The sequence below is a fragment of the Dermacentor silvarum genome, chromosome 8 (genome assembly GCF_013339745.2).
Source record: "Dermacentor silvarum isolate Dsil-2018 chromosome 8, BIME_Dsil_1.4, whole genome shotgun sequence".
Taxonomy (NCBI): Eukaryota; Metazoa; Arthropoda; class Arachnida; order Ixodida; family Ixodidae; genus Dermacentor; species Dermacentor silvarum.
Genome location: NC_051161.1, coordinates 104,591,461 through 104,879,818, shown reverse-complemented (window position 1 = coordinate 104,879,818; position 288,358 = coordinate 104,591,461). Strand labels below are relative to the sequence as shown.

Here is a 288,358-nt window from a genome sequence, read left to right as displayed (position 1 = left end):
TTCGCTTCCGTTCAAGTGCACGCGACTCAAGACATTGCACCCTCTTCTTCCCCCCCCCTCCCCCCCTCCCTTTCCTGAACGCGCTTCGGCGCTCTCTTGCTTGCTTGTGCCGCCGGGGCTTTCGAAACGGCCGCTACAATCGACGCCTGTCACTATCCGCATACTTTACGCTTTCTTGCCTGTCTTTTTCCTTTTCCACCTTATACTGCGTCTCGTCCCGCTCACGCGTAAAAATTGCGCCAAGGCTTATCGCCAACACAAAGTCGAAGAAGCGCGAAAGCGCCAAATGCGGTGCTAAGCGGAGATTCGCGCGCGAGAAAATTGGCCTTGTCTTTTTGTTCCCGTCGACGGTTGTATCGAGGTAAACGCTCCTTAAAGGTTGGATATCCGTCGGGATTTAGTCAGGCGCACACGTCTACTGCCAAATGAAATTAAGAAAGAAATTATGCAGAAACTCCACTGGAGTTTTCAAAGTATGCGTAACATTACCCCCAAATTTCATTTGGTCCACCCGCAAATTCATGCTAGCCCCCCCAAAATTTTAAGCAGGTCCACCCCCAAATTTCAAGCTGGAAAACTTTAAGTTGGCCAACCCCGAACTTTAGTTGGCACACCCCCACTTTCAATTTGGTCCACCCGCAAATTTCCGGTTGGCCAACCCCCAAATTTAAATTGGCTCACACCTACTTAAGTTTCCCCAAGTATTTTCAATCGAGCCTTATGTATGTCTATGGGTATGCATAAATGAGATCACATACGCGAAGGTACTCTGTTAATTTTTTGTTTCAATTTTTCCTTACCACTGATAAAGCTACAAATAATCATCGACATTTACACTATTACAACGATTAAATGTCTTAACTTCGCAAATTACTCATTTTTGTGGAGATACGATGCATTACACATTTCGCGTGACGGACAGATTTAGCTGGTGTACTCGCCAAAGAATGCTTACGCATTAAAATGTCCAGAAACCATCGACAGTGATTGTCAATGTAAGCGTACAGCCGAATGCTTCCACAAAGCTACTCACTTTATTTTTTTTAATGAAGCCCTCAAAAGTATATTTGTTGCAATGAGTACAATTAGGCAACGTTTGTTGTTTAATTGCGTAATTCCCTTTATTTGGGCGAACCGAGCCGTTAAATAATGATTTTGTAGCTGCAGTAAAGGTGTTTATAGAGGGTATTTCAGTTAACTTGGGCAGATCATTAAAAATATGCAAATGGCTACATAGCTGGACAGAACCAAGGTAATGTTTGCCGTCGCTCGGAAATACTCAGATTATTTTTTGGATTACGCCTAATTGAATAATTAGTATTAATTAATAAACTTCTCAATCTTTATAATTAGATAGAAAGTGTCAGTGAGAAAATTGTAGAGAACATGGAAAAACTGCCGACACAGCTTGCTGTTGCTCAATACGAGCTACATAGTAGTGTTTTTCCGAGCGTGAAAGAAGCCCACGAATACACGCAATATTACCGCGCGACTGGCTGTTGGAGGCACTATGTGCGTATTCGCGGGCTTCTTTCACGCTTGGAAAAACACTATGTAGCACGTATTGAGCAACAGCAAGCTGTATCGGCAGTTTTTCCATGTTTCTCTACAATTTTCTCACTGACACTTTCCATGTAATTAAAGAAATTGAGAAGGTGATTAATTAAGACTAATTACTCAATTAGGCGTCATGCAAAAAATAATCTGAGTGTCTACAAGCGACGGCAAGGAACATTGCCTTGCTTCTGTCCAGCTACATAGCATTTGCGTATCTTTAACATTTGGCCAAAGTTAAGCGCAAACACCCCGTATACAAGCCGATTTGTCATATGTGTGTTCTTTCCAGCGGCGCTAGTAGCGCCGTCGTGGAAGGCGATTGCCATCCTCCTCAATCACGTCGTCTAAACCTTCACACGCTCCGAAAGCTCTCAAGGACTCTGTGGTGCGAGAGCGCTGGCCTTTTGCGTCGGTGCCTTTGCAGCGGCGATGGAATTCCGACTACCACCAACCACCGCGACAACTGCGAAAAATAAAACGTGCGACGATCGAAAAACGCTCCCTCAAGGAAAGCGCCTGCCTTCGGTGGCAAACCGGCTTCCGTTGAGTTCTCGCACGGTCGCGCTGCTCTCAGCCAAACACGGTCGGTCACCGGTATTCGGGCACACGCCTGAGAACTTCAGAGAGGTTAGTCGAGGCTGAGAATCTAACCTTTGATTCAAACTGGGAGCCCAATAATCCCGCAAGGCAAACAACGTTCTCCACCGCCCTGCACAGTCAGGGATGCCGAGAGCCTTTGCCTGCTAGATATCGAAACCGGCGCTCGACACAGTTAGGACAGTGACCATACTGGTGTTGGCATGCACGAGCAGAAAATAAGTAACTGATCTTCTCAAAGGGCAACGCGCATATTGAGCACTATCAAATATACAAGGAAGATTCAAAGTGACGTCACAAACACCACATCGTTGACATATTTACGTTTTCAACCGCTCATATATACATGTGCCTGTGCATCATCGCACATGCACTCGGTGCTCATTCTCTCCCTCTTTTCCTCTTTCTATTCTCCCTTTCTTTTACCCCCAGTGTAGGGTAGCAAACTGGACGCTCGTCAGGTTGACCTCCCTCCCGTTCCTCTCTTTGCTCTCTCTCTCTCTCACTCGACAGCGTCGCTACTGGGATGGGGCGAAGCATTTCACCGTGTTAGTTGTACAGCATAAGCTCGCCAGTGACGTAGTGCGCTTTCTCTTTCGGAAAGTCACAATTTTCTAATTAAAGGCACGTGGCAACCAATAGCGCAGATTAAAAAATCGAACGAACTCCGTGGACTCTTAAAAAAGCTTGCATCTATGGGTGCAACCTTTTTAAGAGTGTAGAAGTCACGCCAGTAAAACTCGTCGCAAATGTTTCTTCCTGCACTGATCACTGCTTATTGGTGGGCCAGCTGGCTGTAGGTCACGTTGAATGTGTTTGAAAGGGCAAAGGTCAAGAAGAAGGCGTAGCACACGAGCACTACCACACAAGCACCGCCAACACACGTGTGCGTCAATTGCTTGCTCTCGTCCTTCGTTATTTTCCCGCTGTGTAGGACGTTCTATGTCGCTGCATTTTTGACGACGTCACGCTTTACATGCTTCTCGAAACTCCGCTTCATATTTATCTGGCAGTCGAGTGCAAGCTGCAGCCGCAGTTTAAGCGATTCTAGATCAAATCGTGAGAACGCTCACTAAGACTGACAGCCGATCAAGTTGTTGTTGATAGTACGCGTTGAATAGTGGACACGCTCGGCGTTTTTATGAATGCCAGAAACAGGCAACGGCCAAACGGAGCGAGCCCGAGCCCTAACAACAAACGTCTTATTCTTCGTCTTCTGCAGGCGCCCGTATTTGTCACTACAATCACTCCCCGGCGAAAAAGGAGCCATCCTGGCGACCTATGGAACAGGTAGCACTGGTGGGTCGTAGTGCGGCTTCAGTCGGTCGATATGAACAGTTTCGCGTCCGCGACGCCGTTGGTCCGTAGATGGGTGAATAGGCTCAATGACGTAGTTGACCGGGGATGTCTGTCGGAGAACCCGGTAAGGGCCGGCGTACTTTGAGCTGAACTTTGTTGAAAGGCCGGGAGTAGAGGAGGGAACGCGGAGCCATACCAGCGTTCCAGGTGAATATGATGTAAAACACAAGCCTGCGTCGCGACTATGTTTCTGGCTGGCCTGATCTTGCGCGGTAAGTGAGCGGGCAATCTGACGACATTCTTCGGCATAAGTGGCGGCTTCGGATAGAGGAGTAGATTCTGAAGCGTCGGGGCGATACAAAAGAATCGTGTCCATAAACGAGGAAGGTTCGCGACCATAAAGAAGAAAGAAGGGAGAGAATCCCGTGGTAGACTGAGTGGCGCTATTGTAAGCATACGTAACATTTCATAGTGCAACAAAAAGCGCAAAGAATTGAGACAGGAAAACAAGGGGAGACTAACAACACTACTGCTCGTGAGCTTCACTCGCTTCTCGTGTTCGCGGTCTAAATTTCTGCGCCGTGTGGCCCAGCATGCGTTCGTATACGCCGCCGGAATGGGGTTTCTGTGCCGCGAATGTGAGCGAGGGGGGTTCGAGGTTCCCAAATCGCACGATCTAACAAGCAAAACGGTTTATCATCTTCAGCCTTTCGAGCGGCCCGGGAAAAAGCGCCCGCGTAGAGCCGCGAGACGCTTTCACGGCCGGAAATTAGTTGCAAGGTTAAGAGCGCGAGACGCACACGCTGGATCGTAACACCACGACCTTCTCTCCGCTAAAGTTAAGCTCTCCCATCCAATAAAAGCGTTTACGAGCGACGTCCATCCCTGTGCCACGTATATGGGGAATCTTTTTCCCTGGGGCTGTTTCGTTTTGATCGAGCTGAACGGGCAAGTGCATCCGCAGTCTCTGTCCCTGGAATATTACAATCGATATACGGCACCAATCAGCCTTGCGAGTCAGCGGTTGTATATACATACATCGCGCCTTCCTATAGACGACTCTGCGTAAGTGTGTCTTTATACCGCGCTGAATGCCTCGGCGCAAACGTGTAGCCAACTTGTCCTCGACAGGAACTTGTACAGGCAATTGGTTCATACAACAAGGATCCTGGTGCACCAAGAGATGAGGGCCGGCAATGTAGCCACGCAAAGTTCGGAGACTGTATAAAACCGGCCGTTACTGCGATCCCTGGGCGCCCCCTTGTATTGGTGTGTGCCTGAAACAAGGATGAGGAATAATCTTTTATTCAAAGAAGATCACCAGTGCACGGCTACGTAGCTAGATAATCGCGGCACCGGTCAAACCCCCTCCCACCCACCTCTTCCCAGGCGACGATTTTCGGGATTCTTCATTTATTTATTTAAATTTACAGTGCTCAGCGATCAAAAACAGGATACTCGGACCGAATGGCGGCCGGCGGTGCTTTTTGATTTACTGGTGAGCGCTGGGTGATTGCCTAGGGACCGAATGCATATCCCAATGCATCACAAACGCTCTAGCTTTCACGTGATCCAGAAATCCAGCCCGGTCGGTGTCCCCCAGCACCCACCGGTGGCACAAAGAGTGTCGGGCAACCATGTGCTCCGAGTATCGCGTTTCAACCACTGAGCACTGTACCTTGTGAGGGTATCCACATCGTACTAATAAATTAAGAAAATAAGCGACAGCCAGAAAGTATAGCAGCATTGCCGCTACGTACTCAATGCTCTTATAGTGTAGTTGCACACCTGGGCCGGTATTTTGTAGCGAAGCCTTTCCGATGCTAATGCCTTTTCGCGCTTGGTCAGGGGCTAGAGCGACCGTCCGCTCACGTTATCAATGGTATCAATCGGCCGTCAGCGGTGGATGATAAGACTAGTATAGAAAAGGAACGTTCACACCGAAGGCGGAGCGGGAAAGCGGACAGGCGAATCCGGCCAAGCGGCAGCGGATTTTCCGCTTCCACTTGGCCGGATCGCCCTCGGACCAATTTTTTCCGCGCGGAAAAGTTGGCCACTTTGGCCGCAGCTAATCAGAACCCGAGACGGCGGAAGCGCTGGTGAACGAATGTAAACATCCGACCGAGAGAATGCAAATGGCGTGCACCATGTCTGAAACGGCTGTGTTCTCTGTGGAACTGCTGCTGGACATAATCAAGCAGTACACGGTCCTCCACGACAAATGTAACCCGAGGTATACAATGAAGCCGACTATAAGAAAGGGTTATGGAAGAACACTGCGTAGGATTTGGGTGTGACTGATAAGTGCGAGGTGGCGGCACGTCCGTGAAATTGCGAGATGCTCCGCCTGCCCGGCTCCGCCTACCCGGCCGGTCTAAACACCCGCGCGCGATCGCTGCCTCGCCGCTTTGAAAATCCGCTTGGCCGCTTGGACACTCCGCTCTCCGCTTTTGGTGTGAACTTAACGCACAAGGCATCGCTACAAAATACCGGTACTGCATTTGATTAATGCAAATTGTTTAGCAACGCAAACGTTCCCCACCCACCGTACCTTTCAAATTAGCAGTACCTAAGTATAGCTTCCGTTTCACTCTCAAAGCTTGAAATCGAATGTCTTGCCGGGTTTTGAGGCAATTGCGGGTACCTGCTTAACTCAATTATTCCACACTACCCAGCAGAGAACAGCGCCACAAAAGACCGTAATTAAAGGAGCAACGCTGACGCACACAGCCCCGCCGTGTAACAATATATTTTGTTTTCTTCTCAGGAAGGAGCGTTCTTATATAATGAAAGGCAGACACCTACAAAAAAACTGTCAGCCCTTCCACTGGGTGGAGATGGAAGACCAGCGAAGCTGTACTATGGTGGGAATTATGTATTTCGAATTATGACTATTAAGATGTGATGGTGTAATTGGTGACTTGAATTATTAAAGAATGATAAATATATATGATCCGGTGGTTTTCATTTACTTAGTGACCACAGGGACCACCGCCTTATGGTCGCTAAGGTACACCGCCATAGGATGTATACGGCAAACGTTGGCACGTTCTTCATAAACACGTCACCAACGCCGCACGCGTTCAGTGCGAACGCGGGCAAACCGCCGCCGCCATCGACAACAGTTCTGGGCGTTGCGAAGCATCAATTGTGATAGGAAATTAGTAGCGAGCTATACGGAGTGAGGATAGTACTTTTATCGGTTGTGTAAACTTGGACACATTCGCTTACTAACTGAATTAACATGGATGGTGTCAGCGCGCACACGCAAACATGAATAGATCACACTCGATGACCGCACACAACCGCTATCAAAACGCTGGCGTGAGCAAGCGCGCCAGCAGCATCGAGCGAATGTTCATGCGGTCTATCGCTTCAACGAAAACTGAGCGGCGAAAGCACAGCGCATACAAAGGTAGGAGCCGTGTTGCAGGTCGCTTTCGAGATACGGTGCATGCGACCGCGCGTCGACGCGCTAAGTACAAGTACAAAAGCCGCACTCCCTCCCTCCCGCGCTGCCTTCCCGCGTTCCTCCTTTCGCGTGGGTGATTGAGTCGCCACGCCAGTTCCCCTTGCGCCCGGTTGCAAGATACGCATTTGGTGCCGCAGCAAAGCGTCGCCCCCCCTCCATCCCATAGCCCCACGTCCTTTAGCGCGACGGAAGAAGTCGCGTTTGCTCTATGCCGTGCGTTTGCTCCCCGTGAAAGAACGCGTCCCTCGCGCGCTTTCACTCACACATACAGGATACGGCCAATGATAGTTTTTTTCTACACACGGACACGGCCATCGAAGACAGTTTCGGTCTAAACAGTTTCGGTCTAAACAGACCCTTAACAGTTTCGGTGTAAAAACCGAGCAAGCATACAGGCGAACAAAGAAAAAACTTTGCTGTTCTTAATGACGTCTGTTCCATGTGCACCAAGATGCCAGTTAACCAAGACAGAGAGCCACTACAGTGTCAAGCATACAAGTGCGTAAACGATATAGTATATATGGTCTGTTAGGCTCCAGTATTGAACGAGTTTGTTTATTATTGTTCCTGTGAAAATCTGGTGATCTGATCTGATAGATTGATTAATTCATTCATTCATTCATTCATTTACTCTGTTTTTTCTACAATCGTCCATCGAAGGTCATCATGGTTCCTCGACGTGGCCAAGCGAACCGCATTCACTGCGCATTCTCACCTTCTACATTCGCTTAGTGCTCCTCTGGCTGCTTTTAAGAGGGCCTAGCTGCACTAATTAAAGTAAAAGAACGAGCCAATTTTCTTGCAGAGTTAGGTATTATGCCTGACACGACAAGAGAAGTAATTTTGCAGCATTGCACTTTCTTGATGAGCAATGAAACGAACCAGGCGTATAGGATTAAAAAGTGGGTGAGACTTGCAAAAAAAAAATATGGAGAACCTCATTAAGCGCCACAATACGGAAGTTCTGTACTAGGAATGCCTAATTCACGAGTTGCTGCTCCCTCACCCCCTCCTCCTCCTATCGTCCCCCTCTTACCTGTCTCAGCCACCACCCCGTTGTTCGCGGGCATTAACATCTCCCACGGCCTTTACATGTTTCGCTCCAGCCCTCGGTAAGATAATTAAGATTATGCTCTTACTTGCACAGGCCTCCAAAAGCAGGAAAATGCAATTAGTTAAGGACTCCAAAACTTTTCCTGCGCTATACTTCCTGCTTGCTTTTTTTTTTCTATTTTACTTGAACAGCTCGTCGTCCTTCCTTGTGTCGCACCTTTTCTCTCTCTCTCTCTCTCTCTCTCTCTCTAGTTAACACCGATTATATGGTTTACTTTATTTTTCCACCAGTTTCATTATATTTTAATTCGGATACGCTCATTACATTTTGTGATGTAAACACAATCCGGCTCTCTACCACGCGGTCAAGCGACGAGTCGCAGCTGCTCGCGGAGAACCCCGTGACAAGACATTCTTCGCACTGCACCTAGCGTTCACTCTTTCTTCTTTTTTTTTTAATTTGTTAACTTTATGTCACTTTAATGGCTGTATTACTCATATCAGTGGAAAATTTTCAGCGTGGCTCAGCCTCGTGAACGTGTTGAGCGTGTGAGCGTGTCTGTTTTGCTGCTTCTTGCACCTCACTGCCCGCTTGCGTGTGATTTATGGGTCACTCTGGAAAGCCTTTCTGATCAAAAAAGCGAAGGGGAGAAAAATGTTTTTTTAGTTGTAACGCTGCACTGTTCCTCGGAGACGAAATCTCTCATTCCGAGCACGTACTCCGGGAAAAAAAAAGGGGGGGAGTGGGGAGGAAGGGGCGAAATGGGGAGGGGGAACACATTTCTTGCTCAATTCGCAAACCTCCGCCACCCCCCACTCGCAGAATAACGAACTTCTTCCAAGTGCGCGGCGGCCAACGGGGTCCTTCAATTCGGTCCTTTTTTATGCGCACAGAAACGGCGCCTACGCCGAATTTCTTATCTTTCTGAGATCTGATTAACTCTCGTGACTCCGCTTCTGGACTTCGAGAATAGTAGAGAGTTGTAGCCTGCCCACCAATTTAGTGCAATGTACGGAAAAACACCGGAGACAGCAACGCACGCTGGAGCCATCTTGTGACGCTGACGTGAACTAACTAGTGAAGAATAAGGGGAACCGAGGGGCTCCGCATTTCATTGCCTGCAACTAACTATATGACGCACACTGTCTGTTCGAGGTTGGCGTTCCATGTAGCCGCCGTACACGTCTTGTATGCTGAATCATGTATACCCAGGACAGGTACAGAATGGAACCACCTCCCGTTGCCATGGTCGATCACTGACAACAACGCTTTCAGGGCAGCCACTGCTTGTATTTGTAACGGCACTCCGTTGTAAAATTTTTGTTGTTGTTTAATGTAATCTACCTACTGCTCTCTATAATAATTCTGCCTTGAAAGAAATTAATTATTCATTTATTCGCTGGCTAACTAAATAACTGACCGACTACCTAATTCATTCATTCATTCATTCGATCGTAAGTAAATAAATCAATAAATAGAAACAAATATATTATTATGCTATAGGACAAACAGAGAAAGTCAAGTTTTTGTTGAAACCTCCAAGTAATAAGGAAATGTGAAAAGAAAGTGAATGAAAAGACATCTGCACGTCAGCTATAAAACACCAGTGAAATCGCTTTTGTACTCGATCCAGCGGGCGTTCGTTAAACGTTGCAGCTGCACGTTCTTTTCTAAAATTTGTAATGACGTGCGTTGAGTGCTGCTTTTGTTATGCATGCAAGTTGTTATAGCATTTCTCGTACCATATAATGCATCGTTTTCCGTATTTCTTCCCTTTTATCCCGGTGTATATATTCCATGGTGCACTGCCGTTGCTACACCTACCCCTCACATATAGGGTATATTCCATAAGGCCGAACGTTAAATATATGCAAATGCCACGTAGCTGGACAGAACCAAGATAATGTTGCTTGCCGTCGCTTGGAGATACTCAGATTATTTATTGCATTCCGCCTAATTACATAATTAGTCTTAATTAATCAACTTCTCAAACATTACATTTAAATGAATAGAGTCAGTGAGAAAATTAGAGCAACATCGAAAACTCCGCATACGGCTTGCTGTTGCTCAATACGTGCTACATAAATGTGTTTTTCCGAACGTGAAAGCTGCCCATGAATACACGCAAGATTGTCGCGCGACTGGCAGCTCGAGGCCCCTTTCATTACACCTACCAAAGATTTCAAGCGCTGAAATGTTTGATATTGTGCATGGTATTTGGGAGAGCATCGAGGCAACATCTTGTTTCTAGAAGGTTGTGGTTGACGAAAACGTCAAAAAGTGGCGTTACAGCATTGCTGCGGCCCAAGCTGACGGAGGAGCTGGCGGCCCGAGCATACCGCAGCAAATATTCACAACAGGTAATGCATGTGTGCGTTGCATCGAAAGTACCCAAACGATTTAGCACATCGTAATGGCATACCCAGCAAGACCCGTAGATAACGTCCACCTTTCAGAAGCGCTGCGATTGAAAGCATTAACTCGCCAGCACTCGAGATAAGCTATAGAATATTGGTGGAAAAATGCATCGAAGAAATTGATATAACTGCAGTAGTTACAGCCATAGGTAACCGTACAATATGGAGACAGTTATTACAGCGAAGCTGCTAGCCTCTAGTTGGTCGGCATTTTTCGTGTCCGCGTACGTGGGCTTTGCTGAGACAAAAAAGAAAAAAATGCGCAGTGTGCTGCTTCTCGAAGAGGCATCACATGACGTCATCAGGTGACATCATTCACGATGACGTAATCGAATGACGTCACGTTTCACGTGATGACGTCCTCACACGACGTTATCAGGCGACATCGTGACGATGCCGTTATCACGTAACGTAACGTTTGACGTGAAGATGTCATCACGCGACCATTGGTGCGATGACGTCATCACGCGACGTTTTAGGTGATGACGTAATCGCGTTTCGTCATGTCAAACGTGGCGTCACCACTTGGTTACTTGGGTTTTGATACCATCGGATGTTAACCGCGGATTTTTCGCTTCATGAGGCATATAATGATATCGTATTTATAAATACTCCCTCACACTCCAAGAACAGTTGCACCCTTTGGGGTGCATTTTTGCCACACAACAATAATCGTCATCTGTCTTGCTTGCGTTTCCTATCTTGAAAACTCTGCACTTGCTACTTTCCTGTCGAGAACGCTGTGTCACGCTGATAACGCTCTTGTCGTTCGTGACCGAGAAGTGCCGGGCGCACAGCGTTAAAGAAAGGAAAGCCACGCAAGTCAGATGATTATTGTTCTGTGGCAAAAATACGCCCCAAAGGGTGCAACTGTTTTTAGAGTGCAGCAGTTGTAGTGGCGGTTTTCCGCAGCTTCGCGGGACATCCACTTTCGCAGGGCCGCGATGGTGAGCCATTCTTTTTAATTAAGATAGAAATTTCAAGGAGAGATAGGCAAAATGCTAGACTGATATGCACATATATAAAATTGATTAGCTCAACCAGGCTAGGTGACTATTTGTCACCGCCCAGTTTTGAAGGGGATGCCAATAAAGATCATCATCGACCATCGACATCCCCGTTTTTCCGCAAAAACTCTGTAATATGCTCACGGGCGGACAAAGCTTCCCTAATGTGGCTGGCTGACGGCGGCTTGTTATACGCGTGTCCAAGTCAATGCCCAAGAATGTACATATAATTGACGTTTGGGTGCTGCCACGGGGGGTCCCTCGTTCTCAATGAAGAGCAACACGATGGGGTCCCGACTATGCTTACATAATCGGGCCCTCTGGCGTTGTCCGTCATTGTGATCAAGTGATGAGTCAATTATACGTATACTGCCTTGGGCCTTAGGCAGTATACATATAATTGGCATATGCATATCCTATCCTCGGCTGACGAGTTTTCGTCGGATATAGACTACGTCGCCAGTGTGTGGCTTCAGTTTACCACACAGCGTTGCAACTGGAATGCCATATTCGACAATAATTCGACAAGTGCCTGAATGCGAACGCCTTAAGCACCCGCGCTGCCGGCGCGAACCAGGGCATACGGGTGGCGGCATCTGTTTACGCTACGAGCGCCGGAGCCACGTGTTTACGACCTCGAAGTCCCGAGGGTGCACGCCACGGACTGTTTGTCTACCGAGCTCGACGGCCTGACGATTCCGGTGGTGTTTACATCACGGCAAATGGACCCGTCCCTGTACCGTGCCTACACCGTGAGAACACTCGCCTTGCGCAGTGGCGTACCAACTATACGGAACACCCCGTGCAAGGACGGCGTTCAAACAATGCCCAATGTAGAGATACAGTATTTGGAACACCTATTCAGTATTCGTAACAGTGTTCAGCTGAGCAGGCGCACGCGTATCGCATTTAGTTGGCACCTGAATCACAAAGATTGATTGATTGATTGATTGGCTCATTCGTCGTAATGTTTATTTATTATAAGCGTCATGGACTGGTGACTAGCCTCTTCTCGTCAGTCGGAGAATGATAAACAGGCGTTATCGCTGTTCACGATGTACGCGTTCGAAGATATTCCGGCTGAATCCGATAAGAAATTTCCGGCGCACTGCCTCTAGAATGCGTGCGCTGTGAAAAGCAATAGCTTGTGCACCCTTCGCTCATTGTTTAAAACACGCTTTTGCTGCCGGACCTCTCCTTGCGGCACATTTCGGAGGCGTGAGAGATGGCTGCCGGAAGTTCCAAGAACAGCCACCCTCGCGAGATGGCGTCTGCCGTCAGAGGTCACTCGCTGGAATTTTTTCCTCGCGTTCCTATAGTTCATTATAGTTTGTCCCCACCTGCACATATGCAATAAGTTAACGAGAACTTGATCGAAACGAGCTTTCATGCAAGCATGATAGTGCTCTATAATAGCCAAATATCACGGACCACGCATGTTCTGCACCACACTCGATCCAAATGGTCTAAAGTAAGTACACGTGAGAAAGATGAGCTCATAGCTGGGTTGATGATAAACACAAGTAAACAGCGAGAAAACAGGATGAACTAGGAGAACACTAGCGTGGACAAATAACTATTAGCCTTCGTTTCATGAAGAAATGCAGAAAACAAGAGCAAGAGAACACAAAGCTACGGCGCGTGAGCGCGAAAATGATGAAAGGTGTTAGTCGGCACAAGGCTACACGTAGGACACGAGACAAAACAACAGAAGGCTCTAAAATATTTTTTGGCCATCTGGAATTCCTTAACACATTAACGTGCCCTTGAATTTAAGTTTTACCACTCTGTGCCTATCAAAACGTGTTGCTGTGTATCGTACCAACGACGCAGCTGCAACTGGACACGAGCAGAACTCGGCAGAACTACCTCAACACCACTCAGTCAAAGCAAGAAGCGCTAGAACGTTATGCTCACGTCCTGTGGGAATCAAAGCATTGTTAATTACGACGTGCGCATTATGTTTGAAGTTGCGTTTACGTGCACTTCAAATGTGAAAAGTTGTGTTTTGTCACGCTACAAATGTTTAATGTAATGAAATGTTAATAGTTGTACACTAAAGGCCAATTGTGGCATTCTTCTTGCATTCTTAATGCAAGAAAAACGCCAAGAAGAACTCTTGCCATGAATTAAACAATGATGCGTTTCGCAAGCGTTTCGTGTCTCTAGCTCACACCGCCATACAAACTGCGCCCTTCCCCAGTCATGCTTTGGCTGTGGATAGGTGCTTCGCGCCTTCATACCGGACACGTCCTAGCCAATGTACAACCGGCCGGAGACGCTGCACATCATCCCAAATTCGTTCTTCGCGAAGTTCTTGACAAAGTGCTGCACCTTCCTTTGTTTCATCTCGTATATTATAAAGTGACCTACTAATGTGACTATTCTGTCGTCATTTCTATCACGCGTTTTTCTTTTTTTTTCTTTTTTTTTATTCACCAATGATCTCTTGCGGATCATCACCTCTGACCAATCAATTCACCGATCAGCTATCAGCCACAGCGCTTCTGGAAGGTTGACGTTCCTAGCTCCCTATACGGTTCTGGCTGGATTATCATAGTATATTCGCATTCCATTACGATGTGCCTAGGCGTTTTCCGTTTTTTGTTTTGTTTTTCTGCAGCAGAGACACGCCTCAACCTGCGCCATGTACAAGCTGCGCCCCCTAGTGGCGGGAAGCGGCAACAACGCAGACGAGACCTCCAGGCAGGCAAGCTGTGTTATCCACGAAGTGGAGGAATAGGGCAAAGTAGATGCCTCGCATTCAAACAGAGTTTCACCAGCAAGCGGTGTCGCAGAGCAACCGCTGCTCGGAGACCCAGTTGTCAAGAAGGAACAACGTATTTCGGGCAAGACACCCTTAAAACGACGCTGTTGCCGCGATAACAGATGCAGTGCCGTTGCGCTGCTGTGTTATCGTGTAAAGCCGTTCATCTTCGTGCAAACAAGCAGTCCTTAGTGCGCCTCTATAGCCGTCACTCGTGCTCGCCATTCTTCACAGGGCAGTCGCCTCACTTAACGCCACAGGGTTAAACTACGTGTTTACAGCAGCACCCTTTATCGCTCAGATTCAAAGTTGAGACGTGGTTGAAGCCGGCCGAACAGCGGCAATAGGCAGTAGAAGAGAGCGCATGGCAGACGTGTGTGACAGCTACTAGTTTCCGTAACGACGAGACAAGTACAACAAGCAGTGGCACTGCAAGTGATTGCCCTAAATTGCCCGGAAAAGCCAAAGCCCCCCGTGACAAGGGTCAGAACACCAGGTGCGATGGGAGGCTGTTCTGTGCAGCTCGCAACCGGAGCTTCAGCTTCGGACAGTGGGCAGGGCCAGAAGGGACACCGAAGCACAAAAGTGCCCGGCCATCTAGAGCGACCCGAGGGACCATCGTCATCCTGCTTCCTTTTCTCCCCCTCCCCCATTGTACATGATTCTCTCGCGAATCAATAAACATCTCGCGCCTGAGCTTTATGGCGTCTGAAAGTTTAGCTGATACAGTCAGTGGTGGCACTGTGTCGCGTTCCTCCATTCGGAGCCTTCATATGCACGCCTGTGTGTTGTACAGCGTTTGTGCTTGTATATGTGCATATGCACGGGACGCACAAGCTTTCTACACACGACAGCAGCGCCCGATCACACAGCCTAGCGAGCGGGGGAATAACAGCTTTTAGGGAAATTTTTCCATTTAGGACGCACTCTAGCCAGTGTTTATCTCCATGCGAGCGTTTCCACGTTTCACATATATATAGTACAACTGTGCGTGCCGCGTCATGGCTACTTTGGAGCGCGCGTCTGGCGTCTGGCCAGGCGCGTGCTCCAGAATGGCCGTGGCCATATGCGTTCTAACGCTGACGTAGATCGGGCAGTGCCTTGCTTATCAGGTTCGAGCAAGCATAGAGTTTAAGCAAGGCATTAAACAGGCGAGCGTCTGTTGCTGCTCAGAAAATTTGGCGTGGCTGAACGCGGTTAAACCAAGTTTGTCGCGCGATAGCACGGTTTTGCTTGCTTTGGAAACGGACACAGACACTGCTTGGCGGCGTCAACAACTACAGCATGTACCATTGCACCACAAGATAACACACAGACACTACTCGGCGCGGCAGCAGAAGCGAGCGATTTGACCTTAACGCTGCGTCTCGCTTCAACGCGAACTAAGCGTCGAAACCACAGCGCATACGAAGCTACCAGCACTCGGCGCACTTTGTCCACGCCTCATATCGCTTTGGAGATGACGTACGCGCGTCCGCGCACTTTGCCCACATCGCAGATGGTTTTCAAGATATGGGCGCCCACGCGTCGAACGCAGCAGCCGCCGGTAGTGGCAGGCCAAGTCCCAGTTTGACCTTGGCTGAGCTTGAAGGTCAGATTTACGGAACCAGGCGTTTTCTGGATTGGTATCAGCAGTAGTAGAGCTATCGCTCTAAAGTCATCTTGTTTACATCGTAGCCCAAGCGGCTGGCGTCGGCAGATCTCGTATAGGCGTTATTGTAGGAAACTCTATGCGCGTAGGAAGCTGAAACAGCCACAACGCCATCTGGCCAGCGCACGGTGTCTATAGGCTCCCGTCACCAGGGCTGACGGTTGGGGGATGCTTTCATCGCTGAAGACCGCCGCGCGTCTATTGTAGAGATGAGCGGTTTCGTCTTGTCGGCTCAGCACAATTTCGCTTACGTACACCGACTCCCACATTGCGTGAGATTGTGAATCGTAAAGCGAATGATCGGATGAGTATGTGGAGTTCGTGAAGTAAGAGTGGAGAATGAAGCGCAGGGCCGCAGCCGTTGACATGCCATGGCTGTCGGCATGCCGCCATCGTCATCGCCGTCAAATGCCGCGCCCACCAAAACAAAGTGACGATAATTTGCGCCGCCAGTATTAAACGCCACCATCGACGTCAGCGGTATACTGCAGCGATTATGTATGCAGAAATGTTTATGCTCTGCGGGACTCGTGTAAGTTCTCTACAAAAGAGGTTCTTCGGCTGCATACAGATTGATGAGGAACTGACGAGCCGTTTATGAACATCCCAGTTCTAACGGTGGCACGTTCGTCTCGCAGATTTTGCCCGAAGATGACGCGGTCAGGTATGTTCGCTAAGGAGGCATATATTGTAGTTATCAAAATTTTTGCTCCGGATTTCGTTAATTTTTGCCGGCAGGCACCGACCATGCAGTTCTCACAGACTAACATTAATACGAAAAAAGGAAACTATCATTAGAGTTTAGTTCCGTCCAATTTATGATGTTAAATACAAGGTTTAAAATGAGTAAACTCTCGAAGCAAGCTGGGAGGTCGCCCAAAATTTGCAGTGGGATGTAGCCGTAGCTCACCTGACAAAATTAGCCGGTTCCAGAGAGTGAAATGAACCAATCCAATGAACTATCATCAGAGTACACAAGAGTGTGAGTAGATAGCCTACGAAAACATCGCTGAGTGCCTATCGGCTTATTGTGTCGACCTATGTAACTATGACATGAACGGTTAACCACTGGTTAATTGGCTAAATTCCTGAATGTCATTACATACATACATACATACATACATACATACATACATACATACACACACACACACATACGCACACATACATACATACACACACATACACACACACATACATACATACATACACACACACACACACACACATACACACACATACACACACACAATACACACACACACACACACACACACACACATACATACAACACACATACATACAACTACATACATACAACATACATACATACATACATACATACATACATACATACATACATACACATGCGCAGATACACACACACACATACATACATACACACACACATACACACATACGATGAACAGCTCGCGCATATGTACGTGGTGGCCTCCTCGAGCTCAAGATGACTGGTTCACAAGGATCTTGAGGTTATTCTGCACTCGGAAACGTTCCGTCACCGCCCTAGGGCATAGAGACCACACTCTGCTTCTTCTAGCGGACTGCCGCGCACCGTCCCACTCGCGCACTGGGCGCGGACAGCGCAGCTGCAGTTCTGCGGCTTTCATTAAATATGCGCACCTCGAGGCTCCAATGAGACGAGGCTGTCGTGCTAGCGGAAAGGGGCACTAACCGGAAACGGCTCCGGAGGCGGCGGCGGCGGCGACAAAGAGCCCTTTGTTACACGGCGACGCGCAAACGCATTCGAGAGAGCACTTGTTTCAATTAATTTGCATGCCGGCGTGAATCGCGCTTGGACGAAATTAAAACGGCCGCAGCGCCCCCACTCCCCCCAATTGCGACACCCCCCTCCCCGCAAACGCTGCCGCCATTGTCCTCGCGCGGTCACGCACCGGCAGCCACCGAGTCCCGTAACGGGGCGTCCTGCGTAAAATATATGGCGCCGCATATATTAAGCCGTAATGGGTCGAGCGGCTGCGACGCCATGCCCGGATGCTTTAGCGCGTTTTGCACTCGCACGCCGTAAATTTTCGCCGCAGCAGCCCACAGAAGCGAAACAAAAATTGGGATAATGTATTTTTCTTTCTTTTTATTTATTTAGTATTATTTCTCTTCCTTCTTTTTATTTTGTTAAAGTGTGAAATATAAACCGCTGCCACTTTTCAAGTTACTGCCACCGTCCGCGCTGCACAAACTCTTCAAAATTGAAAACTTCCTACCGTTCACGTAGAGCTGCCCTTAGCAGCTCCTGCGTTGTCCTTTTCGAACCTTTATTCTATAACAAAAAAGAAATTATTTCAATTAAGCGCGAATTTCAGCGACGAAGTTGGCCTGAACGGCAGACGCGCGACCGCCACTTTATTTCAGGGCACGACAAGACGAAAATGGTCTTTTTTATTCTTTTGTCAATTTTCTATATTTCTTACGTCAGCTCAGCCATGTGGAATATATAGCAGGGAAAGCGATGGACGAGTCATTATATATATATATATATATATATATATATATATATATATATATAGGTCAAGTCCTAGCTTCAAAAGAAACTCCAAAATGTAGGGAAGAATTGAAGACAGGGAGACAGGCGAACCAACACGTGCAAAAAACTTTTCAATTTTTTTTTTTCAGGCGACAGGAGAACCGAGCAAAAAGAAGGCATAACTGATGGGCCCACTTGGCATGAACTCATTAAAAACAGCGACCCGTGCACAGAAATGGGGCACACTACAACTGCAGAGCGATTCTGGAGAACGGAAATTTTTTTCGAGTCGGTAAAAACGTAGGCGCAACCATTTATCGCTGAATAGCGGCTATTTCAGACACGGACGGTTCTTTTCTTCACCGCTGTGCGAGCCTCGTGCGGTCATTTCCTCCCTCCGAGACGTTCCGTGTAATAGATTACGGCTCCACGCTCGATGCCGCTACACCGGGGGTTATGAAGCTAAGCTGGAGGAAAGCGGCGACGCACGTTTCGAGCTCCGGTAACAAAATGAATTACGTTCGTTCGCTGTTTTCTTTCTCTTTACGTTTCGTACCGATGGGACCGTTAAAAATTATGAATAAAAAGAAACTCGGCAAACATCTCGGCCTGAAGCGGCTTGCCTTCGTAGGTTTGGTTGTGAACAGCCCTCGCACGGAACAGGCCGCAAATGAAGCGGTTCAGCATACTGAACGGAACTATTTAGAATGAACTTATAAACCTTCCCTATTAAGCTTTCCCTTTCTTCCTTTCTCTCTTTCAGCCCGTTCCAAATAGTACGTACATATTTGTGAAGGCTTCAATAAACATGTTGTCGGAAGTCAGCGCTGCTCTTGTGCTCTCCCTTGTCAGTGTTTTTTGGCGCTGTTTAAAATGAATTATAAAACTACTCAGCGTAAACATTTCAGCGCGTTAACATAACGACCTGCCCTGGTGACTCCGTGGCTGCGGCATTCATCTACTGCACGAGCTTTTGAAGTCCCGGGTTTGAATTCCAGCCGCAGCGGCGCAAACACTGAATGTCAACGAGGCCCGTGTACTTACATTTCATCATCATCATAAACAGCCAATTCCATGTGCGTTGCGGGAAGAAGGCCTCTCTCTGGCAGCGATAATGAATTACTCGTGTTTCGCACAAGCCGCTATAAGCCGAGTTCATCGTGTGAGCGCAAGCTTCCCTAATCTAATCACATCACCTGCCGTCCTCGACTGCAGTTCCTTTTTATTATGGGCCCCGAGTCTAACTCTAATTGCCAACCGGCTGTCTTATCTATGTGCATTGAATGACCTGCTCAACTCCGTGTATTCCTCTTAATCTCATTTGCAGAAGATAAGACACGCAAGTTTGCTCTGAATTTCTTTGCGACGCGCATTCCGGTTTCTTCTTAAAGTTAACGCCTGTCGTTTCCGGTTTATTTTATGGTTGCGCTGCCGCTCTAGGGTCGTCTCAAGTACATTATCTTCAAAGTATCAGCTCCGTAGGTTAGTACTTGGAAAATGTACAGATTGCATACAGATTCGTCTTGTCGGCTCAGCACAATTTCGCTTACGTACACCAACGTAAAGCGAATGATCGGATGAGTATGTGGAGTTCGTGAAGTAAGAGTGGAGAATGAAGCGCAGGGCTGTTATTATTAAGGGCTGTTATTATTAGCAAATTATTATTAAGACCCACCGGTTTAGATTCGCGTAAAAAAAAGGGCAGGGTTGCAGAAATTAATCCGGAGCACAGCATCTGCGGCGTCTCTGGTGGCCGTGACAGTTGCTTTGGGATTTCACCGAGTGCCAAACTCGATTCAAAGGCGCCCTCCATCGCAACGTCCGCTTAATTTTCCCGCCAAGAAAACAGATAAAAAGCACTGCACTTGATTATAACACGCACCTTAACTTTCACACTTCAAAAGAATGAATAAAACACAATGCCCCTCAGTGCTCATTAGCCAGATTTTCATTGTATAAGACAGAGCCTAATGGCGATTTGTTGATACGGCAAGAACAATATATTAAAACCGAATAAATTCGGGGGTTTTACGTGTCAAAACCACGATCTGATTATGAGGCACGCCGTAGAGAGGGAGTCCGGAGAAATGTTGACCAGCGGGGGTTCTTTACCGTGCACCTAAATCTAAGTGCACGAGCCTAACTGCATTTCGGCTCCATCAAAATGCGGCCACCAACGCCTGGATGGAACCTGTGACCTCAATGTCCACAGAACGGCGCTTTAGCCACTGGGATACCGCGGTGGATAAGAACGTTTATTGCGTCTGAACGACAGAGGGATTCTGGCACCCTCTCCGAGAAGGTTATCTAAAAGGCATTCGTGTCCGATAAGCATGTCTAAGAAGGTATCACAGGTCTGTTGATGGTGATAATCACTATCTACAGAGCAGAGAATATTATATTCTGCACCATTCGTGACATTAAAGACACCACACTTCTCACACAACTTGGAACTTAAATAACTTTCTCAGCGGGCACCAACAATACCGCAGCAATCGGTGCTCTTGCAACTGCAGTAGCTGCAGCCAAGGTGTGGATTAGATTAAGGTGGCGGTCCCACTCCGGCGGCACGAGCCCCCTGTTTTTAGTACTTTTGGAGCAACCGTGGCGGCTCTTCTACTTAGGATATAAAGTTGTCGTATGCACCAAAAAAAAACAACTTAACTCTTGCAGATTCCAACTATGTATAATATAAATAAATTTATTAATGTAATTTAGAAATAAATGTTCAAGAACAAGCATGAGATACATGGTTTTTGCAAACTGTGTCTCAGTTGTGACCATATTTAGAAGAAACTACCTCATTTACTGCATTGCGGCTCGCTCTGTAGCTTTAGGACATATTTTTGTATTTCCTATGCGCGGCATGCAAAATAATGTTGAATTTTTACTTTTTGGATAATTTGCTTTTGAAGATTGCCAAATATCGCAAACTTCTCTCGTAAACAGCCCGGCAACTACACGCTCGAGGAAGCTAAATTTTGGATAAATTATAGTTCAAGAAATTTCCATTTAGGACGCGAAATTTCATTCATGTACCTCTATTAGTTTTCTTCATGTTGTGACCGAAATTAAGCAATATTTAGAATTCTGGTCCCACTTTTGCCCGTTTTTGCGGGAAGGTACAAGAATGAAATTTTGCGTCCTAAATTGAAATTCCTTGAACTCTAATTTATCCAAAATTTAGCTTCCTTGAGCGTGTAGTTGCCGGGCTGTTTACAACAATATATTTCAATATTTGGCAATCTTCAAAAGCAAATTACCCAAAAAGTAAAAATTCAACATTTTGCTGCGTCTAGGAAATAGGTAAATATGTCGTAAAGCTACAGAGCAAGCGGCAATGCAGTAAATGCGGTAGTTTCTTCTAAATATGGTCACAACACCGTTTACAAAAACCATGTATCTCATGCTTGTTCTTGAATATTTATTTCTAAATCACATTAATCAATTTCTTTATATTATACATAGTTGGAATCTACAAGACTTAAGGTTTTTTTTTTTTTTGGTACATACGACAACTTTATATCCTAAGTAGAAGAGCCGCCACGGTTGCTCCAAAAGTGCTGAAAACGGGGGGCTCGTGCCGCCGGAGTAAGACCACCACCTTAAGTTACAATTAACTTTAATGCCAGTTTCAACAGCAATTTTCGTGCAATTTTGCATTCGCACTCGATTTTAACACGCATGTCATTTTTTATACTTTTTCCACAAAAAGAAAAAAAGCGCGTGTTAAATTTGAAAAAAAAATGTACACGCAGATCTAACGCAACGTCTGATATAAAATACGCGAAGTTCGTTTTAGTTAGCGAGGTAGTCGTATAGTAGAGAATGACGCACTCACTGTCTCGTCGTATGTAGCTGTTAACTGTGTTTGTCCCGAGGTCGAAAGCGACGTGTGATGCTTGTCGGAGGAATAATGTTGATGAGATGAATATGGACGGAGAGGTACGACACGTATTCATGCTTTCTAAGCCCCTTGTGTCACGTGGTACATATCCGTTGTCGTGCATTCACCAAGAATGAGCACATAACCGGTGCCCCATTCAGTGACCGAAGAATGGGAAAGGCCAAACATAAGAAGTATGAGAATATCAAAGAAGCCGTAGAATACCATGGGCTATTAAGCGAAGCTTGTATTGGCTCACTTGTGTCGGGGTCGGTGTACGCGTACGCGGTATCATCATCAGCATTGGCTCGAGCGTCGTCGTCTTCTGCCGCAGCTGGCGCCCATTGCCGTTCATAATTCCAGCGTTCACTTCCATTTCTGTCGCCATAATGGGGAGGCCGCGTTTACGGGGGTGCGAGCCATTGCTTAGGGGGTATGAGCCATTCATTGTCTTACGTGACGGACAGATTTAACTTTGAAGCAATTTAATTTCGAAGAATCGCAAGCGGCAATGGCAGGCAAATGCTGCTAACCACGCCGCAGGGCAAACTCGAGACATCGAACGCAAGCGACAACAGCGACGAGCAGAGAATCGTACAACGCAACGGAAGGAAACAATGCACGAAAGCGAAGGAAAAGTAGTAGCTCAGATACACACACGACAAGCTTAACTTACCCCCATTTTCTTGACAGAGGAAGGGCTGGGGATTTTTTTCAATATGGCGTCTGCGAGCTTCAAGAAAATCTTATGAGCCGACATCATATGGGTACAGGTTTATGTATTGACTTGGTTACGCAGAACCGAGGTGCTTTCTTTTTGTCGATGAAAAATTCAGCGCTATCATCATCATCACCACCATCAGCCTATATTTATATCCACTGCAAGACGAAGGCATATCTCCCTGTGATCTCCAATTACCCCTGCCTTGCGCTAGCTGATTCCAACTTGCGCCTGCAAATTTCCTAACTTCATCACCCCACCTAGTTTTCTGCCGTCCTCGACTGTGCTTCCCTTCTCTTGGTATGCATTCTGTATAACCCTAATGGTCCACCGATTATACCTCCTACGCATTACATGGCCTGCCCAGCTCCATTTCTTCCGCTTAATGTCAATTGGAATATCGGCTGTCCCCGTTTGTTCTCGGATCCACACCGCTCTCTTCCTGTCTCTCAACGTTAGGTCTATCATTTTTCGTTCAATCGCTCTTTGCGCGGTCCTTAACTTGTTCTCGAGCTTCCATGTTAACCTCCAAGTTTCTGCCCCATATGTTAGCACCGGTAGAACGCAACGATTGTACACTTTTCTTTTCAACGACAGTGGTAAGCTCCCAGTGAGGATTTGGCAATGCCTGCCGTATGCACTCCAACCCAATTTTATTCTTCTGTAAATTCGGCGATATATCAGTTCTCTATACGGTGAGATAAGTTACGTATACCCCGAGGTATACGTAAAACGGTAAGTTGTACTCATAATCGAGCACTGGAACACGTGTGCTGACCAAGCAATGGCAGATGTGTCGCTCGCAGACATCGTGTCGTGATGTGTCGTATGCCGCTCTGTGCCCGTACCGAGGAACAACGAGAGATCAAGCACGATCAACCACTTCTCAGCGCATTATACGCAGTTAGCTGTGAAACTGGAAAAAAAATTGCAGCACTACACGCATTTCTCTAAAAAAAAAAGCCACATCATACGCTCCTGAGTGTGGACGCTCTCGGCGCTATGGTACATGGCCGCGAAGGTCAGCGGCGAAGTTGCTCCGCAGTAAATTAGCTTACAGCCAGCGTGCCACGAGCGGAGAGCGCCGACAACCTCGACTCTAGACCAGCGTGTGGGACAAACCCGCGGATGCGCGCGTTGGGCGCCATCGGAGCGAAAGCCACTGAAAGCCCCCGCTAATGGCTCGGGTCTCTCTCTGCAGCGCAATTAGCAACGCCTACGGACGTTGATTTGTTTGTCTTCCTCGGCCGTCTTTTCTTTATTTTTTTCTTTCTTGTTTTACCGTTTGAGGCTGACAGAGCGACGCGGTGGCCACGAACATTAACCTAGCAGTTGTGCTGCAATATACGGGGTGATCATTTCTAAGTTAAAAATTGCCTGTCGCAAACAAGCATAGTTGTGTGTCCTTGAGCTGGGTTATTCAGAGAGGCGGGCATTACCTTGCGCGAGAAATAAAAACACATATTCAACGAATTAACGAAACTTTACCCATTATGTTCTCATTTAATTATTTACCTTGCGACACATATTGCAAATTACGAATAGTAGCCGGTTAGCTTGAAAGACGTATCCGCTCGAATAAGATCTCCAGGATGATGACAACTGTTTGGAGATATTCACCATCAAACTCGCCGTAAAGAATGCACTGTGCCACTTACATTTTTTTTTACCTAAACGCTCCATTGTTCATTGAAGTACAAAAGTAAGCGGAACGCCCATATATACCACAGAATATATGGGCGAGTGTCGCCCTGGAGATTCATTTCAATTGGATACATTTTTAGCAAGCTCACCGCCTACAATTCGTAAACTGCAAAACGTGCCGTAAGGTAATTAATCAGGAAGTTAATTAGTGAATTTTTGTTAATAATTTGAATTTGTGTTGCGATTTCACCGTTTTGGCAGTGTTTTCGTCCTTCAGCGTCACTACTGCGTGCCAATATGATGACAATTTCCCCACTGTGCATTTCAATTCATTGCGATACAATGAAGTGCATCATAGTAGCTGGATTTTTCGTATTTAAATTACCGAGTTACCTTATACAAATGTCACATGTAAGAGGCCGCCCGTGGCGAGAAAAGAGGACGAAGAAGTTGGCGGAGCGTTCCGAACGGCGCGAGCGCTCGAGGCACGCGAGCCGAGGTGTAATCCGCGAGAGAGAAGCATCGAAGCAGTATTATCGACGTGGCTCTTGAGCTGGAAGGTCGCTTCGTCAGCCATGCTCTGACGACGGGAGAGCGGAGGGCCCGACCACGAAGCTCGTGAAGCTGGCAAGCCCCAGGCGTAGCTGTAGTCCTCGGAGACGTTCGGGCGAAGCTCCTGGGACTGGCCGCTGCTGCTCACGCTGGTTCCGGTCTTCTTCTCGAGAATGCCTCTTCCTCGGCCAAGCCGGTTCAACCGATAATCACCGTGCCACCGGGTCGCCATGCCGATCGACGTAAGGCGAAGAAATCTTCGCGAAGCCTAACCCGGCGAGTGACACGTCAGCGGCGGCTAAAGAACCCCAGGTGGTCCAAATTTCCGGAGTCCCCCACTACGGCGTGCACCAGTCACGTACTCGGCCAGGTCGACGAAACCGCGAGGCCTCGGCACTTTGGGCACCCGCAACGCTTCGGACGCGCACGTGGCGGACCCAACAAGAACTTCAAACCGACGGTCCGTAAGAACCCGCACTTCCAAATTGCGACGCAGTTAGGCCGGCGCCAGGGTGGCCAGACTTTGAAGAGTCAGTGCTAGGACTGACTTAGAGACTTGAAGACGGAGCTATAGGCTGCGAAACCGAAATAGAATATTTGCTCTTAGTTTTGTATTTAGCCTAAACTTTTGGGTTTAAGTACGAGTGAACATTTTTGGTGAATTATGGTTCTAGTTTTGTGTGCTTTGTGCTTTTACCGTCCTTGTACATATTAAATCCTTGTTTGCTGTGCTGCCAGTCGTGTCTCTCCTCCATCGAGAGTAGCACATGTACGCAACTCTCCGGCTCCCAAGTAGGTGACAACAAAGCACATGGTAAGAGAAAGAGAGGCAGTCTTTTATGAACGAGGTAAGAATCAGAAGACAAAAATGCTCAAGCTAATTATCTATATATAAGTAAGCGAATAGCTTTCTGACCCGGCTGGCTTATCCGCGCAACATTGTGCACTCCTAAAAGGCATTGGACGGACCAATAAGACTTGGAAGATGGCATGCTTAAAAATTTAATGGTGTTTTGATGATTACAACATGTTGTATGGTGTTTAGTGCAAATTTTGGATCGGGTCTGTCTCACTTTTATCTAAAAGATGTTCTTTGGTTATGCTGTAGATGTTATCAAAACGCCCTAACTTCCTTCCATTGCACTGTGTGCTTACTTCAGTTTTTTTTTTCGTTACTGCCGAAACCACCCAACACCTTTCTCTCTCTCTCTCTCTCTGTATATATATATATATATATATATATATATATATAATGATGGGACGCGACACCTGAAGCGAGGCGATCAGTGACAACGTTGCGGATTGGAAGCAGTCAGGAACACCATCGTAATATTTACATGGCCTCGAACCATCCGACGGGGGCGCATGCGCCAATTAATTTATGTGGTTTTCCGTACCGAAACCCCAATATAATTATGAGGCATGACGTAGTGGCCGGTGGGACTCCAGATCATTTTTGATCACGTGGAGTTCCTTTCGCATCAAAGTGCGGATGCCACGGCCAGGCACGAACCCGCGACCTCGAGCTCGGCAGAGCAACGCCATGTTCACTAACCTACCCTCGCCGGCTGGTTATCTGTCTCTCTTCCTGCGCTACGCAAGATTATTTACGCGGGAAAAACATACACAGACAGTCTTTGAGGAAACAAACAAAAAACTGCATGCAAAAAGAGACACGTTCTCAATGCACACCCAAAATTAATGAAAAAAGACAAAGCGACATCAACTTGTGCGCAGGAACTCAATTTCTCCTCGCGTTTGTGCGCCTCTTTTCTCCGGCACTTCCTTCGTGGCCACATATAGATTGGCGTTGCCTAAGCAATCGAACAACGAAAGCAAGAAACCCCCAAAAAAGGACGCTATTACCCTATACGTGCACAGAGACGGGCTGGCCCCTTTTCAATCGCGATCGCTCCCGACGACGATTTAATCACTCCGGCGTGCCGGCTTTATGCAATTGTTTGTTCTCGTCAGAGTGCAGTGGCATGCAGAACACTCGGTCCATTTTTATCAGTACTACTTTCGCGGGCGTCACTCAATTCTCGCAATGCATTCAAAAGCTCCGCATGCAGCGACACAACATCGCGTGCTTCGAAAAATGGGAACAAATAACTATGCGACCAATATGTATATACGTATATATATATATATATCACAACTTCAACGCTCTGGAACGCATTTATGAGCGCGGTTCTCGTTTTGTTGCTCTCACTGCTTTCCTTCTGACTTTTTTTTTTCGTTTCTCTCTCGGGTCTTTCGCAATAACTTGCGCGCCGGGAATTCCTCGAAACAACGCCGATCTAATAACGCGAGCTACGGACTTTCATAGCACCCAGGTTCTTTCTGCTGTTTGATCACCACCGACGCGGTTGTTGGAGTACATACCCCGCTCGCGAAGGCAGCCGTGGAATGGACCGCGCAGTTCGTGAGCTTTGTCTTCGTGACGGGCGGTAAGTGACTTGCCGACAACATAATTATTGACGGGACCTCGTTGGCAGCGAATTCGTTTTTCTTAAAGCAAAGCTAAAAACAACTCTTCAAGGTTGGTTACGCAACGTAAACATTTGTTAGTCATTCTGGAGTGTATATGCTACCTTTGCTAGCATACACACTAAAGATGAATCTCTAAAGATTATTTAATGGCGTCCTTTTTGAAACGGGGCATTGACAAATAGGGCCCGATCTTGTACGCGTTCCATTTTGGAGCGCGTACAAGATCGCGCCTATAGTCACCTAGCCTGCTTGATTTATTCAGGTATACTGTACCTGAATACTTTGCGTGGCTGCGGGCGGTCGTGCGCGCCGTATCTTGTAAGCGATCGCCACACAGCTCTCTCTCCAACCCCTTTATCCCCCACCCCAGTCTAGGGTAGCAAACCTGGAAACTCACTTCCGGTTAACCTCCCTGCCTTTCCTCTCTCGCTTGCTCTCTCTCTCAGGTATACTATAGATGTTTTTTATCTAGCATTTTATAGCGAAATCAATTACATGAACACTCCAAGCGGATTTCTGCCATCGGCGTCACCGTCACCGTGAGGTTCCGTATAATGTCCAAGGGCAATAACATCGTCGCTGCGCGCCGTATGCTGCATGTGCGAGTGAAAGCGCGCGAGGGACGCGCGCTTTCACGGAGAGGGAACGCACGGCAGAGAGCAAACCCGACGTCTTCCCTATGCGAAAGGCCGTGGGGGGATGGGAGGGAGAGAGGGAGGGGGGGGTCGACGTTGTGCTGCGGCACCAACTGCGTATCTTGCGACCGGGTGCAAGGGGAAATGGTGGCCCAATCTCGCACGCGAAAGGAGGAAAGTGGGAAGGTGCGGAAGGTAGGCGGCGCGGCTACTATGCCAGCAACTGAGTACTTGTACTTTGCGCGGCTGCGGGCGATCGTGCGCGCCGTATCTTGTAAGCGATCTCCACACAGCTGTTACCGTTGTATGCACTGTGCTTTCGCCGCTCAGTTTCCGTTTAAACGATAGACCGCACGAACCTTCGCTCGCTGCTGCTGCTGCCGCTCTTACTCACGCCAGCGTTTTGACAGCGGTTGTCTGCGGTCATCGAGTGTGATCTATTCATGTTTGCTTGTACGCGCTGATAACATGCTTGTTAATTCAGTGAGCAAGCGAAGTGTCCAAGTTTATGCAGCCGATAAAATTACTATCTTCGTATAGCTCTCTACTAATTTGCTATCGCCATTGATGCTTCGCCTTTCGGGAGAAACTGAGTCTTTTTTTGTATACATCTCCTTAGTCTTATAACTTTTTCTTCAAAATCTACCTTGTACCATTACCTATGACTGTAACAGATCTGGTCGTACTAATCTCTTCCCTGCTTTTTTTTCCCGCTAATACTCTAAACCTATCTTACTTATCTCGACTGCTGACCGGTTGATGCTTCCGTCTACTTTAAATCTAAGCGCTTCTGCAAAGTGTGGGTGAATACCTTCGCATTCCATTAGGATGTGCTGAGCATTCTCAGGATTCTTGCTGCAGCATACACATGCCTCATCTAGTTCCGAATATTTGCTCCGGTATGTTTTCGTCCTTAGGCTACCGGCTCGAGCCTCAAATAGCAAGGCATGCCTTTTGCGTTATCGTACAGATTTTCCCTTCTAATTTTTTTCTTCTCATTCCTGTCAATCTCGATGGTCCTTTTTTGTTCCCATTCTGACGGTAGCTTCAGCGCGCCACCTGGTTAGGGCCAGAAGCAGCTGGTAGACGACAGGTGCCTCGCGCAAGACGCTTTCCGTTCTCAACCGGCGCGCACGTTTGAAGCCCACGTGCGCTTTGATATGATATGGCTTTGACGGGAAGATAACTGCTTTCGCAGTTGCCGGGTTCTTCGTTCGTTCACGCAAAGGAAAAAGAAAGGATCGCTCCTTTCCTTTCCAAAATAAACGCCCAATTCCCGCAATATCCGTTATTATTCCGCTGTTCCTGTTGTTATTGTCGTTATTGATATTGGTCGTATTGTTTTTGCTGTTAAGCCATATTCAGCGCGGTCGTTAAATACATTAATCAACCTTAAAAACTCATAGTTACACCTTCTATTCACTTCATTCTTTTCATTTAATTAATTATGGGGTTTTACGTGCCAAAACCAGTTCTGATTATGAGGCACGCCGTAGTGGAGGACTCCGGAAATTTGGACCACCTGGGGTTCTTTAACGTGCACCTAAATCTAAGTACACGGGTGTTTTCGCATTTCGCCCCCATCGAAATGCGGCCGCCGTGGCCGGGATTCGATCCCGCTACCTCGTGCTCAGCAGCCCAACAATATAGGCACCGAGCAACCACGGCGGGTTGTTTTCATTTAACAGTGTTCAGCTTTACATACCAGAAGTAAGCTCCCGCGCTTCAAAGAGCTTTGCAGAGTTACCTGCGCTCGGACTGAACAGTACGCGTAAGCCTAATACAAAGTCTCAAGTCCTCCTCTCGTGATTCAGACAACATCCAGTTGGTTCCACGCTCTCCGATGTCGGTGCGCTCGCCGATTTCTCCCACGGTCGAGCGACGCGGCTCGCTTGGCTCTGTTTGCGAGCACAGCGTCGCGCCGGGCAAAGGTAACCCGGAAGACAGCGCCCAACCGTGTCTACGCAGGCACGTCATTGCTTGCGTCAAGCACCTAACAAGGCCCGAATTCAAAATCTCCAGCAGGCAATCTTACGAATACGTACAGCGATGTACCTTTGAAACATTCCTTTATAGAAAGCATTAGAGAGTCCTTGCTTGTTCGTAAACGTATTACCCTTGCGAAATACTGCGTTGCTGAACCCATGTACTGCAATATGAACTGCAATATAGCAACGCTCGTAGGGACATTTTGCGACGTTTCGTCCCAACTACAGCTCGTTTTAAATGTGTGTGTTGCGTCAGTCTTCTCGTCAAATGAAAATCATAAAAGGACGGCGTGTTAACGATTGCGTTGCCAACGACACGTTACACCGTCAGTTAAACAGAATATGGTAGGTCACTGCAGTATTTACAAGTGACAAAAACCGAGCTATAAACAAGTAAATAGAAAAAAGCAGCAAAACAAATAAAACAAGTCAGTCAGAAAAAAAACGCGATTGCTGTGGACACAAAATGCGGTCTATGAGAGGAATTAACAGCACAAAGAAAGAAACAAGCAAACGAGCATTTTTCGTGTTCATTCATTCATTCATTCAGGGTGTGGATAACGACAAAAAACACGTGAAGCATCTTATGTACACATAGCCCTTTGCTTCAATGAAGTCCATTATCGAGACCAAGGTATGGACCTAGAGTCACAGATGGTAGTACCTTGACCGTCGTCGTCTTCGTTTTCACGATCCCTGATAATATTATCACTACAATTCGAGAGTATACGCTGAGCACTTGCTTTTTTTAGGCAACCCGAGTCGCCTCCCTCTATATATACAGCGTGGTGGCCTCACAAATTCAGTAGGCGTAGTTCGTCGTCACAACACTTCAACACAAACCGAAGACGTTGTTAAATTCATTCGCATGTGCACTCCCGTCCACAATCAATACCGTGTCACATCAACATAATATACTCCGTTTCGTAGCCCCGAAAAAAACAATGTCGGGACCGAGGAGACCTCAGTATAGCTAACTCACATTCTTAAAGTGACGATAAAGCCCAACTCTATAGGACTGGCTAGATTACAGCGATTGTTTCCGAAAAGTTCATGAAAATTTTCTCAGCACGCTCTCTATAAGAGAGACGAAGAATGCTCTTTTAGGCGGATACACATAATTTCAGGAAGCAGACATCAGCGATCGTGCGCTAATCGAAATCAGCCTAGTTTATAAACTAAAAGCCGCTGGTTATCGTTTGCTCGCTAACACTACGGCACACTTTCAATTGCGGAATTCAAGCATGCAGTTCATCCGTAAGGCGTGTCTATTTACCGAACATTCTAAAACCGACATCAGGCTCGAGCTATCTGTCCCCCAAAGGCGTGGGAAAACACCTCGGTGTTTCAGACACATCTGGAAAATGGCACGCAAACGACCAATGCATTTTGCGAGCGGGTTTCACGGTGTTCTTTCTGCGGTTCTTATACTGTCTTTTTTTTTTTCAGCAAGATGCTAAGTTAAATAACCTTCGCATTTCTTTTTTTTTTCGAGCGCACTGCAATAGTTATTTCATAGCTGACGCTAGTTGGCGACGCACCTAGTTGACGCAACAATGCGTGACGCCTAAGAGACCTACTCCAGAAATCGACATTCGACGTCGCCGCCCTCGTCTCTCTTGTACAGCTGAAGCGGAAGAAGATTCACACAAAAGGCCGACGACCGGAGCAGTGAAATTGCGGTATGCGGCGCTCTTGTTCCCGTGCGCGCTGGTATCTAAGGTGCCACATGATTCGTGCTTCAATGACGGGGTGATTGGCACTCTCGTTTTGAACGTGCTAGGGAAGAACAGCGTCGCGTGCCGCAATTTATCTGCTCGGGTGATCGGTCACTTGTGCTAATCATTTTCCACTGCAGCCTCATGTGCGTCATTTTCCGTCATATCCAACTTCTGACAATAATAACTGAACAGATGTTGGCCTGAACAGGTGGTTCGAGCTACTCTAATTTTGCATGTCATTGGTGACATGCAAACGCATCACACAATATCACAAAAACACGTTATAAAATGATACCGTAAGCTACTTCTTAAAAAGTAGCTTACTTCACATCACACTTCGATGCTCAAGAGCGCGGAATATAAAGTGTCTTCCATCTATTATGCACCAAGATTTAAAAATATGCAAATGTCACGCAGCTGTGCAGAACCAAGGTAATGTTTGCCGCCGCTAGGAGATACTCAGACTAGTTCTTGCATTTCACCTAATTATGTAAGCAGTAATAACTAATGAATTAATCACCTTATCGAATATTATAATTAGATGAAAAGTGTCAATGAAAAAAATTGTAGAGCAGCATGAAAAACTACCGATATAACTTTCTGTTGCTCAATACGTGCTACATAAAAGTGTTTTTTTTTTTTCGAGCGTGAAAGAAGCTCGCGAATACACACAGTTGCGGGACTGGCTGGTCGAGACACTTAGCGTGTATTGGCGAGCTTCTTTCACGCTCGGAAAAAAGCACTTCTATGTAGCACGTATTGAGAAACAGAAAGCTGTATCGGGAGTTTTTCATGTTGCGTTACAGTTTTGTCATTGACACATTTCCTCTAACTATAATGTATGATAAGTTTATTAAATAATTAAGACTAATTACGTAATTAGGCGGAATGCAAGAAATAGTCTGAATATCTCCAAGTAACGGCCAATAACTATAATTTGGTTCTGGCCAGCTACGTAGCATTTGCATATTTTTAAATCTTGGTGCATGATATTTGGGACACCCTGTATAGGGTTTCGTCATTCACTAATGTTCGCCCTCTGACCACTACCCCACTTCTTCCAATTTTCGTTTCCCAAGAGGAGAGCCAGCGGCAAGAGAGATGCTGTCCTCAATGAAAAGCTGGAAATGATTTATTTGCTGACTACGTGGTACGGACTCTGCAACTGTTCGGTGAGATTTACGATATACATAGTGATCACACAGACATGTCGCGGGCAATGTAAAATGCGCGGCGCACACTGATTATGAAACGTGTCTGATACCTCTTTCACAAAGCGATGCATGGAACAGTTTGCATCAGCATCAGCATGTACATACCTCAAGAGATGCGTAATTCAAAATCGGTGGGCAAAACTCAATTTTGTACCAAATTGATGTGAAAACGCATGTTAATATTGCGCGAAATATCAGCAGATCAACTGAAACATTAACAGACATGCTGCGTCTACAGGCACTGCACACACAAAGTGTTTTCTTTTTACATAAAATCAGCCAAGCTCTAAGTGCCACGTGCTCTAGCTCGGGATTAGAAGACATTAAGCGCCTTTTGTTTCCTTGCGACTATAATTTTGCACAGCAGACTGCTGTTACTGGAAAGAAGATTCAGGTCATACCCCTACAAAAGCCTGCAGTTACCGCCTTAAAGAGATTTCTGAAGTTTGTTGACTGACTGTCTGACTGGAAAGGGCAACGATTGCTGAAAATAACTAGGGCAATGTGCGTTCTGCATGGACAATTTTCACGTGAGCATTCTCGCTCTGCAATGGTGCTTATTTGAACTTATTGCGAACTGAGAACGACTGTGCTTCAACTTTACTTGTACTTTACTTTTCTTCTTGAAAACAGCCATTGCTTGAAATGCTACATGTGTTTCTTGTGAAGTACAGTGCACTTATTCGAACTTGCTGTGATTACTTTCTATGCTGTGTGTGTTTACTGTGACATGCACTGTGCCTGCTTGAACTCTCTGTTAACAGTGCGTGAGTGCGATCGGACATTAGCTCACTTTTTTTTTATGTTCTCCGTTCGCTCGAGCCCGTTTAAATTTGATATGTGCTGTTTGGCTGAGCGAGAAGTAGCCCGCATCGTGTGGATTCGTGTATTCAGGCAGTCTCGTGGAGATATGTACTTTTCAAGAATGCTAGAAGAGAGTTTTCAAGAATACTAGAGGAGGCTTCGTTGCACGCAAAGCGCAGGGGCCGGTTCTCACGTGGGTCAGGAATATGCCGCCATTTGAACTCCAGTCGATAGTACGCAATTGCGCAGCGCAGCCTTCAGAGCTTCTATGGGTGATTGCCTCGGCTGCATTCACGTACTTTCTTCTTGCACTACGTACAAACCGAAAAAGACGAAAGGACGGGGACAGAAAACACGGGCAGAGGAAGAGCACGCACTGAAAGACAAAGGAATGGCTGTTTCCTATACCCGTCCTCTCGGTTTCATGCGTAGCGCATGAAGAAAGTATACGAACAGCCACCAACTACAGCCCTTTTCGTCGCCCCCCTTGAACTGCATTCACATAAACGTGAACAATCAGGGCGTGCACACAGCATAATCAGAGCCTACGGCTTATCGCAGTCGCCAAGGGCAATGCACCATGACCTCTTTCCATGCTCCCAACTGCGAGATGTCAACAAAATCAAACACAGCCAAGGCTATCGGTTGACAAGGCTGCAAACAAATACAATAAGACTATCTATACATATCAATGCAGAGTGAGAATAATGACCTATGACATTTCTTTTTAAGCATCAGTTTTCATAAAAGTCTACTCTGCCACGTTGTGGCCGTTTGTAAAAAAAAAGTGTGTGGTTCGTAAACCGTATGTGAGGCAACGGCCGGTTGGCATTACATATGTCGCTTGTGACTTGTCGTGTGCAGCGTGTCGGTAGCTGTACGATGACAACCACGCAAGCACGACGTCTCTTCGCTACTAATGCACAATTTGCGCGGGCGCTTTGCTAAAGAAAAAGTCGAGAAGTTTAAGCAACAATTACTTTTATTTTCTTATATTTTGTTGCAAAATACAAGTGCCGGACTACAAATCCAGTCATTTTTAGATTGGCTAACCAGATTTGTACCCTTCAGAATGTAAGATAAGGGCTGAGTGATATTTGCACCGGCACATGAGGTACTCCAAGATAAATTTCACCGCAAGTATTTTTATGTTCTTTACAGCTTTTGCCCACCTGTGCTCCTCTAGAAATCCTACTCATCTAGTCGTTCGTATACACAGAATTACTAAAACGATCAGTGCCTGATAGGATCGCCGCACTGTTTCAAGCAAACTGATGGCCCTCGTCGCCGCGCATATCAAAGCCCTCTGTCCAGATCACACCCCATATCGCCCCCAATCGGACCGCGGGCCACGCGCTAGCCTGGTGCACGTAGAAACCTCACTCCGGACCGAAGCATCTCGGCACGATGCAGCTTGCTTCGGTGCACCCTACTCGTTACGAGAAAGGTGATTTACTCCTAACGGGACCATCACGTTCTCTGTCGCTGGGGTTGCGCAACCGCTATTGGCGCACCGAGACCAGACAGGAGGGTATGTGCCCGAAACGTCGTGTAGTCGCCTTTCTACAGGCCTAAATAAAAATGAACTTCCTCATAAAGTGGACCATTGGAAGTTTCATAAACGCTTTAGGCAAATGAAACTTCTATAACCACGCCGGTCGCTTTTCACTGAGCCCTTATTTGTCGCTATCTTCGTTATCGCTGGGGAATTCTGTAGCACAGCTCTATTCATTTACTCCCAGTCATTTATATCTTTTTCACCTGGAGTGTCCCTATAGTGAACCATTCATGTTTACCTTAAGCACGATGGTTTTGCCCATGTTATCGGGTCCCCAGCAAACTGTCTAACACGCCTAAGATAAATATTATTTTTTCTATTGTTATTATTATACCTAAATGTAGTAGTAGTAGCAGTAGTAGTAGTAGTAGTAGTAATAGTAGCACAGTAAACAAAGCATAGCGGGTTCGGTAAACACAATCCCCAGAAGCCAATATAATACGAAGAAAGACAAACACCTCTTAGTGTTACTGTGAAAACATTGCGTGACAAGTATTTTTTTTTTTTTTCGTGTTCTGGTGCTTTTATGAGAAGGTTATTCGACATGTAGTCTTGAACCTTGTTGTATGTAAGACCCATTCAAGAGCTAAGGAGTACCCGGCACCTTATTTGTGCGTCAACATCTCCTTGTATCATATCAATAAAAAAAGCAGATAAACAACCTCTTATAGCAACTGATTCGCGCAGTTGTGCCGCGGATATAAGCTGAACCGCCAGGTACAGGAAGCTAAAAACGTAACAAACAGAACGATAGTCGACCTCGCAGCAGAGATTGCGTAATCAAGCGAAGAAAAAAAGCAACAACGAGAACACAGCTGTGACGCTAATCAGCCCAGGAGTGTGCGCGGCTGCTATCGCTCGTACACTTGCGACTGCTACGCTATTGAATGCGCAATAGGTGACCCGTAAAACGAGCAATCGCAGGGAATTGTTGGGCGCGCCGTCTGCTAGCAGCTTCCGGTTCGACGGACGACGCGGCGGCATCGGCGGCATGGCCGGCGCCCGTGTTTTTCTGCGCGATTTCTACTGTCAGTCGTGCGAAGCTTTCCGTCCACTTTGTCGACCAGCAATGTCGTACCATTCATACAGCTGATTTCTAGGTTTCAGTTCACTCTGGGCGCGACGATCACGAGCCAAGAAAGGCAAGGATACGTTTTTATTCATAAAGGAACTCTGGTTTTTGTTTGGGCAGCCTTTTTTGTTTCTGCCAGGTTTAGCTCTACGACATTTGCCGTTGCTTGGACGCACCGTCACTTACTGCTCTGCCTGCGGGTCAGTCAGACAGGTGAAAAAGTTATCGTTATCTGATAATTTATCAAGCGTATAGAAGCATTACTTAGAAAATCGGGTGCTGAGGTGATGGCTACAGCGGTGGATGCTGCTCTGTGATCGTAGCTCAAAACCGATATCGTGGGTATAACGGCGCAGCTAGCGCGAAAAATGATAACTTTGCGCGCTGTCAACGGCATCTCTCGGTCGAAACTCTGGGTTCATTTGAAGTGGTACGTAGTTGGACGTTCTCGCTCTTTTATCAACAATGGCCGTATCGCCGTCATATTACGGCTGCGCATTATCTCTATCCGTGCTGAGGGAGCTAAGGAGGGTTAGTTGGTTACGATTATTTTGTATGTATCTCGCTGTGTGCCGCTTAAATTCGCGCCGTAAAACCTCGTTTCATAATACCTCTATATGTGCATGCGAGTACTCAAATAGTTCTGGTTGCCTGAGTCATTGTTAGAGAAAGAAATATCTTCGGGAATCATTCCGTGTCGGCCCTTACACAGCTAATCGCCGCCTGATAAGTGGCACTGCACGTTCATTTTCTTTTTGTTCACGAATGGTCTCTGCCTTGTTACAGTTTTGAAAGTGGCAGCCATTCCTCTGATGCTTGTGCACAGCTAATACCCGTGCCACACAGGCAAAGTAAAGTGCACTTCGAGCGAGTGCACTTCAGCGCGCTGAGTGTCACTTTGGCGCAGGTGCGCTGCTACACGAGAAAGGAAAGTGTTCTTTCAAATTGATGGCCATGGCGACCGGGAGTCAGACGGGAAAGCATATATTTACTAATAAAGAAGGGTGTGCACGAAAAGAGTTTATCATTGTTAGAAACAACATTTACAATCCACCTTTACAAGCGCCGCCAACGACGGCAACTTCACCAGCAACAGTCAAAGCGACTCGATCCGCCAAACAACTGCCCAGTCATTACCCGGCTTGGTCGTGAACAGCCCGAGAGCGAGAGTATAGTTTTTTGCTGTTCTTGTTTTCTTTTTTTTTTTTCGCGGTGTGGCCTATTTTATTATCTTGTAACGTTAGCAATTTAAAACAATGTTATTAAAAAATACTCCCGACCGTTCTTTCAATATAACATTATGTATCTTCTAAGCATTGCTAACGAGGCTACACACTTCGAAGCCGCGAAGTGAGTTTGCCGAACACACTCGGCGGCGAGTGCACTCTGCAGTGAGTCTCACTAAGCGTTCCCGTGTAGCAGCCTGCGAATGACACTAGCCGCGAAGTGCACTCGCTCAAGTGCACTTTACTTTGCCCGTGTGGCACGGGTATAACTCAGCAAGGGTTGCTCCAAGGCAGTACGTACATACATGCGTTCACCTTGAACGCTTGAATTTGAGCAGCCAACGGCTGAACAGCCGACGATGGTTGTGCTAGGAACCTGCAACTAGGTAATCTTCGAGTGGGACAAAGCCCGACTGCAAGTGCAAGTGGCTCAGTCAGCTGATGCGTTGCGCTGCTGAGCACGAGCTCGCGGGATCGAATCCCGGCCGCGGCGGCCACATTTCGATGGAGGCGAAATGCGAAAACGCCCGTGTGCTTGCGTTGTAGTGCATGTTAAAGATCCCCAGGTGGTCAAAATTAATCCGCAGCCCTCCACTACGGCGTACCGCATAATCGGAACTGGTTTTGGCGCGTAACACCCCAGAAAGAACAACGGACTGCAAGCGCATCAAAGAACTTCAACGGCGAAGCGGTGGCGGCGGCTGCGCTGACTCGAACCGGAAACAGCTAGCAGACGGCGCATCCCACAATCCCTCGCTATTTTACGGGTCACCTATAGAATACGACTTAAGCCGTCGCGCTGGTCTAAGTTGTGTTTTAAGCAACTACAATAAGCACGAGTGCACCGTTTTTCTTTTTTCCATAGGTGGAACGAATTCTTATCGTAAAGCAAAGCATTGCTGACCAAAGAATCCTGATTTACGCACACTAATACTGTAAGTCACTGGGTCTATTTATGAGCCTGGAAGCGTGCGCATTGTACCTCACGCAAAATTAACGTCGAAGCTCATTAACCAAGTCATCCTAAAGAGGTATACGCCGCTTCCGGTTTACTGCAGTTAACGCTCAGTTCCGAACCTGTACCGTCGCAATCGATGCCACTAGCACTTTCCCTAACCTAATTATGCAGTTAGGCGAGACGGTAAGATCCAGCGTGGTTATAGCTCAGTATTGTTTAGTTATGGTAGCTGAAGAGCTTCGCTTCAATGTACACCCCCGCACGTAGTGTCTTTTTTTTTTTTTTTTTGAACTATACGACTTCGCAACTCTCCGTGATTACATAAACATATATCGACTTGCTATAATCTTAATAATTAGCCAGACACATTAGTTAAGCTAGACAAACCCTACATATAGCTGTCGCGACAGACTTATAAAAGTACCCGATATTTTTTTTTCTTAGGAAAGAGCATGTTAGCGTTCGAAGAATGAGCGATATGCAGTGTCCCTGAACTCGTGTTGTTAATGTCTCCTGGCATGAACTAGATTTGCTTTCTTTGTACCTACACAAAAATTACTGAAGTGGACTTAGAAGTGCCTGTTTCATGGTTAGGCGAGTTTGTGTCTATTCTGTCACGTCATTTCATCTAACAGTCCCCGCGATTCTACTATAATTGATAACGACCAACTCGCCTAAACAGCTACTTCATCTCATGGGAGCATCAAAATGTAGCGACAGTTTCCCTAATATATAGCAGTGGCTGCTATAGTTTCCGTGTAATTGTGCGCCCCAACACTGTCGCGGGAAACACCTCAAGCAGCGCATTAACAAGACGGTTTAGAAAGTCCCAGGTTTTGCTTCATGTTTCACCTGAGTTTCACTTAACATCTTTCAGCTCTGCGTTGGTCTATTTTTACATAGTTTTAGCTTCTTCGTAGACGTACTGCGATTTACGGAATATCGGGTTACAGGAGAGGCGGACAGCAGTAACAGCCCTGGTAGCGCCATCTTGGACCATTCAGTTTAACCAGAGGTGACAAAGACGTTGCAGTGACCTATCGTATTTTGCTTGACTGCTGGTGTACAGCGTCGGTAGCGACATCGTTAGCATACAGTCCTTTCACGATTTTCCTTCGAGGTGAAGACTCACGCAACAGAAAAACTGTGCAATTGCACAAAGTGTTAAAAAAATGGCGCTACCAGCATTTCTACTGTCATCCTGGGCTCCTGTAATCCGGTATTTCGTAAAGGGTAATAGGTTTACGAACAAGCTAAAACTCTCTCTTAGAGAGTTTAAGCGTGTCCGCTATTCCGTTATACGCAAGCGTATTACCGAGTTAGCACAGACGTAAACGCCAGCGGTCGGATTGGTGGCGCCCCCTGGTGCCGCAGATCTCAACCAGACAAACAAAGGGTTATTAATTCAGTAACCAAGATGCTACTTCGCTGATGGCCCAAAATTTAGGCAGCGGCGCAATCGTGAACACGTTGCCTTTATAAATGTTCTTTTTTCGATAAGAACACTCATTGAACGCGGAAATGACTATAGGGCAATGTGCTTCAAACTAAGCGTCACAATTAGGATACCACTACCAGCGTCCGGAAATCAGGTATTACGAAACGCCCTTGCGCACAACGGGATACCGGTTACGCTAAAGCTCTCCATTGTCTCGTACAACGTGGCGCGCACCTCAATCACCACCTCGTGTAACGAAGTACTCTGAGCAATTTTACTTTGACGGCGTCTTCGTGGTTGTGGATGGTTGGTGTATCAGTTTTGAAAGTCAGGAGTTCTGTGCTGGTTGACATAGTTTCTTTCCTACATTGCCTTATCTGATTTCATTGCTAGTATTACTATACGGTTACCCTCGTCACAGGACTGCTACATCAAGGGTCTCTTCTGAAGCCACATATGCAGATTCGTAAGCCCTGTCTTTATAACAACTATAATTTAAAAAATATAGTGCGTGTATTTTGCTTAACTTTCCATCTCTTAGCTTCCATATATTCGGACGCAGTAACCTAGCATATTCTTCGGAAATGAGTACAACGTTAAACAAATTTACTGAAAACGTGACCTATAAAAGAACGCAATAATGCATGAAGCCAGATATGTCCTTTTTTTTTACCTTTTCATAGTATTTTAGGGACCCTGTTGAACGCGCCAACCTTATAGAGCTCATTTTACCAATCAGCAAACGCTGCAACGCTCCTACGTCGTCGCCAGGAAAAAACAAGTGTCAGCATTCAGTTTTCTCTCGCTCGAGCGACCCATCGCGATGTAGAAGCACAAAATCGGTACGTCGCGAGTGCCCGACAAATTACCCGGGAAGGGGTTAAGGACCTCTCGTTCTAACTAGGGTTTCTGTCGCGCACGAAAAGGCCTCGCGTGCCGCAGCCTGCTCGCGAACAACGATTCCCCGCTTCTTTCTATTTCCTCGAGTCAATCCATTATATACCCCGTGCGTGCGTGCACTTTCCCCAGGAGCACGCTCGTGAAAAAATGTTCATATAATGAATAGCGAACAGCGACGTAGTGTTGCCAGCGCTTCCGGCCCGGTGCAAGAGTCTCGATCGCAGAATGCACTCCATGCATTTTCAGACGCTGATTCGATATTTTCATAATTATAGAGCGAGAAGCGTCCATTCCGAAATTGGCTCCGCGAGATGAACCCCGAAACGCGCCACCGTTCACAGATTATATATATATATATATATATATAGTGTGTGTGTGCGTGTGTGCGTGTGCGCGTGTGTGCGTGTGTGCGTGTGTGCGTGTGTGTGTGCGTGTGTGTGTGCGTGTGTGTGTGCGTGTGTGTGTGCGTGTGCGTGCGTGCGTGCGTGCGTGCGTGCGTGCGTGCGTGCGTGCGTGCGTGCGTGCGTGCGTGTGCGCGTGCGTGTGCGCGTGCGTGTGCGCGTGCGCGTGCGCGTGCGCGTGCGCGTGCGTGTGCGCGTGCGTGTGCGCGTGCGTGTGCGCGTGCGTGTGCGCGCGTTCAGGAAACGCACCATGCTCAAATTGGTTAAAGTGACCGAGTGTGTGTGCACGCGTCGCTCTCCCTCCCTGCGGGCGCGCACGTTTAGAGAGCAACACGTCGCGGAGAAATGACGGTAGTTGCGTTATCCACCATCGGAGTGTGCTTAAAGGCATAACGCTTTGCAATCTTTAATCCAAGCGAGTGCAAGTATAAGTGAGAGCAATCGGACACCACTCAGGTGTGTTGCATCGGCGTCCCAGGGAACAGTTGTGTCGCCCTCACTGCATTTATAGTACGTGTACTAGACGCAAACCGTCGATTGATATCGTGTGCTCATTCATTCATTTTCACGATGAAAAAACTTAATTTAGTTTGTCTCGCCACGGCTCCAAAAACGTACCTGAAATGTACCGCCCAACATTGTGCGCCGGGAAAAGAAACGCAAAGCTGACCAATTTGCCCATGGCCAACGTCAACCAAGTACGAGCCGAAAGAAACAAGTTTTCTGTCACTTCATTATTGAAACCACTACAAACGGCTACAAAACACGCGGAACCGAAACACAAAAGCGCTCAGCTGCATCCGTTCTTCCGTCGTTGTTAAGCCTTTTTTTTTTCCTCGTGCCCAATCACCGACTCACCGTGATGCCTATTGATATTTGTTCAATTTGCAGAGAGGTATCGAAGCAACAGCCAGCTGCAAGTAAGTATTTCCCCAGAGCGAACAATTTCAATAGTATAAAACTACCAGCGAAACAATACTTGAAAGTCACTCTGACGAATCATTCTCAAATGCACACCTCCGAAAAAAGTGGAACTGAAGAGCAGCCTTAGGCCACGACTGCCGGGAGTTCTTGCAAATAAAAGGAAAAATTGTCATCCACCTTATTGCAGCACATTATCCACAAACTCCAAAACTACAAACTCCAAAACTACTTGCAAACTCTGCACCTAGCGACCCCAACAGCCGGTGCTTCACTGTGCGCCGAGCCACGGAAAGAAGTTTCATTGCGGGAAGAGCTTAGCCGGCAGGAGGGAAAAGGTGTGTGGGTAGCAGAGACATAGCTAGAGAGGTTCGATGTTCAGGGCAGCCGGTGACTGCGCCCCTGCCATCCGAGAAGATTCGCTCCCACAGCGACGTGCCTGGCCTGCACAGTGCAATCTCAAGCCCGAGCAAGCACCCCGTTCGCTCTAAGTACAGGCGCGGTGTTTCCCCTCGAGGCGTGTCTTCTTCCTCCTCTCCGGACACGGGACCAAACACGGCACGAGGGAGCTCGCTATACGGTGGGAGACATTAGCGCTCGCAGGAGATGGGAACGAGCGGCTCGCGTGCGCCCAAAGTATACGCAAATCGCGAGGCACCCGCAAGCACTCGGGCAAGTGAATGCGCACGAGGTGTTTCGCGGGCCCTTTGCCTTACACCGCTGGCTCCTTCTGCGTAACCGACTCGATCGTTCTGTATCACGCAGTACGGACGGAGTACGCGCAGCCGTCCGCATTGCGCTCGGGCCTGCGCAAACGTACTCTCAGGGTACTGCATGCATACGCAACTGCGGGGTGGCTCACCTATTGCAGGTAATGAGATGTACCCATGCGGAATCGCGCACCAAGCAGGACGGGTACCGCAGCGCATCGCAAGAAAGTTCAAGCCCTAAAGCCACGTCTTCGGCCAGTAGTTCACGAAAGCCTCTAGGGTTGCATTGTGCGCTTTCTGCTTCACACGCGTTCTTTTTAAAGGCAGTGGCGTTATATGACTGGGACTCTGAACAGCCTGCGAGAGTCCACACCCGAGCACAACCCATCGCCAGCCAGGAGCTAATCAGTGATGAATAGTAAACAAAGTTTACGAAAACTTCGGCTGTATAGCTGCGTACGGACGCCTTTGTTATGCGAAGATGCGGCTGTACAGGCTGGTCAAATAAATGTTCACCCCCATTGTGCGTTTCGCTTCTCCATTACTGCACTTTTACCACGCGCCAGCCAATTTCTTCCATCTTCGCCATTCGTTCTATATCTGTTATGGGCTGCGGACTCTTTTGGGTGCGCCTAGATTCGTCGGCGTCTGTAACACAATACGTACAGGTTCTCGCCGATATGTGCATACAGCACTTATTTGGCAAACATCATTGTTGGCAAGCAACAGTGATGATTGAGCGTCATGACGGTTGAGATTCATTGGAATGTACGCTTAGGGATTGTGCCCTATAGATGCACTTTGTCACTGCGTGGCTCTCAAGCAAATAAGATGGACTGGCGGGTTACAAGTATTCTGGAACATAATTTTACGCCGTAAGCTTACAGGAGACCGAGCACGTTACACAGGACGAACGCCAAAGCCCTTTTTCCTGCGTACTAGTATTTCGCTCTATCCTCCTATCCCGTCTAAATCGGCGCCGTAAAGTTGTGTTCCATAATGTCACTGTTTGATCTACCACACACGCTCGTGCGGTCTAGCTTCCTGCAATAAACTGCAAGTCTACGTCGCACAAATGCGCATTCACCCCAAGGTCATAAGAGTGCACATTGTGCGCTGCTGTACACTGTCCTGACCATCCCGCAATTCTAGACACTGTGGAGACCCCGATAAAGTAAGGATGAAGTTTAACAGCGCCGAGTTCTCGCACTTGTGCGCATTCGACGGTGCAGGGAATTTTGTATTCCTCGCGCTAGGTTCTCTTAGTCCCGTAGAAGCGATTTATGGGCAGGCCTACCGGCAGATTCCTGTCGCAATCCGCAAGGGAACTTGCATCAGCGTCAAAACTTGCGTCACTGAAACGACGTTCTTCTTCCAGTATCAGCACTCCAACTTCAACACGAGGTGCACAGAATGATGTCACGTTGTAGCGACGTTGAATAACACGGTGACACCAACTGCGAGTCACGAAACTAACTGTTTAGTGGGCCGAACTTGTGGCCACAAAACAACCAACTCTCAAGCACAACGATAGCAGCTGAGAGTACGGGCGGCGATCGACGAAGTCTGATCTGCAGGCCAAGCACATCGACTTTCATACATGACTCGTCGAAGGTTGTCCATCATGGTTCCAACGTAATGGCTAATGCCCGCGTCCCTTCCAGAACATACACCGCCATTCGCGTCGCCCACATTCTGATTACACAAGGTTCGGCGACAACACAGGCAAGAACATAGAATCAACGATAACATTCGAGAAAGTTCCGATGCATGTGTGTCGCACCTTGCGCTGAGCGATAACTGTAGGTTCTTACCTCGTCAAAAGCGGTCCCCCGGAAAAAGGGTGAGCAAATGAAAAACAATGTAAGCGTTCGGCTACTTTGGTTCAGTAGCATAAACCATCCTATACATCTTTTTTTTTCGATACAGTAGTGTAATTTTCCTTTTCATGGCTCCTTACAATGTGCTTAGCTTTTGGTTCACGGGTGTTTTGTAACATTCATTCTTTCCTGCATTTGCGTAACTTGATTCTCGCACGCTCCGAGCACTAGTCTGGTCAGCGGTTAAAGCGACCATTAACAGCTCACGCGAGCCACTTTTCGCAACTAGAGGAGACCATGTTTTTGCAAGGGACTGCCGCGATAGCACCTCTTCCATTGAAACTTAAAATTAAATTCTGATGTGTTACGTTCAAAACCCACGATTTGATTATGAGGCACGCCGTAGTGAGGGACTCGTGATTTTAACGTGCACCCAATGGACGGTACACGGGCGTTTTTAGCGGCACCGAGCATCGAGTTACACTGTTTTTTCTTGCGCAGCACTTCCGGTTCACCTCCCGAGACGACCGGACACTAAATTCAAAATAAATCAGAAAGAAATAGAAAAATATAGTACAGTACAAAATTCATGTGTTTCATTATAGGCTCCGTACAGTGAACAGAGGGCGCTACAACCGAATACGGCAAATTAACGCAAAACACCGTGCAGCGCCAATGGTGGTAGGAATGTGAAACACTGAGACGGCCGCTCCGAGCTCCGCGGCAGCGACTGAACGTGTTTCAACGCGCGCGTGACGTTCAATATGTCGCGTGTGTTGTTTTGCGGCTTTAAGCCGATACGCTGTATTGAAAATTACTTTCGTGCACCTATACTCGACAAATGAGACAAGCTGTATGTGGCGGGCCACGTTTACGACGTGAAGGAGACCGACGGCGCCGACTTGACGGCGCCTTCGGTCACTCTCAGCAAGTGAAACAAGTGTACGACGTTTCCTTGCAGGTAGGGAGAACATGCATGCATTTTTATATCAGCAAGTGATTTTGACGCATAAGCGGAAGCGCACACGCTACCACGACTTAATGGAGGAAAATCTGCGGTGCAAGTTAAACGAAGACGAAGAACACACAAACAGGACGGGAGCTTGCGGCGCATTGCAACTAGCTCAAACCAAGATTATGCTACCGCGACGTTTTTTGAATGAGAACAGTACCAAATCGACATTCAGCGATTACACGTCGTTTTTGATACGTTGCCAAGTATTCCGGGGCGTGGTCACAGAAATGTCCAACTGCAGCTCTGCTATTTACAGTATTTCGTTCATTTCGTAGCCGACGTGCGCAGAAAGGCATTTTTGCAAATCTATAAATGAAGCGTTTCTAGGTGTTGATTTTTCCTTTATTGACTACTCCGCCGTTCACGAAGTATTTGGAGCAGATCCTGCTCATCTGCTTCGGCATCCACGGCGAGCCGTCATTCTCGCCGAAGAAAACAAGAGGAGCATCATTGCGAATACTATACGCAGTTCATACTGACGACACAGTGTCCTATGCATGCGGCCGCAAGCAAGAGCGCACATGCAGTAACCGAATGACTTCTTCACGAAACGGTAAACGAGGCAAACACGCCACAAAACGCTGACGAGAGAGAGCAGTCTCACTGCGGGCGCCACTTGGTGAAGGCATTTGAAGTTTAGATGTTACACGCAGCATCACTACCCCCAAAATCAACGCAAACCGAGTTTACTTACTTCGCTGAAAGTATCACAGAAAAACGCAATTTAACAGTTTATTACCGGACTGCAAGCATGCAAGCAAATCAAGAAAGATTCGCATGCAGCCTACAAGAGCATTTGAGGCGCAAATTCGCGCGTAAAATTTAGCGCTACGCAAGCTTGCTGTGTAAAACGTGCTCCATACACTTCCGACCACGCTAAACACACAAATACAGTTGCAGAACCTCAAGCAGCTAGACCTGGCTAGACTTTTGCGTAGCGCGAAATTTAAAGCATATAGTTACATTGACACTAGGAAAACGCTGTTTTCACAATTACTTAACTCTTCGAACAGCAACAATCCATCTTTTCCGTCGTTCTTCCTCCCACGGGCGGCCTAATCGGTACAATTTCACGCCAGGCTGGACTTCGTGGCTGTGGCAGTCTTTTACACAGCAGTACCGGCACTTGTTCCTCTTCCGTACGCTTTCACTCGATGGAATAGAATTAGTCGAGCTGAAGGATGACATTGTCTCAACGCCAGAAAAGACCGAACAGCACCATCGACGCCGCGCCTACGAATCGACCCCGCGCGCTTTGGCCGTCTCATTATTGTTGGCGGTGCTGCGACAGATGGCGCAGCAATCGCAGCAAACTTCACTGAGCGGAACCCTATACACGTGAAAATGCACGTGTGACCAGGCTATACCTACTCCCATAGCAACAGTTTGTTCGCTGCGTCTTTGCGCTAGAAAACTTAAATAGGCGCAAAAACGCGTAACGCTTTTTTGGTTATATAGTGAGCGCTGAAGTGCTTGCAATCTCAAGGGGGCCTGGCCCAGCCCCCCCCCCCCCCCTCTGGATCCGCCAGTGAGACAGAGAAGGATAAATCAAACGCAGGGAGGTTAACTAGGACTGAGCTCGGCGTTAGGCTTCCCTGCACTCGGGCAGGCAAATATTAGGGAAAGAAGAGAAAGACCGTATTGAAGTACGCGTACGTATAGTATACGTCCGTAAGTACGTATTGAAAGTTCTCAGCTCGGGCGAGGCGTTTAGCGTGAGTGAGTGTGACCGCAGCGGTGAGCTATAGTGGCAGAGCATCCGTCTCGTATGCGTGAGGTACTGGTTTCGAAATACTGCCGGAAATCCACCGTTTTTACGAATGCGTTGAGATGTCCCCCCGGCCTGGTGTTCGGATGCTCGTGCCGGTTCGCATCTCCGAAGGGTGACCGATATGGCGTCGTCAGTCATGTAGTAATGACGTAAGTCACCCAATTTGCGTGTCCGCGTGTCGACTTCACGACGCTGAAAGTAAAGGCGTAACATTTGCTGCAATCACGCGACATCGAGCATCTACATATGACATTAAGCCAGGCAATAATTATTTATTGACGGAGAAAATTCAAGCGAGGAAAAAGGGCATCTCCTTTGGCATGCACGCCGTTTTTGGAGATGATCGAGTCTTTTAGTATAAGCAAGTGCGCGTTCCGCTGGAGTGGACCACCCGATGTGAAGTGTGTGTGCGTATATATGTGCGTGTGTGTTCTTTAGCCTTGTCCCTCGGGCAGACTGAGTCTGCTTGTTGCTTTTTTTCCAGGCCATACACACACATATGGGCGACATAAAAAAAGAGAACGCACTCCAGGGGACGAGTTTTTCCGCAGGAGTAGCCTTTTTGGCGAACGATTACTCTTAGCTGCTGAAAAATTTTCTGGATGTGCCCCTATAATATGGCGACTATTTTAGATGTAGCATTCTTGCAGACTGCCAACCATTCCTGGAACTGCTTGGACATTATCAGAAGATACTTATCATTCGTGTTGAAAAATATTTCATCCGATTCGGTAGCCCGCTACCCTGGTAACTGATGTTAACTAAGCAACGAAGACCTGAGCAAATATGCTGCGTCTGAAGCAATGAAGCTGTACAGGGACAAAAAGTAAAACGAGAACACTATATGAAAAAGTGCTAAATTAGATGCCTTCACAATTTTTTTGTTCGCTTCCTCTCGCCATTTCTTATTTGTCATTTCGCTTGCTAAAAACCACCTCCGTTTTACGATATGACGAAGGTTTCGTACGAGCGCTTGCCCTCGCTTTCCTAAAGAGGTAAACGCACAATTTTTCCTTTTTTCAACATATATATATATATATATATATATATATATATATATATATATAAACAGAGCAGTTGCCGCCATTTGCTGGCGACGGCTACCACTTTTCACTCGGTAATTAATGTATCGGCACAAAATTATTGCATTACGTAATACTTAAATAAAAATTGGAGGACGCTTAAGCTTCGCCTTATAAAGTAGAACGCGATAGCGTTATCGGGACCCGTTCGCATCGCATCGTTCGCATACGGCAAGTAAGCTTCATTCACTGCTACACTGAACGTGGGAAAGCCAGCTTACAAATACTAAGCTTACACCGATCCCCTTAAAGTCGGCCTCAATTTTAAACTGAAATGCATTGCTGGAAAGACGATTTTCCAGGGGCAATATAAGTTGTCTTATATTAAAACGTGAAGGGCCCTAGCACTCTTTTTTATTATTTTATTTGTTTGCAATTGCCCCGACGCGCGCAGGTCTGGTAGAAATGCTGAAAAAGGGGTTTGTGTTTGAGTTTCCTCGTAGCAGAATTAGGTTTTCTCGTACATTCAAATTACAATCCGACGGCGAATCCGACGCCGAATGGTAAAGTCGAACTTTACCATTTTTCTAACGGATTTCTCTGTGAGAAATTCTATTTTTGTTCGCCAAAACCTTGCACCCGCGCGGTCGGTGTGGTTGAATGATTTTCTCCGCCACCAGCGATCACACGCCGGTTGCCGACGCCGGATTTTCTGCGACACGAGGCCCTAAACGCTATCGCGTTAGAACAGAACATGTGACGACACTAAGAGAAAAAGCATATCTCGAGAAGTTTTAGCTCAAGCAATAGAGTCTTCCGCATCAGTCGTTGCATTTCCCAGTATGAAAAGTCGTCAAAAGCGCTTGTTGTATAACGCTGGACCCCGCAACACAGTGATAGATAGAGTGTTCTTTTCTTTTTAATTATTTTTTAGGATCGACCAACTTTTCTTTTTAAAATCCACTTGTGGCCGATATGAAAATTCTAACCCTTGAACTAAATTACTCGATTAGGTGGGCATTTCTTCCACGAGTAATTCACTGGTAAATAATATTTCACGAATTAAGTCTTTTACTCAATAATTTACAGCACATATTACAATTTACGAATTGTAGCTAATGAGTTTCCAAGGCATATCGACTCGGAACGAATTCTGAGAATGGCACCGGTTTCGAGATATGCGCCGTCAAGTTTAAGGCAAAAATGTACCGTTGTTCCATTACTTCTTTTTTTAAGAAAACGCTGTTTTACGCATTGAAGCGCAAAAATAACTGGAACGTCAATGTACGAGTATTTCGTCGCACACTTTGTAAATTATTATCTCGAAACTGGTGTCATCCTGAGAATTCTTTCGAAGTGGATACGCCTTGCGAACTCGCCGGCTACAATTAGTAAATTGCAATATGTGCCGAAAAGTAATTATTTGAAAATGAATTGGTGCAATGATGCTAATTATTCAATTTCCATTTTGACTTCTCGTAGAAGTAATGCCCGCCTCGTGATCTTATTTAGTTAAAGGGTTAGAATTGCACTATGTGCCATAGGCGATTTCTAAAAATTTGGCGGAGCTAAAAAAAACTGGCATATTAATTACTTTACTGTATTATGTGTTATACCAGCAGACCATGCTCTTATAAGGCTGATGACCGTGAGGCAGCTTGGCTCGACTTCTGGCTAGATTTCTTCCCGTCTCGCTGTATCCATCCATCCCGCTCGATTACACGGTGATTTGGGAGAAACGATGCCGAAAAAAAAAATACCATCGAAAACCGTATCGCACGTATCGGATGAAACATTACGATACCGGAATAGCGCGGCTCCATTGTTCCATCAATCACGGCATCGATTGCGATAACTAGCTAGGGCCCTTCAAAGCTCCGGCAGCGAGCTCCGGAAAGAATTGATACCTCCGGAAGGCCGCTGGGCATTCGGGACGGGCCACCAAATTAATGAAGGCGCCGCGTCGAAAGGGTTGCCAACGGAACTTGCTCGTTGGTGCGCCAGGAACGTGTGCTATCTCTCGTCGCTGCAGCCACGTACCCCAATCTTTACAGCACCTCTGTAAACGAAGGCCAGTAAAAACGTTCGTTCCGCGCAAGTAGGCCAGGCGACTCTCGGGTCCCGAACAACCCTTCTCTATATCCCCGCACGAAACTTTCGCAGTCTCAATGCAATGAGATCGAACTGTCAATTCCCACTACCGCTGAAGCAAACCAGTAGCGCAGAAGGAAAAAAAAGTAGAGAGAGAAGTTTCGAAGAAACTGCGTAAGGTCGGGCGATTCGGGACACTGTGAAGCGAACGGACGGCAATGTATGCAGCACGCTCGCGGGAAGTAGTATTTCGCATTCGGAAAGCAAATTCTGCGCGCATAGACTAGTAACAAGACCGACGACAGCTGCGTAGAATGCGGGTGATGACTGTACACTTCGTGATGCATGCGCTGGCAATGACTTTGGAGCCGCGAGACACCACAGCCGTGAAAGGGAAAGAGCAGCGTCACGGAGAACGCAACTGCCAGTTCCAGCTCGAGGAACACGCAGCTTGACATACGAAGCGGCGAGTTTCAAAACAACGTGTCCGTTACTGTTTTCACAGCCGCAGGACTTCGGCGTCATTACACGACGCTGGAAAATAAAACACAGTTCAAGAAACTCAATGAGGGCGAAGAACAGTAATCAGAGGAAACCGGACAGAAAGTGGACAGTCATTCACACTGTGCCAGTACGAAACGAACGGTTTAATCTGCGTCGAACAGTGACACTGGTAAACTGCTCTGTAAAAACAGCACTCGCTTTAGATTTGCTTTATAGTTCTCGTATTGCATTGAAGAAGCGCTTCCTTTTACTGTTATTATTACGAGCAAATAAAATGAATATTACCGGCTTTAAACGCAAACCTGGCATTTCCTTTCACATCGGCGCCCAGTGTCGTATGTAGTGGCGTTTTCGTATCGTCACTATCACTCCCTTAATATCGAACGTCAATCTCGACGCGGCAAGCCCTTACTACCGTCTCGAGGGATATACATCACAGCCGCACAAAAGCGGTCCCGAGTGAACGCGATTCGCCCGCATGTGACTCGATGACACTGACCTCGTTGCTGACGCGCGACGTCCGTCCAGGCGACGAGCACGAACGGTGGGCCGGCCTTATCTCGCTTCTCTCCGGAACCGCGCCGCGCCGGCCGATGACCACTCTCCCTTTACTCCCCGACACGGTCGTTGTCGGGAAACGCTGAGCGAGGGGCGAACGGCTCACTCGCCTCCAACGCCGGGGCAAGCGACGATGATGTAGTAGACAGGTCCCGGCTTTCGCTGGGCCGCGCCGGCACCGGCGTGCGCCGCACTCTCACTCAGCGGCGGCGGCGCTAGCGACGCCGATACGGTGTCCGTGCGTAGTACGCCTCCGGGAGCGCGATGCCGCCCTTTCGTCTACGGCCGAGCGGAGCCGGCGCCGCCGACGAAGGCTCGGCAGAAACATGGCTCCGGAGAAGTCGCTGCCAAGGCACCTAGCGAAGAGCAAACCCGGGCTTGAGAAGAAGACACGGGCCGGCGGCACCGAACAACCCAGCCACACGCACGCTCACACACAACCACACGGTCGTCGTTTCGTCTGCTTAGGATGCAGCGCAGAACACGAACTCACACACGCACCGACGCACAAGAAGCACCACGGCGGCAGCGATAGGGGAGAAAGCGCGAGCGATGATAACACGCGGCGAGCGGGTGCTGCCACCGTCCTCCAGCGCTACTTGAAGCCTTTCGGTCGGCAGACGGTATCGTAGCGGCAACCCCCGCGGCCGAGCACCGAGGAAAAAGGAAAAAGACGCGGTGCGATCTGTGGCGCCACCCTTTGGGCCGAAGTGCAAACCGCCTCGCCGGCATCCACCTGCATTGCTAACCGTTTCGATCGATAGGAGGCTCTGGCGCTCTCTGCGGGATTGGGGATGTTCCCCAGTAGGCCGATCCCTGATTTATTTCCTATTTCCCCATTTTGGACGGTTCTGCCTGCGGTTCCCGCATGGTTTATACCTTACTTTTACCAGCTATTTGTTTTCTCTCCGGCTTCAGTTAATCTGTGTTTATGTTACACACGCCTACGCCAAAAGCTTCTGGACCGCCCACTGAAAACGCAACATGTTTTCGGCAAGACCAGCATGTGCAGTGATATATAGGGTGTAAAACTGGACGAGTTGGTTGATGTTCATTATAACGGCAGCGCAAGGGACCGCGACACTGAGAAAAGAAACACGCAAGACAAGGGCTTCACTTACTACCGACAGTTTATTGCAATCTGAAAAGAAAGAAATTACAAGTCCGTCTTGGTGCGCACCGTCATACTAATGGTACATTGACCATATCTTTCAAGAAGACTGACTTCGCAATCAAGCATGTTCGCAGAAGAGAAGAAAATGCAAGATTCGTGGTAGTCTTTACGCGGAGAGCCTCACTGATTTTGCGTGCTTTTTGATCCGAATGTTTGATTGTGACGTGTTCTATCAAAACAGCGTTTAGAATCACATGACCGACAATACGATGGCATATGTGATGAAGGCGAGCCCTTTAAACTGCTGTACAATACGCCACAAACATAGGGGGGGAAATTATTGCGGTGATTTACAGAGGACAGGTGTTTCGCAGACTGACCTGCATTATTTGTTTCTACAGTGACGCAGACCCTCCTAACATCGCCCCCCCCCCCCCCCCCCCCCGAGATGAAAAAACAACATTCACATCAAAACATTCGGTAATATTTTGCAGTGTGGCATTACTCCAACTTCTTTTTTTGCCTGATAGTCGGGTCTTTACGTGAACCATGCCGAGATACGGACGACTTCAACGTTTTGCATGTACGGTCCAATAGAAACGAACGATAAAGCGGAGTCCAGGTAGCCGGCGTTCTTTAGACGACATATCTTTTCTGTAGAGCTGTGCCCATTTTGAGCGAACAACTTGCAGGCACAACTGCTGGTACAAATTTCTGGCACATTTTTGATGGCACCAACATGGAGCACAGCTTTCAAGAACTGATCCGGGAAGCCGGCGTCCTTTAGATGAGATATCTATTCTTGAAAGCTGTGCGCCATATCTGCCAGCAATGTGCCAGCATTCGCACCGGCTTAAAAAGATTGACAAGGGTTTTGATGTGAATGTTTTTTTTTTTCAGCTCGTGGTAACGTCGGAAGTTCCAGCGCCGCTGCTAGAAAAAGGAAGGCAGAGAAATTTGAGAGAAACCTGTTCTCTGTAAAATATTGCAATCGTTTTGTTACGTGTGTTTGTGGCGTAGTGTACAGCATTCCACTTTGATGTGAAAGAATGTACATTGGTCGGACTGACACCTGCCTTAATGAGAGGTCACGCCAGCACAACAGCAGTTTAAAGGGCATGCCTTCATCGCATTGTCGGTCATAGGATTCTAAACGCTCTTTCTTGAAAGAGCGTTTGTGCCTGATTATGAAACAAGTCCTAATCAGGCATTTGGATCAAAAAGCACGTGAAATGATCGATGCTCTCCACATAAAGAAAAACCACGCATGTGGCATTTCCGTTCCTTCTATCAACTTGTTTGACTGCGAAATCTGATTTCATGAAAGATTCGGTACATACCAGTAGTGTGAGAGTGCTCACGCAAACGATCTTCTTGTATTTATTCTTTTCAGATTGCAATAAACTCTCTTGTGATCGGCTTACAAACTCACCTGCTGCTGCTATACTTCCTGTTTTGTTTACTACATCGCTAGAAATAGCGAAACCAACAACGTCTTTACTTTACAGACACCGGTTTTCTCATTTCGTGGACCAGAGCCCGTATTCACGCAAAACCTCTTAAGTTAAAACATTTCGTGCGAGCATGCCTCTCCCGGTCATGACGTGGGACACATAATTAGCGAAGTTAGGCCGCCAATGGCAAAGAGCGCTTACGTAAAAAAAAAAACTTGGTGAATTCTGCCCCAGGTCAATGACGCCACGGTGAGCGTATTGTTCATGGAAACGTCATTGAGGGCAGAGAAAGTGGGACAAGGACAAAGAAGACGAGACGACAAACTCAGCTTCAAGATTCATTACTGCAGCTAGATTCAGGTAATATATGCTATCATGCTTATCTTTTTAAACCCAACTATAACTAAATTTGCAAAGTATTGACACATACGATTCCCTTGGCGAGGAAATTTCTTTCAAACTCGTAAAATTGAAGCAACGTTGACTCGATTACGGTGTCCAATACCTTAAACATTTATCAACACAAGACTGGTCTGCCTTTCTTAACACTGTGCCCGTTCCGTGGTGAAGATGAGACAATTGTTCGCTTGTTCTTATTTAGTCTCCGATGCACTAATGCAAGGAAAAGTATTATAGAAGCAAATTTTAGAAACGGCATTTAGACACATTGGAGTGCATTTTACAATTCATTAAATTCTTTATCTCGAAGCCTCCTCTCTTAGCCTGTGTCACAAGGATGCTTTTTCGACCGTTGAAAAGTTTACAATAGTTTGAAAAAGGTTTTGAGTAAAATTTCACATTCTTTATGCTATTTTATATCTGTTTGATTTTCCCCCACTATTTTAAACTATTTTCTTGGAAACACTAATCGCCTGCTAATTACAGCTGAATCTTGGTCAATCCTCCATAGCGGGTATGAGCCATTAACAGAAGGCAAACAAACAAACAAACAAACAAACAAACAAACATGCCAGTATAAACTTTTCTATTCCGGACATTCTTTCTCTGGAAGCTCGCTCTCTTTTGCACTGCCATAGGGATGCTTTCTCAGCCGTGGATAAATTTTTTACTCTTTCAGGGCAGTTTTCTTGATAAGAAGGGTGTAAGATTGGGCTTGTTGGTAAAACATGCTTCAAGGTAGGTTAACAGCACAAGGCCAGCAAAGGGGACAGAAGAGAGAACAGAGCAAAGTGGTGCTCTCTGTTCTCTCTTCTTTTCTCTCTTCTGTTCTCTCTTCTTTTCGCTCTTCTGTTGTCTTTTCTGTTCTCTCTTCTGTCCCCTCTGCTGGCCTTGCGCTGTTAACCTACCTTGAAGCATGTCTCTTGATAAGTTATTCGTACTACGTTAGTTTTGATTCATGTGTTCCCGAATATTTCTGTTTATTGTCTTATCTTTTAGCCTAATGCCATCGGAATCTTGGACAATCCCCTGCAGTGGGTGTGCGCCATCAGTGAAGGAACACGAAATGAAATACAGCGCTGAGTTGCTTTCGTCTCGCTATGTTCGTCTTAGTCCCTTGTACAGCCCCCAACCATGAATCTGAACCATGTTTCCCAATTCTCTGCTCTTATACAAATAAAAGCCAGGCATGATTACAAAACCAGATTTCGAGCTTAGCCCCTCCCCCCCCCCCCCCTCATGAGAAATCAAAGCACGTCTTACTTCAATTTCCTTCGGTTGCTTTCTGTGCACGTTGCATGCTGGTTGCGGTCACTCGCAAAGGTGTGCTCTCCTGTGCCGTTATCGAAGGTGCTCACGCGAAATCCTGTTAAGGGAAATCAATCACGAGCGTGGTTCGGTATCAAGCTTGTATTGTTGCGTGTGTGATCGGTACTGATGTTGTTAACACGGCTATATGCGGCTGTGTAATGGCATGAAGTTTGTTACTATCATCATTGAATTAGATCACATCGTAAAATATATTTTTTTCATAGTGAAAAAGAGCTATAAAAACACGGACGAGAGAAAAACGCAAGGACGAGCGGTTTCTTAACTCGTCCGTGTCTTTCTAACGCTGTTTCCATATTGACACGTATACATGTTCATCTTTCACCGGTGACCGCTTTCCACCGGCTATCAAATGTTAAACGTTATCGCTCGGCGCAGGACGCGCCTGTATCGGAAGTTTCTAGAACGTTATCTATGCTTCTTTCCGTTGCCTGTTTTCACCGACGCTTATGTTATCTGATTGTATGACCGGCGCGAATTGTCTAGAACTTTATGGAAGGCACTGCGGGTACCAGGGATTAATCTGGAACATTCGATGACTCAGGTATAAAAGCCGACGCGTTTCGCCGCTGATCAGATTTTCGACGATTGCCGACTGTGTTCGCCGCTATCGTTGTGCTTTGAGTGTAGCTTGCTTTTGTGGGCACAGGTTCACCCAATAAAAAGTTCGTTTCGTCATTCACAGTTTTGCGAAGGTTTTCTTCAACGTCACTACTACGTGACAATATGAAGATGTCGTACCAACTAGCTAGCACCTAGACCATACTGATTTTTAAAATTTTGTTTTTTAATGAAAACGTGTTTTTTTAATGTGCAATCATTGCGTGACTGAATGCCACCATGCAACACGGAGGCTAGCTCAAGCTGCTTCATTGCAGCTTTTATCTTGGCCTCCTCCATTGTTTGCAAGTGTTTGCAAAGGAAATAAATAAATAAAGAATTAAGAAAACAGATATCCATCGCTTCAGTTGCTCATCCACCATGGGAATCAGTGGAAGTACTTCAAATTACCCTACTCGACCATCCGTTGAGAAAGCTCATTTCACCTTATTTTGTCGTTCTTTGTTAAGAGGAAGCCGTACCTCCGGAGCTCCCATCTCGATTGTTGTTGCTGCTGTTTGGGCCTCAACACCTGGCACAAACAGATCGCAACGGATGCATCGTTCTTCTCCAGAGCCAGTGCACCAATGCGGCTCTCGAACCGAATAGTCACTAACCGAAAATGGGTCTATTTCTCGAATAGATTTAGAATACTTCACGTCATCGGCTGTGAATGATGTAACATGAAATTAAAGCGCGAATGTAGTAAATTTCATCCCATCCACAGTGAGCATCACGTACTACCCACAAAAAAGTACCAATGGGATTTCTAATGGGACCAATCTGTTTTTTATAACACATTGGGGCCCAATGTGACCCAGAGACCAATTGGGACAAATTGAACTCATTGAGCAATAATAATGTAACAAGAAAAAACACAAAAAACTTTAGGTATAGGTCTGAATGTTAATAAGACAAGTAATTTCTTAAAACTCAATTCGAGAAGCTTACATGAACACACTATAGCAATTCTCTTCAATTACATAACCACCATTCACAACTTCACTGTGCGAGATCTTTGTCAGGTGCAACATATGTAAGCAAAATTTGGAGAAATAGGCAGAGTTTCACCACACTTTCTTTATTGCGATAGCAATTATATGGACACTCCAAGCAGATTTCTGCCATCATCGTCGTTGTCGCCGTTTCCGTGAGGTTCCGAATGAAGTCCAACGGCGATGAAATCGTCGCCGCGCGCCGTATGCTGTATGTGCGAGTGAAGGCGCGCGAGGGACGCGCGCTTTCACGGTGAGCGAACGCACGGCCGAGAGAAAACGTGACTTCTTCCGTCGCGCTAAAGGCCGTGGGGGGACTGGAGTCAGAGAGGGGAGGCGACGTTTAGCTGCTTCATCAAATGCGTATTTATGTAAATAAATGATTACTCCATCTCCCGATAAAGGTAACTTTATCGTGTGGATGCGAAGCAGCGGGGAGATGGTTAGCTTGAGCGGGAGATGGTTTCGCGGCAGCGGCCCGAGCGCTCATCGCGGCGCTGCGCAGGAGAGAGAATGAGGCGCGCGCGGCGTCATTTTCATACCGCGCAACTACCGTGGCGTCCGCAGCGGAGTATGCAGCTGTCGCACCACCCATCGTGCGCGCCGCTCCGGATTCCTAGAGCAGAGATAGGGGGGAGTGTAGGAGAGGAGAGAGAGGGGGAGAGGACGCGCATGCGCTGTGAGGGTAAGGCACGCGGGCGCCGCTCCGTACAGTAGAGGATTCCTAGAGGAGAGAAAGGGGGGAGCGTATGAGAGTAGAGAGGGTGGGGGGACGCGCATGCGCTGTGCGGGTGTGGGACGCCGCGGGAGGAACGAACAAAGCCCACGCCATAAGCTGCTTCGCATCTAAAACGTTGCGAGGGGAGATGGTGGTAAAGACTTCCAACGCTGCTCGACGAGTGTCCCGTTCTGATCTCGTCGAAAACCTCTAAGCCGCCGCCAAAGGCACGGCAACACTCACGAACGCCGCGCACGTTCGGTGCGAACGCGGGCAACACGCCGACGGCGTCGACAACAGTTCTGCGCGTTGCTGGTGCTGCTGCATGTCCAAGTTTATACGGCTGATAAAACTACTATCCTTACTCCGTATAGCTCTCTACTAATTTGCTATCGCAATTGATGCTTCACCTTTTGGGTGAAACTGCGACCTTTTTTAACATCACCACATGGTAAATGTCTCTCTTTATTGATTCCAACATAATTCAAGGGTATTTCATATGAAGACACATTATAAATATGCTATTATTACAATCAACTATTTGTTATCCAGTGACTTCTAATTGGGTCCAATTGCGATATCAAGCCCCAATTAAACCCAATTGTAGCTGTATTATACCAATTGTACCTGCATTTATCTCCAATTGGAACCAACTGTACCTCCAATGATGTTGACGTCCAATGATGTTGCACCTTCAATGATGTCCAGTGGGCAATCACAATGAGTCCATTGGGTCTCATTGATAAACCCAAGTAAACGCAATAAGCTATCTTTTTTTTTCTTTTTTTTTACTCTGTAAAGCACACTGCGTCACTTAGGGAGCCAGATATTCCGGGAAAAATCCCGATCACACTGAGTAACTTTGGTGCTCATTATCGAAGCAGCACGTGTGTCTTTTCATCGGAATAATTCTGAATACGTTTTATTGTAGCGTACTTGGCACAATGGCACCATTTCAAGCGACCATTCGAAGTAGAGCAAAATGGTGTTTTTTTTCCCCCTCTGCCATCTCCGCAGAACACGCTCATCTCTTGTTTGATCGCGGTGTGATACGAAGTCATCAAATGGCCTACAAAGGTGTAATTCTAAGCTGTAAACGATAATGCATGACCGCGTATGCTTTCAAGAGTCCTGAGTTTGCGAACAAACTGCTTAGTTGTTCCTAATGTTCCCGTTGTGCTTTTAAAGATGCGTGCTTTGTAGTGTGCAGTGCAATGACAGAAGCGTTTTAATGCTGTGAATACGACGGTGTGAAAATTGTTTAATTGTGAAAAGGCTGTAAAATATTCACGAACTAATAACGTATATCCAATATTCGATTCTATTCGCTTCTGGAAATACCCGATTCGCATTCGATCAGGCCTGAAAAGTTACTTTTCGCACACCCCTAAAATATGTCGCCTTTAGGGAGCAGATCTTTTAAAATCAAATTCATTACAAAAATTGACAGAAAGTTAAGCAACAAAATGAGGCATCTAGCTTGCAAGTCACAAAAATAAATTTTAAATATCGCGGTTATTTAAAACTGCCTCTATTAAAGCATCTAAAGCGCGCAATATTGTCGTATTACACGAATCTCTGAAATATAACACTGATTTATGACTAAGACTTTTTCAATACTTTTGTAAACATTGTAACAATTTCACACACAATATTAACTTATATCATCAAATTTGTGCGGTTCAAATACTCTAACGTATGCAGGATACAAGCTTCTATATTTGTTTTTAAGACACCGTGACAGATCTGTAAACTGTTCCTAAATTTTTCTTTCAACTGATCAGCAATGTTTTTATAAACTATTTTTCAAACAAATTATTTGAAATCGCTTAACCGGCTGTCTAAAGAGAGCATTTCTCTGTTTCACATGAATTTGAATAAGGAAGTCAGAATTGACCCCGAACTAGAGCTTCCTCTTAAAAAACGCACCAAGTTTGCTCAGAAAACTTCAACGTTTACGCTTATAATTTGTTAACATATTCACGTAGTCATCTGCGTATAAATAAGCTGTGGTAGATACGACATTGTGCTAAAGCTGCATTGGCGTTCCCGTTAAGGTCGTCTCGAACTGCTAAGGCAGCAATGTATTTCCTAGCGCATTTCCTAAGCAGCGATGACTTCACTATGCTCGGCTTCAATATCGCAATTGTAACAAGCGTGCCGGCCGGAATCGACCGCGCGACCTAGTTCTTGTCAGCAGAACGCCATAGCCTCATCAAAACCGTGGTACACGACAAATGCGCGAACACGCATAATAGAGAAGAAGCAATGAGACGTGTCTTATTTGTTACGCTAATGCCAGCCTTCAAGGTTCGGGGGGGGGGGGGGGGGGATTAAAATTAAAATCTGGTTTGATACGTGAAAACCACCACCTGTTTATGAAGTACGCGTAGAGGGGAAGATCGGATTAATTCCGATCACCTGGCGTTCTTAACCTGCTCTCAGTGCATGGTACACAAGCGTTTTTGTGTTCCGCCCCGATCGGGATGCGGCAAGCGTGGCCTGGATCGAACCCGTAACCTCGAGCTCCGCAGCGCTATATGTCGTAGCCCCGGAGCTACCGCGGATGGAGCCAGGCTATGGAGGTTTACGCATTAGACCAGTCTTCAAGCCTGCTACAAGTGATACGCAACCTTTTCTAAACAGACCACAGAAGTGGATCTGAGAGCCATTCTGCGAAGTCCGTTGCTGCTTTCCATTGTTCATATATTCCCAACATCACCTGAACATCCCAGTGTGCTCTCTCTCTCTCTCTCTCTCTCTCTCTCTCGTAGGTGGCTTCGAGATGTTGTACCTCGTTGTCAAGACGGTATACGAGGCCAAAACCGTTGTAGCCAGTCTAACGACGATGCCAGTAGTAACGCTCTTAAATTTATTAGCATGGTTCAGAACCATGGCGTGCTAGCTTGTTTAACGGGGCACTCTAGCTATGCCTTGATGCTGTTAGCCAGGCACGCAATGGGCTCATCTGGCGAGCAAAATTTGAGATTGTAAAGCATCGAAATGCAAGCGCAGGTCAGCTTTTTCCTACCTTTTTTTCTTCGTTTATCTCGCAAATTCTATTTAAATAAGTTCACCGATGCGCGCCGATATTCATCGTTCTACTCGCACTCATCTCCGTCAAACTCAGGAAATGCACCTTAGTAATACGCGGTAGTATTGGCAAGTTGTTGCAGGATCCAGTGAAGTGCGGCATGATTGATTGTTGAATAATGTACGGCCGCAGTGGATTCTTATATTCCTTGCTGAAAAGAACTCGTTTAACGATGGTTTTTAAAAGCAACTGTACCGATTTTTTGAAACATTTTGGCTGGTCTGTGCACCAGATATGAAGTGTGGTGCTCGGCAACATCAATCACTCAATGAATGACGTCGCGCAAAACGCTGATGCACGATAGTTCGTGTTGGTAATCGAAATATTGCGTGAACTTTAGCGAATGGCGTGCCGAATGGCTTCAGATAATCGTTGCCACATCCACGCCATCTGCCAGACGTCGCCCCCGGAAGAAAAAATAAAGCAGCTTAGTACGACAGTCAGTACTCACCGCTAGATGGACGTTGAGGAAGAAAAAAGCGATATATACATATATATAGCACAGAAAGCCGCAGTGAGCGAAACATTGCAACACAACATTCAAACCGGTTCTCGTCTTTGCATCGTCCAGTAATCACTACCGTCAGATGGTCGCTCAACCTCGTGAGACAACTTGGATAATATAATGCACATCGCTTTGTCTCGGAAATGATTAGCGAAAATATATATCCTAGGTATTTATTCTGCGGAACTGCATGGAAGTGGTTTAGTGATATTCTTGCCATCTGCTTTTGGATAATATTGTCACAATTTGAAATACACCATGTTGTGCACAAAGGCGACTAAAAGCAACCATGAAGTGCATTTTTCGAATGCAGCGATATGACATGAAAATGAAGGATGCAGCGCAAGCATGTTGCACCGAATGTTACATATTCCTCAAAGTGCCTAAGAAAAGCCGGTTTTTTTCATAACAAAGATTAGGAGATAGTTATTTTGTATACGTACATGGAGAAGCTGCTATCTTCCTCTAGCTGTATTATGAAATAAAATATGTCTTCAGTTTCTTAAGGTAGCAGTCGGTGATGAAAACTGATTCGGAAAACGAATAAATCACTAAGGTGTCAGCGGGTCAGAAGAAGTTAAACACGGTAACATTTATAAACGTACACATTATCACAATACAGGGGTAACTTGTACTCTTTGTCATACATAACAATAAGAGCAATGCAGGCTTCAATACATTCGGTATTTTCCTTGAGGGCCCCGGAAAGCATCGATGCTATTCACATTCGCAAGTGTAAAATAAAATTAACTTTGGTGCCAATTAAGCTTAATGCATATTCTTTAACATGACACCTGGTGCCATAGTACATGGTTCGCTCTCTTGAATTTTATTCCGATTCATGTTACCTCTACACCTGACGAGCATGTACGCAGAGCATCCAAATATGGAGAGATATTATCATTCCTTAAATATCAAATTATCACCTGTTTGAACGTCACCATGTGTCGAACTATCAGCGGACAGTTACCGTGGAAACTTGATAAATTAGGAATTGAGTGGTATGGTGAGTCGATGACCGTAAAAGTGGCCGTATGCTGGAAGTCATCTGGTAAGAAATAAAACGAAGGAGTGAGGCTGGCTGTGAAGCTAAGATGTCGCTGGTGCGCGTGCATCGCGCAGCTGCTGCGCTACTCAAAGAATCCAGAGGGCGCCCTTGCCTCGGATGATGGATAGTGGCAGCTGTGCGGCAGGCCTCAACACATCTGCGTAGTGGTGCGGTGAATCCTTCAGCACACATGCGGAATTTTTCTTCATAGGCAGCGCATGCTCGCTGCTGGCAGCAGGTGAGCATGCCGTCTCAGTCAGCACAGCTTTTAGTGTCGTAAGAAAGGTCAGCCGCGCATAGGCCGTGAGTATACCGTTGTTCCGCATTCGTTACTTAAATGTCCGTCTGCTGCGCTGATCGATGCTTCAAAATCGAGCCTTCAAATTCGATAGTCACTCATACGCGCATCGGACCGATTGCAAGCTCGTAGGAAATGACCTTGCATGTGCGTTTTCTAGCCCATAATGCGATATTTACCGCCCTAAGCTGAGATTTCATTAACTGATCGACTGGATTTAAGTTTTTTTCCGAAACAACACGTGGATTATTAACAGCGCTGTGATGGAGTACTTTGGATATTGTTTACTGCGTCAGATAAATTGGCGTACGCGGTAATCTTCCAACGCGGAAGGGGAAGATCCTTATTTGACTTCTATGGGAGGTCGTGTTGTGCTTTTCAAAGCACGATTCGCGAACTGTCCTAAAGTTCGTCGAGATGATTCAGTGTGGTCTATGGCGAGCGCTTATTAGGAAACCAAAATATCCCGTATCCCCCAGCTTAAAAATACTATGTCATTATTAGGGCTTTCATACAGAGACCTGCGTCCGTCACTTCGTCGCAGAAAAATGATTTCGTGCTCACCGCCGCTCTGTTCCATTGAAAATGTGCTCCAAGCTCACATTTTATGGTCCGGATTGTTGGCTTGATTTACCAAGAAAAATCATCGAGCTTGCCCTCGTCTGCGCCCCTCGCAGTGAGTAATGTTTAGAATATGGCGACTGTGTGACTTTCGGCGTCTGCAGTATTGCAAAACATGGCCACCGAGATCGATTTTGAATAATTCGTGCATCCAAGAGGCGCAGTTGAAGGCAAATTAGCCGCTTTTTTTCTTGACAACCCAGGCGAATAACAGCGCCAACTTGTTACATTGAACGATTCGGACCATAATACGCGATTTTGCGGCATAAGTTGAGAAAGAAAAGAGCAGCGGTAAACGCAAAATCATTTTACTGCGATTCTAATAGAAAAACACATGCCTCTATGTAAGATACCGTTTGATCATACGGTTTCATTGGTATGCGGGTGGCGGAACATGTTAGTTTCTTACGTACTATTACTGTCCTGTAGAACCAACGAAACGCGCAAAGAGGCATCTGGACAGAAATCCCACAGGCATAGAGAGAGGGAGGAGCGATAAGCGAAAGGCAGGGAGGTTAACCAAGCTAAGGCCGCTTGGCTACCCTGATCTGGAGAAGAACCACACTTAGCATCTCGTATGTGTTCAACAGACGCCGACGGGAACACATTTCAATCAAATGAAATCGTTATCTGACATTGTGGGTACACATGGCAGGGACACAGGTAAAATCTGCAAGAACTTTCTTGAGTGGTATGACATTTTTATTTCATCGCAGAGCCTGAGTGACCTATGAATTAGCTAATCCACAACCAATTAGGTTATGGCGTCATCCTCCAGATTGAAGTGTAAATGTATTTGTTATGGAGGTAGCGAACCTGGTCTCGCTCACATGTTGTTGTTGTATTTAAAAAATGTTCTTGAATGGCCAGCAAGCAGGCCAAGGGGTCAGTGATGTGTGAGAACCATTGCCGGTAGTACATAAATTTGTGAACGCCGAAAGGCGCGGTTTCAGCAAGCATGACAGAAAATAGATATCAAATCATCGTGAAAATGTGAAGCAGTATTCTGTGCATCTTCCCGGAGAAAATTGCTCAATAACATATTCCTCATTCCTTGTTGCCCGCTGACCACTTGTGATCGCCGTGCATCTTCGTTTTGTTCACCAGTATTTCAATTGGGGTGCTCTGAGTTTATTTCCTCGATCAAACTTTAACGCACGTTACGTGCGGCAATTTCTCCTTCTCTCGTACGGTACGCGCCCTCTGATAAACTGACATCGGTTGCACGTTGCGATATCTGTTGCATGTTGTCTTATTCAGACAAGCGCTCACTTGACAAATGAGGCAGCGTTCTATGTTTTCTTGTCATGGCGAGTTCCGGCTAAAACATTCACAATGAGACCTAGCCATGACCAAAAGTGCGCTGATGCTCGATACTCAAAAGCTGATGCCTGCTGTGAAATAAAGAAAGCCCTACACTTATGTATAACACGGCAGGTGCAAATAAGCACTCATTTCCATCTTAGTTCAAAGCGGCACATGTTCTATAAGGCTTCTACGCCCTTAATTTATACAGTCACCAACCATCTAGCTCAGCAGCTTCCCATTCTATATCAATCTATGCACAACATTCTATCATACCGGCCGTTTTATACAGTCATGCACGATGGGCCGTATATACAAAGCCTTTCTTTTCCGTGTGCTCTTTCCCATTGGTTAGCCACCTCACATTTATGAAATGTAAATGTTGGTGCTTGCAGGTAGCACCTGATACTCCTTTTATCCAACACCATGATTGTGCTCAAAAGTACGAAGGTAATAGGTAATAATAGGTAATAAGGTACGAAGAGCAAACGACAAGAAAAATTGCGGCAGAACTTATCTCCCGATGACTGTGGACGGCAATGCGTTCAGCATTGAATCCACATAGAGACACAACGTATTGCCACAATCGAAACGACTTACGTACGAGGCGTGTTATCATTTCGCGCTCCCCTAAGAACACTCAGCGCCATCTGGCGCCGCCACCGCGAAGCCTGCGTGTGGCCTCCGAAATTCGTGGCGCTGTGTGGCACTGTGTGCGAAATGTGTGGCCTCCGAAATGCGTGCAGACGCTCAGAAACGGCTTCATGCAGTAACCGAGCTCCGCTCTCTCACTTCTTTTTTGTCTGGACATACTGCGCCATCTAGGGGCGCCACCTAGAAGTCCGCGCGTTGCCTCCGAGACCAGAAGCGTGGCGCGTCGGTGCCTCCGAACGTTGAGAATTGTCGCCTCGCTTGTCGCACAGTCGGTGGCGCATACTGAGTGACCCAAATTGGCGAGAGGTACATTGAAAAGCGGTACACACCCAGTCCATTCATGGCGCAGCTCGCTAAAGCGTTGGCGGGGAAAGCGTTCCTTTAAAAGCCGCACATGTCAAGTGTACCTGTGGCGCAGTCTGCTGATGCGTCGCGTTGCCGTCCTTGAGGAACCTTCGGGACGCGGGGTTCGGTTCCGCTCAGTATCGGAGAAATTTAAGGGATTTTTTTCTTCATTGTAGAGACGTTACATTCTAAGTTGCGCGTACCTATAGTTACCCAAATTGGCGTCAAAGACGTCCACTGAAGAGTGGCACAGACCTACTGGAACAGTGACCCAGTGACCCAAGTTGTCATCAAAGATGTTCATTGAAGACCAGCACACACCGAGTGGCACATTCCAGTGCTCAAAGTCGGCGTCAAAGAGTTTCTTGGAACAGTGGTACCTACCCAGTCCCGCATCCACAGTGACGCATGTCGGCGTCAAAGAGGTTCGTTGAAAATATGTACACATTGACACACGCTCAGTGACCCAAGTTGACCCGATGGTCAGTTTCGAACCCTGTTTCCTCCGCACAGTCTATAGCCCGATGCGGTACCCATTCGACCACGGACTACCCGGGAATCCGGTTAGATATAAAGTTACATAAATACAAACATAGATATTTGGCACCGCAATGTGCATGAAGTAGCCCAAGAATGCCAATGCATTAGAAGGTAAAGCAGACTCAAGTCCACTTTACAACTACGTCCAATAATGTACGTCCAGCAATAAGACCTACGTTCTGACATCTACGTAATGCTTCGCATCACATAGATGTCAGGACGTAGGTGATATGTGTTGTTGCAATACCCTGTGGACCCAAGTTGGTGCGTCAAGGAGGTTCATTGGAGAGCGGCACGATACATTCGGGTTCGGCCTACGAAAACGGCCAGATACCCGTTAGAGAAAACCGAGTTGAACTCACCGAGGATTCTTCACATTAAAATACATCGTTTCAAATGTTCACATCACAGACAAATAAATGTTCGTTCATTCATAAAGTTCACGTATGTGAAATAGATAAAGTATTTCTGGGAGTTCGCCAAATACAAATGTTCTTGGGCACGTGCATACGCGGTCTCTCTTGAGTGGCACGTTCCGTCGAGCATATAAGGATCGCATTAAATCGAGGCCGCCGCCTTCAGTAACAATGCATCCGTCATCACGAATGGCTGTCATGTGTTCTTACGAAAATTTCTGCAAACCGCAGTGTTTGCTTCCGAGTCATCTAGTCCAGTTCAAACTGCATGCATCCACAGGTCGAGGCATATCTCTCCTTTATGCCTCTCTCACTTTCTGTTACTTATATTATATTCATACGGAGGTGCAAGCATATGCTAGGGAAGTACATTGAACCACAATAATGTCACTCGCCATGTTCTTTTAAAACGTTTTATGCTCTCATGATTTGTTATTCCTGCCCTTCGTACGTGCAAAAAATGCTGCGATACTGAAGCCCGCAAACAGTTGCTTGAAACGAACGCGCGGTGATTGTTTAATGACATATCAAAGTGCTGCGCAGCGACACAAGAGCAGTGAGGATATACCGTTACACGAATAACTCTGTTTGCGTCTGTCGTCTGCGAAAGTATATGTAGCCTCGAACGCAGCCGTGCATTTGTTTTCTTTGTGTCTGCATTCGTTCCCTTTTTCTCACTTCTTTCTTTTCAGGGGAAACAATTTCAGAGAAAACTGCATTCGTATCGCTCGATTCGCGAGTTCACTCACCAAGGGGAGCAGGTGCACGCAGCGTACTTTGCGAGACGAGAAATTGCGAGATGCCGGCCACTGCACTGCCTCACTCCCTGTTTGTTTTTTTCCTTCTTATTTGCTGCAGGCGTTTGTTCCGCAGGCTGAAGTTCAAGAAACGCGTTTGTTATTGTAGAATTCGGAATGCCCCGAGGCAAACAACTCGGTTTTGAAAGCGTCGCGCCCCGTCGAAGGCCATGGCACCTTTCTCGAGCGCCTGCCCCCCCCCCCCCCCCCCTTTTTTTTTTTTTTTTGTCCGGAAGGGTCCTCTCCCCTTCAGTCTCCTGCAATCCGCACAGCTGTTGCATGTCGCTGCGGTTCGATGGATTGCCGTCGAAATCGAAGAACAATCGCTCGCTCAGGAGTGAGAACCAACATGCTCGCTCGTACAAACACGAATGCGCGCGCACACACACGCACGCACACGCTTGGAAGCGCTGCAGGAGAAGCTTGAGTACACGCCAGCTTGAAATGACGTGGCATTGATTTTTATTGTTATCGCTGGCTCGTTTTCTTGAGACAAACGTGGAAATAAATTCCGCAAGACAGATCATGGGTTCTTTTAGTATGATTATTAAGATGAGGAAGTACAGACTTGTTACGATACCAGCCTGTACTTCCTCATTGACACATTGCTGAACATTGCTGAAGGAAGAACCGCGGCCGTTTCCTGTGGAAAAACAATCTTCTAGCTCGAAATAAAAACTCTGTAAATACTTCGGAACCTTTAAAAGAGACTTTCGTGAAAACTTAACTCGGAGAAATGGAAAGAGAAAACAAAGTGAAGAAACGTAGGGAAGTCAACCAGACGATTGTCCAGTTTGCTATTCCACATTTGGGGGTAAGGGAAACGGGGTATGGTGAGATGGAAAGAAGCAGAGAGGGAGCACTCTGCGTGCACGCAAGAGGATGCACAGCAGGACTACAAACGGCCCCTCAAGTCAGTTTACTTGAAAAAGTGCACTAGTGCGCAATGGCTTCTCGGACTAGTGGCTGATGTGGCCACGGGCTTGGTATTTTAAACCCGGAAAGTACCCTGAAGTCCAGGCGATTTAACGCGGCCTGCGGCAAATCATGCGTTGCGCATCGTATCGAGGATGTGTACAGAGCAGGTGTTCGATGATTTCCTAACGTCCACAAGAGTCATTCATAAACACCACGCTAAGTCATAAGCGGACAGAAACCCTACGAAAAACTACTTCTTCGGTACAGCAATGTTGTTTCGCATCAAGGGAGGCTGTAGTCACCACTTCTAGACACTTGGGCAGCTCCAGCAAGCTTCTGTCCTTGCGCGATACGCAGATTAAGTCCGCGTTCAGCATCCGCCCTCGTAAAAAGCAATTGGAAGCGTTTGGGTTCCTTCATGGGGGCAGACAGTTTAGCCTCGTCAGCGAAATCGTTGCCAACGCTACGACAGGGACCTGGAAGCCACAGAAAGAAGTTGCCGGGCCCTTTTTCCAGAACACGATGGTTAATTTCTTGTATGTCGGTTGCCATGTGCTCGTATGTTCTGCGACGTGAAGCAGACTGGAGGCGCTGAAAAATTCCTTTAGAGTAACGAAACATGAACTATTTTTGCGCTAAATAATTGGTTACATAGATCACAGCGACATGCTGGGCTGCGAGTTCTGCCACCGTAGATGTCGTTATCTGCGGCACTTCGAATTTATACGAGACCACTTTCGCTGGAATCTCGACAGCAGCAGCTGAGTTTGTAGGTGAAGCCAAACTTTCACTAAAAATGCACGCTCGGTCTCAGTATTTCTTGAGCAGTTATGACAGCGTCAGCTGCATCACAGCCGGAAACGAATTACCGGCCTTCTTTGTAATTCCGGGAATAGCTAGGTACATTTGAGAGGAAGCGTTAGCCCGGGGTATACTTTCATTTCTCTACTCAAATACGTGTAAAACGCAGAAATAATGTTATGAGACAACCGCTGAACGGCTATGAATGAAATCCGCTGCACTTGAGAAAATTAAATTCTAATAACTCTCGGAAGCAGAATTTTGATTTAGGCCTTCAAAAATATTTTTATTGAAATTGCGGAAATTCAGCGGTTCCTAAGAATGGAAGAAAGCAGTTTACAAAATCGTATAGCTCTGCACCAAAAACAGATATTGCAGTCCTGTAAGTTGCATCTGTTCGATCATGTCAACCGGACAAATGTGATAGATGAAGTGACGACTCACGCGAAATTTTAGTGCTTGCGAGGGTTTTACAAAGGTCTTGCTCGCGAAATATTGATATGCTACAAAGCGGTGTATATCAATTTTCTCCGCTTTTAAATGTGTTATCAAGTGCAGTTCCGAGGATTAATTGTTTTGTGGTTTTCATTGCTTATTTACAAAGTTGTAAACTGTCACATTAGAGCTATTTGAAAATTTTGCAAATTTCGAGAATTTAAAACAAAGTATGGCATACATTGAAAATCTACTGCCTACAGTTACTAGATTTTAACTTTTTCCTTTAAATGGAACAAAACGCATCAATATCGGTGGTTGTTAAGAAAAACAGTTTCTATCTTCACATGTATGCAGGGAGACAACATGAGGTGATGAAGGTGTTACCGTTGATGTATAAGTTGGCGTTTTAACACTCTTTATGAGCACTGATTACTGTTGAAAATGTCGCTCGACGTCTCTTTGCCGGCAGGAAAGCTTAGCGATAGTCGGGGATCCTTGAACGATTGCGAATGCGCGCCCTCAAGGAGTCGATAGCTGCGTGCTTTGGAATCAGTATCTGGCGATGGCACTGATTGATGGTGCTGTGTTGCATCGAGGTAGCCACAAACACATGCGTAGGGTTTGTCCCTGTATATGCTCTCGAACTGTCCATAGCCCGAATGTTCATTTTGCATGTATTTGGCAAATACTGGTTGACTAATCAAGGGATCACAAGAACAGAGCCCAGGTATGGCTGAAAGATATGCTTATTTTACGTATTTATGGGTACTGCAGGGTGTGTTCAGATGAGTATGGTTGGACATGTCTGGAGACCATCTTTAAACTTGATCAAGAAATATATATTTTGCCACCTGGGTGCCAAGAAAGAAGAAATAAATATTACGTTTGCTAGAATAAAAAATCGGTATTAACGAAAAATATGTGGAAGCGGCCGGTTAGTCAGAAGCGTTTTTACGAATTTTGCCGAATCCACATTTTGGTTAGCTCCCAAAGAAAGAAGTGTTGTGGTTACGACTGTAAAAATATTTAGTGGTATACAGTACGGGTCAACAGCATTGATTCTAAGTAATTATTACAGAGCATGATGGTTTTGATCGAGAGAAAAAAATATCGCAAGAACAAAACATTGCACAATATTTGTCAAAGTCGGGATTTCTTTTTTCCGTATCTGCGAAAAGCTCGGTCGTCAAATTTTGTCAACCTGTTACCATGAAAGTCGTTGAAATTTGAGGAAATATCTATGTCCTAGGTGTCATTAAAAATTTACGAGAAGCACTCAAGTTTAGGCCAATTGCTGAATGAGCGCTATTTTAAAAATCTTTAAAAAAAGGCCAAAGGTTGATTTCCTTTACAATTTTTCAAATTAAGACTGCTCACTTGAACTAATATAATCGCGAAAGTCGTTTTGCATCGTTTCCTTTTTTTTTGAAATTCAAAGCGGGAAATGTGACCAAATAAACGGTGCCGACGCTTCAACAAAGGGAGCCCGCGCCTACGCGTGTTTTCAGGCTTCTTTTCTTTTGCGACGCGAAAGTACTCCGCGATGTTTCGGAAAGCGGGGACTGACAAAACAGAAACTTTCGGACTGTGAACAATCAGTGCGTTTTTGGACAGGAATCGTAAAACGTGCGCTAAAGGGGCTTTAATCTGCGCACGAGCGCAGCCACAGAACGGTGGGGAATTGTCAGGTGGTTTGAGTGACCGAGTGAGTGAAATAACTTTATTGTGGGTGCGGCACGGACGCAAACTCGTCGCGCGCCCGGCTAGTCCCACGTCGGGACCAGCAGGTCCCGCCCACCGGCCCGGTCGAGGGCACGCCAGACAGCTTGTCTAGAGTGGGGCTACGCAGAAGTGAGTCCCACTGCTCCTTGTTGAACCTGGGGTATCTCGACCCGCACTCCCAGAGCATATGTGCTAGAGTGGAGGTCTGCCTGCAGGACGGGCAGGCGTCGTCGCGATATACTTCGTGTAGAACGGCCAGACACGGATATGTGCTGGTCTGTAAAAGTTAAAGAGAAACTGCTTGCGCCCTAATCAACTTGGGGTGAGGGGGTGGAAAGACCCTTTTATACATGTAGAAGAATTTTGTAACTTCGTTCTGAGTAGCGTGAGCGTCCCTGTGGCCGTAGGGGGGAGGGGAGTGGGCGCTCCTTACAGAGGAAGCGCGGTCGGGCGATCAGAGCCTTGACGTCTTTGGAACGGCCGTCCACTATCTGATGCTTGATTAGTTTCATGGCATCCTGCGTCGAGAGTCCCGCCCGGAAGCCGTTTATGTTGTACGTGTAAACCTCGCTGTCTCCGAGGTACCCGTTGAGCCTGTTGAGGACGACACGCGCCATGACCTTGCCGACGCAGGATGGTAGAGAAATCGGCCTGAGGCCGTTGAATTCGACAAACATGCCCAGGACACGAATGACGTCGACCCTGGGTATCACCCCCCCCCCCCCTCCTCCCCGTCACAAGTGCGAAGGCCGATGCTGCTTTCGGAGACTGGCTTCTAATCTTTGGGTCTGCCTTCCTTCTCTTTTCTGTAAAGCAGAAGCTGCGACTTGGCGGGGGAACACCGAAGTCCGGTGAGGCGGAGATACTCCTCGATCACGTCGAGCGCCTATTGGGTGGCTTCTTCGACTCTGCCCTCATACTCGCAGCCCCCTGCGCGCCAGATGGTAATGTCGTCGGCGTTTGGAGTTTGGACGTGGTTTGGAGAGCTTGCTCTTGAGATCAGGCATCTATGAGCATGTCGTGGCATGTCGTGTTCATTAGAAACAGTGAGGAGAGGACGCGAGAACAATGTCTTTGCTGTACATATGGTGGCAACTTTATCAATGAGAGAGCGCGCAGAGGAACTTGCACTAAGTCAACGCAACGTTGGGAACGCGTCGCCAACGACAACGCAAAAAAAAGGGAAACACGTTTGGTTTTCATTTTTTTTCTTTTCGGTAACCAATCTGTTGTCGCAAAATAACGAAGATGGAGTTTTGACAGAGCTAACCCGGTCTCAAACCTTGTTATACGTTATCAGTGTAAACTGATGCACTGTTTCCCTTTAGCGTCGCTTTAAAGAATTTCAGCTGGCGGTATAGGTGGTTGTTGCAGAGATGGTGTCGGGACGTAGTGACTTTGAACGAGCCAACTGACGACCTGATTACCGCTTCCAAATACCTCACTACAGCTGGCAATAGCATTCGGTTCTCGTTCTTTGCCAAGCTACTCATCGAATCAGAATTTATATTTTCTTAGTTTTGCGTGCAACACTGCAATCTGATTATGAGGCATGCTGTAGCGGGGGACGCCAGATTATGTTCGGCCACCATGGGTTCTTTAACCTGCTCTTAAATCTAAGACGTGCACCAGCGTTTTTGCATTTTGCTCTCATCGAAATGCGTCCGCCGAGGCCGGCAGTCCAACCCCCGACCTCGTGCAGCTCAGCGCCATTGACACCCGGCCACCACGGCGTGTACCACTTGGCTCATTTCTTGCGAAAGCCAGACCCTATGAAAATATTAGGAGGCGGCGGTTTCGTCTTACTTTGGCGCAGCAAGCTTTAAAACCATTGACATGATGTGTGTATACATCGAACTACAATTCAGGGAACGGAGCGTTCTTCTCCAATGTATTTACGTTCTTTATTGCATTTTGTTTACGCAAACACCATTCTATTCCTTAATGTGTTGCTTTCTTCGCGGAAGCGCCCGTATCTCTACAGGCTTCTGTCACACAGTTCGTTCTTCTTTTTTTTTTCAGTGGTGATTGTCGTTTGGTGGAAAGGAAAACAGCGTTTCGATAAAGAGAATGCCAAACATTGCACCGGATAGCAGTGTCATTCGCATGGAAGTTCAAGAAAGCGCATTTGGCTTGCTACAGTATAGGCAGAGGGTAAGCCGAGCAGTTAACTATCTCAAATGTCAGAGGCCAGCAGACGTTTGCGCTCATAAGTTTGAAGGAACACTGCGATGACGTCAAACTGCAGTTCACCTGATCACCTGACACATCGTGCGTCATCACATTTTCCCCTAATAATTTCGCTTATTTTACTGCTGTGTTTGCCTGGTGATGAACGTCACTTGATTCGCTGCACATAGATCCAAGCTATATCAATAAAAATGAAAACCCTAGTAGGCAGGAAAACACTGTACTCCTTTAGAACGATGGCATTTGGCGCACGATGCCACGGTATATACACATACGCACACACTAAAACATTCTGCGAGGAACGCGCGTCATGTGCAACCGTTGAAAACCTACCGGTCCGTTAGATCGATGATCCATCACTCTGCGTATAAATAATACAGAACTGAGCACGTACGAATGTCTAATGCCCTCGTATTACCATACAAATGCTCGATGAATATACCCCCGACACATGCGCCCGAACTAGAGTTCTTTAAACTAAACCCCTTGCTATTACACGGAAGGACTCCTTACGAAATGGAGTTTCGCCATTTCCACATGGTACACGCCGTATCTTTTACAGGTTTTCAGTAAGCGACGCAGCAACACACATGGCGCTGCTTCTTTAAACTGAAACTGACAAAAGGTTAAAAAATTTTGTATCTGATTAATGCAAAAGAAGAAGCTAAAAGGGTGAGCAAATTTCAGTTAGACAGCATTAAGTTGGGGGGAGCGTCGCTTACGGTCCAGTACTGCCGTTGCGACCAGGCGAATCATGCTGCCCTCTAGTGTACGTTGGATGTGGACGAAGCCAGCGAGGTACGAATCTGCCAACGCACATGTGACGCAGAGGTGGCGACCATAATGGTGCAATGGCTCCTATGGTTTCAGAGTATGGCGACAGTAAATTTTCATTGCCGGAAAAATCGCGTCACTAAGCCTAAACTTCTTTTATGATGATATCAATTACATTCACAATCGAGGTGCGCTCACGCTGTCGACGCCGTCATGCTGTCCTCGCATTGACGGCACATGTTAGGCGCACACGTGGAGGGTCAGAAGGCCTCCACAGACTCAGAGCGCCTTTGACTGCAAAAACGACGAAGCCGAGTTGAAGCACCGTCACGTTATGTCCATTCTGCTCTGCCGTAGCTAGGACACCGTTTTGTCTTCTGGTGTTTGCATGAGCTTTGCACGCACACACATTAGAGTTCCTTCTGAAAAGATGTGTGCATATCACACAGCGGCGCATATACTACTCCGAGCAGAAAGGATTGTAAGCGGCTGTACTCCGTTTCAGACATCAGGTGCAATGCTGTGGAAGTTAGGAATGAGGTTTGGTGACGAAAATGTATCACTCCGCGCGTTCCGTCCGTGCTTCGCTACGCGTCAACGGCATCTGTTCCCGCGAGCGTGCACGTGGCGCTGCCGCGATGGGCTGCTAATAAAAAAATTACTCCATCTCCCACTAAAGGTAACCATGTGTGGATGCGAAGCAGCGGGGAGATGGTTAGCTTGAGCGGGAGATGGTTTCGCGGCAGCGGCCCGAGCGCTCATCGCGGCGCTGCACAGGAGAGAGAATGAGGCGCGCGCACTCCGTCATTTTCATACCGCGGAACTACCGTGGCACCCCCAGTGGAGTATACAGGATCCCTAGAGGAGAGAAAGGGGGGAGCGTAGGAGAGGAGAGAGAGTGGGAGGGGACGCGCATGTGCTGTGGGAGTGTGGGACGCGGGACAACAGACAGAGCCGCCGGCAAGAAATCCTTCCCATTTAAAAAATCACAGCCCCTTGCACTCCATAAATATGGTCGAACAGCGAAGCTGTGTTAGTTACACCGAGTGTTACGAGTCCTAGATGTGCCTGTGTTTCACGTGATGTTATTGCGTAAACACAAGTAAACACAGATCTACAACAGAACGTTAAATTATATTGAAACGTTGCGAGGCGAGAAGAGGCAGCGACTTCCGACGCTACTCGACAAGTGTCCAGCTCTCTGGTGAAACCTGCCGAGCCGCCGCCAGGGGCATCGGCTGCAGTCACGGACACCGCACGCGTTCGGCGCGAATCCGGGGACAGTACTGCTATAAAGGACCTGACAACGCCGAGCTAGACGAGCCCATGACGACGGCAGAGCTCTATGCAGCCACACAATCATTCCGGAAAAACACTGCACCGGGTCCTGCACCGCAACCTGAGCCGGGAATAACTGAAGCAGCTTACGACCTACTTCAACGATGAAGTATGGTCCGACGGCGGGGTGGTACCGGAAGGCTGGAATGAGGATACAATCATATTAATACCAAAACCGCGTAAACCTAGAGATCTACATAACCTCAGGCCAATATCGCTCACGTCGTCCGTAGGGAAGCTTTTTGAGGAGGTGATCTAAACTAGACTGAACAACTACACCGAGCGGCATGGACTTTTTCCTGACTCTATGCTCGGCTTCAGTCCACATGTGTCGGCACAGGACGCCTTCCGTATGCTCCGGGACGAAGTTTTGGACCCGCTACAAAACAAGGATGCCAGGATAGTTGTGGCGCTTGATGTCAAGAAAGCATTTGACACGATATCTCATGAAACGATCCTCGAAGGCCTCGAACACATATGTTGCGGAAGGAGGGTGTTTCGGTACGTCCTTACCTTCCTTCGCGAGAGGAAGGCAACGATTAGTTTGGGCAGCACTCGCTCTGACATCTTTTCAATGCCCAATCAAGCGACTCCACAGGGCTCAATCTTGTCAACGATTCTTTTCAACGTTAGGATGAGGTGATGGCCCTAAAACTTGAACAAGCACGGGACCTCGGATGTACAATCTATGCCGATGACATAACGCTCTGGGCACGCCGGGGTTCCTATGGAGAGACACAAGACCTATTACAGGACGCCATTGACAAAGTGCTAAACTTCACCAAGCACGCGGGTATGACGTGCGCACCCGAAAAATCAGAGTTCATGAAAGTACGCAGCAAGCGTCGTAAGAAAGTTGCCACCCCAAGGATTGACCCACACCTGGATGGCCGCGCCATTCGCGAAGTCGACCAAATGAAAGTGCTGGGCTTATTTATCCAAGATAACGGCAACTTCGATGCCACAATTCGAAAGTTTAAAACCAACCGTTAAGAACGTGGCACCCATGGTCTGTCGAGTGGGACACAGCTGCAACGGGCTTGTGCAGGACGAAACAATCAGACTGGTGCAAGCGTTTGTGATTAACCGCATCACTTACGTCCTCCCTTTCCAAAACCTGAACAAAACTGAAATGAGGCAAGTTGACACCCTTATCAGAACGGCATACAATTCTGCTCTGGGTCTCCCGAGCACAGTCAGCGCGGATCACCTGGAGCGGTTGGGTATTTACAACAAATATGAAGAACATGCAGTTGCAGTTCTGATATCGCAAAGAGAAAGGCTGAGCTCTACGCCCCAGGGCCGGTCTATCCTCCGACGGCTGGGATACGAACCTCGACCCCGGTTCTGCGGCGACAACACAGACTTGTTGTCTCGAGATTTGAGGGACCACCTCTACGTCTCACCCATTCCCACGGTGCCCATTCCTCGAAATATGAATGCTAAATACCACGCTGGCCGCAGACAGGCAAGGACGAGGGCTCTGCAGAAGCGATTCTACAATGATCCGGCCGCCTACTACACGGACGCGAGTGCAACTACTCGCAGGGACTTGTACACGATCACCGCAACGAACCAAGTCACCACTATAACTCCCACGGTGAAGACTACCTCGGTATGCGCAGCAGAGGCTGCAGCCATAGCGTTGGCCATACGGGACGCCGACTTCAATTATCAACCAGCTTACGTGCTTACAGACTCGCAGGCAGCTTGTCGACTCTTAATGCGGGAAATTCGAGCGCGCAGCGCTACAAGAATACTCGGCTCACGCCTCGACCTGGGCCATGGTATAATGTGGTGCCCAGCGCACAACGGACTGGATGGGAAAGAAATGGTAAACCGAATAGCTCGAGGAAGTAACGACCGAGCGGCGGACAGAACCCTAGAGGAACCTCCGTCCGCTGTGCGCGGCATATTGGAAAATCAGAGAAGGGAGAGACGAACATTCGGCCTTCCGTACTCCAATTAAACTAACCAGAATACAAGCGCGGGACTGGCGTCGCCTCCAAACCAACTCATACCCACACCTAAATCTCCTATGCAAGATGCACCCGGCGCATTACACAGGCACCTGCCCGTAGTGTGGAGCAAAACCCATGCTGGCTCACATAACGTGGGACTGTATGGCTAGGCCGAGAGACATCAACTCCCCTTCTAATGGTGGCAGACTTCGTTCGGCAGTGGGAGGAACTGCTCGCAAGCGAGAACCCATAGAGCCAATTGGCCCTCCTAGACCAAGCTCAGCGAGCCGCTAGAGCCAGTAGAGCCCTGGACTGAGGGCCCCACCCAGACCTGCCGTTAAACCATTTACCTATTTAATAAAGTTTTCCTCCTCCTCCTCCTCCTCCTCAAGGGAAACGGGGACGGCGTCGGCAGCAGCTCTACGCATTGCGCGTTATCCGAAAGGGCGCGCCACACAGAAACAGCTTCTCTTATCGCCTCTCCAACTCGCGCCCAGCGCCGCCTCTCATTGGTCGCCTCTTCCCCCCTGAGCGCCTCTCCTCCTCTACTGGTAACGTGACTTGCGCTTCCCTCGGCGCGGCTCTCATCCTCTCCTGGTCACGTGACCTGCGTGACGCCGGACAGACGACGAAGGGTCGACTAAGAACAGACAAATTAATCTCAAAGAACGCATTAGATAGCCGTACACCACAATTTGTTTCTAAGCATTATAACATTTTTCACTCAATACTAAGCCTATGTAAAGAACAGTTGCGCACAATTGTGATCAAGGACATCGAAAGATTTCTAAGGGCGGACGCAACCACTGCTAAAGATCTCTCTAGCCTCCACAGCATTACATCTGATGTCTGCAACGGCAGATAGCTAAATCTATGTCATCTTTTCACTGGGCGCTGATAAAGGCTGACGGTTGTTCTTGGGAGGATATCAAACATTTTCTGGAGTGGAGGGGGTGCTCTTCAAGTGAAGCCAGCACCGCCATATTGTGGTGGGCAGAAAGCTCGGCGGATGTGCAGCGACTGCAGTGCACCGTGATCTTTCCCGGAAAAAGGTGCCTCTGCAACACCTTCGTATGCGCGCAGCTCAATTGCCGCGAGCATGGTTTAGTCCTGCGTGTTGAATTGAACCATGCTCGCCAACCCCAAATTAGGTTGACCCACCCCTAAATTTCAATTTGGTCGATCCCCAAATGTAAGTAGGCCCACCCCCAATGCCAAGTTGGCCCACACACAAATTTTAAGTGGGCCCACCCCAAATGTCAAGTTGGCCCACCTCCAAATTTTCTAATTTCTAGTTTCTAGTACTGCGCCCGCCCCCCAAATTTCTAGTTGGCGCAGTACTAAATTAAGTTGAACAACCCCCAAATTTCAAGTTAGCCCATTCCCAAGTTTCAGTTAACCTATCCTAAAATTTCAAGTTGCCCCGCCCTCAAATTGCCATTTAGTAATAGTGATCACTTGCGGGAAAAAAAAACAGTGGTGACAGCGCACAATATGCAACGGGGCCTGTTACCCGCCCACCTCAAGATGGCCGCCGGCGGCATCAGTGTTCTCTGTGGGTCATAAGCGGCTTCCACTCCAGCAATTTGTTTTTGTATCCTCCTAGGTTTCTTCCATGCACCATCAAGCACAAGGTGCGAGATCCTTAACACCGCTCCTGGCGTTCGCCATCGCACCAGCATTCTGACACGCCTGGCACCTGCTGGTGTACTGTTCTAGATGCGCATCAGCAGTTCTCTCGCGTGCTGCCTCACACTACGTCACCTCTACATAATGTCAGAACCCCGTGTGAGCAGTTCCAGCGCAACGCTTAACATTGCTATCGCTTTCAATGTTTCGCCTTCGAGTGACACTTTTTACAAACACTAAAATTATTAGGCAATAATTGTGCCTTCTCAAGTTTTCTGTTGAAAAGCTGCGCATGAGGCCAATAAAGGAGTTGGGATATTCTCCCTTCCTTCTGCGCTATTACAGCGAAGCTGTTTATAGCTAGGATCTCAGTATTTCTTCGTGGCGTAACGTCAACAAAAAACAATGGTGGGCCAATCCCGGCGGCAGTGCAGGGCAGAGCAATGGCTCATACCCCCGTAAGCAAGCAACAATGCAATGGCTCATACCCCCGTTAGGCAGAGGCTACAAGCACACAGCGAAGTGAAGCGAACAGTGCACACATTCTTTCGAATCACTCATACAACACACAGAACAGCATGCGTTTCAGTAAAGAAGAAGCTGAAAACAAGCATCCAAACCACGTAATAGAGGGTAAGTGCTCCTGATAACAATTCGAAGCACGTAGCACTCACGGCATGCGTTTCCCAGTAAAGATTAGTGTTGCGCAAGCTGCCGCGGCGACGGCAACTTGCTACGTGGGGAGTGAAGTCCCTAGACTTTCGTATATAAAATAGCCAGCCTAACTACTGATTTCAAGGTTGTTGCTGTACCGCTATCAGCGGCGGCCGGATTTTGTGCAGCGACTGCAGTGCGCGGTGATCTTTCCTGGACAGAGGTGCCTCTGCAGCACCATTACTGTAAAATAGCATTACTACCATTACTGTAAATCCATAAATCATTCCATACCTCCTCAGTAGTTGTAGTGGGGGCTTTCAACAGCTTCACTTGGCATCCGCTCTCGCAAGGTCGGGACGGCGGGTCAATTTTTCTTTCCCCCTCTCTCTCTTTCCCACTGTAAGGCAGCAAACCGGAAACTCTTCCGGCTAAACTCCCCGCCTTCCCCATAACATTTCTCTCGGTCCCTTCCTTTTCGCAAGGGTCAATCCTTTACCAGAAAGCAGACACTCCGTTCTCTCATGGGAGAGATCGCCTCGCGTGAACGCTTTTTCGGTAGATGTCCCCTAGTGCAAAATGCCTTAGGGGAGTGCCCTTGTGTCACGGGTATAAAAATTCAAGCTTATCTTTACACGAGAATTGCCTGCGTTTCATGGTTCCTTTCCTGATATTGGTGCAGCAGGAACTACGTACGTATCTCTATTTTATTCATCCTATTCCCAACTTCCTGTTTAGAGCACACCGATATATGAGGTAATAGCCAATCAAACAATAAATATTGGGCTTGTTGGCATCGACCGAACATGATCTACTGTGGCGCTCTAGACGTGACACACTCACAGTTAGTTGTGATTGGAAAGCGCTTTGTCTCTGTGTTACCTTCGCATTGTTTGACGTCTGTCGTGCTACACAGTACATTACGTGCAGTGGTAATATCCAGAGACGGGTTCCATAAATGTTGCAGTTCTAGTGTGATTTAACTGGTAAATATGCATATATTTTATTTTAATGTACATGGAGGTGACTGCAAAGCAATAGGGAGAAAAAATGAAGTGTTACACCACCTCCTCAAGCAACGAGTGCTACTAGGTTTCCAGCAGGACATTATTAATTGCACGCTAGCCATAATCACACAGGTATACCATATATAGACATGCAGATTCTTTTCAACAGCTTGGACAACTGAAGGTCGCCACGACTTTCTTCACGCGGTAGAGTGTGCAGCCAAGCTCTGACGATGACCGACGAGGGTAGAGAGGGGCGTGGTGCGCCATTTGATTTAGGTTAAAGCAAAACGAGCAAAGGTTGTATGAAAGAAGCGGAGATATGATGTTTCATCAAAAACTAAAAAGCCACATGAAACGCAGACGAAGAGGCATGAACATCTTAACGAGACACTAAAGAGAAATATTATTTAGTTGCATTAGTAATTACCTTTTCACAATATCCATAACGCCACTCTTATAGTGAGAAAATGTTTGCAAGCCAGAAAAAATGCGAAAACTAAACAAGAATAAGTAGCAGTAGCAGCATTAGTCATTATTAGTAGTAGTAGTAGTGGTAGTAGTAGTAGCAGTAGTAGTAGTAGTAGTAATAGTAGTAGAAGTAGTAACAGCAGTAGTAACAGTAGTAGTAGTAGTAGTAACAGTAGTAGTAGTAGTAACAGTAGTAGAAGTAGTAGCAGTAGTAACTATAGTAGTAGTAGTAGTAGTAGTAGTAGTAGTAGTAGTAGTAGTAGTAGTGTAGTAGTAGTACTAGTAGTAGTAACAGTAGTAGTAGTAGTAGTAGTATACAGTAGTAGTAACAGTATAGTAGTAGTAGTAGTAGTAGTAGTAGTAGTAGTAGTAGTAGTAGTAGTAGTAGTAGTAGTAAGGGGTATTGCTGCTGTTGTTGTCTGCTCTTTGTTCTTTTTGACTGTTCAAATGCCTACCGTCACTGGGTACCGCGCTGATCACCGAGTTTTATTCGGACTGGAATATTGCTGAAGCGTTGTACGCGGCGCCGGCCGTAATAGCCGGCGCTATGGAGTTTCGCTGCTTCTAGGCTCTCTCTAGCATCGGCAAGAGAACGTGTCATTGATTATGTTATGGCCACAGAAGGGCGAATCCTGCACGGTGGGACCTTTTCAAGGGATGTTGGTGCCCTAGAGCACTCGTGGAAAGGTAAACGTTCAGCTGGCAGGGATACCTAGAAAGCTGCAGAAATGAAGTTACGTCAAACACCTTGGCCGCTCTTCCTGTACAGGAATGGCGCTGTATGATTTTTTTTCTGCCATAGGGTAACATGTATATGCGTGAAGGTCGAACGAAGAAAGTTTGGCCACTATAATATATAAGAAGGGCCTAGCAATGCTGCTCCTACCTGACCATCCTTCGCTCGACAACCAGGCGAGGAAAAAGCTTTAGCTCCTGCCATGTGTATGCAAACATACTTGAAACGCCCAAACTCGCTCATTAGTCGAGCCCTGACCTGTTCGGAATGAAGTTGAAGAGTAAGAAATAAAAGATGGCACTCTAGTGACAATTGCAAGGCATGTTATTCTTTTTTTAATTCGTTCACTTATCTGCAGAAATTGAACATTTGAAAATTTCAACAAGATTAAAGCGTCAAGTTTATGAATCTGCAACACAACAGTAGCAGATGCTGGGATTCTTTACACCGTGTCTGCATAAAATGCAACTGGAATCAACACATTAATTAGCCGAAGGTGTTACCTAATCTGAATTTTGATGAATGTCATTAACAAAAAAGTGTATTCTTTAGATTAGGTTGCTTATCTGGTTTTCGTCGGCATTAATAGATATAGGAGCGCAGTTTACAACTTCAGATATTACTTTTGATCGTGAAATTAAAACGCAAGGTTGATGTTCGCTCTTTCTTTTTTAGTCTACCTATTTTGTCGAACTTTAAAAATATTAATTACCATAAGTAAAAATCTACTCTCATGAGTCCCTAAAGAAGGTAACCTTTGTTAAAATGGTTTTACCTTGCGTATTGAAAGATTTTTGCATTCTGCACAATCTTGAATTGGGAGACCCCTAGGTAATCAGTAGACTCATTCCTTTCCTCCTAGAGAGAAAGTGGTTCACTACAGAGATAGAAAGAGAGCGTGTTTGCGTTACGCAATTGGAGCTTTCCAGTGAGCGAACACGAGTTGTTAAATCCCCGAAAATACCTTCACGAGGGGCGCAAGCGAAGCGTTCATCTCTGCGGCAGTAGCGATTCGGGCATACGGCCTGGCGAGATTGATTTTGGTAAGCTCAAAAGGGCTCTTACATATAGCCCACTGAACAGCACCGTAAGCCCGTGCACTGCGTTCAACGCATCCGGTTTGAGTGCAGACTAATTCGTACGCTTCACCGCTTCACGAGAACAGTAAGCACTAGCGAATTGCTATACGATGAACACATTGTTAGTGTAGGATGCCGTCCAAGAGCAATCGGAGCTTCTAAATCCGAACAAAATCGGTGAATTCGGCCTCTAATCCCAGGGCGCGTTATCACTTTCCTTACTGAAAAAGCAGCCTTGTTCACCAAGCATTTTCTACGCTAAAGCCCTTAGCAATAATTAGCGCCGACAACATGTACGGTCGACCACAAAATTTTACAGACCACGGGATCGCAGAAAACGTTGCATTTCCGAGCAGCCTGTAACTGGCAGCCAGTATAACCGTGCGTCACAATGTTGTTAGCATATATTAGTGGAGGCTGAAAATGGGAATACCATCGGCTGCGTTGTCAGGCTGCGCAGACATTCAGGTTTTTCTCAGATCTCGTGGTGGTTGATAAACTTGGGTGGTCGACTGTGCGTACACGTACGCATACGTGATAGCGAACATGTCGGCAATCGTGGCCGATCAGGGGCAAACTGTTATTACTAAATACATTATTTGCTAATTCAGCCTTAGGAGCACTGCTTCCGATGATGCTCGTATGTTCCTGCTGCGGCCCCGCTCTCTTAATTGCTCGTCGAAAAACGTTGATTTCTTCGAGTGTATACTTGCAGTGTACTTTCGGCGCCACGTCGGCACGCCTGTTTCGCAACGCAATCTGGGCCCACGCAGTAATTGCCGGCTGCACTGCGTTGTGGTTTGCCTAAATAAGCCAACGAATCTAATTTTAGCCCGAGACAACAGCGCTTCCGACGCGCGTATCACGTCGTGCGATGCTTGCGCCGAAAATACGCACGTAATTCCCGTCACGCGCCGCCATAGCGGTTTCATAAACGTACGGTGCTATGTGCGCACGTTAAGTTTTCAAAGCACGACAGACGCGAAAGCGCTTACGCTTGAAGCGGAGAAGCAAATCTCATTTAATGTGACTTAGGCGTGCATCCGTAATATATTAAGAAACGGGTGTCTACGGTAGCGCCACGCAATATCACTAGCGTCTTAGAGGTAAACATTCAAGTCAATCTCCATCTCAGATGCGCCGCGGAAGTCGTACGAAGTATATAAGCACTAGTGTCCCTGTTATTCGACGAGAGCACGGGCTGAGACGTTATGCGTTATACATTTGTGAGATTGCCGCGCCGTTGAAGTTATTCTGTTGGTCCGTTTCATAGCGTCTCCTCCTTTTTTTTTTCCTTTTGTGTTTCATTTCTAGCATTCGTCTTCGTTGCGCGTAAAATCCCAGTGAAACGCAGACATGAATGCCATGATCCTTCTTTTCTTCGTCATCTGGACCGTGCTGTTTGCGACGCACCACATCACACGTCGGAAGGACTCCTTGACGGAAGAAGAAAGGCGGTGAGACCTGTACTATGTGCTTAAAGCAGCCTAAAGCAGACCAACCTTCACTTTACGTTCAGCAGTGGGTGTCTAGGAGACTGTGATGCAAACTTGCTTTGCTACTTTTAGCAAACTCTGCTATACTATACATTTTTTGAGCTTATGACGTGTTTTTTTTTTTTGTCTTTGTTTTTCTTTATCTTTCTATTGTTACTATTATGAGAAATATAGTGACCGTCACCCTTTAATAGTGACCAAAATGCAGCTTTTTGCAACTGCCCTCTCCTCGTATGTTTAAGGGAAATACAGTAAACTAAATGTATTTCTTTTATTTTCATTTCACTAAAAAAGATGCAATCATTGCGGCGGTTTATTTTTATGTAAGCAAGTTTGAAATAGTATTTTTACAATATTGAGCAGTATTTGGTACACCTGGAGGAGCAAAAAGTGAAGTTGTGTAAATATGGCCAGCCAGTGTAGGGGAAAAAAAGACATTTGGAATACGTTTGTGCAACGCAATTGCCTCCCTCTGAGTATTCCTGCCCGTTGCTGCCTAAGCATCTGCAAGGAGCTTCATTTCATGTAGAATAAACACGGGCACACAGCCTGGGGTTTCAATTCAGCATAGTTACATGACGTGTTGAACGCTATCACTATATTTTGTATTAGAGCACTGCACGGGCCGATTTTTTCGGCCAGTGCCCGGCCCGGGCCCGTTTTTACGTTTGGCTGCCCGCCCGAGTCCGACCGAAAGTATTATGGCGAGACCCAGGCCCGGCCCGGGCCCGGATATAATCTACATTGCCCGCCTTAGGCCCGAGCCCGTTCACCTTAGGCCCGAGCCCGGCCCGAAACCGGCCCGAACCCGGCCCGAGACCGAAAAAGGTCACCGAGCGGCATTAAAAAAAAATAAAGAAGAGAATGAGAGAAATTCATTCTGAGGCATAAATACATGTCATATGCAATTTGGAACACCATTTGAGCGGTCTGAACGCAAATACCAGCGCTAGAAGTAGTACCAATGACCCTGCCGAGCAGTATCGCCAGCAGTTTCCAACGGCGCGACCTTGATGCGGCCCAATCCACTTCTATCGCAGCGCCGCCACAGTATTTTTCCACGTCGGGCGCCACACTGCAAAGCATGTGCCGCCCCAGCCGCTCGTCCCACTCAACCGTATTCTAGTACACTATAGCCGAAGCGCAGCCGCGACCGGTCGTGAGCGCAGCGCATAGATTCAGTAAATGGAGAAAGAAAGCTTCTCGTTGCTCCATGGTGCAGCGTAATGCGCTGCTGCTAGGCGGCCGGTTGAGAACATGCGTACAATCATGGATGGACGCAGTGCCATAATTGAGCCGCGTGACGAATTATCCTATCTCACCTGTCATGGTTTTACCAATTCGCCTTTGAAGAATCAGCAAGTCGCGAACGCGCTTGCACCACGCTGAAAGCATTAATTACACTGATTTAGGTAAGGAATACAATGGCATCCATTAGTTTGAGGCGACTTCGGTCTTTCTGGACTTTTACATTCTGTTCAAACAGCGCAAAATACGACGGAAGAAGAAAAGGGAAGTACACAGGAGTAGCACTGCTAGCTCCCAGCTGCGCCGGGGCAACAGGTTTTTCAGAGTCGAGACGCGCGAGGATAACTGGCTGCACGTTAAATGCCCACCACCCGAAAGTCCGAGCCCGGCCCGGGCCCGCATCAACATACCTGAGCCCGGCCCGGGCCCGGGTCAAAAAGCACATGCCGTGCCCGAGCCCGGACCGAACCCGTGAAAAACTGCCCTACCCGGCGTGGGCCGCACCGGGCTCGGGCTTTCGGGTAAGCCCGAGCCCGTGCAGTGCTCTATTTTGTATTAAAAAAATCTCAGAATTAGGCAGATAGAAATAAATTTTGGGGTTTACCGCCCTCATACTGTAGCATAGTGGGTCATGAGGAACGCCATAGCGCACGGTTCAGAATTAATATTTACCACTTGGAGTTATTTAACGTCCAATTGAAACACGGTACACAAGCGTTTTGCATTCCGCCCCTATCGCAATGCAGCCGCTGCGGCTGTGAGTCCAACCCGCGACCTCGTGCTCCGCAGTTAAACACCATAGCCACTGAGCCACTGCATCAGGTGTAAATCAGGCTGAGTAAAGTAAGACGAGATCTGAACAATGCGCCACTTGTCCGCGCTAATGGTTTCTCACTGACAATAACAAGTGCGGTTAGAGCAGTTAATGAAAATATAAGCTTGTTTGACACTCCTGTAGGCTGATGAGTCAGCTCATGCTACTGTGGAGCTGGAAACAACATGCAATAAATGACCAAAACGTCACAGGTAGAGAAATGAACAAGAGAGAGACAGAGAAGACAAAAAACAGAGGGACAGGCAAGGAGGTTAGCCAATGTAAGTACCAGCTGGCTACCCTGTGCTGGGGAAATGGGTGAAGGGAATATAAGGGGATAGAAGAAACAAAAAAAAATAAAGCAAGAAAATTTCACACAGTAAGACGATGCTACGCGCTACAACTTTCAATGTCGGTCGCACAATTCACAAGTCCTTAAGAACTGGTTGAGAGCACTTAAGGCCTTGAGTGCCGAAACTCGTCTGGACCAGTGTCTTGGAACTTTTTCCTCTGTCAAGAGGCGATTTTCCAATTTTTCTAGCACAGTCGCGAGCACTTTTCTTGCCACATTGTAACGGGAACAGTGACAGAGGAGGTGTTTCATCGTCTCCTCGCAGCCACAGTTGTCGCAAGCAGGGCTGTCGGCCGTTACAATGCGGAAGAAATAGCCGTTCGTGAATGCTACGCCGAGCCACAGGCGGCAGAGAAGTGTTGCTTCCGCTCGTGATAACACTGGTTCGTGAATTCACTGGTGTTCCACAGAGTCTGCGTAAGATCGCGTGCGAGGGAGCGAAGCCTTGTGGCTGCATCTGTTGTCGACAGTGGTATTGATATAACATAGGCACCGTCGGGGGCCAATCGGGTGGCGTCATCCGCATTGTCATTTCCAGAAGTTCCGCAGTGACCCGGTATCCACTGGTAGCTGGTGTTGTGCCCCTTGTCGATGGCTTGGTGGTGAAGTAGTCGTAAGTCTGCGACTAACGTACGGCACGTTAGGTCCGCGGTTAAAAGGGGACAGCAGACACTGGAGAACTGCCTTCGAGTCACAAAAGATTCACAAGGTAATTACGTAAAGTCGTATGACAAAAAACATTGTTTTGCAGGTTTGTTATTGCATAATGTTGTACATGGGAATGAGCTACGTGCACACAATGCGGTGCGTATTGCACCTTTCAGTCTCGTACGACAAGGGGCCATTGTAAACACATTTCTTTAAAATTATTACAGGTGACACTGGCATCAGCATTGCAACAGTAATGTTTGCTGAACTATACTGAAGTTTACATTACGACGAGGGGCTGTGTTGTCCATGATAGGCACGCACGAATGCTTTAATATACATTCACGGCCCATTTCTGGAACAACCCATGTTATGCAGTTTCGGGAGGTTGGACGTTAAACCTCGCAATTTAATTTCGCATCTGAAATAATTCGTCGTGAACAGGTGAACGAAGCATTTTTGCTCGTCAGACGCAAATTGCGAGAGACTATTCGACTCCTATGGAAGTCCTCGACGTTTACTCGTGTAACTGGGCGAAAGAAGCACACGTGATTCCACGGGACTCGATTCATCGCTTATTTCCGGAAAGGGAGTGTTTATTTTTCAAGCGTGTCGAAAGGACACAAAAATAAAGAAAACAGATAATATGAAGAGAAACTGCACTAATGCAATTGGAAGTCAGGAGCATATCTGCGCTTCCATTAAAAATGCCTCATCTTCAAATATTTGTTATGAGGCACACTAAAGAGAAATGTAACTTCAGCCGTATTATTAAACTACATTACGCGAATTCCCAAAAAAATATGTCAACATTGTGCTTATTTAAAGGAGCCAAATACTGAAATGAGCAAACTTCGCAGACCTCTACTGCGCCACAACGGCCTAAATACGATAAAAGGCTTTGACACCGCTGACGTCACACTAACGTCAAAAAGCCTATAGCCTTCTGCACGAAATTAAATAAAAATGAACCTTCTCTAACTTCTTCCTTTTGTAGTCTAGTAAACAACTTTTCCCACGAAAATAACGAAACTAGCGTTTTGGAAGAAAGCTTTAGCAGTGGAAACTGATTTAGTGTATTTTTAGTTGCCCTTTGTTATGCCAATGTCAAATATTTACTTTTTTCGCCACCGGTCATCTAGTCGTCAAATTTCGCCCAAGCTGCTTAAGTCGAGTAAAGGACTTACATTGTGGAGTTGGCTTGTGCTACGTAGTAACGGTCGAAGACAAGTGCTGTGTTCTGTTTGTGCCCCTTTCTCAGCACGCCGTATAAAATATCCTTCCAAGTTTGCGCATAAACCAGTCCAAGCCCAAACCCACCTTCAGATTACTCTTTCCTGTTCTCCTTTGCTTCCGCAGGCGATTGGACGAACCGCTCTTCCTGACGCCATTTTTGGAAGCTAACGACACAGAAAATGCGCGACGCCTCAGCAGAGTCACCCTCTTCGAAGATTACGGCATTGAAGCGCACTCGGGCTACATCACGATTGACAAGACTCTAGGCTGTCACCTATTCTTCGTACTGACAAAAACAAAGGTAATACATGGCGCGTTTCCTGACCTACATGACACACACGTCATGATAGTCATGCCATGACATATGATATATGTTCGTCATACACTCCTGCCATACTATGCCAATTTTGGTAAATACCAAGTTAGCGAACCGACCATGATAGCACCAAGACGTAGGCAGCTAGATAGATAGATATGTCAAAGTGGATAATGTTCGCCAAGAAATGCTTCGCATTTAAAAGTGCCACTTCGCCAGCAAGAACATCAAAGAGTTTGGTCACCTTTTCAGTAAATATCGCGTCCGACCAGACCCCGACAAGGTTGCTGCGGTGCTTCGCTTCCCTCGCCCAGAAAATCAGAAACACTTATGAAGTTTCCTTGGCCTGGCGTCTTACTTCCGCCGCTTCATCAACCACTTTGCTGCCATTGCGTCACCACTGCAGAAGCTGCTCACCTCGGGCACTGCCTTCACTTGGACAGACGGCTGTGAGTTTGCTTTCCAAGCCCTCAAACGTACATTAACATCAGACCCAGTCCTCCGTCACTTCGATGAGAACGCACCTACTTTTCTGCACACCGACGCTAACGGCCATGGTGTCGGTGCTGTCCTTCTACAGAGTGATAGCACTTCTCGAAGTAGAGTTGCTGCGTATGCCAGTCGCGCACTCACGTCAGCGGAACAGAACAATTCGATAACCGAGCAGGAACATCTCGCAGTAGTTTGGGTCGTACAAATGCTTTGACCATACCTTTATGAACGAAAATTCACTGTAATTACCAACCACCACGCCTTATGCTGGTTATCACTGAAAGAATCGTCTGGACGCCTTGGGCGCCGGATACTCCGTTTGCAAGAGAACAATTTTGACGTTTGGCAAAAAATATCAAGATGCCGACGCTCTCTCTCGCTGCCGCCTGCCACTTTCATCTTCGAGAGACTCCCTCCATTCTTCGTCATGTGATGATGACACCACATCGTCGCTTGTGTTATCTTCTCTAGCCGCTACTGACCCGGTATCTTCCAATCATTGCACTCAGTTCGCTTGATGTCAACGCGCCGATCCATACTGCGACCGGATTATTCAACGCCTCTGTGGAGCTTCTCCTCCACCTAACGCCAAATTAAGTCGCCAACTACGGCAGTTTAAACTCGAAAACACTGTGCTGCACCGTTATGTTTATAATACCCAAGGACACAAGTGGGTTCCCGTTCTATCACCTTTACTGCGTTCTCAAGTCCTCGAAGCCTTTCGCGACGACCCATCTGCTGGCTACTTGGATTTTCACAAAACATACAGCCGTATTAGGGGCCGCTTCTTCTGGCCTGGCCTGCCTACCTTCGTGGCCAAGTATGTCGCTTCGTGCGCACTTTGTCAACGCCGGAAACGATGCACTTCACCCCCTGCTGGCCTTTTACAGCCACTACCGTGTCCCTAGGCACCTTTTGACATCGTTGGGATAGACCTGGTCGGCCCTCTTCCCATAACGCCAGCAGGTCATCGATGGATCATGACAGCTGTCGACAATCTTACACGGTACGCACAGATCGCTCCTCTATGCACTCGGGTTCTGCTTCAGACGTTGCCGCCTTCTTTCTGCAAGCCATTTTGTTGCGTCACGGTGCACCTCGCGTCCTGCTGAGTGATCGCGGCAAGGCTTTTCTGTCTACAATGCTCGAAGGCGCATTGCGAGCTTCTGCCACGGTTCATAAGACAACATCTGTCTACCATCCCCAAACAAATGGGTTTACAGAGCGATTCCATCGCACACTGACGGACATTATATCGATGTATATACATCGAAGCAAGCCACAACAACTGGGACACAATTTTACCATTCGTGACGTTTGCTCATAGCACCACGGTTCAACAAATTACTGGGTACTTCCCTTTCTACCTCGTTTACCGTCGTTCGCCCACGTTCAGCATCGACGCCTCCTTCTTCAAGGCCCCCACTAACACGTCAGCAACTACACCTGAACAGTTCGTGGCTCGACTTTCCGATTGCCGACGACGTGCTCGCCTTAATACCGAAGCCAGCCAGCAAGACCGCAGGCAGCGTTACGACAGCTCACACCGTGACGTCACCTTTACCCCTGGCGATGAAGTGCTCCTCTGGACACCTATTCGTACTCTCGGATTGTGCTACAAGTTCCAATCTCATTTCCCTGTATCCTACATTGTTACTGCCCAAACCTCCCCAGTGAACTACCTGGTCACTCTAGTCGATGTATCTCCTGACAGGCGTTGCCGTGGTTCCGAAATAGTTCACGTTGCTCGTCGCAAACCATCTGCTCGGCGTTCGTTTCAAGTCTAAGCCACGGCCGGGCCAGCCGCTCACGCGGGGAGGGGGGGAGGGTAAATTAGTGTGAGCATTATATACTCATCTCATCATCCCGAGTCGAGACCATCGTGCGGCTTTGGCTCGGGACAATAAAGAAGACTCTTGCGACCTAACTGTTGTCTCACAGGGATGAAAGCGGTATTTGGAGTCTATTGCAGAGGTATACGGGTGAAGCGGGGGTAGCCCGAAATATTTTTGACCAATTCTGGAGGGCTCATTGAAGAAATAGTATAGAAACAGTTCGGAATATTTTTACGCTATAAGCACCCCCGGTCACCATCCTTCTAGAGAAAATGTACAGGCCTACACTGCTATAAGGCCGCGAGTGCCCACGCCACACACACGCTCCTGGCGCTCGTATGCCAACAGGTCTCGACCATTCCTGCAGCTCGACCAGCCTTCTCGATCACTAATACACAAGTGTAATTCACACTGTACATGCTGGCACAACGTTAACAGATTCACAGCACTTGGTCAAGCAACGGCTGGTGCATTTCGCACAAGATAAAATAGAGGTTGTGACGACAGCAGCAAAACAGGGGGAAAACACTGAATTCGATAATTGCCAGAGGAACAGTGAGCAACATGAACCTGCAGAAAGCAGCAGAGTCAAGATCACGTCCATGCTGCTACCGAACTGATGCACTGCGGGAGCCTCTCTTTATCACATTGCAAAGCTGCTTACGCCAACTTTCAGTGTCGCGCAATTGCGCTGACAAGGCACAGAAATTCCCACTAAAGCTTGCAGTTTATTCCGTTGCACCACGTAGGCACGATCAAAATGAGGCGCCGCTGGATATCTTGCTGGCCCAGACCTGGCCACTCACTGTACGCAGCAGCCCGAGAAGCCTGTAGAAAACTTCAGAAACAAAGAAGGGCGGTATCCTTGCACTCACAGCCCGGCGGTCCCCCTCTCTGTGGGTTGTGCTGTGTGTGCGAAACAAGTCAAATGAAATCACTCTTTTTCATCCGTTTTCATAAAGCCACAAAAAGAGTTATTCCAGACAACTCGATAACACTGACGACTTCATCGTTGATTTTTTTTCTTTTTGTTTTACAACAGCAGCAGATAAAGTCCTGCGTCACCTTAAACAGAAAGCAGCACAAAATGGTGCACACGGAATGGCAAAAGCGAATTTAGAAAGAAAACAGTACACTGTGAATGTGCGAGGCCTACCGCGATGAATATTAGGAAAAGTGTTTCAGACCTGTTCAGTTTACTGTATAAAAGCGCATCATTTGTGTTCATATTTTGCATATTTCTGACGAATTTCACGGTGCGTATAGGTGGACAGATCGCATAGCATAGCATAGCATACCATAGCATAGATTCTAAACGCATAACTAGTAGCTATGCTTGTGGTAGCGATGAAAGTGCGTAATACAGACGCTCTTTGCCATAGATCAAACGCTGGAGGAGAACTTCCCAGAGTTTTGTATGTGTCAGGAAAGATTTTGTTCTTTAGATGAGCTAAAAAACGAGTATTAAAGTGTACTCTTATTATATAAAACACCTAAATAAGTGAAACAATCATTGCAATATATCTGGAAACAACTAGGAACATTCGTTTAGGAGAGCAGAAAATTGGGGAAGTTGGTTTAGGTTCATGGAAGGGGGACACGCAAGGGACCAAGACGAAGACGACACCAGCGCCGAGATAGTGGGCTGGCTTTTTTTTTTTTTTTTTACTTCATTCCTTGCGCTGCCCCCCAACGATGAATCTATATGTACATTCGTTATAGACAGAGCGTAATCGTACAACGTCATTGAGGTGTTCAATGTGACGCCGTTCAAGGCAAAAAGCTAATGATCAGTTGTTTTTGAACCTGCCCTTGTTTGTACTCGCACTCAAGAAAGAATTGCCTTTTTCGTTTTTGCAGCATGCCATCTGAGGTACAGACCCGACGTCGGTGCATGTCGGCTACGCGAGGCATAAGGTGAATTTCTGACACAGGTGCAATACGGAGACAGGATGAATGCTCAAGATTAACCGCAGCGCGCAGCAGCTAGAGCGGCACACGCTAGTGATTTCTCAGCAGCCCGTATAAATGTGAACTCCGCAAATACCACTAACTAATGTACGGTGGCAAGACTGTGAGGGTCCTGCGGGCTGTTGAGAAAAATTCGTTCAACGTTTCGCAAGTGCGGAACCGTTATTCTTGAGCTTTCCTCTTAACGTTGTAGGCGCACCGGTGCCAAAAATTCACCTCGCGCCATGGCCAAGTGCCAGCTTGCGAACCCTTCAACGTCGCCTTCGACCTCCGGCTATTGTTGTTGTTCATAAATTTCGACAGTATGAGAATTTGGCTTGGGGAGAGCCTATATCCCGATATCGCAGCTAAAATAACCGAACTAAACAGGAGAACAATATATATTGATAGAGAAATATTACCCCTGTCAGCTAGCGCAAGACAGGGGCAATTGGAGGTCGCAGGCAGAGGCCTTCGTCCTGCAGTGGACATAAAAATAGGCTGCTGCTGAGGATGAAGATGATGGGACAGAACTCCCCCCCCCCCCCTTAACACCTTCCATAAGAACCCTACTTTACATATGAACAGCGTGACATATAAAGTTGCAAATATACATGCATATCTTGCGTATTATAGAGTCAGAGCAACACCTTTGGTTAGAAAACTGAAACTGATCTCTGCTAAAACGTTGATGTGAAGGCAAAGGACATAAACAATCATTACCATGGAAATCTCATCATGGTGGTTGCAAGATCGGCTGCAAACCCCAAATATACATGTAGATTTTTGAAGGAATGGACAAAAAACTCTATTTGTTTTCACTTGCCCAGACCAACTATACTATGCTCGCTTCATCCCGATCGATTTCCGTAGTCTGTCTTGCGAATAGTGTTTAGGTAATGAACTCTGTTGTTAGAGTTGGTGTTAGAGCTGGTGTTAAAGCTGATGTTAGAGTTGTAAACGGGAGTCGTAACTCACTGAGTTCGCGGTTTAAGCCGACGCTGAACCTGACGTCAGCTTATAGCGTAATCCCGATCCGGCAGTATAGCGTCACTCTCCCAAGACCGGCCGCTCGCGGAATTTATCGATCGCGCCGTCACGCCACGGCCCTCTAATTCGACGAAATCCTCTAGCGCAAGTGGATTTCGGGTGCCCTCGCCACCCGCATGTTCTCGTCGTGTCGTGCGAAGGACCGCCGATGCACACGGCTATCTCGGCCGGTGTGAGCGTGTTTCGCCTCGGAGAGTGTGCTTGTAGTTTTTTGGTTCGTGATTTGAACTGAGAACAACGCGAACGACATTTGCACGGTTGAGCTTTAACAGTACCGCGTATTTATGAACGGCCAAAATATGACTCTAACAAGGAATGCCGGCGTGTTGACCAAAGCCTCAAAGCAGACAACATTGTCGCGTTGACCTCAGTTTGGCGTAGAAATGACGCTCGCTACAAGACATTCTCGACGGCTATTCTGTGCGAAGACAATGTTAGAACAGGTAGAACGTGTAGAAATGATGTAACGGGAGGGAATACAGAAAAGTAAGAATTCACGGAGCCGGCAGCGTAAAGCGAATGATGAAGAATATGCAATACATCCAGGACTCTTAAAAAACAAAGGCGCACCTTTAGAGCCTCTCCCACTTATGCAGGTTGGGACCGGTTTCCGGGATTCTTCTCTTCTAATATTCACGCAGATGCAGTTAAAGGCCTCAAGGGTCAGCTGCTTTTGCGTACGTTATTACGCAGCGTCCTTCTCCCAACGAGGCTCCCCTGATTCTCTGGACGTTCGGCGGTCCCGGCGTGTCCTCCCTGCTCGGACCATTGCTCTTCAACGGTCCCTTCACTCTAGACGCGCAAGGACGACTCGTGGCGGCATCTCCGGCAAGCGGCCAGCTGCAGTCGTTCGCGCACGTCCTCTACCTAGACCACCCGGTGGGCAGCGGATACAGCTTCGCCGAGCAAGAGGGTGACGACAGGACGTTCGCCAAGAGCATCGATGACGCCGTCGATGCCGTCGACGACTTTCTGAGCCAGTTCGAGCTCCTCTTCCCCGAATTTCGGGGCCGGCAGTTTTACTTCGCCGGAGAATCGTACTCGGGTACGTAGCGCTCTTTTATTTCACCGCTAGCAGCACTTACGAAATGATGTAGGGAATGTGTTGATTGTGCTTGTTATACACGCTTTGGTTCAGGCACGGCACAGTTTGGCGTGAAAAAGAAAAAATAGCCACGCCTTCGGATTTATTCATCGATCTCGAGTTTTCTTTAACATAAAAACCACCTAACTTAAACAAACCTACTCGTTAATACACCACAGAAGATCTGCGAAAACAAACAGCGTTTGCATTGGGCGTTGAGAAACGCCGATGGTTTGGTGCCGGGCTCATCAGGTGCGCCGTGCCACACTGCCCAGCCGTTCAAAGCCAGTCGCATTGCACTGAGTGATACGCGGTGAATTGATATAATTTCTCTACAATGATGCATACCAACTACGGGGCCTAAATTTGCTAACGATCAGATGGTACCCAGTAACATCCACGTTTTGAACTAATCGTATTGTAAGGTAATATATGATTAATACTTTCTGGTACATTAATGCAGAGATATCGATGTACAAAGCGGTAATTCGAGTAAAGCAAGGACTTTTGATCTGTGATTTGTTGTCACCAAATGTGCATCTTTTCTTTAATTGCTCTTATGTTTGGAATTGCAGTGCTTGCTCAGTTGCACGCCGCTGACTGTTATGCACGATTAGTAAACCCATTACCAGGTTACATGGCTTGAATAAACCTAAATGGTTTGCACGGCCGAACTAGGGAAGTACACAGTCGACTCCGCTTAAACGGCACTCGAAGCGACAGAAAAATGTTTTCTGTTTATCCGAAGTTTCGTTTTAGTGAAGGTCACCAAAATCAATAACAATCGTTTTATTCTAAAAGCGTCGGAATGGTTTGGTATAGTACTGTGATAAAAAAACAGTCTTTACTGCACTGTACTTCTAACATTTGAGCTTTGTTTGCGTAAGATTGTGTCCATGCGTGAAAGGATTCCCAACAATTCTACGCACCTCTCACGTCCTAAATTTCGCTGCAGACATTCAATTGCTTCACTTACAGTCGGGTCCGAAATAGTAACGCAAACTGGAACAGTAATATCCATATCTTCGGCACGAACTTCGCCAATATTTGTCAACTGTTTTCTCATAGCAGCTAACAAGGGCATTGTCTAAGGCCTGTTATTTCTCGCGGTGTGAACGAAGCAGTAGTAGCAGCTTGGTTGGGGAGTCGAGATCCTCGACCAAGTACGTTGTTGAGCACTGCACGGGCCGATTTTTGCGGCCTGTGCCCGGCCCGGGCCCGTTTTTACATTGGGCGGCCCGCCCGAGCCCGATCAAAACTTTTATGTCGAGACCCGGGCCCGGCCCGGCCCGCCACCCCTTTACATTAGGCCCGAGCCCGGCCCGAGCCCGGCTCGAAACCAGCCTGAACCCGGCCCTAGACCGAAAAATACATGTTTTTCAGAGTTGAGAAGCCCGAGAATAACTCGCAGAAAGCCCGAGCCCGGCCCGGGCCCGCGTCGAAAAACCCGAGCCCGGCCCGGGCCCGGGTCATCAAAAATCCCACGCCGTGCCCGAGCCCGGCCTGAGCCCGTGAAAAAACTGCTCTACCCGGCCCGGGCTTTCGGGTAAGCCCGAGCCCGTGCAGTGCTCTAGTCCGCTGTGCCTAGCAGTGTGCTAATGATGAAAGCACAGTTGGGTATTCGACATCTTTATTGTGATTACCTTTAGCACAATTGTCTGATGGATTCAATTTTCTTCATTTATTAATAGCATTGCCATTTCAAATTTTCGTGGAACTTTTTCTGTTTCATACACCGATGATGTAGGAAGCAGTTTTGGTTCAAGTTCCGTTTGACCGCATAGTGAACAAAAAGATGGGTTCCGCTTAAACCATAGAGTTTCCCACTATAACACCTAGAGGGTAATCTGGAGCCATCGTCTATGCGAGCTTCTTAAAGGGCGATGTGCCGTCATGGGAATGACGGGATATGTGTCTGCGAGGCGTGTGTTGGCTGGTGTTGTACGAGGCTTCGTCTAAAACGTGGATATGGCTAAACAAATAACGCGTTCTTAAAACAAAATCTACATAAAAGGCTTTCATTCACCCACATTACATCTCTCAATAAAGTTTACTCACCTACAATGCAGAGTCAAGCGAAGAAAAGCAAGAACACATGACAAGTTCTTCCAAAGCGAGCGGGAATCTTGTCGTCTGCCCTCCAACTTTAGCGGCCAGCTGATACGTTTTACGTTTCATATAATTGTACATCCAATAGTAAGTCCTCAAAATTAAACAAAACATGTTCTTGTGTAATAATAAACTTAAAACAGCTTTTTACCTGCTGTTTTAGCAGAAAATAAATAATTGTGACAGACGGAACGGTGCTAGCCAGACGCGTCTTCAAGGCATTCTGAGTCTCCGAGAATGATGTCAATCCGAAGTCACAATATACCGGCATTCCTATGGATACCACTGCGCAGTAGCGCCAGTTTTCCCTCAAGGATATAGCGAGCAACTCTATGGCTTAAACAAAGTTTGGTGGCATTGCAGCTATGGGCAGCCTGCCAAAGTTTATGCAGTTGTTCTGTTTACCCGGCATTTCCGTTTAAGCAAGTTTCGTTTATTCGGAGTCGACTGCATTGGACTCACTTTTTCCCTGTGCTGTCGAAATTGTTCGCTCGAGCCGCCATCAGCCTCTTCATCCCGTTTATTTTATAAGTTCTAAAGCGAAGCTTTATATGTCGAGGCGAAATTGTATATGGCTAGGCAAAACCGCCTGTGAACGGAAAATTATCGTCATCTGCGTTGGCTCGAGCGTCGTCGTCTTCTTCCGCAGCTGGCTGCGTTGCCGCTAATCATTCCAGCATAGAATTTCACTTCTCTTCTGTCGTCGTAATGGGCAGGCCGCGTTTACGGGGTATGAGCCATGGCTTAAGGGGGTATGAACCATTCATTGTCTTACGTAACGGACAGATTTAATTTTGAAGCAATTTAATTTCGAAGAATCGCAAGCGGCAATGGCGGGCGAATGCTGCTAACCAGGCCGCCGAGCAAACTCGAGACATCGAACGCAAGCGACACCGGCGGATTGCGGGCATACCGTAGGTGACGTCGTTCTCTCCGTCAAAGCCGAACGTGTGTGTAACCTCATGATTGAGAAATAGTTTAATGAACCATCGGTATTAACCCAGTAACACCGGGGCCGCACGCTTCAGCTTCTCTGGCTAATCATCTTGACGGTGTGGAAGGACCGACGAATTTTTTACTTATCGTAATAAATGTGTATTGTAATAAATATGTAATAAATTTTTACTGACTAATGTAGATAAGTTCTAGGATACACTTGTCCCACCGGTCCTGGCGTTCCACTATATATCATATTCTCTATAAATGTTTACACCCTTCGGATACCCCTTTATCCCCCCACAACAATAGACATCAATCTTCGCTCATTTTGTTTCTTGAACGCTGCGCTGCCATTACTTTGCGGTCACGAATGGCAGGCGCGTATCAGTGTGACTTAACAGCCTTGACAGGAAAGTAGCGCGCAAAGAGTTAAAGGAAGTGCACGCATAACTGATGAAGACTAGCTATTGCTAGATATATATATATATATATATATATATATATATATATGTGTGTGTGTGTGTGTGTCATGACCACATAAAGCCAACAGACAACGAAGCCAAGGAAAGCATCGGGGAAATTAAGTGTAGTTGAAATTGGAATGTAGAAAATAATGAAGAAAAGGGAAATGAAAGTGGACGAAAAGATAACTTGTCGCCGGCGGGAGCCGAACCCGCAACCTCCGCATTACGCGTGCGTTGCACTACCAATTGTGCTACAGCGACGGCCATGAATTCGCCCACTAACTTGGGTATTTTATGTTTACTAGATATAGCCCTGGGAGTGTTAGCCAGCGCCAATCAGAACCATGGTGGGCGGATGTGGAACATCCTTTTTAGCCGATGGCGTCACGATACACGTGATCTTCAGAGATTAATTAATTTTTAATTTAATTATGGGGTTTTACGTGCCAAAACCAGTTCTGATTATGAGGCATGCCGTAGTGGGGGACTCCGGAAATTTGAACCACCTGGGGTCCTTTAAGGTGCACCTAAATCTAAGTACACGGGTGTTTTCGCATTTCGCCCCCATCTAAATGCGGCCGCCGTGGCCGGGATTCGATCCCGCGACCTTGTGCTCAGCAGCCCAACACCATAGCCACTGAGCAACCACGGCGGGTGTGATCTTGGGAGAGCCATCGGGCTAAAAAGGATGTTCCACATCCACCCACCATGGTTCTGAGTGGTGCTGGCTAACACTCCCAGGGCTAGATCTAGTAAACATAAAATACCCAAGTTAGTGGGCGAATTCATGGCCGTCGCTGTAGCACAATTGGTAGTGCAACGCACGCGTAATGCGGAGGTTGCGGGTTCGGCTCCCGCCGGCGACAAGTTGTCTTTTCGTCCACTTTCATTTCCCTTTTCTTCATTATTTTATACATTCCAATTTCAAATACACTTAATTTCCCCGATGCTTTCCTTGGCTTCGTTGTCTGTTGGCTTTATGTGGTTATGACTAATAAAATCGAGCCCCTCGGTTCCCATTCTTATTTTGTGTGTGTGTGTGTGTGTGTGTGTGTGTGTGTGTGTGTGTGTGTGTGTGTGTGTGTGTGTGTGTGTGTGTGTGTGTGTGTGTGTGTGTGCTGACACTTTAATGATATGCTGGAGATGTTAGCCTGGCTGACTGCCTGGCATGCATGCTAAGGCTAGGGCACGGCCGCTGGATAAAAAAAAAGGTGCGGATAAAAAAAAAGGTGCGGATAAAAAAAAAGGTGGCAGCCAAGTGGCTGACAGTACGGCTGTCACATTCGCTCCCATTGCAACGCGCCCGATGCGGCAGGCCACACTAGGGCGTGCAAGTTAGGCTCCATAGGGCGTAATGCAGTGTAGCCTGGATTTCCGCAGCATAGGATGGCTTTTCGCGTTTCTTTTTTTTTTTCTACCACATTCGTTGTCCGAATACCTTTTTTTTTTCACTCCGTCGTCACGACAGAAACAACGCTAGCCTTCGAAGCTTTCTACCACACGCATATTTGGTGATAATCAAATTCAAAGGGAAATTAAAATTACATTGTGCGTTTTAACGGCCCCAAGCTGCACAATGGGCTGTGAAGGACATCTTAGTGGAGGACTGCAGAAGCTTTATGGCCACCTGGGTTTCTTTAACGTGCGCCCAAAGCAGGGTACACGAGTGTTCTGCCATTCTTTTCATTTGAACGTGGCCGCCACGTCTTGGAATCAAACCTCCGACCTTGTGTCACGCAGCTGAAAGCCATTGCCGGTGAGCCGCCGTGGCTGGTATTCCAAGAGGAAATGTTCCAGTCATGTTAATTTTCTCTTCCTTGAACCTCTCCACGTATAATCACTGCGGGTAAGTTTGACTACCTGTACGCTCTTAGGCTGTCTTGCACGCGTACTTTACGAGCATGGCTCGCCATATTTCAGCATCGGCACATGATTCGCTTCGTCAACTGATTTGGAAGGCTCCGTGCAAACTGAGGCTCGTGCAGCCTAAAGTGGAGACTCGGTCATATTTTTAAAGCTATTCTGACGAGTCTGAAACGACGCATGCAGAACTCGTGCCGGTACGCTTGTGTTGTAGCTAGTCACCCTTTACAGCGCAGACCGACTCAGAAATGGGTGAGTGTGTTGTCAGACGCTTCCATGGCTCTCTGTGTGGTTGAGGCATTTCTTGTAGTGCAATAGGTAGGACGCTTATTATTTCACAAATAAAGAAACACAAAAGATTTTGCGTTCGCGAACGCATAATTTGCCTTCTTACATACGCTCAAGCGTAGGCGTGCGTATGACGGCATCATAGCCTCCTAACTTATCCTCTAATTTCGACGTCACTGCCTTCTACCAATCCGGCATCCTATCATGTCTTTTTTTTATTTCCGTTTTCATTTGACTCGGCCAGCGAGAGACGCCTTCGGCTACGCCTACCGGTACCACGGCAAGGGAGTCAAGACTAGCCTGAAGTTGGCCGGCATCATGAGCGGGGCCGGTTTCATCGCCCCACTGCTGAGGGCCGCCAACCCCGCGAAATTCCTGCTCCAGCTTGGGCTCATCGACGTCCACGGAAGGCGGCTGTTGGACGAGAAATTTAGGCAGATTAAGGAATCGGTGGACGACGAAGAGATCATCGTGGCTCTCTTACTACTCAGGTTGGTGTCCCGGCTAAGTGCCTCTTCTTATTAACCGTTGCCGTCGCCAGGGTAAAGCTTTTCCCACTACCAAATCATGACTGTCTCCTCTCCAGCTTACTCGCCGTGGTATTTCTGCTGCTATTAACTTTACGCCGCTGCTGTTATTTCGAGGTCCGGTGCAATAAAGTCAGGAGCAGAAGTAAATGGTTGTTTCTTGAAAAGTGGAAAGTGGAAGTAAGTAAATTCCTGCTGCGCGGTGGTGGTGGGGGTACTGATGATTTTGCTACAGTCAACATTATTATTTATACGATCCAACTCAGTTGTTCGACGCATGTTAGTGCTGCGTGCAGCTTCGATCATTCGTTCGTGGCATGTTTGAGCGCACTAATGTCGCTGTGCATAAGCGCGTATTCACATGGTACTTTTTCAAGATTTGCGAGGTTTCTTTACAGCGTGAATTTTTTATCTTTACGCTTTTTGATCTTTACGCGGTATACGGCCTCCATTTGATAGAACTTCTACATCTGTATTAGTTTGGACTCGCAGAGAGTCGAGCGCGGCGTTGCTTGCGGTGCTAAGCTCGTCGAGCTTTACGCGAGTAGACTTCTAGCCATCGGAGTGCGACGCGAGCTAGCCATAAATACTCAATGCTGTCCTCGGCTAACCGCTTTTCACTTCTCTCTTCTCCTAGAGAGGTGTTCACCAAGACCGAAGAGAGCGGACCGTCGCTGTTCGAGTCACTCACGGGGTTCCGCCACAGGGCGTCGGCACTCCGTTCCACGGAGCCACCGGAGTTCGCGACTTACCGGAAGTACGTCACCAGCGAGCACTTCAAGAGGGCCGTTCACGTGGGCGTCAACGCCACTATGAACCGGCAGCGCAGCATCGTGAGCACCACCCTCTACTCCTACGACGCCTTCAAGGACATCAGGGAGCTCGTGGCGACGGTGCTGGACAAGCAGCGAGTGCTCGTGTACGGCGGGAACATGGACGTCGTCTATCCATCTGATGACGTGTACGGCTTCCTGCGGTCCCTCCAATGGAAAGGCGAAGAGGATTTAAGGGTAGCGAGGAGAAGGCCGTACAGGAACGCATCAGACGGAGGAGGTGAAGTAGTGGGCTACAAGATGATCGTCCGCAACTTCACGTACGCTTTGCTCGTGAATGCCGGTCACTACGTGTCACTGGACAGTCGCCGAGCAGTCGTGGATCTCTACAGGGACTTTGTGCACTCCAACTCCACTCCTACTTAGCCAGCCGTTTCGTTTCCTCGTCCCAATATGCATACAACATTTTACGAACGCTCGGCGAGGTTCTGATGCATCTCGTACCTCCGTGTGGTTTTGATTTCCCTGGTGACCTCGCCCACCAAGAGGAGGTATAGCTCCGAAAAGTTTGCGTGAGTGTGGCTGTCACTCCATACATTCGCTTAGGAGCGGGTATATCGGCGTCTCTTCGAGCTGCACATTCTGCTCTTAACCGGGGCAGGAGGGAGACCAGCTACACCTTTTATAGAAGTGCTCCTGTCTCCAAACAGCCCGTCGACGTCCCTGATCATTGTGTGGTTGTTTGTACCATTCGGCCTCAAGACTTACACCGCGGTATCCATGGACCACTGTTTTTTGAACCTCATGCCACCGACAGGCCTCCACAGCCATGTGTAACCAGTTTTCTTTTTAATGCCAACTAACGCACAAAGGAAAAAAAGTTTATTTACGTGCTTGTCTCGGCTGCCTAACGAGAAAACTTTGTTAGAAGAAAAGAGGCTGGGAACTTCATCGAAGTGCTCATTTATCTACAAGGCCACGGCTAACCTGCTCTGTACCGCCGTGTTAGCTCAGTGGCTATGGCATTGGGCTACTGAGCGCGAGGTCACGGGATCGAATCCCGGCCACGGCAGCCGCTTTTCGATGGGGGCGGGAAAAAAAACCCGTACACTAAGGTTTAGGTGCATGTTAAAGAACCCCAGATGGTCGAATTTATTCCGGAGTCCCCCACTACGGCGTGCCTCATAATCAGAGCGTGGTTTTTGTGTGTACACTGATTATCTTTTTTTTTCTTCTGATATTTCGGTCCCTGTCTCACGTACCCCTGTGTGCAGGTTATCCAACCGGGCGCAGCCATAATCATCCTGCACGCCTTGCTTTTTTGGCTGTTTCTCTCTAGAGATAATAAATTGATAATCAAACATAGGAGCACGTTGCCGTATTGCCTAATAAATAACAATAACTATCATATCGACGTGAAGTCAGACATTGCGGTTAGTAATTAAATAAAGTCATGGCTCCATATCGCACTTTCTAAACTGATCAATATATGGTTCATTATTATACTCAGTCCCATTAGTATGTCTGTTTCCCGATCTAACACACTTCGGCGGAAACAGTGTGTTTGCGACGTGTAGGGATACATGACTGAGAGCTCCTACTCCAATTACTACCAGTATTATCTGTGATTCGCAACGACAAACTCAGAGTGGGTGAATAACGAATACCGGACCACTCAATCCTTCTGTCTATTAGTTATTTACGTTCGAATCCTCCACCTAATTACTGCCTGTTGAAACATCCCTGGTAAATATCAGGTCCCGTCTCACTCAGGTAAGTACCGCATTCATCAGAAAACCGGATTATTGGTTAACGTGCCCTGTATTACATGGCGGTTGCTTGAGCTTAATGAAATAGCGGCCGTGTACACACGACTGGGACCGCGGCTAGCTGTCGGACACGGCACACTTTCCGTCGACGACGTTATTAAAAAGCTTCAGTCTGATCTGCACACACCATCGTTAGAGTGTTAGCGTGATTAAGTTATAACTGAAAATTGCTGCTTGGTCGGCGATACCAGCCGACGCTGGGTTCAAGCAAAATATGTCTGCATCGTTTTCTACTGTTCACGACGTTCCTTGGCAAATATAGCAGTTGTATCAAAATTATTACCGTCGCCGGCATCTCAACACCGGCAGGTAAATACGCCGCAATGGCACGCTGCGATAAGTATCTGAAATACGCATACAACGTACTGCCTGATTATTTGAATCCGATATTATGTATTTCTATTTGCGTCCTAATTAGGCACCTTGATGAATATGTGCATTCCTCACTATATAGGTGCACTGAAAGGGCATCTGCACGTTTAAATTAGAGTTGGCTTGCAAAGTTATTCACTTATGCGTGCGTACATCTTTCGTTTCGTGTTTTCTCTATTACGAATACATTTTTTTTTAATTTCAAGATTGAACTACCATGTCGCCATTGCGCAACATTATACAATACAACAGCATTTTGCATTAAAGTACTTGCATCAAGTCAAAGCAGGTGCGCTGCGCAAATCATCGATTTTTTTCGCGACGCCTTTGAAGTCGGTGCATACGAGTTTATTTATAGTAGGCATTACATATTAGGCATACCATCCACTGGGTTAGCGTCTCATTTTGTACGTGTACAGGTGGGCGTTTCCAAAGGCGTTTCGTAAGTTTTAATAGTTTCGCTATCAATCCAGATCAAGGCTTCAGATTACGCTTTCATAAGTTGGTCCGCGTTCCGGGGACTGAACAGGTAATAGTCCGGGGGTTCCAGCTAAGCCGGCGCACGCTTTAAAATATGACATGACATGTAGCGCAGTTCTACTTCTTGAGCTAGATTACACTTAAGGCAGACACCATTTGCACATTAAATGAAAGTGAATATTTGACTAGCTTAAAAAATCTCTCTCGTTAACTTTTAAACTACTGATGTTACGTTACATATGGCACTTAGCAAATTGTAGCGGGTGACTTTTAAAGTGATATCAACTCGGACCAATTCTAAGGATGACACCAGTTTCGAGCAATTGCTCCGAAAGTTTGTTACAAAATGCATTGGTGCTCTGGCAACCTTCGAGTTTTGGTGCATAAAAAAGTGTTTTGTTAAAAATGTAAGTGAAGCAACAGTTCATTTTTACGGCAAGTTTCACTGCGCTTATCTCAAAACTGGTGCTAGTTTCAAAATGATGATGTTGAAGTGATGATGTTGAAGCAGGCGGGTTTAGCCTGGCATACATAGCCGGCAATTGTTCCGCCTGATCCTCCTTTGAGTTGAGATCATGGGTGTGTCACCAGGTGTCGATGAGCCCCAATTCTCATAGGAAGGCTATCAGCAGTCGTTGCGCTCTCTTCCTGATTGCCGGTCTCATTAGCCAGACGAAAATTTCAATAATATGTGGTCGGAACATAGCTGAAGTGCTTGTTTGCGTCCTAACGAGTAGGGCGTTGGTTATCTGCGTTACTTCTGAAGCCCGTCTGCAGTTTTCGCCTTATTGTACATTTAGTACTCGGTGCGAACACGCTCTCAAAGCCATGTTGTGCCGAGGCCAATTCGCCAGGGCCACAAGTCAATAATTGTTTTATATAACATGATAACGGCCCAAGAGCAAGGGCTTGCACTCTGCAATGCAGCGGGCGTTAGTCTACGGAAGACGGTGAGGTGTGGGGGCCTCTCCTCTCGGCCGCCATTAAAAGGTAGCTTTTTTTTACATCCTCCGTCCTCTTCCTGCATAACAGTTCCCGATGCATTGTGGTCCTCGAGCTTAAGTTTATTTATTATATATTGCCTGAACGAATAACAATGACGCGTTGCCTGTCGAAATTCTTTTATAAGGAGATATTCGTTTTTTCTTACCCTATCTCCACCAACATGGGAAGCAGTGTATTTGGAAATACCCAGCAAAGAACCGTCAAGAAATGCTTTCCGTTAGACTCAAATGTTATTATGATCATATCGGACGCCACTGAAATACTGTATTTCAGTGGCGTATATTTCAGTGTATTGTATAAACGTCTATACGCATGCTCACATTCACCGTGGCATTGCACTGTCTCCATCTAGAGCCCTAGGCGGAAACATTTGCCATCAATTCAAATGAAAAGAAAGAAAACGACGAAAGCACGAAGTACATCTCTCTCCGGCTGTGCTTTAGCCAAACACTCAGTCATGCTCCGTCTTCACTCGCTTTTATTTTCACGTTCTCGTTCCTCTGTATATGGACACTGTTTTCGACAGGCGACACTTGAAACGGCGCCGCCTCTCCGTATAACCTCGGCGCCCGACAGCTACACTTCCTATTTCTCCGTTCGAGCCGCGGTACCGGAACCACCGAAGATTCCGCATATGGGTACAGACAGCCGCAGCCACGCTGGCTTTCGGCGTATACATTCTAGCTTTCCTAAATCTCGAAGAGCGCACGCAGTCGGCCAAGAAGAGAGAGCTTGATTGCGGCCTGAAAGAAACACATATAGACAGATGCCACGCGTTGCACTGCCTTCGTGCAACCCCCTCCCCCTTTTTTTTCTGCAGTCTTCGGGTTTCCACCTTCCGCTCCCTCCATTTGCAAAGACAGCCTTCCAGGACCCCACGGATGTGTCTGTGTTGCGTTGCGGCGAAGTAACTCCCGACGGGAGTCGGGTCAACGGCACCAGCCGGCCGCCACGCCGAGCCAATTTCCATTTCGCCAGTGGTACCGTACGAACTCCCTCGGCACGAGATGGTGAGACCTTTCCCCGTCTTCTTCCCATTGGCTGCGCAATTTACCGCACGCTTTCTTCCGACGAAAGAAATATATAAAAAAAGGCCGCCGATAGTTGCGAGGGGAAGCGAAAGGAAGGAGGTACGCTGCGGCGCATCGATTCCATCCGGCCGCAGCTCCCCAGACTGCCTAGGTTCAATACGGTCGACGCCGTCTTCCCTCGCGGCCGGCGGCATCGAACACACTATAGCGGCCGTGCCATCCGTTCCTTTTCGCCTCTTCCCGACACGCCGGGGGCTCAATTGCACCTCTATTGGAGGCGAAAGATGCTACGGGCTGTGCCACATTTCTTGCTTTTCTCTCCCGAGACGGAGCGCTTTTGTATACGTGTCAGCCTGCAGAGCGCCGCGTACGGGCGGCTCGGTTTCCCACCCTTTTCTGTCATGGCTCCATAGAACGGCGAAGTGCGACGTCGCGTGACTATAGAAGTGCGACTGGAGGCTGCATAAGACACTTTTCTAGGATTGATGGAGCGACTAGGGCAAGGACCAAAGTAAAAGTGACGGCACCGAGGCACTGGTGCTTTGTGATGACTTTTTTTTTTTTTTTTTTTTTGCTTTGCTCTCGCCTATCTGCGCTGTCAATGGTAGCAGTAGTGAGCCAAATGATGACTTGAGGTTCCAAGCGTAGGATTTCGCTCTATATCACATTCGCGTTATCCTGCTGCTGCATCTGCATGCGCGGCTCGTGGTTATCTGAAGAGACAGCGCCATCGGTACTGACAACAGCCGTGTTGAGCCGTCAGCGGGCCCAGCACCATCGGCACTAGTTGCCATTGCTTGCGTAGAACCAAGCGCCCGCGCGGGCTTGGAACAGCGCATCTGACAAGCAGTCTGGAGAAAAAGTACCGGCTTCCTCTTCTCTAGACGATCACATTTTACAGGTTCTCGTTGTCATGTTCTTGTGCTGCACTTATCTGTATCTACTGGATCTACAGAAGACATCGCGTGTAGTGTTGAATTTGTTTTTTTTTTCAGTCAGAACGTGCAGTACGTCGGGGGAAATCGCCTGTATAGAGACGACCTCGTCGCGCACGTTTCTGGTCCTTATCGCAGAGCGGGACGTTATCACAATAACTTAAACAAGCTGGAAAATTTACTTTTGTTTTCCTGGTTGTAAGGTATCTGGACCACAGCTACGTATCTGTACTCAATAGCACTAATCCGGATGTGGTTCAACGAGGTGCCCGCGTAGTGACTCTTCTCCACCCATTCGTCTTTTTCAAACATCCTGCCCTCCCTTTTTTTTTTTTTTTTGCTGGGAAAGCTGGACCCCTCCACCGCGAGAGCCTCGCCCTGCACCATGTCCACTGCTGGTGGACAACATAAAACTCGTTAACGGATTCACACAAATATACTCTGCACCACGACTCGGGATTAATTTTGACTCCTACTGCGACGACCCGCACAGACTGTCGCTCAGAAACATCTTGTCCATATCTCTTCTCTCTTTACCTAGCAGAGCACAATGTAGATCGGTACATTTTGTCCCTGTACTTATACCACTGCTACGCCTGAGACGTAGCTTCTGAAATGTCGTTCCTTTACAAGGTAAGAGCATTCAGGGTTGACAATGTCCAGTGTCCGAAGTGTTCCACTCCTGCGTCTGCAGCGGATGCCCGTCATCTGCTCCGTACGTGCCCTGGGACAAAGAAAGTCCGCGCATGTGTACTGAGGGGTGTGAAGCCTAGAAGCGACCAATTTGTAGACTATGAGCGACGTTTCATAGACAACACATTTCATAAGTTGCGTTTGCAGAATCTGCGTGAATTGCGCCTTCACGCTTAAGTTTACATACTGACGTTATGCAGCGTGGTAACCCGAGTGAATAAAAAAAGTGAATTCAGTGGTTTCGAAGCACGTTGATCGTTTTTCATGATGGCCGAGTGAAGAAAAAAAACGTATAAAACAATTACCCCCCCGCGCTAGCTCACTGGCTGTGGCGTTGTACTGCTGAACACGAGGTCGTGTGTTCGAATGCCGGCCGCAGTGAGCGCATTTCTATGAAGTTTAAACGCAAACACGCCCGTATACATAAATTTAAGCGCACGTTAAAGAAAACCAGGAGGTCCAAATTATTCCGCAGTCCACCTCTACGTCGTGCCGCATAATGAGATTGAACCCGTGACATTTGCCTTAGCGGCACAACGCCATAGCCACTGAGCTACCTCGGCGGGTCGGTATTTCTTTTTCTTTTATGCTGTTTTATATGGCGTACAATCCGCACCCTAAATGGCGTTAAGAATATGTCGTTTTGAGGCTAAACTCTAAACTACGTTACAGTAAGCCGTCTACAGCAGCGCGGAGGTACAAGCACGACAGCCTGCATTCGAATGGCCTGGAGTCTGTACGCCGAAAACGGCCTGGAGCCTGTACGCCGAAAGCTATCATCATCAGCAAGGGCTCGAGCGTCGTCGTCTTCTTCCACAGCTGGCTCCGTTGCCCATCATCATTCCAGCGTAGAATTTCACTTCTCGTCTGTCGTCCTAATGGGGAGGCCGCGTTTACGGGGGTATGAGCCATTGCTTAAGGGGGTGTGAGTCATTCATTGTCTTACGTGACGGACAGGTTTAATTTTGAAGCAATTTAATTTCGAAGAATCGCAAGCGGCAATGCGACAATGGCGGACTGCGGGCATATACTGTCAGTGACGTCGTTCTCTCCGTCGCAGCCGAACGTGTGTGTAACCTCAATAAGAAACACAAAGACGTAACCACAATAATTGAGAAACACTTTAATGAACCGTCGGGATTAACCCAATCATAAATACCGGGGCCCATCATTTTAGCTACGCTGGTTAACCATCTGTACGAAGTGCTTGGGCGGTGATTTTTTTTAACATGTCTTTTATTTTGTAGAGGATGCGTTTAAACTGTGTAAAGTCTAGGAAGCTTTTCGGAAGTAAAACATCATATGGTACAACTTTGTTGATGCAGCTAAACGTATGCCATGTATTAGTCTTTATTGTTAATACAGTTAACAGAGTGCACACATATTATAATAAAACCAGTTCTGTTTTCTTGCTTTCATAAATTCTCAATGCAATACATCAATATCCTTAAACGAACGGCCAGAATTAACACACCAATTGTCCAGCTTTAAGCAGTTAGATCAATATTTTTTTTCGTACTTCTTTATTTTACTGGTGCTGGCAGAGATTAGGGTGGGGGGGAGGTGGGACGGGAGCTCTTCCTTGGCTTCTCCTCCGGATCTACCGGTGCTATGGATACTAACACAATATATATTTGCGCACAGGGACTTTTCAATGTGACCTCTTAATATTTGCAGTATGTAGAGCCAGGACCATGTAGAGCCGGGACCACCAGTACAGCAGGCTAAGCATATACTTTATTGATATTAGACTGTGATTCAGAGCAGGGCTCGTCTTGTGTTTCTTGCCTACGTCCGCGTCTTTGCGCGCTGCAACGAAGTTACGCTGTGCCTGCCACTTGGTGACACTTCCTTCTCATAAAACATGCGTCATACATGTTGTGACCACGGAGGCTTCAATATCACCCCGTAATTAATGCACTCTCCTAGTTTATATATACAGGGTGTCCCAGCTATCACGCAACACGATTTTAAAAAAGAGGAACGGCGTTACGCGAAGCAAATCTAGTGCGTATTCTTTCCAGTATGGCTGAGTAACCACCAGTAATTTTTTCGTTACTGAGATTTAGGTAATTCCAATTCATTATGTAAATCGAGAAGTACCGTCCTAATTATCAAAGTGCCAATGAGAAAATTGTAGAGCAACATGAAAAACTACCGATACAGCTTTCTGTTGCTCAGTACGTGCTACATAAATGTGTTTTTCCGAGTGTGAAAGGAGCCCGCGAATACACGCAGAATTTCGCGCGACTGGTCACTCGAGGCACTTTGCGTGTATTAACGGGCTTGTTTCACGCTCGGAAAAACACAAAAATGTAGCACGTATTGAGCAACAGAAAGCTGTATTCGGAGTTTTTCATGCTTCTCTACAATTTTCTCATTGACACTTTGACAATTAGGACGGTACTTCTCAAGTTAGATAATTAGTTACAATTAGCTAATTAACTCTCAGTAACGAAAAAATTACTGGTGGCTACTCCACTGCACTGGAAACAATACGCACTAGGTTTGTACGCGTAACGCCGTTCCTCTTTTTTTTAATTGTGCTGACTGATAGCTGGGACACCCTGTATATATATATATATATATATATATATATATATATATATCATACGAAGCCAACAAACATAGACCCCAAGGACAACACAGGGGAAATTACTTGCACTCACTAAGCGAATCAAAAAAAGATAAATTAAAGGAAATTAAACTGGATGCAAAAACAACTTGCCGCTGGTGCGGAACGATCCCACGTCTTTGCATTACGCGTGCGACGCTCTTACCATTGAGCTACCGCGGCGCAGTTTTCCCATCCACTTTCTTGGATATTTATGTTTTACTACTGCAAGTAAGTGCAAGTGTCCTTGGTGTCTATGTTTGTTGGCTTCCCATGATATGATTATTAATAATCGGTCCCCTCGGTTCCCTTTCTTTTCGTTCACTACATAACGAGGGTCTGGAATCCGGCAACATTGATGCCTTCAGGTATGTGGGTTTATTGACCAGTTGCCTTCACCCAAAAAGATCGCGTACTCGTGACGTCTGCGGCAGAAATGATGTGTCACATCCGCCGCTTTGTGAGTGATGGCGCTGGCTAACACTCCCAGGGTTAGTTCTAGAAGTAAAACATAAATATCCCAGAAAGTGGATGGGAAAACTGCGCAGTGGTAGCTCAATGCTAAGAGCACCGCACGTTTAATGCGAAGACGTACGAAGACGTATATATATATATATATATTGCGACGAGGTTTATTGTCGTCGATAACGTTCTAGGAACGCTAGGTACAGGTAGGCAATGCAAGGGCTGTTTGTAGCACAGGGTTCTCTCGCGATCACGGCACGGTCCTTCGTCTTCTTCTTCAGTCGGCACATACCCAGGGGCGCCTCTGCTTCATTACAATGCCCCGGGAGCGAAGCATAGCCACCCTGGCGACTCAGGGCGCTGAGAAAATGAGTGGGTCGTAATACGGTTTCAGGCGGTTGACATGTACTGTCTCTCGCCCACGACGACGCAGGTCTGGTGACACTGTGAGCGGCTCAACGATGTAGTTGACCGGTGAAGTGGCATTGATGATACGGTACGGACCGTGATAACGCGCCAGGAGTTTGGAAGAGAGGCCAGGAATGTGGGCTGGTATCCAAAGCCAAACAAGCGAACCGGGAGCAAAGCTGGGTGGTGGTTGATGAGTATGGTCATGTCGTGTCTTTTGACGTTCTTGAGTCTCGCTAGTGAGGGAACGTGCCAGCTGACGGCAATCTTCAGCATACTTGGCGACTTCGGAAAGTGGAGTGTACTCTGCGGCATCAGGTTGGTACGGCAGTATGGTGTCCAAAGGGCAGGAAGGTTCTCGGCCATACACAAGGAAAAACGGGGAAAAGCCGGTAGTCGCTTGCGTCGCGGTGTTGTATGCGAACGTGACAAAGGGGAGTACGGTGTCCCAGTTGGAGTGGTCGGATGAAATATACATTCGCAACATGTCGCCAAGTGTGCGATTGAACCGTTCGGTCAAGCCGTTGGTTTGGGGATGGTATGCGGTCGATTTTCGGTGAATGATCCTGCACTCCGTGAGGAGGGCTTCGACACCCTCCGACAAGAAGACACGGCCCCTATCACTCAGTAGTTCTCGGGGAGCACCGTGGCGAAGAACAAAATTGCGAAGGATGAAAAACCCAACTTCACGTGCGGTCGCTGCCGGCAGAGCTGCAGTCTCAGCGTAGCGAGTAAGATGATCTACGCCGACAATAATCCACCGATTTCCACACCCGCTGCATGGAAGAGGGCCGTAGAGGTCGATGCCGACGCGGTCGAACGGACGAGCCGGGCATGGTAGCGGCTGCAATGGTCCTGTGAAACGGTGTGTAGGTGTCTTGCCCTGTTGGCAAGTAGTACAAGCCTGAATGTACTTTTGCACAAAGTTGTACATGCCTCGCCAATAATAGCGCTGACGCAACCTTGTGTAAGTTTTGAGGACGCCGGCATGAGCGCTTAGGGGATCAGCGTGAAAAGATGCGCAGATGTCAGAGCGCATATGACGAGGTATAGCAAGGAGCCATTTCCGACCGTCCGGCATATAGTTGCGGCGATATAGAATGTTGTCTCGCACGGAAAAGTGGGTTGCTTGGCGACGCAGTGCTCGTGTCGAAGGGACATCAGACGGAGCGGCAAGGTAGTCAAGTAACATTGCAAGTGTTGGGTCCTTGCGCTGCTCTGTGTGCATGTCGGTGATGGCCAATGGTGACAGGGTGGACGCGGAGTCTGACAAAGACGCCAAGTCAGGTGTCAGTGGGGAGCGGGAGAGCGCATCAGCGTCGGAGTGCTTGCGACCGGAGCGGTACATGACGCGGATATCGTACTCTTGCAAGCGAAGCGCCCAACGTCCTAAGCGTCCCGACGGGTCTTTCAAGGAAGAAAGCCAACAAAGGGCATGGTGGTCTGTAACTACGGCGAAAGAACGGCCGTAAAGGTATGGACGAAACTTGCTTAGTGCCCAGATGATCGCCAGGCACTCCTTTTCTGTCACTGAGTAATTCAATTCTGCTTTCTTTAGAGTACGGCTAGCATAAGCGACGACGTATTCATCATAGCCAGCTTTCCGTTGCGCTAAGACCGCACCAAGGCCAACTCCGCTGGCGTCAGTGTGAACTTCCGTAGGAGCAGCAGGGTCGTAATGGCGAAGAATCGGTGGTGAGGTCAACAAGTGGCGCAACTGCTGAAATGCCGCATCACATTCAGGTGACCACGCTGCTATACCGTTACTGTCGGAAAGTAAACTTGTCAAGGGCGCCATGATGGATGCGAAGTTGCGTACGAAGCGACGAAAATACGAACACAAGCCAATAAAACTTCTGAGGGTTTTGATAGACGTGGGCGTAGGGAAGTCTGCAACGGCGCGGAGCTTGTCTGGGTCCGGGAGGACGCCGTCCTTTGAGACTACGTGACCCAAGATGGTTAACTTGCTTGCAGCAAAACGGCACTTTTTGAGGTTGAGCTGTAGGCCGGCAGAGGCGAGACAGGTCAGAATGTCATGCAGGCGAGCGAGGTGTGTCGGAAAATCGGTTGAGAAGACGACGATGTCGTCGAGGTAGCATAAACATGTCTTCCATTTGTGGCCGCGAAGGATGGTATCGATCATACGCTCAAAAGTAGCAGGCGCGTTGCACAAACCGAAGGGCATGACGTTAAACTCGTAGAGGCCATCGGGTGTAACGAATGCGGTTTTCGGACGGTCAGGTTCGGCCATTGGAACTTGCCAGTACCCGGAGCGCAGATCCAAGGAAGTGAAATATTCTGCGCCTTGCAAGCAGTCGAGAGCGTCATCGATTCGAGGCAGTGGATAAACGTCTTTTCTTGTTATCTTGTTGAGGCGTCTGTAGTCGACACAAAAACGAATGGAGCCATCTTTTTTTCTTACCAACACGACAGGTGACGACCAAGGACTTTGAGAAGGACGGATGACTTCACGTTTGAGCATGTCGTCCACTTGCTCTGTGATGACTCGTCGCTCTTTGGCCGATACACGATACGGGCGCTGTCGCAAGGGGGAGTGGGAACCGGTGTCGATGGTGTGAGAAACACCGGTGGCACGGCCCAATGACGTCTGATGGCAGTCGAAAGAAGAAAGAAACTTGTGAAGGAGAGCGAGGAGTTGGCGGCGATGAGATGGGGAAAGAGCAGGGTCGATGGCGTTGTCAAAACACACTGAAGACGATGAGTCTGAGACAGAAGCGATGGCGTCAACGTAACAACGGTGGGAGTCGGTAGGAACATCGAGATCGTCAACGTAGTCGACCGCCTGCAAGTATCCTAGGGTCTCTCCACGCAGTAGGCTGATCGGGTACTGGTAGTAGTTGGTGACCAGCATAACAGTTGACCCAGATGTTATAGTCAGCACGGCAAACGGAAGAACGATGCCCTTGCGCTGAGCAAACACATCGGACGGCGTGAACACTACAGTGGCGTCAGAGTCAGCAGCAGACGACAGGACAACAGCCATCGACGACTCAGGGGGTATGGTTGTGTCGGCATCAACAATGAGTTTATCGGCAACGCGAGGAGAGCCAGTCGGCAGTGATTCACATAGTGGTAAAAGCGAAACTTCTGCACGCGAACAGTCAATGACAGCATGATGACGGGACAGAAAATCCCAACCAAGGATGAGGTCATGAGAGCACGATGGTAGCACGAAACACTCGATTATGTACAGAACTTCGTTGATGACAACACGGGCCGTGCATACAGCTGAAGGGTGAATTCGCTGCGCGCTGGCAGTGGCGAGCACCAGGCCAGAGGGAGCTGTAGTCACTTTTCGGAGTTTGCGACGAAGGTTCTCGTGAATGACCGAAACGGCGGCTCCGGTATCGACTAGCGCAACTGCGGGTACTCCCTCTACAAAAACAGTAATAACATTTTGCGGCGAAGATGGAGGTCTTGAGAACGTCGACGTATTAGCAGTTCTTGCCTCAGGAACTGCACCAGTCAGTTTCCCGCTTCAGTGGGAGCTCGACGACGCAGGGGCGAAATCGAACGCCGACGAGGGGAAGGGGAACGACGAGTTTCTGATCGGCGATCAGTTTCAAGACGTCTCGGTGAAAATGGAGACGCGGCGGCGTATTGTGGTGCGTAGGTGGGCGTTTCAAAGGTGGTAGGCGTTGTTGGGGTGCGGCGGCGACAGAAGCGCGCCACATGGCCAGCAATGCCGCAGGCGAAGCAGATAGGCCGGTTGTCTTCAGTGCGCCACGTCGAGGTTGGACGAAAAAACTGTGGTGACGGTCGGGCAACTGGAAATGAAGCCGGATGCATGGGCGATGAAAAGGAAGCTGGCGGCGGAGGAGGCCGTGCAACCACGGCTGCGTAACTGAGTGGCAGCGACGTAGGGTGAGTGGGAAAGTCGGCATATGGCAGCGGCACACTCATAGGATTGGGTGGGGAGGTTGTAGGAGCAGCAGGAAGCGCTTCCGATATCTGATTGCGGATGGCTTGCTGTAGCGTTGGAGTCAAAGCTGCCGAAGGTGAGTCGCTGTGAGGCAGCAGCGATAGCTGCCTGGCCACTTCTTCACGAATGAAATCTTTTATATGTTGCGATAGGGTCGAGTTGGGGAGAAGGTCGGCAGAAACCGCAACGCTCGAGACGGAATCGGCGAGCTGAATGTTTTGGCGAGCGATGGAACGTTGGCGGCGCAGCTCGTCAAAGCTCTGACATAGGTTCGTAAGGACGGATACGCTGGTTGGGCTTTTTGCCAGCAGCATCTGGAATGCGCCGTCCTCTATGCCCTTGAGGATATGCTTAATCTTGTCATCCTCTGACATGGTGGGATTTACCCGCTTGCACAAATCGAGAACATCCTCGATGTAGCTGGTAAATGTCTCTCCAGGCTGCTGTGCGCGCTGGCGCAGACGCTGTTCAGCGCGTAGCTTACGCACAGCTGGGCGATCAAACACTTCGGCGAAAAGGGTCTTAAATGCTGACCAGCTTGAAAAGTCTGATTCGTGGTTGAAGAACCACAGTTTGGCTACGTCGGCGAGGTAGAAGGACACATAGGACAGCTTAGCCTGGTCGTCCCATTTGTTATGGGCACTTACACGTTCGTACGATGAGAGCCAGGCTTCCACGTCGTGTTCGGCGGTCCCACTGAAAATGGGTGGATCGCGATGAAGAGGGACGCCGGCGCAGACGACAGTGGCAGCCGGTGGTGCAGGCGACGAAGTAGCTGGATCAGGCATAGTGCAGGGCGATCGGGTTGGTGTTGGCAGGGTTCGAGTGCGGAGCTCCAGGACGAGGCGAAGGATCTCAGCAACCTCCACCAAATGCGACGAGGTTTATTGTCGTCGATAACGTTCTAAGAACGCTAGGTACAGGTAGGCAATACAAGGGCTGTTTGTAAGCACAGGGTTCTCTCGCGATCACGGCACGGTCCTTCGTCTTCTTCTTCAGTCGGCACATACCCAGGGGCGCCTCTGCTTCATTACAATATATATATATATATATATATATATATATATATATATATATATATATATATATATATACGCTACCACGCAGGAGCACCTGGGCACTGTAGGCACACCAGGGTATCCATAAATATGCGTTGGACACTGTCGACATTGCATTCAGTGTAGTGGAGCTGCTATGGTCCTTGTCCTCCGGTATGCTAATTCACGATTAACCGTATTTCAAGTTATCTGCTCATCAAGCAACATCTTATTAACATTATCTTATTAGTAAGAGCACCTTCTTCTCGTTCGCTACTATGAACGAGAAGGGGGACCGAGGTGCCTGCTTCTTGTTAGTCACAGCCATGAACGCTACGGTCATTTATATCCGCATAAACTTAGCGTATCTTGCCCATGCAATGTGGCCCCACGACGAGAACAAGTATGTCAAGCTCAGAAAGCAACATGGCAATTGCCGCAGTTCCCAAAATCTGCCGACCATAACACCTCAGACACCCACACGTCATTGTGCCTTCCACATTAAGTTAGAGCCATATACAGGAACTCTACTCCGAATGAAGCGGCATCTTTACTGTTCTCTCAGCGTTATTTATTTATTTATTTATTTATTTATTTATTTATTTATTTATTTATTTATTTATTTATTTATTTATTTATTTATTTATTTATTTATTTATTTATTTATTTATTTATTTTCATTCCTTAGCCTTCTTCCCTCTGCGAAGAGTAGCACACCGGACACGCGTCTGGTTAACCTCCCTGCCTTTCCTTTCTGTCTCTCTCTCACCTGGATATTCATAAACATGCGCGACACAACATTCAACTGCCGCGTTCCTAATTTGCCAATTTGTTACGAAATTTGATTAGGTTCAGCCTTTACGTCGTATGAGTCCTTAAAGGCTTAGCGATGACTTTCCTATCCCTCAAACCAGAAAAAGAATTGCAGAGAGCCAATGGAAGGCCTTAAGTTTCTACCAAAGCAAAGAGGTCTCCACATGCGATAACAGCGATGACGGCTCGACGACTGACACGCCACAACGCCGGTATCGGTTTCCGCGGGTGGAAAATTGCAGTGTTTTATTCGTGACTTCTGCCAAGGAAAGCTGATTGTTATTTACATGGTGGTTACATCTGATACAGAAGCGACCAGTGCTGGAAAAACTATGACTTTCACGCTAAATCCCCAAAGCCGAATCTGCGATCTTCAATTCCTTCGCAAAAACTCAGCGCATTTCCCATTCCCCGTGTTCTCGCTGCTTGCCTCGCCAGAAGATGTCAGTACTTTTCAGTGCTTGAAACGGGAAACGGTGTCGCCGAAACACTGAGTGACTTCGCGCGAAAATAAAGTCTCATTTTCTCTCCTTCGGTCTGACATTTCGCAAAGCGTAGGCAGGATCTGCCGCCAAGTTGCGTCTGTTGACCACCTTTCCTATCCGTGCCATTCTTTCTCGTCAGTCTTGCGAAGTTACGATCACGCTGCCTTTCGCTTGCTTTCTTCAAAGTGTAGGCTCTTTGTTTTCTGTCTTCCTCCATTCACTGCTAGCAATGACAGCCAGAGAAGGTCAGTATTTTATATTTAACTCCACTAAGTGGTAACGAAGTGAATAACGGTGGCGCATATATCTCGTGAAATTAATTTACTTTACGCCCCTCCCGTGAGCGCATGTCGCTCGGATACGTTACTGTAATCTGTCCATTTCCTTTTTTTTTTTTTTTTGTGCATTTATTTGCCACTAGGGCTTATTTTTACTACTTCCTGAGCGAGTTGGTGATTTATATTGTGTAGGAATGCACTAGACCAGGCTGCCTGTGTGCAAAGCACGCACAACATCTCGCTTTCTTGTTTATGCGTTACTCCGAGTTCGTGTTTTCCAGTGCATCCCTGCACAGTCAGTACTTTTTTTTTGTGGTTCTCGCATATCTAGGGCACCCTGTTTTCTCATTCTGAAATCTTCTTAAAAGCATACTTTTGCTCGTTGCCAACTCCGACGTCCACATTTCAATAGGTGTACAATGTATAGATGCTTTTATGAGACAACCGCTGGACCGATTTGAGCGAAATTTGTTACACTTGAGAAAAAAAACTACATTCTTGTGACCGTAGCAAGTAAAATTTCATTTCGGACCGTAAATTTTTACACAAATTCCAAAAATTAGGAAGTTTTAAAAAACTTCGAGCACGAATCTAGCAAATCTGTAGCTTTTCACCAAAAACAGATATCGCAGTTCGGTAAATTTTACACGTTAGAGCATCCCAAGCAGACAAATTTTGTATAATAATTCATAGCTTACGTGAAATTGTTATAATGTTGACAAGGGTATTGCAATAGTCCTACTCCCCAATGTGTTGTACCTTCGATAGTGGTGCACTATACTTCATCAGTTTTGTTCGCTTTGGACGTGTTGTTAAGTGCAGTTTAAAAAAATTGAGATCTCGTTTTTTATTGCTAAATTACAGAGTTGTGATGAACATGATAGTAGAGTTTTCTCTTCCAATACATTGGGGTGTAGGTTAAAGATCCCCAGGTGGTCTAAATTATCCTGGAGTCCCTCACTACAGCATGCCTCATAATGAGATCGTAGTTTACGCTCGTAACACCCAAGAATTTACTTTTAATTGAGTTTTCTCTTGTATTCTTGCTATTTCCAAAACATTCTAGAAATAATTGACGACCTAAATAAAGAATTCCGCTTCTTAATCCCACTAAAATTACCTTTTTCTTTTAAATCCAAGGAACCTCATCAAAATCCTACAGTGGCTGCTGAAAAAAAAAGAAATTTCGGCGCGCTCTCATATATTTATATAGAAACTCTCGATCTAAATCTTCCTCTTAAATAACAGCGTAGTTCAGGGTGAAGTGTCGAGAACTATTATAGACCATCTGGTCTTCTATGGCGGCTTCAGCACACTGATGTTCAACAGATAAAATCTCTGAGAACGGTAAAATCAGACCCGTGGCCTCTTGTTATCAGCAGCAGGACGCTATAGATACTGAATGGCGTCGTCAGCTTACGACATCTCCTTTCTCTCGGCTTCTAAGCAGGCGTTCACCTAGACAGAATAGGGCGAACCGTCGCTGTTCGAATAGCTCACAGCTTTCCGCCACTGAGGGTCGGCACTTCGTTCCACGGAGTTGTGGAATAGTATTGTGCAGTTCATTTCATTCACGCGTTTGTTTGTTTTTTTTTGTTTTTTTACATTGCTTAGTCGCTAGGGCTTATTTTTACTACTTCCTGAGCGAGTTGGTGATTAGAGACTTACCTGAAGTACGTCACTAGTAAGGACTTCAAGAGGGTAGTTCACGTGGGTGTCAACGCCACTATGAACAGGCAGGGCAGCATCGTGAGCACCACCCTCACAAAAGGTGCGGCTTGTGGAGGCGGGATGGTTAGGGTAGAAGCGCCAGGCTGCTCGTCCAGCGACATGCTGGCGGACAGTGGCCACAAGCGACGACTTGAACGAAGCTCCAGGGAGTAGGCCAAGGGGGCAGAGGACGGGGAACCAAGAAGCACATCCTCCACTTGTGACGTCAAAATAAGGGCGGGCCTTTATTGAGCCCGAGAGACGACACGGTGGAGGGCGGCATCAACAATCGGCATGAACAGCCTTCGCACAGTCCACGCTGATGATGCGCCCGCACGCGCGATGAAGTTGAAGGGCACACGCATGGTGATGATAATGTACAGTTGATGAAGAGGCGCACAATAAATGCCCACAATATGTATATATTTAGAGAGGGATAGATGTAGTGTCGAAGGTCCACACTAGGTGCCCCTAGTTGTGTGCGTCTATTAATCAAGGGATGGCGCCACCTTTAACTGTGTATATGTATATGCGAGTGCACGTTAGAATAAAGGGTCTTGTTTGGCACGAGTTGAGTGCGTTTGTTATCCTCAGTCGCACTGCGTGCCGACATGCACTACACCATGGCCCTAATATTTTTTTTTTCGAATGAGAGAGCCTTTCTGTTCACAATGTGCAATTTATCTCTTAGTTTCTTTTTTTCTATTAGAAGCATAATTACTGTAGTGCAAGAAAATGTGATCAGTGGCTTTTGCAAGTCCAAGCAAGAGCACGCAGCACGTTCGGCTTTATGTATCAAAACATATTGTGTACGCAGTGCCTAGAGGCAACCTGCTTAATACTGTTTCATTTGGGTGGCTGACACTTAGGGGGAGATTAAATTCAAAATGGATTCAGCCCTGCCACGTCCAAGAACGCTATTTAAACGTCACCGCTCCTGAAAAAGCCGCTACATGAGGCCATAGTGTTTCCTACAAAAATTACTTGAGGGAACCCTTGGTCTCTGATCGCTCGCCTACTATGGTAACGACAGGTAGTACATGAATTCGCCTTATCGTAGAGCTTGTGACTTTAGACGTTCTTGTCGCGTTATTTACTATTCCTTAAATCTCTCATTTCCAAGCACCCACAGGCTACTAAACACTGTAAAGCAACAAGCATCCGTGCACGTGCATGCATAATTATTGCGTATTGCGGCGTCTATAAGGCACTATATTGTTGTAAATTGAATTTGCAAATTCACAAAGTGATTTGAAGGCCAAACGACGAAATTTAGGCGAATTTATGCACTAACCATCATTCCTCTGCTGGCTAAAACACCATACATATTGTCACGTAGTAGTGACAGTGAAGAAAACAGTCGTAAAACTGTGTATGACGAAACTGATTCTTTATTGGGCGAACCTGTGCCCACAAAAGCAAGCTACACTCGAAGCACAACGAAAGCGGCGAACACAGCCAGCAATCGTCGAAAAATCTGATCAGCGGCGAAACGCTTCGGCTCTTATATGTGAGTCGTCGAAGGTTCCAGATTAATCCCTGGTGCCCGCGTGTCTTCCAGAAAGTTCTAGACAATTCGCGTCGCTCATACAATCAGATTACATGAACGTCGGTGACCACAGACGACGGATAGAAGCATCGATAACGTTCGAGAAGCTTCCAATGCCGGCGCGTCCTGCGCCGAGCGATAACGTTTAACATTTGTTAGCCGGTGGAAAGCGGCCACCGGTGAAAGGTAAACATGTATACGTGTCAATATTGTCCCTAATGGCACGTTGAAACGTAAACATGCATACGTGTCAATATTGTCCCTTAGACAATAGCGCCAAAGTTCCCTATCCAGATTTTTTGCGGGAACATCGGTGCATGACGCAGTTTTTTATTGACGTTCCTTACGAGTCGTAACGTAGTCGACATAGTCGTCAGAGGCTGGTTATCTGCTTAATACAATGCAGTTATTGTTGCCGTTTTAAACGCACAAGCACTTCGGGGCTAGCTTCCCTACTAACTTCTTGTTAAATTCATTCACAGAACATACGTTACCACTGCAACGTTCGAAAGAAGACCTGGATAACGAGAGACAGTTTTTCAACCAAGCCACAATTTATCTGCCATTCTGGCAATGCAAATGAACAATATCTACTTCTTCTTGTGCCAACAGTCTAGGACACACATCCGCAATGAAAGATAAGAAATGTGTGTCGATTATAGCAGACACCCGGCAGACAAATACTACGGCCGCTGGATAAAAAAAAAAGGTACCTTTTTTTTATCTGGATAAAAAAACTGGACTGGGTAAAAATAAAGCCCCTATATTTATAAAAGTAGCGCCATCCGCTTCCCTCCTCCTCTGTTCCACTATCGCGCTCGGCGCGACCAGCGCGATCGAGGCGCGATATCGACAGTGGCGCCGCCTGCGTCGGGCCTGCCGTGGCAGACGACAGCTAACGCGCTACCAGAGGAAATCCGAGGAAAACTTCGATCGCGCCCTGCGGAGACGTTTTTGAGGCGCGATTTTGCTTCGTCAGTCAGTAACTGGTCTTAATAATGCCGTTTTGGAAGTAGCAACGCGACGATGCGAGACGGCGCAAATATCAAGTGTGCAGCAAGCGTTTGCGCACGCCGGATGGTAAACAAAAAAAAAGCCTTTTGCCCTCGCCTTGTCGGTTGCGGCAACTTAAGGCGCGGCAGCATGCCATCACAACGAAGTTCTTGTCCCTAACACGTTTGATCCGTTTGTGCGTACAGCACTTTCGTCGCACAGGCCCGAGAATGGCAGTCGGAGCGCGCTGGAAAGAAAAAAATATACAAAAGCGCGACGCGAACTTCCACGTGACACGGATTGGCCAATGGGGGAGCGGAGGAGGCTGGGGTGACAGGAGGCGGCTAAGAGAGGGCGAGGAGGAAGCGCCGGGGTGAGCGCGGTGGCGGCAAGATCTAAGAATGGCGCTACTTTTATAAATATAGGGGCTTTAGATAAAAAAGGTACCTTTTTTTTATCCAGCGGCCGTGCAAATACACAAATACTTCGACGCACGCGCCGTCGGCTGCTCTCTTTGGAGCATGCGCAGAATGACCCCCAACCCGCGCGTTGCTTTGAACGGCTGTCTGCGACCGTCGACATTGTCTAGTACACTCTACGTCGACGAAGCGGCGTGGGCGCCATCTTAGAGCGCAGCTCGTAGGCGCCCGTTTACTGCAGCGATGCAACGCCGACAGCGTAACCGAGCGAACGACCTCAGCGAAAGTTGAAAGCGAACGCGGACCGCAGCGGGAGATGAAAGACACGAGGAGGAAAGCGGAGAGGAGGGTGCAGCGGAACCATCAAGCGGAAAGCGGAGGAGGGTATGGCGAAAGCGTGAGACAAAAACGAACGCGCATCGCAGCACCAACGAGGCGACGCGCAGAGCTGCTGCCGACGCCGCCCGCGTTTCCCCACGTCCGCTCCGAACGCGCGCGGTGTCCGTGACGGCAGCCGATGCCTCTGGCGGTGGCTCGGCAGGTTTCGACCAGAGAACTGGACACTCGTCGAGTAGCGTCGGAAGTCGTTGCCTCTTCTCGCCTCGCAACGTTTCAAGTGCAATGGTAAACTCGGCGGAAATGCAGTTCCACTCAACGTGAAAGCTGGGGAAGTGCGGAGCTGTGATTCGCCGGTGCTTCCCTTGTGTTTTCCTTGTGCTTATCTTGTTTTATCCTCTCTTGCGCTGCGCCGGTATTAGCCGGACGTGTTAGAAGCGATTTTAACGAATTTTTGTTAGTTAATTCAAATAATTGATGAGTATTCCTGTATTTTATAGTATTCTGAATCTAGTTAGTTTTATTTTACCCGGTTCTGCGCTGGTATTGGTTTGTTTTGGCCCTCTTGTGCGCTTGTGTTTTCTGAGCGTGACGACATGACACATGACATATTAGACGCCGACAGACCGGGCCCCTAAAGTGCTCCGCACTTAAAAAAGTAACGAACTTCCCAATGAATGATATTGCAAAAAAAAAGAGTTTAACAAGTGGAGTGACCAACATCCGAAAAATTGCAACAAAACAGCTACAGGAAATACAGACCCACTCTGAGAAGTGACATTTCGACTATTGCTTGCTAAAATAGAAAATGTGGAATCTGAGGGGAAAAAATAATCACGAAGCAAACACATTAGTTTTTCTTACCTTACCATGTTCGTTTTCTTTTTAACAACACTTTTGTAGCCCCTTTATCGTTTGCTTAACCTCTTCTTCATTTTGGACACCTCACGCCATGCACACCCGGATGTAACAAAATGACAAAGACAAAGAAGTCAATTCTTTGTTTTGTCGTTTTCATATATCCGGGTAGACACTAGTTATTCTTTATAACGTAAAAGAGTCACAGAAGTGCCATTTTTTTATTTTTAGCTTAGTAAACTCACGGTTTTGAAACTCAAGTTGTTCTGAAAGCGCTTCTAAACCTCAGCCTCGAAGCTTATTGGCTCATCTTAAAGTCTAATTAAAGTGCTCTTGTCCTTTTTTTATGACTGTATCGCCGTCCGCTCATGCTATCTGTTCCTTCATGTCTTTGTTAGCGCGAAAGCAACAGCCTCTCTGTGCGAATTCATTAGACACATTTCCTTTGAAAGCCAGTAGCTTCGGTCATCCGGTTTGGCCAGTTTCACTGCCAAAAGGTTGTGCACTGAGGCGAAGAAGCAGAAGAAGAAGAACGGGCTCGTCCATCGGCGTTGTACACCGACAGGAACGGATCAGCGTCAGTCATGTGTAAGAGCGACAGAGAGCGGCTCGCGTTTCGTAACGCTTTCGAGACGAACTATAGTGAAGAACCGTGTTATTTAACGCTTAAATATTTTTTGAGGAATAAATGAGACAGACGAGAAAGACGCTGGGCTTGCAGCCGAGGTTTGCTGAAGCAATACCTCCGTGTGAAGGAGAGAAGGCAAGTGGAAACAGAATCAACAGCGCATGCGTGTCAACCCAAACTACGACTGAGGTAATCCGCTCCATTCTGCGAGAAGTAACGCTGAAGAAATACTAATGCAATTATTATCTTCTTGTATGCAGAAAACTTCCCAACTCGAAGAATTAGGTTTATTGCCACAGTCGTAGTTTTCGAAGAAAGACATGAGCGGGAGAGTTTGATTTGGCTTTGCCTTCTCTCCTGCGCACAGCTACACTGCGTCGATAAACCTCCGTTGTAAGTTAAGCTGTAGCGTATTTTACCGATATTTGGCACTTTTAACTCATGTACTGAGGTTAACTGCATAAGCCTGTGTGTGTGTAATTTTGTGCGTCTGTGTCTTTATTGCTAAAACTAAAATAGTGTTTGACCTGCTCTATCGCAGATTGTGGTGCGTTGACAGAAAGTGCTACAGCTGGCTTTTGGAAGCCGTGTCCGCAAAGCTATGTGTAGTCGACGCCCGTTCTTACTTTCGACGGTGCCTTTTTTTTCCTGTTTCCCAGAGCCATGCTCTGCATAGAAAAACTTGCACGTTATTCCAGAACATTTATAAATGACACAGATCTCGCCGAATAATGAACACATCCCGCCCAAACGGGCAGACACATCTGAATATGTACCCCTTCCCTCTCCCGCCATTTTAATTATGTATTAATTTGTTATGTATTTATGTCGAAGGCATTATTAGTCTATGCCATTTAGTGAACGAGTGGCGTGGCTCTATTCCCAGGCGTCTGTATTCAAGGCTTTAGACCTTCAAATTTTATACTGAGAATGTACTTTTAGCAACTGAAACTTGGAGAGAAGAAAACTCTTTTATACTGCATCTCTCAAGTCGTTTGCAGCACTGCCGAAAGTAAGATGCGTACACAGACAATATCCTTGGGCAGCAGAACAGTTCCCGGCGTCTCACCTTTATAAATATCTGAGCTCACCATTAATGGTGAGATTAGATATTTTCGTTTTTGCTTTCGTGCATGATATGTTACAGCGATACGTGACATGTTAGGAAATTTCTGCATGCACTTCTTATGCCGCGAATTCAGCCGCATCTGAGCAGACGAAACGGCGTGGATGAGTACATCTCGAGGGGCCGACGGCCTTTCTATTGGCTAAGGAGTCTCGCAGCTTTCACAGTGCCGTGAACGACTTCTGAGAACGGGTGTAAACAGGTGTTCTCTATGCAACTGAATATATTTGCATATCACCTTGAAACAGCGGCTTTCGGGCTCGACAATAGAGATAACCATATTGCCAGGTGCTGCGCCGAGCGATTAGGTGTTGCCAAGTGTTCAGGTGATACTTCAGCGAGCAGGGATTATCCTTCGCAGTCAGTGTCTCATTCAAACCAGGGCTCAGTACACTACATTTAATCCCAGCCACACCAGCGCGATATCGGCATAAACCACACGCGAGGCCGCCTTTGGGCCGAATCACGGCTTCATTAATTTTCCTTAAAACGTCTGGCAACAATGGAGGCACGTAGTTATTCATCTCGGCAACGAATGCCGACGTTAAAACTCTTTAATTTATACCGAGCGTTTCTGCGACGCCTCAGATTATTAGGAATTGGAGATTTGAGACAAAGTAACTTTTTCTTGGCCAAGCTTTATAGCATCGGCTAATATTATAATTTGCGCAATAATTTTTATACGAGTATTCTGAGAAAGAAGGGCCGGGGCTTGCCGAAATTGCCTAACTGAAGGCCGCCAGTGCTCAAAGCATTACCCTCAACTACAAACTGTGTGCCTTGGCAAATTTGTGATAAATATGTAGCCAAAATCTGCAGCAAAATGCCATTGCGGTACCCGTCAATATGTTTGGATTGGGAATGTTTACCTTGCGGAAACTGCACAGTGAATTATGAAGGAAGCAGTACTTGAGTGCTCCGAACAAAGTTTGATCCCCTGTGATTCTTTAACGTGCGCCTAAATTTCCGTACTCGAGCGTTTTTTGCATTTCTGTCCCATTTAAATGCGGCCGCACTGATCGAGAAACGAACCCGTGACCTCGCACTCAGCAGCAGAATGCCAAAGAAACTGAGCCGCAGTGTCTGGGTAAACTAACTTTTCAAATAATAACTTTAGGGGCATGTTGCATTTCAAGAGTTAAGGTCAGGCGCTACTCTAAGTGCAACGTTGTGCTATAAACATTGTCTTGCACATGTTTTTGAGAATAAGGTACTCAAGATCTGCAGCAAAAAGAATTGCCTTTTCTGTTAGTGTTTGCGCACTGTAATAAATTGCAGCACGGAAACTTTTTTAAACTGGAAGAGCAATGCATTTGACGGCACACTTAAAGTCCGTATTTTACGAAGCTGGAACGCTGGCACAAATTTTTCAATCAATGTGTTTCTCTTCGAGTGCGGTCATGTCTTCAACTCTGTAAACTCATTAGGCTCCCTAAAGTCATTAATTAAAAAATGATTATTCAACTTTGGTTAATAATACTCTTATTGACGATTATCACGGTAGTTATGCTGTCCCCACTACTTTGAAGGTCGGTCAAAAAAAATCATTTCAAATCGAATAATCTGAGAAAACTCGTGGTGAAAGAAAAAAGCCTCGAATTTCTTTTCTTTTCTTTTTTTTTTTTTTGCTGGAATGTCAGTCTCCTCATTAAGAACGCACATATCGCATGTTCGTACCGAGATCAGCTTCTGTAAGTTTAATGAAATTCCCAAAGTCATGAGACGAATGCAAGGGAGTGAGAGCCAACTGCGGATGACTACGACAGCTAAAATAGATTTATGTCGCGTGTATTTATTGTGTATTGTCTGCATGGTTTTCTACATTCTTCATGCAATAGTGACCTTTGTCTTGAGCTCTGTACTTCCGCGAATGCATTTCTCTGAACTCATGTGGTTTGAATCTTTCTCTGTGCCTGTTTCTCCCAGCGTCCCTAACCACAACGCAAGGGTTCGTCATAGTAGCCATTGTTTACGCCGTGAGTATCAACGCCTCGGTACTGTTTCGCACCTCTTAAACTCAAGACAAATGTATTTGAAGGATTTCTAGCATAGAGACATCTGGTATACGAGTCCACTTTACGCGTGATAACCATGCTTTGTTAAAAGTGGCGGAAATGTGCACCAATTAGCTACCTAATAAAACGCACAGCGACCCCCATAGTGTGAAATACAGGCTCGATAACAAAGTCAAACTTTATCTCCTTTATTGCCCAAAAAAGTGTATACATTCCAACGCCCAGCAGTCACGTCAATGCTGTGATAAAGTAAACATCCGTGATGTACGTTTAATTACTCAATCTACGGTAACAATAATTATAGAAGAAAATAAAAACTACTGATTTAACTTGAGCAATCAGCAAATAAATCATTCCCAAGACCAAACTCGCTAAAAAAAAGAAATGTTTGGTGCAACAGGGCAAACAACCAGTACACTTTCAGCAGATGTATATTCAGCCGCAGTAAATGCTGATTAAATGCCGTGATGAAAGGTCTGCTAACTGGTTGCTAGACAAACTCTCACGAAGTATATTCTATAGCTTTGAAGCCCTAAAAAATAAAACAAATAAAAATACACGGTAGTCTGCCCACGTGCATTCGACATGCAGTGTGACTGACGATGTCAGTATGGTCATTCTGTTACATCAAGCAGGTGCTGACACCCAAGCGATGGTGGCCCGAAAACTTTTTGGAAATGTACTACGTGCGTACGCTATCTGCACAATGACTACAGGGTATTCCACTGTTCAACATGGGTACTGTTCTGGAAACCTTCGAATTAGAGAAAGCTTTAACTTACGAAAACAATAAAGCTTCCTCTAAGAGGAAGCTTTCACTGAGGTAAATGAATTTGATCGGGTTTGTTGGATTTAAACTAAATTTTAAAACTAGCGACTGTTGGAAGCAGTTGTTTTTTTTTTCACGCAGTCAATTTTCTTAGCAAAGACTGTTGAAAATGTTTCAAAATTAAGCTCAAGTGCGAAGTTCGCAACTCCTCAACTCTACTAAGTAATAAATAATGATATCAGAAATATGTAAACTGCTCCTACTAAAGACATGTAATACGATTAAAATTTAGGTATTTTACATTGCTCTCAAATATGCCCCTAATTTGTGAGTAGTACGTCTGAAAAACACTCGCAAGCATAGTTAAAATTTCACGTAAGTTGTAAAATTATACATCAAATTTATCCGCTTGAGATGTTTTAACAGTTGCAGTTTACGGAACTGCGATATCTGCTTTTGATTCAGAGTTGCGTAAGTTCGTGCTTCATTGTCGTTTCTTCAGGCTTCCCACTTTACGGGAATTTTCGTCAAACGTATCAGGTCCGAAATCAAAGTTCTCCTTCCTGTAGTTGCTTGAATTTATTTATATACAACAAATGTCATTCAAATGGGTCCAGCGGTTGCCTCCCGCTGGACCCATTTGCATAAACGCATTTATGCGTTTCCCATGTATTTTAGTAAGGACATTGGAGTTGGCCCCGAGCTTAAGCTTCCTCTATACTCGCTCACCACAAGGTTGAGCGTTAGCACAGCACAAAGTCCAAGCGTCAACGAGTAGGTTTTGTTATATATATATATATATATATATATATATATATATATATATATATATATATATATAATGCGATCAGATAGAATTCGCTGAAATGTCACAACTGATCAACAAGAACAACGTCAGGAAGCCGTAAAACATGGACGCAGCATAAAATCAGTGCTACGAACACTTGGCATCGGACAAGGCAATATGTATGCATTGAAAGATAAGCAGGATAATATCATCAACAATTTTGATGACATAATAAAAGCGGCGGAAGAATTCTATACTGACCTGTACAGTGCCCAGAGCAGCCAAGCTACTTCAATTTGAAGTAGTGATGAACAGGATACACAGGCTTCTTCGATAACTAGAGATGAAGTTAGAAGGACCTTGCAAGACATGACCATGGGAAAAGCTGCTGGCGAAGATGGAATAACAGTCGAGTTATTCAAAGATGGAGGAGATATCATGCTTGAAAAACTTGCCGCCCTTTACACTCAATGACACACAACTTCAAGTGTACCAGAGAGCTGGAAGAACGCCAACATTATACTAATCCATAAGAAGTGAGACGTTAAAGAATTGAAGAATTATAGACCCATTAGCTTGCTTTCAGTATTGTACAAATATTCACCAAGGTAATTTACAATAGAATCAGGGCAACACTTGACTTCAGTCAACCAAGAGAACAGGCTGGTTTCAGGAAAGGATATTCTACGATGGACCATATCCATGTCATCAATCATGTAAACGAGAAATCTGCGGAGTACAATGAACCTATCTATATGGCTTTCATTGATTATGAAGGCATTTGATTCAGTAGAGATACCAGCAGTCATAGAGGCTTTGCGTAATCAATGAGTGCAGGGGGCATACGTGAATATCCTGGTAATTATCTACAAGAATTCCACAGCTACCTTGCTTTTCCCCAAGAAAAGTAGAAATATACCTATCAAGAAAGGGGTCAGGCAAGGAGACACAATCTCTCCAATGCTATTCACTGCATGCCCAGAAGAAGTATTCAAGCTGATTAGAATGGGAAGGCTTAGGAGTGAAGATCAACGGCGAATATCTCAGCAACCTTCGGTTTGCAGATGACATTGTCCTATTCAACAACAATGGGTACAAATTACAACAAATGATTGAGGACCTTAATTAAGAAAGTAAGAGTGAGGTAGAAGATGAATATGCAGAAGACAAAGATAATGTTCAATAGCCTGGCAACGGAATAAGAATTCAGCATCATCAGTCAGCCTCTAGAGTCTGTAAAGGAGTACGTTTATCTAGGTCAATTACTCACAAGGGACCCTGATCATGAGAAGGAAAATTACAGAACAAAATTGGGCTGGAGTGCTTACGGCAGAAATTGCCAAATCCTGACTGGCAGCTTGGTACTGTCGTTGAAAAGAAAAGTGTACAATCATTGCATTCTACCGGTGCTAACATATGGGGCAGAAACTTGGAAGTTAACAAAGAAGCTCGAGAACAAGTTGAGGACCGCACAAAGAGCAATGTAACGAAAAATGTTAGGCCTAACGTTAAGAGACAGGAAGAGAGCGGTGTGGATCAGAGGTCAAACGGGGATAGCTGATATTCTAATTGACATTAAGAGAAAAAAAATGGAGCTGGGCAGGCTATGTATTGCGTTGGGCAGATAACCAGTGGACCATAAGCGTCACAGAATGGGTGCCAAGAGAAGAGAAGTGCAGTCGAGGACGGCAAAAAATTACGTAGGGAAATTTGCAGGCGCAAGTAGGAATCAGCTAGCGCAAGACAGGGGTAATGGCGCATCGCAGGGAGAGGCCTTCGTCCTGCAGTGGACGTAAATATAGGCTGGTGATATATATATAGGGTGTCCCAGCTATCACGCAGCACAATTTTAAAAAAGAGGAACGGCGTTACGCGAAGCACACCTAGTGTGTATTGTTTTCAGTACAATGGAGTAGCCGCCAGTATTTTTTTCGTTACTGAGATTTAATTCATTAATTACAATTCATTATCTAACTCGAGAAGTACTGTCCTAATTATCAAAGGGTCAATAAGAAAGATGTAGAGCAACATGAAAAACTCCCGATACAGCTTTCTGTTGCTCGATACGTGCTAGATAAATGTGTTTTTCCGAATGTAAAAGAAGGCCGCGAATACAGGCAAAGTACCTCGTGCGTGATAGCTGGGACACCCTGTATATATATATATATATATATATATATATCATACAAGTACGTATCAGCGATGATCGTCCGACGTCAGCATATTCATGGTTCATAGATAACTCTGCTCCAAACCTCTTGGCCATGCTTCATCGTTGTTGCTTTATCTTAAGCGAGAAATATTGCATACTATTATCACTAATAATTTTCTAGTTTCACAATAGCGTAAAATTTTTATAAAATGGAATAAAAGAATCTCGGAGGGCAGGCAAAAAAGCCTGCTTCATTTCTTGCAGCAGTCACTGATTCACTGAAAGCGTGTTCGGCCTGAAGTGGCTCCAACCGTTGTTATGCACGCCATACAAAAAAAGGCATTTTAATCATGGCTCTCCGAGCGGTTCAGAAAGAAATGATTGTGAGAACAAAAAAAAAGAAAGAAAAGAAAAACTGGGCCACGTGTACTTGCACACTGCTTTGAATATGAAACACCGCGTGTTGTGCAATCGAAAGTGATGTTTCTTTTTTGAATAAATGATATTATTTCCGTTTCGCATTAGACCATTTTTTTTTATTTTACGTTGCTCTGTTCACGTTGCATTTTGCGCAGTCGTAAACACATAAAAAAAAGGTACAGATAACCAAGAAAGTGCGGATTTAGAAAGCGCTGGAAAGCAGGGAAGAAAGATTGCGAGTGTAGCCATTCCCCGCTGTCACGACACAAATTCCTGTCGTATTTCAAGCAACTACACTTACGCAACGCCATTAAGATTGTCGCACGACCGGGAGGACTTCCGCAACAAGAGATTTGTGCCTGCCGACTTAAACTTAAACCCTGATACTGCAACTGCCTCGCCGAGCACGAAAGTTGCAGCCGTAATTTTTACCTCGAGCCGTGTCGTGTGACAGGGACCTCTGAAGTTTCAAAACGTCTTTTTTTTCTAATGCAAATGCCTACCACCGTTTTGTGGCAATTTTCGTAGAATTCTCCAGCGAGATTCTCTTAGCGTCGGTGCTCGTTCTTCGTAGAGACGGCCCTTCAAAAAGCGATTCTCAATTGAGAAATACGTCAAAAAAATATTTTTTTTCTCAAAACTAAAATACAATCTTGTTATCAACGTCTCCAACCACCAATTCTTATACTTACGCTAGGAACAACTGTTGTGACGACCGCAATACACTGTGGATTTTTTTTTTTTTTTGCGTGTGTGCCCAAGAAAGAACACAGTTCGGGAGGTTTCGTTCACGTTTACCCCTCCACCATATACCGCGGCGTACCGTTACATTCACCATCGCCTATAGCTAAGACTCTCACTTTAGAAACTGGCGCAAGGACAAAAACATATGAAACAAATCACACTGTTCGACAAATCGGCGAAATTTATCACCGATGAGGGCAATGAAAACTAGGAGACCCTAGTTGGGATCGAAGCACCACCCTTAAAGAAACTCTGATAACGGTTTAGTCGGTATACGAACCTACGGCTGTACAGGCAGCGCAAATCACGACAGACTGTAAACCGATTTACACCTTTAAGGGTGCTTAAAGTTTCAGAGCTGTATATAACTTCCACCCTAGCACCGCCAAGGGAGTAAGGGTATGAATTATAGACAGAAAACACCCTTAAGGGTATAAATCGGTTTGCATCATGCGAATGCTTGTGCCGTCTATCCGTGAGTATCCAAGCGGACGAGTTCCGAGAAAACGCCGCTATGTCTCTAATTAACAAAAACAACACCTGTGCAGCAGAAGTCACATTCCTGTATATCTCGGCGTTGTTGCCTATGATTGGATAGGCTTATAAGTGCGGCTTAGCGTTTTCGTTTCCTTATTTTAATGAATTTCGATGCAGTTTTAAGCTTTTTTTTTATTTCCACCAGAAAATGTGTTTTAGTTTCTTTTTTTAGACAACCTCGTTGGGACACCCTGTATATTTAATTTGCGGGTTCTTTATTGTTCTTTCTTTTCCTTTTTCGTTTTTTAGGGGAGGGTGATAATATAGTTCCCTAATTTTGTTGGCGCTAAAGCGTTCCTGCTTAACTATAGGTCCTATTCTCCTGAAGTGTAGGTTTATCCAGTGCAAAGAATAACAAATATATAGAAAAGCAATCTTGGAATGTCTCAATGTCATGCGGCGACGTGATCGTACAAATAATTAATATTTAGGGCGCTGGAAATAGAATTAAACTTTTTTCGTAAAATTATGCGGTTATACACATATCCGGGAAGTAATGCAGAAAAAATACTATAGCGTCGGTATGAGTAAGTCTGCAGAGCTATTGCAGAAAAAAAGGGCCAAAAGGTTAAATATTAGGTGATGCGAGGACAACCGAACCTTGACATTTTCTTTGTTACGCCATCCATGCCTTAATGTTCTCACTCCTCGGGCGCCAGGCTGACGTGGTATTTTGACCTCGCCACGCACCTCGCATAGGAACGAATGTAGGCTTGCAACCTTGCGCTGATTGATGTGTTAGCTCTCTAGTAAATTTGTTTTAACTGGCCCTCTTAGTTCCAAAGTTATTTACGGAAAAACAGCTCGGCCTTCCATTTTCGTTTCCTTCCTGTTTTCTTTTTTTATTGTGCGTGCGTGCGTTCCTGCGTTTATGTGTGCGTGTGTGTGTTTGCGCGTATGCGTGCGTGCACACACGCACGCGTATACGTGCGTGCGTGTGTGTGCGTGCGCGTGTGTGTGCGTGCGTGTGCGTGTGCGTGTGTGTGTGTGTGTGTGTGTGTGTGTGTGTGTGTGTGTGTGTGTGTGTGTGTGTGTGTGTGTGTGTGTGTGTGTGTGTGTGTGCGTGTGCGTGTGCGTGTGCGTGTGTGTGTCGAGCAGTGTGCAAACTCGGAATGTCACTGGATTTCGACAAGGGGACTTGTTCTCGTCAGGCCCTGGGGTGGCTTGCACGAACGTTTAATAACGACAATAATAACGAATTAAAGAACGCGCTCTTAAAAATCCTCCATAGATAACTCCTAGTCCGCACTAGAACGCGTTCTTAAATTTGTTCTCATTTTCGTTATTAAATGTTCGCGCAAGCCGCCCCTGACGATGGCAAGTCCTCGTGTCGAAACCAGGTTAGGCTCCAGCGGCATTCCACGTTCTATACCATTGCTCATTTATACTCGTTTATACTGTACCATTGCTTGGTCTGTACGGTGCTCATTTCGACTCTTCATTCGCTAAGTGGCGTATTTAGGTACGAAAGTGGACGCTTCCTCACTAGACTCAGTTTCCCCCCTGTGATAATCAGTCCGTCAAGCCTGCAGTACTTACCGCTAGTGCGCTGAGAAATATACTGGCAACACCTGCCGTGATTGCTCAGTGGCTATGGTGTTGGGCTGCTGAGCACGAGGTCGCGGGATCGAATCCCGGCCACGGCGGCCGCATTTCGATAGGGGCGAAATGCGAAAACACCCGTGTACTTAGATTTAGGTGCACGTTAAAGAACCCCAGGTGGTCCAAATTTCCGGAGTCCCCCACTACGGCGTGCCTCATAATCAGATCGTGGTTTTGGCACGTAAAACCCCATAATTTTTTTAATATTCTAGCAACCACGTGATCACGTTCTCTCTGCTCATGCGCCTGGCGCAGCTTAGCAACACTCTGGGCATCATGGAGGCGATCGTCGTCAGTGCCGTGCCAACCGTCGAGGACCAGCCTTTCCCGAGAGGTGAGCATTCGTATACAAAAACGCTCCGTATTCACAAATGCCGCGCCACGACGGCAAGCTTTTCAACAAGAAAAAAAAACGTCTTAAAAAACACGGTGCAACGTACTATCTTAAGACCTATAGTGTTCGGTCGTCACGCCTTTGATGAATGAACACGGTAGATTTTATCATTGTACCTTGGACGGTCTCTTTTAAATCTTTTGTTCCGTTAAACAGCATGGCGAACGTTAGCTGGGACACAAGGTATAGGAAGACGCCTGCAATGATGACATTTCTGCTCGGTCTCTGCGAATGACCGACCCTATTATTTTTTTTTCTTTGCTTATCTATTCTTGCCCTTTCCCCTCCCCAAGTGTAGAGTAGCCAACCGGGCACGTTGGCTACCTCCCTATCTTTCCCTCTTCGTTTCTCTCTCTCTGCTCGGTCCACCACTTTCAGCAATAATCTCCCGCAAAAAAAAAAAAGTATTCTTGTAAAGATGGTCTTTCTTGGCTAGTCACCGCCATTTTTTCTGTATCCGGTACGCTTGCTTAGCTTGTATTTCTTTCTTCTTTTTCTTTATATATTGTTCTTTCGAAATCTTTCGGCGTTTACATCGCGTTGGCGAGAGAGCTAGCCTGCCGTCCCCTCTCAGTATGCTTACAACCTTTAGACTCGTTCTCCAAGTTATACGTTCATTTCCTTACATTATCTTTAGTTGTTGTTACTTTGTTGTCACCGTGCTGTCGGAACGTTTAAAACTCCAAATCAGTGAGCCGTCTTCCAATAAATCACCCGGGAAACAGAAAAGGCCAGGATAGGGACAAGGACGGCGCTCTGCTTCCGTATACGGCTGCTACCGCTCATCAGCGTCAAGGTGTCTCGCCACTTAAATACGTTGCGCAACGAAGTACTATTTGGCTGCGACGTCCACGCCGGCTCATTATAAGCAGAGCAGGCGACCCTGTCAGTCTTGCTCCCACCCGTAGTCACTCGAGTCGACAACTCGGAAGTAACGGTGGGGGTGCCACTTAAGAGCACTAGGAGGGATGGGTGGGCCTAGCTAAATAATACACGAACCGGTACACGCCGGGCTAGCTTTTCTTTAACTTCTTTTTCTTTAAGGCCGAGATGAGTTCGCTCAAGAAGTTATCTGTCGAAATCTGCAGCAATCTCATTTGAATTCGGCGTAACCTGTCACTGATATATCGGACCGTATATTGATGTCAGAAGGAAAGCTAGAGGTGTCGCAGTTTTTTCACGAATTGTCGCAGTGATGCAAACCGCTGAATGTAGCGCACTAATAATTATTGGATCTGTCAAGCTTATAACAACAGGTAGTTAGGCAACTATAAGTGAGCACCTATAGGCTAGCCCATTACGTCTAGCAGATACATGGGCCTATACAGGGTGTTTCACTTAACTTGGGCCCAACTCTAAAGATACGCAAATGACACGTTGCTGGGCCAAACCAATGTAATGTCGTTTGCCGTCGCTTGGAGATACTCAGATTATTTTTTTCATTCCACCTTATTAGATGATTAGTCGTGATTATTTATCAACTTCGCAATGATTATAATTACATTAAACGTGTCACTGATAAAATTGTAGAGCATTATGAAAAACTCCCTATACAGCTTTCTGTTGCTCAATACGTGTTACATAAGTGGGTTTTTTTTTATTTTTTTTAAGCGTGAAAGATGCCCGCGAATACACGCAATGTTCTTCGCGGGTTTCTCTCACGCTCGAAAAAACACTTTTATGTAGCACGTATTGAGCAACAGCAAGCTGTATCGGGAGTTTTTTATGTTGCTCTACAATTCTCTCATTGACACTTTTTATCTAATGACAATAACTGAGAAGTTTATTAATTATTTAGGACAAATTATCTAATTAGGCGGAATGCAAAAAATAATCTGAGTATCTCCAAGTGATTGCAAACAACATTACGTTGGTTCGTTCTAGCTACGTCGCATTTGCACATTCTTACAGTTTGGCCTAAGTTACGTGAAACACCGTGTATACAGATACAGCAGGAGATATACAGGGTGTTCATTTTTAAGTTTTACGGAATTTTTAGAAATCGCCTGTGGCAGGTAGCATAATTCGTATCATTGAGCAGGGTTATTCGATGAGCCGGACATTAGTAGCACGAGAAAACGAATCACATATTCAGCTAATAAAAAAATTCACTAATTCTTAGTTAATTACTTTACGACACATATCGCAATTTACGAATTGTAGCCGGTGAGTTTGTAAGACGCATCCACGTGAAATGAATTTCCATAATGACACCAGTTTGGAGATATGCGCCAGCAAACTCGCCGTAAAAATGCACTGTTTTCCCATTTACTTTTTTTCCCAAAATACTGTTTTATACATTGAAGCACAAAAGTAACCGGAACGCCCATGCATTTCGTCCCACACTTCGGGAAATAATATCTCCAAACTGGTGTCATTCTGGAAATTCATTACAAGTGGATACGCCTGACAAGCTCACCGGCTACAATTTGCTAATTGCAATGTGCGTCTTACAGTAATTCACTAAGAAGTTCATTGGTCAATTTTTCTTAATTCGTTGAAAATGTGTTTCGATTTCGCGTGCTACTAATGTACGCCTCATCGAATAACCCAGCTCAACGATAAGAATTATGCTACCTGCCTCAGGCGACTTTTAAAAAATTCTGTAAGGCCTAACATTGAACAACGCCCGGTATGTCCAGCCAGCGCTACACCATCAAAGCCGTGGTTAATTCTAGTACGCATGGGTAAGGTGATAAAACGGGCAGGATGCCCTGGAGACTCGTCCTCGAGGATTTCAGGGCCCGGCGAAAGTCTCTACTGTGCGATGTTTAAATGTTAGAACGCTTCGGTAATGCAATGACAGAGTTGCATACTCTGAAAAGCCACCTCAGTCTGCCTGGCGCTACGGCACTGCACGCCCCCTCGGTTTTTCACGCATCGCTCCTGCTTGCACTGGGAAATAAGTGGCATTTTAATGCAACTTGGCCATTCGCACACGACATGACTCACTGTGAGTTTTATTATTAGAAATCCCTGCAATGATGCAAGCACGTGTGGTACAGAGTAGGCCAGTAACTGTATTTACCCGGGGGTGTTAAGTTTCAAAAATTGACCGCCCTTGTGAGGAGTGGTGCAAGCGAAGCTTGTTTTGACCTCATGTTTATTGGACATCGGAAACTTAATTCACCGGTCAATTTTGTGTAAGTGAGCCGAGTAGCCTTCTGAACCCCTTGCAGTATACTGCAAGGGGTTCGGTCATATCGATGTCACACATGTCATTTGCAAATGTAAAATCTACACACGTAGGTCTTATAGTAGTGGTTACGTTCGCAATGAATGGCTCGTACCCTCTTAAGCAATGGCTCATACCCCCGTAAACGCCGCCTTCCCATTACGACGACAGAAGAGAAGTGGAAATCTACGTGGGATTTATATGAGCGCCTGCTGTGGAAGAAGACGACGACGCTCGAGCCACTGCTGATGATGATAGTTTCTGCGCTACATCGACGGCGCCGGCTAGCGTATACACGCTTGGCTTGAAAACGGTATAAATGCGCCGCTTGTGGGAATTAAGCAAGCGAACACACGATCACCTTGTGAACAAGAATTAACTCCATTTGTCGATACTATTCGACCATGGCCCCAATGAACGCTCTGGACCTGACCTGGCAATCTACCCTTATAGGAGACAAATTAATTGCTAGTTAATATAGTGAAGCAATGTCGCAGTATTGTCTCTTTAAAAATCTGGCCGCTCATCAATAAGGTATCTAATTGATTGATTGATTCATTCATTCATTGAATGATTGATTGCAAAATCATATACGTACTTTTCGGGTGACAGAAATAATCTGGACTAAACCTGTGAGCCTAGAGGATTTAGCAGGGTATGATGACCACTTGCGCCAGCCTTTCTTTCGGGCGATCGTGCAGCGCTCCGTGTCAAAATGCGGGGGGAAAAGGTGCATCTCCTGTGATATTACTGGCAGTGCCGACGTGTTCCAAGGTGCTGGAGGACAGCTTTTACGATGGTCATTTTGCCTGGTCACCCGTGTAAATAATAAGTAAGCACGCCATTTACGACCGCGCACACCGTGTCCATAAACCACTCGGCGCCAGCGTATCGTGAGATTCTGCAACTTAGATGAACCCATCGGGGTCGCACATTGTCCCACTCTCATCGATTTTGCATGACATCCCAGTGAATAGGCTTGCCTCGAACAGCTTCTCGCCGAAAGTATTTTGTCTGTACGCGCGCGTGCGTGTACACACAGACATGAATGCTTAAACGGACGCTAAAGAGAAAAATAGGTAAGTGAATTACGCCCCTACGCTTCTATACGAAGACCCCTCTTACAGAGTTATACGAGACTTGGTAAGCCATAAAAAAAAAACGACAACGAAACGAGGGGTGGCGACGCTGCCTTGACGTTCCCGCACCAGCTCGCGGTGATGCAACAAATTTTGACGGCGTCTGATCGGGCATAGTTCACTTTTTATCGGCAAATGTGGACTGCGCTGTATTCGAAAGGACTGAGAATGGCAATGTTCGAGAACGTTTTACTGCGCCACAACGCTTCAAATACGAGAAAAAGCATTAAAATATATGACGTCACATTGGCGTATTGGCGTTGCAGTTTAGGCACGAACTTTAAAAAATAATAAAGAAAATTTGGCCTTCCTTTGCTTTTCTCTCTTCCAAACTCTAGTAATCAAGCGCGGAATGAGTGTGAATGAAGTTTGCAAAGAATACTTTATCACTCTGAAGTGCCTTAGTGTATCTTTAAATGATATATAAAGAGAAAAACGAATACAGCACAACAACTTGATTATTTAGTGTCATCGTTTAGTATTCTCTCCGGGGGATATATGTATGAATGCTGCCATAGTGCCGTTAGACATGCCTCGACACAATTTTGTTAGTCGGAGCACATGGTGTTTTTTTCTCTCGCTCCGTTCGCTGATTCAAGCGGTGACCTAGTCGTCACAGAATTTCTAGCCACGCTGTATTACGCTGCGGAAAGGCATCTGGCTGCATGATCTACCGCCAAAACAAAGCTGTGTATGATACGGCGAAACGCCAGAGCTAAATGTTTCATTAACTGCAGGTCTTACTTCTGTATAAGGCACGACGGGGTAACAGGAAACGTACGCTATCACATGATCGTTAACGGCTTCTGCTGTTTCCTTTCTGACCAGTAGACTGTTTTAGCCAGGCGACATTGTCGTATGAAAAATCATCCGGCCGCATACGCCGGTAAGCATCTCTGGCCCACAGAATCATAGAGTTTCTCACTATAACACCTAGAGGGTAAACTGGCGCCACCGTCTATGCGAGTTTCTTAAAGGGCGCCGTGCTTTCATGGGAATGACGGGCTATGTGTCTGCGAGGCTTGTGTTGGCTGTTGTTGAACGAGGCTTCGTCTAAAACGCGGATATCGCTACACAAATAATGCGTTCTTAAAGTAAAATCTACATAAAAAAGGCTTTCATTAACCCATATTACATCTCTCAGTAAAGTTTACTCACCTACAATGCATAATCAAGCGAATAAAAGCAAGAACAGACGACAAGTTGTTCCAAAGCGAGCGATAATCTTTTCGTCTACCCTGCAACTTCAGCGGCCAGCTGATACTTTTTACGTTTCATATAAGTGTGCATCCAATAGCAAGTCCTCAAAATTAAATGAAACATGTTATTGTGTAATAATAAAGCTAAATCAGTTTTTACGTGCTGTTTTAGCAGGAAATGAATCATTGTGACAGACGTAACGGTGCTAGCCAGGCGCGTCTTCAAGGCGTTCTGGCTCTCCAAGAACGATGCCAATCCGAAGCAACAATATGCCGGCGTTCCCATGGATACCACAGCGCAGCAGCGCCAGTTTTCCCTCTATAGGTAATATAGTCAGAAACTCTATGCACAAAATGGAGCAGCTGCAGCGCAGAGGATTACTGTATTACCGTACCGATGTCTGATACGGACACTGACTAGTGATGAAACTTCATAATACTAGTTTTGACCACACCGTTCGGAAACGCATACCTGCGCATGCGATAAACGTTTTTGTCCTACAAAATACTGCAGGTGCTGAGGAGGCGCGTAGTGCTTATTGCCGAAAGGCATCGGGCGCTTTCGTGTGGTAGTACAAAAGTGCTAAATCGTTGTATTGACCTGGGCCGGTATTTTGTAGCGATGCATTTCCGATGCTAATGCCTTTTCGCGCTTTCGCGCTTGGTCAATGGTCAGAGCGACCGTCCGCTCACGTTATCAACGGGATCAGCCGGCCATGAGTGGTGGATGATAAGACTAGCATACAATAAAGCATAAGGCATCGCTACAAAATACCGGCCCTGGCGTTCTCGCCCACTGCTTCCACCCATGCAGCCATTCTGCTGTACGGATTATAGCGTAATGCGTTGGCGTAGCCGCATATAGTGCTGGTACTTCACCCGCTAACATTTTGCCAGGCTGCAACTCCAATCCGCACCCTTACCTTCCGGGGCGCAATTGATCCCTTGAGCTCGCACATAATAACGCTGGCGGATCGCGAGTGACGGTGTGCTATAATGTTCTCGGGTCTGTGCCAAACAACAAAGATAATCGAGCCTTGGCATGGGAGGTGTGCGTTATCTTTACCGAGCTCTCTGCGATACCGAGAAGCAGACGAGAACACTGCCGCGATTGTGGCGAGATCTTGTGAGGCTCTTATTCGCGAGAGTGCAGAAGTGCTCTCGTGGTACGTTTCGCTACTGAGTTAGAAAAAGGAGGAAAAGCTTTACGACGGTGGGCGTTCGCTTAGAAACTCTTGTAAGCTAGCGTAGGACTTACATCACCTACCATTGCCGGCAAACTTTATGTTGAACATAGCCCTAAGGCTGTTGCCATCAGCGCTCCTGCGTTACGGCAATGTACTACTACGTCTGACAGGAATCATCCACTCACCCAAGCATCTGATGCATAGATGACCAGTTTAAGCTTTGTAGGGGGGAGGGGGGGGGACGCGCAGCTCAATAAAATAACGAAGTGACATACCGATCACTACGGTAATAATAGGAAGGTGGGCTCGGCGGCTAGGCAAGGAGCAGTACAGTAGTTACAAGCACAACCGTAAAATAGCATGCATACTCCGCGATCTCAACAGCGGTATTGATCCACCTTTGACGCTGTTTGTCACTGTTCCTACTGCACCACAAACCTCCTTAAGCAGGTTTACTTCCCCTAAGCAACCGCTCAGTTGTTAAGCATGAAATACTTTTTGCTCCCGTTGTCAGCGACCTTCAAGTGACCTTTAGCCAAAAGCCAGAGCGTTATCCGGGCATCGTAGCGGGAACAAAACGAGATCATCTGGGCAACCCGTCAAAAGTGAAGAAAATTCGCTCTCTGGCCCCCAACCCTTTGAACAGGAACTCACACACGCTAGTTACTTCCCAAACAAGTTAACAAAAAATATTGCGTCCGAGTTCTGCGTAATGTTTGTTCACAATGTCACTCAAGCTGTAACTTCTGGTACGCTGAAGTTTTATTTCTCATTTCCAATAGCGACGTTCAAACGGCAGATACAGGGCGCCATATACTTCATTGTCATATTTTGGCGCTGAGGCACGGTTGACTGTGCTCTTTTCAACGCCAGCGGTACGCGAGTTCCGCGGCGCGGGTTTTGCGTCGCCTCGAGAGATGGCGCCACGCTGCGTGGCGCCTTTTCTTCTTCTAGCTGGGCAGCGTCCATTTGGACCAGTAATGGCGTGCTGCGGTGTGGTGAGGTGCGCCGTTGCGAACACACCCATTTTAAGATTGTTACTAGTATCATCTCCAACCAATCTGCTTTGTCGGTAGCCATTTCATGCTTACGTCTACTCTCGATTACGGGAGAGCCCGCAAATTTTTTTTTGATGACCTACCTAAGTTACATTTTGAAGAAAAAAGTCCAAGTCATTGTTTGGCGCAGCAGCATATAGTTATTTATTTCTGCAGTATCTTTTACAAAAAAAATTAAGTTTATGGGTTTTACGTGCCATACCCACAACATGCGGACTGCCGATTAATTTTCATCACCTGAGGTTCTGTAACGTGCACCCAGTGCATGGTACAGGAGCGTTTTCGCGTTTCACTCCCATCGTAATGCGGCCGCCGCGGCCGGGATTCGAACCCGGGCCCTCGGGCTTAGCAGCGCAGCGCCAAAGCCACTACGCCACCACGGCGGGTCATCTTTTACAAAAACTACAAAAATAAACACTTTTCACTAGAATTAATTCCTTACGGTTTGCAATGCTAGCTTTGCAATAAATGTAGATATCGCAGCTCGGCAAATAGCAACTGATGGAACTTGTAAATCTGATCAACTGGGTAAATCGAAACTACCATACGTCAATAAAACCTCTGCAGAGCTCTAGAAAAAAAAGTTTTATCGAAAACTCGTATACCATGAATCTCGTATACCATGAAAGACTGGGTGTGTGCGCTCTTCTCGCTGGAGTACAACGATGATGATCGTGAGGTTGATGATTAGCACTAATTGCGTCATCTTTGAATCGGGGTGGCGACAAATGGTCATCTAACCTGCGTCAGCTAATTACGCGTCACTATATCTGCTGTAAACTATAGCATTCTGCCTTTGTGCTGCATCATATAAATTTACTTATTTCTGTGGAACTCCTGTTCCCACCTTCGCGTCTGTTTTTTTTTTTTTTTTTTTTTTTTTTTTTAGCGCGACTGTTAAGGGCCCCGTCTTGCAGAAAATCCGGCGTCGGCAACCGGCGTAGGCGTGCGATGTCAGCGGGTGGCGGAGAAAATCATCCCCAAACACGCAGGCCCTCCGAATATATTTAGGTACATGTATATGCCACGCCTTCTTATATGACATGCGGTATATGCGAGTTATATTGCCACACCATTCTATCATTAATGTTTCTCATACCTTGTCTTGCATTCTTAGCAAAGCTATTCCTCGGAATTTTTGAGAATGACAATCCACAAACAAATGTGATGAAACAAAACACCCACCGCGCATGCCTTTTATGTTAAATCTTCTCAGACAGAAATATTAAAAGTACGAAACAAAAACGGAAACCTGAAAATTATGCAATTTTTTTTGGCGTGGCTATGCAATATCTCCGGGATCTCCCCACGCAAGAGGCCGCCTTTCTACCAGAAAGCTCGCCTTCGTGCATAGCGTTCGCCGCCAGTGTTTCCCGGTAGCCATTACGGTTGCTTAAGCTGCAGTTGTCGGGAAGCGTGAGAAGCAGTCAGGAATCTTTGAATGCATGGCGTTCCACTCTTAAAAGCGAAGCTTAAGCGTCCTCCATTTCTTTTCACCCCCCTATTCCAGTCGTCTTGCTGCTTTCCAGCGTGCCCTGGCAAGTTAACGCTCCCAACTACTTTGAACACATGTGCTTCAGGAAGCCACTGATGATAATTTATTGACAACCCCTTTGAAACGGGCTGGTGAAAAATGTACACCTAGTCTTCTTAAGCTAATCACGTATGCTACACATGATTTTCAGCCTAGCATTTTGCCTACATCTCCTTGATTTTCTTTTCTATATCTACATTGTACCGTTACCTATATATGTCTGCAACGGATCCAGTACTATCAATCTCTTCCCTGTTCTTTTTTCCATCAATACTCTAAATATATGTTGGGTATCTCGACTGCTGACTGGATAGTGCTTCCATCCACTTCAAATCCCTGTGCTTTCGGAAGGTTTACGATACCTACGGGTCTCGCTGGGTGAATACCTTCGCATTTCATTAGTATGCACTGCATTGTCTCCAAAGTTTTGCTGCATCAGACACATACCTCACGCTGTAGCAAATATTTGCTCCGGTTTGTTTTTGTCCTGGGGCAACGAACTCGAGCCTCAAATAGCAAGGCACTCCCCTTTGTGTTATCGTAGTCTATGTATGCCTAATAGCAGCGCCCTTCTTGGAACGAAAGACACATCACATGGCAGCAGACTCGACACCACCGTCACTCTAGCGGTGTACAAAAAAGCTCACTGCAGATCTATCCTACTCTGCAAATTCATTTCGAGCTTTCGATGTAGTAACACTGTAGTATATCAGGCCTTGTTTTTTTCCTGACACGCTACTATCTTTCAAGTTGCAGCCACTGCAACCGCAGGTTTTACTACGGGTATTGAACTCAATTTGTTTCTACTTCCAAGGTGACTGGGAAATCATAAATGTCAATAATACTATATTACGTAAACAATACTGTTACGTGTATATTGTTTGTTTTTTTTTTTTGTTTTTTTTTTTTGCTTTGGGTTTATCGCTGTTGCTGCGCCGTCAGTGTTTTGTTTGCTTTGACTTTGGTGTCGTTGTTCACTTTCAGCTCTTGGAGAACATGCGCTCATGTTATCAGATTGCTATAATGCTGCGAGTGTTTCAGATTCTAGCCGGATGGGCCCGCCGGTATCATACACATGAACACCGTTTATTTCACAGCGCACGATGGTGTACTAACAAGTACCGATTATAAGTCGCGCTATTAGACCATAGGCCTTGCTCGTCGCTGTCACCACGGCCAACTTGGTCCTGTTATATATTAGCTAGGCGTTTACGTTTTGTAAACGTAAGTGTAAACACTTACGTTTTGGAAAGTACTCCGTCACACTTCGCTGCACTCCCTACTTACCGATAACCGTGGGTAACAATACACACCACCGAACGTTGATACCTGCACGTTCGAAGAAAACTAGAATTCAGGTGAAAAGAAAAGGAAGACATCAAGAAAATATTAAAAAAAATTGAGCTACAGAAAGGTATAGTGAATGAAGGTAGGCTGTTTCCTTGTTATCGTCAAGATTGAGGGACGGAGTGCTGAAGCATGTGATGCCCTTCTTGTATGTAAAACACACTTCATGTACCTCCGGTGCCGTAGGAAATTATTTAGCAGATTTACCCACTGTAACGTCACTTGTAGTACTTTCATGAGAGACTCTGTTTCTGTCCTCTATCAGTGGGCCTGCTGTACGCATACACGTTCAAGGGTATTGAGTCATCCTTCAACTGCTTCTCGGCCATGATACTGCTCTTCGGCGCCGTAGGTGTAAGTGGTGATCCCCTCTTTGGCATCCTTTTCTGAAAGACGCTATCGCAGTCTTACCGAGTACACTACAGAGATTGTATACAGTCTGTATACATAGAATGCATACGCGACAGTGCGGCTGCCGGGACTGCAGCCGCTTATCACGTGACAAGAATATTTCTCCGTCTGAAGCAATATAAAAAGCACATGTATGCAACTCTACACAAGTATTAACAAAGTGTCAACGAAGTTGTTAGACCTGCACGCTGAAAATGCGTCCTCTGGAAACTATTCCACGACACGCGCTGATCATGTGATGCCTTCTCCTCTATATATAGCCACCAACGCTGAATAATCCGGCACTAATTAACAAGAAAAATCGAATATTTTAAATTCTGGGAAGCAATGTTCAATTCTCACATCGGGTCACGGAGGGTTTGAACTATGTTTGTAAAACATTTCATGACAAAATGTGTGTCCTTTTGCTTACAGCTGAGCTTCCTTTAATTTCACCCCTTCGAACATCTAGAGGCCTGTGCTGTTCTTTTGTTACTTTTTTGTCCTTTTCTTAATAGGCCCACACACTTCATATTTTTTTCTATAAATGCTGCTCAGCTAGTCCCGTATTCTCGCAAAGTTTCACCTCAATTCGTCGTCTTGTTTTTTACAGCCTCGCGTTCTTATTCTCTCCACCAACTGTGCCATTCGCTCTATTTAGTGCTACAATTACAAACTACAAGGTCTGTCATAGGGCAACAACATGCGTATGTTAACAGCAAGGGTTGTTGCCGTTGGTAAACAAAAGGTGAAGATTCTTTATGTCTGCCTTCAAAAAAATCTATACACGCTGCAGTTTTTCTGTCAACGTGAAGTAGTTCCGATACGCGAAGTTCAGGGTGTCCTAGGTTGCAGGTAAAAATTCGCAGTGGCGCAAGATAAACTGCATTGGAGACACGCGGTGTTCTTGCCTTCCTCCATTCAAATCTCATCTTTATCTCATTTCCGCTGGTACCACTGGAATTATTTCACCTGCATTCTGGTATATTGTTGCCACTATACCGCGATCCGCCAGTTCGTGAAATTACGCTGCTGCGTGCAACAGCTCATCGTCGACGTATTGCTGGCACCGTTCGTTGGGGTGTCAATGTTCGACAATCAAAGCCTCATGCTCGTGGCTGTCTGAGGCGTTTTCTTCTCTTCAATGTCTTTATTTTATCTCTGGAGGGATCAACTATCATTAAGTAGTAGTTATTACACCAACAATAAACTAAGACGACACCGCGAATGCAAGTAGGAAGCACCAACGTACGTCAGATTGACGTTAAGTAAATTAAACTATGAGGTTTACCAAACAGCACAGTGTGTTACGACGGACGCAGTAATGGAGAGCTACGCATTAATTTTCACCTCCTGAGGGTTTCTTAGCGCGCAGTCAAAGCACCTTAAACGAACGTTTTTGGCATCTCGTCTCTGTCGGACTCGTACCCGCGACCTTGTGTTGAGCAGCAAAACGCCGCAGCCACGGAGCCGCCAGGGCTGGCCGCTGTATAGTTATCTGCACCTAATTAAAAGTATTAGAACGTCTTAACACTAACATTGAACATCGGCGTCTCTTTGATGCATGAGCCGACTAATTCGACTTGGCGCGACGCGCGCAGAGGATCAAGCCCGCACTGACGGTGTTCCTCTACTGGAACGTCTTCTCCACCATCACCTGCATGCCGCTCAACATCGGCCTCTTCCACACCAAGTCGGGTGACGAACCCTACTCGCTGGTAAGGCGGCTGGAAAGAAATTCATTGCAGGACGCCATCGTGGCACAACTTTTATTTTTTTTTTTGCCGAAAATGTTTGGGTGAGGCCATCGCCGAGAGAAAAACAAGTTTTCTTTTGTTTTTTTGTTTTTTTTTTTGTATATAGATTTTTTTATTGAAAGTACGTTAAAAACTAACGTGTTTATTTTCATAGAATGAAACTACCATATACGTTCGGCAAGGGCACGTTTCACTTTATAAAGTTGAAAGTGCAGTTTATCCATGGCTAAAATCTTACAAAACGTGTCTTACGGAAATAGCTGTTGTGGACGTTTCTGACTCTCGATGTATATTTACGTACGTGTCAAATAACTCCAAATTGATGCGTACTCTCCGCCGCTCAACAAGTTCACGTGCTTCCCCGGTTCATAGTCGCCGAAACCAATCATTGGAGAACATTGATATAACTAAAAGCACTAAATTGCGTCAAATTGCGTCAAATTGCTGCTCTGGTCACTTCTTTTAGTTGTAAGGTAGATTTCTTCAACTAAATGCGCACGAACTTGGCTAATTATTAGGCGTCGTTTAGGCTCCTCCACTTGAATTAGGTTTAAAAAATGCTATTCCCAATTATATTGAGTTTACCTTTGTGAAGTACCATTTACCTCTTCAGGGATATCGAAATGAACGGGATTAAGCGATAACTTATACGGCATACAATTTGAAGCACTTGGTCGGTAGTTTGCAATTTAAGCAATGTAATACTAGCTTACAACTAAGCATTTATTACTTATTCACAACCACCGAAGTGCCTAATCTGCGCCATACTATATATTAGAGATTCGACGGTAGAGTTCGCGCATTGGCGATGGCCCACTTAATAAACGATGAGTATACAAACATACACAAGTCGTAAAACCTGCAAGTATACCGTATATACCGGACTATAAGCCGACATAGTTTCTTGAAAGCAGCAGGCCGAAGTCACTGCTCGGTTTTTTTTTTTGTTTTCCAAGAGGTCCTTGGCAAAACGTGATTCGTCGTCTATAGCAGCCTACGGCATGTACTTTGTCGAACGTGTGCATAGCGAAAGACGTATACAAGTACAATTGCTTAACTGCTGGCATTATTTTATTCTTGTCGCATGTGTCTTCTTGTGTGCGCTCCTCCCATCGACCTCGAGCGTGACTTCCGTTTTGTCCGGTGAGCGATGAGTAGCGGCACACGGAAACAGTTTTCAGAGGCGTTCAAGATAAAAGTTGTAGACTTCGCCGAAGCACACGGCAACACGGCCGCTCAGCGCAAGTTTTTGGCTTTTCGGAAGAAAAGAAGAACGCAATATTGGCGGGCACAAACAGGAAAACTGTCGGCGTGCAACCCACGCAAAACGTCACGTGGTAGGCGTCCGTGCAGTGCATCCATAGCTTCAGGATGCACTCGCTGACTTTATGCGGGTGCTTTACGTGCGTTCCTTATCCGTAACAGTGCCATTGTGAAAAATAAACACGTTGTTTGTTATTTCTTTTGTTATCTTTTTTTTTCCTTCTTTTCACTTTTGCTCTATTTTCCCATTCGACCTATATTCCGGTTTATATGGTAGCTTTCCTTCACTGCGAAATAAGGTGCACAATGGCGAAGCAACGCGTCCTTCCTGCAAATTTTAGATGTAATGTACATATAAGCGTGTGCCGGCACATCTTCGGCTTTTGGAGACGCCTACTTACCGGTGCCTGGTCCTTGGTAGTCCCTCCATTGACTCTTCTCGTTCTTCAGGTTCCATTAGTTCCTCTTGAATGGCGTTATCACGCGCTGCTGTTGGTTTCGGATCTCGTCAGTAGGTATCTATAGTCTTGATGTTATGTCATAACTCACTGCACAGCGCAGGAAATGCAGGGCGAAACAGAGCTCTGAACTCCAACAACTTCTAAGGTCAGCATAAGGATGGTGTAACGTAGGCGCGGGCGCGCACGTATATACGAACGCTACGTTACAAAGCGGCATATAGCCACCGTCTGTCGGCGCGTATTGTCGCCGGACTCCGACGCTCGCGTTACCCAAAACACTTCGTGTTTAAGGCTGGCTGTCTTCAGCCCCGTATTCACAAATGCATCTTATTTCAAGGCCACGCTGGACTTCATCTAAATGAGGCCTGGTGTAAACGTGGCCAGGACGCTCATTGCGTTTCCTTCAGCACGTTCACGACAGGCCTCATTTAGATGAAGTCAAGCAAGGCCTTGAAGTTAAGATGCACTTCTGAATACGTGGCTTAAGGGGCTCGGCGTGATCGGAGCCGCAGTGGCGGAGGCAGCAGCCGCGCGCGCGCGAAGCATGATTGTAGCAAAACACGCCAGATAGGCGAGCCTGCGCATGCCGGTTGCGCGACGTGGTACCGACCCCCGTATTCGGAGGAGCGCACATATAGCATGCTGTCCATTTACTGTTTCAGTCTCACAACGCTCGACATCCATCACTGTCGAGCAACGCTAGACTATTAAAAAAAATGTCACAGTTTCGCCCTAAGGGCGAAGCAATGAATGCGATAGCAACACAGCAATGTCATACGAAGTAAGGTGAGCGGCTTTGGTAGCAACAACACGCAGAACTGTTGTCGACGCCATCGGCGTTTTGCCCGCGTTAGCTCAAAATGCGTGCGGCGTTGGTGACTGTTGCTGGAGCCTCTGATATAAATAGGCACTTGGTGCCGCAGCTAAACGTCGCCTCCCTTCCCTCCCCCTCCCCCACGGCCTCTCGCGCGTCCGAAGAAGGCGCGTTTGCTCTACATATATGGTGATTGTAAAGGAGAAAAGAGACGCCTACTTCTGCAGCCCTTAAGCGAGCACGGCGCAGAACGCGCGTTTGTTCTCCGCCGTGCGTTCACTCCCCGTGAAAGACGCGCCCCTCGCGCCCTTTCACTCGCACATACAGCGTTTAGGGACTTTAACAGCGTTCGGCGCGCAGCGACGATTTCATCTCCAAATGACGTCATACGGAACCTCACGGCGACGGCGACGGCGACGCCGACGGCGACGGCGACGGCGACGCCGACGGCAGAAATCTGCTTTTGAGTGTCCATATAATTGCTATCGCAATAAAAAATGTGGTTGATCCCTCTTATATAGGAATCGGTATAGAACACGAAAGTGAAACGTGTCTTCACAGAAGTAGTGTAATGTTTATTGCACATTGATATATAATGTCTATTGGTGTTTTGTGGCTAAAGCGCCCTTAGGCGTTGATGCACCCACGCTGACGCCTGGTGGCACGTCTCCTCCATCACGACTACCAACGTCGATGACCATGAGCAACCGTCGTGCATATGGAAGCTGCACTACGCTGCACACGCTAGCACAACGCGAAAGACGAAGCACGTAAATGACACACTAATACAACGCGCAAGACAAAGCACGTAACTGAATCGTCACCGAGTCAAATCAGCGCGTACAGCGCGTCGTAATTGCAGCCTCCGCGATCAACTTCAGAAACATTTTCAGAGCTAATTGCGGAGGCCACGCTCCGCTGTGCTGAGTACGGTGAACGCCACCTGGCGTTGGTAGTGCTTCTTGATGCCAGCGTCCCTTCGAATGCTGGCATCGAGGCGTCGTAGTGCTGAGACCACCGAAGCGTTCACTGTCGGTGCGCGTTAGTGTCATAATGCAGTACTTCTCTTTTCTGCTCGTAGGCGGCGGCACCGCCCCGAGCAAGAGCGTGGGTACACGGAGGAGTGTTAGATATATAAGGCGCGTCTGTGTAGCTCTCTGCAAATGCGTTTGTGGCGCAATGGGTTAAACGCTCGGCGATCTATCGTCGCGGACCGAGAGGTCGTGGGTTCGATTTCCAAATTTTGCATGTTTGTGGAACTTTTTCTTCTGGTTTCTTTCTTTGTATTATGTTCTATGACGTATTTCCGTGACGGAAATACGTGACGGAAATACGTCAGTGAAGTCTTGGTGGACCCCGGCATAAAACACTTTCGTGTTAAAAAATCGTGAGCAATTCCACTCTGTGAAGTTGAATGACCAGCGAAGCTGTTTGGCACACGACGGAGAATCATTGCGTTGTCGCGCATGGCGAGCCTGCGGCTGGCCTCTCAGGAACTATTTTCCTGGGTGTTTGCCGCCCGCCACCGCCGATTGCATTCTCGCATCTGTTCTCGCCATCAATATTCTAAGCGCGCTGTCCTCGGGAATGCGCACTATATATACGCGGCCTCCTCATTACGACGACAGAAGGGAAGTGAAATTCAAAATGGAGAACGGCAGCTTGTCTTGCCGACAACGCACGGCGGTGCCGCCGCCCCGGGAGGGCGGAAGGAAACAGGCACCCGCGAGCTTGGAACGACGAAAAGAGAGGGCGGTGTGAACGTAGACACAGCCGATGCGGGCCGCACAGCCGTAAATCTTTGAGAAACGTTTATTATCTACCAGAGAGTCCGCTGATCTTGAAAATGGTGCCTACTGATAACTAATTTACTCAAAATGCATTTCCAAGTAATGAGACGCATAAGGTTTTGCTTAGAATGAAGCAGTTTTGCATCAAATTCGGGAGCTGAGTTCTTGCACACGCAGATCTGTTGACGGACCCGAAAAATGCAGAGAACCCTAGCCATAGACAGGATCGCTGTAAAAAGGTGCATTAGTATATAGCGTGCAGCGCAGCGCGCATGAGGTGGCGGACTACGACGAACGATCACTGGCACTCGGCTCCCGCCGGACTTTACACGCGCCTTTACTCGACAAGGAATCATTATAGCTGCCGGCGAACCGTCGTGCGCAATAAACAGGTGTGTGCCTGATACCCTTTATACATGTGGCAAACACTATGTCGGGCGGACTGTAGGTAGCCCCTCTCTTTGGTATGGCTTCTTATTGATGATGTATGACGGTTCCCTGGTTGCAATAATGGTCTCTGGCGTTCTCTTTTGCGCGCTTTGCCAAATAAAACTTGCTGAATGTCAGCGCGGTGTGCCGTCCTCTCAGCCTCTTCGTTCTGCGTTTGCCACGCTGTGCAGTGAATGGTGATCAGTGTAATATGAAAAAGACAGCGTCTGACTCGTGCAGCGAAAGCTCCCTGAATGTTTCCTCATATCGAAACATTCATCACTAAAACGTCCCACTTACCGAACGCCCTACTATACCTTTCTTCGTTCTCCCCTTCCTCCCCAGATAAGCGCAGTCAAGATGGGCAATGTCCATGTTGATGTTCATGTTGAAGTTTCTTTGAAGCGCAACGACGGAGACAACAGAGTAACAAAACGCAAATAAAAACTGATAAGTGCTCGTCCTGTTTTAGTTGCGTCATCTACCCTCATTTCTGTGTCGTTGCGCTTCAAAAGACTTCAAGCAGCGCAGTGGCTTCGAGCTAGAGGACGAGCAGCGCACCATAAAAAGACGGTCTGCGAACAACCAGCAACAAGGTCACGACGATCGTCGCGTGGCCTTAGGTGATAAGCCTTCGAAGCCCCGCACGACACCCCCGCACGACACCCCCGGACAGTAACGAGTCCATTACCCGCTGTACGAGTCGGGGCAAATTCCCCGGTGTCGCTGCTTTAGAATGCGCTGTAATATAGCAAGCCCAAGCCCAGCGTCGCGTGGGAGAGTGTGGACGTATACTTGGGATAAGCGGTGGATGGGCGCATAAAAAAAAACGTGGCGATAATGCTGTTAAATAAGGTATTAGAGCCGCTTACGCTTGCAATGTACCGCGACAAGGGCTGGCAGTTTTGTGCTGGTATAGGCTGTATCGCAATAATGGCTTCGCCGAGCGGTCACATAAATTCCCCTTCTGCGGCAACTTCGCGCATCAATGACGCGCACACTATCGGTTCTGCTCCTGACGTGCAACTGAGCTAAGCTGCATAAAGCCTCCACTACGGTGTTATTAAGGTAACAGCCATAGCGAAGCCAGCAGACAATGAAGCCGAAGAAAGCACAGGACAAATTAACGGTTGCTTGCTTTTCTTTTATGTATTATAGAAACAATTATTAACGAATGTTGCGTTCGCGATAAGCCTCATGTTCCTAATCAAGGAAAGTGAAAATGAAACGGGAACAAAAAAAAAACGAAAACGCCGATCCAAGCCACATGTTGGAATCAATTTCAAGCGAAGCTTTATTGAAGTGGTTAATTAAATGCTCCGCATTAATGCAGTCTGACGCCGGGGGGAGCCGAACCCACAACCTTTGCATGAATTTTGCTGTGTTTTTCCAACAGAGCTATGGAACCAGCACGATCTGTCCGCCTAACTACTTTCCTGGCTATTTATGTTGAAGTATTTGATAACCTAGCCCTTTGAGTGTTAGCCAGCATGACTCCAGCCATGACGGTTTTTTTCTTCTTTCATTTCCCTTTTCATTTAAGGAATCAGGAATATGAGGCTTATGATAAATTTATTCCTTATTCGTAAATGATTTTAAATTTAAGTATCTCACCTAGGGGTGATACCTACGTATTCTGGCTAATAAATAAAAGAAAAAAGAAAAAGTAGTCAATTCACTTAAAAGATTCCTTTGATTTCATTGTCTGGTGGCTTTATATGGTTGCCACTAAAAATGAACTCACCGGTTTCTCTTATTCTTTCGGGGATGTGAAAATAACGACCATAATCATTCGTTACGACTCGCTAACTTCACCGCAGTTTGTTGTGTTTTGGCATGACTTGTTCAGTAGCTCATTGTCCATGGACTGTATGCGCAGGTTGCTTGACTTTTCGATTCACTTCATCTTCTATCGACAGGTCAGGAGGGTCTCCATCAGGCGGAATATGACGACAACCACTGCTCCACCGGACAGTTTTGTAAGTTCTTTGCACCTATTGGTATCGCTTTATTATCTCTCTAGCTTAGCCACATACTTCTTCTTTCTGGGGTTTGACGTGCCAATATCATTTCTGATTATGAGGCACGTCGTAGTTGAGGGTTCCGGATTAATTGTGACCACCTGGGGTTCTTTAACATGCACTACAACGCAAGCACACGGGCGTTTTATCCCATTGTGTAAATATAGAGGAGACATCAGGTGGCCAAAATACGACGGCGCACGCGAAGGTAAACCACCAATTGTAAAAATGCCGTGACGTACTGCCTTTTTGTTATCATCAACAAAATGAAATGTATCAAAGGTGTGAACCACTATTAATGAATAGAGCTTTACTGTTGAAGTTGTGCCGGGCATATTCCACCATGAAGTTATTCTTTTCAATATCCACTCATCGCGAACAAAAACACAAAAAGCAACTGAATAATTTTTCGATTTTGTCGATGCCGAAGATGACACCTTATAAGATCTTCTTGCGCAAGAGTACGAAGAAGTCACGTTTCTCGGGATAATGGCGTACATTATTTGTGGCCGTGTTTAAAAAGCACTGTTCATGATGCGAAGATATGTGCCAAGGAAACGGTAAAAGATAAACCGTGTGAATCTCTGGATCCCGCGTGAAATCCTACCGATGAAACTTCGTGCTAAGCGCTTATCAAACTCGGAGCATAGAAAAGGGTATCATGGTACCTTAAGATCTCTGCGCGCGGAGTTGAAGTCTGAAATTAGGTTCTCCAATTACCCCTTATTTAACGTCAAAATAACAACTATTCCTCGGAAGTTTTGCAGGCATATTTTACTCCGGAAAGAACCACGGACAAAAGTAAACCGTCGCGATACTTTCATTTCTACTAACGGTGTCATTGCAGAATTGTTCAAAGAATAGTTTTCATCGTTTTTTTTTTTGTCGTTGTTTTTTTAGTTTCTTTCTTTCTTTCTTTCTTTCTCTCTTATTTTTTTTATAAGAGCAACAGCTAACAGACTATGCAATTTTGAGGAGCGAGTCTTCATGTTTTACTGTTGTAAATGAGCAAGGTACTTTTTTTTCTCAACTCTGCCTAACTTAGACATAAAGAAGTGGGCCGGCCCAGACGACATACCGAATAACCTTTTTGTAGAGGTATCTCTAATGATGTGCAGAATCCATTTTCATTGCGTATATATAAAGAAAGCCTGCACAAAGCAGAGCTCCCTATCAACTGGAAAGTAGCAAAGGTTATCTCCCGTTTATGAATAAGGCGATAAAACCGATGTGTCTAATTACCAACCAGTTTCTCTCTTGCCCACTGCGGACAAAGTATTGGAAACTATTCATTTATTCAAGCACTTGAGCTCCTTATTAGAAGACAGTATTTTGTTTTAGATAGCCGACATGGATTTAGACGTGGCCTCTCCACTGTGACTCAAATATTACGCACGACTAATGAGCTTGCAGCCGTACTGGGTGGGAAAGGAAGGACAAGTGAATACATTATTTTTTCGTTCTCAAAGGGAATTGGACCACGTGACTCATTCAAATTTATTAAGGAAATGTAGATGGGCAATCCGAAACAAGCAGATACCTTGAGTGGCTTGGCCGATACTTAACTAACCTTCACCAATATGTTCGCATAGATCAATTTCACTAGTTCTTTGCACAAGTCCTTCAAAAAATTCTGGGGTTTTACGTGCCAAAACCACGATATGATTATGCGGCACGCTGTAGTGGGGGATTCTGGATTAATTTCGACCCCCTGGTGTAGCGTGCACCTAATGCACGCTACACGGGCTTTTTGCACTTCCTCTCATCCGCATCGAATTCCGGCCGCCACGGCCGGGATTCGATCCCGCGCCCTCGCGCATGTTCTTTATAGATTTCCGCGAGGATTAGTCCTTAATTCAATCCTCTTCTTAATTTATTTAAAGGACCTTATTCTTGATTCCCCAGTCTTAACGTTTCAAAATGTGCCCAGATTACAGTCACGAGGAAGAAAATCCTACTGGTGCATACTTACTCAATTAGCAATGTCTCAATTACCAGTGGGGAACAATATAAGTATCTTGGTGGGGCTATTGACAAGTGCGGTTCAATGGAACTGTCACGTTAAACATACAGCTTCCTGTATGTTTAACTATACAGACTGTGGTTGCTGAAGGACCGCCTAAAACAATGCACTAGCAAAAGCAAACTGGTATCATGCACTTCATTAGCTAGACCCATGCTCAAATATGCTGACACCTTGTGAAACCACGATTCAAAAATAGACATTGTTTGTCTAGAAAGCACGCAGAATAAACCCTTCGTTTCATATGCAACGCCTATCTACGGCAAATACCTGTAACAGATCTCAGAAATCAATTCGGACTCGCTACGCTGGAGTCGCGGTGAAAATTCCACACCTTGCAAATAATCTTCAACCTTGCCAACAACCAGTCGAAGCTTCAGTTCGGCACTTACATGAAATTTAACAAATATAAAAAAACAGAAGGAAAAAACAGGAAAAAAAATCTCTTTCCACGAATTCGAACGAAAATACAGATCTTCGTGTCTCCTTAGAATAATACCCGAGTGCAATCTATTACCACACAACGTCGTGAGCTCGCCTACCGTGGACGCATTTCCGTCTATTTTGCATGAGCAGCTATAATGCCGCAGATTTGGCGCTTCTTTAACATGATTATTGTTATCCTACATTGTACGTTCGCCGTATATCTCTAAACGCCTCGCCCTTTTTTTATATGCGTTATCATTCTTACGGTACTTTCCGCACTTTCCGGGGGCCAACTATGTATGTTTGCATCTAACCATTTTCATGCCTACCTGGGAACTGAGTAGTCCGTGGCTGAATGGGTAGCGCCTCGCGCTGCCGTGCTGAGGCAACAGAGTTCGAAACCAACCGTAGGACCCACTTGAGTCACGGAGTATGTGGATGTGTGTGCATGCGTGCCGCTCTTCAACGAACCCCTTTCACGCCGACATGGGTCGCTGTGTATGCGGGACTGGGTGGGAACCGCATCTCGAAGAAACCCTACCAATTTGGAGCTCGGGGTGTGTGCCACGCGGTCTGCGCTGACCTTCAGTGAACATCTTTGGTGCCAACTTGGGTCAATGTGTACGTGCCACTCTTCCGTGAACGCGTTGCTACTGGGTACAAACGTATTTGACGCCAACTCGGATTACTAATCACGTGTCACTGGGAATGTACCGCCTCTACAAGGAAGAAAAACATTAACCTCAAATTTACCCGATGCTGAGTAGAATCGAGCCCACACCACAAGAGTTCCTTAAAGATCCGACGATTCAGCAGGATGCACCACAAAAAGCACTGGGTGTGTGCGCCGCTTTCAATGAACGTCTTTCGTGTCAACGCTTTGCCGAGCTGCGCCATGAATGGACGGCGCGTGCGCCGCTCTTCAATGAATCTCTCGCCAAATTTTGGTCACTGAGTGTGCGCCCACTGAGTGTGCGACAAGCGAGGGGAACAATTCACAGCGTTAGCCGGCACCGGCGCGCCACGCTTCTGGTCTCGGAGGCTACACGCGGACTTCTCGGCGTCACCGCTAGATGGAACCAAGTGTTCTTAGTTAAGAGAAGGGCGAGAGAGGAATCTTACTGCAGCACATGCCTCACACGTAACTGGTTTCGACGGTGACAACTTGTTACTATTGTGGTTTCACAGTGTCTTGACTGTGGAAACTTATACTTCGTGTTAACAGTTAACGTATACTGAGCATGCAGGCCCACAAGAGTGGCGATCTCACTTCCGTGCGTTTCTGCGAGAGCGGCTCTTTGATACTAACGCGTTCCTCAAATCAAGGGTGCGAATAAATACGGGTTGTGATAACGCCTGTATACGCGGTGTTTCGGCCTTAAACCGCGCCCGATCAAACGACGCCGTCTCAGCATGACTGGGAAGGAAGCACCTCGTGGAACGCAGCCGTCTACGCTCGCAAGAAGAGGAAGCGGGTGGCGATCACTTTCGATTCTCGAAACCAGGTGGCCAACTCATTGATCCGCGAAACCCTGCTTCCACCCCGACCCGCCAACCATCTCCGCTTTTTCCGTCTTCTCTCCACAGAGAAGACATAGAAATGCTCCGTATTTTCGCGCGTATAGGATGTCCCTAATAACAACGCGCGCTAAACACTGAATGCTTTTAAGAAACAAGTATTCTGCGGAAATATAAGCTGTGCAAGTAGCTTACTTTGTGAGTCACGTGGAAGCTTGCTACATTGAAAACTCGGTGGAATATCCCATCTTGAGTGCTATTTTTCGTTTCGAGAGAAAACATGTTTTTTTTTTCGGGTTTTTTTTTTTTCTTCTTTTTTATGTGATGGTGCGGTAGTTTTGCGCTGTCAAGTCATAGCGAAAGAGAACAAAGTGTTATTCAAACTTGATTTTGCAGCTTTATTCTCTGCCCCCTGCAGTCTGTTGTAAAAATGAACTTCGACCTTCAAGTGACAACCTTATAGACAAGAAGCGAACAGATCTCAAAGCTATCCAGACGAAACGGTTTCCAGTTTATGAAATACGAAACGGTTGACTAAGTTTTTCTCAATTACATAACGACAGCAGTGGAGCAAGCGAACGGCTTTCTAAACAACCTCTCTCTCTATCTCTTCTAGACTTCCTTTCTTTTAACCTTCTTCATTGCTTCAATTGTGTTCGAGTCAGGTATTTCTACAGCAACTTCGGGGACGAACCTATTGTAAAACACACTGCCGTGCTAAAAGTTGATGCTGCATGCGTTTCGGAACCACGCCCTTCCTCGTTCGAAACGCGTTCGCTTCCCCGACGTGCGCCCGCTGTGAACGTTCGTTTGAAGTTGTAGCGGCATTAAGAACCTGTGCACTATTCTCTCAAATGCCAGGCTTGCACGCGAAAAATTCATCTGCGGCAGCTCAGCGATACAGTATTTGGCTCACTGTTGCCCAGAACAGAAGGGCTAATGGCCACAACTTGTGACGTTTCGTTTATCTAGAGTGACGTCAGTTAGACGTGAACGTTATGATGGTCGTTTTCAACAGTTCTCACCATTAAGAGTCGGCCAAACAACATTTTATATCTACTTTCTCAACGCTCTTTGAACATCACTGTCACTGAACCTGCCGACGCCCGCCTACGTTGAATAACCGTGCCAGCTCCCCCATCGAAATTCGAGATAAATCCCGTTGTGCCGCTGTCAGAGCAAGTAACTAACTTCGTTTCGGGACTTTGAGCTTTGGCTAATGAACTCGAAAAGTTGAACGGCTTAAATCTTCAGTGGCTACTGAACGTTCATTTTTTTTTTTTTTTTGGCACGGGTACAGCACAATTCCAGATGGACGTACTGTCACAAGGTGCAATAACTTGTTTCGTTCTACAGTACCACTTAACTAAAACCGAGCACCCCAGGAAATAATTGTAAGAGTGGTTAGAATAAAGCGTTGTTTGCTTTCGGCGATGAACAACTTCATTAACAATGCATTGTTGTCGGCAAATAATATAAATTTAATGGATTCAAAGATCAGCTCCATTAAAGTCAGAGAGATGTTTTTACATATTGAATGGCGCTTTTTATCGAACACTGACAAATCTGACGTCTCCGTAAGACTAACAAATAATATTTCTTTTAATTTATTTTTGGTCGTTTGGGACACGTTGTGATGGCTAAACGGCTAAAACGTATTGCTAGTGATAACAAGAGAGAGAGAGAGAAGTTTAATGATGGGAAATGCAGAGAGGTCGGCCGGAGGTAAATTCCTCTAGCCAGCTACTCGGCGTTGGGGGAAGGGGAAGAGGGGAAAGAAAGAGGGAAGAAAGAGGCGAATGATGGGTGACGTCATCGTAGTGAGAACAAGGCTACGTGGGTTCGACACCCAGCTGCGGGAAAGCGCATAACCTCTTGCACGCTAACATATCGGCGAACGTTACGGGACACCCTGAGGCCAAAACTAATCAAAATCCCTCCCAGCGTGGCTCCTAGATCAAAGATTAAAAAGCAGAGCAAATTTGTCACTTTTTTTTTAGTTGTGGGGGCCACAAACGCGAAAATACGGCACGTGCAGAGGCATGTGACACCGAAGCAAAAGAAGATAAATGAGCGAAACGCGAACGTTTATACGGAATAATAAAACATTTTACGGCGTCTCTCGTTTCTTTACGAGTGCCGAGTCGGCGAAACTGCGGCGCGGTATATATAAGGCGGATCGTTTAAGAAAGCCCAGATTTCTCGTTCCGTGTTCCCGGTTCCGAGAGGCTGTGGAGTAACAGTCCTTCCTGACTTTTCTTTTTTTTTTCCTCCTCTTTCCTTGGCAGCCTTTGGAACCACTGAATATTCCAAGAGGTTTTAATTAAGGAACAGGAAAGGGACTCGACTCGCCCGACGGTTTACTGCCCGCCCTGCGCCGGCGCGCTTTTTGCCGATTCTTCACGCCTCGTTAGGAAACGGGGGCGCCTGACGACCCGGCACGGCCGTAAATCTTTATCCCGTTCTTCCTGCGCGCTGGTGGGCTAGCTTCCCCGCATTTATATTTTGCTGAGCTCTGCAAGGAATGCCTCCTCCCCCACCCCCCACCCTTTTTTTTTTTTTACCTAACATGACCTCTTTCTTTTCACCCCAAGCCTTGCGCGGAGCTTCGAGTGCATCTAAAGCTAAAATCGGAACAAGAAGAAGGAAATTAGAGAAGTTGTCGTTCGAAACTCCGAGATGTGTGCTTCGTTTCAGTGGATTCCTTTCGCTCTTTAGACGCCGGGGGCCAAAGTTGGCAGTGCGCGATGTCTCTACAACATTTTTTTTTTCTTCTTCCTGCAAACTCGGCATGCTTGGCTGCGCCTTTCGAAGGCCCCGTCGAAGGAAACAGTATAGTCGTGTACTCTTCACGGGGTTTGACTGCGGCCCTGAGAATACAACTTCGCAACAAAGTACACAGCGCGGTAAAGTTGGCGTGTATGGGCTCCGGATGTGGAAATAAGCTAGAGAGATTCTTTGCCCGTCAGATTAAGCACTACGTACGGCACTAACTTCGGGCGTTCGGCTTAACGCTTCGGTGGTTTCTTGAGTGGTTCTCGCTTGCGACAGTCGTGAAGAAGCCATGGTGTTTGTGAACTTTTCGGTTAGGGAAGTGTTTCCCGGACGGGAAACGAGACTTGTTAAACTAGGCTTGGTTGAGGTTGAATCTGCGATAAAAATGTAACGTTCCTTACTACAACATCCGCCAGAAAACTTCCGAGAACAGTTGCCGGACGACGGTATAAAATGTCGTGGCCCGAATTGCATGCGTTTTCACGGCTTCGCGTTTTGACAATCGTTTCGCCTGGCGAATTGTGGTTTTCTTGTGTTGCAGTTAACAAAATTGTTTTAATAAATCTAGCCACATGTAGTGACACACTCGCGTCACTACATGTTGCACCAGGATCGCTGGGAGAAAGTCTACGGAACAATAAAAATAGGTTAGAAGCGCATGGCGGCAGGCATTACGAAGCATGACCGGCAACCTATCGCTATAATTAAAAAAAGTGTACAATCACTGAATTCTGCCGGCACTAACGTACGGGGCAGAAACTCGGGAGGTTAAGCGAGTATCTTTAAAAGAAGTTATAGGACCATGCCGCGATCGATGGAACCAAAAAATTGGAGGACGCTTAAACTTCGCCTTTAAGAGTAGAACGCGATAGCGTTATCGGGACACGATCGCATCGCACCATTCGCATACGGCAAGTAGGCTTCATTCACTGCAACACTGAACGTGGGAAAGCCAGCTTACAAAGACCACGCTTACACCGATCCCCTTAAAGTCGGCTTCACTTTTAAACTGAAATGTGTTGCTAGGAAGACGTTTTTCCAAGGGCAATATAAGTGGCATTATATTAAAATGTGAAGGCTCCAGCACCTTTTTTATTATTTTGTTAATTGTTTGCTATTGCCCCGATGCGCGCAGGTCTGGTAGAAATGCTGGAAAGCGGGGTTTGTGTTTCAGTTTCCTCGTAGCAAAATTAGGTTTTCTCGTACATTCAAATTACAATCTGACGCCGATTGGTAAACTATCCGACTGGCGATTCCGACGCCGAATGGTAAAGTCGTACTTTACCATTTTTCTGACGGATTTCACTGTGAGAAATTCAATTTTTGTTCACCAAAACCTTGCACCACGTGGAGGGCCTGCGCGGTCGATGTGGTTGGATTATTTTCTCCGCCACCCGCGATCACACACCGGTTGCCGACGCTGGATTTTCTGCGACACGGGACCCTAAACGCTATCGCCTTAAAAGTTATAGGCATAACGTTAAGAGAATGAAAGACAGCACTCCGAATTAGCTAATGGGGGATAGTCGTTATCTTAGTTGAGGAGATAAAAATAGAGTTCGACGGACCGAGTGATGCGTAGGGCAGATAGCCCGTTGTATATCAGAGTTACGGAATGCGTACCAAGAGAAGGGAGGCGTAGTCGAGAACGGCAGAGAAATAGGGGGTATGATGAAGTTAAGAAATTCGGAGGCACAGCATAGGGTTAGCTGGCACAAGACACGGGAGAGGCGGGAAGTTGACAGAAGAGGCCTTCTTGCTGCAGTGGACAAAAATATGATCATGATAATGATCTCTTCGTTACGCAGTCCTAGTATGTCAGTTCAGCAATTTCACATGTTTCCCGAATGTTTGCTGCAGAATTCTTACAGAATCGATGAGTCTCATGTCATTTCCGTAGTAGCATCTATACAGAAACACGCGGCTATTGTGCTGAACGCGTAACAACTAGGTAGACGTATATTTTCAACCAAGAAAATGTCTTAGAACGTAGTTATTGTGCGCAGGAACATGCGCTAGCTCAACGAAACGTCGGCTGTGCTTTATTACAAAACATTACGTGGCCCGAAGTCTACTATTGCCAGTTTTACAATTGTATATCACCCCCGTGCAGCTTAGTGCCGCTAGCTCGCGGTGGCCCGAAGGAACCCCCTATGCTTTTACATTTCTCTTTTTCGGCTCTTTTCGGCCTTTTATGGTTGGCTCTGCTTATACATTTTCGTATGTAACGTTCGAAGACCTTCTTTTCCGGTAGTCCACGCTTCGAGTAGGTTGAAGATCGAGATGCTCCCAGGCGCAGCGAGTAGTGCGCCGCCGTTCATTCCAGCAAGAAGACGAAGAACCTCCGTGCCACGCACCCTAGATGGCCGCACTTCATTTTTCTTTCTCTTTGCGCGAGCTATTTATCTGATCCTATTAACATCTTATTCAAGTGTCGACATTTTTCAACTACCGACTGGATTTTACAGTCGGACTTCATCAAGCGCCTTCTTCTTTTTTTTTCTAGAAAGCTTGAATAGCCAATTTTCCTTCTTTTTTATTGCTTTAAATACGATTCATCTTTAGTACAAAAAAGATCTGCAAGTTGACCAAGAATCGATTTTAGTACCACGGCACCTAAAGTTACTGAGAATGGCCGGAGCGCCATTCCATGTTATTAGAAATTTACCGCTGATGATTCGCAGCTAGGCCAACATTGTTATGACTACGGTAGAGCGTTTTCTTGTCGAGCATGGTAGAAGGTTCGAGAGGACGTTCCTCGTTGATTATGTACGTCAGCAGACGCCTTTTAAGACATAAGCATCCAACCAGGATCGACTGGTGAACTCTGAGGTGACTGGATGAACATAGCCCCAGCACTCAAGTCTATCTCAGTTTTAATGCGTACGCATTCTTAGGCGATTCACCCAGGAAATCTGTCCGTCAGTCTGTCTGTCCGTCCTTAACGCGTAACACGATGCGCTTCATGAAGAAAACGTATGCAGAAACTGCACTGGAGTTGTCTAAGTATGCGTAAGCATATCCGCAAACTTCAGTGTGCCCACCCCCAAATTTCAAGTTGGCCCACCCCATAAAATTTAAGATGGCCAATCCACAAATTTCAGCTGCACCACCCCTAAATTTGTTGGCCCACCCCTACTATAGGCTTCCCCATGCAATTTCTATGGAGCCCATGTCATCCCCAAGGGTATTCTCTCTGATCAATTATTTTCTTTCTTTTTTTCCAGTTCCTTATCGCTCATGAAGCTACCAGTCATCTACATTTACACTATTATAAGGATTAAATACCTTAGCAAATTACGCATTTTTGTGCAGATACAAGGCATTACACTTTTCGCATGATGGACAGATTTTACTGGGCGTACTCGCCAAAGAAAGCTCGAACATTAAAGCAGAATAAATTGGAAAGGAATATCGTTGGTGGTGGTGAGCTTCGAACCCACGACCCCACGCTCAGAAGCTCAGTGTCTCACCTATATCTGAACCATATGAATGTGTTGTACCGGCGGTACAAAATAAATGTCAAAGGAGAACAGTTTCTATGAAGGCTTTGTTGAAATATTTGGTAGTGTTCGAACAAAAGCCATCTCTAGGACCACATGTATAGCCGACTTGGATCATTGTAGACATCAGGAAAGTTTCGGTTTTGCCAAAATTTAATCTCAAGCAATCCACATCCCCGATGCGCTTCGGTGGTCGCGTGATGCACCTTCCGTTGGGGCGTTCCTTCACCGACGGAAATGCCACCGACCTCTGAGGGCTCATGCACTTCGCATCGCTCAACGCAGGCAGAGAAGCAGTCAAAGAGTTGATAATGAGGTATGAGGGCTTATATGGGTCTCATCATGGTTGATAATGGTTCGACTCAGACGGACAAGGTCTAAAGAGCGATAAGGGCTTACAACGGTCGGAGCAATTCTGATAAGGTTGATAAGGGTTGATAGGGGTCATATCAAGTCCGATAAGGTTGATAAGGACTGGTAATGGTTGATAAGGGTAGGATCATGTGCGATAAGGTTGATAAGAGCATATAAGGGTTGATAAGAATCGGATCAATTGCTATAAGGTTGACGCCGACCGATAAGGATTGAAAAGGCTCGGTTAGAGTGCGATAAGGCTGATAAGAACCGATAAGGGTTTATAAGGGTCGCATCAACTCCGATAAGGTTGATTGTGACTGATAAGGGTTGACAAGGATTTTTACTGGTCGGATCAAGTTAACATTGATAATGACACTGGGATGCGTAGAGATGAGCAAGTGGCACAATGCTTGCGCATACTTAGACAACTCCTGTGGAGTTTCTGCATAATTTTTGCTTTCGTTGTAGTCAGACGCCATGCAATTTCGTTACTCGGGCGCGGTGCAGGCAATGGTTGTGCCTCTACAAGATCGCCAGTTCGAGTCTCGGCAGCGGCCGCTGTACGGGGGCTGAACACAGACACGGCATCGTATTGAGATTCTTGGATTCTTTAAAGAGCACAACATGGTTCAAGTGGATACACAGCAGTCCAGTTTCAGCATGTCTTTCATAGCCCAGTGGTAGGCTCGGGACTCTGGATTTGACTCGTCAATCACTGTTAACGTTTTGAAACTGCAGATGTATCCAGCCATTACACTTGAATGATGGCTCAAAGTTAGCACAACCTTAGCGCCTTTTCCAATTGGTTCTTTTTGCAGCTCAATCATATTTAGCGCCACTGGAAATACTTGTTGCGGAGCCAAGTCAATGTTCAAAAGGTCTTTATTTGTAAGTTTTTTTTTTCTACCCTAAGTGATGCATTTTGGTATTTTCTTACAGGACCTGACGTCCATTGCCCGCTTTTTCTCTCAACTTGCAACGGTAAGTTTTGAAATATAATTCACTTAATCGAGTAGTCCCAATGCGACTAGTTATCCACATTTCTCAGACGTAAATACTTGCCTTCACAAAACATGGAATACGGAAGGAAAACGGTATTGTTTTTCATGTATTGCACTCCCTAAGTGCGCAATACATAGACCCTGCTAGATAAGCTTACTTATGGAGTTTTCCGGGAGGTAAAATTAATCCATAAATATGTCGCCCACCGACCGCCGATTTCCGCTGTTGACCTGAATCACACGACCGCCGTGATGTCGCACACTCGATTTTTACATCGCAATAATGTTCATTTTTTATAGATTGTTCAAGTTCCAAAGCGTTAGTGTAGGTTGTGGAATATGAAATTGCTTATATCTCGTTAAGTCATACGAGTATTACGTCCTTTGTAGTAAGGTCCGAGGGGTACGCGCATTATACTACACTCTAAAAGAATGTTTGCACCCTTTGGGTCGTATCTTGTGCCACAATAATCATCGCAATCTGCCTTGCTTCCGTTTCCTTTCTTGAAAACTCTGCGCTCGCTGTCTTCCTGTCGAGAATGCTACGTCACGCTGATAGCGCACGGTTTTGTCCTCGTTCGTGACCTGGAAGTACCGGGCGTGCAGCGTTACAGAAAGGAAATGCGGACAAGATAGATGACGACGATTATTGTGGCACAAGATAATCCCCAAAGGGTGCAAACGTTTTAATAGTGTACACCATGCAACCCTACAATGCAATAACAGTAGGCGTCAAAGTCGAGTTTCAGAACTCTGAGTCAACGTTTCGACATGTGCAATTGTCCTCATCAAGGCTGCCTTGTCTTAATCAACAAGTATGTCACAGGAAAATACAGAAAAATGGAAGGCACCTTACTGTCGCACAAACTATAACATGCAAATGCTGAGCAAGGCCCTTCCGCATGAATTGAACAAGTCCTCGGAAAGAGACATTAATCCATAAAAAAATAAAGCTAAGCGAGTTTACCATAATATTTTCGTGTAAGTTGGAGAAATGTCTAGGAATAGTTGTGTTCATGTCGTTCAAGAAAATGTCTTGTGTAATTCTTTACAGCCATCGTTGAGACCTTGTGCATGACGTAATTCTTCATTTTTGTTGTACTGATACAACGATTGTGTTCACGTGTTTTCTCGCTTCTGCCAGTGTTCGAACAGTGGCGAGGGACCCTTCAAGACGTGAGCGGACGGCTTTTCTCTCGCCTCCTTTCATGTACCAATGTGATGAAGAAATAAAGAAAGGAAAAGAAAAAAGAAAGAAAGAAGGAAGGAAGGAAGGAAGGAAAGAAAGAAAGAGAGAAAGAAAGAAAAAAAGAAAGAAAGAAAGAAAGCAAGCAAGAAAGAAAGAAAGAGCTTTATGAGTGATGAGGAACAACTGAAGCCAAAAGAAGGAATAAAACAAAGAAAGAAAGAGATGTGTTGGCTCCAGGCTGAGGCTTTCTTGGTTCGATCGCTGTTGGTGACGTGAAGCGTTTGTCTTCCCGTGAGCCTTTTGTCTCGTTTAGAAATCATAAAATTTAGCATACACGCTGCTTTAAAGCAAGGTTTATTTTATATTGTGGTTCCTTTTTATTTTCTCTTCATTCTCTCGTTCAGAACTTGCAGGTTTGGTTTGTTACTTTACGCTTTCTTGCGGTGCACTTCACTCGCATACTTCATGGCGATTAATGACTCATCTTTGTCCCTTCCTCTCTCTTTAAATCTATTTTCCATTTTTCCCCGTGCAGGGAAGCAAACCGGACTCTTTTTTTTTTTCTGCTTAACCTCCTCAGCTTTCCTTTGTTTCTTCTCACTTTATCTCTCCTAGTTTGCAAGTGCTCTTCTCCGCATTGCATGCTTGCTCGAATACTTGTGGCACTAGAGTGGGACGCCAACATGAAATCACCGTCTGCATATTTCAGTTCACAAAACACAATAACTGCGCACATGCCGCTGATTGCAAAATCGATTATGCCTTTATTAGCTTGGCAAACTGCCTCGCAGGAAGTTGGCTTTTTCTCAAAAAGGGTACATATGTGGCAAAGCACGCTCTTCAGGTGTGCTGCTCATACTTTTTGAAAAAGTGACATCAAGATGCATAGTACTACAGATTTGATTGATTGATTGATTGATTGATTGATTGATTGATTGATTGATTGATTGATTGATTGATTGATTGATTGATTGATAACCTGACCACGCGCTCACGCATATGCACTTGTGTCGCCCTCAGGTGGAGTATTTCTACGCCAGGATGGCCATCACGATCATAGCAGCCCTCGTTAAGGTGAGCTTCTAATTTCATTAAGGTGTTCGTTGTCACGTTAGAAAAAGGACGCAGCAAAGTGTCAACGTAGCGGCAAAAATACCAGTCACTGTGGCTCAATGGCTATGTGATCCTGCTGTTCACTGCAGTGTTGCCTCGCGCTGGCATTTACAGCTGGCATCGCGCTCAACTTCCTACACATCGCCGCTGCATTAAAATTGTCTCGTGCAATATTCCTGGATATTGAGGCTGGTACCGGCTCACGTGCCTTTGTTTCATCAAACTTCTACTTTTGATATCTGGCGTGTAGGAATGACAAAAGGTTTTTGCCACCTGTACGATAACAACCTTGCTGTGGGAGGCATGAACAAATGAGAAAAACAAGGAGCGGCAGACGAATGCATTAAATTCGCAATCAGTTGAGCTACGGCTACAATGGTCTTCTAACAAGCACGATGTGCTTAGACTGACCAGCAAACATTGTCTGTCAGAATGTATTGGAAATAAACTCTTTTTTTTTATTACGATAGCAATTATATGGGCAATCCAAGCGCATTTCTGCCATCGCCGTCGTCATCATCGTCACCGCCTTGAGGTTCCGTGTAAAGTCGAACGGCGATAAAATTGTCGCCGCGCCCCGTATGCGGTACGTGCGAGCGAAAGCGCGCGAGGGATACGCGCTTTCACGGAGAGCGAACGCGATGTCTTCCGTCGTGCGAAAGGCCGTGGGGGAATGGCAGGGCGGGAGGGCGACGTTTAGCTGCGGCACCAAATGCGTGTCTTGCGACTGCGCGCAAGGGGAACTGGAATCTCGCATGCGAAAGGAGGAAAGCGGGAAGGCAGTGCGGGAGGGAGGGGGTGCGGCTTCTGCTCTGCGAGCAACTGCGTACATGTACTTCGCGCGGCGGCGGGCGGTCGCGCGCATCGTATCTTGAAAGCGATCTGCAACACGGCTCCTACCTTTGAATGCGCTATGCTTTCGCCACTCAGTTTCCGTTGAAACGATAGACCGCACTAACCTTCACTCGCTGCTGTTGCCGAGCTTGCTCATGCCAGCGTTCTGACAGTGGTTGTCTGCGGTCATCGAGTGTGATCTATTCATGCTTGCTTGTGCGCGCTGACACCATGCTTGTTAATTCAGTTAGTAAACGAATGTGTCCAAGTTTATGCAGCCGACAAAAATAGTATCCTTACTCCGTATAGATCTCTACTAGTAAAATTGCTATCGCAATTGATGCTTCGCCTTTCGGGTGAAACTTCGAACTTCTTATTCGATTTGACACAGGAGAGAACAAGCGTATCAGTAAAAATGAGGAAAGACAACAGATCATGAGAAGACTGCGACATTTACTTGAGAACATTAAGCATAATGAGCTGCTGATCCCTTTATTACATTTTGTTGGATTACAGGGATTACAGGGCTACGATTAACAACGAAATGTGTGTAGGTTCAACTGTGTACATGTGTAAACATGGAACGCCGAGGAAAATAAAACGACACGAGGCGCACCAACGGAAATAGGATTGAGCCAGCTCAGTGAGGAAATTCATGATATGATTTATAGAACAGAATTAGTCTTGAGATTTTGATCTAACGGCTAAAAGTGGAACAAGCTCCACAGGAGGCTAAGTGTGAGTCATTATAAGGCGTTCATCATACACTGATCAAATAAATTGGACTGCCTGATGCTAAATGCAGGTAGATGAGGTTTTCTGTGAATCAGCCTTTAATTAAACAGGTATCTGTTGTTCAAGTGCAAAATCCATGATCCCTGCCAGCGCCGACTTATGCGGGTGACGCATGGACGATATAAAAGAAGCTTGTGAATAACATGGGCAATTAAGTGAAAAATTGCAGGCGTAATGGTCAGAGGCGGAAAGAGTGCGGTATGACTCAAGCACCAAACAGGTGTAGTTGCATTAGTTACTATTAGGCGTAAGGAATGGAGTTGGGCAAGTCATATGTAATGCAGTAGGACAGATAAACGATGATCTATAAGAGCTTCAGAGGGAAGAGATGCGTAGTCGGGGATGGAAATGAACTAGATGGTGTAATGAGATTAGGAAATTTGCAGGGCTAGGCGGATCATCTCAGCTGGTCTAATACAGGGCTAATTGAAGACTCTTTGGAGAGGCCTTCGTCCTGCAGTATGCATAGATAGTTGGTGATGAGTAAAAATGAACTTTTATTCATTCGGGCATTCGCCTTCTGCACTCGACGCGTCACAGTAGATCGCTCGCCATAGTATCTCTCTGATCCCAGTAATTAATAATTTTATCGATGGCATGATGCGCGCCAACCGGTTTCTAGCCTGCGACGTTCCATTCTGAAGAGTTGACGCCAACTTCAGGCAACCGCGCCACCATGACACCGACGAGGTACGAGTACTAGGCGTGTACTACCTCAAAAGGCAGTGCTTGTGCAAAGCGTGCCGCATCGTACGAAGCAGTCGGACAAAAACCACCGAGTTTAAAGAGCATTAGTAAGAACAACCGCTGCTACGACGGCATTACGTATAGGATATGGTAATGAGAAGGGGAAAAAATACGTTTTTGTCACGTGCCGACGCAAATATTTTCTGAAGCTAGTATTGCATAAAACACTTATTTCCGTTTTCATAAAGGAGATTCGACTCAATTCACTTCATATATTCTGTATGGAGGGTTGGATGGATGCTATATGAGCATCCCCTTTGAAACGGGCGGTGGGTTGCGCCACCAAGCTCTTGTTCTTATTTTGCCTAACGTTTTACCAATATTAATTTTTCGACAGACAAAAACATTTATAAACGAGACTCCGAATTGTCTATCGAATTGAGACAGCGCCGCCTCTCGAATGAACAAAACTCGGCGCTTCAATAATGTTCCTTGGTGACTTTTACAATAAGGCATTGCTTGAGAACCACATTCCAGTACATTCGAGCATACATGCCAGAACAACCTGGTTAGGCAAATTTTTGTTCTGGAATCGTCGTGGAGGGGCTCTGCAGTGTAGTGACTTTAGGAAAATGCTAGTAGATTGCAGCGCGACTAGCCGCTCGAGGCACTTTGCGTGTGTTCGCGGGCTTCTTTCACGCTCGTAAAAACGCTCTTAGGTAGCACGTATTGAGCAACAAAAAGCTCTATCGGGAGTTTTTCATGTTGCTGTACAACTTTCTTGTTTTCACTTTTGATCCAATTATAATATTTGATGAGTTCATTAATTATTACGTCTAATGTATTTAGGCGGAATGCAAGAAATAATCTGAGTATCTCAAAGGGACGGCTAAGAACAGTACCTTAGTTCTGTACGGCTGCATGGCATTTGCCTATATTTAAATCTTGGTGCATGATAGTTGGGACACCATGCATATAGCGCTGACTGTTCTCGCCGCTTATGCGTCTCCGGAGACATTCTCTTGCATGTTCGAAAGAGCCAATGCTTGCGAGAGACAGCAAAAAACAACAGATACATTTCTACTGGCACTGAAAACCATGTTATTGACATATTGCTGGCACGTAACGACTTTCACGACGGATGAGATACTACTGAGGTGGTATACGAGCTATCTGTTGCTACGCGAATTATATAGATAGAAGGAAACGATGTACACACCATCGGGTCAATCACTTGATCAGAGGGCGGGTAAGCACCGTCTTCATTCACCGACATAAGGCTAAAATAATACCCTGCGTAAATTATCACAAGCAATAACGTTTCGTCTGCGCTTTCATTTGAAAGCGTCGTATCCCGTGCGAATTATAATTGACTGAAAAAGCCGAAAACAGCCCTTATCTGCATTTATTCAGCACGTCGTGCGCTATCGGGAAGGGGAATCCAGAAGGCGCTCTGTGTCGTCGCGGCGACGTGTTCTAAGATAGCAGAGGCCATGCAGTGGTACTGTAAACAATCTATAGTCATTCAGCGAGCGGTTGATTTCCCCCGCGAACTCCATTCGTGCAATGCCCCCTCACACAGTCTTCTTCAAACGCGCTCATAACGCTAACAGCGTAACTTTTTTTTTTCCTTATCACAGCAAAGCTGTTAAGGGGAAATTCACAGCCCTTTTCGTGAAGCGGCGTGCTCGGCATCAAACGTTAATGAAAGAACAGCCCGAGTGCCAAATTTTTGCTTTGAAGCGTAATTATCAATGGTTACAAAATAAAGGTGGCCTCGCCCATACGCCACATCACAACAGACTGTCACTTATTCTTTTTTTCGTTTTAGCCAGTAATCCGCAATTACTATTTCTCACGTCGCATTTTACCGGCTTCAAGTTAAAGGTCAGCTAGGAGTTTGTACGGCTGCGGTGCTCAAAGCCTGACAGCGTGGTGCTGCAACGATGCCTGCGTGAGAGTTGTCTCTAAGAACAGCCAGCGAACAGAGACCGCTAGTGCTTCCGAAGAATGTGAGAGGTCGCCTGTACGGCTTCGCTGTCTTTGAGGTATCAGTTGCTCGGATTGGCATCCGTCTGCGAGGGTTTCCTATATTTTCTTTCGTGCTCATTGGTGCAGGGGTACGTGCTTTTCGTGTACATCGGCTTCTACAGAGATCTTCACGACGTGCCTTACAACTACATGCTCCAGGAGTGAACGGATGCGCTAGCGGCGCGGCAACCTGGAAAGGATCTCTGGAGGCGTGGCGTCGCTGCTTGTCCTTTTTTTTTTTTTCCTTTGCTTTCTTGCATTTTATTTTTTTACTCGCTTCGCTCGTTCGTCCGACCCGCCTGGGACGCTTCAACATGACTTACCAGTTATGAAGCTGCGCGTTTTGCTCGCTGACACATCTCTGTTAGTGAGATTTCTGAAACACGCCCCAACAACGAAGTTACCCTCTAAAAAGACGTAAAGTACATACGTCGTAATCCCACGAAGCTATAATATTCGGACGTTCGATTTGTTCTTTTATTACTCGTGTTGCGGCGTACGTATAGAAAACTTCGTACGTTCATAGCAGAGGCGGCAAAACTGCGCCGCTTGCGACACAAGTACAGCTCTTTGCGTGACCGAACGGCTCCCTACCAAGTTTGCAGTGGAGCCGTAATTTGCGACTCCAAACTCGTATTCCTAATATTGTAGTTGTTCTTGCCCATCCCCGAATGGTATCAAACGGGATTGACCGTGTCTCCCAGGATCGTGTCACGGCGCAAACACATGGCGTATTCATCTTTAGCTCATATCGCGTAAATTTCTGCGCGCGCATACGATACGTCGTAGAAAAAAGTGTTTCCTCCAAGGTAATAAAAAAAACATCGCCCTGTGGAGCAAAGTGTCAGCGAAAAATAAGACAACCGTCGTAACTCCAGCGAGATTATCCTACATTTGCCCCAAACAGTACGCCTTTGTCTTTACAATTCCTCGATGTGGTGCATTTCCAACATTCCCTCAAGTCTTAGCCATAGCTTTCACCGGCACCATGCAACTACGATTATCACCTTTATTCCCCTCCGTAAAGTTCTTTTTTTTTTTTTTGAAAGAAATTCTGGCGGCCATCAACGAAAGCTGTGGCACGCGGAGAGGGCTAAACAAATCGGAAGCCGTACATCTCAGCTCCAGGTCGGCGGAACTGCTCGTAATCCCTCTCTGTTTTCACGCACACTACGACGTACGCACTTTCATTATAGGGCGCCCAGCAAACCGATCCTCGCCAACGCGCGGCGGTGCCAAAGGGATTTACTATCGATGCGGCCGCGGTATGTCAGCTTTTCTCCCGATATCACGCTGTCTCGTTCGCAAAATAGATAAATCAAATAAATATCGGTTTCTGACTCGAGTCTGGCGGCCAGCTGACAAATATGAGCCCGGGCTCTACATTACGAAACTTGCGGGGACCTCCAGACCCGCTGGACCGCGTCCTACACGAATCACGGTGTGGAACCGACGGCGTGTGGTCGCGTTCGAGCTTCGTGGCTTGGGCGCTTTCATAACGCTGGTCTTCGCCCACTGTCCGCCTCGGTGCTGTCCACCGGCCGGCACACACGGATTATGGTCGAGAGTCCGAAATATGGCTCCGCTATTCTTCGCTCTCATCGCCCGCTACCGTAATATTCGGCGATGCGTTTCCGAGGCCCGTCGCACTGTCAAAACTTCATTGCCACGGGGCGAACGGCGCCGCATGATTACAGCGAAGCTTTCTCCGCGAACAATCCCTGGATTTGATTGCCGTAGCTCACCGCTGTCTTCCCGAATACCTCAGAACAGTACAGCAGACATATACCGAGTACGGCGGCTGCTGAGCACGAGGTCGCGGGATCGAATCCCAGCCGCGGCTCTACAGCCTCCATTTCGATGGAGGCTAAATGCGAAAACAACCGTGTGCTTAGATTTAGATGCACTAGATGCACGTTAAAGAACCCCAATTGGTCCAAATTATTCCGGAGTCGGCTACGGCATGCCTTATAATCAGATTGTGGTTTTGGCACGTAAAACCCCAGTAATTTATTTCAATATTTGTATAACGAGTACGGCGTGTATATATACCGGGTGATCATTTCTAAGTTTTACAGAATTTCTTTAAATCGCCTATGGTAGATAGCATAATTCTAGTCCTTGAGCTGGATTATTCAAAGAGGCGGACATTACTTACACAAAAAATCGAAACACATCTCCAACTAATTAACAAAATTCTCTAATTAAGTTGTATTAATTACTTTGCGACACGTATTGCAATTTACAGATTGGAGCCGACGAGATTGAAAGGCGTATCTACTTAGAATGAAGTTTCAGGATGACACCAGTTTCGAGATGACAAAATGACAAAACGTGCGATGACAAATTGACAAAATGCGCGATGAAACGCATGAGCGTCCCAGTTACTTTTGTGTTTCAATGTATAAAAGCGTATTTTGTTTTAAAAAAAAAGTGGAACAACAGTGCAATTTGACGGCGCATATCTCGAAACCCATGCCACCCTCAAAATTAGTTCCACATGGATATGTCTTACAAACTCACAGGCTATAATTCGTAAATTGCAATATCTGACGTATAGACCCCTTTCGCGGAGTAGTTTGAGCAACAAGTTGGGCGCTACCGGCGCTGCGCGCCTACGCGCGCCGCACGTTGCCTCAGGTGAATACGAAACAATCACTGCTTCTACACTTTATCGATACGACCAGCGCACAAAAACAAAACACGAAGCACAAAAAAAGGAGGCGACGAGAATAAGCGCTGTATTCCAACTGGCATTTATTACAGAAACATAAATATATAACCTCGCGCACGTGATCGCAACCACACACGTACTTGTGCAAGTGATTAAGACTGCTCCACTTCCGCAAGAAAAACAAACCAGCGTAGCCTTTAAGGCGGCTCCCCGCGTACAAATGACCACGTGAGCAACTTCTTTATCCGTCAATGCTATGGAAGGTTTACTGACACAGTTGCCTCTTGCAATAGCCGCGGCTTCAATTATAATTCTTGTATTCTCATGTGGGTGTCTAGCTAGTATAGCTGTCTTGTCATAAAGTGGAAAACATGTGTGTTCAGAGCAATGTATTGCAAGAACACCCTATCTCCCTTTTTGCACTTTCTGGTTATGCTCTCGCAATCCCACATTTAAGCATCTGCCCGTCTGTCCCACGTAATGCTGCCCGCAGGAAAGAGGTACGCTCTTAAAACTCCTCTTGAGCAGTCGACGAATTTCTTTCAGTGCATAGTGTTGCACGAGTTCGATTTTTTTTTTTTTTTTTTTTTTTTTTTTTTTTTTTGCTGGCAAGGTTAGTTCTAGCGCACAAATGAGATAATTTGTGGGGCTCAGAAAGAAAACGGTATAAACGCCCGCTCTTTGACCTACCTTCTTGAGTTTGTTCGATATAGCATGTATGTACGGGATTACCGCTATGTTTTTGCTAACTGTTGCTTGTGTATCAAGACGGGTGTCGCAAATTTTCAACTTCCTGCGCAGCGTCTCTGAAACAAACGATGAGATGGCGGGGAGAGCCATTGTAATTCAATGGAGCAACCTGCGAGCTGAACTCTCCTGTATCGAGTGTTGACAAGGTTTAATGAAAGCGTTGTTTAAACATGCCTGAACAATACCGCGCTTGACCAACTTGTTGTGGGCTGACGCAAAAGGCAACAGAGGTTGCTTAGCGCCAGGCTCATACTTCCAGCAGACATGGTCGCCCGAAAAGGACAGCCTCAAATGAGGAAACTTTACGGAGCCGTTCTCCGGACATTCGTGCGTGAGAGTGGGCGGTTCCAGGCATTCGTTGAAGAGCGCCAATGTCTGCAGCAGGAAGGACACAAAGCCGGCATCGTTACAGTCGAACAGGCTTAGGTAATCATCGACAAATCGAGAGCATTTTGCTACGTTTGTTCCTGCTAAATGTGCTGCAAGCTCCCTGTACAAATGCGCCAAGAACAGATCGATCAGTATAGGGGCAATGGAAGAACCGATACACACATCACTTTTCTGAAGAAAAATTTGTCCATTCCGTTCAGCAGCCCAGCACGCCCGTGAGGCAGCGGCGAGGCAAACCCTCGACGTCCCCTCATGGGAGGCTTAGGCCCGGCCATCATAAAGTGCTGGTTCTATATAATAAAAGTTTATTCCTCCTCCTCCATTCAACGAAAGTGGAATTGAGATATAATTTAAGCAAATCAAGAAAACCGGTAACCAGTCATTCTGGAACACCACTGCGCCAAATTCAAAAATGGCTTCTTCGATGGCGCCCATAAGCGCATGATGTGGAATATAGAGTAATTTAAATCCTTAATATCAATAGAGAAACCCTTATACGGAACACTGGCGAGCTCATTAAGATGCTGAATGATCTGTGATGAATTATTGACTAAGAAAGGGTCATCAACTTGTAACATTTTCAAGTGACACTGGAGCCAGCAAGCGATCGACTTTTGCCAATGCCACGTTCCCTCCTCAGAAACTATAACGCAGAAAGGCGTTCCGCTCGTGTGAGTTTTCGCAGGGAAAAAACATTTGCAGGACCAATTTTTCCTTCTTTTCCACGGACTGAGCAAGTGCGCTGAGATTTAGATTGGTTAACATACATTTGCTTTAGGCTTGGCATCTGACCGCAGGTTAAAAACCGCATCGACAGCAGCTTGAGCTTTACTTATAAATGATCCATGACGTGTAACAAGGAACCCACCTTCCTTGTCTGAAGCCAGAAGACAAAGGTGGTTGTGAGGTAATGACGCAACCCGTCCAACAGAAATGCTGCATGCTTTCACGATGTGAGTATCGATAAACCACACGTCTACACCTTCAGGCACACAGCGTTCACCTTGACACCTTCACACTCCGGGACAAACTTGGACACGTCACGCGCCAACGGTAGCAGATCCGCTGGTGAGTCTTTCAACAGCAAACTTTTGGGCCAAGAGCGAGGATCCGTCTGACGCCATGCCATCTTCCAGTCCGTGGGCGTCCCCTGTTGTCCTTGTCAAGAAAAAGCACGGCAATTGGCGCTTTTGTGTCGATTACCGGCACCTCGATAAAATCACGCGCAAGATGTTTACCCCTTGCCGCGTATTGATGACGCTTTGGGCTGCTTGCACGGAGCCAAGTATTTCTCGTCCATATAGACATAAGGCGCACAGGTGTAAACGGGTGTGTATTTACCGAAGGCAGAAATGGTGCCTAAGCTGAAGGCACCGTTTTCGTCGGCTCCTTCTAGAGACAGCTGCATCATCTCAGAAAACTTGCGCAAGGTTTTGTACGGGCCAGAGTAATGAGATAGGAGTTTTTTTCAAGCGAAGCTTGTATACGCTAGCCTACGCTGGCGATGTAACGCTAAAAAAATCAGCTGCTCTCAGAGCTGCTCGAGCGTCGTCGTCGTCTTCCGCATGCAGCTGGCTCGTTCACTCGTGCTCGGCACGCGCTCGTGCCACTGGTCCCGCGTTCTTCGTCGTCGTCTGCTTCCGCAGCTGGCTGCGTTGCCGCTAATCGTTCCAGCATAGAATTTCACTTCTCTTCTGTCGTCGTAATGGTAGGCCGTGTTTGCAAGGGTATGAGCCAATGCTTAAGGGGGTATGAATCATTCATTGTCTTACGCAACGGACAGATTTAATTTTGAAGCAATTTAATTTCGAAGAATCCCAAGCGGCAATGGCGGGCGAGTGCTAGCTGTTAACCACGCCCGCTGAGCAAACTCGAGACATCGAACGCAAGCGACATCGGCGGACTGCGGGCATACCGTCAGTTACGTCGTTCTCTCCGTCACAGCCGAACGTGTATGTAGCCTCATAATTGAGAAATACTTTAATGAACCCTCCGCATTAACCCAGTGATAACCACCGGGACCGCACGCTTCAGCTGCGCTGGTTAATCACGGAGCGGAAGTCTTCCCCAGCTGGCTCGTTGGCGCCCCCTCGGCACGCGCTCGTGCCACAAACGAGTCAACACAAGCTTTGCTTGCACCCCTTTCACAGTAATGGAAAGGTGGTCTTTTTTTTTTTTTTTTTACAATCCGAAACTAAGCAAATTCCAGAGGAGTACAAGAGAACGCGGGGAAAATGGGCTTCTCGGTGCCGACAATCGTAACGGCCCTTTTGGTAACCTTGCAAGGCAGCAACCTAGAAGAGTGTGGGTGTAGGCCAGTTGGTGATTCATGATTTGGGAAGTTACCGCAAGAAACGCACGAGACGAAGAGAGCACGAAGCGGTACTGACAACTGGTGATATAATGAAACGAACGCCCAGCTTATATAGATACACGTGTGCACCCGAAAAGCAACGAGAAAAGCAAAAATTGACAATCACTTTAGCGTACGCCAAAGAGGGTGAAAGCAAAAGCTTGCGCGCTCAAGAGACATTCATTAAATTGCGTGCCATTCTCATTCGAATGCGTTGTTACATGTTACTTCTTTTTTTTTTCGACCAAATGACGCGGGTTCAAGTGCCTTAATTGACGTTACCTTAATTAACTGCGCCTTAATTAACCTCGCACTAATTAACACCAAAGGTCGTGGGTTAGACTCTCTCCAAAGGTCGCGGGGCGACTACCACGAACGGTAGTGGGTTCGAGTGCCTTAACTAACTCTATATTAATTAACTGTGCCTTACTTAACTTCGCCTTAACACCAAAGCTGGTGGTTGGACTCCCACCTAAGGTCGTGAGTTCCAGTGACTGAACTATCTCTATCTTAATTAACACGGTGAGGACGGTGACCCGCACACCATCAGAATTGTTGCGCGAACGTTGCTTGCTTACTCATAGAAGACGATGACGACGAAATCGAATGAAAGTAGCTTGGCTGCTCTGGGCTTAGGAGTGAGGATCAACGGCGAATATCTCAGCAACCTTCGGTTTGCAGATGACATTGTCCTGTCCAGCAACAATGGGGACGAATTACAGCCAATCATTGCGAACCTTAACCGAGAAAGTGTAAGAGTGGAGTTGAATATTAACATACAGAAGTATGATAATGATCAATAGCCTAGCAAGGGAACAATTGGATTCAGGATCGCCACTCAGCCTCTAGAGTCTGTAAAGGTATATATATATATATATATATATATATATATATATATATATATATATATATATATATATATACATACAGGGTGTCCCAGCTATCACGCAGCACGATTTAAAAATAGAGGAACGGCGTTGCGCGAAGCAAACCTAGTGCGTATTGTTTCCAGTGCAGTGGAGTAGCCGCCAGTATGTTTTTCGTTACTGAGATTTAATTAATTAATTGTAATTAATTATTTAACTCGAGAAGTACTCTCCTAATTATCAAAGTGTCCATGAGAAAGTTGTATAGCAACATGAAAAACTCCCGATACAGCTTGCGCCGAGGGGCGCCGACCCTTTCCCCTTGGTCGCCTTATCAGGCGCACACTACGTCATATATTCACAGAGACACGTCGTTTTAGACACAGGAGGCCGTTGAACCGAGGTTCGACGCGAGCGGCGATATGCGTTTGCTTTTGTTGTTGGCTCTTTCACTCTCACTTTTTAGGGGAGTTTTAGGAGAGAGTTTTTCCGCGCGGACGCCATAAAATTCCGATAGCTTCGCTGTAAAACACAGAGCGACCTTCGACAGTGATGCGATATAAATGCTAAGATAAGCGCTGATAGACTACTGAGGCACCTAACACGTGTTTATCACGTCTAAAGAATAAAAAGTTAATTCTGAGTAACAGCAACGGGGCGGCGAACTGACGCAACCACCATCCTTAAAGGGGCCCTGAACCACCCCTCGGGCTTGGTGAAATAACATAGTCCGCGGGTAGGATACGCTGATGTGAACATCTCAGCCAAGTTCTGCTGTCGTACGCGGTCCATGGAGCTCGCAAGGGTTTTTTTTTTTTTTTTTTTTTGGAGGGGGGGGGGGGAAGGGGAAGCGGGGGAAGCAAGCACTTTTGGGGGAGGGGGAAGCAAGCACTTCGCATAATATGCAATTGCCTTGTTTTAGCTAGAGGAATCCAACAGCAAATAAAACGCCTAGTATCTATAATAATAATGACACCAAGGAAGAGTGAATGAAGAAGTATACAAGACAGTGATAGATCTGTGTTTTTGTTGATCAGGAAAATTCGACCGCAAGCGGCCGCAAGCCACCTCCTGAATTGTAACGACAATGGGAACAGAGCCCTGGGGGGCGGGGGGGGGGGGGGGGGGGGGGGGGCGTACTGCATCGCGCCTAATGTAGAACCCCACTGTCCAGACTGTGGGGAGCCGTACTGCTCTTTATCTCGTATGCTCTGGCAATGCCCTGCGTTACGCAGCTCATCGCTTGCCACTCTAACGGACTGGGACGCAGCCCTTAATTGAGAGCGGAGACCTCTCAGAGCAACTACGGGCTGTCCAGAGGGCCTGCGACACGGTGGAGGACCACGATCTTCCGACCCCGACGTGGGTGCACCCACCGGGGTGGCTCAGTCAGCTAAGGCGTTGCGCTGCTGAGCACGAGATTGCGGGATCGAATCCCGGCCGCGGCGGCCGCATTTCGATGGAGGCGAAATGCAAAAACGCCCGTGTGCTTGCGTTGTAGTGCACGTTAAAGAACCCCAGGTGATCAGAATTAATCCGGAGCCCTCCACTACGGCGTGCCTCATAATCAGAACTGGTTTTGGCACGTAAAACCGCAGAAAGAAGAAGAAGACGTGGGTGCGGCCCGCGACGGCTACGGGGACTCCCTGAACCGGGAGTCCCCGTAGCCTAACGCGGTTCCTCAGAACCATCAATAAAGTTCTTTGTCTGTCTGTCTGGCTCTTTCCAGTTGGCACTTTTTTCTGCCGCTAATCCTTAAGTCACCTTACTCTAACGTCACAGCCATCTGACACGCACACTAGGCACACCTTTAGTCAGCCAGAACTGTGGAGCTTCCGTGGTGTCAGGGAAGCGTGCTCGTCTCGCACTCCAAAGTCCCGGGTTTGATTCCCACCGAGAACCAAATGTACAAAATATTCTTTTTAAAGCCATTAATTTACTTCGTCTACCTCCCTGGCAATCTACCTGAGAAATTGACGTCAACCAGGGTCGGTATTTTGTAGCGATGCCTTTAAAATAATAATGCCTTTTCGCGCTTCTCGCGCTTTGTCAGTGGTCAGAGCGACGGTGCGCTCGCGTTATCAACGGGATCAGCCGGCCGTGAGCGGTGGATGATAAGACTATTCCAAAATAAGTCATAAGGCATCGCTACAAAATCGCGGCCCAGACTACTTTTTGACGTGTTTTTACTCTTTGCACAGTCGGCCATTTTTGGTACTATCGCTTCATCACGCTGGTTTTTCCCAGTCATGGGACATAAGTTTTCATTAATAATTCATCATCATCATGTTCACCCAGTGAGACCCGTAGGTAACATACACCTTCCAGAAGCGCTTGGACTTATCGTGGATGGAAGCATCAACCAGTCAGCAGTCGAGATAAGCGAGATACGTTTACAATATTGGTGGGAAAAAAGCACGGAAGAGACTGTTATGACCAGATACGTTACAGGCTCACAGGATACGTTACAGGATACGTTACAATGGTTCAAGGTGGATTGAGAAGTTTTGTGGAAGAGAAAAAAGATTAACGAGATGTATACAAAAATGCTGGGATGAAAAGCTTGAATAGCATACCTGATCAACTTACGCAGGCTAGGTGACTATTTGTCACCGCCCCGTTTCAAACGGGATGTCAATAAATCATCAATGCTCGAGAGAGGAGCCTGACTGCATACCCGTCTCATACATGACGAGGTTCAGCGGGGGCTGTGTCACCGCATTGCTTCAACGCTAATCGCATTAACGTTGACATTCGTGACATGGGTTCTGCCAGATTTTTTTTTTTTTTACTTAGCGCAGAGAGATTAGATAATGGGGTTTTAAGTGCCAAAACCACAATCTGATTATGAGGCACATCGTAGTGGGGGGACTCCAGAAAATTTTGACCACTTGGGGATCTTTAACGTGCACCTAAATCTGAAGTACATGGGTGTTTTCGCATTTCGCCCCCATCGAAATGCGGCCGCCGTGGCCGGGATTCGATCCTGCGACCTCGTGCTTAGCAGCCCAACACCATAGCCCCTAATTAACCACGGCGGGTTTACTTAGCGCACAGCAAAATTATAGTTAATGCCCCCTTCATGTTGTGAATATGACGGCATTTTCCTTACAGTGGGTTAAATCATGCGTTTTGAAGGTCTTCACTAACTAAATTAAACGACTACGTGTTGCCAATTTGCACGCACGCGTATGAAGCGTTTGATATTACATTATACCGAGAAATATTAAAAATTGACACTCACCGAGTGTCAGTACGTACCTGTATTAGTATTATTATATAACTCGAAAACACTTTTTGCGTGGTTCTAAAATTGCGGATTAGGGCATTTGGCATAGCCGATGAGACCTGAACAAACTGCCGGGTATTGACGTGTACCCTGCAGGTCGCAGTCTACGGCTTTCTTGTCGGCATACATGCCCTCGGTTGGCTCACTACACAGTAGAGAGTTTCAGTACGTCCGGTATTTGGGTAAATGGAAGTGGACTGGGCGTTTTACCAGATGAATGGAGGCGCAAACATGAACAACCTGCACAATGCAGCCACCTGGTGGTGCAGAGTTCAATCAGACGAACACAGAGCTAATATTGCTGTAACCAAGTGTATTCTCCTTCGGTGCTGGAGTTCCCAAAGAATGATAATCACATTAAAAAAACATTGCAGTTTGGTTCAAAGTGCAAAAGCTAGCACGTTATGTTACGTGCAGCACGACTTGCTTCTGCTTAACACAGTACCTGTTCAAGAATACAATAACATTCACAACAGAATGTCAACAATTAGCTTTGGAGAGGCATGACCTTTTCTCCCTCGTAATTCTTACCTAATCTTTCACTCCATGTGGCAAGGCTTCATTTTACAACCTTGCTACTAATTTATTATTGCCTCGCACAACCATTGCATCAAATTAATGAGGCCATGATGTCCATTGTGACTCCGCCAATTTGAAAGTGAAGTGCTCGACGTATTTGGTGATGATCCACAAGACCTTCCATTCTTATCTCTTGCACTGCATTGTCAATTTCACCGATAAAGCAGCGTTGCATCATCCGAGCCAATTACGAAAAAAATGGAAAATGAACCAGATCATTGCTAAGCACAGCATTGGCTTGATACTGGCTAAGGTGCCTTTCTTTTCAATGTAATTTCGTGTCATTGCAATATCATTATTACCAATTACCAAGGATTTAAAACAACGACAACAAAGTAAAATGCAGCTGCACGATCACTAAAACAGCTAGTGGCTTAACAAAGCTCGCACGTATGGCTGACAAAAGAAGAGTGATTGTGGAAAAAAGTGCTTTATTCTTGATTAACAAAAACAACTGGCACATAAAAGATGTATACAATAAATTACACCATTTTTAAATCAACGTGCAACCATTACAAGCAGTGTTGCACTCTAACGAGGAATGAAGAGACAGGATTTCTTAAGCCTTGCACTTTCCCGCTACACGGGATGCGTTGCTTCTGAAGACTTGAGAATCACTTGTGCTCGCTGTGTATGACTAGGCATGAACAGCTTGGCATCACACGACATGTTGCACGTGGCATACTGTACAGGCAGACAACACTTTTCACAAACTGTCAGCTTGGTCCAGTCTGGCCGAACATTTAAACAATATGCGCCATGCTTTGCCGAATTTCGGACAATGTTGTTTGTGTCAGAGGGGACAGGGTGGGAGCGGTGGCAGCAGCATAAATCTTGCTCAAAATGCAGCTTTTGCATAAAGTGTGTGGGACATTGCACACGGGGTTGAAGCTCCTGCTGGGCAATGTGGCGAAGTTTTCGTGGCAAATATCCAGCATTCCTAAGCACCGGAAGGTGAGGACAGAAGTCCTTTTTCTGGTCAGCATTTCTTTGGAGTGCTGATTAGGCAGCACTAAGTCCAGCACATTGCACAGAGCCAACGCTGGTTGCACACCGGAACTATAAGCTTTGACATGACTATACTATGAACAAAAGCTAAATCCTGACTGACCTGTTTCAAATCAAGCCAGACGTTGATCCGCTGCTTGACCACCACGGCGGCAGTTCGGGCAACACATTGTATATTCGGCCAACTGTACCAAAAGTACACACAAACCCAGGAGTTGACAGGCATGCACGACGGTGCTAGACACACACAGGTTGCACAACTATTGTAATTAATTTTGCTCGTACTGTACATAATTATACCACCAGACTCCACATCTGCAGACAATCATGCCCGACAAATACTTCATCAAAATAACGTTCATGGTATTATCATTCAGTTACTCATACACTTTCTCTCTTTATGTCAAGAACATGATATTATCACTGACTCATACGCTTTGCCTCTTTATGTCAAGAAAAAGCAAAAGGAACAGTTCTTTATTCTAAGTAGGCCTGCAAACTAATTTTCAAGTGGCCACACGCTATCTACAGGGCTACAATAAAACAAAAACATGGAAACCAATACTCACAAGAAAGAAAAATATATATATATATATTGCTATGTATATATACAAGAAGTAAAACGCTTTCACGGGCCGCTCAATCCTCTTTCAAAGCTGTTTTTACAAGCTTCACAAATCATAGGTGGGTGAAGAAGTTCTTCCAAGCATGAAAATGCTCATTTACTCAACTCCAATAGAAACATGTAGTGATAGACTGCCGAGAACACATCTACAAAAACGACTCTCCACAATGACATCAATGCATACACCGAACTTCAGCTAGCGTTACCATCAAAGTGCTTGGCAGTGGAACAAGGAACTATGCGACAGGAACTTCCATCCATCGCATCTGGCTCTGTATTTAACATCAAAAATCTTTTAAGCTACAGTGCTCTATACACTAACAAAAGCCATTGAAAATAAATGGCAAAAGGGTACCATCTAAAACAAAGCATTGAAGGAGGTCTGTTGAACATTTTGAATAATACCAGGAGATTAAATTTTCACCGGATGCTTAACTTTGTCCTCAGTGTTAAGCACAAATGCTAAGGACATCATAAACACCATTAAGAAGAAGCAGACCACTAAATTCTGACATTACATGAACATTCACCCAGGCGCTACACTTATAACAAGAGCATGTTCCACATAGAACCCTGCTCTACTGTCAATGCTTGCAACATGTTAGCCACTAGCAGCAGCAAGAGGGGACCACAAAGGAAACGCAAGTCGCCGAAGAAATCAGTCAGTGGCGGTGACGGTGATGGTCTTGCCCTTGGGGTCGTCGAAACGGTCGTTCGTGCGGATGTCGTAGATGAAGAAGACACCCGTGCCCAAGATGATGAGGTAGAGGAGCACCACCAGTAGGCCCATCCAGATGACTGTAGTAAAGAAGCCCGCACAGTCGTAGCTCTCCGAGAACTGACCCGTGTTGTTCTGGACAAGCTGGACCTGAAGAAGTAGGAAAAGCATACACGCTTTCCTATCAGAACTTGTGAGTGGGATTTAAAGCGAACTTGCAGAGGTTTCAAAGACTGGAAACAATTTTTGTTCCGTCTCTTTGGTTTGGATCAGCTCTCGACACTACCGTAACACCCATCTTTGCATCCCACCACTCCGGAATGTGGCCGTTGTGGCCAAGAATTCAACCTGCAGCCTTGTGTACAGCAGAATGCCACAGCAGCAGGCCCAGCATAAATTGTTCCAAGTGTTACTCTATAAAGTGTCCCTTTTAGCTCCTCCCTCTCGTACATCATGCCATAACATGTTCTGATCACAGAAATTATCGTGTTTAACATCCTGAAACTGCACAGTGGGTTTTGAGCGACACCACACAGGGTGGCTCTGGATCAATTTTCACCAGCTTGGTTCTTTAACGTGCACCCTAAGCACAGTACTACGCAAGCATTTTTTGCAACCCATCCCCATCAAAACACCATTGCCATGGCCTGGATTCAAAACAATGACCTTGTGAATGCTGCAGCCACTGACCAGAGCACCTAGCCGGCCCTTCAAAATCAATAGCAGCAGTCCTACGATCAAGGTGACTTACTTGGAAGGTGTCTAGCTGCAGATGCAATTGGGGCAGCTTGGTGGAATTGTACTGCCGGAATTGGGAGAGCGAGCAGGAGAAGGAGAAGCCCCGAGGCCACCACAGGTCCTTGACACGCATCTGCAGGTCCTTGTAGTTTTTCAGGGTGGCATTCATTTCAGGTCAGGGCAAAGCCGCCACGCTCGTCCGACTTGAACACCATCCTGCACAAGCGTTTTCACGACATCTCATCGTCCAGTGGGGAGTGGATGGCAAGAGAGTTCCAGTTAGCCGGAATGCGTATTGGAGTTTACGGAACACTGAAATGGTGGTGATGCTGGAGCCAACAGCAGCAGTGGTGGCAACACCTTGTGGTGGTGTGTTCAAACACATGGTATAAACATGTAGCATGTGCTGTCGCTGCAGGAAAGAGATAGCCGGTACTCCTTCACAAACATTACGCTGGTGCCGATGAAGCCATTACGCCAGTGGTTCAGCAGGACATACAGTCGAACCTCATTCTAATGAAGTAGCATTGGCCACAAAAATCATTATGTGCAATATTCATTAAGAGGATACATGCAGATATCGTCAGAAAAAAATAACGATCAGGTCTACGAAGGCAATAGAAACAGCGCAAAGGATAGGACTAAAGCAGTGCTCTGTACGTCGTCTCTGCTTTGGTCCTGTCCTTTGCACTGTTTTTACTCACTTAGTCATGAACCGACTAGCCTAATTCAGCATGGTCCATCAGGTCTACATGTTACAAATGCAAGCAAGGTGCCTCCAACGAGCCAGCAAAGGGTCTCCTGGACATTTTGTCGACCCAGCGGCCCCTTGCCATGCTGATATGGGGCAGGGGAACAACAATAATTTACAGTCAATGACCGATTTACTGGACAGCCGATTTTTGGACGTGCCCAATATTGTGGATGCCTTCGCGGCACCGCCACGTACCCCGTAGAGTCAAATGTATAAGAAACTGAAATTTTGGACGCAAAAAGCTTCGCCATCCGATTTTCCGGACTTCTGCCATGTCCGACAGTCTGAAACGGCATTTATCGAACCCACCACCACCGCGATTTTGATTATCTTGCCGCCTCGAATCCTCACCAAAGGCTTAGAAGCTCAGAAAGCACAGCGTGTTCCATAACGCAGGTTCCCACAAGTCCTCTTCGCCTCAATACAGCAAAGTTACGTGGTGAAGCATGCACAAAGTAATGCGGTCAAGCATACCTAGAGTGGGAAGGGGCAATTGTCACGGGATATGGCCTGTTTCCTTTAATTATACAGGCGTGCACCCACCATCTCCTATCACAGTACACTTAATAAGTGTACTGGCATGCCTTTAGAGCTATTCAGTAAGTGCCTGCAGCGATTTGAGCCTTTGGTGGCACTAAAAGGCATGCATTCATTTTTTCGGACTGCCCGATTTTTAGGGCATTTTCGCGGCCCCTAGGGAGTCCAAAAAATTGGACGTTGACTGTACATACACACACTCTGCACCGCTGCGATCACGCAACCATGCGATCAGTGTTAGCGCATGGGATTGGTGCTTTCACCATCGTGACTGTTTGGGCTTGTTGGTATGCCATTACAAAGAAAAAGGTTGTTTAGTGCAAGCACAGGGGGAGGAAGAAAGAATACACAAGACAGAGCGCTAACTTTAAACAGGATTTCATTCCTGGAAACAGTAATTTATACAATTCAGTGACAATACGAGACATGCATGGTTGCATTACGTCCTAAGAAATTCAGCTTCTTTATCTCTCAAATACACAAAAGGGGTCGCTGACACAATCTGACCCAAGTCTTAAAATTACGTGAGCTTCAACAATTTCGAGTGTGAGCTAGTCAGCGACAAGCATGATCAGCTGCACTGGTTAGGCCAAGCGGCCTAAGCGTGTTGCTGCAAACAGGCTAGTGACAAGTCACCGCAGGAAACCTTGCCGCTAATATGTTTCTACTTGTAGACCTCATCAGTAATCAAACGTGAGATCAAACATACAGGCTAGACTGATGGTTGTAGTAGTGGAGAGCGGATCCATATCCAATACCCTCTCAGTCCGAAAAGTCTGCCGGCAACATGGGCATTTTGATGTTCGCACTTGTAGATCTTATTGGCGATCGAACATGAGATCAGACGAGCTGGCTAGAGAGACGTCCATAGTACCAAAGTATGGATCAATGTGGGATCCCCCCCATGTTGGGAAAAATCCGTCGGCAGCATGCACGTTTTGGCCAGTCGCTTGGCTCGGTATGACTGCAATTGAAGCCAACATGCCAATCCCGCGCAATAACATCGGTTGCATGGTTGCCTATTCGCAGCAGTGCAGAGCGCTAGTACATAATCTTTTAGTGTGACGACAATTATGTGGACACTCTAGGCACATTTCTGCCGTCGCCAGCGTCGTTGCCGTCGTTATCCAAGACGATGTGCATGCGATGTGCATGCTGTGTGTTCTCAGCGCTCAGTTTGCGCTGAAGCGAGAGACAACAGCACACAAAGGTGCTGTTGTATCTTGAAAGCCGTATCTTGAGAGCGATCTCCGTTGGGGGCAGAGTCTAGGCAATGTAGGTGCGTCAGCGGCTCGTAGCTTTATGCGTACTGTGTGTTCTTGGCACTCAGAAGGTCACATCGCTCTCAGCTGCTGCGGCGAACCTCATGCCAGCGTTTGACAGCGCGTGTCTGCGCTCATCGAGTGTGATGTGTTCATGTTTGCCTGTGCAGGCTGACACCACACTTGTTAAATCAGTTAGTGAGCGAATGTTTATACGGACGATAAAACTACTATCCTTACTTTGTACAGCTGTGCACTAATTTGCTATCGCAATCGATGATTCGGCTTCCGGGCGAAACTGACTTTTTTTAAAACGTAACAGTTCAAAGAAAATTGTGTGCAGTTCACCACTACTCTCATTTCTGAATTTTTCCTGTTTCTCGGCCCTTGCGTTTGCCGGCTCTTACGTTTTTTTTTTTTTTTATGGTCCAGTGAAAAACTTATCAGTGGGGTTCTACTGTATCCTCAATTCGTATGGCTCTCTGCTAATTTGCTATTGCAATCGATGCTACGCCTTTCGGGTAAAACTGCGACTTTTATTGTTGCCATGCCTCTAACAGAACGGCAAGCTGCCAATAGGTCATCAAAACATGCAGGATACCCTTTGCTGGCCCATTGGAGGCACCCCACTTCCACTTCTTTCGCATCAACGTGATCGAAAATGATTTTTTTTTATGCTATTAGAATCATCCTGCATGCTTATATCCGATATAACCGAGGTACTTTCATGTCCGATGCGACTTCATTATAACGAGGTTCGAACGTCTTTGATTAGAGAGAAGTGAAGACTTGAAGCAACATCTGCCCTATGAGAGATGCAGAGTCGCACCGGTGGGCTCTGGATTAAATATGACCACCTACGTTTCCTTAACCCTTCCATCATTGCTACCTTATGTGTACGCTGCTGAAGAGGGGTAGGGCAAGTGAGCTAGCGGTAACGCTATCAAGCACGCACTGAGGGGGGAAGTGGGGGGCAGGTTGGTGCATGTCCCCTTTCCTAGCGTAGTCGTGGCTGCACATGGCTGTCAGCGTGGCTGAGTGCATACGCAGACTGCGCGCCCTGTTTTAGAGAATCTGCCACATGTGCAAAGACTGAGCAGTTGAGAAGGTGTTTTCCAGCACTTTAAGTGCTGAAGGTTGCAGAATCTAGAGTTGTCGAGACACGCTGAAGCGAAAGACAGACAAAGCATTCGCTCCCCGCTGCCAGAGCTTTTCATGATAGCGTCATCCCACAGCAGGCGACACCATCAGTCGCAAGGGTGAGGGGGGGGGGGGGAGGAAAGTAGATGTGAAGGCATGGGTGGCTTCTCTTCGTGCCGCCAATGCGAAGATATCGTCGACACGGCATGAAACCGTATCTTTCTTTGCCGACTCCCAACAACTTTTTTTTTCCTTGTGCAAATTTGCTTTTTTCCAATTGCTCAATAATTCGGAAAATTTTGCTGCCCCTACCATGTAAGAAAAATCCATCGGCGACTGTACTTACTTGCATAAAAGATCGAACTTCAATATAAGAAAATTTCGATATAACGAAGCAAACTGTCTATTTTACCAACTTCGTTATATCGAGGTCTAACTGTACTGCTGTTTTGCTGCAGCCACATGACATCTGCTTTACAGGAAATCATTTCACTTATATTTTGCAATGTTTCTATAACAGCTATTCGAGTAGTAAATGATGGTATAGAACTAATAAATAAAACAATAAAGCAAACGTAACTTACAAGAGACTGAAGTCCTTAACAGGTCCAGAATCTGGGAACTTCAAAGTGATGCTGAAAAAACAAGAAGCCAACAACACACGAAGTGGTTAATACGGTTGCTCACGTCTCTACCTGTTCGTCCCACAACCCCAATACAGTCCCACATTTATAGCCAAGACGCGCAGAACTGGTTTCAATTAGACGAAAGCTAAATAAAAGGCAACCTTAAATTTAAGTTTTTGCCATACCATGCTGCTGTTTACTTGAAGATGCAGTTGATGGAAAACTCGTGTTTGAAAATGGGCAGGTACCGTGCGATCATGCAGACGAGAGAACACATGGAAAGGCCGAAGGGTTGGCTCGAAGCATATACCTGGAACTGAACCTGTGACTGTTTCAGCAGCAGAACAGCACTGCCAAACTGCCACCAAAGTGGGTTTGCATGTTTGTTTCAAAGCAGACTCAGAGCTTCATCATTATTATGGTCTGTTGTAATGAGCTTGTAGTTTACTTGCACAATCCTTAACCATTTAAGGAATCAAGACGGCCTCAGCACGTTGTGAGAAACCGTAAATTTTTTTCTAATGACAATATGCACCTCTAACAGTAGACATTCCATAATCATAACTCTTATTTTAAATAAGATTTTTCACACTATTTGCAGACATTTCTATGTTGTAACCATGTTATTAACACTTTGGGTGCCGAGCATATCTCCGAAGAGCAACAAATTCCATTTCAGAGTAACACTTTAGGAGGCCTTAAATTCATGTCATTTATAAAGGATAAGATACTCAACGTTTTCTACATTTCTACATTCTTAAATGTAAGAATTCAGCGAAAGATTATTAAATTTGCTAATTAATTCCGTGATTAGGATAGTTAGTCTTTCTCAAACAGCATGACTTTTTTGTTGCTGTTATAGTCCCTTGAAGATACCGCACAATCAACGTCTAAGTCTTTTTAATCAGATTTCATAAGAAGTTCTTCAATTTCTACATCGCTCAAAAACTGCACGGGCTTTTTGCACCAGTACACCGCGTCGGAAAATGAGAGAGACAGGCAACACCGACAGTCAATAAGCTTTGTCACTCAATCTCTCGTATAAAAAGAAAACCTAACAAAATTTTAGTTTAGCCAAGTTACAAGTAGATGCCGCCACCAGTCTACAGTTATTTCACCCTCATGAACTGTCTTAAGCATTGAGCACGGCCAGGGATGAGCATCAGTGACCAGATGAGTATACTACTTGGGAATAGCACTTAAGGGCTAAAGCACATGTCAAAAATTGCCTTTAGCAAACACCTAAGAGGATAAAGGCAAAAGCCTTTGCGCTCAAGAGACATTAAATTACTTTACATTCTCATTCGAATGCGTTACTACTTCTTATTACTTGTTTTTTCCGACCAAAGGTCACGAGTTTGAGTGCCTTAATTGACTAGCGCTACCTTAATTAACCTCACCCTAATTAACACCAAAGGTCGAAGATTCGACTCCCACCAAAGGTTGAGGATTCGAGTGCTTTAATCACCTCTATATTCATTAACACCACGACGGTGACCCATGCACCATCAAAATTGTTGCGCAAGCGTTGCTTGCTTAAACATACAAGACAATGACGACAGTGACCCGCACACCATCAGAATTGTTGCATAGGCGCTTGCATATAGGTAAGACACGATGCTGGGTTGGTGTAGTAATTCACTTACTACACCGAGTCGTCATCGTGTACGATTTCACTTTGACGACACAGTTTTCGCTCAAGGACATTGAAGGTCGACTTAGTGATGAGACATACAAGGCTTTCGCCTTAAAAAGTGAATCAGTATGGTAGTCCTTTCAGGAAAAAAAAAATGAACTCTTAATTAAGGGGTTTAAAAATTTGTAAAAATACCCACTTGGCATGCTGGTTGTCCGAGCTGCATTGGGGCACAGGTGCAGGGCTCAGCGTGTCGTTGTAGGTGACTGAGGTGAACGTTGTTGCCTTGGGATCTTCAGTAAAGGACACAGTGACCGTGCGGCCATACATGAGCATGCAGCCGTTGCGCACCATGATCACACCAGTCGTCTCATTGGACGCGGGTGCTGCCCCTGCCTCGGGCACTGCCAGCAGATGCCGCCGGGAGCGTGACAAGTGAGCAGCCTCCTCCATCGGCTGTCCATGGCGAGAGAGAATGTAAGAACTACTAGTTACAGATTGTGGGATCATCTTTGTCGTCGAGCGTCATCATGCAACGTCAGCACCACTAATAGATTATCCATCGCATGGCTCGAGTTGCGAACCAGAAGAGAGCAGAGTCGATAAGAATTCCTCTCACTCAATTCCATTCCTTTCTCATTGTCCACGGTTCACAGATAAAACGTGCCTGTTGGGTTCGTAAAGTAACTCGATGAGTTCACGAAGGAACAGCAGAGGGAACAGCGTTCCTTCTGTAAACGTTCCACGGCAGTGAACAGACACACGCATGTATGCGGCACATCATGCAGGATGGATGGGCGACCGCGTGAGGCACAAGGAACTACAGCTTGCCTGTCACGTGACTATGGCGCATTTTTTTTTCATGAGTTCTCTGTTATATTTTTTATGACTAGGCTTCAAGATTGTCACGTGACGCTCCCTCCTGTAGTTTGTCCTCCAAGCCGGCCTGCCGCAGAGGAACGATGACGTCAGGATCGCAACGCCACTCGAGGGACTTCGAAGCAGATGGAAAATATCCAGTCCTCACGTGACTCGCATTCGTCGTGACCCTATCGACCAATCCTAATTTTCACTTCAAGGCACCCGCTGGGGGTGCAGGGAAGCGCACGGCACAGAGACCGACCACGAGCGGGAGGGATAGCTAATTTTTTCTTTTCTTTGTTTTTGTTCTGTCTGAGCCAGTCTAAAGAGCAACCAAGGGTCCTTCTGGAGTCTGGACACACCGTGGAGATCCTTTACTTGACATTCGAGAATCATCAAATGTAACGACACGTTCCAATGTTCGAAGTGTAACTGGAACGCATTCCTTTCAAATTAAAGGAACTTGTAACGGGAATTCGTTTAAAGATTGGGAAGGAACGAAGAACGAGCTTTCGTTCCTGTTTTAGAGGAACAGGTACCTCGTTAATATGTACCTGCTTAATGTGTAATTGCGGTTTAAACGTAGTCGCGAAGATTCCCCCACCCAGGCCCCATTGAACCCCATGTATTGGCTGACCACTTAAGCCGTAGTCGCTCATTTCCCACCAAACGGTTAGTGTGTACTATTTTTCTTTTTTCTACACACACAGGCACAAAATCGGCAAAATCTCATGAGCGCAGACGTTCGGTTCTCGAGTTGTGACGCCCGGACGACAGTCGCCAACCATAGTGAACTTAAAACATGGCCACCATGACGTATTTCCTGCTCATACAGTTGTTGTCAATTGTTGCGCGCTAAAGCATGGCCTTCGACATTAGCTCCTGGTAATGCGGAGAAGTTGCCGGTAGAGGGTGCGAATTCGCTGTCGCCATCGAATCCAATTCCAATAACCGCTCAGAAGCATATTTTATTGCGAAGCACATTTCTGCCGTCACCGTGACATCGCTCTGAGGTTCCGTATAAAGTCCAAACATGGCAACATCGTACACTGTGAATGCTTGTGAGGGTCAGCCAACTCAATCTTGTGCACACGATGGAGAAAGGCGGGGCGGAAGCGCGCTACGGTCGCACGCGAGGCATGGCGGGGGGGGGGGAGAAAGGGAGGAGTGCACTTCGGCGACGGCCGCCACTGTATCTTGAAAGTGATCTGCGCCGTGGAAATAGTGCACGCACGTTATGGCTTCATCTTCAAAACGATCTGCAGACAAAGTGCAACTAGTGCCGGTAGTTTGGTATGCTCTGTGCTTTCGACATCTAGTTCGCGTTGAAGCGAGAGACGGCATGCTCGCTGCTGCAGCCGCGCCTCTTAACTCCAGCGTTTTGAGAGCGAATTTCCACGGTCATCGAGCGAGACGTGTTCATGTTTACCAGTGCATGCGTTACACCTTGCTTGTTAATTTAGTTAGTAAGTGGGGCCTCATGGACAAGCTGGCTCGCGGCTTATCGAGTTCAAAGATGCGCCGTCGTCGCGGCAAGTGAAGATTACCGATTTTTTGCTGCCTACCCACAAATAAAGCCTGTCTGAGTGTGTGTGTATGAGAGCGTCGCAACGTAGTTCTTTTCCGGCCTGTAAGTAGCCGTTAAACTGGCATTGATGGTTAATTCGTACATCGTTTAGTGCATACCTAAACGTCGTTCCCAGCCGACTACGCATTAACGAGCTTCGACTGTACAACACTGATTGAGGCTAGCTCACTGCCTGTGAAATTTAAGCGGAATTCCCTCATGGACACAAGCAAAATCACGGTCGCACCGCGTCGCTGTTCAGGCAAAACAGCCTTTGCCGATATCCACCGTCTACTAAAGGCCCGACGCGTGTCTAGGACAGAGGGCGTGTTCACCGTCTACTAATTCTGCATGTCAAAAAGCAAATGCTCGAACTTAGCAAGAGAAGGGATCAACATATGTGAACAGCTGCAATTCGGTGTTTGGCGAAACATGAACACTAAAGCTGTGGCAATTAGACGGCTCATGAAAAGCTCACATGATGGCACAAAAAGCATCGACGTAAGAGATGCAATTGCTGAGTGCACAATATTTGCCGTCTGGAATGCGCAAAGTATGCAGGAGCACATGGCATCTTTCACAACATGGTGTCAAACGCCGCGCACATCTTTTTAACAACCGTCGTCTGCTAGCTGCTTGCACTTGCCCAAGCAAAAATCTGCTGACAGCTCTGCGAGTCAGACAGTCCACAACTTCCAGTCTGCGAAAAACGAACGAGATTATGACAGCTCTCAGAGTGGTGGGCAGAGCTTCGAAAGCTGTCCGAGCAAAATCAAATGCTTCACAGCAGTCCTAAGCAGTCTGGAACTTGTCAGGTACTGATAATCGAAGAGGCCCAATCTTATCTTTTAGGCACCATGTTACTGCCGTAACAAATCGTAATGCTAGTTTTTCTTCTTCGTGCTCACTTTTACTGCTTTTATTTCTTCGTGGAGAACTACATCGCTGTGGTTATCTGAATGTTCGATCTTTCACGTTTACACCGATAGCAAGACGGTGGCGTTGAGTCAACAGAAAGCTGCACTCGGACAATCAGCGGTGCAATAACACCTCCCGAAGCCCGATCTTCATCCCTATTTAGAAGACAACACATTAAAGAAGTGCAATCTCTAATTCTGCTGCTTATTTCTTCCAAATATTTTGCCATGAGATAAAGCGAGGTCTTAGGATTGCAGAAAATATAAACAAAGATATCTGAAAATCATGAGCAATCAGCCATTTCACTGCTGCCTCCCCCCGCCCTCCATAATTTCCCAGATTTTTTTTTTTTTTTTCGTTTTTGGGTGTTACGAATTTTGAGTGACACAAATTTTTGCGCCATCCCAAGAGATTCCCATCACTGAGATCCTACCATGGTTTATTCTTCACTACAGTATATGGCTACACTGCCATAACTTAATACAGTAAAATTCACACCATCCCAATTATTTCTGTTCAAGTAGCTTTTAACAAGCACTTGCAGCCATCAGAAAAACCAACGGAAAGAGAGACTTGCATTAATCGTTTGTCAGATTGCTAACTGAAATACAATCAGTACTCGTACGAAAAGAAACACGTGCATGGTGGTATCATTTGCTCATGAGCACATGCGTCTGAACAACGCAATCCTTACCTATGGGAGAAATTTGCGAGTCAGCGCTTTAAGAGATCAAAAGCAGTTCTTAGGATGCCCATAGCCCGAAGCAGCACGTGCAACAATACCGCATCTAAGGTGCACAAGCGTGAGGGTGAGCACATGGCAGTAAAGGCGAAGTGCAACATGGTCAGCAATAAGCTATGTGAAAAATCAGTTCTGGCAATAGCCAATAGGCAGCAACTGAAAATTTTTTTTGAACTCTCGCGAGGTAGCAGCACCTGCAGGGTGATGCATAGTGGTGCTTTGCACTAAAGAAGTGTTCTGTCAAGTACAGTGGAACCCCGATTATGCAACCTTGAGGGGACCATGCAAAACTGTCGTATAATAAAAAAACTAAGAATATCAGCAGCGACGCTCAGTCTTGCCAAAAAAACGGGTACAGACCGCCTGAATAAGCCTGCGGGACGAACCTGCACTGTTTTCAAGGAAGGTAGATTACATTATTAAAAAATTACCGTATTTATTCGATTGTAGCGCCAGTTTTTTGTTTTCATGATTTTCCTTGCTTGAACCAGCAACCTTACGTCTCGATCCAATCCCTAGGCAAGTCGACCGAAGTCAGAACTTGTTTTTGGTTGGAATCGACACTGTTTTCACTGTGCTTGTGACTGGTTACGATGCCGCAATATCCTTCGGCCTTTTGCGGTTCAACTCCGTTCATTCGCGACATTATGGCAACGGAGCAAATTCAGTATGACGGTCGGTTCGAGAGACAAGCAATTTCGATGGCCGAGGAGCTGGGAAAGTCCGCACCGGCTGGGTGTCTCGATGACAAGGAGTCGACGATTTGCGGATGGCAGGACCAGCGGCAGGCCAACTTTAATGCGAGGCCAGTCGGGAAGGCTCTGTGCAACATGAAGTGGCCTGGTACTGACCCCGAATGAAATGGTTGTGCGGTCTTTTAAGAAGTACTTAAATCTCAAACAAGCTCGATGGAATGGAAGAGGACAATTCTCGGGTGAGCCCTTTTGGAGATAGTTTCGTTTTCACGAGACTAGGCCTATCCCGGCACCCGCGAAGTATACTTCCAACATCTCTCTTGGCGCTGACTGCGAGCTTAGGACAGTGCCAGAAACACTTGTCGGGAATGCTTTCAGTGCCAAGTCACGCAAAATTTTACGAAAGTGAAACTATCTACGAAAGTGATCGCTAGAGAAGACCGCCCGAGGAAAGCTCAGTCTCCTCTTCAGACAACTATTATGAGTGAAGAAAACCATTTCCGAATTTCAATTCCTTTAATAAAGGTACCATTTCTTTTTCCGTTCATCTCGCATTACATTAGCCGCGTTATTTTTTTTGTTTCGTGTGACTGGAAAGTTGCCCCTCGCATTACAATTGTGGTCGCGTTAGATTCGGGTAAATACAGCATTGCACACCCATTGTCAGCTGCCTGCAGTGTGCTTACTTCCCAGCCTGCGTCTGCTTAGAACTTTTTTTTTTCCCAGATGGCACCAGAGAGGAGTCGTATGAGGCGGGTCGACGTAAAATTGCGCCATATAATCGAGGTTATTAATATGTTATTTCTACGGGGGTTTTGCAGAGACCAAACCAATTTGTCGTAAAATGCGGGTCGCCGCATAACCGGGGGACATATAATTGAGGCTCCACTGTATGCAGTCCCCGCTAGGGTTTATCATCTGTAAAAATTGAAACGCCTGGCAAAATTGGCAAAATAATTTTGGGGGGCTCAAAATGAAAGATAACACCCAGAATCACAAAAACAGGAGGGCAGTTAGACGCTGCCATGATGCACAGCATTGGCAAAGCCTGCTGAAAGTGCTTCATTGCAGGTACTTACCGATGCCAAATCTCTGCCGGTGTACAGGCCAAACAACTTCTTGCCTCCTGACGAGAGGGCTTGCATGGTAGCCTCCATGATCGTGTCTGCAAGTTGAGTCCAGAGTGATTGATTGACCGACATTGATTGGCTGATTAGGTTTAATGAAGGAATGCCACAGAGGAATGCCATGGCGGAGGTCTCCGGATTAAAAGGATGCTAAATAGGAATATTAAGTAGTAAATTGCCCATCTGCAATACCACAACACCCTCTCTTAGCATGAAACGAAGCTTGGTAAGCCAGAAAAGGACACACAAATGGGTGGCAACGTTTCTGCACCAGCTTTGTATAACATCAAGGATACACAGGCCTAGTTAATTGTTTCTTCATGCAGAAGCACTACAGTGCATTCTAAGGCAACCATGGACTCAACTAGCAAGTTATAACCCCATTTCTGGAGCCAAATCGGCCGTGACATTGCATTAATGTAATGGCACCAAGATTATGGCACAAATTTCAACACGGGGATGTCTGGCCTTTTATCCCCTTGTAATCAACATTTTTCCATCAAATTAATGAAAGCACAGTTTTAAAGAAGTTAAATAAGACTTAAGCTAAACAGACATGTGTTTTTCTCTTAAAATCCTAGAAAAAAAGATTTTGCGCTTACTGCTGTGCTGTTCTTACTGACATTTTGCAGAAAGATCGCACTTTATGATACAGGTCGTTGAATGTAACACATAACACAGTTACTTGCCCGTTTCTTAACAAAATTAAAAACATATGTACAGTATAGACTACTTATAACGTAACCGCTTATAGTGCATGACCGGATATAGTGCGGTCTTTTCAGACTCCCGTTAATTTTCCCATAGCACTCTATGTATACATGTATCGCTTATAGTGCAGTTGCGGGAAACGAAATACTGGTTACAGTGCGGCTGCCTGGGAGTACGGAAGTCAACGGAGACGGTGAACGCTCCCCTCAAACGGGCGCCCCAAGGAGTGCTCGAGGAAGAAAGAGGGACGAAGTGGAAGAGAAGGGCACGCGGTGCGAACGGCCAGTGAGGCTGAAACCAGAATCTTGAGTGCGAGTCGTGAAATATCACGGCGCGTACAGCGAGCGAGGGCCACGAAACTGCCAAGGCCAGCCAACGCTCGCTTCCCGATAACGACAGAAAACGAAACTTCAGGGAGCGGGCGGCACCGGCACAGCACGGGGAAGGGCGCACGCAGAGACCGTGGAATGTGAGGGAGGAGAGCGGCAGGGAAGCAGATTTCGCCTCTGCAACTCTGCCGCTTCGGTGGCTCCCCTCGCCCTCCCTCGTACCTCCCTCACTTTCGACTGTCGCCGTGCACGCCCGCCGCCGCTACAGCCGGCCTGGCGCCAGCTCCCCGAAGTTTCGTTTTCTGCCGTTATCGGGAAGCGGGCGTTGGCCGGCCTGGGACAGCACCGCTGCTTCCCTCTGCGCCGTAGCTGCAGCGTGCAAGGTCAACACGTGACTAGAAAGTAGAGGAAGCATAAAGAAGAAAGAAGGGTTCACTGCCATTTGCTACGCGTGGCTACGGTAGCGTGGCTGAGACGTCGGCACGTACACGCATGTTCCGGCGCAACACAGAATCGGCGACCTTGCCATTTGAGAGAGGTTGAAATTTCCGCCGCGTTCTTTCTTTCTTTTTTGTTTTTGTTTTGTTCGCGCGCTACATTGAGGGGTCTCTCCTAAGCTTTTACTCTATGGCGGTGCCGGCGGTCGGAGGCGGCGCTGCGTAATTTTTTCGAATTAACGAGATTCAACTGTAAATTGAATGCAAACGTTCTAGCCCCATCCCTCGACTGTCGCATACGCGTGGCGGCTCGGTGCACATGTTTTGCATATGTGCGGGCCTTGAAAATTGTTGCTTTGGTTATAGTGCGGTACCGCTTATAGTGCGGATATTCGCGACTCCGGCGACTTACGTTATAAGCGGTCTACACTGTATATTAAAAAAAATACCTAAAGTTGTTTTCACCAATGGGGAAGCTAGCTGTTGCAAAGGCGGCACTAGCATAAACTTGCATCGACGCCTGTCGGCAGCTGCAGGAAGTAGCCGTTCTGGGATGGCTGCTGCATATTCCTGAGTAGCAGGTAACACACAGCAACCCTCCTGACCGAGAACACATGCGATCGAGAACACAAGCTTCCCCACAGTACTTACCTGCCCATGTCACGTGTCACCGCCAGCCCTATTGCAATAATCATCTTTACTTATCTGTTTCACAGCATGTGTGGCATAGTGCCGTTGGAAGCGTAGTGTACGCATTTAATAGGCAGTAACCAAAAAGGGGCCTGCTATTCCCTGCTGCAGGCGGTGTGAAGTAAGCATCATGTCTCGCTCTGGCGTAGCTCACCAGCTCGATTTTGTTTTGGTTTCCTGTCGCCATCTTTATTCACAATAAGGAAACGACAAAGCGCGTCTCGGGCCGCTTGAGCCACACCAACTCGACGCACGTCAGCGTCTCGAGTCGCAGCGATTCTCTCCGAGTGGGCGCGTCAAAACTTCCCACCAAAGTGCCCCGCTCGAAGAATCTCCTGACTTAGGTCGAATTCAAGGAGCACAAATGTAAGCTTCCTGAAGCCACAAAATTGACAATGTGCATCTCTGGCCCCTTGGGCCCCACAAGCTTGGCGCACTCCGGCGCCTCGTGCAACGGTTCATGTAACGCTTCGTATTATGTAGTTGTCAGCTACTAGTTGAGTTTGCCAAATATTTTATTGACTTCGGATTGTACAATTTCTTGATTAAAACATATTTTCGCATGTTTTTTTCTTTCCACTATATATCAACGAAGCTCTACTGTAAACATATACAATCATGCTCAGTTAAAATTCATAACTTTTTTGCATGTTGCGACCAAGCTCTGGTGGCCAGAATTTTTACAAAAGTTAGCTACAGGCCGTCAGTGTGTAGGACCAACGGCTCTGCGAGAAAATCGAGCCATAGTTCCCAATGAATGCAGGTGACTTTTCTTGGTTTTCCAGCGACTTTCCCAGGATTGCAAATGACGTTTGTTGGACTGCGAATTAATCCTTTTAAACTGACATACAACATAAGGAGACAAAGATGAGTGGCAGGACTACATGGACGACGATTGGTCTTTGTCTCTGCCCCTCGCACTGTACAATATTAACACAATTCGAACCTTTCTTGCAAGAAAATGGGTCTGGAAACTCGCCGCAGCTTACCATCAGACACAAATGAGAAACGGCATTTGCAGCTCTGCAGCAGTCAGAGCAAGTGTCATTGCCCTTGTCATTACAAGATGGCAACAGAATAAGTTCTCACATAGGTTGGCGACGATGATGCACCACTTTCATTACAGAAGTTCATTCGAAAGATAAGCTACTATACATGCTAGAGAAATAACAGATCTGTGTTTCGAATTTCTGCCATTCTGGAGACTCGCATGCGTCACAGTATGAACTAGTGAAGTCGTTATACAAGGCATTGGCCACCATCCCATTGGTGATAGTTGCGTAGTAGTTCAAGAAATGCCAGATATTAAATGCAATGGACCACATAGAAAAGTACATGCTGTGGCTCAAAGACGGCATTTAAGAGCTGTCTGATAGTAATGACAATGGACACTAGATATGAATACTTTACATTCTATGAAGGAAACATTTGCAGCTTTTGTAAAATCGGAAACGTGAAACTTCAGGAGTACATTAGATCTGGGCTACACATTACTTTCTTGCATTGAACTCACAAGAACAGGGTGCATGTTAGCTTCCAATTAAAGTCAGGCAAATATGGCATGTACAAGTGTCCTGCCACCAACAAGACCGCTTATGTGTGTTATCCTCAGAAACCATTCACAATAAGAAATATAATCCTCTTAATCGTAACGAAGTGCTAAATTGAAGGTGCAAGCAGTGTACGTACCAGCCTGCTGGAGCGCCGATAACCGGCTCTCGACGCCAACAGTGCGAGGCAAGTCAACCAGCAGCACTTGGCTGCCATCGTGCAGACCGTCCAGTGCAGACTGCACCGCCCCAACGTCAGGGATGTTGAGGTGTGTCACCCTGAGGCCACCATGCGATGTCAGCGCATCAACGGGATTCTCCACCGAGGGCAGCACGAGCACATGCTCCTTGCCGAAGGCATCCTGCAAGCATGGAATTGATCATTGCGATTTAATTGGCCAAAAAGCTGCGCTGTGGGCTAGGAATAGAACTTTCACTTAAAATTGAAGAACGCCAAAAATGGTATACCAAATTTGTTAGTGGAAACTCAGTGTAAGTTTTTAAAATTCAGCATTTTAAAACAATTTAGAACGGGAACAAAGATTTATTTACAATAAACAACTTTAGAATGTTAAAGAATAAGTAATATTTCTCTGTGCTTCCCAGTGTGCTTTAATCGTACAATAAGATAATCTACTTGCTGTTTCTCAGATGTCAAAGGCCAGCATTTATCCCTTCATATGTACTTTCGCGATGGAAAGAAATGCGAACAGCAGAGCGCGTGGCCGAAGCATAACTGAAGGTATAGTGCACGCCGTCCAATTATCACCATTATAACAGGCGCGCCCGTCCGGTGTGATTGCGCTGTGCGATGATGCACCCCCTATACTGTGATATTTTTGTTTACGCTGTCCAGTTTGCGCTATCATCATTACTGCACCATCACATTTTCTCGTTTTCAAATAAAATAGAAGTAGAATAGAAACAAAAATATTGCAGTTTAGGGGGTGCATCATCGCACAGTGCAATCAAATCGGACGTGCGCACCTGTCAATGGTGATAAATGGACAGCGCGCACTACGCCTTCAGTTATGCTTCGGCCACGCGCTCCGCTGTTCGCGTTTCTTTCCATCGCGATAGTACATCCTGCAGATTAGTGAAGAACAAGCTTACCTTTAAGTACTTGTAGCTTCTGTCATCACTTGATGCCCTGGAGAGGTCTTCCGCACTAAGCTGGATAAGAGAACGAAGAAAAGTGGTACCAAGTGTCGCCGAAGCAGTACATACAAGCTTAGCACAACACGCGGAATCCTCAATCATCCTCATCCCCGAAATATTTGTGCACTCTCTCTTTCTTGCAAAAAAATAAATTTTATAATATGCCCAGGGACCACCACCCCGCAAAAGCTCTTTGGAACAGCGTCATAGTTCAACTATGCATGAAACTGTGCACTGGTTGTCATCAGCACACCGTGTACCTGAACATGTTCTTTGCGAAAGCATACACCTACTAGTGATATATAATAAATGTGCCACTACCAAGTGTTCACAAAGTGTATCAGTTATTGGTCACCCTCAGTAGTTCAAGAGCAGCTTACCAATATTCTGGCTGCTACACCCAAACCATTACCCAACCACCCTTTCTCAGAAGATATATACTTCCTGTGGGAATGTGGGCGGTGATTTGGGAAATTAAGTTAGAGCCAACCAGGCGCACCACCTACATCTAAATCTTCTTGCAGTAAAACCAGCAGTTTTGCTGATTATGGTATACAGACCAGAATCTGCTACTCCCGCAATCCCGCTTAGAGCAAGCGCACTTAATCTCAAGCCAAGTCCCCAGCTGTCTGTGCAGCCTGGATTGGGCTGCCAATTTGATGACGGGGCAGCTGACGACGGAGCCATGGTGAGCAAGCTTTGGTGGCATGCATTCAATAAGAACAGGCTGAGTGTTACTGCGGTTGTTCTTTCGCTCTCCCTGCCAGTTCCCACAACCCCCAGCAAAAAATGACTGCCCTCTAGAAGCACTGCAAATTCTGGTCTATAGATAAAGAAGTCAGGTGCCATTCTGAAATGGAAAGATGTCAGTGACACCCACCTGGAAACAGCATGAAGATACCAAGGAAAAGAAGAATTGATAGAGCAAGTGTCCGAGAAAAGTGGGCATGCAAAATATAACAGATAAACGATATCCATATGTTTTTATAAGCAGGTCATTAAATAGAAAGAAAAAAACTTGTGTTGAAAAAAATTTTGCAGTTTCTGGGGGTTAAAGCATTAGTATTGCCCATGGCACAATAAAACTGCTTGTGCACAGACGTCAACCAAATGTTTCAGCCTGCTTGCCTGCCTGCTTTAGCCTCAAATTTACGACCAGCTACTAAATTGATCTAACAACCTGTCTGATGACTGCGGGTACACAAAATACGAGAAAATTACATTTTCCTTAGCACCTGCGAAATTATTCTGCGGGTGAAAATAAGCGATAGACTAAAGAACTGATAAGGAACATAATCAACAGAGACTCAAGTTATGCATTGCTGACCAGAATAAGCATTATGACAGGTAGAGTGCTAAACGGTCTAATTTCCTTGCCTCGAGTGCGTATAAAGCTATGTACTTGTATAATGAAAAGTGGTCATTGTCACAAAGTGTCCGCTTCGCATTTAAGCCCGATACAAGATTCAGAACTCTACGAAATCAATCAAGATCCGGCGAAACCAAGTTGAGGAAAAGTAATCGTTCAGTACATCCGCTGAAAGCAATGAAAAGAGAGAGAGAAAGAGATTGAGAAGGAAAGAATGCACAACTCACCTTGTCCTGGACGAAAGCCACGACCACAGCATTTTCTTGAGCGACAAGCTTGGCCACCGAATTCCCAAAGGCAGATGGCTCAACCTTGTCGAATGAACCTACTTGCGGGATTTTTTTCAAGCCACTGAAATACAAGAGTTCACCAACGTGCACTCTTGTAATAACATTAAAAACTGACACTTGTGCAAAACATCAAATGTATGACGAGTTTAATGGGTGTGAGATAACGCAGCTGCTCTTGGCGAAGACCGTTTCGTTTTGTAATGTGCACCGGCACCTAAATGCAATCATGACGCAAAGCACTAAACTTAATATCTCGCGCGTACGTCTCGTTGCTGGACGAGTTTAGTGAATTTGCGTTAAACTGTTTCAAAACAGTTTTAGCAGTGTGACAAGCCTGCCGAAATATAATTATTTTTTTTTTCTTCCTGGCATTGGACTGCCAGCTTTAGGTAAGCGAAAGCATACGCTTCGAAGGAGGCACCTCGTTTCATAAGGCATGTTCAAACTTATCAAACCATCGTAACTAGACATACTGTGCAGATGAAATCGATTTTTTACAGCTCTAGAGAACGAGGTCGCCGTTGCAACCATCGATTCATGTGACCAACAGATTGCGGCACACCCCCACTCGGAACATAGTTAGTCCGGCGCGCGCGTGCTAATCGGCAAGAAAACCAAACGAGCTTGCCTTTCAGAACCCCAGATGTAGGCTGGAACTTCAATATTCGCGCTAAGCACCGAAGAATAAATAGTAAACGCTAATAAAACTACGACGGTGAGCCGCCGGTACGAGCAAGCCACCGCCATCTTTGCGTGATCATATGACTGCAGCAGCGGTACCCCTGGACATATGAAAGCCCATATCCTTGATGTCGTGGTGGCGCTGATTATTAAACATATTCTAACGTATAGAGTAGATCACTTGGTTTTGCTTTCATTTGTATATTGGATAATAATGTGATCACGAAGCCCGAGAAGACCATGTGCGCGTAGTTATATATCTTGGAAAGCAACGTTCATTTGTTTCAAGGCGGATTCCTTGGAGCACGTGAATTGCCACGACGCTCGTCGCTCGCAAAGTAAACATGTCTCTGCAGAGGATCTGCAGGTTAAGTCGTAGTTTGAGAACTAAGACGCCTGCTCTATTAGTGTGTCGGGTGAGTGATAAACACCTACGTGATGCACCTTTGCGACTCCGTTCACCTCTCATGATTTGTGATTGCGCACGTGAGCATAAATATAACGAAGTATTTAAAGCCTTTAACACATCCTGTGATCACGTGCGCCATCCTGTGATCACGTGCGCCTAGATACGCTCAGTAAAGCCCTTGTCAGGTCGTTTCTTGACGTTTTGCGCACGCGATCGCCAGCGCTGGCTTTCCTTGGATCTCTCTCTTCTTGAAACAAGCAAGATCGATTCCTTTTGAATCTTCCTTGTACGAACGCTTCATTCACCCCGTGGCGCATTTTCTAAGGTCTATTAAGTGATCCGAGATCAGTCAACAAGCGTTATGAGACCTCTAAAGGTCGCGTTAGGGTGACCTAGTTGCGTGTTTATTATTTATTTGAGCATGATTTGCAGCTGGTCGCCTGCCTCTGTAGACCACGCGCCACACTATGTACGCTTAGCTGCTGTTCCTGCTGTTGCTATAAATATATGGTGCAAAGGGCCACAACAATTTTGCTTCGTAGTCTTTGGTTTCGGGCAGCTTTTCCAGTGCACCTAATGATGCATCGCCTTGGTTAACTGCAAATCTGCTCTTAATGAAGCTGTGTCAATCATAAGCCACGAGAAAAATGTCGATTCGTAGACGCCACTGCCACGAGCTGACCCTCAGTAATTTCATAGTTCTTGCAGGGACTAGCTGCAGTTTCATCAGTTATACCAAGGACGTACACTTGCTTGATTCGTGTGACTATACAACTGTGTTCATTTGCAAAGATGCTTGTGTGCAAGGCCATATCAGCACGACGAAATGCCTTGCTCGGGTTCAACTAAACGTCATGCTTACGTATATTCTTCCTACCCTTGCTTCTGGCCAGCGTGAAAGCTCAAATGCACATCCACAAGATGTGATGGTGCAGCAGTATCTGCCAACTCCCCGTGCTGACCCTGAGGCATACAAGGACCGCTGGGCGTCCGAGGCATCGGAGAAGTACACCAAGGTCGAAGAAGTGCCGGGGCACTGGCACTATGTGGAGCGCCTGCTCCCTATGAAGACGGTGCCTGAACCTCCCAAGCACGAGGGCCGAACCCCATCTGGCTGGCAGCCACCGCTCCGTGAGTGCCCAGTGGGGAAGGAAGTGTTCCACATTGGTTGAACAGAGGACGTCGCTTTAGCTGTTTTTACAACGTTAACTAGGGAACTTGTCTTCATCAGTGCAGCAACCGCATTCCTTAGCAGCTTTGTGAGCTTAACCATTGGTCTCTCTCAAGATCCATAGTTCCCAGCGATTGGTCCCATGTTTATATTTAATGCGAATAGTATTCTTGGCATTATCAGACCAGTTCTTTTTGTTTTGTTTTTCAGTTGTCTGTCTAGCCGTTTTCGTGGGCTGATCCCAAAGATAGGGCAGTATAATTATGTCGGCTGATTCTGCAGATAGTGTAGTCTAAAAATGTGCGTCGATCGCAAAGGTATTGCAGTCTAAAAATGTGGGCGTTACCTCGTTCGAGACTCTCATCAAATAAAAAAAAAACAATCCTTTAAAATTTCTCCGGATTCATTTTGATCTCCAAACAATACCATTCGCATACTTAGATAGTCGTCATAGATGATTTTGCTTGAATTATTTTTTTTCTTCTTGCCTCGTGTGCCCTCATGCCAAACTCTTGGTTGTCATTCTCTCCTTTTTCCTTGCGTCACTGCACTCATGTTCATGCACTTCTTCGTTGATCACAGCATCTTGAAATCGGTGTAGCACAAATTAATGTAATTGGGCATTTGAGCCTTCTTTAACTAATGCTAAAAATTTATGCATTTTGACTTGCAGTTGAGCAATGTCTTTTTTTTTTTTTTTGAAACGAAACTTATGAATTTGTCTTCCTGGCTCAACTGCTTGCGGAAATCGAAGGACTTGTGTTCACTGAGGCAGAGGTGCACATTGCACTTGAAGCGCAAGAAAATCATGTGTTGTTTAGAGTTATTCTGCTTCCACCTTTGTTATGTGCTTTTTACATGTAGCCAGTGCACTGCGCTCTCAGTCTCAATGTAATTGTTGGAAGTGGCCTTGTGGGCCCCTTCTTTGCCACTAAGATGCTTAACACGAACGGTGACTGCCTGAACAGTGGAGAAGGGCATTTATGAACGGGTTTTCACTATGTGCTTATGAAGCATCCCAGTAGCAATCACCTTAAACCTGACCTTCAATTTGAAATGTCCAATCAGCTCTTGCTCCATAAAACAAAATGAAATATACAAAAATGTAGCAAGTACTTCACAGCAGGTTAAAAATTTTATTTTTATTTAAAGCAGCCATAAGGAATCACTTGCGAATTGTATTAAATTTTGGCACTTTAATGAGACACAGTGTGGACACACAGAAACCATGATTTGGAGGGAAAATGAAAGTTGTTTTCTGACATTGCTGCAGTTATTTGGCATGCCAGGCCAAGTTTCACAAGCATCCCAGTGCACACAGACGCATGTAACCCGCCTGTGGTGGTGTAGTGGCTAGGGTATTGCACTACTAAGCTTGAGGGGGCGGGATCGAATCATGGCCGCTGCGGCCACATTTCGATGGGGGTGAAATACAAAAATGCCCGTGTACCATGCATTGGATGCATGCTAAGGAAACCCAGGTGGTCAAAATTTATCCAGAGTCCCTCCCTCAATCAAATTGGGGTTTTGGCACGTAAAATCCCAGACTTTTAATTTTAAATTTACAGAAGCATGTAGCAGAACTCAGGGATGCTGTAAACGCTGTTCCACTAACACAGGGATGGTTTTGTATGTGCGCCGTCACATATACAGTTAAACCTCGATATAACGGACACAGATTTAACGAATTATTGGATATAATGAAGTAAGTCTTAAAGTTTCATTGTCCATGTGTACCTTAAGCATGACTGGGTGTGCTCGGGGAAAATGCTGCAATGAAGAAAGTTCTCGAATTGAGTCAGCTGCTATTAGCAAGTCACAGTACCTTTGGCAGTGTGTGACACTAGTGGGTGTTGCATGGCTTCTGTAGAAAGTGCAGCAAGACGAAAACAGTTAGGGAGATAGATAGGCAGTGCTTGTGTTGTTTTCTCACTATCTGTCTTCGTCTTGCTCCCCTGCCTTGCACTGCAGGAGGCAGTATCTTTAATTTGGGCGTAATATTTGAACTTGGATTTGCTTGTCTTCGTATGAGTTTTGGGTGGCCGCAGTCATTCCTAGTCATTCTACCTTTCAGCCGAGGCTCCGAATCTGCCCTATTTCGTGCCACGGACACGCAACCACATGCTTCCCGTCTACCTCAAGAAAGAGATACGTGGGCCACGGTTCATAACGCGGGTGAAGAACATCGAAGGAGATCTTTGGGTGAGCATATGCCTGTAGTTTGCCATCGGTTGTCACTCAACCTTTGCAAATGGTCTTCCTTCCATGAGTCAAGTGCCATTTTAGCCCTTTGAGTCATGGTGTGTTCATATAGAGGTGCAACTTACTTTTGAACATTACGACTAGTGATGACAGAAGGTAATTTTGAGCATGGCGCTGATAGTAAACGTAACCCTCTCCTAGCCATAAGCAATGTCATAAGTCACTTTAGTACAGAGAATAAGCAAAACAAAGGTAATTTAAGAGGTAAACTACAAAGTTTGATGAAAAGATTGAAGAATTTCTGTTATCAATGCTGTTAATTTGTGTTCCTTCTTGCATACGAAAGCTGTCAACTCAATATAATAACCTGGGTATCTACTTGTAACAAATGCAGTACCTCTTTGATACTATCCCATTTCGAATGATTTGCCAGCGCCAAGGTTCGCGATCGAGAACACAAATGAACCAATATACTTACGCTTATTTCATACTAGTTGATACATTCTCTGAAAATATGATATTTTGGCACCAACGTTCAGTACATCGCCAAGCTGCGATCGTACATGATACGTTTGGCGGCCGCGATATGCAATGTAAACAAGAAAAACAGCGACGCGTGCACGACCCAGAACAGTAGCCGCTTGCCGCAGCAGCTTCCCCACAGTAATGGCCCGCTCGTGTCATGTGAAAATGCCAGCACGCACTCAGTTTTCTATTGCAGTGCCAGCAAATCTCCTTGCGGGTCATCACACACCACATTCGCAGCTATCAACACCAACCCTATAGCAATAAGCATCTTTGCCTATTTTCATTGGAAGCGTACACTGCACATAAGGTATTTAGTAGGTTATATAACCCAAACGCACTGCCGTTTTCGACTGCAGGCGGGGCGAACTGAGCCTCTTGTTTCACTCTGGCAGCGACATCATATCCCAGCAACGCCCACCAGCTTGATTTTGTTTAGGTTTCCTGTCGCCGACTTAACACACTAATCAATAAGAAAACGACAATGTGCATCTTGGGCCCGTTGGGCCCTACCAGCTCGACACATGTCGTGTAGGTGTCGTAAGCAGAAATTATTTGTGCCGTGTGGGCACATCAAAACTTCCTGCCAAAATTCCGGACTCAAAAAAGCTGCTGTCCCAGGTCGAATTCAAGGAGCATGAACGTAAACTTGTCGAAGCTGCAAAAACAATAACGCAAGCCAACACGCAATAACGTGTTGACTACTCGTGCTGGAACAATTCACAGAGTGCTTTGCATTACATAGATGTCAACTACAGTTCAGTCTACCACATCTTTGCGTGACCTCAGATTGTACGTTTTCTCGGTTAGTATGTTTTTCTCACGTTTTCTCTTAATACTTATGAACTAGGTTTGACTGTATTTCAGTTCTTTTCATGATATAACACTCTTTAAGAGGTCAGTATCTGCAATCAATTAATTTTTGTCATTATGAGGACTGGCCTGAAGTGACACATTCACACCTTAAAGTTGAAAATTTTATCTGCAGAGTTTGTGTCGTATTTTCAGAACGAATATTTAACTTTGGAAGCCTTAAAAACACTAAATCGTAATTCCTGGCTTAAGGTTTATCTGCAATTTAGCTCCATTTATCCGACGAGAGTCTGTACCGAGCATGATATGACCGCTGGCATTGGCCTCTGTGTTCTAGAACATTCCTCTACTTGACATGCCATCTGGACTTGAAAAAGTGGATGACGGTGTCACCTCTTGATTGATCTAATCACTGTGCATCAGTGACACTGAATGGTGATTCCTGATCAGAAATTTTTGCAACCAGACACTTTCAGTGTTATTCGAATACATTAAGAGTGAAACTGCGTTTGTCATGCAACTCCTCATCGTAGAAGTGCCCTGTCTTCCTCAGTCAAGGCTGGGTGTCACACTCCACTCTGTCGAGTCAAGGAAGAGCTTAAAGTTGAGGGTTCTAAGCTGGGGTAGTTGGTTTACGTCCAACACGGCAAACAGTGCAGGCAGTGGGACAAGTTACATGGACAGGTGCACCATCACTACTATACAATGGCTGCATCGCTTGTCTCGTCATCTGCACTCCTTGCCTTGTTGATTACAAGGCTTGCTTGTGAATACTATGCAGAGGTCAGTGGCTTGTTCAGCCACATGTGGCGTGGCCTAACCTAACAATCTCTGCGGGCACGCTGACGTTATTGGAGCCTAAATCAAAGTGTGCGTGTGCTGATGTCTTCTGCCCTTGTTTCTTTCATGCAGGCATTTCACAATGAGCTGAAGGAACACCTCGAGAGCTTGGCTGGCAAAGAAGTACTCTCACAAGTGCACGAACTGGGCTCCTATGTGGGCTACAAGGGTGCCTTTGTGGACGAGGTAAAGGAGTGGCTCTATAGCAAGGGCTTCTAGAGATGGCGCATACGTAGCCGAGTCCGTGGACCAGACCAGTGTGAGCGTATAAAGCAGGCAGCACCCATCACTCGTCACGCCAGCCTCTGGCTTTACATTATTCAGCACGGTGACTCTCATTCCTTCGGCCGGTGCTTTTATGTTAGTGTCTGGTCCATAAGAATGCAATAAAGGCAGATATTTGATGTTCGTAGTCAATCATTGTGCTGTCTTTTGTGTGGTGGTGTGTGTTTGTTATCACTGCATGATAGTGCACATCCGGCATCCAGCTAATAAAACACTGTTTGCGGACAGACGGGGGCCATTTTCTGAACAGAGCACTTTTGTGAGTTGCTTGCTGTCTCGTCTCCTCTTTATTCACTGCCGAATTTGTATCATAGTTTCTGTGCACATTCGTTCCGTAGGCTCTAGAGCGAGCGGTTATGGGCAACTCCCAGTGTGGTGGCTCAGTGACGATTGCATAGTGCTGTTGAGCATGGGGTTGCAGGTTCAATTCATGGCTCTTCAATCGCTCGTGTGCTTAGATTTAAGGGAAAGTGAAAAGCCACTAGCGGTTGAAAGTAATCCAGACTGTCGACTGGCTCATATCTCCTATAGCTTCCCACACATTGCCTTGGGATGTTTAGCCCCATCAGTCATCATGATCACTGGGTGTCACGTAGTCCGCAGATTATCACGGTGGTGCAGGATGGTGCAAACATTGGCACAAAGGCATTGACACTATGTTTTAATAAGACCAGTGCAAGTTCTAACTAGTCATTGAGCTTTTGTGACAGTATCTGGCCAACACGCTTAGAAAAAACAATGCAAGAAAAGTTCACCAACGATTACGATACTCCCTAATACGAAATTTGAATGCAGCTCTCTACGTGCTTTCGTTTCACGATATATTGGCTGGCACAGACAGTCTGTCTCGTGCGGCACATTGAAAACGTGTGGTGTGACTGCCTCGCTAATCTAGAGATCACAAGAGCCAGCGCGTGGATGACTCGTGGGCACAATTCGCTGCAGCAGCTGCCAACAGACCTCTAAGACGACGTGCGCTACTCTGGTGCCATCTCGTAGCCATCGTTGCCACACTACGCTTGTCTTCTCACCCGTTCGCCATGCCCTCCTGCTCCACGCATCTTTCATCCCTCGCTGTGCTCCGTGTTGGCTTTCATCTTTCGCTGTGCTCATTCACTCGGTTACGCCACCGCCGACACTCGCTGCAAGGACAGGCGCGTGAGAGCTGCACTCTAAAATGGCACTAAAGGATGATGGGGGACACTATAGCAACACTTGTGTCGCTTGGCACTTTACTTCCATATGTTGCACACTTTCTTAAAATGCATTCCAGAACCAACTTGTCCCAATTTCAATCATTCTGTATCAGTAATTGAGGCCTCAGCATATGTACACACTTGTTGCGGAACATTTGCACATGGCGGTGGCAAGAGACTGTACATATAATTACTTTTGAACGGGAAGGGTTGATAATAAAATTTCTAATATACTGAAAGCGGAGTTGGAGTTTCTACTTAAGGACAACTGCAGCTATCCTATTGTTTGTTTTACAAATGGCCTGACATTCAAGCTCGCATGCGTCGTTGATGTCCGCTAAAATTTTTTATGGGAATTGATAATGCCAAAAAGGCATGATTTAAGATGAGCACTGTGACTTCGATGTCAAAATTGCTTGATCACACCTGGATTGAATCGACCTCTAGGAATATCGCCACAATACTGAGAAAGGCGAACTCATAACCCTCATTTCACATCTCCAGTTGCCTGACTCGTGAAGGAATGAGCCTTCTAGAAGCCGTTTCCTTCTTGGAAAATGGTAAGGGAATACGGAAGAAGCATCAAAAGATGACAGGATGAGCACTTTTCCTACTGTGAAAGTTATGCGTATTGTAGTTCAAGATGAGTATTATGGGACTGCTGCTAAATGAGACTTATTTTCATTAGGTACTTCACATTTGCATGCACGTCAATTTGCTCAGCTTCATCATCTGCCTAATTAAGTACATGCACTGGAGGACAGGCTGTTGCCAGAAATGTCCGATTTCTTTGTGTCAGTGAAATCTACAAATCAGCCAGTCTTTCTACTCCATCTAGTTCTTTGCCGCTCCCTGGTGCGCTCCTCTTCCTTTAGTACCCACTCTGTGACCCTCATAGATAACTGGTTATCTGTGTTATGTGTTACATTACCTGCCCAATTCACTCCTTAAGCTCAAATAAGAATATCATCTGCTTGAAGTTACTCTGTAATCCCTACCTGTGACCATTATGTTCCTACAATAATGACTACGAGGGTCTCAAGTATGGGAATGATGGCTAGTTCATGGATTTGTCTAAACTTTGTCTCTCTGACAGATGGCTGTGTGACTTTGCAAATATATGATTTCGGACCTTTATAAATATAAGTATTGCTTTGTAAATGCAACAATTTGCAATGGTTATGCATGTGTGCAGATACTTATTGCCTTCTGCATTTAGAAAAATATGATTGCTTCGAAATTTAGGCCAATAAAGGCAGACAATGCAAAAAAAAATACTTCTGTACTTGATGTAGGTGCGCACTGAAGAACCCCAGTTTATCTGGATTCCCTTGCTACAAGGTTCCTCGTAATCATAAAAAAATACAAAATAAAAGCCAGGAAAGCAAAAGTGTAGATTTTTAGAGGAAATATGCCGTATACAACCTGCAAAGGGCAGTAACAATGAGGGTATAACAAATGAAACAACACACTTTATGGATAGCTTGCACTGCCTCGTCTACGTGTTTTGCTTTGTTCTTTGTGATATGTTTTGCATTTCTCGTGAGTATACGCACTTCATTATCAGCTCACTTCATTACTGATGCATTTCTTCGAGGGATGTTCTGTAAACTATATTTTGTACTAGATGGCAGTCATGCACTGCATTTTATGCTAAGTCTAAGTACGTGTCATCGAAGGCAGTTAACGGAAAATGTTTTTTTTTCTTTGTTGCCACTTTTTTGCTCAGCCGTTGTTATGCTTATGGCACATTTGCATTCTTGCGATTTTCTGCTTCTGCTTGCTCACTTGTGCTAAAAACAGGCCATTGATTTTGCACTGCATTGATTGGCATTTTAAGTGCACAGCATTTCTGGGGGCCTACAACTCAGTGCTTTAATGTCCTCATCAGCATGTAGCCTTAATGGTGTAGAAAAATCAGACAGTTGACAAATGCCCATATGCTAGCTTGTGATAGGATTTGAACAGCAGATTGATGAATGATACACTTGCCACGCTTGGTTCTGTACAACTCATATAGAGTTTCCTACTAAAATTACCATAGCGAACTCTGGGGCTGGGAACATTCAGATACCATCGGAATTCGTGCATGGATTTGTCTGGTATTCGTGATTGTATCTTCAGATGTTCTTGTGGCATTATTTACTACGTTGTGTCTGCTTTTGTTGGCCTAATTGTCGTAGCAATCCTACAATTCTAAGCGCAAAAGGCAGTAAGACTCTGCGCACATGCTTAATCACTGCAAATTCTTGCATTTAGAAGGCAATATTTATCAAAATGATCAACGTGCAAAGTGTCAAAGCCGTTTGAAGCCAGAAGGATGAAGCTAAAGCCAATCCAAGTATAATAACCATAATTATCCAGCTGGCTGAAGGGCAACGCTTGTAGCTCCTTCGATAGACACTGGAACCAGAGTTCCCCCTCGTAATTTTTTTGTAGGAAACTCTTTGGTACAACCACAACACTGCAAGTTTTATAAACATGACCACATATTTATTTGTGTTGCCTTGTGTCGACAAACGCTCTTTGCATGACGTGCTGCCTCAACTTCTGGGAGTAGATGGCAGCGCTGTTCCTCAACTTGAGTAGTCTCGATGCTCTGGTTGTACTCCTCGACAATTTCTGCAATGAGGAGGCTCTTGAGAAATGCTTCTCTTTTCTAGTGCCTGAGAGCAGGGGGGCTTAAGGTGCCTGAATGTGGAAGTATAGCAGAAGTACATGCATTCAAAGGAATTGCCTCGAATCAATCAGTCAATATATTCCTTCTATTTTGTAAACAGACAGGGGAGCGGCAAATAAATTCTGCCATTCGGCAGCTTGACGATCCCGCTGCCCCCATTACAAGGGTTCACTGCAGCACAGACATAATCATATATCACATCAAAATAAACATAATTTACACATCGTTCAAGTAACAAGGTAGCAAATATAATCGCATAATGCCAAAAGTATCTCGCATTTACGTCAAGCGTAACTTCGTTGAAGCACAAGAAAACAAATCAAGATTAATAGTAGATTCATAATGATTGAGATTCATAATTGTTGCCAAACTGTGACAAGGGACGATGCTGTCATCAATTTCCGGAAGTCGATGCACCAGGTTGATCAGAGGAATTCACTGGAACATCTTGGTGGGCTAGTTGGTGCATATCTATTAGCATAATTACCTGCACGAAAAAAAAAAAAAATCACAACTGCACAAGGACACATTGGACACAAACTGCCAACTGAGTGTTACGTCTGCTTCACACCAGAATGCATTTGTCATCACACTTCATAGTGCGCTTGCGCAGACAGAAGGCTAAAGTTTGTTTTGCCATGGCTTCTGCAAGCCATGAGGCATTCTGGTTGGGGACTGCAGAAATGCTTCCCCTTCTCCATGAGATGGCTGTAAAGCTTTTGTTGCAGTTTTCTACGACATATGCATGCAAGCATGCTTTTTCCAGACTTGCATACTTAAAAAGCAAATACTGAGACAGGTTGAATGTTGCTGCAGGTATGCAACTCTGCTTAAGCATAACCACACGACGTATTTACAAGCTGTCCAGATTGATTTGACGTGGCACTTTTGTTTGCCCATTTTTGCCAGGTAGCAATAAAAGGCACCTGTTTCCCGCCGTATGTTGTGTTAATTATACCCCTCCCCCAAACCTGTCACCGCAAGGGGTCCCCCATCACTTACACCAGTCCACAAGGGGTCCCCGACACATCCGTGGCTGAGAACCACTGTCTTAGAGCTATAGAGCGGTGTCTAGGTGTCACTCACACATGCAGTTCTTTTCACTAATATGATAATCCTCCGTTAGTTCGCGTGCTTCTTTTCTTTTTCAGTTTCTTAGTATCTTGATAGTGGAGAATCACACCTCACACTTGCAGGAAGCAGCATAGTGGAAAGGAAAATTTGTATGAACATTGTTGTTTCCTATAATCAGCAGATATTCGTGCATACAGTTGTTCACACACTCTCCCATTTGCCATGTGTAGGCTTTGCCCCTTTGTTGTGTGATTTCATAAACCATTCCTGCAGAGCAACGTACTGTCAGTTTTTGATGCGAAGCAGACATTAAACTCAGTTGGTAGCTTGCACTTGTCCTACCAATGTGTCCTTGTGTGCTTGTGTTCGTTCTTTTTTTTTTTTTTTTGGTGTGCAGGTGATTATGCCAACAGATTATAGGAATGTTTAAGAATATGAAATATTGTCTCACTCAGATTGCTTTTTCATTTGCTGTCTTACACGTCCGCACAGAAAAAGTAGACATTGGAGGGACAGTGACTGGAAAGATTGAAGCACCACTGTTCAGTGCAAATACCCAAACATGATGCCTAACAATGAATCCTAGGCACCTCGAGTCTTCACATTTCCAACAAAGTAAAAATATATTTTACACAAGCTTACACTGAAACTTTGCTGACCTCATTATGATCACTGGTGAGGATCCCTTGTCCTTAATAAAGGATGCTTAAGCATGCCCATGTCCCTGAAATGAAAATTAAGGGACTGTCATGCAGCATCCATATAACAATATTCTTCAAAGGCCTATTACTAAAGTAAGGCCTATTTACCTGCGCTAATATATTTCAGGACATGTCCTTTCTTGTCCTTGTTCAGCGCACCTGAATCACAGGCAGTGAAGAGGCCCTACAAATGCTATGCACTTAAAAAGCCCTTGGGACATGCCAAAGGTATAGAACTCTCTTTGACCCGAGTCACTGTCTTCTTGTGTTCATTTGTCCTTTCAGCCTGCTGGTAGCGGCAGCACAAGGTTAGGTTTGAAGGTGAATGAACTTGAAAGCAATGGCGATGGTGATGATGGCCATGAGGAGAGTGAATACCGATGTCCGTATAGTATGTATACCAATACCCCTTTTTTTACCTCCTTTTCCTTATCTGTTTTCTATCCACAAACCCCTTTCCCTGCCTCTTTCTGTTTTAAGTGTTGTCCTCGACGCGAGGATGTTGCGATAGCTGCTCCAAAGATTTATGTGCACTTTGCTTTTTTTTTGTGCCACTGTGAGTCGTGCCTTCATATTCAGTATGGCCAAGTTAGTTGCTAATTGTACTTTGATAAGCTGGCGAAAACACCATTACTGGCAGGCAGTACACTAGCATGTGTGAATTAGCAAATAGTGTGAATTAGCACTCTTGTACTGGTAGCTTTAGAATGTTTCTTTCACAGACCACTTGCATGGCTTGCCTCGGTTACATGCTGAGCCATTGCTGATCATTCTAGTGTGCATTCGTGTGTGCAGACCAGTGCATGTCAGCCTTCCTATTTCATTTCATTTGCACCCCATCTTGCAGCAGGTGTGTAGAATGAAAAGACACTTGCACAAGTCAAGAAGTTCGTGCAGGGAGTGTTGGATTGCTTTTAGCTACAAGAGACTTTCAATTGTTGCCTTGACATGGATGACATGTCAAGGCAAGAAATGGTACGCTGTTCCCATCCCCTATCCCAGCCAGAGGCTGGAAATAAAGATTACTGCTTGCCTCACCATTCTATTCCAGGGGCGCTAGTCTCAGATTATCACTTTTGGGAACACTTTCACTTTCTCAAGATTAAACGTGACTATAGCGCCGGATGCATCGGTGACCACGAGCAACAGCATTCCTAGCCTTATGCTACGACAGCGCGTTTGGCACTGTGCCAAAAATGCTGTCGCGTCAGGCTCTGGTCAGGCGAAATCTCACTAAAGTGAAATTATTCCCAGAAGTGATTGTCCAAAAATACGTCTAGGTTTGCTGCATGCCATCTCGGTTTGCTACGACACTGCTGTTCAGTAGCTTTGAATAAAAACCGCTTAGAAGGCAATGTAGCTGGTGCCACACAGGCTCTCTAATAATCTGGATGCGAAATGTAAAACTTCCTAAAGGACTACATTGTCGGCACAGTTCCCGTACGAGAATGCCACCCATTTCGGCTATGGCTATGCGTGTGCTTCTGGCTCTTCCCAGTGATCAGTTAACTCTCCTCATATAGAATGCCAAGTAAACATAATTAATGACCGTGCGACACCTTTTGAACATTGTAACTAAACTTGCTTAGTCACTATACTTTTATGCACACCTGAGCCCAATATCATTCCTGTGCAAGTCACTTAAAACACCACAGTGTTGCTCGAAAGGCTGCTTGCCCTTTTCTTGAACTTCTTAAAAACTCCATCACTTTGCTCGTGTAACTATAAACATGGTGGCTGCCAGATAGATTTATTTAGGTGTCGTAACTAAGCAGTGCCTCTGGCAGCAGCAAAAGTGAAGAAATCTCATCACTGATGATGTCATCTAGTGGTAGAGAAGGATACTGCTCTTCTGATTGCATGGCCTACATGATAGTGTGACATGACAGGGGGCGGCACCACACAATGTAGAAGTCACGCCAATACAAAGCTCAGTGTTGTTATAGTGGCGGAGCATGGCAGACATTGTTCCGCATCGGCAAGTCACATTGTCAATTGCACAGGACTGGTAGAGTTCTTGTTAATTGTTTTATGATAGCTTCGCTGCAACAGTTAGAAGATGGCATTTGTGCAGGCTGTCATCTATGACATTATAAAATGTGACTTCACAAAGACATGTTGCTGTGTTGGTGCATCATAATAAATTGGCATAGGCTTCAGCTCAAAACAGACGATCACAGAAATAGACACACAAATGGGAACTATGCATAAACGAAAGTAATTTTGATTGCCAGCATGTAGCTCTTACAGGCAAATCTGAATATATATGCTGTATGCACACATGTTCTCTTGCTAATTTCCTTTCTGATGTCACCATTGCTTAGGATGCCAAAGAAAATACTTTTCATTAGACTACAGGAATAGAATGTAGGATTTGAGAAAAATATTACATGACATAAGAAATATATTTACCACATAAGTACACTGATAGGTGGTGATGGGTAAGTGGTGGGGATGGCAGAACAAAAGTTGCATTACGGCAGCTTCACGAGCCGCCCCCCCTCCACCCCCCCTTCCCCTCCATAGCATCATAGCATCAACATGGCAACATAGTCTATACAGCAAGAGAATGTTATCTTGGAACGGTGAAAAAGTGCCTTTCAGGTGACACAAATAACAAGTATGCTCACAAAGACATTTGCAGTAGCATTTTTAGATACATGACATAGGCCAGTTAGTTAGTTCGTTTGTATTTGTTGAGTTTTGAGGGAAGGCAGGAGGAGAGTGTTTGAAGGCCATGATTGATACATGGTTGCGGAACTGCCCAGTGTTAAGTGCATCCATTCAGGCAAGAAGCAGGATTCTAATGCAAGTTTGCAATGTGCAAACATGTTTTCATAACGGGCACTAAACTTCAGCAGGGTTACAACAGGATAAACATAATAGTTTTCAGCTGTAGTCTAAGAATGTGTAAAATGACTGATCTTGAGCGCACACTCAATTTCTTGTCCTGATTACAACATTCCGCTCACGACCATTTCTTTCAAATCTTGCAATTCCTTTTTGTTGTGAGTTTAGAGCAACCATCCAAAGATGGCATGAATGGCCAAGAATTGCTTGTTACTGAAAGCTCATGGCCATCTTCCTGCTCACCTCGTTAACTCTGTAAATGACATGCACAGGGTTAAAAATTTGTCAAAAATTTGCCATACATTTTGAACTTGGGAAATGTCGAAGAGTATTCTGTCACAGTGGCGTCTAAGATATATGTTTGAGATACTGCTCATGTAGGAGTTATACTGCCTTCTAAGCATGTTTCCTTTTGCTGTGTCATTCAGAATCTGTTTAGATTTATTATTATTGTTTTAATATAATGAGATGCTGAAATTCCAAATGGAAGTCCACTGAGCAGTTTGGTAGCATTCCATGTCAGCTGCAGATCAGCTGAAGCTTGGAGACTCGCCTCTTGCAAATTATGCCAGCTTTTGACAACCTAGCAGTAATGTACTATTAGGGCAAGGGGGGGGGGGGCTTTTTTTTATCCCAAGTACAGATGTGCTTTCTATTTTGTACTTTCTGCGGGATATTTACAGAAGAAATCCGATTGCAGTGCGAAATAGTGCAGAAATTAGCTAGATAAAGAATAACAAACAAGTAGTGCAAAATGAACATTGCTAAGAAACGAATGAACTCCTTCAAGACTATGTTCCTCATAACCTTGCCTTTGCAATGGTAACGAGCTTTTGCTTGACCTGCAGGTATGGTTTGCAGCCAGCAACTATTAAATGGAGTAATTATTTGGTTGCTGAAGCTGCGTTATTGTAAAAAAATATCACAGCATCCTCTTGAAATGTGGGAGTCCTATTAAGATAGCTAGTGTCGATATATTGAAAGCTGCAACAACATTTCACCTTCCTGGAATTCTCTTTCCCATCCTTTTGCATCTGTCCCATTGAAATTAACAGTTTTCGCAAATTTGCAAGTGGAACTTTCTATATTAATTTAGCCTTACGCACCCGAGTCTTGGCCAATCCCCCATAATGAGTACGAGCGATGAGTTCAGAGGAAGGCAACAGCATGTGGAGCTGTGGGTGCTTGACACGGAAGCACTAGCAAGTGGTGTGTTTTCTGGTGATTTCACGTACAGCAAAACCTTTCCCGTATCTATTGCCACCAAAGACCACACATATATGATGATCATGTGAGCTAGATCTCAAGTGCAAATTATGGGACTTCAGCTCTTAGTGTCGGTTTATGCGTATTAAGTACATGAGACTAGGAAAGATGACTAAAGATGTTTTGTGTGACTTGAGATATTATTGACAAGACTGCAAGAAACATTGTAGTGGCATTATATACTACAGTGCTTCGGTCTGTTCGATTCGCCTGCACCACCTGAACCAGTTCACTAGGTGCTACGCCCTACTATTCGTTTCAGTGGTGCACCAATGGCGCCCCCTGAACCACGCCGTTCATTTCAAAAGGTGCAGGAAAGGTGCAGGGCTGATTCACGATTTTTCTGCACCCTTTCTGTTGTCGGTGTTGACTTCGTGCAGGCGTACAGGTACGAAGCTGCAGCGCAGCAGACGACGTAGCACACTGGCGCAGTGCTGTGGAAACCCTACTTACGCGCATCTGATGTGTCTATGGAAGTGTGGGGTGTATTTACGCCTCAGAGGCCAATCATGCCTGCAGTTCGAGGCTGTTAAACTTGTGCACTCAGTGCACATTAGTCGGCCAAAAGGTAATGCCTGCACTGGGTCTGTAGCTTGGCATTTGTTTCGAGTGTCGCGTTGTGCCTGCACCACAGAAATCAAGCTGCACAATGTCCGAACTTTTCGTGAACCGCCGTGAACTGGTTCAAAGGGGTGCAGATCAATCTAAAGGACCTAATGGCTAATGAACGCTGTAATAAAATGTAATATTTTTCTTTTTTGGAGAGGATTAACTTTTCGCAGCTACAAGTACACTTTTATAAATGGGAAAAATAGGGAACCGCTGTTATACCATTGTCACAGGTCCACTTTCGATCACGGTCGCGCCCAATCCAGATTGAAATTCTCGACTACGATTGGCTCCTTTCCTCAGCTTGTGGTAAGGACCCAATCGCAACCAGGAAATTCGATCCAGATCGAGCTCAATCATGATCAAAAGTGCCCCGTGCGGCACCCATATTTGATTGATATTTGATTGATTTTGCTATAATGAGCTTATAATGTATACTGCATTATTACACAGTTGCATCACCTCAGCAGTCGCAGTTATTTGTTTGGGCCACACACACAGTGTAAAAGGTATATATATATATATATATACGAATTACAACAAATGATTGAGGACCTTAATCGAGAAAGTGTAAGAATTGGGTTGAAGATGAATATGCAGAAGACAAAGATAATGTTCAATACCCTGGCAAGGGAACAAGAATTCAGGATTGCCACTCAGCCTCTAGAGTCTGTAAAGGAGTACATTTATCTAGGTCAATTACTCACAGGGGACCCTGATCATGAGAAAAATTTACAGAAGAATAAAATTGGGTTGGAGTGCATACGGCAGGCATTGCCAAATCTTGAGTGGGAGCTTACCACTGTCATTGAAAAGAAAAGTGTACAATCATTGCATTCTACCGGTGCTAACATATGGGGCAGAAACTTGGCGGTTAACAAAGAAGCTCGAGAACAAGTTAAGGACCGCACAAAGAACGATGGAACGAAAAATCTTAGGAGTAACGCTAAGAGACAGGAAGAGAGCGGTGTGGATCAGAGAACAAATGGGGATAGCCGATGTTCTAGTTGACATTAAGTGGAAGAAATGGAGCTGGGCAGGCCATGTAATGCGTAGGATGGATAACCGGTGGACCATTAGGGTTACAGAATGGATACCAAGAGAAGGAAAGCGCAGTCGAGGACGGCAGAAAACCAGGTGGGATGATGAAGTTAGGAAATTCGCAGGCGCAAGTTGGAATACGCTAGCGCAAGACAGGGGTAATTGGAGATCGCAGGGAGAAGCCTTCGTCCTGCAGTGGACATAAATATAGGCTGATGATATATATATATATATATATATATATATATATATATATATATATATATATATATACTACCCTTCTTTTTGCTCTACATTGAGCCATTTCCATATCAGCACATGTTCAATAATGTAAATTCTCTGCTGGAGGATGGCTGTGAAACATGAAAGGTAGGGAATAAATATATACATATGCTGATAGTCACTGTGTTTATGTAAAGCCCCTATATTTATAAATATAGGGGCTTTATGTTTATGTGCCCTGCTGCACCCTGCTAACCTGTTAATATGTGAGCATAGTATGTTGTAGAAAAAGTGCAAGAGCTAAATTACCCTTTGTTGTTATGTTAATATAGGCTTCTCTAGTAAGATGGAAGCATATGTGTGTTAGTGAACAGTTCGTGTCAGGTCCAATTTTTTCCAGTGTGTACAACACTCAGGCTCAAGTTGCAGCTTGTACATCTCGCCACAGTAGCTCATAGCTCTCAGTTTTGGCATGTAAAAACCCAAAATTTTATTTTAATTTAGTGTATCTTATACAGAAGCTTCAAGAACGATGTTAAATCATAAAATGTGACGTGGTTGGCTCATTTTAGCCCAGCATTTAGATTAGGTTGAAATCACACGGTCTCAGTCGCTTCCTAATTGTTTGCAAAATTTTATGGCAACTAGATTTTCCAAAGGACGTGAATGCAAGTTGATATAATACAGTAAAACCCCGCTGTTACGTTCCCGGGTGCTGCGTTTTCTCGGCTGTTACGTCGTTTTAGGCCGGTCCCGGCATAGCTCCATAAAACCCAATCCATTGGCTGTTGCGTCGCAACTGTGGGACCGTTCCCGCATCATACGTTCCGAACTGCCACCCAGCGCCGGCCCGAACGACCATTTTGACTTTTCATGTCACTTGGCTTGGTGGCTTGACGATGGGATTGGCCGCCCGAAGGGCCGGGGCAACACCTATGACGTATTTTCGGTTTCCACCAGCAAAAACATGGCCTTTGAGATCCGTATGTGCTATCTAAAGATGGTGTCTATGACGCATTGTGGCCCTAAAATTGGTTTTCGCCCATAGACGTTCCGTATAAATTCCAAGGGCGATAACGCCGTTGCCGGGCGCCGTATGCTTTATGTACGAGTGAAATCTTGTGAGGGGAGCCGACGACCGCGGCTATAAATCTCGCGCGCGCGCGCGCTAGAAAAGCCGGGAGAAAGCGCGCCTTCCGTTGCGCTCGAGGCATCGGCGAGGGAGGGGGATGGGGGAGAGATAGCGGGCGGCGTTGTTAGCGTTGTACTCTCGCATACAACTGCGTACTGCGCGGGCCGTATCTTCAAAGCGATCTCCGTTGGGGGCAGAGTCTAGGCAGTATAAGTACAGCGTACTAGAATAGTGTAGGTGCGTCGGCGGCTTGTAGCTTTGTGTATGCTGTGTGTTCTCGGCGTTCACTTTGCCTTGAAGCGACAGACAACAGCACAAAGGTAACTTCGCTCGCTGCTGCAGCGGCGGTTCCTCACGCCAGCGTTTGACAGCGCGTGTCCGCGCTCATTGAGTGTGATGTGTCCATGTGTGCCTGTTGGCGCTGACACCATGCTTGTTAATATAGTTAATAAGCGACTGTTTACAAGTTTATACGGACGATAAAACTATACTATCCTTACTTTGTATAGCTGTCTACTAATTTGCTATCGCCATCGATGCTTCGGCTTTCGGGCGAAACTACGACTTCTTTTCACACGTAAGAATTAAAATAATATTGTGTGCATTTCAACACTATTCTCATTTCACAATTTTTCCTGTTTCTCGGCTCTTGCGTTTCCCGGCTCTTACGTTTTTGTTTTACGGTCCCGTGAAAAACGTATCAGCGGGGTTCTACTTATGGACACTCCAGGTGCATTTTCGCCGTCGCCGTGATGTTCCGTATAAAGTCCAAGTGCGGTAACATCGTCACCGCGTGCCGTATGCTGTATGTGCGAGGGTCAGCAGATGATGGTGGCTCAATTTTGCGCGCGCAAGGGAGGAAAGCGGGGAGGTAGCACGCCGTCTTCCATAGCGCGCAAAGCACGGGGGAGGGGGGGCGTTCGGCTTTGCTGACCACTGCGTATGGCGCGGCCGCGCGTTCCCTATCTTGAAAGCGATTTGCGTTGAGGGACAGAGTGCGCCGACTGCTGATAGTGTTGTGTGCACTGTGTTCTCGCCGCTTAGTTCGCCTTGAAGCGAGAGGCAGCATGAAGGTCGCTTCGTCCATTGTTTTGTCTGCAGCGGTGCCCAGCGCGCACCATATGTCGTCGGTTGCTGTGCCTTCGCAGTCACCCGTTTTTTCTCAAGAGACGCATGTCGTGTATAACTGCAGAGAGAAAGCACTGATTTAAGTATCTGAAAAGTGCACGAATTATTTTGACGTTACCTCTCCTCCCTCTTTCGTGCAGCCTCAGTTGCCTTTTCGTTGTACCGGAATGAAGACGACACATAATCAATGTGCTGATGATCCTTGCTGGGTGAACCTGTGCGTATTTAACTGATTGTTAAAAAGGGGGTATTTGTGCAAGAACGTTAGTAGACGAAGTTATTCGCCATAACAGTTGCCTGTGACAAAATGATCTTCACATGTTCTGGCTCCTACGTTCGGTACCCACAGCTCGCCGTTCACGGTCACTCGTTTGACGGCAACTGTCCATTTACGTTTGTGCGCTTCATTCCATGGAAAACGAAACTTTTTTTTTTTTTTTTGCTTTCACGCAAGACTTCGCGCACCCTTATGCCGAGCAGCCAACCATAATCACATTGCTGAAGCGTGTTTTCTCTGCGAACAGCGGGAAATCGCACGACAAGGCCGAACGAAGCAACAGAAGCGCTAACCCTCGAACCGGAAGTCGCTAGCTGACAACATCAACGTTTATAGAACCTGAAAGAAGTTCTATAAACGTTGGACGACATCGTCGTTTTGCTATCCACCTATTCGCTCGCTGCCTGCTGCACTTGCTGACTCGAGCGGTTTGACACCGAGTGTGCGCTGTCATCGAGGGAGATGTGTTCATGTTTGCTTCTGCGCGCGTGATACTATATGCTTGTTAATTTAGTGAGTATGCCTATATATATTACAAGTTCATACGACCGATAAAACTACTATCCTTACTTTGTATAGCTGTCCATGCACTACGTAATTTGCTATCGCAGTCGGGCGAAACTGCGACTTTTATTGCCATAGCAATTATATGGACACTCCAAGCGCATTTTTGCCGTCGCCGTCGTTGTGAGGTTCCGTATGATGTCCAACGGCGATAAAATCGTTGCTGCGCGCCGTACGCTTTGTGTGCGAGTGCAAGCGTGCGATGTTGAGCCGACAACCGCAGCTTTTAATCTCGCGCCCACGAGAGAGGAAGGCAGCCGGAAGCGCGCGGTCTTCGTTCGCCCGCGACTACAGGGAGGAGGCGACGGGGCGGTCGGGGGGGGGGGGGGGGGGGGGAGGTGCGTTCTGCTCTTGCGGCTGCTGCTTACAGAGCTGCCGCGTAGGCGCCGTATCTTGAAAGCGATCTGCGATGTGGCCGAAGTGTGCGTCCGCGGTGACCTCATCTTCAAAGCGATCTGCGATGGGGACAAAGTGCATGCGCCGAGTGCCGGTAGCTTCGTATGGGCTGTGCTTCCGACGTTTAGTTCGCGTTGAAGCGAGATCCAGCGCGAAGGTCAATTTGCTCGCTGCCGCTGGCGCGCTTTCTCACTCCAGCGTTTTGACAAGTTTCCGCGGTCATCGAGCGAGATGTGTTCATGTTTACCTGTGCGCGCGTGACACCGTGCTTGTTTAGTTAGTAAGCGAATACAACTTTATAGGCCAATAAAACTACTATCCGTGTTTCGTATAGCTGTCTACTAATTTGTTATCGCAATCGATGCTTCGCCTTTCGGGCGAAACTGCGACTTTTTTTTTTTAAAGATAAGGATGACCCACATATGTCTGGGAAGTGGAGGGGTGCTCCCAGAGAATCCAAAAGTCGCCCTTCGAACGCGACAGAAAGCGGCGCCCAATGACCACATAATTCAGGCACCTTCTAGACATGGAAGAAGGAAAATACTTTTCCTTCCTCCGTGCATGCTTCTACAGAATTTCGTATGACCTTAAAAAAATAAAAATACAAGTATAACACAACTGTTTTCGGCAGTGCGGTCATACAATGAAAAAAAAAAAAAAAAAAATCAAAGCCCCTTTCTTGAAGAAAGGTGGTTGAACGCGAAGCTTTGTCTCTTGCAAACTGAATCAAAGCCCAAAGCTAACGACCACGCAACGAACCCAAGAAATGCTTAGCGACCTGATGCGATGCATATATGCATAGGCGGAAAGTTTTCATTTTTCCGGGGAGGGGGGAGGGACTGGGGCCCGACCAGCTTTCCTAAACCTACACACACACACACACACACACACACACACACACACACACACACACACACACACACACACACACATATATATATATATATATATATATATATATATATATATATATATACAAACCCTTTGCTAACAATTTTCTAATTTTCTATTTCTCGCTTTATGGCGAAAGCAATCATATCGACACTCCAGGCAAATTTTCGCTGTTGTCGTCGCCGTGATGTTCCGTATACAATCCAAAAGCCATATAAATGAGCGACCCATAGACTGTGCGTGCGGGAAAAAGCACGTAATTAACAGTGACCCGAAAAGGATGGTGGCTTGATGGGCATTATCTTCCCACGCGCTGAAATTAGGGTTAGTTGTGGGTCACGTATATATAATCAAACGCGGATGGGACAGAGAGCACGCGTCTTCTAATTTAGCCCTGCCGTAGTTGCTAATGTCTGTGCGCGGCTGACGCGAATTTGTTTGATTAAAAAAAAAAAAAACAGGTAGCTGGGTTTTTCGGCCTTTTTCTAGGAGTGTAAACAAAATAAATTATTCGGATTTCCGAGAAAAACATGTTACGCTTATCCTATTTCATACATATATGTAATGCCGTTCTCAAATGTATGTCCGCTCAACTGAGCAGCTTGTATATTATAAACGGCTGCTGTCAGTTATCCGGTGCACTATCATAACGACAATAATGAAGCAATTAAAGGAACGGCATGCCTCACATACACGTAGAGATATGTGTAGATCTGCTGCGTTCGTTGAAGAAGATAATTATGGTAGATAAGTATATATAAGACTAAAAAAAAAACGGTTTCCCTTGCCTGAATCAAGTTAGCAGATTTACAGGTTGCCCGAGAACGGGGCGCTTATTTGAATGACAGCTAGGAACTTGTTAAGCAGGACTTAACACCCGTGCGTTAATCCTCTCAGGAACTGAGCCTCTGCGCAACATCCACGACTCTCCGGCAGCACCATCATTCGGAATAACAGTCCTCACTTGCATCAGTCACCCACCTTTGAGACTTCAATAGTGCTGTTATGCGTTACATTCGAACGGAAACGATTATTATGCTATGCATATTATTTCAGCGAATGAGAGTTTTATGTGCAGTATTCACTAATAAGTATACGTTCGTTACTGCAAACACGTGCGCTTATTCCGGTTGGGAGTTCTTACTTTTTCAATTAGTGCATTTAGAATATTTGATATTTTTTCCCTTACATATACATAGTGAATATATATTTCTATGTACCTTTTGATTTAATTACCGAGAAATACATTGGTCATTCTTCGCGCCACGCAGTTATTTAACCTTTTATTTCACTCTATAGTATTGTTTTATTCGCTCATTGTCCTTAATATTCCACAAACAAGAAGCGCGCGTAAAAAAAGTTGTCGCAGTTTCACCTGAAAGGCGAAGCATCAATTGCGATAGCAAATTTGTAGAGAGCTATACGGAGTAATGATAGTAGCTTTATCAGCTGTATAAACTTGCACATGCAGCAGCACCGCGGCAACACGCAGAACTGTTGTCGACGCCGTCGGCGTTTTGCCCGCGTTCGCACAAAATGCGTGCGGCGTTGGTGACTATTGCCGGAGCCTCTGATATAAATAGGCACTTGGTGCCGCAGCTAAACGTCGCCTCCCCCCCCCCCCCCCCCCCCCCACGGCCTTTCGTGCGTCAGAAGAAGGCGCGTTTGCTCTACATATATGGTGATTGTAAAGGAGGAAAGAGACGCCAACTTCTGCAGCCGTTAAGGGAGCACGGCACAGAACGCGCGTTTGTTCTCCGCCGTGCGTTCATTCCCCGTGAAAGCGCGCGTCCCTCGCTCCCTTTCACTCGCACATACAGCGTTCGGCGGCGCGCGGCGACGATTTCATCTAAAGCCCCTCAAAATCTGCTTTGGAATGTCCATATAATTGCTATCGCAATAATAACACGATATCAATAAAATTTTCTTACGTAGCTTCATGTTGCAGATATGAGGTTCGCGTACGGCAGCCTCTTCTGCCGTGCGCTGCACCCGCGGCCTACCCATGATGACGGCCGAGAATGCATTGCGTGACGCGCGTAATGTGCGTAATGCAATACGGTTCGTCTGGGTAGCGTGGCGTTGCAGTTCCCATTGTTCTTATCGGTACAACTGCGAATGTAAACTGTATACAGTGTTCAACGATAGTGTGCGCAGATGCGCAGATATTAGTTCCATTGTGTAAGTTGGCTTTCCTGCAGTGCGTTTTCGGTGCTCACGGTCCACGGACGATTCGGTGAGAAAGTTTCGCTCCCGAACCGAGTTGAAACCTGAGCGCTAACAGTGTGACGGCTCATTCCCACTACCTCCCGCACCTCTCTCATTTCTCTATTCTACTCTTCTCCGGCTTGCCCGCGGTCGTCGCTTCGGTCGCTTGCCGGTGTGCTCGTTAAATAACAGTGCGAATATTTTGCCGGTTTCTCTGCCCGGCGATTTATATTTCGGAGCAGCGTAACAGCATATTGTCGCATTCGTTACTGAGTGTCCGATTGATCAGTCATCTCTTCCTATACCAAAGCGGCGTAGCTCAAGGCAGGTAAGTCCCAAGATGCGCGTAGGGCTGACGACGCAAAATGCGCCTTGTCATGTGCGGTCGTTGGCACTGACGCCTCTGCGGCGCCAAATGCTCTCTCGCATCAAGACTGCAAGTTGATAAATGAGCGCAAGCTAACGCTAAACAGCACGGGAATAAAAAGGGACGAAACGGTCTATCGTTACAGTGCTTCGTTGGAAAGGGTCGCTATACATACGGCGACTGATTAGGCGAAGTGGAAATCTGAACCATTGTTTAGCTCCATGTTTGTTAAACTGAAATGGTGGCTCAGTACGCTGCAGGAAACGGTGATAAGGCGCCGATTCCCCATTTTCTTTCTCACTGTCGCGCGCGCACAAGCACATATAGCGACGCGAAAACAGCAGTGCACGTCGACGAAAAGTTGCAACTCGTAACTTGCGGGGATATCCGCGTGCAAGCATTCGCCGGTGTCAAATGGATTCACGGATCAACATCTGTGAAAGCGCCAAATACACATTTTCGATTGATTATTTTGTACGGTCGAAGTGGAGTCCATGCTTTCTCCAGTGATATATGAATTGCAAACAAAAAGGGAGATCTTAATAATAATAATTTAAAAAATCAAAACAGTTCTATACCGAGAACCTATGCGCCCCGTGTTTTCAGTTTTTTCGAGTGCATAAATCGCCAATGTATTCGTCTAGCATGCAATTTCTTCGTGTATCTCGGACCTGGCCGAATTCCGAAGAGATATGTCTTATCACGTCGCCTGTTGCCGCCGACGGGCTGTAAATACAGGTGCTAGCAAAAGAAAAAAAAAAAAAAAGAGCGAAGGTAAATCCTACTGTAAAGCTTGGTGATTGAGCTCTGCTTTAGATATGTCGTGTGGGTAGGAAGAGAGAACGTATTTGAAAGTTCCATTGTCCCCGAAGTGCAGTTGACGAGCAGAAAATCTGTTGTTGATGGAAAAGCTGGCTTTGTAGTTAGGGTGGCAGGAGTTTTTCCATTGCAAGCAAGTTGCTTTTCATGTGCAGCCAAAACAGTCTGTTGGACATGATTACCCTTGTTCCTTTTTTTTCGCAGCAGGAAATACTTCTTTTTTGATGAATGCCATTCAACGATTTTATTTCCTGCAGGAGACATGTCGGACGAAGTGTACCCAAACGAGACCCCATTTCTGAAGCTCGATGCCCGTGTTGCATTTGAGGGGCTCAGCGATCGAGAGAAGAAGTATGCTCACTACCTCAGCCAAGCGTCCTGGTTTGGTGGCCTCATCGTGCTATTTCAGGTGCATACCTGCGGCTTTTCGTTCATCATTTCTGTTCTAGTTTGCATATTACAGAGGGTCGACAAGACAAGTGGTACGGCAATTCAAATTAGTACTGAGACAGCATCTTTGGCATGTAATTTATCTCCAATGAAGGTAGGTCGTACCCTCTCGAAGCTAGAAGAAACATCGGCAAGTGTCGGAGTGCCTTAAATAATTTGCTATAATGCATGATTCTACAGACCAGTGTCGGTTTTCGGTACACCGGAGCTGCATACGTGATGATACATTACTCTGGTTTGCTCTGCTCCTGCATGGCTGCGGCTGCCACTGGTGGGTGCAGCCAGAAAAAAAATGCACAGCACTCTTTCATTTTTTTGAACACATTATAGTTGGTCAGTCCTGTAAATCGCTTTTATTGGAGAAAGCAAATGCAGCGTGAAGTGCAGGTATATGGCATATACATATAGGCGTTGGCTGCAAAGAAAAAAGCATACCGTGACAAAATTTAGAAAAAAAAAGAAGGAAGTTGGTTCAAATTTTCTGGTTTCTTGTCACTGCCAGCGTGCTGTTTGCTTTTGTTGCAGACGTCCCGGGAAAGCCCGCTCATCTTCCTGGTGCTGGAGCGCCTGTTCCGGGCGCAGGACTTGGATTCACTCAAGGCTCTGGCTCTGGAAAAGGCCGGTTTCGATGAGGAGGAATTCAAGGTTGGCAAACATCGCCCTCCGTGCAGTGGAAGGCATTAGATGTTTACTCGTCAATTTTTGCTTCTTGGGGAGACTCGTTGCTCACTGTTATTAAAGAAAAATGGGAATACCAACTTGCACAAGAGTTCACCAGTCTTAAAACGCCCATCACCGGACCCCATTGCAAGTTTTCGTTGTACAGTGGAAGCTGTTACCCATCACCGGACCCCATTGCAAGCTTTCGTTGTACAGTGGAAGCTGTTAAATGCTGTCTGAGAGCTGTATTACCGAAATAATTATTCATACTGGTTCATTATTGAAGGAGATAGAAAAAGTACATGAACTGCCCTGTTACCATGCTGCCAGGAAGTGAGGGTCTGTGCCGATTGGACACCCTCTCCCTTTGACGCGACTAGCGCCTGTGAGTTATCTTTCTTCCCTGCCTTCTTCCATACTGAGCCCCGCCTCCTTTATTTTTTATTTTTCTTCCTTTGCTTGCTATGTGACACGCTCTAAGTGGCAGCGCTGTGCCTTTTGCATTAGATGATTAACTGAACGTGTCATAGTGAGTGATGTAGCTGGCAGTGCGTTTTCCATCACGGTATTTGTGCGTGTAACCTTGACTCTCTGCCTAGGAGTTTTAAATTACCAGATGTATCTGAAGAACCCGTTGTACTGGCTCAGTGGCATGCCATTTTGCTGCTGAGCGTGAGGTCATGGGTTCAATTCCCAGCTGGGTGGCCACATCCCAATGGAGATGAAATGCAAAAAACGCTGATGTATCTTGCTTTGGATGCACATTTCATTAGAAACCCCAGGTAGTTAAAATTAATTCGGAGACCTCCACTGCGGCATCCCTCATATAGCCCACAGTAGTGTGCCACATTCCCCTCGTCTTCCTTTGAAGATGACTTGTGTCAGCCGAGTCTCTCTAATCAAGACAGAGGGACAATTCAGTAAGTCAGTGCTTTAACATCTTGCCCGGCGGCATATGGGGGTATTTGAACGAAAGCATAGAGACCTTTGTCGTGCAACAAGAAGTGGGGACATTGGGAACTTATTGTTCATGAGCCAACACCTTGTACTCGTGAGCCATGAAAACTGAACTTTGCATGCAAACTTTACGTGGGAACGAGAGACACACTGGGAACGCGCTGGACCTGCCCGCTGATGGCAATGGTGAAAGTGTCCTCGTCTAGTAAACGGCTGGACATCTCTCCCCCTCAGCTTTGATATAGCGGCGTTTATTGACTCGCTGAAATCTACTACATTTAGCGGCATGACGGTGTGCTGGTCTAGCAACCTTACGATACTGCAGAGCAGGTCATTGGGTGGGGCTTCTGCCACTGGTTCGACCTGACATTGCATTTGGCAAACCATTGGCTGGAGCTGACATACAGTGAAATCTCGATATAACGAACTTCAGGGGACCGCGGAAAATTGTTCGTTATTTGGAAAGGTCATTACAGTGAAAGCCCCAAAATATATAACCCATCAGCTGTCACCGTATGAGCTATCCCCGAAAAACATTGTTTTTGGCTCTTGGCCAGCGCTGCTGCTGTTTTCCATAGATTCTGCAGCCACGCAGCCCCGTATATAGAGTGGCGCATGCAAGAGACGCTGATGGCAAGAAAAACACCTACAAAGAAGCTCCATGTTGCCTATAAATCGTGCCGTTTCTTTTTGTTGATTTGTTTTTCACATTCCTTGCCAGGGACACCACAGCTGTTTTGCTTGAGGCAGAGATACCAACTATTCCAAAGCGCATGTAAGCGACACTGTCTGGAAAGTGCGACCATGTGGCATCCCCGTTAGCACAGAGGTTACATTCCACCGCACACGTAGCTGGTACTAAAATCCCTCCATCCACGTGCCAATGTCACTTTTGCTAAGTAGCGCCAACCTTTGATGTGTGCCGCTGTTCCCTGATTCGTCATTCAAACCAGTTCCTCTTCTGCTTTTTCCGTTTCCGGTTTTATCGCTTCCAGGATTTCCGGTTCCTGAATTTTTGCTTGCTGCACCCTTGCACCTCTATGCAGCAGTGATGTCGCTTCCTCTTACGCGTAAATTCTGCTTTACATCGGAAACTGGGGGGGAGGGGGGAACGCGGAGGAGGGTAGATTGGCAGTACTTAACCTGGTCGGCGAAAAACATGAATGTAGGAGCTTTACCTGGTACGACCACAGACAGAAGCGCACGAGAAAGAAGAGGCGTGCGCAGAAAGAAGGAAGAGACGCGCCTCTGTTGCTAGGCGACACTTGTCCGCAGAACCTCATGTGTCGTCGCCTCCGCAGTGACAAAAAAAAAGTCTTTTGGCGTTTTTTTTTTTCTCCTGCGCCGTCTTAGGTTTTCCGAACCCATGTGCCACGCCGTCTGCTAGCTTACTATTCCAGCTGCCATAAAGGATACATGGAAATCTAAGAATCCCCAGATTTCGGAATATTAGTTCGCAGTGCTGAGGTGTCAACATGACATGGAAACTGGATAACGATCGTTATTCTTAAAAGTGCAGTATTCTTGATTTCGTAGTACTGGAACATTTTAACCTTGAATCTATAAGCAGTCAGCAGGGGATTTCTGAAAAGTTAGTTAATCTGAAAAGTTTGTTAATGTGGTGTCCGTAGTAACAAGGTTTCGCTGTACTGTAGCCCACATTTTGTAATGCTAGTGTAGTGTAAACAAGCAGAGGACATGAGAAGAACACATACAGTGCTAACTTCCAGCAACAGTCATTATTCGCTGTTCATCTGAGATACCATGATACTAGACAGAAATGGGTATCAGAAGACTCGTCTGGTCATAGAAGCTAAGCAAATAGCCAGGGTCGCTGATGCATGCGTTAGTAAAGCTTCCCTTGCCCCCCCCTTGTCAAATAAAGAATACAATTTTCTGCACATGAGTTAAACATTGAAAGTCAGCATTTTTGTTAGATTTTTTGTTTGTTTTGTTTTTGTTGTTGCAGTTGTTTTACAAGTGTTTGTGCTTATCCATGCTTTCGGGGATGCACGAGGCAGAAAGTATAAGCATACAGAGCGGTACCGGGAAATATTATTTTTGGAAGCTGGGGTTCTCACGTGCTCTCTTCTCGTGTTCTCTTCTCGTGTTCTTGTATTGTCTGTGCTACGCTAGTATGCCTAGGCTGTTGGGAGTAATGAGATGCTTTGTTTATGCCTGCTACACAATGCCTATGTTCCATAGTCTCAAGCAACCTCTGCAGGAAAAGACCTAAACAGAACACAAAACCACTGGTGTACACACAACAAAAAACATGTTCTGTTGGACCTTGCATCCACTGTGCAGATTCAGGGTGTTTTAACCACACAGTTTAATTTTTATGCGTGTGAAGAACAGGTATTTGCTAGCCAATCTTCACAGACAATTAGTGTGAAAAGTTTCACCAACAGCTAGCTTTTTTCATTTGCCTTCCAAGCTGCATTTCCCACTGCTTTTCTAGCTCAGTACTTTTTTAGATTTGCATAGTAAATTTCAGTGTTGTAATTTACGTATTTGATTGCATTCTTTTGTGTGCTCATTAACCCTTTATTGACGAGTGTTGCCTACAAGCAACATAACATTCTTTTTTTTTGTTGCCAAGTTTCGGTATTGAGTGCGAAGTTTCTGGTGGCTAAATGTCTTTGGCCAACACTGATTGGCAGGCAGCAAGCGTCATTTGTTGGTTTAGAGCAGGAACACAGGACAAGGAAGAAGTTTGGCACCTGACTCACTGTCTTTTGAAAGCGTGGTCAAAGGAGACAGACCGATGCAAGCTTTCCGGCTGCAGTGGTGTGTTGCACACGTGATGTAAAACATATGATAAGAGCTGCCTGTACAAATTCCAAACAAAGGCATGGGTGGCTTGAGGTGAAGCCCAATTCCAGTTTTCTGCTTGGTGTTCTCGCCCTATTGCAGAAAGTTTCCGCAAAATATTTAAAAATTTTATTGCGATAGCAATTATATGGACACTCAAAAGCAGATTTCTGTCGTCGGCGTCGCCGTCGCCGTGAGGTTCCGTATGACGTCAATGGAGATGAAATCGTCGCCGCGCGCCGAACGTTGATGTGCGAGTGAAAGGGCGCGAGGGGCGCGCGCTTTCACGGGGAGTGAACGCACGGCAGAGAACAAATGCGCGTTCTGTGCCGTGCTCGCTTGAGGGCTGCAGAAGTAGGTGTCTCTTTCTTCCTTTACAATCACCATATATGCCATATATGTAGAGCAAACGCGCCTTCTTCCGATGCGCGAGAGGCCGTGGGGGAGGGGGAGGGAAGGAAGGCGACGTTTAGCTGCGGCACCAAGTGCCTATTTATATCAGAGGCTCCGGCAACAGTCACCAACGCCACACGCATTTTGAGCGAACGTGGGCAAAACGCCGACGGCGTCGACAAGTTCAGCGTGTTGCCGGTGCTGCTGCATGTCCAAAATCATACAGCTGATAAAGCTAATATCATTACTCTGTATAGCTCTCTACAAATTTGCTATCGCAATTGATGCTTCGCCTTTCAGGTGAAACTGCGACAACTTTTTGTTGATTATGCTTATTCTTGATGTGTTTTGCACATTTAGATGGAAAATAAACACAATTTTTTGGTATTTATATGTGCCATCAGTGAAGGGTTAACTAGTGCAAACTTCTTTGTATGGCGTACCAACAACAGAACCTTGTCCTTGACCGCAGAAGGAACAAGTAAATTTTCTTTTGTAGAATAAAATAAAGATATTTTTAGAATTTATCATGTTTAATTATATTTTCTGCACTACTATTTGACACCACTCTATTTAAATGCAAGTTCAGCTGAAACACTGCTATTTGCCCGCATGGAGCCTCCATAGAGAGAAGCTTCTGTGCATTTTAGTGATCACTATTGCTTTGTGGCATTAATTTCCTTCCTCTCTTTCAGGCTCTGCTTGTGTATGCTGCGGCATTCTACTCTAACATGGGAAACTACAAGGGCTTTGGCGACAACAAGTTCATTCCTGGCGTGGCAAAGGCAAGCTTAATCTCTAAGATTCATTGTTCATTCATTGTTCTTGTTTTGGCCCATTTTGACGTTGTGCTTCTAGCTGGATAAAGAAAGTCTTCTAAGCACAGCCACATGCGTAGATTTCACTTTTCCTTATACCTCTCCCACATTTCGTGGGTACTAGCTATGGGGCACACTTACTACAGTGCTTTCGGGAAGGGCAGGAATTGTTTGCTAGCAAGGAGTTGCTGTTTTGGTGGATACCGTCTTAGACGGCAGAATAGAAAACTAGACCGTGTAGTAGATGTTTAGGATACGTAGTGCAAACAAATGGTTAAAGTAGGCAGAACAAGCTATAACTCAAACTGGTTTATTCAAAGGGATTGCATTAACTCTTTCCTTACCAAGAAAAAAAAATATCCTCTTGTTGAAGTCTTGAGAAAGGCCTTTTATTAGGGCTCGTGCCACCCCTAATAAAAAGCCTTTCTAAAGACTTCACATATATATATATATATATATATATATGCCTGATTGCAAAGAAAGATATGCCATTTGCTTTGAATTGTTAACCTGGTGTTTTGTGTTTACGCCAGGAAATTTTCCGACCAACGCGAGGTATACAGCTTGGCTGTAAAATTTTACACAGAAATTTTCAAGGGGATTTTGCAGCTGTTCCATACACACAGTAATTTGTTATATGTGGGTTCGATATACAGTTAAACCTGGATATAACGAAATTGACAAATTCCCGAAAAACTTCGCTATAAAGAGGATTTCGTTATATGCAGGTTCGGCACGAAAATTCGAAAAAGAAACGCTTACCATATTTACTCGATTCCAACGTGCCCTTGATTGTAATGCGCTCCCGTTTTCCGTTTTCGTCGAAGCACTCATCCTTGGAATGTCACACCAAGTACTGGATGCGTGTCGTTTCGCACAAGCGCGAGCCATCGGAAACCAAGAGCGAGCGTCACGATGGCGTCGTAGCGTCGCATAGTGTTACAGTAGAACCCCGCTGGTACGTTCCCGGGTGCTGCGTTTTCCCGGCTGTTATGTCGTTTTCAGCCGGTCCTGGCACAGCTCCCATAGAACCCAATGTATTGGTAACCTTGCTGTTGCGTCACAACTGTGGGACCGTTCCCGCATCATACGTTGCAAACTGCCACCCCGCGCCGGCCCGAGCGGCCGTTTTGACTTTTCATGTTGCTGGGCTTGGTTGCTTGACGATGGCATTGGCCACCCAAAGTGCCGGGGGTGACAGTTATGACGTATTCTCGGTTTCTGCCAGCAAAAGTATGGCCCTTGAGATTCGTATTTGCTATCTAAAGATGTTGTCTATGACGCGTTGCGGCCCTAAAATTGGTTTTGACTCATAGATGTTCCGTATAAAGTCTAAGGGAGATAACGCTGTCGCCGCACGCTGTATGCTGTATGTGCGAGTGAAAGCGTGCGAGGGGAGCCACCGACCGCGTCTAAATCTCGCGCGCGTAAGGAAGAAAAGCAGAGAGGAAGCACGCCTTCTTGCGTTGCACTCGAGGCACCGGTGAGGGAGAGAGGGGGCAGGGATAGCGAGCAGCGTTGTGCTCTGGCATCGACTGCGCGGCGGTGCGCGGTCACGTGGGCTGTATCTTGAAAGCGATCTGCGTTGGGGGCAGAGTACGCAGTGTAGGTGCATGGGCGGCTCATAGCTTTGTGCGTGCTGTGTGTTCTCGGCGCTCAGTTTGCGTTGAAGCGATAGACTCTGCACCCGGGAGGTCAGCGCACTAGTCATATGACATTTTCAAGCCCACCGTGTATATCCAAAGCTAGTCTCGTGCCAGGTCGACGAAGCTATGATAAAAAGAGAGCGACGTGCGCCTACAAACGGCGTTCAGAACAAGGGGCCCCCATAGTGTTTCAGCAAAGATGGCGGCCATGAAGAACAGTCATCTCGTACACTCGCTTTTGTCGGCGGGGCGTTTTGTTGGCTTTTTGAGTGCTGTGCTACAGCTGGGGGTGAAATAGATTTGCATTGATTCTGTACGAAACCGTGAGTTTAAGTCACTGACATTTCACGTGTCGCTTCGATTAGGTCTGATGGGCTAGACCAGGGGTTCTCAGGTACGTTCATCCCAGGGAACCCTGCTAAGCTCCATAAAGTGCCAAGGAACCCCCCCCCCCCCCCCCCCGCCCGATTTAACCGAATTATCGAGGGTATCAAGAAAACAAACAAATGCTGCACTACGTCAACACGCTTTTATTTACTCAATGAATCGTCAAATCTTGTTTCTATTTAGCACAAGACCAGTGCGGAAGCTGAAATTCTCTTCATCTCATGACTTATTAGCGCTAGCAGCGGCGAAGGCCTCGCGACATCCTTCGCGGCGCGCGTTTTCATCTGAGGCGCGCTTTGCACCAACGGGCGCACATCCCGATTATTTTTTCGCCACTCAGCTGCTCGCCAACAAATTCCGTCGATCGCGATGTAGCAGGTGCTTTTTATCTTTGACAGCTTTGCTCTGAGTAAAAGCGAAACTACTGCTTGCCGCAACCGCTGTCGACGAAACCGCGGCCGCTATCGACGCGATCATGGACGGCGATCTTGCGGTTCAGAAGGCAGGCGGCTGACGCACGCACCAAGTCAAAACGAAACTACCTTTCGCTGCAAGAAGTGCGGACGAAAGTGCGGTCGCTATCGACGCTGCCATGTGAGGCGACTACGCAGTTGTGAAGGCACGCAGCCGACGCGCGCATCGAGTGAAAACGAAACTACTATTTGCCGCAACCGCTGCGGACGAAACTGCGGTGGTTATCGACGCGATCAGAGATAGCGACTACGCACTTACGGAGGCACGCGGCTAGCCGCCAACGCGGTGTTACGCGCGGCGATAAACGCAAGAATAAAGGCTTTAAAGGCGCAATTAGGCACGAAGCGCTTCGGCGTTGCTGTCAGTCACGTGCCGCGTACGATTGCCGCTGAAGACCACGGCGATGCGGACTGCGCTAAAGCCCCTATATTTATAAAAGTAGCGCCATCCACTTCCCTCCTCCTCCGTTCCACTATCGCGCTCGGCGCGACCAGCGCGATCGAGGCGCGATATCGACAGTGGCGCCGCCTGCGTCGGGCCTGCCGTGGCAGACGACAGCTAACGCGCTACCAGAGGAAATCCGAGGAAAACTTCGATCGCGCCCTGCAGAGACGTTTTTGAGGCGCGATTTTGCTTCGTCAGTCAGTAACTGGTCTTAATAATGCCGTTTTGGAAGTAGCAACGCGACGATGCGAGACGGCGCAAATATCAAGTGTGCAACAAGCGTTTGCGCACGCCGGATGGTAAACAAAAACAGCCTTTTGCCCTCGCCTTGTCGGTTGCGGCAACTTAAGGCGCAGCAGCATGCCATCACAACGAAGTTCTTGTCCCTAACACGTTTGATCCGTTTGTGCGTACAGCACTTTCGTCGCACAGGCCCGAGAATGGCAGTCGGAGCGCGCTGGAAAGAAAAAAATATACAAAAGCGCGACGCGAACTTCCACGTGACACGGATTGGCCAATGGGGGAGCGGAGGAGGCTGGGGCGACAGGAGGCGGCTAAGAGAGGGCGAGGAGGAAGCGCCGGGGTGAGCGCGGTGGCGGCAAGATCTAAGAATGGCGCTACTTTTATAAATATAGGGGCTTTAGACTGCGCCGCTTCGTTTCGGTTGGACGCTACGCCGTTCTTGCTCTTCTGCGGCGCGCATTTGCGGTGCTCCGCGTTTTTTTTTTTCCCCCGATCAACGTATAGGTCAGTGCGCACGCTATCGGTACCTACCCTATCTACAAATAGGAGAAAGGCGCATGGTGGTAAGTTACGGCCTCCGAGATTCAAGTGCGAAAGCTTAGGCGCGCTGCCCGTTCTCAGAGGTTGGGTGGCTACAAGCTGCTCGTATTTATTGCGCAGTTCGTGCGTTGCTGTTACGCACTGTGATGTACTTTTTGACACTCGGGCATGAGTAATGGAGGTTCTTTGGATCAAGCGCACCTCGTGTTCGCCGTTTTAGACACTTGTCGGGAGCGGGACCAGGGAAAATTTATCAGTGGCTCGCGGAACCCCGAGCAGGGGCCTGCGGAACCTGTAGGTTCCGCGGAACCCACTTTGAGAACCCATGGGCTAGACAGTATGGCTGTGATGAAAATTTGCCGCCGGCCGGTGTGATAACAGGCCACAAGCCATCGCGGAAAGCTTGTTGCTTATACGTTCCTGCTATATAGGGGTGTGCAAATACCGAATAGTAGATTTTGAATCGAATATCCAATCGAATTAATAAATAAATGCCGAATATCAAATCGAATATCAGAAAATTTTGTGCCACATTGAATGCTTAAAAAAAAAATTGGCCAAGAAAATACAGTGCTGCATGTGCTCGGAAAATCTCCTAGCATTGAGTAACTAGAATCTAGCAAGCTATCAGTAATGTAGGTACATAGAAATCTGGACATACAGCACGGTCTACTGTTATGAGAAGGAACACCAAATTAGCGTGCCAACACTGATTACTGCTCAATTCTAGTATATGAAGGTCTGGAAAATATATTTCAAGTATGTTATGATTACACCTGCCCTACCGTATTTACTCAACTATAATGTGTCCTGGAAACTGACAGCACCAAATTTTTAACAGTAAATAGAAAGGAAATTATGTGCGCCCCTAACTAATATATGCCCAATTCTTATAACAGTAAAAAAAGATATTCAAATCCCATTTGGTGTGGGAATCAGTTCAGGCGAAACTTTCATTGGTGTTTGCAAGTGAGCATTTGTGAACATTAGTGAGCATTTGAGAGTACAAAGCACACGGCCAAGTCGGGACACATTTTTACTAGGAAGCACCTCACTCACCGTAAACTTGTGGCACTCGAACATGTGGATTATACGGACGATAAAGGAGTGATCATGGTATGGCAAAGACGAGACAAAAATGGCACGATGACAATGGGTTGCTGACGATGGAGCGACTATGACAGCATTTTGACGTGACAGCTTTTAGGGCCTCGTGTCGCAGAAAATCGGGCGTCGGCAACCGGCGTGTGATTGCGGGTGGCGGAGAAAATCATCCAACCACATCGACCGCACAGGCCCTCCACGTGGTGCAAGGTTTTGGTGAACAAGAATTGAATTTCTCACAGTGAAATCCGTCAGAAAAATGGTGAAGTACGACTTTACCATTCGGAGTCGGATTCGCCTTCGGATTGCTTACCAATCGGCATCGGATTGTAATTTGAATCTACGAGAAAACCTAATTCAGCTATGAGGAAACTCAAACACAAACCCCTTTTCCAGCATTTCTACCAGACCTGTGCGCCCCGTCGGGGCAATAGCAAACAATTATTAAAATAATAAAAAAAGGTGCTAGGGCCTTCACATTTTAATATAAGACCACCTATATAGCCCCTGGAAAAAGGTCTTTCCAGCAAAGCATTTCAGTTTAAAAGTGAAGTCGACTTTAAAAGGATCGGTGTAAGCTTGGTCTTTGTAAGCTGGCTTTCCCACGTTCAGTGTTGCAGTGAATGAAGCCTACTTGCCACATGCGAACAATGCAATGCGAACGGGTCCCGATAACGCTATCACGTTCTACTCTTAAAGGCAAAGCGTCCAAAGCGTCCAAAGGCAAGGCAAAGTTATTGGTCGCATTTCCAATGTTATGTTTTGTATAAAGATTGTAGATGTTCCTTTTATTGTTTTTGAAGTTTTTGAAGCGGCTATTCCTTTCATTTTAAGGCTTTTGATGGGTGTGCACACTGCTCTTTTTCGGTTGTGATTTCCTTTGTTTTTTTTACCACTGATTTTTGCATCTAATAGGCTGTTTGCTGTGTCTGCCTTGTACCCGCTACCTGGGCCCCTGTCAAGCGTTTAGCTCAGGTAGCCAGCCAGGACTGTCTGGTAAATAAAGGGAATTGAAGTGAAGCATGACCATGGCAACTTGACGACTGTGACAACAAGAGCATGACAACAGAATGATGTCGATAGAGGGACAATGATTGCCTGACGACATCTGACGACAATGGCGTGGTGATGATGAAATTACGACAGCATTATGAGGGAGGCATGATGACTATGAATTGAGGATGAAGGAATGACAGCACCGGAGTCACGATGACAGAATTATGACCACAACAATGATAAAGGCATGCCGAGAACAGATTGACGACGACAGAGTGACGATGAGGAACTACAACAGCGGCCTAATGATGAAGACATGACGATAATTGATGGACGGAGACTGCATGATGATGATGCAGTAACGAAAACAGCGATGACGAAGGAACAATGTTGTTGGCATGGCAACAAAGGAATGACGACAATGGGAATGAAGGCAAAGAAGTGACGAGGCAAGAATGACAGTGTCTCCAAAGGCGTGTTTGCGTTGGAGCTCACATCTGCGCTTACGTAGATCACCTAATTGCACGGATCACCAAAACTTTTCACAATTAATGTCCATTGCCGTCACTATCAGACAGCGCTTGTCGCTATTGATCAACCACAGCATGTCGTCATTCCTGCCGTCCCCTGCATTTGATGTCCTGCATTTCTTGAATAACTTCTCAAATGATTACGAACCACGGGATGATTGCTCGTGCCTTGACCGCTTTGCCAGTTTATCTGGCAACACGACGTAGTTTCTAAAGCACCAAAGACTAGACGTGGTTGTAGCTTCAACATGTTTAATAACATTACACTTGATGAGCTTTCATAGTAGAGGTGGTGATTTCTGCTTAGAGTGACACCGCCACTCTAAGCAGAAAGAGTATTTTCTCTCAACATTGGCAATGATGTGCACTCTGAATAAGTGGTTGCCATGCCATGAGTGCGGTTTTGGTTTCGTATTTGCTTGTAGCCTGCAGGGAATTTTTGGATCCACTTTCTTATAGTAAAAAATATTGCGATTTCAAACTGGGTTAAATAAATAGTACAGTACTTCTGGTTAGGATGCCAGCTGACAGTGTTTTTTTCTGCTTTCATATGTAGGACAAGCTGGAGAAGCTTTTGAGGCTGAGCAAGGCTTGGGAGGCAGAACCTGCAGCACTGGAGCAACTGTGGTCCGAGGTGTCCGATCCGCTGTACTCACTCCGCGACTCTGAGAAGCATCTCGGATTCCCGCCCAAGGTGAGCTGCTTGTCGCACATGTGCACGTGCTAGACGATTTTCTTGAGAAGGTTGTCTGTGTTATGCATTTGAGTTGTCACTGTTGTTGTGGCCATGTTCCATGCCACAGTGTCATGTAGAATTTTCCTGCAAGGATCCAGGTAGCATGGCTTGAGCTTTCACTCTCCCAGAAAGCTCCAGGGGTGTCGTTAAAGTTGCAGTTCACTTGCATATGAGTTGTTTGTATTATTGCGGACATTTTAAATATGGACGAGTTAGGGCTCACTATACTGCATTGTTTTGTTTTTGCTTTCGCGAATACAGTAGAACCCTGCTGATAGGTTTTTGACGGGACTGCAAAAAACAAAAAACAAAAAAAAGCTTAAGAGCCGGGAAACAAGAAAAATTGAGAAATAAAACTAATGGTGAACTTCACACAATTTTATTTTAATTCTTATGTTTGAAAAAATGTTGCAGTTTTGACCAAAAGCCGAAGCATCGATTGCGATAGCAAACTAGTAGACTGTTATACAAAGCAAGGATAGTAGTTTTATCATCCGTATAAACTTGTAAACATTCGCTTATTAACTGTATTAACAAGCGTGGTGTCAGTGCGCACAGGCAAACATGAACACATCACACTCGATGAGTGTGGACACTCGCTGTCAAAACGATGGCTTGAGGAAGCATGGGAGCAGCAGCAAGCGATGTGATCTTCGTGCTGTCTATCGCTTCAGTGCAAACTGAGTGGCAAGAACGCACAAAGGTATGAGCCGTCAGCACACATAGACTGCCTACACTCTGCCCTCAACACAGATCGCTTTCAAGATATGGCCACGCAGTACGCAGTTGATGCCAGAGTACAACGCTGCCCACTAGTGCCTAGAGCGCAACGGAAGAAGGCGTGCTTCCTCCCCGCTTCTCTTTCTTGCGCGCGCGAGATTTAGCCGCGGCCGTCTGCTCCTCTCGCACGCTTTCACTCACGCATACAGCATATGGCGCGCGGCGACAGCGTTATTGCCCTTGGACTTTCTACAGAACATCTATGCACCCAAACCAATTTTAGGGCCCCAACGCATCATAGACACCATCTCTAGATGGCAAATACAAATCTCAAAGGCCATGTTTTTGCTGGTGGAAACCGGAAATACGTCACAGGTATCGCCCCCGGCAGTTTGGGCAGCCAATCCCATTGTCAATCCACCAAGCCAAGCGACATGAAAAGTCAACATGGCCGCTTCCGAGCTTCGAAGCCATTAGTGAGAATTACAAAAACTAAGAGTCGGTGCCATTGCTAACAGCGGGGAATTGTTTCAATGAAAAACACGGCACCGAACAGCAAGAAGCTTGGTAGTGAATGTCGAAGTAGCTAGACCTAGCATTGCCGTGGTGGTGTCTACGGCTGCCAGCGGATCTGCCTGCGAGAGCGCTGGTTTGAGGCGGTGACATAATCAAAATGGCGGCGATGGTGGACTTGAGTAATGCCGTTTCGGACCTGCAGTCATGGCAAGAAGTACGGAAAATTGAACGGCGAAGGTTTTTTGCATCCGAAATTTCAGGCGTTCTCATACATTGACTCTATGGGGTGCGTGGTGGTGCCACGAATGCGTCCGAATTATCGAGCAGGTCCGAAATATTGGGCGTCCTGAAAATCGGTCGGTGGCTGTATGTGTGAAAACAGCATGATTTTGGCTTGTATGCTTATTTTGAGGCCTGTACCATCTTTGGCGACGGGAAGTACCGGTACAAGAGGGGAGAGCAGGTCCCTCTGCATTTCACAGCGAAGCACACAATTGGAAGGGCCAGTTTGGCAGCTTTGATCGACACAATCATTGTATGGATTTCAACCACTGCACTGAACTGACTGGCACACGCTGGAGTTGTTTCCGATACCACGTAAATGCCACCTCCGGTTTTGGCGATGGGAACAGACTTCTGTTACACGTTCTGAGCTGTGCTGCATGTTTTGAATGGGTTGCATAAAAATTGCTCTAATGAATTACTTGTGGTGCTCTCAAGAAATTGAGACATTGTACCGTAACGGAGTCAACAGCTACCTAAAAAAAGTGGGACACAGAATTTTTGTGTGGGTACTCCTTTAGGGACAGTTCTTTCTCCAACAGACCAGTACTAGTGGCATGCTCGAAGCATATGTGTGGTGTGCCAGTGTAAGGGGGGTACCGCGAGATTTACTTTCAGCGTCTGTAATTTTCCTCACTTTCACACTGAAATAAAAAAAATGTGATCCGAAGTGGATTCTTCATCGTAAGAACTATATTGCAGGTACTGGCAGAAAGCAAAGTTCGAACTTGTGTGTCTGCCATAATTGCAATTTGTAGGGGTGTGCGAACACCAAATAATAAGGTTTCGAGAATTTAATCAAGAAAATAAGGCCAAATACTGAACCGAATATGAAAAATCAGAAAATTTTTCACAATGCTTACATATTTCTGGCAAAAAAAAACATGACGCTGAACATGCTTGGGAATCTCCTAGCATTGCATGAAGGAATGTAGCAAGCTATCAGTAATTTAGGTACATAAAAATCAAGATATACAGCACGGTCTACTTTTATTAAAGGGAGCTTCAAAATAACAGCACTGAATACTGCTCAGTTGTAGTATATGAAAGTCTGAAAAGTATTTTTTTATCAATAGAGTGTCTGTTATATAGAATCAAGTGCTTGTTTCCCTCTGAAGCCAAAGAATTAGTGGCACTATGTAGCACTGAATACCAATGAGATTGTGAGTTTAATAGTGGGCCTGTGTTTTATGACAGTTTTTTGCTCCATCGACAGTTCTGCTTTTCCAGTTTTCCTCTGAAATACAAAATGGATTTCCCACTTTTACAGCAGGTGTGTCATCGTCAGGCTAATCTGCGCGAAAGACAAAAGTGTGGACCACGTGACTCGATCACCGCTCCCTGCACAGCCATTGTTGGCGCTGTGCGGGTCGTCGCACAGCACAAATGACGGTGCCAAAAATGCTGGAACCAAAAAGTTGCCACTGTTTCATTGTCAGGTTCAGCGTTATTTGCCACCTGTCAAAGGTTATGAAATTGTGAGGGTCACACGGCAATTTCAAGCAATGCTTCCCCTCACCCTTCCCCCTCCTGTTCATCCGGTGTCCGCGCAAATGTAGCGAGCACGAGGGGCTCCGTGGTGCACGTGACATGCGGTGCTGCGCCCAGGCTCTGCGCCGAATACTTCGAATATTTGAAAAATCATATAGATGTTTGATTTGCAAATCAAATTATTCAAGCATTCACCATTCGATTCAATTTTGCCATATTCGAGTATTTGCACAACCGTACTGAATACCAATGATGCTCTCAGGTTATGGTGAACCTGTCTTGTGCCAAACTTTTATTGCGTAGAGAGTTTTGCTTTCCAGTTTTCTTCCAAAACACAGAAGGGCTTTCCCATCTTTATGGCAGGTTGTTTATGTAAGGCCAACCTGCGCCACGGACAAAAGTGCAGACCGTGCATCATGTGACTCAATCGCCATTCTGCGCGTGGCCATCGTTGGCGCTGTGCGGGTTAACCGCAGTCGGTGCCGACGGTATAGAGCAGGCGCCTTTTTGTGGTTAGGTTCTGTGAGATTTGCCACCTGGCAAAGGTTCTAAAATCGGGAGGGTCACTGCAAATTTATGTGATGCCCCTCCCTATCCCCCCCTCGTCCATCCGCCGTACGCACCAAAGTATGCAGCCAGGCGGTCAAGGCACTAGTCACGAGACACTTTCATGCCCGCCGTGTAAATACAAAGCTTGTCTTGCGACGGGTTGCTTGAAGCTACAAAAAAAAGACCGGTGTGCGTCTACGAATGGCGTTGAGGACAAGAGTCCACTGTGCAGTCTATCGCAAAGATGGCAGCCGTAAGCAACTTTGTTGCAATCCTGTAGACTCGCTTTCATTTGTGAGGCAGTTTGTTGACTTTCCTAGTGTCGCGTGGCAGCTGTGAATAGATCTGCGGCGATTTGGCACCAAGCTTTTCGAAATATGCGCCGCTTTTGTTGCCATTCCCTCCGTCTGTGTCTCATTATCAGTTTAGATCGGTTCTGTTGATATGAATGAACCTTGTGCCGACGCGGTGACCGTTCTGCAGATGGCAGTTTTCGGGCACTCTGTGTGCAGTCCCTACATCAGGTCGACATTGGGGAGCATATGCAGTAGAACAGGAGCGCTCACAGATTCAAAGTCAGCTGCCGCATAAGCCGGTGCAGCCCGTTTGTGGCGCACTTGACGCTCCTTTTGCACAGAAAACAACAAAGTGAAATGCTCACTTGCACAGCAACACTCCGTGGTGCACCTGTCATTCGGTACTACACGGGTCTCTACACCAAATATTTGGAAAATCTCTTAGTAGAAATTCAATTGATGAATCCAAGTATTTGAACATTCACTATTCGATCCAATTTAGTGATATGTGAGTATTTGCACATCCCTGCTAAATTGCATGCACACAATATTAGGTGTTCCTTTTTGTATTGTTGTACAGCGTACGCTATGATTTCGCTGGGATGATTGTGCCCTCCGAGCTCTGTGTGACCTGCATAAATATGTTTTTGCTGCAGGCAACCACCACCTACTTTTCAAAGAACTGCACAGAGAAGGATGCACAGCTCGTGTCCAACTTCATGAAGCAAAAGGTCAGTTTTGTATTCCCCATGGAGTTGCTTTCTGTAGCAATTTTTCATGGAATGAAGCCTTCACAGTTTTCGGAAAACGATTGGCCAACCAAATTAGATTCCCTGCAATCTTTGCTTGAAGGCCAGTGCAATTTTTTTCTTCTTTGAACCTAGTTACTTGCCACTTGGAACATCTAATGGGATGGGACACTAAAAGTTATAACTTTCCTTGTTGGATTGATAGATTATACTTGTCCGTGTGTCAGCCTTGACATAAGCTGAAGCTTGGTATGCGAAAAGGGGTGCGCCTACTGTGGTGGTGCAGTTGTTTTGGCGTTCAGCGGCTCAGCGTGACGTCGCAGGTTCCGTAGTTTAGTGCCATACTTTGATGGAGCTGAAATGTGAAACTGCTCACGTACTTGGATTTTGGCGCAGGTTGAAGAACCCCCCAGTGTTGGTCTTCGGTATTTAACCCCACAGATCAATCAGTCAATCGGAAGGGACGCAAGAACAACAATGCCACCTTGAAATTTGTGCACTAACTATTTCAGACATCATAGATTTTGCCGGCATAGGTATAGATAATTGGTTATAGGTATAAGAAAATGTGGCTACTTTCAGTCTGAAAGCAAGCAGCAACTTGGCAACTTTTGTGGAATTCACTCATGCAAAAAGAATCTGATAACTGAAAAAACCACAGTGAAACCCGACTTACCCCTTTGTTATTGCAACAGCTGGGCAACAAAAATCGGAAAGGCATAACAGGCCATCACTTTCTCTGTTGCAGATCAAAATTTGAAATTTGACGTGGTGTTTCTGTTTAGTGTTTGAGTTAGTGGGCTCCGAGACCGGAGTACATCACTGCCAGCAGCAGTCCCACCTTCATTTCTAATGCGCACTTTAGTCCTCATATCAATAGACTATGGCAGCTAGTTCAATTGAACGTGTTGGTGCATCGAGAACCCTAATTGTGCATCCCTCATATTTATGAGGAGAGCAATAAAGTGTTTTTCTTTACATTTAATGCGCCAAGCTTCACACCTGGTGGGCTAGCCTAGTGTTCACTGCTTCTCGAAGAAGAGGCATTTGAATATCTCGCCAACGTGTGTTGAGGTCCGTGAGGGCAGCTTTCTCCGTGATGTTCTCAATGTGCTTGCTCGCTTGCTTTCTTTTGTTGTTGTGCCAGTATATATGCTCTGCTAGTTGTCGTCGGCCGATTGTTCGGACTCTGATAGCTCAGCTGAAACTCCGAATAATTGGTACTCTGGAAAAAAAATGTATTCACATAAATTTTTATTTGCATAAAAATTTACATAAAAATTTTATTCACTTAAGTCTTTATTTCCCTAGCGACCAGAAAAGTTTGTCTTTGTGTTGCTGACTACATGTATGCTTGTATGCGACCAGGGCAGTCTCTATTGCAGCCACTGTCGTGCCATTGCTACAGACAAGAGTACGTAGCTCAGATATTTTTTTCACGTGTTGTGAAATTTGAATGCCTTCGTGTACGGTCACAAAATATACCTATAACTGCATTGTGTATCATATATAATATGTTATAACTTTTGCTTTAAAATCATAACGATGTGTTCTTTAGAAAATTGTTTTATTATGGGGGGGGGGGTATATCTTGCCTAAGCAAAGGCGTGTAACTTTTTTTGCTAGGAAATAAAAATCCACGCACTAAGAAGTTAATAAACTGCATATACAATGTATACCTCACAAAAGATGTGTGCCCAGGGCAAACCCTTAAAAAAATAGTGCTTGCTATGCCCCATTCCCATACCATTCCTGTGATGTGTCCACAATATATTTGCGAATTTGAATGCTCACAGGTTGGCAGGTATATATATATATTAAAAAAAGAAAGAAAGGAAAACATAGGAAATTGTATTTCTAATAAAATGCGTATTTCAATGTATGCGCATGTTGTGTTTTTCTTGCCTTTTGTCGTCGGTTTTGTGAGTGACACCATTGTATCATGGATTTGCGGTAACACATTAATTTTTTAGAAGTACTTTCTTTAAGAAAAATGCTCCAGTCACTCATTAAGATCATCGTTCACATGTGTCCATCAACCACAGGGTATTGAGGGCTACATCACGAGGCTATTCAAGAGCCAGGCCGCGGAGGCTGGCGACCAGGATTGCTACGAGATTCGCTATGCATCTGTGCTGTCTACAGGTACGATTGTGTTGGTACAAGTAACTGTTTCTTTTACACATATTTATGTAATTTTGCATATTACCATATTTATTCATTTCTAATGCGCACTTATTTTCAGGAAAGAAATTACTAAATTATGACATGCACGTTAGCTTCGAGTATAAAACCAGAACTTCAACAGAGATAAACTATCTTTATTGACACTATAAATTTCTGTAATCCAATCCACACATTACTGTGGATGTGTCATTCAGGAGTTAAATTGTGCCATGTTGTCTAATTTGCCATCTATTCATCTCTGATTGGCTCACACGGCACCTACACCTTCTCCGATTGGCTCAAAATGCCAAAGAGGAATTCTGCGAAATAGTGGCTGTAGGACCAGTCCTCTGTAGGTGTGTTCTACTGCCATGGTCCGCAGGGCGTATAAAAAATGTGGTATCTGAACTACCATAAACAGCACCAAACATGAGATCCACTGGTTCTGTTGAAAGCAATAAGGAGGCGTGCAACAGCGACAATGAGTGATGCCCGGTTCATTGCAGCCTTGATGCAAAACTTTTTTTCCAACTCGGAACAAATTGTCATTACCCTCTGCCTCTTTTACGATAGCATGCGTGTTACAATCTTAAGCTTGGCATTTCTTCATTTCTGGCCATGAAAAATCTGCTGAGCGTTACAATTGGGGGTGCATTAGGACCAAGTGAAAGTGGTACTTAACTGTACTTGTTAACTGTCACCATCATTGTTCTTTCATTAGCCATTTTCCAAATTGGCATAGAAGTTGTTGTGTGTGTGTGCGTGCTACGGTGGGGCGTAACGCTAGCTATATGAGTTGGTTTAACTTAAGCTGTGGAATATGCATTGCTAATTGGCAACTGTTTGACAGTTTCAGGCAGGTCTTGTGAAGGTGCGTTTCCTTGACTAGAGCGTGAAGTGAGATATGTTTGGCATCGTTAAGGAGCTTTGTGGCGTTCTTCAGGTGCTTAGTTACTCAAGGTTGCGAAGCGGAAGGTTAATGCTAGCTCATTGCTGTCAGATCAACCAATTGATCGATCAGTTAGTTTTTTTTTTTTTTTTGTAAAGGTCAGGGTAGGCTGCAAAGAAGATTTGATGGGCCTTCTGCGGACTGAAGGGGGGGCAGGTGTCTGCAAGTTGAAGAGTGACTCTTTCGACGTGTAAGAAAAACCTACAAGATGGTTGGCCCGTATCACTGGAACTCATATTGTATGAGGTGAACACATTTTTGTGCGAGCAAGGTATCCTACTGCAAGATTTTGAAGCAAGCTCCGGCAGAACTGTGCGCTTTATGTGACGCCATAGGCTGTCTGCGAGGAGGCGGACATGGTTGGACCAATGCTTGCCCTCTGCCATGAAGACAAGGTGGCGGACTTTCACATTGTGGTATGGATCCTGTAGCAGAAAATTTTCTTTTTCTCCCACATTGGGAATGCCAACCAAGCTACTCTCTGCTTTCACATGGCAAGTAATATCACAGTTGAGCAGAAGGTTGCGCAACAATCTTGGGCAACAATCAGTATATGATTGTTGCCCAAGAAGCAGAGGTGCACTGCTGTGCTGTCGGTGACTGCACTTGGGCGTAAGATCTTCAAGTCCAAGACACTTCCAAAGGGAGAGTTCCCATGAGGGATCCATGTAAAGGTGCAAGAGAGAGGCTGGATCATCGCAGAGTTCATGGTAGATAGGAGCGCGACAGTTTGGCGATGGTAACCGGGTGCTCTTCTTTATCCATAGCTTCTTTCTTCTTTCTGGGGTTTTACGTGCCAAAACCATAGCTGCTTGTATTAAACAATTTTCGCGGGCATGTTGTGGGAAGTGTTCGCAATGAACTAAAAGAGTTGCACACGGACATTGCCATCATTCCCGGTGGCCTCACTTCGGTGCTACAGCCTTTGGATATGTCCTTCAAAAAGCCATTCAAAGGCAACATTCGGAGGCTGTGCATAGACTGGATGGCCAGTTGCACTCCAGATGGGAAGATGTGGAAGAGCGGGAAAAGTGGAAATGCAGCACAGTTGGATTTCTGCAACGTGGGGAATGGTTTCCATTGACGTCATCAGGATGAGCTTTAAGACTGGCATATCCAATGCACTGGATACGATCGAAGATCTGCTCTGGAAGATGTTCGAGGATGACGGGTCCACACTCTTCCCTGATGAGTGTGGACTTAGTTTACAAGAAAAAGAGTGTCCGTATACCTTCATTGCAATTCAAATCTCCCGCCACCCAACCGGGGAGTGGTGACGTTGCATGCGTCATCACGATAGATATTCGAATATTTGGTTCCAACCGAATATTTGAATCAAATCGAATATATTGCTGACTGTGCGGAAGAAAGCACGGTTCTTAGCATTTGTTTCTATCTAATCTAAGAATATTGGTGTGATCTTGTGTTGAATTTTGTTATGCTTTCGTGCTGCTAGCGAAATTGCGCACTTATCCACTAGATGCCTAAACTGTGCGAGAAAGCCAGCCTCTCATTAGCAAGGGGCACGGGTTTGCGGACAGCGAGGGTGCACTTTTTGTTGAACGCGACAGCATTAAGGGGCCCGTGTCTCAGGAAATTTGGGGTCGGTGCCGGTATTGGTGCCAGTGTTGGTGTCATCGTCGGCGTAAGCATCGGCGTCCATGGCATCCACGGCGGAGAAATTCATCCCGAACAACCCCGATCACACAGGCCCTCCGCGTGGCGCAAGGGGTTAGTGAACAAAAATTGAATTTCTCAAAGCAAAATCCGTCAGAAAAATCGTAACGCACGGCTTAACTACAACCTACAGACATGATAGCATCTGATTGTAATTTGAATATACGAGAAAAAAGCCTGATAAGCAGCTAGGGATCTTAGAATACTATCGTGCTCCTCTCTTAAAGGCGAAGCTTTAGCGTCCTTCAATTCTGATGGTGCGCAGCTCAAACAAGCAACGCTCACGCAACAATTTTTTTTTTCAGTGTCACCCCCAATTTTGAGCTTATTGCTTGACATAAGTGTGATGAGTGACGGCTGGCACAGGGTCAAATGCCTCTGAGTTCATGGGCATTTGATGTGGTATAATAAGGCACAGGCTGGCGAGCACAGCTAGGAGGAATTACTAAATTCTCCAAGTTAACATGAGCTAAATACATAATGTTTTAATATAACAGCTTACTAGTCTAGTTTTAATATCGACAATGTAATTGCAATGTTCCAACATAACAATTTAACCATGAAACCGTGGCAGGGGTTGGGTACTTTGCAACAAGGCTTAAAGTCTCCCTTCAGTGGAGGGTGGGGCCCTCATAGGGCAGCAACCAGTATAGCGCGTGCGCACTCACACACGCTCATATACATACACGCACACATCAGTGAAGCTTTGAGTAATAGGATCCAGCAATGAAACAGGTCAAAGAATAGAAGCATGTAGGAAAAATACCACGATTTTACTGATGTTTCGGCCGGGGACCAGCCTTCACTCCAGGCGACCTTGAGCGATTAATACTGATTGAATCATTTATTGGTCAATTGAAATCTTAGAATTGCTCCGCACACGTCACCACTGATAATAAAATCACCTCCAGTGTCGATTGAGTGCTGCAGTGCTACAGTTGACTTGACGAGGGGAGGGCCGCGCCCCTCGTAAAAGTAATGGAGAGGGGGCTGGGCCCCCGCCGGGCTCCTGCTGACTTTAAGCACTGCTTTGCAATCATCTGCTAACCCAACCTCAGCCAACCTAAGCCCAGTGCATCACTTCGCCTTTCTTTTGGCGAATTATGGTGCCAGAACCTGCAGCCATGTGTTTGCTCGGTTAAATAGTTATTCTGCTCTTGCCTTCAGCATTGTAAGTAGACCTAGCCCCTCTAGCGTCATGACCCAGACAACATTTTTCATGAAGCAATCAGCTTGATGAGCTGGCACCAAATGAAGGGCTGCTGAAGAAGAACATTATGATCATTGTATAGGCAAGTTAGGCTCCAATGAAAATTAGTGAAAACTAAGAGCAATTGATGTTTTTTTTTTCAGTTCCTGCTGGTGGAGGGGGGGAGGAAAAGGTGTGCCTTGTTTGTGGTCTTACGTTTTCGCAAATGTTGCATCGTAAACAAGACCCCCGCGATGGAGCTTTAACGCCTGATCACTTTTAGTCTTTGTTTTTTACTTCCTGTAGTCGGCATCTTCCTAGACTGCTGTTGCTACAGTCCTTGTTACAGACAAGTTTTTGTTAAACTCTAGGCGTTTGGGCTACTTTTGCACAGAGGACAAGGAAAGCGCAAAGTTATTGGGGTGTGAAGTGATGGACAATAGCCGGGTCACCTTCACTCGGGGCGACTACTCCCCGCTGCTCAAGCTCACCGTGGACAACCTCCGGCTTGCTCAGGTAGGTGGCAATGGCTACAAGATGTTTTTACATAATCTCATGCCTGCCAATCAAACACAACTGAGTCATATGACACCTTTGAACCATTAAACTATTGAACCATTAAACTTTTGGCACCAACGTTCAGTAGATCACTTAACTGTGATCGTGTACAATCGACGTACGATTTTTTGGACTCCTTAAGAGCCACAAAAACATCTGAAAAATCGAGCTGTCCAAAAAAATGAATGCATGCCTTTTACTGCCGAGTACTCAATTCGCCACAGGCATGTCTGAAATAGCTCTGAAGGCATGCCGGTACACATATTAGGCGTATTGGTGCCCGTACTGTGACAAGAGGCAGCGGGAGCACGGGTGTATAATTAAGGAATGTAGACTGTGTCCTGCGACAATTGCCCCTTCCCCCTCTTGGTTTGCTTCATCGCAGTACTTCGCGTATGCTTCGCCGCTTAACAATACTGTATTGAGACAAAGCTGACTTTTGGGACCCGGCATTATGCAATGCGCCGTGCTTTCCGAGCTTTGAAGCCATTGACGAGGACTACAAAGGCTGAATCGGCGCCATTGCTGACAGCGGTGAATTCTTTTAATGCAAAAATACACCGACGATTACAGTAGACCCTCATTACATATGATTTCCCGGCGCCAATGTTTGCAATCGAGAACCCAAAAAATGACCCAATGGAGTTACGGTTATTCGTTGGGCCCACCAGCAAATAACAAAACGTATGTGTCTCGGGCAGCTGAAGCCCCACCAGCTTGATGAGCGTTAGTGTCTCGTGCCTCGTGCGCAACGATCCGTTCAATGCTTCGCATTACGTAGATGCCAACTACAGTTGAGTCTGTCCAATTTTTTAGTCACTTCAAATCGTATATTTTCTCGCGTTTTTTCCCAATACGTATGATCGAGGTTCTGTACGATACTCCCTAATGCAAAATTTAACCGCAGCTTTACACGTGTTTTCATTTCGTGATATATCGGCTGGCGCGGACAATCTTTCTCATGCGGCACGTTGCAAACGGAGCAAAGTGTGACGCGACTGCCTCGCTAATCTGGATATCGCGAGATGCGTGTCTGTGATTCATAGCAGCCGCCGCAGACAGACATCCGCTCATGCAGTGCTTTGTTTCCATGTATGGTATCGGTGGACTCGCTCGCTCCATCCCTTATCATTGGCATCATCGGTGAACAGACGACGCGCGCTACTCTGGCGCCATGTCGTAGCTATCGTTGCCGCAGAGCCAATCTTGCGCGGTTCTACGCTTTTCTTCTCACGCTTTCGCCATACCCTCCTCCTCCGCTTTCCTTCTCGCGCTTTTTGCTGTCACCCTCTTTCATCCACCGCTGCGTTCCACATTCACTCTTTCATCCTTCGCTGTGCTCCGACGCTCGCTGTAGGAACGGGCGCCTAAGAGCTGCACCCTAAAGCACGGTACTGAACAACAAGAAGCTTGGTAGCGAACGTCGAAGCAGCTAGATCTAGCATTGCCGCAGTGGTGGCTGCCAGCAGATCTGCGTGCGAGAGTGCCGGTTTGAGGCGGCAAGGTGATCGAAATAGCAGCGGTGGTGACTTCGATTAACGTTGTTTCGGACCTGCGGTCACGGCAAAAAGTCCGGAAAATTGACGGTGAAGGGTTCTCGTGCCAGAAATTTCAGACGTTCTTATAGATTTACTCTACGGGGTATGTGGTGGTGCTACAAAGGCGTCCGAATTATCGGGCATATCTGAATGCGCAATTTCATGTCCACATGATCTTTATGAATTATAGAGTGCACAGGTTGGCAAGTGTGAGAGTGGACTTGGTTGACATGGGAGAGGGGCAGTTAGAAGCCTCTGGGAGAGACACCTTTGTCCTGCAGTGGAGTAGACTGGTAGTGATGTCATGATGATGATTGTGCAGGAGAATGCGGCCGATGACACCCAGCGGCAGATGCTGGGCAAGTACATTGAGAGCTTCACGGTGGGCAGCCTGGATGCCCACAAGGACGGCTCCCGCTTCTGGATTCGCGACAAGGGGCCCAACGTTGAGTCGTGAGTGTCACTTATGGTGGCTCAGTGTGCGACAAGGGGCCAACTTGCCACCACGTTGAGGGCAGTTCTTTGTGGTGTCTTGAGGGTGTTATGTTGTGTTGCTACTGGAGCGAGTCGGACACAGGACTGGCTGAGTTGAAAGCAGAAGCGGAACTATGTTTATTCAGGATGTACAGATTCAGGACGCGTAACATAGGTGCTGCGAGCTGCCCCTTAAATTGAAAGATGCTGCATAGATGGCAGGAGAACAGGAAGCAATGTGCATATATAACACGCCCTTCTTTTTAATGAGAATCAGCTTTCTAGCTCACAAATGTGTTGTTTATGTCAGGCCGATTTCGAAGTGATCGCAAGTTATGAAAATTTTAAGCGATGTTTACTCTGTATACACCACGCTGCTTTTCAAGCTGGGGTATCGCGCAGGAGGCTTGATCCTTCTTCCAGAACGAGTAGCTTGAGGTGGACCTGGTCGAGGTTGAATCTGCTAAGCTGGAACTGGTGAATACCCTTGGCTGCACGCTGATGTGCTTGGCTCAGTTATGTCATAGTCACCTGGTGAAGCTTCGGTAGCAGTCTGTTCCACAGCTTTTGGTCGTAGATGGATGCGGTTTCTGACGAAGATGTCTCCAGTGTCTGTCTTTACGGCGTATCTGCGAGGTTCTGGACCGACGTTGACCACTGTGGCTTTTCACAATTGTGATATGTGGCAAAGCCACCCAGGCTGACCTGGAATTAGACGTGGGAGATTTCTCGTGTGGCAGTCACCGTGTTTGTGCTGTTCCTTTCTTTTTTTTGACTTTGTTGGAATGCATATGGTGAGGTGTGGTTGGGAAGGTTGGTTTCAGGATGATGCCCGGTAGGGTAGGTAGGAAAGTACTCAGGTTTCTACCCATTAGGAGCTCAGCTGGGGGTTGACCTCCTATAGTTCCGTTGAGTGATAGTTAAGTAGGACTACTGTCAGGTCCTTCCCTTTTTCTGCTGCCTTTGTCTTCATTGAATTGGCTGTTTGGATGGTCCTTTCCGATTGACCATTCTGTTCGACGGAAGTGATGTGGTTTCAGTGGTCATTGCTTTTCCTGGATCTGGAGCAATCTCTTGAGATGGGAGTTGATGACCCAGATGCGTGGTTGCTGGCAAACTTAGCTGGAGCTGGTTCTCCTTGAAGTTAAGGTTTTTGGAGCGTGCTACTGTAATTATCTTTCCGAGGACTCCTGCCTGTCCTTCAAGGTGGTTTTATGATGCGGCTAGAATTTTGACGAAGCAGGGCTTGACAGTGAGTTGCTGTTTGAAGACCCTCCTACTGGCTTGCTGGAAGAGCTCAGGAGACAGCCGTACGCTGCCGTCTTTTTTGTTGAGGACGACAATTGGATGGACTCGCTCTGAAGGCTCTGTCTTCCTTGATGATTACATTCTGTTTCGTCCGTGGAGCTGACATCGTGGGAGTTACTTTTTTCCTTTAGCTGTACGGAATACACTTCAGGCAGTTTTCCGGTGCTTTCAAATACATCAGGAAAGTTGTCGAGCATGTTTTGACGCCTTTGTATTGCTGTGCACGCAGCTACAGTCGATAGCTGCGGCTATCTTCTCGTGATGAGATTCAAAGCTTTGCGTGCGTCGGTGCTCAAAATCGGTTTCAGCGGTTGGTTAAGGACGAGGAACGTTAGGATGCACTCATTTGCTTCAGTTGAGTAGCACAGCTCGCATTCGGCGTCGATGAGAAGTGTTTTTTGTCCCGTACACAGTTGAACCCGTTTATAACGAACTCGATAGTTCCACAAAAAGTGGTCGTTATATCAGTAGTTCATTATATATGAATTCACCCTTAAAAACGCTCAAAAATTAGTGTTGTAGCAGAAAGTATTGCTCATAACAATAATTTCTATGCAATAAATGAAAGATTGCCGCAAAACACAGGTCTACTATTAAACTGAAATCCTCATTAGCATTCAGTACAACATAACGTCACTAATTCATTAGTTTCAGAGGAAGAAAAGTAGTAGATTCTATTCAACAGAAATTCTACTGATAAAAAAAAAAAAAAAAAAAACTTTCCTGCCCTTTGTAAACTAGAACTGAGCTGTAATAAGTGCTGGTATCTTAATTTGGCGTTCCTCTTAATGAGAGTAGACCGTACTGTAACATCTTGATTTCTATGTACCTAAGTTACTGAGAGCTTGCTACATTTTTGCTATATACAATGTTAGGAAACTCTAGAGCATGTGCAGCACCATATGTTCTTGCTCAAAGTTTGTAAGCATTAAAGTTTGTGAAAAGTTTTCTGATATTCAATTCAAAATCTGCTATTCAGTATTGGCACACCCCTACTGACATTTGCCCTACTGACGTTCATAACCCCTACTGAAAAGTGGAAACAATTCAGCAATGCCGCTGTTGGCATGTTTTGGAACTACAGCACCAACCAGCACAGTACTTTAGCTTGTAATTATCATTGCTTGTTCTAATTGTTCTGCCAGATAATTGTACTAACTGTCCATGTAATTTACTATCCATTTGCTGTTGCATTTTACCCGGTGGACACCGTGAGCCCTCTGAGGACATGCTTAAACTGTCACACAGATTGGAATATAGCCCATATGTATGTCTTTTTCTTTCTCTCCTTTTCTTCTGCAGGTACATAGGATTCATAGAGACTTACAGGGATCCAGCTGGCATTCGCGGTGAATTTGAAGGTGGGCACACGGTTCGATTTCAGGTTGACTCTTGTGTAGTGATGGTTGAATATTCGGTGTTGTCGAATATTTGATTGAATTATTCTCTATTCGTTATTCGCTTCGATTTGAATTCAGGTATTTGATTTGGTGCTCCCGAATAGGCAGCTGGAAGCCACAGATGGTCAGTGCAAATACACATCTCAGAGGCATGCTTATACGTCATGGCTGCCATACGACAACCGTAAATCTCGAAGGTTGTATGTTTTTGCATTAAAGAGCTGGAAATGTGCGACGCAAAAGAGCAAGAACGGCGCTAGCGGCCAACTGAAACGAAGCGGTGGAGTCCGTATCGCGATGGTCATCAGCTGGAAACGTATGTGAATGACAGCTACACCGGAATGCCTTTAAAGCCTTTATTCTTTCATTTACCGCCACGCTTAACACCGCATTGGCTGCGGGCTTTCATAAGTGCGTAGTTACCATCTGTGATCATGTCGATAGCGGCCGTGGTTTCTGCCGCAGCAGTTGCGGCAAAAAGTAGTTTCGTTTTGCTCAATATACACGTTGGCAGTGTGCTTCCGCAGTTTCATCTGCAGTTGCAGCGAACGGTAGTTTCGTTTTGATTCGGTGCTTGTGTCGGCTGCATGCCTCAAGCACCACAAAATCGGCGTTCATAATCGCATCGATAGCGGTCCCGGTATCGTCCGCTGCGGTGGCGGAAACAGTTGTTTTGTTTTTACTCCGTGCAAATCTGTCGAGGATGAAAAGCACAGGCTGCATCGTAATGGACGTGCGATCTGTTGGCGATCAGCTCACTGGCGAAAAAATGATCGAGATGTATGCGTGGCAGTGCAAAGCATGTCGCAAAGGAAGGCACACGCTGCGGCCCTGCTGCGAAGGAACACGTGAGAACTCGAACGCCGCTGCGAGAGCCAATCAGTTACGAGATGAGAATTGCAGCTTCCGCACTGCTTTTGTGCAAAATCGCTAGAGGATTTGGTCATCCATTCACTAATAAAAGCTTTTTGACGTAGTAAGCTTTTGCTTATTGTTTTCTAAATACACTCGGTAATTCGACATTTGGTTAATTTGGACATTTTTTTTTTTCGGTCTCGTGAAATGGGAATTAACGAGGTTTTACTGTAACATGTGATATATACTATTCGAACTATTCGATTTGAAATTATTCGACCAAATCACTATTCGCTTCGAATTTCCTATTCGCCCATCCCTACTCTTGTGGTGTTTCGAAACAGGGCCTAAATGGTTAGGCTAAGTTCATGTACGCTCTCAAGTTGATTGTCCTATATATAATGGATTTCTAATGTTATGCCTCATCATAATATTCTGCTTGAAACTGCATTATGCAGCATTACACAGTTGATAGGTTGATACGCTCAGTGAGGGGAATTATAACCTCAACAGGTAGCCTTTTGAGGTCGTACATTCTCCTGAATGGTAATTTCTTTTGTGTGTGTGTGTGCACGTGTGCATTTTTCTGTGCTACCACAAGCACTTTCAACTGTATTTGCTCGCATGCTGAACGCACTCGTGTAATGAACGCCCCCCCCCCTCCCCACTTTTCCAATTGAGAAGTGAGTTTTTTTAACAGCGGAGCTGTTTAAGCTGGCTGTAATGTGTGCCGCCTGCCACTGCATTGCCTAGCAACCACCTCGCGGAGCGTCGCGCGCTATGCTCGGGAGAGAGAAAGAAAATGAGGACGAGAGAGAGAGAGAGAAACAAATTGTAGCAGCACCAACGAGGCAACGCGCAGAGGTGCTGCCGACACCATCTGCGCTTCTCCGTTTCTCTCTGATTAAAGACTTGTGTCACAAGAAGGCACAGCCATCTTGACTGCTCACTGAGCTTCTCCAGTCATCCGGTATTCCGCAAAGCCTAATACGCTCAGGTCAAAATAAAAGCCTCTAATATCAAATTTTGACTATTCTTCAACAAATTTGTTTATTATTTGGCCTCCAGCATTTTTCAGATTTTACGGTTGGCAGTAGAATGGCAAATACAGGGTGGGTGTGACTGATATTCTGACAGAGCGTTCTGACATGCCTTTATTTAGCAGTTCACTGTCTCGGACAACAGTAGCAATAAAGCGGAGTGTTGCCACACTCTGTGCAGGCTTTGTCGCCATGGTGAATCGGCCGCAGAGCGAGAAGTTTGGCAAGCTGGTTGAACGGGCCGAGTCCTTGCTGCAGCTGCTGCCATGGCCGAAGAGCTTCGAGAAGGACCGCTTCCTGCGGCCCGACTTTACCTCGCTCGACGTCCTCACCTTCGCCGGGAGCGGGATACCCGCGGGCATCAACATTCCAAACTGTGAGCGTGCATCCATGTCCTCTCGCACGTTACTGTGTGTCTGTCCCGAATGTCTGTCACTGACTGTCCTGTACAGCTTGGTGAAGAGATGCATTTTGTTGTACAGTGGGCTTCTGAAGGCACACCAAGGGGAAGCGCTAGATCAGTTTGTACGAGTAGAGTAATTTATGGTGAACAGCGGTCTTTACCCACTTTCCATCCACGCCTCGAAACACCTCCTCTCGTTGTCTACTCAAGTTACACGAGGGACATCTGGCACTGCGGTTGTTCATTTACCATTGGAATGATGCGCAGAACATGGATTTGTTCAATCTTCGTGCTCGTGGCTACTGGCATTCTTGCGACTTTATTTATTACAATTTATGTTTCTCGGTTTCCAAGCAATCATGTTTTTCTAAATGCACGAAGGCAATAAGCTCCTCTGCATGTACCTAATTATTGCGGAATGTACCATTTATGATGGAGTATTATATTGAACATGATGAATCTTCAAAGTCACAAACTCGTTTTGAAGTCTGAAGCACAAAGTTGGGCAAATCAATGTGTACTACCCATCATTCCCATGCTGGCCTAACTGCCATACTTGCAGCTCCAGTATAGACACTAGCGCCACATTTCCCTCTAGTGATTTTCCTAGGCGACCCTTTGCCTTGACTTCATTGGGGCACTAAAGGACAGGGAAACTGGCTTCAGGGACAGGCTTCTTTACTGAAGGCATGGAAGGGAATTGCAGTAGTCGCACCTTGTGCTGTGCCATGGTACACGAGGCAGTCGTAAATCGGCAGCAACGTGAAAGAATTAAAGCAATGCTGGTAGCTGTTCGCTTGTCTGTGCTTTGTTGCTGCCGACAGTTGTGCATCTCTGTAGCGGATTTTATCTTTTTATTTGCTGCAGATTGATGTTAACTGGAACACTGGTGTATTACTGCTCATACTTGGAGTGCTAGGCGTGGGACTTTTAGAAAGTGGGTCTGCTTCGCTTACTGGCTGGTGTCACTTTTGCTGTTGCCGCATGCGCCTTAAAATGGTTAATTAAATAGGTAGTCGCTGAACTTCAGGTAATTAGTCCACTCATTAGTGATCTTTCTGAGATTCTGAGACCCACTGCCATGAATGATGGGTTGTAAAAAGGAAAAAAAAAAACATATAGCACCTGTTGTCAACGCACTTTGTGGCAGCACCTTTGCTCTTACGTCGCCTACAAGTTGTGTGTTCTTGTTGAATAAAGTTGATATACTGCAACTAGTATATGCCTTGTCTGCTCTTCAGATGATGACATTCGACAAAATGAGGGCTTCAAGAACGTCTCACTGGGCAACGTCATCAACGCTGACGACAAATCATCCAAGGCCAACTTTATGACAGATAGTGACAATGTAAGCACGGTCCGGTACCTTTATAAATGTTGGAACTCGCGCATATGAGTCTGATGATGTAACAAAGATGGCTGCATTACTGTTCTTGCTTTCGTTATTTTTACCCTGATGGGACCAATGAAACTGATTGAATTATCTGGCAGGTCGAATTAAACAAGATGAAGAAAAAATGCTGATTCATCTGGCAGTATATGCCTGGTTTTAACATGCCCCCAAATCAACCACACGCCCGCTTTCTATCTGTCCAAAGTAGTCAAGTAATGTGTAAACAACATTAAATTTCCTAAACAAAGTTAAAATCTAACACGCACTCGATTTTTTACCAAGAAAAATTGTTGCACCATGGCAGCCGGTTACCTAAAGTCAGCTTCTCTGCAGTATGTGTTATGTGGCAAAGCATGCAAATGTTGCGAAGGCAATTTTGGTTTCATGTCCGATTGCACGGCACAGACAATTTCCGGCCCAATTTTCTTCAAAAAGAAAGTGCGCGTTAGAATCTGGTAAATGCCGTAAGGACGGTAGATGCCGTAGTGACGCATTTTTGACGGTAGATGAGGTGTGCTCAAGGCATTCACTGTCCTCGTAAGCTCTGCCGAGACGGACGCTGCCACTGAATGGGCCGACTATCGGGGTCACTATAGGGGCCAGGCGCGTGCGTGCTGACTGGTCAAGTTCGAATTATCCGGCGATGGTCAGTTTTAGGATCGAATTAAACGGTTGAGATCGAAAAACAAAAAACAAATGAACAGCGGTCGAACTAACGGAAGTCTCCTGTATTGCGCGAGGCCAGTGCTTGCTTCATTTGCCTACTGTTTATCGCTTCGAGGCTCCGTTCTCCTGTGAACATTTCCTTCTGCATGGAGTCTTTCGAACTCTGAAAATATACGTGCCGATTGCAGGAGCTCTTCAACAGGCTGAAAAATCAGGCGTTCGAGGTGCAAGTGGGCCTACACGAGCTTCTCGGCCATGGCAGCGGCAAGTTGCTGGCGCAGCGCAAGGACGGCACCTTCAACTTCGACCATGACAATGTGCGGATGCCCCACGTTGGCTTGGGACCTGACCCCGAAGCCAAGGTAGGGAGTGTGCCGTGGTGCTGACTGCTGGTGTCGATCAAGCGCAGTATTTCTCAAACTGTAGTCTGTTGAATGCTGTGATTTGTCAAGAGAGGTTTAGGGGGTTTATAGTAAATGTGAGGCTGAGATGTTGGAGGGAGACCTTTATGACAGTTTTGGGAGGTTAGAAGGCTTGCTGTACATGAGATGCTTCTTTTTATGGTCTGGGTAAATGAGGAAGAAGCAAAAATGGATAACAAGAAAGACAAGGAGCATAGAGGAGGAAAAGAAAAATATTAAATCTACACAAACTAGCAAGTTGAGAACAGAGATACTCGGAATTGATTGAACATTACTGGGGACATGGTTGAGCTCTGGGTCAGTGAAAAAAAAAAAAGACAAAGTTAGAAGTGCCTTTGTAGCGCACAAAACAGAAGCAGCACCTTGTTATAGCTAGTGCAATAGAAGCAAAGGACATGGTAGAAGGAGCAGAAGGCAGTTCTAGCCCCGTTTCCTCGGTGTTTCATTTTTTTTATATCATTTGCCATCATTCAGGTAGTGGTCGTAACATCTTCAGCCTTGAAAATGCCAGTGGTAGGAATGCTGCTCCAATTGCTCCAATCTGATACATTCCTTTAAAGCTGCTACATTCATGCTACAAATGAGAGAAACTGATTCCAAGCTGCTCTAAGACGAGCTGCGCCGCACAGTCTCAGAGGCCACTCCTGTGAAGAGTGGTGGTCGACGCCAGGTGGTACTCGCCACCATCCTATGCTAAAATCCCTAGATGAAACAAGTCTCCTTGTTTTATCTGGGGACATTACCCTATGCAAAGAGTGCCGTCGGGTCTCCTGCCATTGATAAAGCTAAATGAGCTAAAGGGTCATTGAGCTAGTTCAATCCAATCCATTGCCCTCTGGCGCATTTTCGTGGCGCACTGTAATACTACATTGATATCTTATTTTCCAAAAGCAACAGCCAAGTTTTGCCAAAAGTTGGTTTTGCCCGCTCATTCCTACGCCCACCTCTGTCTGACATCAGGTGACGAGCTGGTACAAGGATGGCGAGACGTACGACTCGGTCTTCGGGTCCCTGGGTTCGTCCTATGAGGAGTGCCGGGCAGAATGTGTCGGGCTGTATCTCTGCACTGTCGAAGATGTGCTCAAGTAAGGCAACACCTGTGAATGCTGCGCTTGTAGGCTTGTGCAAATATTCAATATTTTCTTAGGTTCAATCGAATATAATGCTATTCAATATTCACTTTGTCTTGAATTTCAGTATTCATTGCTTTCCGAGATCTCGAGACCATCGAATACACTATCGACTTCCATTAATTCGACCCTGACGGGACTGGCGAAATGGATCGAATTATGCAGTGGCTAGAATTAAACAAGATGCAGAAAAAATGCCAAGGTACACTGCTGATTCATTTGACAGTATTTTCCAGAGTCTAACCTGCCCCCAAATTAAATGCGGCCGCTTTTATGTGTCGAAAAGAAGACAACAAGCGTAGAAATGACAGAAATGTAATGCGCACCCGATTTTTTAGCAAGAAAAATTGGCTGCATGTTGCACAGAGGCCGCCGGTTTCCTAAAGTTGGCTTCGTTGCAATACATCCTTGGTATGTGGCAAAGCATACAAAAGTCGCGAAGGTGGCTTTGTTTTGTATCCAACTGCGTCTTGCAGGCAATTTTTGGCCCAATTTTAATGAAAGAAAGAGCCGTGTGTTAGAATGGCATAAATACCTTAATCAGACATTATGAGCTATGGCTATTGCTTGAACATCTTGCTAGGGCGGGACAAAAATAGGTGTTTTAGACGGAAGATGATGTTTGTTCAGCGCATTCACAGTTCCATCTGCCGAGACAGACGCTACCATAAAGGGGGTCAACATAGGGGTCAGGTGCATAGTTTGGTGCTGTGTCAAAGAAACTTACCAGCAGCCATATGGCACACCTGGAAAGCTAAGGAACCACCTAAACATTGGAAAATGAGGACACAAGTGACTGCTTGTAATCGCGGCAACTTTATTCGCAGCCCCTATGTTTTTGACATAGCACACTGGGATCTGTCAAAAACATTGAGCAAGACAGAACACGGCGTATGAAATTTTGATCGTTATATACATTGGTTCTATTGGCAGTGCTGCGGGGAAGTGAGAATAATCAGGTCTGATGAATCAGTCAGCGCCTTTGTTTATTTTTTACTGTTTGCACCATAATCGTGATGCTCCAATATGCTAAAATAAATGATCTTGCTGATAAATGCACCTGCATATTATTATTTGACATTCGATTCAGTATTTGAAGTTTGTTTGTATTCAGTTTATATTTGAAAGTTTTGATATTTGTAACCCTCTAGCAAATGTTTTTCGAGTGCCCCGATAGCCCATGTGTCTGTAAGCAGTTCTCTACATTACTGTGCTTGTGTGATACTTTCTCCAATAGGCTGTTTGGCTTTGAGGGTGATGTAGGCCAGGACGTGGCGTACGTCAACTGGCTCACCATGGTGGTCAAGGGGGTCGAGGGCATGCAGACGTACAACCCAGACACCAAGTCCTGGCTCCAGGTATGAATCGGTCTGTCAGTGCACCAGTGCGAAAGCAGCAACTGGCCGTCTGCCTTCCCAGATCCTCCATAATTGTTCACACTTTCAGTCACGGTGTACTTATGTGAAAGGGAAGGCTGTCGTCCACGTGACTGTAGCATGAAGCTGGTTGGGTTTCTCACTTTGCATTTGAAGAAAAATTCATCCTAATCAGGGATGGTGGCTCTGCCTTCTGAGCTAACCAGGAGGCTAGCAGATTGCAGAGGGAGGCGAAAATTACCGTATTTATTAGATTATAAGGCGATGGTGCCAGTTGGAGGAGTCCCCGAGAAAAGAAATAACGCCTTATAGTGCGGCTTCACGGCATCGCGGCACGTGCTGCCATAAAGCCACACTAGAAGGCGGAAATTGCGCTGCCGTGAAGCCACACGTAAAGGCATTTGCGTATATGGCGGGGGGTGGCTTCGAGGATAAAGATTCTGGGGAAAAAACTTCGCCTTATATTCGAGTAAATACAGTTATTGACAACTCGAAGCACAGGGACACTGAATACAAATCGGTTCTGCTGACTGACCGGAAACTGGTCTGCCATCATTTGCCAACATCCATTTGCCAGCAGGAGCACATTTACACGTGTGTACGCAACTTGTTCTTGCCACTTGTGTGCAGTAGTGGCAAGGGGAAAATGGTGGACCTTAACCCTTTGAGGGTCGAATTTTTTAGCCAAATGCGACCCCCCAGGGTTCATTTTTTTTATTGCTGATATAAATTCTTCTGAAGAACCTATTTTGAAAAAAAAATGGTCGTAAATTATTTAGGGTGACAATAAAGTGAGGAAAAAATCTGTTGTGTTGTAAAATACACAATGTTTATTCATGAATAAGAAGATAAATTTGAAAAAAAAGCTTATGCAAATTTTAAAAAAGGACACATTCTTATAAACATAATTCACAAACTTAGAAAAATGAGTGCAGCAGAATACTTGTTTAGTAAAAAATGTTCATGCTTCGCACTCTAGTAGTTCTTCACCGTATGGCAGTCCTTGAAGCAGGGCTCCACACAGAGTGCTTTGTTGCACTCAACGCACATGTAGCGCGTTTCCTTCCGAAGTTTTTGTCGCCGAGTGGTGTTGGTGCAGACGTGGCATCTTCTCTGGGTTCTGCTTCCCTGGGCATCGGTGGGTGGCAACTTCTCTATGAAATGTCGCGCGGTCAGTCTAAGATCTTAGGATGTTCCCCAGTCGGCCTTCCCCGCTTCCGCTTCTCAGTGTGATGCTCTTCGATCAGTTGGCTCACTACCCGCCGTTTGAAGTCCGCATACATTGCTGTGGATTTCGTGTTCGCACGGAAAAGAATAAACGCATTTAGCAGTGACATGTCGAGCATGTGAAAAAAAAATTTCTTGTTCCACTTCACCGTTTCTCTTATACTTTCTGAGAAGTTTAGTTGCATGTCAACTTTATCTACTAGTCTCTTATTTCTTTTTTGTATTCTAGCATGCATTTCGGCTTCTTCTTTTCGCCCATTTTCCAATGCACCTTCTCCACTTCCGCAAGCTCCGCTCCGTGCATTGTGGACAACATATGCACGTCTCGTCTGTCATGCCATTTCAGGGCCAGCATAGCGTTCGTGTGGTAGCTATCGACTTCGCCTTGCTGCAGCTTCTTTGAAAATTTTGGAAGCCCCTTCCTGTTTGTGTGCACCGTGCCACAAGCCTTTGTCTGCCTGCTGAGCAGAAACTCGAACAGTGCTGGGCTCGTGTACCAGTTATCAACAAACAGGGAATGTACCATGTCGAGAAAGTCTCTCGGGAGCTCCACAACAACGGAGCCTGTAAATCCCAACCCCTTCATAATGGTCGCTGTGGTAGTTGCTCCGGTATAGACAGTGCACCTCAAGATGTAGCCTGTCTGGACATCACAAAGCACGAACATCTTCACCCCAAACCGATGCCGCTTGGAAGGAATATATTGTCGAAAAGAAAGCCTTCCTCTCCAAGGCATCAAAGACTCATCTATGCAGAGATCCTTGAAAGGAACAAAAAAGGTGAAAAATTTCTCCAGTATTTTTTCCATTATTGGTCCGATTGTTCGTAGGTGGTCTTTTGCATCTGTGGTGGAACTTAAGTGCAGCACCCGCAGCAGCTGGCAAAAGCGGTTGGCCGAAAAGATTGCCCGGAAAAATGGAGTTTCTGACATGGTGTCATTGGACCAGTATTCTCTGAGGGTATTTTTCCGGACCAAGCCCATCAAGAACACAATTGCTAGAGAGCAGTAAATTTCTCCGTCATCTGTCTCCAACCATGACCGCAGTCGCGACTTTTGGGGCAGCCTGGTCTTGTGAATATTCTTATTAGCTTGCTTATTTGTTTCCATTACAATCTGTTGGACAAGCCCTTTGTCGAAAAAAAGCTTGGAAGTATTCCACTTCTTTTGCATCGAGCACCAATGCAGAGCTAGGCACTTGTCCAGAATGAGTCACGTCAAATGTGAACACGGAGGGAGAAAAGTCACCTTTGATTCACTCTGCATCGTCTCGCCGTGCACGCTTTTCGGATGTCGTCCCTTCGTCACATTCCGAGTCTGAAGTTGTAGGTAACTCCTTGTCTGACGGGCTGACGTCAAATGAATCCGATTCCGATTCGTCTGTAGGGTGGTAATCGACATCGGAGGAATCGCTGCCAGACTCACTGGCAGCAGAGCAACCGGCGCGCACTTCCATAGCATAAGCGAACTACCCGGGCGAGCGCACTGAAAAATGGTTGTGTGCATGTCCGGAAACCAAAACAAGCGAGAAGAAGCCTTCGTCTTATCGCCAACAAGGTGTGACAGAGCTTATGTGGTCTCCAGAAAAGGAAACGCAAAAATGGCAGCATTGTTTGTGTATATACGCGCCTGTCGGGAAGAGGTGTCATCTTGCCGCAGTTAGCAATAAACAATCGAGTAACAAGAGATTTGAAACCAGATAGCCATCACTTTAGCGCGTACAACAAGCGGAGCCGCTGCAGGAGAAAACCGAAACTTGCCGCCGCCGCGCGCGTGCACGCCTGGATGTGCGAGCGATAGCTGACGCGCGCCGTTGCCATAAAAAAAAAAATGGAGATGCATCGGCGCAAGTAAAAAATTCCACATGTTTTTCTATCAGAAATGATAGAAAAAGGCGCGCTTTTTAAATGTACAAGCGATAACGTACATGTACGCCATTGACCATTTTGTGGGTGTTCACTGAGGACGTACATATACATTGTACAGTATTGACCCTGAAAGGGTTAAACTGCAGCTAATCTAAACCTTCTGCTTAAACAACACGGCTCTATTTCATTTCATTGTGCCAAATATTGCGACACGATCACTTCACCGAAAGGACTCCCATTGCTCAACGCGTCGCGTTCTGCCAGCTACAGTGCAGGAATATATTTTCGCTTATCGCAATGCCCCCTGCTAATAATTGCACATGAGCTTTGAGCTAGTGAATCAGTTCATTTTGTGGAAAAATGTGACACATGCTTTACTAATTTAAATGAACACAAAGCCATCATCCTACTGAAATGCATATTTACTAGCGCAAAAAACGGACATAGGTTAAAGACTTTAGGGACAAACTTGTGGCAGTTTTTTGCACTAGTAAACATGCATTTCAATCGAAACCAACTGCCCAACTTATTACTACTCTTACTTCATCATCTTACTATCTTAACCTTCATTCAGTGGAATCTGCAGCACCTTGGAATTCTTTGACATATTCTTTGACAATCCTTCATGATGCGTGACTGAAAGAGATATATTAACACTTTTCTGCTTGCACCTATTTCAATCGATAGGTTGCTATCGATGATTGCAAGTTCTTATTTAGTCTCTTTCCGACTCGGACAGCTAGCACCGAATATCAAATCGGAAAAAAAAATGGCCGAATAATTCAATTGAATATTGAATATAAAAAAATTTAACACAAGCTTTTACGCTTCCAAATTTTGTGAGGAAAAAACACTGCTGCATGTGCTCAGGAAGCTAAATGCATTAGTACTTGACAAGAATCTTGCTAGCTATCAGAAGCTTATCAGTAACTATGAATTGATATGCGTAGTATGCTCTGCTCTTATTAAACAGATCACCAAATTAATATGCCAGCACTGATAACAGTTCGTATACAACGGTCTAGAAAATATTTTTTTATCGATAGAATGTCCGTCAAATAGAACCAAGTGCTTTTTTTCCTCTGAACCTGAAGAAATAGCGAAGTTGTCCTACATGCCAATGGGGTTTTCAGTTTAATAGAGAGTCATACCATGCTTAACGACAGTCTTCTATTGCGTAGAAAGTATTGCTTTCCAGTTTTCTTGCTGGAAACAGGAGAGTTTTTTCATCCTTATGGCAGGTGGTTTTTGTTGGTTATCGCCAGCCCATTAAGGCCAATCTGCACTACAGACAAAAGCAGGGAATGTGCATCACGTCGCTTGGCACCGCTCCATGCAGTCGGCGCCAACAGTAAAAAATTCTCAAATAGGGAGATCCACACCAAGTTTCCATGATGTCCCCCGTGCACTGTCACACAATATTTTCGAACCCGCCATGTAAATTTAAAGCTGGCCTTGCAATGGGTCGCTCGAAGCTACGAAAGAAGTCCGTTGTGCGTTTACGACCGGTATTCCGAACGAGGGGCCACCTTACGGTATTTTGCAAAGATAGCAACCATGAACATGCAACGGTCATCCTGTGCACTCGCTTTCATTGGCGAGGCGGTTTGTCGGCTTCCTGAGCGTTGAACGACCGCTGTGAATAGATCTGAATTAATTCGGTAACACTCATTAATCAAATACTAGGAGACTCCCATGCATGTGTAGCACCATATTTTCTTTCACAAAATTTGTAAGCATTATATTTCGCGAGATATTTTCGGATATTCAGTCTTCCATTTGATATTTACCTTTTTGTTTTCTTGGTTCAGTTACCGTATAAATTGGTGTAAGGGCCGCCCTTTTTTTTTTCACAATTGTGATAAGTTGCAGCCCTTACACGCGACCAAAGGAAAAAGAGGTGCATTAGAATTGGGTAAATAATGTAATCGGACATTGTGAGCCACTGTTAATTCCTGAAAATCTTCCTAGGGCAGGCCGAAAATAGGCATTTTCAACTGGAGAGGACATGCGTTCATCACATTCACTGACCCCTAAGCTCTGCCAAGGCAGATGCTGCCAGTAAAGGGGTCACCATAGGGGTCAGTCATGCCGACTGGTTAAGTCTAAATTATCCGGCAAAGGACAATTTTACGATCGAAATGTCGAAAGATTGGGCCCATAGAAATGCAATGACACCGGCCGGGACCTTCGGTCAAGATAGAATGAACCGAAAAACCTAATTAACCAGAATTGAATTAACGGAAGTCTACTGTACTGGTGCCATGCGAGAAATTAACTGTGGGCCCACAGCAGGCAGTGCGTAGATATTGCATGATATCATGTCTTCATGTCTCTCAGCTTTTTTCTGTCTTCCTTTTATTTTTAAAGGCAGAGCAAGCAACATTGCATTGAAATGTAGTGCTTTTGCCAACCTTGGGAGTTTATCATCATTTGGTGCATATGTTTGTTGTGGAATGGCCATGAGGAAAGCTTGTGATTGTCTTCAAGTCAGTCCCACAGCAAAGCCCATTTTAGCATGTCAACGCAGATGGTCCCCTGTTAGAGAGCTTCGACGGTGGTGCCTCAGCTTACAGATCTCCGGCAAGTTCCTTCGTTTGAGTCTGTTCATTTCTATGCGCAGGCCCACTCGCGAGCCCGGTTTGTGATCATGCGTGTGCTTCTGGAGGCGGGTGACCTTGTGGAGATTCATGAAACAAACGGCGAAGACGGCAAGCCAGACCTGCTCATAACCGTGGACCGGACCAAGATCGCCTCCTTCGGCCGCCCCTGCATTGAGCAGTTCCTCCTCAAGCTCCAGGCAAGTGCCCTGGCCATCTTTAAGAAAACCATTCACTGCAGTGGTTGGCAGTGCTGTTTTGGTGACGAGCACAGGGTAGTATTGGTAACTCTGCGAGAAAGTCGCTAAATTTAGCAAATTTTAGCTACCTTAACCCTTTGAGGGTCTAGTTTTCTTGCCCCAAATGCTACTCCCCAGGGTCTCATTTTCTTTATTGCAGATTTAAAATCTTCAGACAGACTTATTTTGAAAAAAAAAAAAAATGTACCACAATTTTTTTAGAGTGACCATAAAAAAGTATTTTCCGTAGGTCAGCATGCATTGTTTATTCATGAATACAGATTGACTTCTGTAAATAATAAGAATGAAAAAAGTAGATACACTGACATCAATATATTCTGATTCGGCACTTGGGTTGTCCGCGTCGGATTAATTGCCGCTCGACTCACTTGCAGCATAGCAACCAGCGTGCACGCCCATAGCGTAATCGAACCGTGTATGTGAGCGCATGCAAGAAAACTCGATGGTTGATGCGTGTTATGATGCCTTGTAATTCCACGGTCACTTTGCTATTTACTGCACATATCTATATCTTTTCTGTATTGTCACCATATATGTTATGTTATAATTAACCATGTCCAGCAAATGCCCCCCTTACACTATGCTCCGATGAGGAGCCTGTAAGGTACTGTGAATAAATAAATAAATTGTGTGCCCGTCAGAAAAACCGAACTAGTTAGAAACTGGCAGTAATCCTTCGTTCTGTCGCCAACGAGAGGGCAATCGGTTTTCGCGAGTCAAGTCTCAAGAAAAGAAACGCAAGTATGGTGGCATCGTTTGTATGGACTAGCGCCCACCTGTGAACAGATGTAATCGCACCCCTGTGAACAACAGACGAGCGAGTGCATAGCGGTGACCCTTTGAGAGATTAGAAACCAGATAGACATCAGTTTTGATGAGCGTAACTAACAAACCAGAACTAACCGCTGTGCGCCCTTGCACGCACAGATGCACGAGCGGCCACTGAAATGCCTGCGTAAAAAAGCCGTGGAATGCGTGGAATGAAAACCGGAGAATACAGAGCAAAAAAAAAATTGATTGTATCCACTAGGGTTGCAGCACCTGCTGGGCAACTACTAATCGTTAAAAATTGGCGTGTTTTTCAAACGTACAGATGGCACCGTACATATACGGCATCGACCATTTGTGACTTGTTTGTGCTGTATATTTACGGCATTGACCCTAGAAGTGTTAATGAGCACGTTGTCTTTTTTGAAGATCGTAGCGACTTTTTTCAGTCCCTTTTCTAGTGATTTAAATTGTGCTGGTAAAATTATTCTAGGGACTTGGGCGAAGCTCAATGCCTCACCCCCATTTTATCTCGAAGGGGATGTACACTCTCCATCTGTCACTACTTCTAGAGACATATGGAAGAGCTTATTAGTTTGTGTGCATCGAAGCTGCTTTTATAGGCAAAGCAATATCTTGAAATCTCATACCTGTCTGGAAATGGGGGTGGGGGGCGTCTGCCTTTGTCAAATTCTGATGGTTGACTTGCACTGCAAAAGGTTATTGAAGGTTATAGTTTAAAAATAATGTTAAGGAAGACGTCTTGGAAACATAAAAACGTAAAAGAGACAGAATTCTAATCAAGTGGTCTTCAAGGTCACTTTGTGACTTTTCACTAAAAATACTCCATCTTTAGCTTTATTTGATACTCCATAGACACCCTATTTCGGGCCGCAACATGGCAACCTTGTCAGAAAAAAGGAAGAAAGAAGAAAAAAGTTGCCAACACTGGTACTGGGCCATTGGAGGGTCATATTTATAAAGAAATGAAATGCGGATACATGTTCACGTTGACCTGCTGCAGTGGTTCAGTGCCTGTGACTCTCTGCTGCTGAGTGTGCAGTCATGTGTTGGAATTCCAGCCATGGCGGCTGCATTTCGATGTAGGCAGAACACAAAAACGCTCGTGTACTTAGGTTTGTGTGCACGTTAAAGAACTCTAGGGGATTGTAATTAATCCAGTGCTCTTCACTACTGCTTCCCTCATAGCCACAGTGTTGCTTCGGTACATTGATCCCCATGAATCAATCATAACATGTTGATAATTCAGTGTGAACTGGTCAGTGTTAGCTGTTGTCTACTTGTTTACAGGCTTTTCTGTCAGAGTGGCACTGATGAACCTGATGTACTTTTGTTATATGCCTGATACGCAGTCAGTGAACCACGGATGTATGGTAGTTGCTGCTCATATGAGGTTGTTCTTTGGCCACGTGGGCCATATTGTGGCCAAAACACTGACAATACTTAGCACATACTACTAATGAACCCCAGGTAGCCCTTTCTGTCAAAAATATCATTTCTAAGAAGTTTAGTGGGCCAGTTGGCGTAGCATTGCCAAGGATAAATTAGGGCGAAAGACAGGATAGAAAAGCAAGACGAGACAACACGAACGTTAACTTGCAACCGAACATATAGTGGGAAACACTCCCTTTTTTAAAGTTACGCATGCATTCATCAAGCCTTTTCACGTGCACACACATTTCTTTTTAATAACGTCACCTTGTAGAACTCACTATTGCTGTGATATCAGCAAATTACTTTCAGTTACACAACTGAGTTACACAACTACAGCTACACAACTGTTGTTTCGTTTTGCTCTCCATCTTGTATTTCGCACTATTTTATCTTTGACAGTTTCATTTGTAGCTGATGTGATTCAGTGAGCAAATAGGACTAAAGTAGGAGAAAGCGCCTGAGTGGCTGATTGATATCTACAAGTTATGAACAGAACGTAAGATGTTATCAGGATTTGGTTTGGTATTTTGACAGTGGTAGCACTCATCCTGTTCTATGGAGTGACCCTGTTTGATGTTGACAACATTTTCACTCTTACAAGAGCCCTGTTTTTGGTAAAAGTGACGCCTTAGATCGTATAGAGCACGGATTGATCACTTTACCTTTACCCTAATGCTTACCTTCTCTGTTCATTTACGTCTAAGTGCCTGTTCATCTTGCCTGCAGCTATTCAAGTCAACAGCCAATCTGCGTGAGGCCACAGAGATGTATGATCGGTACTCCGAAGTAAGCGACAGTGGCCGCTACCCCTTCCTCAAGTACTGGAATATCGTCATGGCCCGCAAGAAGCCCCGACGCATTTTCGTCCAGAGCAACACTGTTCTCAACGGTGGGTGTTTTTCCGTTGAGTCTTTGGCGTAAGAAATATGGACAACTTCACACATTTCTCACAGTTCACGGTTGATAAAAGTAGTGCACATGTGAAAACAGGCACAGAGGTGATGCCGCAGTGCTGAACTTGCAACAACAAACAAAGAGCATGATGTATGCACTTGTTTACAGCAAAAGCATGCATTGCTTATGTCAACAACGTAATTCACTAGTTGCATAGAAAGCTTGATATAAGCGACATCAGCGTTTTATTCAATAGTATATTGATAGTGTGTCCAGCTGACACGCTGTGTGCCTAGTCCTTTCCACTTTGATTAATTTACACCCGTGTGTGCTTTTATTTCTGCTGATAAGTTCTGCTCCATGGAAAAGTGACTGACATGTGCACTTGCCAATTTGTAATTCTAGAAAGCCATTGCTCCCTTTCTTACATTGTCATTGTGTTCCCAGAATCTTTCATTAATACATAATTAATAAATTAATACATGCAGTCATTGCAAATTGTGCGTGCTGTGGAACGCTTTGCAATGCTAGCCGCAAAAGCTCGCATCGCTGGGTTGCAAGACAAAGGTGCACTGCGCATGCTTCGGAGTGCTTGTTGCACGCTTTTATTCGAGATAAGGTAGAAATAGATGCACTGCAGAAGCAAATGAGCCTGTATGGATATGGGCTGTGCCGCACTTGTACTGCGAATTGTGCGTGAACATGCCCGATCGCATGTCTATTACTACAGTTAAACTGTAGTAATAGTATATTACAGTGGAATCTCGATGATACGAATCTCACGGGGTCACGAAAAATATTCGTATTAGCCGAAGTTCGTATCATCGAAACACAATTAAAACTAGCTAAATTATGGGGGGATGAGAGCATCAGATCGCAAAAATCGCAAGAAATATTTATTTTTGAAAACCAAGCGTTTCGGTATCTGCAATGCCTAATCTATGCTGTATCAAAATGGTTTGGCTGAAAACGCGCTAAAAGTGGCCGAAAAAGATTTATTCGTCAGGGCGCAGGGCGAGAAAACAGCTTTAAATCGCGCAAAATCACCGCAATTCACGGAGACATATCTCGTATTTCCCGCCACCGAGCGCCTCTGTCTTAGTATCGTTCGAAAGCTTAAAGTTTCGCCGTCCCGCTTCTCATTTCGTCCGTCGTCGCCATCTTGTAACAAACGCGCAAACTCAAAAGAAGCGCGTGTCTGCGATAGGTAGTCACACGGACCCTCCGATGAAAGCGGCTTCCGATTGGCTGCTGTGCTGAAAGGCGTCTCTCCATTGGTTGTTGCTGTGGCAGGGGCAAGATGGCAACCACAGTTGTCTGCTTCGTAAACCACGCCGGCGTCCTCACTTGACACGCAGAATTCGGATTACTGAGAGCTCCCAGGTTAGTGATGGATCGTCGCTCGTTGGAGAAAAAAAATTTTGGACGAAGCACGCCTTCGGAATACGGAAGCGCAAGCCTCCTAACGGCAAGAAAAATACGGCGATTAGTGGGAGAAGTGGAGGAGCACCCGACTGAACGTGCCGCGCTACCTCGCACCGTGGATTACGTGCCGTGCTATCTTGCACCGTGTGACTCCGGCAGCGAAACCGACAATCGCCCTGTGCCATCGGCACCGATAACGCAGTCGACGGAAGACGCGCCAACGGAGGCTCCCGCGCCTCGGCGTACGGCCGCGCGAATCAGCCGAGATCGTATCTCGGTAGACATAACTCGCTGCGACTAGGCAAAATGGCTCAAACACAAAGAATGTGGCCCAAAGCACAGCAGCCACTCCGTCCGATGGGCGGCCACCGAAAAGGAGGAAAAGCACGAAAGCAAGAAAAGCGCCACTGCTTCAAATTCTTCGCGCCCAGTTGTGGCCTCCACGCTGTCCGGCGCCGCATCTGCGCCTCCGCACCAGAAGAGAAAGGGAGAAAGCGCGTGACTGCGCGCTGTTCTCTTTCTCGGCTGTCGGTGGGGCGGCGTTTATTCGTATCAACCGACGCAGGTAGAAAATCGATTCGTAACAACCGTACTCTAGCATGTTGCAAAGTAATGGGGCTTGGCCGGGACCACAGAAAAATTTGTATCATCCGGAAATTCGTATTAGCTGTGGTCGTATCATCGAAATTCCACTGTATACAGTTTAAACATCGTAAACTGTATATGACGCCGTTGAAATGGCCGATTATCATACGTGGGCATCAAGCAAGGCGGATTGTTGTGCCGGGTTTCGGGACTGACTTCCTCTTGTAATCAGTTGTCCTCGCTTCTCGACCGCCCTAAAAAAGTCCATGTGTCACTTAGCGCTCTTGACGCATCATGGCTGATACGGCCCTTCCCCTCCAGCCCTTCTGTCGATAACTGCCAACACTACGCACACGCTATTAGTTTCGAAATCTGCCTTTCACCTTGCAGAACATCCCAGTCCATTCTCACTCATGTGTAACTGTGCGAGCACGAATTAAATGTGTGTAGCATGGGTCCACAAATTGCACAGCGACAAGCCTTGGGTGCCACATTAGGTGGGGGGGGGGGGGGGGCTTTCTCCAAAGTGCAGATGTGGCGTACGGTAGTTTTGTTAAATTCAAACTGCAATGTAAAGATCCATCCAAGTGTAGGTTGGGGTCTGACTTGTTTTGGCAGCTCGCGGAATTCGCAAATGCCATTAGTGGAAAACCTTTGTCTACAAGAAGACAAATCCGGCGGCACAGAATCTCCAGTTAAGCATCCCGTACCTAGAACCACTCATACTAAAGATCGGATGTCATCCACGCTTTCTTGTGGAATGCGTATTGGACCGAGAGGCCTTTTGCATTCTTGAAGCAGAGTGGCGATCTGTTCTTGCTGATAACGAATGGCTGCGGTTTGCACGAGCCATTCATATGCGCAGCGAGCAAAACTGAGAGCACCCTGCTGTTTTTTCTTCCATGGTATGTACTGCCCGTCGGATTCAATCTCTTGCATGGCAGCATCTGCCAAAGCAGGGCCGTTTCAAATTGGTCGCCATTAACTATTGCCGACGACGCGAGACGTGATCACGTGTCTGTCAGGAGAAGCACACTTGCAGGGGCACGGCATGGCACAGCGTTCGATATATCGAATGTAGCGGTGAATGGCAGTTCGATGTACGCATAGTACATCACTATACTTTTGCGTGAGATTTTCAAGGGGATTTTACAACTGTTCGATGTAGACAATAAATCGATATATCCGGGATTGACTGTATGCGAGTTTTTGCGGTGTCCTGGGAGAAGTAAATACTTTGTGAAGCTTATATACTGTATTTAGAGCGAATGTGAGGCATGTTAGGGGTGATGTGGAGGAATATTTTGAAGCATGTGGTTTAATCGTGGGCTAAGTAAAAATTGTTGAATACTCGTTTTTCTTCTGTTTGGAGGCTTTACAATAAGCGCTTACAATGTTTCCCAGGTCTGGGAACCAATGGCAGCAGCAATTCTATATTTGCAGAAAATGAGGTCCATGTTGTGAGTGATGCACTAAAACTGATTTAAATATATGTGTGTGTGTGCGTTGCTTCCAGTTTTACAGAAAACTATTAATTTAAGCATTCCAGAGCTTTACAAGTGTATTTCGAGAACTGTGCAAGAAGTTTGCACATTGTCTTGAAAGAGCTCAGCGTTCCACATAATTGACATTTTGTGGGAAGTCTTATGCATTGGTAATGTTTCAAGGTGCCTGTTAAAAAGAGCCTTTCTTTTTTAGATTGGCATCCCTTCTCACCTTCATGGTTTCTGCACACTGTGTGCAACTGATAATGATGCCTCAGTTCAGATGTGAGACACCAGAATACAGTTGCCAACCAATTTTCCAGACCTGGCGGGGACCGTAAGATAGTGCGAAAGATCGAACAGTCCGAAAAATTTGTTCAGCTAAAAAAATAAAATTTATTAGACTATGAGCGGCTTTAAAAAAATCTCTAACAATGCCCTGCCTCATACTATGCTTGGAGGCAATCAGATTTGCTTGGATTTGTGCACGATTGACGTCTCCGTATACACTCGACAAGAGCGCCATCGTTTTAGCAAAATCTGCCGCTGCTGTTTGTGGGTGGACATCATCGTCGTCATCGTCTGAGCAGCTTTGACTGCTCGTGCGCCAAGCACGAGCAGTCAGAAGCTGCGATCTCAGAGCACGATCTCGGAGATTGTCAGAGCACGAGCGGTCAGAAGCTGACTGATCGTGCGCCGAGCTCACCAATGAAAAAATTGTTTGCCAAGTTGTCCAACTTGGCAAACAATGCGGGTTGGACGCTAGTGCCGTTCTTTCTCTTTTGCGTCGCTCATTTGCGGCGCTCCTCCAGCTCCGAAAGTAGTCCGAATTAACCGATGTGCGGCCAAATAAGTCCGAATTAATGAGAGTTTGATTGCATTGAATAATGCACACGTCGGCTGAGAGCATGCACCTTGTTGAGAAGTGTGCTCGCTGCCGCCCTTGTCGGCGAGATTTTCCCGCGGAAGCCGCATTATAACCGGTATTTCGTCCCACGCGGTTCCGCTGTACGCGGTATGCGTATACATGGAGTGCTATGGGAAAATTAAAGGGAGTCTGAAAAGACCGTACTATATCCGGTCCTGCACTATAAACGGTTACGTTATAACTGGTCTATACTGTATTCTGGTGTGTCACATCCCAGCTGAGGTGTCATTATGGGTTTTTTATTTTTAGTAGAGTGGCTGTTGCCAAAATGTGTTAGTGGCTGTGGGTCTTGGAGAAGTACTTACATGGCTGGTGCTCTGTAGTGCTGCAAGCACGACTGCTATGATGGCCATAGATATATGACGTCTGCTACTACATTTCTGGGATACGGTTCAGCTTCAATACATATATTACAATTATCGGATCATCATCATCAAAAGTATTTTCATGTCTGATGTCACGTGACTTTGTTATAACAGGGTTCAACTGCTATTACACTCCAAGATTTCTCTTTTCACTACTTTTACGCTACATATCAAGTGAAGAGTGCTCTGTTAAGCAATGCTCATAGCTATGCAAAAGAATTAAAGAGTCACCTGGTAATTTGTGCTGCAGCCGTATAATGCCTGCGATTTGTTTCAGGCGACAAAGTGGAGCTGAAAGAGTATGATGCTTCTCCTGAGGGTCACCTGCACTCATGGCTTGAACGTTTTGACGCAAGCACAACCAAAGAACTCAACCGGATCATGCTCGACCTGTGGAAGAAAGACAAGGACCACTTCTGAAGCGACTGCACTTAGAGCTATCAACACCTTCTGCTTTGTCACAGTGCCTATGAGAGGCGCATGACCAGACTTACAGTCGCTTGTGCATGAGACAATTAATAAACAATTGTTTTGTACATTTGCAAAGAAATCTGAAGGCGCGGGACTTGACTCGTGAAGAAACAAGTGTTTGTTAGAATGACTTCTTTGGTAGTGCTAATGCAACAGCTGCCTCTGGTTCTTTCAAGCTAATTCATAAGTTTATGTTTATAGCTAGTAAGCATTATCCGTGCCAAGAAGCAACAGGCGTTTTGAAGAAAGCTTCGGTTGCCATGGAAGTGCACTAAGAGCTGCACCATAGAGTGAGTGAAGGTGTGCTGCCTGGTGGTGGAGCAGCACAGCTCTCACAGCAGTGTTACGTTGCTCCAGGTGACACATACGCACATGGCACTTTGTGGTACAGTAAACTCCCGTTAAAGGGACACTAAACACAAATACTAAGTCAACGTGGACTGCTAAATTACCATTCCAAAAACCTCGCAGCGCTTGTTTCGTGCCAAGAAAAGACATAGTCTATGAGAAAATTGTGTATGAAGGATCCACATACCTTTAGCGCAATTCAAATTGCCCCGCCCCCGAGCGGGGAGTGGTGACGTTGCATACGCCATCACCGCCCTTTATTGCCATCGGTGAGTAAAACGGCGCCCAGCAGACAATGCCACAGCCTTCTGCGCAAAACGCAAATGCACGGCCATAAAGAAACCGAGCCAAGACAAGAGCATTGGATTCATGCTGCAGCTGCTCAAGGGACGTGGACTGTTCGAGAGACCTGCAGCATCACATGGGTGTGGAATTTTCTGCTACTTGCAGTTTGTGTGAGTTTTGCGAGCCAGCAAAATCAGCTCGGCACTACATGATAACAGAACTACTGAAATGCGAAAGCTCGGACATTGCAGAGTGGAGAAAATGAAACCTTTCAGTTGCCCGCATCGTTAAGAGTAAGGTCAGCGAGTTCTTTTTTGGATAATCAAATAGAACTGGACCAGTAGCTTTTTTTTCATCTTATTATTGCAATACAATGATCTTTTTATTACGAGTGGTTGAGTATTAGTGATGAATTATGAGAGTGCCTTCGTCATCGGCTAGTACCCGGAGGCGAGGAGTGCATTGAGGTGACCAAAGTGACCAAGCTGAAGGACTTTACCCGAGACCGAGCAGGCAACTACTGCCACCTGTAGTAAAGGGTAGGAAGAACTAGCTGAGGGTCGGGCGCCAATTGCGCATAAAGATTTTCCAGTTTTGCTCGAATGATATCACACTCCAGCATCGTTTGCCGCTACATCTTGTACACCATGGCCACCCTGTCGTGTTCTTCCTGACAAAGGCAGCATGCGGTTCCTGGTGACAATGTTTCTGGCGTTGTGTCAGAAAGGTTTTCATTTGTCTACTTCGATTCGTCCGATGTAGAGAAGTACGAAATGTTTCGTATATGAAGCACCACCGAAAGGAGAATACTGCCTGTAATACGTCGTTAGGATTGTCCGTCGTCGTTTTCGCGCCTTCACTTCACATCATGCCTTTAATACAACTTACGTTTGCTTTTTGTGTGCCATCGCGACTGATCTTAAAAGTAACACTAGGCAATAGCAAAACGATAAAGTGCATCTCGGGCCGTTTGTCGGCACTTCGTGCTGCATCAATTCATGCAAATGGTTTGTATTACGTAGATGTCAACTACAGTTGTCTGCCATGATGATGATGATGATGAAATAAACTTTATTTTTCGAGACAGTGTTCCCGAGCGTTTGAGCTGTGGATCACTCTAAGTGGGAGGGTCCCTCATTCCAGGAATCCTCTGGCCGCGATAGCTTCCCGGGCTCTGGCGACAAGACTTCGTTGGTCATCCAGGGCCGGGGTGGAGATCTTGGCCACATCTCGGCGAGGAGGTTCACGTCTTCGGTCGTTGTAGGCTTGGTAACACGGGGTCTTTGGGGCGCCACAGGCACTCGAGTAGTAAATGAGCCGGAGTGTCTGGTATGATGCAGATCGGGCAGTTGTAGGTGTGTAGTGTCGGGTGGATGCGATGCATGAGGATCCCATGGGTGTACGTGCTGCTCTGCAGTCTTCGGAATGTGGTGCTTTCCTCTTTGGTCAGTTTTGGGTAAGGTGGCGGGTACACCCTGCGTTCCAGTCGGTAGTGTTGGAGGATGGCGTTATACGTTGGAGGTATTGTCTCCGCTTCTGCTGCGTCACCAGGCGGTCGGGGGTCTCGCGAGGTGGCGAGAGAGGCCCGGTTGACTTTATTCTATGGTTGATGTGATCGCGGGCTGCGGTGTGTGCCGCTTCGTTTCCCTCGAGCCCCTAGTGCCCTGGTACCCACGTGACACAGGTGTAAGGGAGTGGAGTGCTTCTTTTCTTCAGAATTTTGACTGCTTCCACCGACATTCGGCCTCTCGTGTAATTGCGTACTGCGGCTTGGGAGTCCGTGAAGACTGCGATCGTGTTCGTGCTCGTGGTGGTGGCGAGGGCGATCGCCGCTTCTTCCGCGGTCTCCGAGTTCCGCACCCGTAGCCTGATGGTGGCGGATGCCAGTTCTTTGCCTCTCGAGTCAACCACACTCAGGGCGTAAGCGGTTTTGCCTGGGTATTTCGACGCATCTACATAGCGAGCATCTGGATCGTGCTTGTGCTGTCTTCGAATGGCATCGACTTGAACGAGCCGGCATCCCTGCGCAGTAGTTTGTCAATGCTCAGGGATTCTCTTATGCATGGCAGTATCTTGACCTTGCGGTCCGCGTTGGAGATGTAGCATTTTCCGTAGCCGAGGCACGCAAGGACCGATCTGCCCGTCGGCGTGAGCTTCAGCCTCTCGAGTTGGTTGGTCTTCTGGGCTTCCACCAGCTCTTGCCAGGTGTTATGAGCACCCATTTTGAGAAGTCGGGTGGTAGATGCCACGGGTGGTAGACCCATGGCGAGCTTTGTAGCTTTGCGGATGATGACATTCAGCTTGTCGACTTCGCAATTCTTGAGAGTCAGGTACGGGGTTGCATACGTTATTCTGCTGGTCAGTAGAGCTTGAACGACTCTCAGGGTGTCTTGCTCCTTGAGGCCACTGCGTCGATTGGCTACCCTCCTTACGAGGTGTGTCTGCCAATTCCTTTTTTTTTTTAACCATTTTACTGGCGACAAATGAAAAGTAGCAGTGCAAGTAGGCCCTCTAATAAATATGGGCTATGAACGCAGTATGAATGCATTTGTTTACATGTTTGGTGATCTGATCTGTTGAATGCGTGGTATCCTAGAAAGAACAACACGATTTCACAGAACCGGGTGAACTTTATAGCCATCCCGAGAATGCGTTTGGCAAGCAGATCTTGCATGTTTAAGTGACTGTGCTTGTGAAATGTAGCCTGTGCAGCTTCGTCAAGTGCAGTCATTGTCTGGTCTGCGCGGCGCTTCTGTGGCGTGGTGCACACTTGCACCCTGAAAGCTGGAACAGAAAACGTGTTCTGCCTTCCTCTCCGTAGCGTTGTGTACTGCACAGCCATTGCTTGTGTTCGAGTATGTGTTCGAGCACCCAACGATCACACAACACATCGGCATTTTCGCAACGAGAAAGTACTCCGAGAGGCACCCTACTAACCAGCAAATGTCGAGCGAGTGACGAGTGATGAGCCTTGACGCCTAAGTGCAACAGATATGAGCAGTCGTGTGCGGTTCTCAAACTTTTGCGATGTCCACATTGTTACTGCTCACCACCATGTGCTCACATCATCTGCTTAGGGGCTATTTAAAGGCTGCTATTAAGAAAATGAGACAATTACCAGCCCTGCAACTTTGCCAAAATTACAGTAATATATGCTATACATTCATAGCCAATTTAGCCCAAGTGAAATTTCATTGCAGTATGCCTTTAATACTTAGTTTGGTAAGATTTATTGTACATTGCATTCAGTATAAGCCAAAAGATGCTTTCAACAGCAGGTAGGCACAACCAACAGCACAACAAAAATTCATCGAGCTATGTCGTGTCAGCAGAAAAATATGGACCTGTTTGTGTGGAATTTACCTGTGGTGCATGTTTTGTGAGCATTTTAATAAGATCAAAATGTATTTCTGAAGGTGGAGGTCCACAATCTGTCGATTTCTTGCCTCTTCAGTTTCTTTCTTGAAATCACAGGAATTTGAATGGGGAAATTCGAATTGGCTCTTAGCTACTGCTTCCTGTTATTATGTTCAGCCTTTGTCTAGGTGTTTACTTTTCAGCAATACTGAAAATATGCCAAACGAAATGCAATTTATATTAGTGTTGCTTCACCCACTTGTTTGCCAATCTCCCAAAGTGGGTGAGCCATGGATTTAAAAAAATAACACTTCTTTGAGCTTTTATTTCTGGGAGCAAAG

The 288,358-nt window shown here is 46.2% G+C and overlaps 5 protein-coding genes across 12 annotated transcripts in view; 3 read left to right on the top strand and 2 right to left on the bottom strand.

Annotated features, from left to right (window-relative positions):
- Positions 1-52,585, bottom strand: part of LOC119461604 (solute carrier family 35 member F2-like) — a 438,758-nt gene extending 386,173 nt beyond the window's left edge. Inside the window, exon 1 of the mRNA XM_049655167.1 lies at positions 51,889-52,585. The gene's annotated coding sequence lies outside the window, so the exon portion shown is untranslated. The remainder of the gene's footprint in view (positions 1-51,888) is intronic.
- Positions 1-104,890, top strand: part of LOC119461603 (venom serine carboxypeptidase) — a 136,345-nt gene extending 31,455 nt beyond the window's left edge. For 2 of the 6 annotated variants that reach the window (XM_049655161.1, XM_049655159.1), the window contains exons 2-6: positions 85,212-85,354; positions 89,815-89,992; positions 96,028-96,379; positions 102,326-102,572; positions 103,246-104,890. In XM_049655161.1, coding sequence (XP_049511118.1) covers positions 85,254-85,354; positions 89,815-89,992; positions 96,028-96,379; positions 102,326-102,572; positions 103,246-103,807 — 1,440 coding nt within the window. In that variant the 5' untranslated portion in view covers positions 85,212-85,253 and the 3' untranslated portion in view covers positions 103,808-104,890. Of the gene's footprint in view, positions 1-63,377; positions 63,507-79,976; positions 80,110-85,211; positions 85,355-89,814; positions 89,993-96,027; positions 96,380-102,325; positions 102,573-103,245 lie in introns of those variants that run through there. The other 4 variants (XM_037722959.2, XM_049655157.1, XM_049655160.1 and 1 more) reach the window with 4 other exon arrangements.
- A 24,429-nt stretch (positions 104,891-129,319) lies between these two features.
- LOC119462784 (uncharacterized) lies at positions 129,320-174,789 on the top strand. Its single transcript, XM_049672939.1, has 8 exons — positions 129,320-129,364; positions 136,670-136,748; positions 147,713-147,801; positions 149,439-149,555; positions 156,271-156,330; positions 167,914-167,955; positions 170,185-170,238; positions 174,712-174,789. Exons 2-8 carry the CDS (start codon positions 136,691-136,693, stop codon positions 174,787-174,789), a joined length of 498 nt encoding a protein of 165 aa, XP_049528896.1. The 5' UTR covers positions 129,320-129,364; positions 136,670-136,690.
- Positions 174,790-185,939: 11,150 nt separating this feature from the next.
- On the bottom strand, positions 185,940-207,792 carry LOC119462329 (V-type proton ATPase subunit S1). Its single transcript, XM_049672938.1, has 9 exons — positions 207,642-207,792; positions 206,951-207,074; positions 205,310-205,369; positions 204,336-204,558; positions 200,432-200,517; positions 194,769-195,025; positions 192,892-192,942; positions 188,628-188,784; positions 185,940-188,026 (listed from the first exon to the last, which is right to left on the bottom strand). Exons 1-9 carry the CDS (start codon positions 207,758-207,760, stop codon positions 187,817-187,819), a joined length of 1,287 nt encoding a protein of 428 aa, XP_049528895.1. The 5' UTR covers positions 207,761-207,792; the 3' UTR covers positions 185,940-187,816.
- A 118-nt stretch (positions 207,793-207,910) lies between these two features.
- LOC119461602 (dipeptidyl peptidase 3-like) lies at positions 207,911-284,106 on the top strand. Of its 3 annotated transcripts, XM_037722956.2 has the most exons (22): positions 207,911-208,110; positions 208,997-209,234; positions 211,349-211,476; positions 213,727-213,840; positions 219,876-219,981; positions 233,618-233,769; positions 234,336-234,455; positions 239,330-239,419; positions 246,373-246,510; positions 251,063-251,137; positions 253,201-253,300; positions 257,531-257,652; positions 259,555-259,685; positions 262,317-262,375; positions 264,491-264,685; positions 265,954-266,060; positions 266,960-267,133; positions 268,154-268,278; positions 269,561-269,681; positions 275,416-275,592; positions 278,602-278,764; positions 283,834-284,106. In XM_037722956.2, exons 1-22 carry the CDS (start codon positions 208,039-208,041, stop codon positions 283,974-283,976), a joined length of 2,850 nt encoding a protein of 949 aa, XP_037578884.1. In that variant the 5' UTR covers positions 207,911-208,038; the 3' UTR covers positions 283,977-284,106. The 3 variants fall into 3 exon arrangements, with proteins under 3 accessions (XP_037578884.1, XP_037578886.1, XP_037578885.1); XM_037722958.2 differs by lacking the exons at positions 207,911-208,110; positions 208,997-209,234; positions 211,349-211,476; positions 213,727-213,840; positions 219,876-219,981 and adding an exon at positions 232,312-232,502; XM_037722957.1 differs by lacking the exons at positions 207,911-208,110; positions 208,997-209,234; positions 211,349-211,476; positions 213,727-213,840; positions 219,876-219,981 and adding an exon at positions 232,765-232,807.
- Positions 284,107-288,358: the final 4,252 nt, after the last annotated feature.

Coding starts and splice junctions, on each gene's coding strand:
- LOC119462329 (XM_049672938.1), bottom strand. CDS start 207,760: ATGGCGGTGGCTTGCTCGTACCGGCGGCTCACCGTCGTAGTTTTATTA. Junction 192,943..194,768: donor TCGGACAACCAGCATGCCAA/GTGGGTATTTTT, acceptor TTGTTTTTTCAG/CATCACTTTGAAGTTCCCAG. Junction 188,027..188,627: donor TGCAGCTAGACACCTTCCAA/GTAAGTCACCTT, acceptor CTACTTCTTCAG/GTCCAGCTTGTCCAGAACAA.
- LOC119461602 (XM_037722956.2), top strand. CDS start 208,039: ATGTCTCTGCAGAGGATCTGCAGGTTAAGTCGTAGTTTGAGAACTAAG. Junction 219,982..233,617: donor TGAATACCGATGTCCGTATA/GTATGTATACCA, acceptor TATTTCCTGCAG/GAGACATGTCGGACGAAGTG. Junction 239,420..246,372: donor TCATTCCTGGCGTGGCAAAG/GCAAGCTTAATC, acceptor TTTCATATGTAG/GACAAGCTGGAGAAGCTTTT.
- LOC119462784 (XM_049672939.1), top strand. CDS start 136,691: ATGGAGGCGATCGTCGTCAGTGCCGTGCCAACCGTCGAGGACCAGCCT. Junction 149,556..156,270: donor GTGACGAACCCTACTCGCTG/GTAAGGCGGCTG, acceptor TTCTATCGACAG/GTCAGGAGGGTCTCCATCAG. Junction 156,331..167,913: donor CTGCTCCACCGGACAGTTTT/GTAAGTTCTTTG, acceptor ATTTTCTTACAG/GACCTGACGTCCATTGCCCG.